The sequence below is a fragment of the Microcaecilia unicolor genome, chromosome 1, assembly GCF_901765095.1.
Source record: "Microcaecilia unicolor chromosome 1, aMicUni1.1, whole genome shotgun sequence".
Classification (NCBI taxonomy): Eukaryota; Metazoa; Chordata; class Amphibia; order Gymnophiona; family Siphonopidae; genus Microcaecilia; species Microcaecilia unicolor.
This window is the reverse complement of record NC_044031.1, coordinates 544,574,132-544,862,489: the sequence shown is the minus strand read 5'-3', so window position 1 is coordinate 544,862,489 and position 288,358 is coordinate 544,574,132. Positions and strand designations below refer to the sequence as shown.

Below are 288,358 nucleotides of genomic sequence, written 5' to 3'. Positions count from 1 at the left end.
ATTATAAATACATTATGCCAATTAAGTATAGTGCTGTATTAAATATTAGCTAGCATTATTAGGTGCTGTGTATGGACTCTCTTGTCCCAGTCCATCCTTGTAGTCCAATATCTGATTGAGGGATATAAACTTTCTGCCCAACAGTCACAGTGATTTAACCGGGCAGAAAAGTCTCCTGCCCAGTTAAATCATTGTGACTGCTTTAGTAGTGATATTCAGTGGCACTTATCGCTGAATATCACCACAGACCGCCCCTGCACTCTCCAGTTAGTGTCAAGGCAGTCTATGGGTGGAGCTTGAGCAGAGCCTGCGAGGGCTTGGGACTTAACCGGTTAACAACCATATTCAGACCACTAACCGGTTAAGTCAGCAGCTAAATTTAGGATAGCAAAAAGGCTGTCCTAAATTTAACCCCAAAGGTAACCAGGCACCAGTCTGAATAATTAGCCAGTGCCCAGTTAACTTCTGGGTTGCAGCATCAGCTTTCCTGCTGCCTCCTCCCTCTTCTGCTATCCTGATCCCACCACTCCTTCCCACCTCTGACATGCAGAAGAGCCAATGGAGCTCCCCGCCCACCCCCACCACTGTAGGTACATAAGTACATAAGTATTACCATAATGGGAAAGACCAAAGGTCCATCGAGCCCAGCATCCTGTTTCCAACAGTGGCCAATCCAGGTCACAAATACCTGGCAAGATCCCAAAAATGTACAAAAAGTTTATACTGCTTATCCCTGAAATAGTGGATTTTCCCCCAAGCCCATTAATAACGGTACCACCAGAACTACCTTTTAAATGCCTGGTAGCAGGGGCGTAGCCACGGGTGGGCCCGGGTGGGCCTGGGCCCACCCAATTTGGGGTCAGGCCCGCCCAGCAGCACAGCGATACCATTCCCCCGTAGCGTGCCGCAACTTTCATCCCCATCTTCCCTCACCCTCGCAGGCCCGCCCAGCAGCGATTTCGATCGCAGGCAGCTCCTTCGGCTCGCACACGCTGCCTGCCGGCTGGGCTGCCGCTCAAATCTCCTTGCAGCTACTAGCAGCGCTAACCCGGAAGCCTCTCCTCTGAGCTTCCGGGTTAGCGCTGCTAGTAGCTGCAAGGAGATTTGAGCGGCAGCCGGCAGGCAGCGTGTGCGAGTCGAAGGAGCTGCCTGCGATCGGAATCGCTGCTGGGCGGGCCTGCGAGGGTGAGGGAAGATGGGGGTGAAAGCTGTGGCACGCCACGGGGCAAGGTATGATGGGGAAAAGATGTTGGAATGGGGGAGGGAAGACGGGGACAGCAGCTGCACGGGGGTGGGGGAGGGAAGAAGATGGAAGGAAAGATGCTGCACAGGGAGGAGGGAAGATGGAATGATGAGGCATGGTGGGTGGGGGAGAAGCTGCATGGGGAAGAAGGGAGAGATCCAGTAAAGGGGTGGAGGGGTCAGGAAGGGAGAAGTCTTGGCTGCATATGAGGTGGAGGAGAGGGAGACATGCTGCATAGAGAGGGGATAGGTGGTGAGAGGGGGAGAAATGTTAAACATAGGGGTGGAGAGGAGGGCAAAATGGTGGGCATAGGGGTGGAGGGAAGGGAGAAATGTTAGACATGCTGGTAGAGGGGGGGAAGGTAGATATGCTGTATGGGAAGGGGAGAGAGATGTTGGACAGTGGGAATGAGAGGGGGAGATAGACATGGGGGTGGATGAGAGGTACACAGTAGGTGGTGAGGGGGGAAATGCTGGGCCATGGGGGCGAGGGCTACTACTATTACTATTTAACAGGAATGAAGAGAGAAGGGGCAGGAAAATATAAGGCTACCATGGTGGGGAGGGGATCAGATGCTGGTTAGAAGGGTGGAGGGAGAAGATGATGGGAATGGTGGAACCCTGTGGGAGAGGGCAAGAGGGGGAGGAGGGGGTGGCAAGGAAATGAATGAGAGATAGTGATTACAGAGGGTAGAAATATGGTAATGGGGAGTAGATTAAAGATAAAAGAGAAAGTAGGGATGGGGAGGAGTAAGATGGGGAATGGGAGAGCTAGTGGGTAAAAGAAGAAGATGGAAATTTAATAGGTAGTTGAAAAGTAAAAAGGAGATGAAGGGTGAGAGAGAGGCAGAAAAGAGCTACAAAGGAATGACCAACATGTCAGAGGCAGGAATATTGAGGGAACAGACAGGAGAGAGGAGAAAAGACAAATGGACTACAGCCGCTTGAAGAAGAATTAGCAGACGGCAGAGAGGAAAGCAGAAAAGAGAAATTGGAACCAGCAAGATGGAAAAATAAAATGTCCAGACAACAAAGGTAGAAACAAAGCATTTTATTTTGAATGTTTTAAATGGACTATGTTAGCTTTTGGAAATGTGCATAGGAAATGTCTTTGTATTGTGTTCTGTAGAAAAGGAAATGCATGTTTTGTGTCTCCAGTGTTGCAGTAATGCTATGTTTAACTTCTTGGGGTTCCTTTTCAATTTTTGTCTAAATATTTTTATTTCTAATTTGTGATCCCTTGTTCTGTGTTTGGTGAGGTTCTGTTGGTGTGATAGTAATGGCAGGTGGAAAATTGGAAGGGAGGCAAAGAGGAGAGGGAATCGGGGAGGGGAGCCCTCCTTTATGTTCTGACCTGGGCCAAGTAGGTCTTACAACAGTCCTAACCCTTGCTGTATATCTGGTGAGGATTCCCAGGCATCCCCAGCTAAGGACCTCCTCCAAAGGCGACCAGAACTCCCTTCTACCAAGCTCTGGCAACAGCATCCTTGAGCCATTGACAGCTAAGCATGTGTGGGGTGCTGGCATCAGTGGCTTAGTGTCATTGCTGCTGCCTGCCAAGCTTGGTAAAAGAGAGTTCTGGCCACCTTCAGAGAAAGTCTTCAGCTGACTGAGCTTGAGGATCCTCATTAGCTAAAGTATTTATATTTTGAGGTGGAGGTAGGGCGGAGCAGAGAAAATTTTGTGCCCACCCACTTTGGGCTCAGGCCCACCCAAAACTGGCTGTCTGGCTACGCCACTGCCTGGTAGTCCAGTGGAGTGATGCCCAGTGTTACAGCTGCTGGTGCAAAATGGCTGCTGCGATCTCTAGCTGACTATCAACCAGGACCTGCATAAGCTTCAGCAGCCAGCACAACATGAATTAGCCTTGCATATTCAATGCCAGTGCACGGACATAGCCCAGCATTGAATATTTGGGGCTAATTCTTCCCACAGAGGTCAGCATTTATAAAAACACTGACCGTCGTGGGCTCAATATTGGACAGTATGTTTCTTGTTAAAATATAATGGCTCTGCTTGCCTTTTTTGTAGATTATGACAGCTTTAATCAGCCCAGCAAAGAATTATTTGGAGCTGTTGCTCAACATGAGCTTTTGAGCCAGGTTGGTGTTACCTATTATGCAGAACAGACTATTACAGAGACGGTAGTGGTGGTGGTGGTGGATTAAGTATGCAAACCAAAGAGGGAGAAAACAAAAACTGTTAGGCTTTTATCCTTTACTGCTGGATTTAAGAGTCAGCTGAAAGTTTTTTCTCTGTACGCAGACCTTTGGTGACCAATATTGACCTGATTCTTAGCAATCTGTTGCAGCCATGGGTATTACTGTATTTAGTACTAGCAGTATCAGCTGCAGCTAGTAGGGGGTGGTCTGTCTTTTTGTTATATAGTTTTGTATTGTGTTCATAAGGTATACTTTTAGTTTATGTATTTTACAATTTATTGCTTGTGATTTTATTATATATGCATGCATTTGTGACCTGCTTAGTGATAAGCAGAATAACAATTTGTAAGGACTTCTTTCATCACACCGTGTTAGTGGTCCCAGGCATGGTAATGGCGACAAAGCCCATTCACTTTGAATGGGCTTTGTCAACATTGCTGTGTGGGTACTGTTAGCGTGGCATGATAAAAGAGACCCAAAATAAATAACTAATAATATTTTACAAGCACTCATGCTTCTCTGTCAGCTGGGATATATCCCTAGGGCAGGTCAGGAATAACTGGCAGACTGGATGGGTCAGGTGTGTTTTTCATGCATCATCTTCTACACTACTGTGATGACAGTGGATGAAACTAGATGACCTAAATGGCTTTTTAGTACTGGGCACATCATATGTGGAATGCTCTACCACTTGACCTGAAAATAATTCACAACGCAATTAACTTTCGTAAGGCACTGAAGACACATCTCTTTAACATGACATACCATAAGAACTCATAATTGGAACCGTAATTCACCATCATTTACTTAATAATCGGTTTATTTTCTCCCTATATCGTATTGTCTAAGTTTATTATGTAATCCATGTTTATTTACGATACCAATTGTATGGTTTCCCTTTTTATCTGACTGTTCATGATATTATCCATGTTATATATATATATTACCAATTGTATCTGTACTCTGAAATGGTATAAGTCATGACAGAAAATTGTAAGCCACATTGAGCCTGCAAATAGGTGGGAAAATGTGGGATACAAATGAAACAAAAAATAAAATAGAAATAAATAAATATGAATCAAGAACTGTTATCTACCATGACAATTATTCATGGGAAATATGGGTGCAACACATTGTGTTCTCTTTCCAGTCCTCTTCCTTCACATTCCTAGTGGGCCCTCCTAAGGTGGAAAGCTGCAATATACATGACATCTACTGTGTCAATTTTTGTTAGCTACTTAGGCCCATTTCAAGCTTTTACTTTCAAATGACCTAGATAACTAATGTAGATTTTCATTTTAGGCTGATTCAAGTTCAAATGAACTAGATGTCATTTGTTTTCTTGTATTTATTGTGGGCAAGAATTTACAATCACTTAAGGAAATTGCATGTCTCTCTTTTAGATGTGTACTATAAAATGAACTGCCCACTTAATGAAATAGAAACCTTTTATATGTTAGTAATAACTGTTGGTGACATGGATGCCATGTTTTCTGTGATTAATCAAAGCCAATTCTATATGCTCATCCAAGATCAATAAGGTGGCCTCTTAATGAAGCTTTTTAATTTAACATCTGTTTAGCTCTTGGAGATTTGATTAAAGTTATATTAAAGGCATTCTTGGCGCCTTGGAAATCGAGTGCTGATCAAATCTCAATGAAATCACTGTGTGAAGAAATGTAGGGTAATGCATGTGAGGAGCTTTTTCTTGGATGGTGATTCCTAAATCAGAACATATCGTATTGGACTTACCTGCCAGGTTTAGCCTGCTAGTTTAAACTCCACCATGCTGTATGTTTTCACTGGATCTGCCAGCACCATATGTTCAGACTGCAAGACTAAACCTAGCCAGCAGAGACCTCAGGTGCAAGTATGAAGTCTGCTATCCTCCTGTTGGAGAGGATAAGGAGGGGGAAACCAGATGGAGAGCACGGAGGATGAGAGGAGAAGCCATTCGTTAGTTTAGGCATATACTTGTATGTATAATGCAATTCTGTTATTTCCCTGATACAGATGTTTGACGAATCATGGCTTTGTTGGGTTTCTATGCATGAGATATTTCACCAATAAAGCTGTTTTTTTTTTTACCATACTGGTGACCAATTTATTGCAAAGGAATTTAATTTGATTTGATTTAATAATCTAATATTCCACTTTTTCAGTTTGCAGGAATGTACAGATTGAACAAATACTCTTAACTATACAATTTAACATCAAAGCAAGTGTATTCCCCTATCAGGTTGGGGATTACTAGGAGAGTAAGTCCCTATGGAGAGTCACTGGGAGGTCCCTGGGTAGGAGGAAACCCAGCCCAAGAGGAATAGTTTTGAAATAAAATGTAGAGAGATAGTACCCTGAGATTGAAGAGTAACAGGGAGGGAGGAGATTAGGAGGAGATAAAGAAGAGTGTTTTCCCTTTAGTGGGTCTTTGTTTGCCTGATGGTCCCCTGTCACTGACCTGGAAGAGAAAGGGGAATCCCAATTTGGAGATGCACTCAACAAAGAAAAAACTGTGAAGGAGGAGAGCTACAGGTGGGCAGAAGAGAGACCAAGCCCAGGAGCATGGGATAGGAGCAGGGAATATCCATTCTAAGACCAGGGTGGATCCAAAGTAAAGGTCACCTTGGAGAGAGGTCAGACCACAGGGGGTCTGGACCTGAAATATATGGCAGGCACACAGTCTTTGAAACACTATTCTCTGGGATAGGCATTAACAGGAGTTCTTAAAAAGTGTATATAGTCCTGTTGATAAGTAGCTGTAAATATATCCAAGGGAGGAGAATACAGGAGTTCTTCTGTGGAACACCAGAAGGATTAGAGTTTTAAAAGCTTTGTATTCAATGTTGGAGAGTTGAAATGGATTGATATTCCTGCTGTTGCAGAGCTGAAGAATAAACTGAGTTTGCATGAGCTGCTGACTTCAGTATATTCATTAGACTTCAGAGAATGTAAGTGGCTACCAAGCCAGTCTAACAGCCAGCCTTGTTTTCCACAGTTTGTTTTGCACTTGATAATATCGTTTTGTTGTTATTAAAAGCAGTACTCATCAAGAATGTTTTCAGCATTTTGCGGAAAGACATATAGAGGGGCATTTTCGATATCATGTCTAAATCCGACTTTGGACGCTTTGCTGAAAATGTCCAAAAATCAAGTAGTGAAAATGACCATTTCAAACTAGAAAAGCATCTATCTTTTTCTTTTCCTAGATGTTGTTGTGTTTAGTACGTCTATCTTTTTGGACCATTAAGTAAATAAAAAAAAAAAAGTCCAAGTGCAAAACGCACAAAATCAAGCCATTGGGACAGAGCAGTGGGGCACCCTAGGGGGCACTGCAGTGGACTTCACATGGTGAGCCCTTCAAAATCCACTAAATAAACTACTGTTCCCAGTTATACACCACTACAATTGCCCTTATGGCTGCAGGTGTCACCTATTTCTGGGTACAGTAGGTTTGTGAGTTTTTGGGGAAGGGCTAACACTTTCCATCACAAGTGTAATAGTTAGAGTGGATTATGGGCCTGGGTCACCTTCATAACAGTGAACTCCACCGACCACTAGGCTATTCCAGGAGCCTGCTTGCTGCTCTAATAGGACTGGCCATAACATCTGAAGCTGTCATAGAGGCTGGTATTTACTGTTTTATTTACATCTTTACAAAATGGGAGGGGGTCAGTGATCACTTGGGGAGTAAGGGTGTGTCATTCCTTTATTCCTGCAGTGGTCATCTGGCCATTTAAACCACTTTTTTGTAGCTTATTCATTAATAAAACAGGTCTAGACCAAATGTCTAGACCAAAATGTCCAACTTATAGCCCTGGATGTTTTTGTTTTGTTCCATCACGGCAGAAAAATGTCCAAGTGTTAGGAATGCCCAGATCCCACCTCTGATATGCCCCTTGTGATTTGAATGCACTTCTGACAGACTTCATGGAAAAACATCTAAAAATTGGTTTAGAAAATACCGATTTGGATGTTTTGTGAGAAAAACATCTAAATACAGATTCATGCCACTTTTTGAATGCTTTTCTCTTTTGATAATGAGTCCGTAGTCTACTAGGAATCTAAGGTGTTTAGGTAATGAATTCTGTTTCTTGGTGCTTTGATAGGAAAAGCCTGCAGTATGAATAGAATTGTAGATAACTTTCTTACAACATGGATAGTGAAGAGATAAGAAGTGGTTAGAGTATTTCGTTTAGGCAGTTCAATGAGGTTTTGCATGTATGAAGGAGACATACCATACTAGATCTGGTATACAAATACACATAGTTTAAAGGTAATTCTGGCCTTTAATGGAAGTCAGTGTAATTTTAAAAGGGGAAGTTTTTGAATAATGTGGTACCCTGCAGACCAATCGGGCAGCGGTATTCTGCGCTGTTTGAAGTTTTCTAATTTGATGGTTCTTGCATCAAGAATAAATGGCATTGCAATAGTCGAGCTTGGAAAGTATTAAAGATTGGGCCAATGTGCGTAATACTGAACTAGGGAGAAAAGGCCTGATTCTTTTTAACTTCCATAGTGAGTTGAAGATAGAGGAGACTATTTTTGAAATTTGGAAGTCAAATGTCAGATGTTGATCGATGCATACTCCCAGGATTTTCATTGTATCTAATGGGTATGTTATATTGTTAACAGTGAAATTACTATAAGGTGTAGGGAAGCAATTAAACCTCTTTGGGTGTAGATAGCTTCAGCCTTGTCACATGACACTGTCTCTTGTCAATCAAACTTCCTTGGTCCAATCCTAGAGATCTCAATTCTAATTTGTATGTCCTTTCTAAAATATTGGTCTTCATTAAATTTTTTTTTGTAGTTCACCTAGATAGATATTTGATAAGCAAATACGACATTTGTAAAGTAAAGTAAATAAATAAAGGGCCTGAAATTCAAAATGATTTAAACAGCCATTTAAATCACCTGTCCAAGGCTAACCAGGCATTTGGGAGCACTTAACCGGCTGAATATTGGGCCCCTGGTTTTTAACATATCCTGGGAGCAATATTCAGAACCAAAGCCACCCACATATTTATGCCGATATGCAGATATCCCCATCTGTTTAGGCAGGATGGCTAACTATGGGCAATTTTTGTGGTTTTGCTAAATGGATAAATGTGCCTAGATAATGGCTGAATATTGCTACTATCTTATTAAATTTTGGCCCCTCTTAATTTTAAAGGGATATATTTTGGCTAGACATCAAGTTTTGAAGACAATATATTTATCAGTATTAGGGCCAACTGGCATAAGACAGTCCCTCCTATTAGCTTCCATTAGAAAACCTGGAGATTGATTCCCTTATACATCCAAGGAGATACTACTACATAAGTACATAAGTACATAAGTACATAAGTAGTGCCATACTGGGAAAGACCAAAGGTCCATCTAGCCCAGCATCCTGTCACCGACAGTGGCCAATCCAGGTCAAGGGCACCTGGCACGCTCCCCAAACGTAAAAACATTCCAGACAAGTTATACCTAAAAATGCGGAATTTTTCCAAGTCCATTTAATAGCGGTCTATGGACTTGTCCTTTAGGAATCTATCTAACCCCTTTTTAAACTCCGTCAAGCTAACCGCCCGTACCACGTTCTCCGGCAACGAATTCCAGAGTCTAATTACACGTTGGGTGAAGAAATATTTTCTCCGATTCGTTTTAAATTTACCACACTGTAGCTTCAACTCATGCCCTCTAGTCCTAGTATTTTTGGATAGCGTGAACAGTCGCTTCACATCCACCCGATCCATTCCACTCATTATTTTATACACTTCTATCATATCTCCCCTCAGCCGTCTCTTCTCCAAGCTGAAAAGCCCTAGCCTTCTCAGCCTCTCTTCATAGGAAAGTCGTCCCATCCCCACTATCATTTTCGTCGCCCTTCGCTGTACCTTTCCAATTCTACTATATCTTTTTTGAGATACGGAGACCAGTACTGAACACAATACTCCAGGTGCGGTCGCACCATGGAGCGATACAACGGCATTATAACATCCGCACACCTGGACTCCATACCCTTCCTAATAACACCCAACATTCTATTCGCTTTCCTAGCCGCAGCAGCACACTGAGCAGAAGGTTTCAGCGTATCATCGACGACGACACCCAGATCCCTTTCTTGATCCGTAACTCCTAACGCGGAACCTTGCAAGACGTAGCTATAATTCGGGTTCCTCTTACCCACATGCATCACTTTGCACTTGTCAACATTGAACTTCATCTGCCACTTGCACGCCCATTCTCCCAGTCTCGCAAGGTCCTCCTGTAATCGTTCACATTCCTCCTGCGACTTGACGACCCTGAATAATTTTGTGTCATCGGCGAATTTAATTACCTCACTAGTTATTCCCATCTCTAGGTCATTTATAAATACATTAAAAAGCAACGGACCCAGCACAGACCCCTGCGGGACCCCACTAACTACCCTCCTCCACTGAGAATACTGGCCACGCAATCCTACTCTCTGCTTCCTATCTTTCAACCAGTTCTTAATCCATAATAATACCCTACCTCCGATTCCATGACTCTGCAATTTCTTCAGGAGTCTTTCGTGCGGCACTTTGTCAAACGCCTTCTGAAAATCCAGATATACAATATCAACCGGCTCCCCATTGTCCACATGTTTGCTTACCCCCTCAAAAAAATGCATTAGATTGGTGAGGCAAGACTTCCCTTCACTAAATCCGTGCTGACTTTGTCTCATCAGTCCATGTTTTTGTATATGCTCTGCAATTTTATTCTTAATAATAGCCTCCACCATCTTGCCCGGCACCGACGTCAGACTCACCGGTCTATAATTTCCCGGATCTCCTCTGGAACCCTTCTTAAAAATCGGAGTAACATTGGCTACCCTCCAGTCTTCCGGTACTACACTCGATTTTAGGGACAGATTGCATATTTCTAACAGTAGCTCCGCAAGTTCATTTTTTAGTTCTATTAATACTCTGGGATGAATACTACTACTTAACATTTCTAGAGCACTACTAGGGTTACGCAGCGCTGTACAATTTAACAAAGAGAGACAGTCCCTGCTCAAAGAGCTTACAATCTAATAGACAAGAGATACCCGTAAAGGGAGGATTCTATATATGGTGCCTAAAAAATCAGCTCGGAAAACATTTTCACCTAAGCATATTCTATAAGCGGCACCTAGATTTAGGCACAGTATATAGAATAAGCTTAGTTGATTGATATCCCAGCACCTAAAACTAAGCACATCCATTTACAACAACAAAAACATGGCAAAAATCCCAGCGCGTAGATTTTGGAATGCCTGTGAAATCATCATTTCCCCACCTATAACCACGCCCCTTCTTGGCTGTGTGCACTAGAAGTTAGGGGGGTCTTTTCCAAAGGTGCAGTAGTGTTTTTAGTACGCACTAATGATTATTGCACGCTAAACACTAGAGACATCCGTAGACTTTATAAAAGGCCCCTAGATGCACTGCGTTATAGAATATGCTTAGCGTGTTGCGCGCGTAAATTCTAATTATTGCTAATAAGTGGTCAGTATTGCTTGTTAAGTGCTGTTAAGCCAATTAAGCTATGCATATTGTTACAGAGTATAGTCTGATTTTGGTGCGGATCTCTAGGCATGATATATAGAATCTAAGGGATGACATATATTACAAGGTACCTCCTAGAGGATTTAAATGAATGTAGAATGTTATTTTCAAGAGGGGGGAGGAAGAATTGATAAGAAGCTAGGGGAGACAGAAGGGGGCATGTAAATGAAAGGAAAGAGGGGGAAGGGATAGAAGGAGCCAAGGATATGACTCAAGGACAAAGAGAGGTAAAGGTCTGTAGGGCACAAGCATATGGATGGAGGAGACAAGAAAAATGCATAGTGAACGGATTATGGGGCCGGCATATTCTACAGCTGCTTAGTATAACAAAGAGAAGGGTCTGGAATTGAAAGTATTGCCTACCTCTGAGATCACATAACTTTGTAAGTCTATGTGCTTTGAAAATGAGCACCCAAGTATAACAGAGTACTGTCTTTTTCCCTCACCTCTTCTGATGAGCTCCAGTTAGTGCCAACAGGCAAGAGATGCACATTTGTTAGTGTGTATTTGGTATATTAGCTAGATTTAAATATTCTAGTGCATGCCAAATTGATTTAAAACTTGCTAACCTATGAATCAAATCAATATCTGCTAAGTCTATTAAGGCATGTTAAAAAAGTTTTGACATGCATTAAAAAGATTTTTTTTAATTTAAAACTAATCTTGTGAAATGAACTGAAACATTGTCAAAAATCAGGGGGAAATCTGAAAATGACTGAAAACCAACTGAGATTTTTTGAATGCTGATTCAGAATAACATAGTAAGGTGCTTCCACCTAGTGGTCACATAATTACTTTAAACTGAACAGCTCAATACCCTAAAATTATAAAGTGTTACAAAGGGTCCCTTTTACAAGCCCACTGGGGACTTACCATGCAGCAATCCAGAGCTCAGTGGCATAGCTATGTGGGGTCATGGGGGCCTGGGCCCCTGTAGATTTGGCCCTGGACCCCCCCCTTCCAACAACCCTCTCGACCCCCCCTCCCGCCACCAACCCTCCCCCGCCGCCGCCATCGGCTATGTTTGCAGGCGGGGGACCCCAACCCCCACCAGCTGAGGTCCTCTTCTTCCAGCTCAAGGCTTCGTTCTGTTTCTGTGAGTCTGACGTCCTTGCACATTGTACGAAGCCCCTTTTGCTGCAGCTTAGTAAAAGGACCCCAAAGAAAATAAAATAGCTTAATAGAAATCATAACTTTGAGAAGATCAATGAATCTTTAAGAATTTAAGCTAGTGGAACTATTGTAGTCCATCCTCCGGACTATGGGAGTGGCCCGGGTGGTGACAGTAATTCATGGAGAAGAAGTGTCAGGTGGGAAGGAGGTGGATAGAAAGCCAAAGGAACAGTGGTGATAGGCGATGAGCAGAAAGCAGTTTCCTGCAATTCAGCTCTAACAGGTACATTCTGCGGTGGTTACTGCAGCTGTGGAATTGCAGGAAAGTGAAAGATCCCTTGAAATAATTCAGTTGCTGAAGATATGATACACAGGTAAGTAGAAACAAATTAATTATTACTGCCAATCTATATCTTTTGCTAAAGTATGGAGTGAATACAAGGTGCCTCATTTATCCTGGACAGACTCTACTTGGAAATGGGTAGTAGATTGCAAACTCAGTTTTAATAAAATTTAAAATCCTATACAAATGTAACTGGCCGAGAAACAATAATGCAAAAGCACACATGATTACCAAGATTTTCCATTCTGTGGTCATTATTAGGAGTGTGCAGCCAGTAAATGTTTAATTTGTGTTGTTTTCCCCATGTTTTTTATGAGAATGTTTGTTTTGTTCAGAGAGGGGTTTGGGACATTTTTTCATGACAGGAGCGATGTTGCCAACAGAGGGCACTCTTTTCAGAAGAGTGCGATCTATTTAGGAAAGAATGTGCACTCTTTCCTGATAGTGTGCAAATGCATGCACCATTCAAGTATGTACAATGGTTGGCACAAGCATGTACTATTGAAAAGACTACACATTCTTTGTGAAAGAGTGCACACTATTGATGGTAAATGAACTCAGCCCTCTGGTACTTATACTGCAGCTTTCCAGATAGTAACAGTCTGTGGCATCTTCATGGAAGCCAAAATCATGGTATTGGAGTAATCACTCCTGCTGAGAGGTAGATGGGGAGCTGAGAGGTTTGGGTAGTGTTAGGGGTATCCAAGGGACAGTCAAGGGGGAGCTGAGGAGATGTCTAGTAGGAGTGTTGGTAAGGGAGCGAGAGATGCTATACCTGAAAGATGATGGGAGAAAAAGTGGGGGAGAAATGGTGGACCTGGTGGGGGGAAGGAGAGAATGAGAGAGAGAGAGATGCTGGGCCTATTGGGGGTAGAGGAAATGGTAGGAAGGAAGAAAGAAAAATGTGGGACCTGGTGGGAGATCTGGGAAGAGACAAAGAAAGAAAGAGGGAGAATGAGAGATATGCTGGACCTGGGAGACAAGAGGAGGAGATGGAGAGAAACAGAGAGGGAGATTATGGACCTGATTGGGGAGGGGGAGGGGAGGGAGAAGGAGAAATGCTTGACCTGGGAATGGGAGAGAAGAAAAAATGGTAGAACTTGTGGGAAGGAAGGGGAGACCGAGAGTAGGAGTGTGTTAGCATGACTCTGTGAATAGGTCTGGGCCCTTAGTAAGCACAGCCACACAGGGGTTAAAGGTAAAAGGAAAGTATTTATTTACATGTAGAGAAATGTGTAACCTGTTCTCTTCATATGTCAGGGAGAAATAAACATACAAAATCACTTCTTATAGTTACAAGCTCTCTCTCCTGTGGCCTGGTCCTGTAGGTCCACAGCATATGGACCTACACCAGGCAACTAACCACCTTGTCTCTTCCTGGAATCCCCAGTATTCCAGTTTCAATATTTCACACTGGACACCACTTGGCCTGACTTTCCAAGTCACACTGTCTACCAGGTTTTAAGAAAACTTGTCCTACCTCAAGTCTGCTTCTGCTAAGGCTACTCTTCTTCCTCAGGCTCTTCCTAGGTAGTACAGCCCTGCTTGTCATACCCTTGGAGTCCTCTGTATTCAGGGCCTTCTCAATCTATTCAGACTCGGGGCATTTAACTCCAGCCTGGCCTGAGCCCCACCCTTCTGATTTAGTCTTAGCCTCGGCAGACTAACGCCACCTGGTGTAAGGTGGCTGAACTGCACCATCAGTGAGGGAGTGCTCTTCACTATAAAATCCACTCCCTCACAGGGAGAAGCTGACCCTTGGGTGGGATGTGGGGCAGTGTGCCAAGATGGGGAGACAGGGCTGGGAAAGGGAGGAAAAAGTATGTGTACCTGAAGTGAGGGATGAGGGAGAGAAACAGCACCACTAATAGCAAGTGGAGCTTGTGACCAACACAACCAGTATACAGGGGAAGGAACAGTAACACAACTTACCAGTTGGGTCTGGAATAGGGACAAGACCAACATTACTGTCTTCACATTAGAATTAAGGAGTGGAGCAGTGGAAACCTTCTATCTAGGAGAAACATCAGGACAGAGAACCCCAGTAATGAATCCCATCAGGGAAGGGATCAACTACCAGGACTGTGTACCTGCAGGCTCAAAGAGCCCAGTTTCTAGTATATCATTAACTGGGGAGCAAAACCAGTGCCAGGCAGACTTCTACGGTCTGTGCCCTGATTGTGGCTAGACAGATTTGGATAGGCTGGAGTGGGGCTTCGATGACAACTTCAGAAGCTGGAGAACAAGGCCAGTGCCAGGCAGACTTCTACAGTCTGTGCCCTGAAAATGGCAAGGACAAATGAAGATCATAGCTTAGGTACAGGCACGACAAACACAACCCCAAGTTCTATCCCCAAGTTCAACACTGCTCAGGGAGTAAGCACATGAAAATAGGGGGCCCATAGCACTTGATTTGAGAGATTCAAACTGGATATGGATTAAGTCAAGGCTGTCTTCAGTCCTTGGTTTTTGCTCTGGCACTTGATTCAGGAGCTATAAAACACTGTCAAGGCATTGCAGTTGGGTCCAAAGAAATGTAGTTGGCACTGCTTGCAGATAACCTGCTGTTTTTAATTGGTAACACAATATAATCCTTGCTGAACATTATTAGCAGCATTTTGGAATGTGGATCCTTTTCAGTCTTCAAAATTAATTTGAATCATTAGAGGCCCTGTTATTATATGCAAAGCTTTGAACTGCTTGAAAGCAGTCTCTTCTACGAGGATGGGATTATGACCGTAATAAATGTCTTGGCTTATTTATACCATCTGATCTCACTGAGATTTACACTTTGAATATTATGGCATTCAAGAAAATTAAACAAAGCTTAGAAAGTTGAATATGTTTGCTATTTTCATTCTCTGGAAGGAAATGCTTAATTAAAATGGTAATTTTTGCTTTGAGTTCTTCTGATCTTACATTGAATTTGAAGGTATTCTCACAGTTTGTCTGGAGGTACAGAAAGTCTGATTTGCATATCAAAAATGCTGGGGAGATTTTAGGACAAGAAGTGTTGGCACTTTACTTGACTTGAGATTGCATGATGTTAGTGAAGTTACTGAGTTAGATAGACAAGAGATTGGATAATTGAGGTTTAACAATATAGCTCCTTGGGAGTAGTTTAGTGAGAAATTTCATTCTCTAAAATATATCCTTCATACTGTTGGGTTGCAGGTTAAATTTTCTCTAAAGAATTAATAAAATGACATCTTAATCTAACCTGTGGTGGGGATATCCATAGAAGCTAATGGATGCTTGGGCTGGATCCTTATGTTTTCCTATACCTAGGCACCTATAATATAAAGGAAAGTAGGTACCAACTTTCCTTTATAGAATACTAGTGTAACCAGGCAGTGGCGTACCAAGGGGGGGGGGGCGGTGGGGGCGGTCCGCCCCTGGTGCATGCCACTGGGTGGGTGCCGTGCGCCTGTTGGCTCCGAGTCCGCTCGTTCCCTCCCTGCTGCTCCCTCTGCGTGGAACAGGTTACTTCCTGTTAAGTCTGGCTGCTGCGTGTGTCCCTCTTCTCCTTCAGCTGGCAGAGTGCTTCAATTATTTCTGTTACCTTTTCTAACACCATACACAGTGCATTGCTCTCTAAGAGGTGGGTCTTCAGTACTGTGTATTACATTCACAATTATTATTATTGATAGTCACATCCTTTTTAAGTGCTCATGAATATTTATATTTTAAGTTTATATATCAAGTGTATAGTCTGTATATAGTTCATCATAATAAACTTGAATTGACCAGACTTACTCTGTATTTTATTTTTATTTGTTTTTAATTTGATGTTGATTTTGATTGTTGAGTGTTTGTATGAGACCCCTGATGCAGGCGGACTGACTACTGAAACATAGACCCATATCAGGTTTTGATTTGGTGCTTCAATAAAGATCTTTTGTTCTCCATTGCTATTTGGACTAATTGCAGTGTGACATGTCCAAATTCTGACTTTCTAAAATTGGGATTTGGACATCTTTAGCAGATGGATATCTTTTTTAGGCATTTTGAGGTGTCCATTTGCTTTTCAAAATGAGAACATTAGGCAGTTACTTGCTGAATATCACGCTTAACCACATAAGCTGCACTTATCTGGATATTCAACGCCAGTACCTGGACATGGCCCAGCACTCAATAGCCAGACAGAATGCCGGCAGTGTCCAGAAAAAATACTGCCTCCAGCTGAATTATTTACCCCCTAATATCTATATTATCACTGGATTTAAGTGAGAAGTGTGCTGAGGAAAATGCAATTCTTTGTACACCATTTTCTTATGTGCTAAACTCCTTTAAACATAGAGTGGTCATAATAGCGTAGAAAATTGTGTGCAGAACCTACCCTAAATTGTGCACTAAGCCAACACACTTTATTACTTCAACCTCTCTGTTAGGCCAAGCCAGCCTAGGGAAGCTCCTCTCCTCCTCTCAGGGATTAGCTGGCCATGAAGAGAGGCAGCTCCTTTCTCTGCAGTCCTGAGACCCTGAGAGCTCAGATGTCAGTCCTGCAGCAGCAAAGGGTTACCACAACCACCACTAGTAGGCCCAGAACATAGGCCTTTTGTAGTTCCCTCCAAAAGACAAGATGGATCGGACACACCCACCGACAACGATGCTCTCTTAACCCATCCTCCTTTATATCTCATTAAGTGAGCAAACACTTAAGAGCAGAGACTCCAGAACTTCCCAATTGCAAACCTAGATGCTTTTTGGAGTCCTGCCATAATACCTCATGCTACAAATTTAGGATATAAAATGGCAAATAAAGGTTAAAGGGGAAATTCTAGGCAGCACTACAAAATACAGAAGTATGCCTATTTCAAGATCTCAGGGTATTTTGACACTACACCGGCTTCCTATAGAAGCCAGGATTGTTTTTAAGTTTGCATATTTTTTATTCAAGATTTTAGCTGGTGGCTGACCTGATTATATGTTGGAAATTTTTCTGTTTGCATCAAGGACTAGGATTAGGAGAATTATGAATAATTCACCTTTTACCTTTCCCTCTGTTAAAGGTTATAAGAGAATGAAGATTCATGAAATGCTGTTGGCTTATCGAGCCGCTAAACTTGGCAAGAGTTATCTATTTGTGTTGATCTTGCATTGTCCTATCAGTCTTTTAGAAAGAATGTTAAAACCTGGCTGTTCAAGAAATATGTTGTAGGAGATATTTCTATTATGTTTTCTTAATTTTATTTTGTGATTCCCAGCTGTTTGTTCCTCTTATTATTTTTTCTCTTGTGAACTGCTTGGTACTTTTATTTATTTATTTATTGGTCCACTTGTATCCCACATTTTCCCAGCTTATGCGGGCTCAATGTGGCTAACAAACTTACAATAAAATTACATTATACAATAGCAAAAATTGACAAGAGAAGCTAACAGAAGCAAAGGAGTGGATAAACTAACAAAACGGGAAAAGAATAAGGGAGTTAAACAGCATTGTTGACTTCGGGGTAGGCTTTGTTAAACAAATAAGTTTTTAGCAGTTTTTTAAAAGTTTGATGATCTGATATCTCTTTCAAGAATCTCGGCAAAGCATTCCAGGTTCGCGGGCTGATGAATGAGAAGGAAGAGGCGTAGATTGTCTTATATTTTAGATGCCTGCATGAAGGATAGTGCAGATTTAAATAAGTTCGAGATGTCACCAAGGAATTTCTCAACGGCAAATCGATCAAATCACACATGTACACAGGTGCTTCTCCGTAAATGATCTTGTGAGTTAAGGCACAGATCTTGAAATCAATACAGTCCTTAATGGGGAGCCAGTGAAGTTTCACACGAAGAGGATGCGCACTGTCAAAGCGAGACTTACCAAAAAACAGTCTGGCTGCGGTGTTTTGAACCATCTGGAGCTTCTTCAGAATATAGTGTGTACAACCAGCAAAAATGCCACTGCAGTAATCGATGTGACTTAAGACCAAAGAGTGAATCAGTGTTCGAAAAATATCCTTAGGCAGAAGCTGTTTGATGCGTTTAAGCTTCCACAAAGAGAAGAACATTTTCTTCGTAATTTGTTTAACATGACAATCAAGCGACAGTTGGCTGTCCAACGTGACCCCAAGAATTTTCAAGCTGTTCGAGATTGGGAGAGTAGTGTCGGGAGTAACCAAAGCTGTAGGGAGAGACTTGTTATGTTTTGGTTATAGCAGTATATAAATGCTTTGTTATGTTATGCACCAAATTCTATAATGGCAGCTGTGCACAGAGATGCTTTTATAGAATACAGATGTAAAACCACATTTGTGTGCACAAGGTTTAGTGCACTCACTTATACCAAGTCAATGGCAGTCGTAACTGAGTGTGTCAAGCGCATCACACAGTATTCTGTCATTTGTGAGTGTAAATAGGAGACACACTCGCATCCTGCCCATGCTCCGCCCACACGTACACCCCCGTACAGTTAAGTGCTACCACTTATGTGCTATATTATAGATTAATATGCATGCGCATGGTTGTAGAATTACCCTTTAAATCTCTTTTTTAAAAACTTTACATGCATCTCTGACCTTTTGCAGCTGTAAACGCAGAGTTAATAATTGGGCATGTCACAAGTTCCCAAAAACTCAAAGGAATGCCAGAGAACTATTCTGGGGATAATTAAAGAGAGCTATTTTCAATTACTAATTGGCTTATTCAAGATCACTGAGGGGGTTTTTTTTTTTAGAGAGAGGTTTGAAAAACACAGAATTGGAGACTAGCTGTGAACATGGAATAGAGAAAGAAAACAAATGTGACAGGAATAAACTGCAAAATTCCACGCATTTCTTCCTGCCTAAAAAGCAGAAGGCTACTTTTTACTTCAGCATACAGTGCGTTGTAGAAGTCTTCACACCCTTCTACATTTTTCACATTCTGCAGTCTAAAATATACCATTCAAAATGCATTAAATAGGAGTTTGTTTCACTGGTGTTCACAACATATTCTACATTTTCAGCATGAAAGGATAATAAAAAAAGTCAAAATGTTATTAAGAATAAGAAAACAAAAGTCTTCTTCACCCCTTTAGCTCAATACTTAGTGGAACATGCTTTTGTGCAGTAGCAGTTTTCAGTCATTTAGAAACATAGAAAATGATAGCAGATAAAGATCATTTACTATATCCAGTCTGCCCATCTACACCAACTATTAAGCTCTACAATACCTTTTGCTTCCTCAGAGATTCTCTGAGCTTGTCCCATGTCTTCTTGAAATATGTACAGTTTTCATCTCTACCACTTCCACTGGAAGGCTGTTTCATGCATTCACTATGTTAACCATAAATAAATATTTACTTAGATTATTCCTGAGTATAACCCCTTTCACCTTCATCCTTCAGCCTTTGACCCCATGCTCAAGAGAGTCCTCTCAATTAAAAAGGCTTGTCTTATGCAATTTACACCATGGAGTTATTTCAATGTTACTATCACATCTTCTTTTCTCCTGCCTTTCTTCTAAAGTATACATGTGGAGGAGTGGCCTAGTGGTTAGGGTGGTGGACTTTGGTCCTGAGGAATCGGAGGAATCGAGTATTCCCAGCACAGACAGCTCCCTGTGACTCTGGGCAAGTCACTTAACCCTCCATTGCCTGCCGCATTGAGCCTGCCATGAGTGTGAAAGTGTGGGGTACAAATGTAATAAAAATACATATTGAAATCTTTTAAGTCTGTATCCATATGATTATTGACCACTTTTAGTAGTTGCCTCCATCCTTTATGGGATGTATCTGCCCACTTTTCACAGTGGAATGAAACAATTTTTGCCCAGTCTTCTTCACAGAATAACTCAAGACTTTCCATGTTGGCTAGGGATCATTTCTGTACTGCAGTCCTCGTCTTGCTTTTTCAAGCTGAGCCACTCCACTTTTGCTTTTGCTTTGTTGCTTAGGATCATTGTCCTGCTTCAAGGTGAATCTTCTCCCCAGTGCCAATGTCTATGGCAGACTGGAACAGGTTTTTCTCCAGGATCTCCCTGTACTTTGCACCATCTACCTTCTCCTTGATCTTTACTGTCATCACTGCTACAAAGCAACATGATGCTGTCACCATGCATTCCTACAGAGATGGTGTTAGCAGGGTGGGATGCTGAGTTGATACTGCACGTATTGTTCTGTACTGAGATGAAAGTTTCACTTTGGTTGCGTCAGACCACAAATCTTTCTTTCAGCTGCATGCAATCTTCCCCATGTGGCACATCATCCCCCCAGATTCTACATAGTGCAACTTAAGCAGCGTGCAGGACGTCAGACTCAGAAACCTGAAAGGAAGGAAGAAGACTTCGGCTGGCGGGGGATGGGCTCCCCGCCAGCACAGGGAGGCGACGGCGAGCGAGCGGGTGGGGTCGAGAGAGTCGTCGGCAATGATGATGGCGATGGTGACGGCGGGGGTGTGTGTGGGCAATGATGATGGCGGGGGGGGGGGGGCTAAAATGTGCCCCCTCACCTTGGCTCTGGCCCCCCTACCGCTGAAGGTCAGATGCACCCCTGCCCACAGCTAGGCTGTGTACATTTTGCTCCTATTTCTGGAGATGGTGGGGGATGGGTTCCTGATTGGGGGGGCACAAATATATGTTTGCCTAGAGAGCCAAATCAAGAAACACACAGCGTTTGTGAGATAACAATATATGTCCCTTCTCTCCCCTCCCTCCAAGTTTGTCAATGGTCTCCTGCCACCTCTTCCTGCTGCTGCTGCGCTACTTCTTTAGACTCGTATACCCCAGTGCCCCCACCATTTCTACCTCCTGTGGGATATAATGGAGTAATAATATTTTTCATTTTTGTGAGGAATGGGAACAGTGCTAGTCATCAATCTGTGTGTAACTCTGAAGGATAAATTTCGGAAAGGTGATGGTGATACAGAACTTGAGATCAACACAGAAGTCACAAGGAGAAGTGGCAAATGTTATAGGTGACTCTCAGAAAGAGAACAAAACATGACATGAGTACATTAACCTTAGTTAAGGGTATGCATTCCACAAATGTTTAGCACATCTACTGTATCCCCTGATATAAATATCACTGTAGACCACTGTATGCCAAACATACCCAGAATGTATTAGAAGATAACCTCATTCATTGGCTTTCAAATCTCACTCTTTGGGATGGGCCAAACTTAGCATTTCTGCATTCTGGTTCAGCATCTTCCTTCTTCCCTTCCCCTGGTCCAGCAGCTTCCTCAACCCTCCACCCCTCCCTCTGCCAGCCCCACTGCTTACAGAAAAAACCCCCAAAAACAGTAAGGTGTGGAACCAGGGGCGTAGCCAGACTTCGGCGGGAGGGGGGTCCAGAGCCCGAGGTGAGGGGGCACATTTTAGCCTCCCCCCGGCGCCGCCGACACCCCCCCCCCCCGCCATTGCCGACTTTGCCTCCCCGACCCTCAAGACCCCCCCTCCCGCTGCCAACCCGCCGTCGCCTACCTTTGCTGGTGGGAGAACCCCAACCCCCGCCAGCCAAGGTCCTCTTCTTCTTGCAAAAGGCTTCCTTCTGTTTCTGACGTCCTACACATTGTACGTGCAGGACGTCAGAAACAGAAGGAAGCCTTTTGCGAGAAGAAGAGGATCTCGGCTGGCGGGGGTTAGGGTCCCCCGCCAGCAAAGGCAGGCGACGGTGGGAGGGGGGGTGAGGCGGGTCGTCGGCAGGGGGGTCCAGGGCCAAATCTACAGGGGCCCAGGCCCCCATGGCCCCACGTAGCTACACCACTGTGTGGAACTGCTGTCTAGGCTGCACCGCTGATGGCTCTGCTTATACCACCTATTCTGATATGGATTTCCTGTTTCTGAGGGGCAGAACTAGCAGGCATAGCAGCATGGCCTAGAAAATGGCTTCACAGCCTTTCTATTGCATTATTTTTCCAGGAGGAAGCGGTTTGGCTGGCAGGGGGCAAAGGAAGCTGTTCCACTGGATAGGGGAAGGGATGGGATGTGGAGAAGGGTGCCACTGGACTAGAGGTGGATGGGGGTAGGTGGTTAAAGTGGCCATGTGTAAAATACACCTACTTGTTCTTGATCTGTCCTTGATATTTTTGGATCAGAGACTGTAGATGTCTGACCAGCACTGGCCTTACTTCCCAACTGCTGGAGTTGTTGTCAAAGCCCACCCAATTCATCTTTCCATAATCGGGACCTATGTAGTGCTTTTAAATAGTCTTAGGCCCAGTGGAGGGACATAATTGAACGGGGCACTCAAGTTTTCCTGAGGGTGTCCTCGCAGGATGTGCCCTCGAAGGGGTGGGGAAACCCATATTATCGAAACAAGATGGGCGGCCATCTTTCGTTTCAATAATACAGTCGGGGACGCCCAAATCTCCATATTTAGGTCGATCTTAGAGATGGTTGTCCCAGATTTTCGGCGATAATGGAAACAGAGGACGCCCATCTCAGAAACAACCAAATCCAAGCCCTTTGGTCATGAGAGGAGCCAGCATTCGTAGTGTACTGGTCCCCCTGACATGCCAGGTCACCAACTGGGCACCCTAGGGGGCACTGCAGTGGACTTCAGAAAAAGCTCCCAGGTGCATAGCTCCCTTACCTTGTGTGCTGAGCTCCCCAAACCCCCCCCCCCCAAAACCCACTCCCCACAACTGTACACCACTACCATAGCCCTCAGGGATGACGGGGGGTACGTACCTGTGGGTACAATGGCTTTGCAGTGGGTTTTGGAGGGCTCGAATTTACCACAATTTTACCAGGTAGGGGGGATGTGCCTGGGTCCGCCTGCCTGAAGTGCACTGCACCCACTAAAACTGCTCCAGGGACCTGCATATTGCTGTCATGGAGCTGGGTATGATATCTGAGGCTGGCATAGAGGCTGGAAAAAATATTTTAACACTTTTTTGAGGGTGGGAGGGGGTTAGTGACCACTGGGGGAGTAAGGGGAGGTCATCCCCAATTCCCTCTGGTGGTCATCTGCTCATTTAGGGCACATTTATGTGGCTTGGTCGTAAAAAAAAAGGACCAAGTAAAGTTGGCCAAGTGTTTGTCAGGGACACCCTTCTTTTTTTCCATTATCGGCCGAGGACGCCCATGTGTTAAGCATGCCCCAGTCCCACCTTCGCTATGCTTCCGACACGTCCCCGCGATGGATAGCAGTTGAGGGCGCAAAATCGACTTTCGATTATGCCGATTTGGGCGACCCTGGGAGAAGGACGCCCATCTCCTGATTTGTGTCGAAAGATGGGCGCCCTTCTCTTTTGAAAATGAGTCCAATAGTGATCTTTCTTAGCAATTTCATAACTCATGACTGCTTAATTTGAGGGATGACCTGAGCAAGGCAGTGTCTTGGTGGTGCCCATTATGATGATGGATCTGACAGTCCCTCAAGGGATATTCAAACATTTTGAAATTTTCTTATAACCTTCCCCCAATCAGTACATTTGGCTAACTTTATCCCAGAGTTCTTCTGGCCATAAGGGCCATGGTTCCACCAAACATTCAAGCCCAACCCAGTGCACTTGCTACTGTGAACTAGGCGTCCACCTAAGATGGTAGTGACAACATTGGGCCCTTATATTAAAGGGCACTAGGTCTAATGCACACTTAAAAATAGGCAACCGCAAAACGTATTAAAGTGTTTTGCAGTATTTTGCTTGTCAGCACGTTAACTACTTTTTCATGATATTTTTTCAGAGGGACAGCAAAAAAAGTAGCGAGATCAACACGACACTCCCAAGACACCATGGGTACGAGTAATAAAATGTTTTATTAAATGAAAATTTAAAAAGACTCGACACGGAGCCATGTTTTGGTGAAAAATGCCTGCTTCAGGAGTCTACAAGTCAAGAGAGGTATACAATTATAATACAGTCAAATAAATAGAACCTAGAACAGTCACATAAATAGCAGTACACAAAAATGTATAAAACTTAGAACAATGATATAAATGGTAATGACTGATAAAACAATAAGTTTTTTTTTAAACAGAGACATAAAAAACATGTATTGAAAAAATAAACATCCAAAGAAACTGTAAATCACATGAGACCAATAAGATAAAATTAAAGAAACTCTAAAATGGACCATGAAATAAATAACAGTATAAAATTGTAAAAAAACGTAATGAAACTACAGTTCTGTCCATCCTTTTGCCGGATTAAGGCTAATAATTTCAGATCACAACACATACCTACATTATCAGAGTTACCATCATCTGGCCCTAAAGAAAAATTTACCACTTAGCCAGTTTCTGCGCCTGAGAAGAATTTGTACAGACTGTGAGGATTACACTCATGAAGCACACCGTCTACACCAACGATTCCGCAAAGCGAATGCTACATACCTGTAGAAGGTATTCTCCGAGGACAGCAGGCTGATTGTTCTCACTGATGGGTGACGTCCACGGCAGCCCCTCCAATCGGAAACTTCACTAGCAAAGTCCTTTGCTAGCCCTCGCGCGCCCGCGCGCACCGCGCATGCGCGGCCGTCTTCCCGCCCGAAACCGGCTCGAGCCGGCCAGTCCAGTATGTAGCAAGACAATACACTTCAAGGGAAGACACAACTCCAAAGGGGAGGCGGGCGGGTTTGTGAGAACAATCAGCCTGCTGTCCTCGGAGAATACCTTCTACAGGTATGTAGCATTCGCTTTCCTCCGAGGACAAGCAGGCTGCTTGTTCTCACTGATGGGGTATCCCTAGCCCCCAGGCTCACTCAAAACAACAACCATGGTCAATTGGGCCTCGCAACGGCGAGGACATAACTGAGATTGACCTAAAAAATTTACCAACTAACTGAGAGTGTAGCCTGGAACAGAACAAACAGGGCCCTCGGGGGGTGGAGTTGGATCCTAAAGCCCAAACAGGTTCTGAAGAACTGACTGCCCGAACCGACTGTCGCGTCGGGTATCCTGCTGCAGGCAGTAATGAGATGTGAATGTGTGGACAGATGACCACGTCGCAGCTTTGCAAATTTCCTCCATGGTGGCTGACTTCAAGTGGGCTACCGACGCTGCCATGGCTCTAACATTATGAGCCGTGACATGACCCTCAAGAGCCAGCCCAGCCTGGGCGTAAGTGAAGGAAATGCAATCTGCTAGCCAATTGGATATGGTGCGTTTCCCTACAGCCACTCCCCTCTTGTTGGGATCAAAAGAAACAAACAATTGGGCGGACTGTCTGTGGGGCTGTGTCCGCTCCAGATAGAAGGCCAATGCTCTCTTGCAGTCCAATGTGTGCAGCTGACGTTCAGCAGGGCAGGAATGAGGACGGGGAAAGAATGTTGGCAAGACAATTGACTGGTTCAGATGGAACTCCGACACAACCTTTGGCAGAAACTTAGGGTGAGTGCGGAGGACTACTCTGTTGTGATGAAATTTGGTGTAAGGGGCCTGGGCTACCAGGGCCTGAAGCTCACTGACTCTACGAGCCGAGGTAACTGCCACCAAGAAAATGACCTTCCAGGTCAAGTACTTCGGATGGCAGGAATTCAGTGGCTCGAAAGGAGGTTTCATCAGCTGGGTGAGAACGACATTGAGATCCCATGACACTGTAGGAGGCTTGACAGGGGGCTTTGACAAAAGCAAACCTCTCATGAAGCGAACAACTAAAGGCTGTCCTGAGATCGGCTTACCTTCCACTTGGTAATGGTATGCACTGATTGCACTAAGGTGAACCCTTACGGAGTTGGTCTTCAGACCAGACTCCGACAAGTGGAGAAGGTATTCAAGCAGGGTCTGTGTAGGACAAGAGCGAGGATCTAGGGCCTTGCTGTCACACCAGACGGCAAACCTCCTCCAATGAAAGAAGTAACTTCTCTTAGTGGAGTCTTTCCTGGAAGCAAGCAAGATGCGGGAGACACCCTCTGGCAGACCCAAAGAGGCAAAGTCTACGCCCTCAACATCCAGGCCGTGAGAGCTAGGGACTGGAGGTTGGGATGCAGCAGAGCCCCTTCGTCCTGCGTGATGAGGGTCGGAAAACACTCCAATCTCCACGGTTCTTCGGAGGATAACTCCAGAAGAAGAGGGAACCAGATCTGACGCGGCCAAAAGGGAGCAATCAGAATCATGGTGCCTCGGTCTTGCTTGAGTTTCAACAAAGTCTTCCCCACCAGAGGAATGGGAGGATAAGCATACAGCAGACCTTCCCCCCAATCCAGGAGGAAGGCATCCGACGCCAGTCTGCCGTGGGCCTGAAGCCTGGAACAGAACTGAGGGACCTTGTGGTTCACTTGAGATGCGAAGAGATCTACCAGGGGGGTGCCCCACGCCCGGAAGATCTGTCGCACCACACGGGAATTGAGCGACCACTCGTGAGGTTGCATAATCCTGCTCAACCTGTCGGCCAGACTGTTGTTTACGCCTGCCAGATATGTGGCTTGGAGCACCATGCCTTGACGGCGAGCCCAGAGCCACATGCTGACGGCTTCCTGACACAGGGGGCGAGATCCGGTGCCCCCCTGCTTGTTGACATAGTACATGGCAACCTGATTGTCTGTCTGAATTTGGATAATTTGGTGGGACAGCCGATCTCTGAAAGCCTTCAGAGCGTTCCAGATCGCTCGCAACTCCAGAAGATTGATCTGTAGATCGCTTTCTTGGAGGGACCACCTTCCTTGGGTGTGAAGCCCATCGACATGAGCTCCCCATCCCAGGAGAGACGCATCCGTGGTCAGCACTTTTTGAGGCTGAGGAATTTGGAAGGGACGTCCCAGAGTCAAATTGGAGCAAATCGTCCACCAATACAGGGATTCGAGAAAACTCGTGGACAGGTGGATCACGTCCTCTAGACCCCCGGCGGCCTGATACCACTGGGAGGCTAGGGTCCATTGAGCAGATCTCATGTGAAGGCGGGCCATGGGAGTCACATGAACTGTGGAGGCCATGTGGCCCAGCAATCTCAACATCTGCCGAGCTGTGATCTGCTGGGACGCTCGCACCCGCGAGACGAGGGACAACAAGTTGTTGGCCCTCGCCTCTGGGAGATAGGCGCGAGCCGTCCGAGAATCCAGCAGGGCTCAGATGAATTCGAGTTTCTGCACTGGGAGAAGATGGGACTTTGGGTAATTTATCACAAACCCCAGTAGCTCCAGGAGGCGAATAGTCATCTGCATGGACTGCAGGGCTCCTGCCTCGGATGTGTTCTTCACCAGCCAATCGTCGAGATATGGGAACACGTGCACCCCCAGCCTGCGAAGCGCCGCTGCTACCACAGCTAGGCACTTTGTGAACACCCTGGGCGCAGAGGCGAGCCCAAAGGGTAGCACACAGTACTGGAAGTGGCGTGCGCCCAGCTGAAATCGCAGATACTGTCTGTGAGCTGGCAGTATCGGGATGTGTGTGTAGGCATCCTTCAAGTCCAGAGAGCATAGCCAATCGTTTTGCTGAATCATGGGGAGAAGGGTGCCCAGGGAAAGCATCCTGAACTTTTCTTTTACGAGATATTTGTTCAGGGCCCTTAGGTCTAGGATGGGACGCATCCCCCCTGTTTTCTTTTCCACAAGGAAGTACCTGGAATAGAACCCCAGCCCTTCTTGCCCGGATGGCACGGGCTCGACCGCATTGGCGCTGAGAAGGGCGGAGAGTTCCTCTGCAAGTACCTGCTTGTGCTGGAAGCTGTAGGACTGAGCTCCCGGTGGACAATTTGGAGGTTGAGAGGCCAAATTGAGGGTGTATCCTTGCCGGACTATTTGGAGAACCCACTGATCGGAGGTTATAAGAGGCCACCTTTGGTGAAAAGCTTTCAACCTCCCTCCGACAGGCAGGTCGCCCGGCACTGACACTTGGATGTCGGCTATGCTCTGCTGGAGCCAGTCAAAAGCTCGCCCCTTGCTTTTGCTGGGGAGCCGCGGGGCCTTGCTGATTCGCACGCTGCTGACGAGAGCGAGCGCGCTGGGGCTTAGCCTGGGCCGCAGGCTGTCGGGAAGGAGGATTGTACCTACGCTTGCCAGAAGTATAGGGAACAGTCTTCCTTCCCCCGAAAAATCGTCTACCTGTAGAGGTAGAAGCTGAAGGCTGCCGGCGGGCGAACTTGTCGAATGCGGTGTCCCGCTGGTGGAGAGACTCTACCACCTGCTCGACTTTTTCGCCAAAAATGTTATCCGCACGGCAAGGCAAGTCCGTAATCCGCTGCTGGACTCTATTCTCCAGGTCGGCGGCACGCAGCCATGAGAGCCTGCGCATCACCACACCTTGAGCAGCGGCCCTGGACGCAACATCAAAAGTGTCATAAACTCCTCTGGCCAGGAATTTTCTGCACGCCTTCAGCTGCCTGACCACCTCCTGAAAAGGCTTGGCTTGCTCAGGGGGAAGAGCATCAACCAAGCCCGCCAACTGCCGCACATTATTCCGCATGTGTATGCTCGTGTAGAGCTGGTAAGACTGGATCTTGGACACGAGCATAGAGGAATGGTAGGCCTTCCTCCCAAAGGAGTCTAAGGTTCTAGCGTCCTTGCCCGGGGGCGCCGAAGCATGTTCCCTAGAACTCTTAGCCTTCTTTAGGGCCAAATCCACAACTCCAGAGTCATGAGGCAACTGAGTGCGCATCAGCTCTGGGTCCCCATGGATCCGGTACTGGGACTCGATCTTCTTGGGAATGTGGGGATTAGTTAATGGTTTGGTCCAGTTCGCAAGCAATGTCTTCTTCAGGACATGGTGCAAGGGAACAGTGGACGCTTCCTTAGGTGGAGAAGGATAGTCCAGGAGCTCAAACATTTCAGCCCTGGGCTCGTCCTCCACAACCACCGGGAAGGGGATGGCCGTAGACATCTCCCGGACAAAGGAGGCAAAAGACAGACTCTCGGGAGGAGAAAGCTGTCTCTCAGGAGAGGGAGTGGGATCAGACGGAAGACCCCCAGACTCCTCGTCAGAGAAATATCTGGGATCTTCCTCTTCCTCCCACGAGGCCTCACCCTCGGTGTCAGACACAAGTTCACGGACCTGTGTCTGCAACCTCGCCCTGCTCGACTCCGTGGAACCCTGTCCACGATGGGGGCGTCGAGAGGTAGACTCCCTCGCCCGCATCGGCGAAGCTCCCTCCGCCGACGTAGTCGGGGAGCCTTCCTGGGAGGTGGCCGCGGTCGGTACCGCACGCGGTACCGACGTCGGGGACCTCAACCTGGGCGATGGGCCAGCCGGCGCCACGCTCGACGGTACCGGTGGCGCAAGCACCGCCGGTACCGGAGGGGTAGGGCGCAACAGCTCTCCCAGAATCTCTGGGAGAACGGCCCGGAGGCTCTCGTTTAGAGCGGCTGCAGAGAAAGGCTGAGAGGTCGATGCAGGCGTCGACGTCAGTACCTGTTCCGGGCGTGGAGGCTGTTCCGGGCTGTCCAGAGCGGAGCGCATCGACACCTCCTGAACAGAGGGTGAGCGGTCCTCTCGGTGCCGATGCCTGCTGGGTGCCGAATCCCTCGGCGACCCAGAGCTCTCGGTGCCGACACGGGGAGGAGACCGGTGTCGATGCTTCTTCGATTTCTTCCGAAGCATGTCACCGGAGCTCCCCGGCACCGACGAGGAGGACGTCGAATCCACCCGTCGCTTCCTCGGGGCCGAGACTGAAGAAGGTCGATCTCGGGGGGGCTGTACCGCAGGAGCCCTCAGGGTAGGCGGAGACCCACCCGAGGGCTCACCGCCACCAGCAGGGGAATGGACAGCCCTCACCTGCACTCCACCCGATGCACCACCGTCCGACGACATCAGCAGACGAGGTCCTGGTACCACCGACGTCGATGCAGCTATCCGAAGTCTCGGCGCCGATGCAGAGGCCCGATGCCTCGATGCACTCGATGCAGGGGCGGCCGAGGAAGATGGTCTGGACGCTGACGACGTCGATGCACTCGAAGATCCCGGTGCCGATGCCGACGAAGAGCCCGAGAACAACACGTTCCACTGGGCTAGTCTCGCTACCTGAGTCCGCCTTTGAAGCAGGGAACACAGACTGCAGTTCTGAGGGCGGTGCTCGGCCCCCAGACACTGAAGACACGACGAGTGTCGATCAGTGAGCGAGATAACCCGGGCGCACTGGGTGCACTTCTTGAAGCCGCTGGAAGGCTTCGATGTCATGGGCGGAAAAATCACGCCGGCGAAATCAAAAGCCGAAATGGCGAAATTCGAAGCACCAAATTTAGAGGGAGAAAAAATCTCGACCGAGGCCGAAAAAAGGCCTACCCCGACGACGAAAGAAAACTTACCGGGGCAAAAAAGCTGGAAGTACGGGGAGGATTTACACGAAACCCGGCGGGGGGTTTCCGGAGCACTTCCCGACTAGGACAAAGCTTTCCCGAAGGAAAAAAACACGTTCAAACAAATTGGACGCGCGAGGTCGACTTTCCGGGGCTCGACACGGCGAAAACACGACCGTACCGAGTGCGGACAAAAGAAGACTGGCCGGCTCGAGCCGGTTTCGGGCGGGAAGACGGCCGCGCATGCGCGGTGCGCGCGGGCGCGCGAGGGCTAGCAAGGACTTTGCTAGTGAAGTTTCCGATTGGAGGGGCTGCCGTGGACGTCACCCATCAGTGAGAACAAGCAGCCTGCTTGTCCTCGGAGAATAGAGGTTATCCTACTACACATCATCACCAGACACCATGACTAGCAGAGAAGCACTCCTCCAGTCCCAAACACCCAAAGTGCAACCTGATTTAGCCTGTACTCTCCGATACTCAAACCTGTCCAAAAATATACAGAAAAGTATACAACACCACTGGCAAATACTTGAAGGCCACACCTGTTTTAAAAATAAACGCCTAATCATAGCTCACTCCAGAGACCGGAACCTGAAAAAAAAAACTGATGCCCTCCTGCCTACTGAGCCCGTGTCCAGTCACACATTCTCACTTCTCTGGTCACTCTAGCTGTGGCACATGCAGTGTCTGCAAGAACTCTTTGACTCTGAAGAAAAGCAGTGAGATTGAGGTAGAAGAAGTTTGAAATCTACAAGAAGGTGACAGTAGCAGCTCGACACCACTTCCACAGCCAACCGGGTTAGGTGTACAGGAGAAATGTTAACCTCCATGACACAGACCAGCAACTGAAGCAGTAGCTTCAGGGCAAAGCCAAGTCTCAGTTACAGCAAGCAGATGGAAAGTGGACATTCCACAGGGCACATGAGAAAGGCAGAGGAGGAGAGGAACAGAAATAAGATTGGAGATGTTGTGGTATGACCTGCATGGGTAGGGTAAGAGTTGATTTGGAGGACCAGGACAGGGATTGGTATCCCCAGCAGAGAGTTGATGATGGAGATGATTGAATGAAAGTAAGACAATGTTGAAGCTTGAGAGCTGAGAATGAAGAAAACAAAAGGGATGGTGAGGTGATGAAAGTAGAAAGTGAACAATGTGGTCTTAAGGTTTGCAGTGGTTTGAAATGGGGAAAGAAATTGGGAAAAGTCAGTATCAAGAAAAGAAAATGCAGTGGACCATTGGGAAATAGGATACAGGAAAATAAAACCCTATGGAAATAGAATGTCTCATGGGCTGTAGGCAGTTGGTGGGAGTACAGGGTAGCTGGAGCAGAGGTGGACTGGGGAAGACCTGAGAGTCACCCCAGAGAATGCTAGGAGGCAAAGGAGCCAACTTTTCAAAATTATTGGGGGTGCTAAGCCCAATGGAAATAACCCCTCCCTGGACACATTCAAGGAATTTTCTCAATGTTGGGGGTGCTCAAGCACCCACAGCACCCACAGAGTCGGCTCCAATGTTAGGAGGAATATACAGATGAGCTACAAGACCTCTTCAGCACCTAGTAGGTAGTCGGTGTGAGCAATGGGTATCAGGAGCAGAAGTCCTGTTTGGATCAGGGTGGACCAGGGAGTCACCCCAGAGAATACTAGGAGGAATATGCAGATGGGCTGCAAGACCTCTTCAGCACCTGGTAGGTAGTCGGTGGGAATGCTGGGTATCAGGAGCAGTGGGCCCTGTGTGGATCAGGGAGTCACCCCAGAAAATGCTGGGAGAAATATGCAGATGGACTGCAAAACCTCCTCAACACCATAACAAAAGAAGGCCCTGACCACAAATTCACCCAGTATTATTTCATATCAACTTCCAAGCACATTATACCATATTTCCTTCCAAACCTTAGCAAAGGTTGTATTTTGCTTCCCTCAAGTTGCCCTTAAGATATCCCTGTGCATTTTACTATCTTAAGATGTCACAGCTGTAACCTGCAATTCCAGCATTTTTTTAAATAAAGTGTTTCAGTTAGTTGAAATATAGAGAAATGGTTTTGTTTTCATTATTTATAAACACAACTTTCAGAGCGCTCAGTCCCAGTCATTATCGTTAGAGCAGAACATGGTAGTCTAAGCTAGTGCATTATATATTGGTGTTGTCATCAATTAGACACCTCATTTTCACATATTAATAATGCATAGGCTTATTCTTGCATATTTATCAATTCTATAAGTTCTTAGTTATTGCATGGTCAAAGGTTTTTCACTTCCACTCTCGGTACCCAACCACAAATACTAAAAACCCATTAATAACACGACTATTTCAATGAATTAATTTCAGGGGTAGAGGAACAACCTTTTTTTTTTCTTTCTTTTGGTTAGAGGTGGTAAACAAATCAAGTTCCGTTCTCTCACTCCAAGCTCTCTAGCATTGCTGATGCCATGGGTGTAAAAAGTTGGCCAGACCACAGCCCTTGGCAGCCAATCCTGTTCTGCTGCCTATAATTACTTTTACCTTGAAAGGGAAGAGGTAAACACACAATCATGTCCACAATGAAACAAATAACACCACATAGGGTAGCAAACTTCAAATCTAAACATTCACCAAAAAGTGTTTGCTAAAGATAGATGGCTGCATCAGACTGAACAGGCCTGAAAGCTCAAAGAGTCGAAACTGCCTCTTCAAAGGCAGCAACTCCTTACAGAGTTCCCAGTTATTATCATCGGCCTCCAGATAAAAGGAAGCAAGCAAAAAAAAAAAAACCAAACAAAAAACTCCACAAAATCAAAACCAATGGAGAAAAATAATTGCTCCCCCCCAAACTGGAGGAAAAATGGCCAAACAGCTTGCAGTCATCCAAAAACACACACAAAAAAAGATCCCAAATTAGATAGTTCCCAACAGTACTGGCAATCTTCAAACTTTCCATCATTAAACGGTTCCACATGTACTTAATTTGAAGTGAAGAGAATCAGCATACAAATGCCAGAACACATTGGCTCCTCAAACGTCACCACTCAGACTGAACTCTGGCTCTCCATAACAGCCTCTTCAAAACTGGTATACCTTCTCAATCCCAGTACTCCATCCATTGACAAGGGCTACTTGTTTCGTGAACAAAATGCTGCATCAGGAGGTGGAACTACTACTTCAAAAATTCCAAAATGACAACCAGCTTTTCAAACAAAGACCAATCAACGAGAAGCAACTTCTTAAAGCACCTGTACTCAATAGAAGGCTTGCCATTCTAAAGCAGTATTCAAGCCTTGGGGCTCTACAGTTTTGAGATAAAAGATCCATCTTTGCTCCCGTTATCTCAATATTTTTGAAAAATCCCCACCTCTCCCTCCTTCAAACATCTGTTCAATAATCCAGCATTTAAGATCTTGAAAAACACGCTGAACATTAATACAATGTTGAACCAGGGGAGCCCCTGGTTTTTAGTTGACACACAATGGCGATGTTCAATTGTCCTTGTTTTGAACACTCTAGAGGTATGACCAACATACAAAAGACCACAGGAGCAATGAATAGGATAAATAACCCCTTTGCAATCACAGGTAGTATTAAACGTCAACCATTTCTTATTGTTGTCATAAAACCTTCTGTAATCAGACAGGTGGAACACTTCTCACACTTACAATGGCCCCTATTCTGTCTAGATCTTCTAGTCCAAACATCTGATTTGCATAACCTGTCCACCAGGTTTCCATTCCTAGCATAAGCAATCACGAAGCAAACCATTTTGTAAAAGTGGTATAGGCTATGATTTGTAGTTCTCTAGACTATTGCAACATTGTGTATTTAGGGCTTCTGCTTTACAAGTTGTCCAAAATTCTGCTGCACGACTCATATTTGGACTCAAAATTTGAATATGCATTTCATCTGCTATGACAATTGCATTGGCTCCCTGTGGCACAAAGGATAAAGTTCAAGTTGCTGTTATTAGTACATACAGGGTTGTATCAGGATACATCTTTTTATCTGGGTAATATACAGAGATATGAACCACCAAGTGTACTGCGCTTGGGAAGCGCTTGTATGCTTGTTGTCCCAAGTTTGAGAGACTTGTAACTGAATGTCACCAGAACTGGTACCTTCTCTGTGGCAGAACCCACAGAGTGGAACAAACTACCTTTAGCCCTATAATTACAAAAAACAATCACTTCCTTTAAGGCAATGTTAAAACAGTATCAGTTGGGCCAAGCTTATATGCGCTGACTTGTATGAGCCTTACTGACTGTTCTTATTTCACTACACTTATGTTGTTTTGTAGTTTGTTGTTTGGAATATATATGTAATGCTGTAACCCACCTTGGATGAAGGCGAGCTATAAATTAATGAAACGTAAACATCACCTGTAGAATTAATACAGAAAAGCAATGTTGATTTTGGTTGAGTAATATAGTTCAATTGTATTGTATAAAATATGGGAGTAGTCAAAAGCACAGTGTGCGAACCATCAAAGTATCCTCCTTTGAAAGGGGATTTAAGCACATTTCATCATGGGACTGGCCCCATGCCATTAGCAGAGCAGGATTAAGGCATAGGCAAACTAAACACATGCCTAGGGCCCAAATGTTTAGGGCAGAGTTCTCTCAGATATGCTAATTCAATAGCTCCTAAGGCAGATTTTCACCCTGGTAAGTCAACTGCTGACAGAAGTAGGAATGGAGAAGAAAGAAACCCAGAGCCATCGCTGTCTGTAGAGTCTGCCGCTTCTTCCCACACCTTGCGCATTGTCCTCCCATCAACAGGAGAAGTTGGCGTCTTTTCTTACCTGCTTTTTCCAGTGAGAACACAGGCCCCAGGTTCTGGGAGTTTAAAAAAACCTATATTACGATGAGGGGCTCAACACACTTGCTTGCCTTGGGCCTACCAAAATGGTTAATCCTGTCCTTGCACATCCAGTGTGACAGAAGTCTCATCACGATATATGCATTTCTATCTATCTATATATATATATACACACACACAAGGAAAAAAAAGCCCCATGGAGTTTTCCGAAAACCAGAATAGTGAGGTGGTGAACCAAAGTAGACAAGTGACACAATGGCATTATCCTTAGAAAACAGCCTTTATTCAGTCAAGCCACAATGAGGTACATAAGTAGACAGCACAAGGATCCTTGTGCCATCTCCACTTATCTACCTCATTGTGCCCACCACTTCAATAGCTTTAGTTGAACAAATAAGGATTATACATGGTGAGTCAGCTTCCAGCACTCTGCACCTTTCCCATGACATTAACATCATGCTTTGAAGCAATCAGAAAATAAACAGAACTAAAAGTAATCAGATCAAGGTAAAATGTTTTGTGCATTGATGTGCTAATTGGATTTTTGACAAATAGCTACTTTGAATAGAAATGGTCTGGCACTTTCTCTTGCATCAAATGAATAGCAACATGTTCAAAACAACTTTTTTTTTGCCCACATTATTAAAAACAAATGTATAAACAGTGTAGAATGAATACAATATGTAACAGTCAATAGGAATATAAGAGGAGACATTTATTACCATGAATAGTCTTGCTCCAGATGCTATTTTAACGCATCACAATCCTTACCACCAGCTGAGAATAGGCAAAATAAACATATAGCCTAGTGATCAGCATTAAATTACATGTCCATGAACTGATATTCTTAAAATAAGCAATAGTTCTCAGCAAGTGAAAATGTATTATTATTTTTTTTATATTTTAGGTACCAAAGCGATAACTATCTTTCAGCTTCTGTATAGGTCATCCAAATTTGGGTGCAGATCCCAGATCTGCAGGTAAACTAGTCAATTAGGCTTTAACAATCAACTATTGGAGTTAACCAAGCATTTAACTGGCAGTAATTATAATTGTTACATTTGTACTCCACTTTTTCCCACCTATTTGCAGGCTCAAAGTGGCTTACATTGTACCGGAGAGGCGTTCGCCAACTTCGGTATGAAATAAAACAAAGTGAAGTTGTGGTAAAATAAGGTTCATGTGAAACAGACACATTGGGAATTGTAGAGTGGAAGAGTTATGTTATGCTATTATTTGCTTTGGTCTCATTGTGTTGCAGAGTTCAGGCATTTAAGTTGGGTCGGTAGGATATGCCTTTTTAAACAGGTAACTTTTTAGTGATTTCCGTAAGTTTAGGTGGTCAAATTTTGTTTTCACGGCATTTGGTAATGCATTCCACAGTTGTGTGCTTAAATGGGAGAAACTGGATGCATAAGTTGATTTGTATTTTAGACCTTTGCAACTTGGATAGTGGAGATTGAGATATGTTCGTGTTGAGCTGGACTTGTTTCTGGTTGGTAGGTCTATGAGATCTGCCATGTATCCCAGGGCTTCGCCATAGATAATTTTGTGAACCAGGGTACAGATTTTGAAAGCAATACGTTCTTTGATTGGGAGCCAGTGCAGTTTTTCGCAAAGGGGTTTTGCACTTTCAAATCGTGTTTTTCCAAATATAAGCCTGGCTGCAGTATTTTGAGTGGTCTGAAGTTTCTTTAAGATTTGTTCTTTCATCCCACATAGATTCCATTGCAGTAGTCTGCGTGGCTTAGTACCATTGATTGTATCAAGTTGCAAAATGCGTCCAACAGCCTCTTTGGACGAAACAGGAAGGAAAGGCTCTGCTCTGTGGCACTGCCGTGCACAGGATCAGGAGAGCATTGCAATGCTAGTGCCGGGCCCTGGGGAAGTTTGCTGTGCACAGTGACAGGAGGTTGAGCAGGACAAGTAAGGGGGGGGGGGTGTTTGCCCCGGGCCCATCTCTGGCTCTCAGCGGCCGTGCCAATAGGGAAAGCTCACAAGTAGTCAGTCACAGGAACTGCAAACTATTTGGGGGGAGGGCACAGACAATGCAAATAAATACAAATAATACTCATATTAAATATATATCACAATATACCCGGCCTGCATGAATATGAGGGCAGAACACCTTCATTCCATCCTACTCCTCCTTCCCTCCCTGCATAGCTCCTGCTGTCACCCCTCTGAGCAGGAATGCACATCAACACTTCTAGAATTAATGACATGTATAAACTGGTACATCTGGAGGTCAAAGAGTGACTGTAACTTCCAGTCCAACTTCACCAAAACCTGCTCTGTAGAATTACAAAAAAGAGCACAGGCAGTCTGCTGTTCATGCCTAGACAGCATATACAGACCTGAGCCTTGTAAACAGTTAATGTGTTGCTGTGTACACTGGACTCAGCATAAGCACACAGAACACACACTCATGTTTATTTCCTAAGAAAAAGGATGACAGCAAACATCTCAGTTACAACACCCAGCTCTGCCTGCTCATACTTCTGCAGCCAGTCCTCTGGGATCACCCAACCTAGACATTTTTTTTTTAAATTTAGCTTGATATACTACCTATTGCTAGAACATCTAAGCGGTGTACATTGATTATTTATAAAATAATAATAGAATAGAAATAGTAAAATAAAATCGATTAAAATGAAATGGAAGGAGAAGTTACACAATACTGTAAAGGAGTTAGAACAGAATAAAAGTATTTATGCTGTCTGGCAGGTTGTGCCCACCAGTCAGATATCCAATTTCCGGTGCAGTTATCCATAGGGACCAAAGTGTTTCACAAAGAAAAATGTCTTTAGACCCATTTTAAAACTTTGAAAGGAAGCTTAGCTTAGAGATGAAGATATTTAGGGATAGAGTTCCAAATGAACCCAACAACAAATAGAAAAATGTTCGCGTTAAAACACAGTAAAATAACATCATTCATACAATTAACCATGTGTCTGAATTTTGCAGTCACTGTGAATGCTCAAAATGTCCACCCCCAGCTTTAACAAAGATCTTCAATCACATTGTGAGTTTCTTAATAGCCTTGTTGATCAATTCTTGTGGCAGGCTGACCCAGATCGTCTGCAGAGATTGTTTGCAGCTTTGGGTGAAGTTTGTGAAAGGCCTCCAACTTTGTTTTCCAGAGAAAAGTCTAGTTATTGTGACGACAGCAACAGTAAGCTAGTACCCCATGGGTTCTCCCCCCCCCCCCCCCCAAATAATGGTAGTTTTAACGTGCAACAAAACCGAGGGCTCACTCTGCGGAACACAAAGGACACACAAAAACAGCAAAGCAAACGACGGTTGGCAGAAGGTCTTTATTCGATGATTACGACCCAACACAGATCGTGTTTCGGCTCTAAGACCTGCGTCAGGAGCCTGCAGTTTCAACAATATAATGTAACATCCATATAATAGAAATCATTAATGACAAAGTCTCTTTAAAAAGACTATTAAGGTGTCAAGTACAATGAAATTCTAGTATCTTTAAAAAGACTATAAGGGGTGTCAAGTACAATGAAATTCTGGTATCGAAAAACCACTATCATCAAGTGTCTTCTCCTGCCAACAAAGAAAAGGTGAAGAAATGAGGGAAGGCGGGAGTTAGGAGAAAGAGCTTGGGAAGGACAAGCCAGGGTGAAAGTTGGTAAAAAGCACTTGGAGAAGGAAGGGTGTGAAGGAAGAGCCTCTTTAGAGGAAGGGTGGGAGCGTGAAGGGGTAATATCTTCAGGAGGGATAAGGGTGAAGAGCATCCAGATAGAGGGAGAGGTGGAAGGGGGAAAGGAACAGGTATAAGATCAAGAGTCCTTTGAAGACAGACAACCGGAGGCTTTCAGCTTATCCTCCAGGAACCGCTGTGGCTTAGTTTCCCCCCAGTTCTTTCACCAAGTTACTGAGATCTTCTCAAAATAGTCACTTACCCTGAAAGAGCAGTTTAACTAGACATGACTTCGATGCTGCATCCACTGTCCAATGCTGCAACCAGAATTGCTAACATGCCATGACAGCCAAAGCCATACTGCAACCACACTTCCAGCTGGGCATTATGGCACCTGTCTTGTGTTACAGACTGCTGGTGCCAGCGAGCCTTCTAGCTTCCTATCCTATAGGTCATTTAGGGCAATGCCCCCTTCCACCAACAAGGTGGTCTTCTTAGTCACCACCATAACAAGGGAGTCCAATCCTGGGAAGCTGCAATTTATCTTTCATTTTTGGAACCAATAGGTAGAGTCAAGGCTCTTCCTACTCTCAGCCCCGCATGCAGCGAGATCCATTCTGCTGTAATCAGGTCCTGAATGTCTGGATGTACCGGGAAGGCCTCAGAAGGACCTCTAAGCTCCTCTCATGATCAATGAAGATGGAACTCCTGAAGTCGAAGCAGAAAGCTCCTCAATGGAAAGCACTGCCAATGCCTCAGAAATAAGAGTACTGAGCTCCTCTTTATGAAAACCTCAGTACTTTTGTAATAAAAATTTAGGTCTTTTTACCACCATCCCAATATTCATACATATCCCGGGAAAAGACTGGAATGATAAAAAACCAAGGCCACGTATCAGAAAAGTAATTTATTAACTTACCAACAGAGTATACAGAATTAAAATAAATTTTCTCATAGGAGTACAGTTCTGCTTATACAAAAGTATTGGCTGAGAACTGTCTCAAACATTTACTAATCATGCTGCTACTTATATACTGTTTCTACACAAAGCCTTTTCATAAGAGATTACTTCATTCTTTTCACTTATCATTTTCTCTTGTGTTGTACAGCCAAAAACTCCGTGCTACTTTGTCTATTACCTCATGTTCTATTTCCTGAACTCCTGTGCACATACCTAACAACAGTCTGGTCTGTTAGTTTGGTCAGCCTTCACCTTTAACATCCCTTGATCCATAACCATGTTGCTATTTCTTCATTTTTGGATCATCTCCCTCCACTAACAATGGCTCCTTTGAACAGATCGAGGCCACTTCAGATAAGGAGGGAAAAACAGAGATAGCCTCATCTGCCCATTCCTGGAGGTCTAAATCAGATCTCTTAGGAGCCGGAGGGGCAGCGAGACAAAACACGGAAGCACCTTGCAGCAACTCCAACTGTTCCTGCTTCAGTAAATAGGCCTGGTGTAAGAGCAATATAAATTCAGGAGAAAACAAAGATCCCAATGTAGTTGAACGTTCTGTAGGGCCAAGGCTGTAAAATGGTGACTGCTCTGCATGTGATCAAAGGCTGTCCTCACTGCCAGTCGGCCGACAAGATGGCTCCTGTTCCCATGCTCTCCTGCACCAAACTGTGCACCGGCCCTGCCAGAGAACCCCAAATCACCAGCATATTTGGATGCTGCGCCAAATCAGAAGATGTGCTGCCGCCAATTCCTCCATGTCATTTGGGTTTCTTGGTTTGCACGCACTGCAATGCCCCGATGCCAGCCAGTGGGTTCCACAGCAGGCACACCGCTTAACTACCTCCATGGGAGTCACCATTCACCCTGTCGTAAGTGCAGCATAACACAGTCTCAAGTGATGAGTGAGGATCCCTTCACCTGCAGCCCTCCGAGCGGTTCTGAGTCAAACTTTAGTCTGACTTCCCACTGCTGGCTACTCCCCCCATTCTCAGTCTCCACTCTAGATGAGAAAGAGTATCAGTCCTGATCCTGTCCCATGCTCTCCAGTAAACCTCTTTCTTTTTTTTTAAAGGTTGTTGTGCTGAAAAAGGTGAGCTCCACAGGAAACTAGAAAGAGGTGAAGGAAGGGACGAAGTAAATTCGTGGGGCACCAAAGACAGGGATCTGAAGACCTCCAGATATGACTTGGCAGACTCAAGCCACCCGCAAAGCTCAACTGGGGACCAGTTGACTAACTGGACCAGGAGCAAATCACTCAGAATTAGAGGCTGAAAAGTGTGTACATCCTCCTGCTGGACTTAGAAAGTACTAAGGAGCTGGACTGGATACCGAGATAAGTCTCAGCTCAATTTTCAGTTCTCTATCTCCACCTGCTGGTTGATGGACAACTATCCCACAGGTCCTGGAATAGTGGGAAACTACATAATGGGGAAAAATGTTTCCCCCCCTGAGAAATAGGAGCTGGTCAGACTTACACCTGTTCTGAGCTGAAGACAATGTGTGGTAAAGGCTTCAAGGAAGGTCAATAAGGTCCTACTCACTTACTATCGGAATTTGGTGTGGGCGGTTATGTCTTAGACTGGTTTCGTGGATTTCTATCATATCGATCCTATCATGTCAAAGTTCATTCCTCTATTTCACCACCTTGGAGATCCTACTGTGGAGTTCCTCAGGGCTCCCCTCTGTCACTTACCCTCTTTAACATTATGATTTCTCCGCTTGCTAAGGCCCTATCCAACCATGGCCTGAACCCGTTCATATATGCTGATAACCATCTACATTCCCTTCCGCTCTTCTTTAACTGAAATCTCTGACGCAATACAGACCAGCTTTGACATCATGACCAGTTGGGCGAGCACATTCAAGTTCAAGCTTAATAAGGAAAAAACTCAAAGCATCATTCTCTCCTCCCAATTCAATAAATCCATCCCAGGCACGATTTCTGCGCTTGACTTCTCCATCCCTATCACAAATAGTTTGAAGCTCCTTGGTATCATTCTGGACTCCCACCTGTCCCTCGACCTTCAGATCTCAGCTATTACGAAATGAATGTTCCTCTCCATGCGCTCAAACGTGTCAAGCAGTTCCTTCCATTTGATCTTTTCCGGACTCTACTCCACTCTCTAGGGGTGAGGCACTTTGACTACTGCAATGGAATTTACACCGGATGCAAAGAACACACCCTTAAGAAACTCCAGACGGTGCAAAACATGGTGGCAAGATTACTATTTGGTGCATCTCGATTTGAAGAGGCAAAACCTCTACGAGAGAAGCTCCACTGGCTCCCGATAAAACAGCACATCCAATTCAAAGTCTGTGCCCTGACCCACAAGATCGTCTACGGGGTTGCTCCAGTTTATATGTTCAGCTTGATTGATCTCCCTCCCCGAAATTCCATAAAACCGTCTCGCACATATCTAAATCTCCACTATCCTAACTGCAGAAATCTCTGTTACAAACTGCTTTTCGCCTCCTCTTTTTGCTTTGTGAGTCCTCACTATTGGAATGCTCTACCATCATCATTAAGAGACTTCCGACCATATTTTGTTCAAGAAACTCCTCAAGACTTATCTCTGTGATAAAACTTACTCCATAGTTACTTAACTTCCTGCCGTCCATTGTTGTTTCCCCTGTTATTCCCCCCCCCCCCCACAGTTGATCCTTATTCTCTGTCCCATCTTTGCATTGGTATGATGTAAATTCTCTAACTGTTGTTACCACATAGAGCCTGCTATGTTGGGAATATGTGGGATATAAATGTTCTCAATAAATAAATAACCCTTAGGAGACAGAAACAGAAGAGCATATATGCATTCACTTCCTGCCTGCTCTGTAAAACTTTATCTGGATCTTGCCCATGACACTCAGAGCATTTAAAACACATTAAATATCAGGGAAATATCCCTTTTATAAATTAACATATTAGGAGAACATCATATTCGGCAGCTGTTTACCTCCTGGAGCCCAAAATCACTGTGGGAAGAGGAAGAGGCAGAAATTGACTAATGTTGTGTAATAATCTTTTATATACTCTAAATCATCCCTGACTATTTAAGGCCTGATCCCCTGGGTAAAATTTTATAATGTTTTATTTATAAACACTATAAATTGCAGGCTTTTAAAAGGTTACTGACATTTTCCATCACAAGTCTGAAAAAACTCCATCTCCTATTTTATATCCTTATATTTCTTTTTGTTTCACAAAGATTGCTTCTTCAAGAGTTGCCGAAATGCGCAACACCAAGATTAATCCATCATTTGTCTTTATTTTTCTTGTTACAAGTATCACTGGGAAAAATGACAGCACAGTGGTACTTGAAACAAGAAGAATAAAAATAAATGATGGAGTAATCTTGACGTGACACATTTCGGCAGCTCTTGAAGAAGCAATCTCTGTGAAACGGAGAGGGTCCGTTGAGCCAAGCCGAATAAGCTAAGTTCCCACTGTTTTTAAGAAACACTATAAAAAAGATGTAATTAAGACTTTGTTTTAAAATATAAATAAAAAAAACAATATAAACAAAAAGAATATTAAAAAGATATAAAATAGCAGGTGGAGGTTTTTCAGACTTGTGATGGAAAATGCCAGTAACCTTAAAAAGCAGTTAATAATAATAATAATAAAAAGAAGGTACCGATTAAACACCGACATCTATTCCTCCACATTATTACACTGTTATATCAGTTCAGTATTTAACTTAAGAAACAGCAATAAACTGTTTAGAAAGCTTGCAAGTTTTGGTGATATCTGAAGATTCTAGCAAGCTAATCAGTCAATATAGTTCTTTATAAACACTACATTCCAAAAGTACCAAGCTGCTTTTCTGCTAAGACACAGGGAGTGAAATTTTGGAAAGCATTTCTGTGGGTGCCTAATATGCATGTAGAGATGTGTGCAGGCAGTCTGAATGCATTTGATGTCATAGACGTTTTTTGCCGCCACGGCGAACAGCAGCACAGAACTTTCTCAACTCACGGAAGCCAAACAGCTATACTCCTCTTTGTTAAGCTATCAGCCACAACACAAGAGATTCAATAGACCCCCGATGCAGGCCTTGGTGCCGAAACACAGCTATGTCGGGTCGTTTTTTTAGCTGTTGACATTAAAGACTTCCTGATATCCTTCCTTGAGCTGTCTTCACTTTTTTGTCCATTAAACCTTTATTATAACGCATGCTGGAGGGGTAATAATCTAACCTAGCAGACAGCAGAGTGAAGAGGCTTTATCAAGCTACACCATTCCCACTTAAGGGCAACTTCTTCACACAACTAGCAGCATCAGGAAAGTCATCGCACCATGGTAAATGCACCAAGTCCAATGCAACCAATATGGACTTAGCTAGTTTCGGAAATAATCCCTTCAATTCTATAACTAGGCACATGATCAGCATTTATGCGTGCAAGTGCAGTACTATTCTATAAGGGAGAGTGTAACTGCTATAGTGTGCAACTGCAAGGGAATGGACATGTGGGTGGAGCATGGGCAGGACACCAGCATGTCTCCTACTTATGAACACACCTTATAGAAAAGTCACACACTGCACTTATGACAGCCACAGGACCTGGTGTTAAGTCTACAAAATAATTTAGCACCTGAGTACATTTTGGATTTGATTGATCTTCCAGCCTGTAATGCATCTGTAATAACAAGAGAATCTCTCATACTTCACTACCCAAGGTATAAAAACATCAAATTCAAGTCCGTATTGTGCAGATATTTTTCACATATAGGTACCAAATGGTGGAATTCTTTACTGGGTGAAATCAAATGCATTTCTAATTACTTAACATTTTGCAAATTTCTGAAAGCCTTCCTCTTTAAAAAAAAATTCTGAATTAACTGTACAATTTACTGTATTTTAAAAGTGTTATGAACTTTAATCAGTCCATTAACTTGAATAGGCCTTACATCACTATTTTTATTTCTTTTGGCTAGACAAGACACTTAGGACCCTGTTTACTAAGGTGCGCTAGTATTTTTAGCTTGCACTAAAAATGAGTGTGTGCTAACACTAGTACATAATTATGGCCATACTGGGATAGACCGAAGGTCCATCAAGCCCAGCATCCTATTTCCAACAGTGGCCAATCCAGGTCACATGTACCTGGCAAGATCCCAAAACAGTACAATACATTTTATGCTGCTTATTCTAGAAATAAGTACTGGATTTTCCCCAAGTCCATTTTAATAATGGTCTATAGACTTTTCCATTAGGAAGCCATCCAAACCCTTTTTAAATCCCACTAAGCTAACCACTTATACTACATTCTCTGGCAATTAATTCCAGAGTTTAATTACACATCGAGTGAAGAAATATTTTCTCCAATTTGTTTTAAATTTACTACTTTGTGTCTCTAGCATTAGCGCATGTTAAAAACATTAGTACGCCTACAGCACGGCTTAGTAAACAGGGCCCTATGTTTGTGGAGGAAAAGACACTGAAGTCTTTTCCTCCACATTATTTTATTGTTTAAACCAAGTTACTGCTAAATTTGTTGCTCTTAAGCTAAATACTGAACGGATATAACAATAAAATAATGTGGAGGCTTACAGTATCAAACTAAACCAAGTTACTGCTAAATTTGTTGCTCTTAAGCTAAATACTGAACGGATATGTTTGATACTGTAAGCCACACAGAACTGAATAACTGAAATTCGGATTACATGGGATATAAGTACCAATAAATAAATAAGTGGGTGAATCTAAATGCAAGTCTGCCAAGAAGGCACCAAGTTATAGACTAACCCCCTCTGCTTGCTGCACCAGATGCTTGTTATGCTCTATCTTTGGCCATGGTCAAGCCCTGCTTACAGACTCACTTCTGTGAATGCTTCAAACCCTAAACCACTGACACTCTCACATTAACCATCTTTTGCTGTAACACTCAAGTGATTGTTAGAAATTGCCTTGTCCGTTATGTCCCTATTCAACTGTTGGCTCCATGAAGCAGGGATGACCTCTAGTTTGTGTATCTGTTAAGAGCAGTGTACATCTAATGGCACCACAATAATGATTGGGTCATCAGCATTTCTCTATGGACTGCGCTCCCAGCCATCTGCGCCAGATAGAAAATCCAATATGTGAGAAGATAGTGGTGATAAAAACGGGCAAGCTTGGAAGCAAGAAAAGAAGGGTGCTGGAACTTTATTCTGTCACATTTTACATGCGTTGGGGTTTCCACCCATGTTTCCATGGCTGTTGCAAACAGCAGTGGGACAGAGTACACAGCTGGACTGAACAATGCAAAATATAATCAAATGCCCTGTAAAATCATGCCAGTTGTGTTATTATGAAATAATGATATAAAGCAGGTTCTATATAGCACCGGATAAGAATTTTTTTTTTTTTTTTGAAGAGGGAAGGGAGGTTGGGAATGATAGGTAAGTGAAAGAGACAAACAGATGGGACTGGGTGCTAGTCCATCATGATTCCTTAGAACATTTTTATTTTAGCATTTTTTTTAAATGATTGTGAATACAAAGAAATGCTACTTTCTAGAAGACATTTAACAATAGGCTTTATGAGACTTAAGCCAGCTGTGTTCGATTTGCCTTTTAAATAGAATAATTGGCTGGAACAACAAAGACATCAACATCTCACTCCGTTTCTGCATAGGTATCATGCAGCAAACGAGAGTGTCGGTATCTGAAAGCTCCTCCCTCTCTCTAGGTAGACCCAACATCAGGGGTCAAAGTAAACCAAAAGGCACTCTTCAACAAAGCCAGCACCCAATACATCTGCAAGCAGAATGAGACTATCAAAAGTCCCGTGTCTCCTCCCCCCTCCTTAATTTTATAAAAGTTGTGAGGTATTCAGAATAAAAAGGGACATGCTTTTTATCTTAAAAAAAAAAAAATGTCCAACATGTTAAAAATAAAATAGCTTCAAACAAAACTGGAGAGAGTGAATAAGACCAGCTGGATGCTTCCTTCTGGAGAACAAGCAGCAATGTTGTTTGAAGCTACTTTTAAATGGAGTTTCTTCCCCACCTGGTAGGCCAAGAAACTTTCAGCTGCCACTTCATGGTTGTTGATAGGAAATTTCCAGAACAACATGTGGGCTGCTGGGCTCAGGAAGCTGTACAGATGTATATACACAGACCACCTTATTCTTAAAGGTAGTTAGGATGGTAAATATCCATCTTGTATCTTCTGGCCCAGATCAATGAATCAGTAACAATACTCTGCCATGAAGAAATATCAGCCATTGAACAACAATACCCCCAATGACAGTTTTCATTACGATGGCAGAATTAGAGAGAGGCAGGTGAGGGAATATAAAGGGGTAAAAAATTCACAACTAGTCAGGGTTATAGTGCTGCAGGTTTAAATGTGGCACATTTGGGTTTAACCCAGACTTCCTGCTCCCTCTGCCATATAAAATTTATGTTTAGATGGGTGTTAGGGGTGGAGGTGTGGCTGGAAAGACCCTATCAGCGTTTATTCATTAAGCAGCACATTTCTCTCCCCTTATTCGGTGTTGTGTCTACTCTCATCAAGAAAACTTTCTAGTGGCAGACTGTAAAGTAAGTCAGTGCTAAGGCACTCTCCCTATTGTTGTTAACACAATGTTAAGTGTTCATCAGGTCACAATCCCTCCTCCATAAGTGGTTTCAGTAAGACAAAAACTTTAACATGTCACTAAACGATATGTCCACAAACCATCCTACCATCTGCCCCCTAACTGAAAAATAAAGGAAACATAGAAATTGGCCACAAAGTTGGCAGTCACCAAGACTCTTGGTGGCTCAGTTACTCAGAAAGACTGACTTAGGGAGCAAGAAGAGGACGTTACAAAATCAGGATAATTAATGGGATGAAGAAAAGGGGATTCTCGGACATAAAAGAACATCACTGGCACAGGAAAATGCCAATGGGTGGGAGGATAACAAAGTAGCAACCAGACAGGTAAAGTATAGGAAGTGCTTTAAAGACCACATAGAAACACAAAAACACATGAAAATGCCAACAACCAAACTGGTGCTAGGTCCATGAATCTTCAAGTCCATGCTCTCAGCTGAAGCTCAAAAGCCATTGTCTATTTTCCTCACCGTACTTATGGATGTTGGTAACTGGAGTGGTAAAATGGCAACCTATGGACGCACCAGTGACAGGCAGGTGACAGCGGGCAATGGATTTGGAATAAACCAAGCATTCCTCCAGTCGCCCTGGACTACAAATCCCAGATGCCCATCCTCCTCGCTCCTCAGGGTGCACGTTACTCTCTAATGAAGCATTCAGAAGCAGGTCCGGTTTCCTGGGCAGTTGCCGGCACTCCCTGGGAAGAATCTGCAGCCTCATCTTATTTCCTGCTTACACCATTGGTTACTCTGGATTTGGAAGAGCGATTCTTTCTTCTTGATGAAGTCTGTTCACTATGCTTTTGGGGAATTTCTTCAGTACCTTAAAGAGAAAATTAAACCAATCTGTTATCTTTTCTTTCCCCTGACTTTGAACTAATGCTCCTTGAAGCTTAAATGGGTGGCTCAGGAGCATTTGTCAACCCAAGGGCTAGACAAACATCACCTCAAACCATTTCACTTAGAACCACTCTGAATGGCAGGGGTTTTCCCCCATGATCAGCAACAATCATCTGCCTTTCCCCGGGCTCAATCACTTCTGTGATATACCGGAGCCCTATTTGGCAGTAGACTAAAATATACAGATCCTGGGTGCCAGGCCAACATAACACCTAGGAGATACCTTGACACATCCATAACTGGCATGAGGAAAAGGGAGCAGTATACCTCCTTCTTGCTAGCTGCCACTAGCATTGCTGTTCAAAGCTTCAGTGTTTTAACAGTGCACGTCCCATAAATCGGCAGTGCCTACAGGTCACACAGTTCAAAATGTGAAGCTCTGAATAAGAGAAACTACGGTAAACAGTTGGTAGGCAGGAGGGAGTTACGTTGCTCTTAGATGCCAGCCAAAACCAGGTTTTTCAGTTTCGTTCAAAACTGCCCCCCACCCTAACTGTGAATCATTCCTAGCTATGCCAGTTACCACCTCAAAATGGTTGCCACGACCTTCAGCGGCAGTCGGCTGAGGTGGAAGGGGCTGGAGCGACTGGGGATTGCTCCTGCCCCAGAAAGACCACCAGGGCTCCTGAGGTAGGCCCAGGAGTGGTAGAAAGGCATTGGTAATTTTGGTTATGGGGGGGGGGGGGGGGGGGGGGGGAAGGGTGGCAAAGAATGGGCAGCATTTTTGGTCTGGGGAAGGAGTTTCAAATGCACCAGCATTTTCATCCAAATCTGATTTTGGCACCAAAACCGAAATTCGGTCAGCCTCTAGTTGCTCCACTCACTACCTGAGGTTGGGGTTAGACTCAAGACTCAATGGGTAGGTGCACCAGAGGGGACAGTGTCAGAGACCTAAGAAGATAGATAAGTTTATCAGGAGCACATTGGGGAGGGGGTGACTACAGCCGAGAGGGTAGTGGAGAGTGAGTGATTGCACTGGGGCAGGCATCCTGGTTCCTAAAATTTGGAGCTTTTTCCTAGATCTGGAGAAGAGTCTGTGTCTGTGTGAGTAACTTGCAATAAATAAAAACATTCATGACATACTTATATTATAAATACATCTATAAACAAATATAGAAAAAAGAAATGGTAAAATTTATTCTTACCTGTTAATTTCCTTTTTTTCAGTCCTGCTATACCAGTCCACACCAGTGAGTTAAATTTCCAGATAAGCAGAGGAGATAGAGAAAAACAGCTTCCAGTGACATCTACAGTATAATAGTAGGAGCACCCTAGAGCTACACAGTATACCCTCTAACGAAGCCTAGAAATAAAAGTACCCCATTGGGTTCTCCAGAACCTTTGCCCCAAAACAGAATCAAACAACATTAAACAATCCAAAGCTATAAAGAAGCTCTGAGAGAGAACAGGTTGAGACCAAGAGGCCCCTGAGCAGTGAGTACATAATCTCAAACCCCAGTCTTTCGGGTGGGATGGTGGACTGATCCAGTAGGATTCAAGGAAAGGAAATTAACAGGCAAAAATAACTTTCCCTTTTTTTTTTTTAATCATTCAGCTAGACCAGTCCAAACCAGTGAGGATGTAACAAAGTCTATACATCTGGGTGAGAGGAAGACAAGCTCCCTGTATATCCAGCCTGCCCTCAGGTGCTGTTGCCTGTGGCCCACAGATATAGCCGGAAATGCTTCACAAATTAATGAAGGGAGGACCAAGTCACCACCTGACAAAAGGTGCTCTGGGGAGAGTGCCCAGGCCTCTGCCCAGGATGTTGCCTGCACCCTGGTTGAACTGGCCTGCAGCCTCACCGGGACCACCATATTGGCAAAAATGTAGGCCGCTTTGATCCAGCATGCACAGTGGCGTAGGAAGGGGGAGCGGGAGGGGCGGTCCGCCCTGGGTTCACGCGCTCGGGGGGTGCTGGCCCCGCTGGTTCCCTGCTCTCTCTGCCCCGGAACAGGTTACTTCCTGTTCCAGGGCAGAGAAAGCAGGGAACCAGTGGGGCCGACGCAACTCCGAGTGACTTGCACTCGGGGCGGATCGGCCCTCCCGCAGGTAAGATTGCGGTCGGGGGGGGGGGGGGGGGGTTGCGGTCTGGGGGGGGGGTGCAGTGGCGACCCGCCCCGGGTGCCATTAGCCCTCGCTACGGCACTGAGCATGCAATCAATGCCTTAGATGCCACTTCCCCTTTCTGCAGACCTTAAAATAAAATGAAAAGGTAGTCTGATGTCCTGAACTCCTTAAGTGCCAGATATTTCAGCAAAACTCTGCAAACATCCAATTTGCACAGTATATGATCCGTTCCCTCCTTAGATCCTCGTGGAAAGAAAGGTAGTGAAACTACCTGGCTCAAGTGGAAAGGAGACACTACTTTAGGAAGAAAGAATTGCACAGTATCTAAGAACACCATGTTGTCTTAAAAGGATAAGTATGGATTTCTACACGAAAGGGCTTGGACCTTCAAAATCTGTCAAACTGAGCAAATCACCACCAGAAACATTGTTTTTAAGGAGACATCTTTCAAAGACACCAATCTGGAGGGCTCAAAGTGAGACCCTACCAGGACATAGAATACTAAGGAAAGATCCCACTGGGGCAGGACCGATCAAAGCGGGGGATGAAATTGTTTAACACTCCACTAGGACCAAACCACATCAAGCAAGGTTACCAAGGCCCTGCCTGCTAAAAAGCCCCAATAGAAGGCCAGACCGGCCACCTGGACCTTGAGGAGTTCAGGGCTGTGCTCTGGTGCCATACTGGGACAGACCGAAGGTCCATCAAGCCCAGCATCCTGCTTCCAACAGTGGCCAATCCAGGTCACAAGTACCTGGCAAAATCCCAAACTGTACATTTTTTGCTGCTTATCCCAGAAATAGGCAGTGGATTTTCTTAAGTCCAATTTAATAATGGCTTATGGACTTTTCTTTTAGGAAGCCATCCAAACCTTTTTTAAACCCCACGCTAACTGCTTTTACCATATTCTCGGGCAATGAATTCCAGAGTTTAATTACACGTTGAGTGAAGAAATACTTTCTTCAATTTGTTTTAAATTTACTACTTTGTAGATTCATTGTGTGCCCCCTAGTCCTAGTATTTTTGGAAAGAGTAAACAAGTGATTCAAGTCTACCCGTTCCACTCCACTCACCATTTTATATACCTACAAGCCGTTAATCCCATTAAAACGGGCAAGATTTTTTATTTCTGAAATGTAATTTAAAAGTTGATGTGTGTGTGCATCTATCTGAAAGAGAGAGAGTGTGTGTGTGTGTGAGAGAGAGAGAGAAAGAAAGAAAAAAAGAAAGAAAGAAAGAGAGAGAGAGAGAGCTGGTAGGAGTCCCTGTGACAGTGGAGGGTCAGTCGCTCCTTATAGACAGTTGTTTACTGTTGTAATATTGTGTGTGTGGAGAGAGAGAGAGAGAGAGTGTGTGTGTGTGCGCGCGTGTCTGTCTGAAAGAGAGAGAGTGTTTGAGTGAGTTCAGAGAGAGAGAGAGAGAGAGAGTATATATTTGTTTGTGTGTAAGAGAGAGAGAGAGTAAGAGAGAGCTGGTAGGAGTCCCTGTGACAGTGGAGGGTCAGTCGCTCCTTATAGGCAGTTGTTTATTGTTGTAATATTTTGTGAGTGTGTGAGAGAAAGTGTGTGTCTCTGCGTCTGTCTGAAAGACAGAGTGTGAGAGTGAGTTCAGAGAGAGAGAGAGAAAGTGTGAGAGTGAGTTCAGAGAGAGAGAGAGAGAGAGAGAGAGAAAGTATATGTGTGTGTATGAGAGAGAGCTGGTAGGAGTCCCTGTGAGAGTGGAGGGTCAGTCGCTCCTTATAGGCTGTTTATTGTTGTAATATTTTGTGTGTGTGTGTGAGTGAGTGAATGTGTGAGAGAGAGAGAGAGAGAGCTGGTAGGAGTCCCTGTCACAGTGGAGGGTCAGTCGCTCCTTATAAGCAGTTCTTTGAGGCAGCAAAGGGCTCGTTTTTCAGTCGCCTGCCCCCCTCCCCCATACATGGCATTGGTGTCCCGCTCCTTCGGCTGCTAGGGCGGCAATGACATCGGTCAGACAGGCAGTTGTAGCTGCCAAGGGAGGCTAGCCTCTCCTCTTCGCATTTGTTCGCGGTGATCGGTTGAAAAGGGCAGGCGCAGGAGGTGGGTGTGATTAGGAATATGAGCGGTCATTGCATTGCCTGGCTGTTGTAGTTGAAGGCGTATTATCGTCCACGTGCTTTGAAGATCTTTTCTCTCACTCCCCCCTCCCCTCCGGCTCGTGTTCTCTTTGGTTTATGAAAAGCTGGCTGTGCACCACTCACTGATGAGTTGTTAATGTGTAACCGACGGTTTTTACACCCCAAACTCAGCTTGAGTGGACTCTTGACATACTTACCCTGCCCCTGCAGTCCAGGCTCCGGAGGGGTACAGTCCCTCTCGTCCTCCCCAAAAATCATCGAAAATCCAGCTCCTCATCCTCACTCCCAGCAGCTCCCATCGTGGGGGGGGGGGGGGGGGGGGGGGGGGGGTCAGTGAGAATGAGCCCCCACTTCCCAAATCTTTTCCAACAGTACAACAAATCCAGATCAAGAGAGAGAGAGACAGGGTCAAGTCCCCTCATCCTCCTCCCTAAATGCTCCTGTTCGTCCTCCTCTCTCTCCCCCCCCCCCCACCACAATATAAATAAAACCCAGTCTTCCGTTCACTGTGAAACCTGAGCGGCCACTGGCTGCATGAAACCTCCTGCCACGGGCTCCAAGAAGTTTGTAGACACTTTTCTATAACATGTTAGTGCGGTGGGCATTTTCTGCCTTCTGTTTTCTGTTTCTCTTTTTCACGTCCTTTTTCCCTTCTCTCGCTCTTTGTCTTTCTCTCATGCACTCTCTCTGCCCCCCCCTGTCCTTGGAAACTTGTGAATAAAAAAAAAAAAGGAAAAGCATTGGAATGATATATCTATGGGTTTTAAACACCCCCCCTCCACTCTTTGGCTAAGTGCAGCTGTGATGTCATCCCCCTCCCTCCTGCCCCTCTGTGGTTCTGCTCCCAGCCCGGCCTGGAATGGTCCCTCCTCCCCAACTGCTGCGACTGGCTAGCCATGATCCATTAAACGTCGACCTTGTGGGGTTGGAGGGGTTGTGGCGGCGGCGTGGTGGGTGTAGGGACGCATGCGCAGAACAGCGCATGCACGGCATGTCGGGAGAGACCGTTCTCCCACTTTCGTCAGGGTCGATCTGGTCCTGCCTCTAACCACATCAGGAGAGACCTATGATGTGACGCATGCGCGGCACGTCGGTCAGTGCTCATTTATATAGTAGGATATCATATCTCCCCTCAGCTATCTTTATTCCAAGATGAACAGCCTAAGCAGTTTCAGCCTTTCCTCATAGGGAAGTTGTCCCATTCCCTTTATCATTTTCGTCGCCCTTCTCTGTACCTTTTCTAATTCCACTATATCTTTTTTGAGATGCGGTGACCAGAATTGCACACAATATTCATGGTGCAGTTGCACCATGGAGCAATACAAAGACATTATAACATCCTCCTAACGTGGAACCTTGAATCACGTAGCTATAGTTCGGGCTCCTCTTTCCCACATGCATCACTTTGCACTTGCACACATTAAACATCACCTGCCATTTGGATGCCCAGTCTTCCAGTCTCGTAAGGTCATCTTGCAATTTTTCACAATCCTCTTGCGATTTAACAACTTTGAATAACTTTGTGTCGTCAGCAAATTTAATTACCACACTAGTTATTCCCATATCTGGATCATTTATAAATATATTAAAAAGCAGCGGTCCCAACACAGACGCCTGCGGAACCCCATTATCTACCCTTCTCCATTGATAATACTGACCATTTAACCCTACTCTCTGTTTTCTTTTAACCAGTTTTTAATCCACAATAGAACACTACCTCCTATCCCATGACTTTCCAGTTTCCTCTGGAGTCTTTCATGAGGTACTTTGTCAAATGCCTTTTGAAAATCCAGATACACAATATCGACCGGCTCACCTTTATCCATGTTTGTTCACCCTTTCAAAAGAAATGTAGTAGATTGGTGAGGCAAAATTTTCCTTCACTAAATTCATATTGGCTTTGTCTCATTAATCCATGCTTTTGAATATGCTCGGTAATTTTGTTCTTTATAATAATCTCTACTATTTTGCCCAGCACCGACGACAGGCTCACCGGTCGGTAATTTCCCAGATCACCTCTGGAACCCTTTTTAAAAATTGGTGTTACATTGGCCACCCTACAATCTTCTGGTACCATGCTTTATTTTAAAGATAAAATTACATATTACTAATAGTTCTAAAAGTTCATTTTTCAATTCTATCAATACTCTGGGATGTATACCATCTGGTCCTGGCAATTTGCTATTCTTCAATTTATCATTGCCCCATTACATCTTCCAGGTTTACAGAGATTTGATTCAGTTTCTCTGACTCGTGAGTATTGAATACCATTTCTGGCACCAGTATCTCTCCCACTTCTTCCGAAGCAAAGAATTCATTTAATCTCTCCACTATGGCCTTGTCTTCCCTGAGTGCCCCTTTTACCCCTCGGTCATCTACTGGTCCAACCGATTCTTTTGCCGGCTTCTTGATTTTAATATACCTAAAAAAGTTTTTTACTATGCATTTTTGCCTCCAACACAATCTTCTTTTCAAAGTCCCTCTTTGCCTTCCTTATCAGCACTTTGCATTTGATTTGCCATTCTTTATTTAGTTTCCTATTATTTTCAGTTGGATCCTTCTTCCATGTTCTGAAAGATTTTCTTTTAGCTCTAATAGCTTCTTTCACCTCACTTTTTAACCATGCCAGCTGATCCACACTTGATGTAAACTTTTGATCTTTGCAGCTGGCTCCTCTAAGTTTTTTTTTCACTGTTCTTCTCATTTTATCATAGTCTCCTTTTCGAAAATTAAATGCTAACGTATCGGATTTCATGTGTGTACTTACTCCAGAGCTTATATCAAATCTGATCATTTTATGATCACTTATCAAGAAGCCCTAGCACCATTACCTCCTGCACCAAATCATTCGCTCCACTAAGGACTAGATTAAGGACTAAAGAGAGAACTTCCGATAAATACACCATGACTCAAATGTCTTCCAAACCCCCTTAGGTACGCTACAGAGGTGGAAGATTTCCTGGACCGCATCAACTCAGAAATTTCCTCTCAAGGGCTAGGTCATAAGCCAGATGGGATCCAGACTGTCTCAGTAAGGGGACAGGCTCCACCACCAGAAGTCAGATTAGGTCTGTACACTATGGCAATGTTGGCCAATTTGGTAACACATGTAGAAATACACACACAAGAAACAACAAAAGGGGTGCAGTGCAATTCTGTGCAGTTTTTTTGCCACCAGGGGCCAAGGAGGAAACATGTACAGAAGAGCCTAAGGAGACCAAGTTTGCATCAACACATCAATCCCTCCTGAGCCCTTTGCAGACCTGTGGCTGAAGAAACAAGGACACTTCATGTTGTCTGAAGAAGCCATCACATCAAAGTCCAGCTTCCCTTAGCGATCCAGAATGAGCTGGAAGGCTGCCTCACTCAAGGCCTATTTCCCCGGGCCCAAATCTAAGTGGCTGAAAAAATCCGCCTGGACCACTGTCAATTCCAGTGATGGCAATCACCGAGAACACCTACGAAATGGTGCTATGCCCAACTACAGAACCAATCTCCTATGCCACCACCTCGTTCCTGGTGCCACCCAGCTTGTAAACATAAGCCACTGCAAACACATTGTACAAGAAAGCCTGTTTTGCTTTTCCCTAAATAATGGGGAGGAAACCCTGTAATGCCAAGTGAATCTCCCTAGGCTCTAGATGGTTGATGGACCAGGAGGCCTCCTCCGCTGACCAAGTACCAGCATAATGACTGACAAAGGCCCCCCCCCCAGTCCCCAAGGCTGGCATTGGTGGTGGCCACTGTCCATTGTCCTTGAGAAGTTGAGCCAAGCGATCCCACTAGTCCAGCTCCCGCTTGAGGGAATGCAACAGTGAGAGGTGGACCTCAAAAATTCTGTGACTGGTGACTCCAATGGGACAAAGCACCTGCTGAAAGGGATGGCCATCAACCACAGCAATTGCAGGTTGTTCTATGCCATGGGGTCTGCCTGGGCGCAAAAGTTCCACTTACAAGCCTACAATATGGAAGCTGTCTCCTGAGTCAAACAGACATGCCCCTATCTTGGTGAGGAAGTGCACCTCCAAGTACTCCAAACTTTGGGTTGGCTTGGTAGCTTCTTTGCATAGTTGACCACCCAGCCTAGGCCCACCAGGAGCTGAACAACCCAGGGGATGTTGGCGCCTGAGAGTCCTGCTCTGAATTGGCCTGGATAGCCAGTCATCCAGGTACGGATTGGCCTGTACCCCCCTCATGCAGAGAAAGGCAGCAATGATCACCATAATCTTGGAAAAGGTCCACAACACCATGATCAGCTCAAACAAAAGGGCCCTAAACTGGAAGTGCCTGCCCAACACCGCCTGTGATATGGACAAATGAGGATATGAAAGTAGGCCTCAAAGTCCAGGGAGGAAAGAAACTCTCCTGGATGAGCAGAAGCAATTACCGAGTGAAGAGTCGCTACGTGAAAGTGCACCCAACAAGGCTGCATTGACCCCCTTGAGGTCTACAGTGGGAAGGAAGGAAGGAGCTTCTCTTCTTTGAGATCACAAAATAAATGGAGGACTGCCCCCCCATCCATGGTCCTCCACTGGAATCTTCTCCACTGCTCCGAGCTGGATGAGGAAAGCTAGACATTCTTCTACCACTCTGTGTTTGAGAAGGCAGCCACAGGGGGATACCATAAAGGCACTGGAAAAAGGGCACGTGAAGTCCAAGGCACAGCTGTTATGGACAACCTCCAGAACCCACTGATCTGAGGTAATAACAGTCTGAGATAGAGGCCAAGCCAACCTCACACCTGCAATAGTCCAGGAAGGACTTCTGGAATCTCACTGGGGCCCTTTCTAAGCAACATTACTGGGGGCAGGAGGGCCTGCCACCATCTCTAGGCTGTTTGGCCCCCTGAAAGGGCTGCTCTTACTGACCTTTAGCAATAGAACCCCCCCAAAGAGGGCTTCTTACAGTGGAAATGGCCACTGTCACGGGAGTGACCCTGGCCCCCAGCAACCCAGGAGGGTCCCCATGCTTGTCCTCAGGCAGCAAGTAAAACCGGGCCTCACCAAGGTCCCTGACCAGCTTTTCAAGGTCCTCCCCAAAGGACAGCCTGCAAAGTCAGTCCTTGAAAGCCTCATCAGCCACCCACAGGCTGCCAAGCTCCAACACATAAGGACTAGAACATAAGGCAAGTCCACTAAGAAGGCTGCCCCAGATTTCAGCAGGGTGGACTCCGAGGATGGCGACAGCTGCTGTATCCACTGGAGCAGCGCCCTAGCCATGTAACCCCCCACAAATAACTTCCTGGACTTCCTGAGCAGCAAAGGTGCAACTCTGCTTCAGGAACCCATATATCTTCTGATCTTGGGGGTCCTTAAGTGCAGTGCTACTCTCCACCAAACAGTCGCCTTCTCGGTCATAGACCTGACGGGGGAGAATAAAGTCTGTTAATATCCTCCCAGGGAAGCGGGTAGATGGCCTATGAGAGAGGGATCTCACACTCTTTCAAGACCATCTCTGAAAGGACCCATGGAGCAGAAAGATCTTCAATGGCTTGCAGTAGCCTGCAAGGATGGGATGACCCCTCTGGTCTCCACAAGGGTTGGGGGGGGGGGGGGGAGAGAATAAACAACTGGAGGACTTCTGACACACCACTGAAGAATCCTTGTCGTCCTTGGCCCCAGCATCTCCTCTGCCCAGTCCGGGTCCCCAAAGGGGGGGGGGGAAGCTTTAGAAGCTCTTCTGAACTACTAGAGGTGCAGTGGAGGTGGAGATGGAAGGTGAAGCCATGGGGCAGCACCCTGAGGGCCACTCTCAGGCTCATGTTTGGAAAATCAGGTTTGTGCCAAGACCTTCTGAGATGGTCACAAGGAGAAAGGTGTCAAAATCCTATCCAGGGCCCCCAGGGGCCAATCTAAGTGAGTGGGATATGGGGACCTATCCCCCGTTCCCCACCCCAAGATGAGGCTCCCACAGACTGCTCTACAAATGGAAGCCATGAAGTCAGGATCCAACATAGCCGTGGCTCTTGCCAAAAATCACAAGAGAGGCTACACTACTGCAGGAGCTAGCTACGGCTGACAACTGGAAGCCACTGAAAGAACCACAGTGGTGCGCAGGCATGCTGCAGCCTTCCCCCACACCGCCTGACGTGGATGGAAGTATCCCCCGCTCGACAGCCCAAGGCAACAGACCCAAACTGGCCTCCCTCCAGAGTTCAGCCTATAAGCAGTTTTACTTTTCCATTAACAGTCCAACAGCTATTATGGCCCTTCTTCCTCCTTTTTTTTTTTTTAAACATCCGGGGGGGGGGGGGGGGGGGGGGGGTTCAGGCGTACCAGGCAACAAGCCCGTAGGCAAAATATCTGAGCATAGGTGGTAAAAACAACCCCCCTTCCCCCAGCTCAACCAGGTAGCAGCTCGTGGATCGAACCTGGGAGAAAAAGTGAGCCCAAGAACTCGACCAAATATTGGCCACGGTCTGGGGGAGCAGGCTGAAAAATAACAAAAAGGCAATACTAGCTTTACCAGTCCAAGGGCTAGGCTTACAGTCAGATCTGCTGGAGGCAGAGAAATACGGGACCATCTGCTGGAGGTACAGAAATATGACTAGCTCCAGGTTGCACCTGCTATATCAGTGAGTCCTGAAAATAGTCTGTTTTTCTCTACCTCTGTCTGCTGGTCAGGGGATATAATCCTCTGCTGTGGACTGGTCTAGCTTGACGATAAGGAACAGTATTCTAAATCAAATTCTGGATATTATGCAGTAAGGGAGCTCCAAATGGAAAGAATGGAAAGATTACTTATGTATTCATCTTGTAAAATGGACACAAGTTTGAGCACACAAGAGGGGCATATGGGAAGCATGCACTATGTACACTCCTCCTTCAAGTCAAGCCTCATAAAGCAAAGACAAGAACAGCTCACAAGGAGTGCTGTGACAGATGCAGTTCATTTTGTCTTCATTAAGTGCCTTTCAGCTACCTTGCTTTGTCTCACAAGGGTTACGGGTTACCAGTGTAGTAAAGAAGTCAGTTCAAGAGCAGATAGTGATACAGGACAACATGAACATGGCTGAAGTGAAGAGTGCTTCCTTAGCCCCTAGGGTTCAACACTACCATCCAGGACAAAAGTGCTTGCAATGAATTTTTAGCACACACCAGGGCCCTGTTAACACCTATGCCATAATTTAATAAAGAATAAAACTGCTTCTTGGCCTCAGTTTATTTAAGATCAATGTTGGGCCAGCAGTCAAAGGTAAGCACTTCTTGGTTTTGTGGCCATGATTAAAAACCTGTACAATATGAAAGTATTAACATCCTGTCAGCTGACTCCATCAGGGGAAAACTTGTACTGTTAAAAAAAAAAATTTAAGTTAACCCCAATAAATTCACAATCACAAAAGAGTGCTTGGGAATTAAAAATTAAGTTTTATGGAGGTAAGATATGGCTCATTCTGACTGATTCACCATTAGGATGGGTTGTTAAATGTCTATCATAACTGTATGACTTACTCTCCCCCTTGCAAAGATAGAATGCAGAACTCACTGGGCTGCAGGACAATTTTGATGGGTACAGAAAGTATGGAGGGAGGGGGAGAGGGAACTTCTTTAGGGCCCTACCTAATTACCTACACAGTGTCCTATTTTCCACAGTACTCCTCTCTTCAATGAGGATGTTTTTGGAAATAACGCCATGCACACACTTTACTGAACAAAGTCGGAACAGCTAATTTTACAGCACATTCTTGAACTAAATTCTGCACAATATTTACAGCTATTTCAAGATGTTTTAGATAAACACCCTCATGCTTCTCCTAGGCAGACTCTCTCACTCTCACAAATTTAGAGCTCCTCTCAGACAAACTGCTTCAAACAATTCCTGTACCATTAGGCTCCTCAGTAGATACAATGAGGCAGGAATGTGTTTCTGTGGAAAAGACTCCAGTCTCAGCCTCTCCTGGCAGACCTAGATCCTTCCGGCCTGGTGCTCACAAATTCCCTTCCCTGAGTGGAAAATGATACCCCTTCTTGCTAACAGCTACGGGTATTCCTCATTTTCCTTTGTCATAACTGTGCTAGTCCTTAGGGGCCTACCTTCTATAAGGCCTCAGTGAATACACCTGTAATAACTCAGGTTGGCAGGTATTAAAAAAGAAAAAGTAAAAAGACCCTTCCCCTGCAAAACTTGGGCCTTGGATAAGTTAAGGAGCCCCCTAACTGCTCCCCTAGGTACATCCCAGTTGGGATTCTGGCTAGAACAGTCTTCAGGCCCTTACTCCTGTACTACACCATGGGTACTTCCACCCCTGACAAGGTACATCAGACAAGATACGCCTCATCCTGAAAGGGCTTTAGTGACACCTGGGTCATGTATTTATGGGCTTTGCCAGCACCTCCAGAAAGGAGGCTTCTTTCTAGACAGTTTATCAGAGCTCATGCTATTCCTCCTGTTATAACAAAGGTGGTATGGAATTTTGGTGTGGGTTAGACGTTCTTAAGACCCCCTACAAATACACATAGTATTATAGAATTATTCCTGACATCCATCGAGAAGGCTTTCAACTGCAATATGAACCCAGATACTGGACATGTACCATGCAATAAAGCGAATGCTACATACCTGTAGAAGGTATTCTCCGAGGACAGCAGGCTGATTGTTCTCACTGATGGGTGACGTCCACGGCAGCCCCTCCAATCGGAAACTTAGTCCTCGCGCGCCCATGCGCACCGCGCATGCGCGGCCGTCTTCCCACCCGAACCGGCTCATGTTCGTCAGTCCCGTATGTAGCAAGACAAAGACAAGGGAAGACACAACTCCAAAGGGGAGGCGGGCGGGTTTGTGAGAACAATCAGCCTGCTGTCCTCGGAGAATACCTTCTACAGGTATGTAGCATTCGCTTTCTCCGAGGACAAGCAGGCTGCTTGTTCTCACTGATGGGGTATCCCTAGCCCCCAGGCTCACTCAAAACAACAACCATGGTCAATTGGGCCTCGCAACGGCGAGGACATAACTGAGATTGACCTAACAATTATCCAACTAACTGAGAGTGTAGCCTGGAACAGAATAAAAATGGGCCTGGGGGGTGGAGTTGGATTCTAAACCCGAACAGATTCTGAAGCACTGACTGCCCGAACTGACTGTAGCGTCGGGTATCCTGCTGCAGGCAGTAATGAGATGTGAATGTGTGGACAGATGACCACGTCGCAGCTTTGCAAATCTCTTCAATGGTGGCTGACTTCAAGTGGGCTACCGACGCTGCCATGGCTCTAACATTATGAGCCGTGACATGACCCTCAAGAGCCAGCCCAGCCTGGGCGTAAGTGAAGGAAATGCAATCTGCTAGCCAATTGGATATGGTGCGTTTCCCCACAGCCACTCCCCTCCAGTTGGGATCAAAAGAAACAAACAATTGGGCGGACTGTCTGTTGGGCTGTGTCCGCTCCAGATAGAAGGCCAATGCTCTCTTGCAGTCCAATGTGTGCAGCTGATGTTCAGCAGGGCAAGAATGAGGATGGGGAAAGAATGTTGGCAAGACAATTGACTGGTTCAGATGGAACTCTGACACAACCTTTGGCAAGAACTTAGGGTGAGTGCGGAGGACTACTCTGTTATGATGAAATTTGGTGTAAGGGGCCTGGGCTACCAGGGCCTGAAGCTCACTGACTCTATGAGCTGAAGTAACTGCCACCAAGAAAATGACCTTCCAGGTCAAGTACTTCAGATGGCAGGAGTTCAGTGGCTCAAAAGGGTGGTTCAGCTGGGTGAGAATGACATTGAGATCCCATGACACTGTAGGAGGTTTGACGGGGGGCTTTGACAAAAGCAAACCTCTCATGAAGCGAACAACTAAAGGCTGTCCTGAGATCGGCTTACCTTCCACACGGTAATGGTATGCACTGATCGCACTAAGGTGAACCCTTACAGAGTTGGTCTTGAGACCAGACTCAGACAAGTGCAGAAGGTATTCAAGCAGGGTCTGTGTAGGACAAGAGCGAGGATCTAGTGCCTTGCTGTCACACCAGACGGCAAACCTCCTCCATAGAAAGAAGTAACTCCTCTTAGTGGAATCTTTCCTGGAAAAAAGCAAGATGCGGGAGACACCCTCTGACAGACCCAAAGAGGCAAAGTCTACGCTCTCAACATCCAGGCCGTGAGAGCCAGAGACTGGAGGTTGGGATGCAGAAGCGCCCCTTCGTCCTGTGTGATGAGGGTCGGAAAACACTCCAATCTCCACGGTTCTTCGGAGGATAACTCCAGAAGAAGAGGGAACCAGATCTGACGCGGCCAAAAGGGAGCAATCAGAATCATGGTGCCTCGGTCTTGCTTGAGTTTCAACAAAGTCTTCCCGACCAGAGGTATGGGAGGATAAGCATACAGCAGACCTTCCCCCCAGTCCAGGAGGAAGGCATCCGATGCCAATCTGCCGTGGGCCTGAAGCCTGGAACAGAACTGAGGGACTTTGTGGTTGGCTCGAGATGCAAAGAGATCTACCAAGGGGGTGCCCCACACTTGGAAGATCTGGCGCACCACTCTGGAGTTGAGCGACCACTCGTGAGGTTGCATAATCCTGCTCAACCTGTCGGCCAGACTGTTGTTTATGCCTGCCAGGTATGTGGCCTGGAGCACCATGCCGTGACGGCGAGCCCAGAGCCACATGCTGACGGCTTCCTGACACAGGGGGCGAGATCCGGTGCCCCCCTGCTTCTTGATGTAATACATGGCAACCTGGTTGTCTGTCTGAATTTGGATAATTTGGTGGGACAGCCAATCTCTGAAAGCCTTCAGAGCGTTCCAGACCGCTCGTAACTCCAGAAGATTGATCTGCAGATCGCGTTCCTGGAGGGACCAGCTTCCCTGGGTGTAAAGCCCATCGACATGAGCTCCCCACCCCAGGAGAGACACATCCGTAGTCAGCACTTTTTGTGGCTGAGGAATTTGGAAAGAACGTCCCAGAGTCAAATAGGAGCAAATCGTCCACCAATACAGGGAGTTGAGAAAACTCATGGACAGGTGGATCACGTCTTCTAGATCCCCAGCAGCCTGAAACCACTGGGAAGCTAGGGTCCATTGAGCAGATCGCATGTGAAGGCGGGCCATGGGAGTCACATGAACTGTGGAGGCCATGTGGCCCAGCAATCTCAACATCTGTCGAGCTGTGATCTGCTGGGATGCTCGCACCCGCGAGACGAGGGACAAGTTGTTGGCTCTCGTCTCTGGGAGATAGGCACGAGCCGTCCGAGGATCCAGCAGAGCTCCTATGAATTCGAGTCTCTGTACTGGGAGAAGATGGGACTTTGGGTAATTTATCACAAACCCCAGTAGCTCCAGGAGGCGAATAGTCATCTGCATGGACCGTAGAGCTCCTGCCTCGGATGTGTTCTTCACCAGTCAATCGTCGAGATATGGGAATACATGCACTCCCAGCCTGCGAAGCGCCGCTGCTACGACAGCCAAGCACTTCATGAACACTCTGGGCGCAGAGGCGAGCCCAAAGGGTAGCACACAGTACTGGAAGTGACGTGTGCCCAGCTGAAATCGCAGATACTGTCTGTGAGCTGGCAGTATCGGGATGTGCATGTAGGCGTCCTTCAAGTCCAGAGAGCATAGCCAGTCGTTTTCCTAAATCATGGGAAGAAGGGTGCCCAGGGAAAGCATCCTGAACTTTTCCTTGACCAGATATTTGTTCAGGGCCCTTAGGTCTAGGATGGGACGCATCCCCCCTGTTTTCTTTTCCACAAGGAAGTACCTGGAATAGAATCCCAGCCCTTCTTGCCCGGATGGCACGGGCTCAACCGCATTGGCGCTGAGAAGGGCGGAGAGTTCCTCTGCAAGTACCTGCTTGTGCTGGAAGCTGTAAGACTGAGCTCCCGGTGGACAATTTGTAGGCCAAATTGAGGGTGTATCCTTGCCAGACTATTTGAAGAACCCACTGATCGGAGTTTATGAGAGGCCACCTTTGGTGAAAAACTTTCAACCTCCCTCCGACCGGCAGATCACCCGGCACTGACACGTTGATGTCGGCTATGCTCTGCTGGAGCCAGTCAAAAGCTCGCCCCTTGCTTTTGCTGGGGAGCCGAGGGGCCTTGCTGAGGCGCACGCTGCTGACGAGAGCGCGCGCGCTGGGGCTTAGCCTGGGCCGCAGGCTGTCGAGAAGGAGGATTGTACCTACGCTTACCAGAAGAGTAGGGAACAGTCTTCCTTCTCCCATAAAAACGTCTACCTGTGGAGGTAGAAGCTGAAGGCTGCCGGCGGGAGAACTTGTCGAAAGCGGTATCCCGCTGGTGGAGCTGCTCTACCACCTGTTCGACCTTCTCTCCAAAAATATTGTCCGCATGGCAAGGCGAGTCCGCAATCCGCTGCTGGATCCTATTCTCCAGGTCGGAGGAACGCAGCCATGAGAGTCTGCGCATCACCACACCTTGAGCAGCGGCCCTGGACACAACATCAAAGGTGTCATACACCCCTCTGGCCAGGAATTTTCTGCACGCCTTCAGCTGCCTGACCACCTCCTGAAATGGCTTGGCTTGCTCAGGAGGGAGCTTGTCCACCAAGCCCGCCAACTGCCGCACATTGTTCCGCATGTGTATGCTCGTGTAGAGCTGGTAAGACTGAATTTTGGCCACGAGCATAGAGGAATGGTAGGCCTTCCTCCCAAAGGAGTCTAAGGTTCTAGAGTCTTTGCCCGGGGGCACCGAAACATGCTCCCTAGAACTCTTAGCCTTCTTTAGGGCCAAATCCACAACTCCAGAGTCATGAGGCAACTGAGTGCGCATCAGCTCTGGGTCCCCATGGATCCGGTACTGGGACTCGATCTTCTTGGGAATGTGGGGATTACTTAAAAGCTTGGTCCAGTTCGCCAGCAATGTCTTTTTGAGGACATGATGCATGGGTACTGTGGACGCTTCCTTAGGTGGAGAAGGATAGTCCAGGAGCTCAAACATTTCAGCCCTGGGCTCGTCCTCCACAACCACCGTGAAGGGGATGGCCGTAGACATCTCCCGGACAAAGGCCGCAAAAGACAGACTCTCGGGAGGAGAAAGCTGCCTTTCAGGGGAGGGAGTGGGATCAGAAGGAAGGCCATCAGACTCCTCGTCAGAGAAATATCTGATGTCCTCCTCCTCCCACGAGGCCTCACCATCGGTATCAGACACAAGTTCACGAACCTGTGTCTGAAGCCGTGCCCGGCTCGACTCCGTGGAACCACGGCCACGGTGGGAGCGTCGAGAGGTAGACTCCCTCGCCCGCACCGGCGAAGCTCCCTCCGCCGACGGGGAGCCTTCCTGGGAGGCGACCGCAGTCGGTACCGATGTCGGAGACCTCAACCCGGGCAAGGGGCCAGCCGGCGCCTCACTCGACGGTACCGGTGGCGCAAGCACCCCCGGTACCGGAGGGGAAGGGCGCAACAGCTCTCCCAGGATCTCTGGGAGAACGGCCCGGAGACTCTCGTGCAGAGCGGCTGTGGAGAAAGACATGGAAGCCGATGCAGGTGTCGAAGTCAGAGTCTGTTCCGGGCGTGGAGGCTGTTCCGGGCTGTCCAAGGTGGAGCGCATCGACTCCTCCTGAACAGACTCCCTCGGCGACCCAGAGCTCTCGGTACCGATGCGGGAAGGTGACCGGTGTCGATGCTTCTTTGACTTTTTCAAACGAAGCATGTCACCGGAGCTTCCCGGTACCGACGAGGAGGACGTAGAATCCAGCCGTTGCTTCCTCGGGGCCGAGGCAGGTCGGTCTCGGGGGGGCTGTACCACAGGAGCCCTCAGGGTAGGGGGAGACCCACCCGAAGGCTCACCGCCACCAGCAGGGGAATGGACAGCCCTCACCTGCACTCCAGTCGAAGCACCACCGTCCGACGACAACAGCACTAGTGGAGGTCCCGGTACCACCGACGCCGACGCAGCCTTCCGATGTCTCGGCCCCGACGATGCAGAGGGTCGATGCCTCGATGCAATCGATACAGTCGCGGCCGAGGGCGGAGGTCTTGATGCTGTCGACGTCGACGCACTCGATACTCCCAGTGCCGATGCCGACAAAGAGCCCGAGAACAAAACGTTCCACTGGGCTAATCTCGCTACCTGAGTCCTTTTCTGTAAAAGGGCGCAAAGACTACAGGCCTGTGGGCGGTGCCCAGCCCCCAGACACTGAAGACACGACGCATGCCTGTCAGTGAGCGAGATTACCCGGGCGCACTGGGTGCACTTCTTGAAGCCGCTGGGCGACTTCGATGACATGGGCGGAAAAATCACGCCGGCGAAATCAAAACTCGTAATTGCGGTAAGGCACCAAAAAGAGGGGGAGAAAAAAACTCGACCCGAGGCCTCAAAAGGGCCTACCCCGAAAACGAAAGAAAACTTAACGGAGCCAAAAACTAGAAATACGGGAAAAGGAAAAGACCGAAAGGTCCTTTTCCGAAATCCCTCTTTTTTTTTTTTTAAAGCGAAAAGTCAAAAGACGCGCGAGGGTCGACTTAAGGGGCGCGAACGGCGTAAACACGACCGTACCGAGCGCGGACAAAAGAAGACTGATGAACACGAGCCGGTTCGGGCGGGAAGACGGCCGCGCATGCGCGGTGCGCATGGGCGCACGAGGACTAGCAAAAGCCTTTGCTAGTGAAGTTTCCGATTGGAGGGGCTGCCGTGGACGTCACACATCAGTGAGAACAAGCAGCCTGCTTGTCCTCGGAGAAAGGTACTAATGGTCTCGCAGAGTTGATATAATAGTTCTTACTGAATCATCTTCTTTTATTTTAATATTGCTGCTTCCCATACTAGTGGGTGAAGCAATTACAATTAGATACTATGAGCAGTATGATTAACTTGACCTATACGAGTGTACCACCTGCTGGTCAGACTGAAATAATGTTATTTTACTGGCTAGAAAACCCTCCCTTAACTCTAGGCAGAGCTGAACAAAAATAGGGCACTTAAAACATGACAAACAAGGGGAGATATGGAAACACAGCTGAAATATTTAAGAGGACCTTACAAAGATTTCTGTAATGGATTTGTTTACATCACGTGGTACCAAAAACATGTGCTCAGACCAATAAACTGCCTCATATCATGCTGTTAGATTGATATTAAATTGGGGACATCTTAGCACATTAAAGCCCCCTACTTGATCTTATAGAAAGACCCGTTATTTTAAAGAAATATTACTGCTGCCAACACCAATCAAAGCAGTAATCACATACAAAATAAATTATCCAGTCAAGAATGTTATTGAATATAACCAGTACTTATCTTCATATGTGGTGATGTATTCATCTAATAGCTGGCAGTAGCTCCTCTTCTTAATAACTAATACATCTCACTCAGAGTCCTTGAAACAAAAAATCTCACAAAAAGTGTGAAGAAAAGTCAACCCGTTGTGTAACACATACAAAGATCCAAAACATTTAATGGCATTCTCCGACTTACATGTAAGTTTCGCAGAAAACTGCTTCTTCAGGAAGAATGCCTAATTTTATCTATAATAATAAACCATACAAAACATGACAGATTTCACAAAAAGCTTTCTAAAGCATTTTTCTCTCATATCAAACAACTCCAAAAATAACATTAACGGTACATACCCATTGGGTTATCATTCCAAGTCAAATTCTCATGAGGCGATCCAACAATGGTCAAAAAACACCAAGACAGCTCTCCCTCAAATAAGTAAGCACATTAACATGTACGCTATGCAATGATGAAACTACTTAAAGTGGTCAATAAAATGGCAAGACAGGATAAACACAAAAACTTTTTAAAAGTTTGCATTTTTGCTCATAATGAAGACCATTCTACTTCTCGGTTCAAACCTCTAGGGCATACCATATCCCCTCATAAAAATAAAATACCGTTCTTTGCGCAACAAAACCCTTGAGATATCTTCTCCCCTAGGCAAGATCACCCGCATTAAAACTATAAATATGACATCCTGAGGAGTGTGTTTGAATTGTAACCAATGCTCCACCAACAGAGCAATAAGTCTACCATTCCTAATACTGCTAAGATGTTCCCCTATTCAAACTTTAATGGACCTATGTATTTGACCTATATAGTACAATCCACATGGACATATAATACAATAAATTACCTGAGTCAATCTATAATCCGTATAATTACGTAGCTTATATTGTCCTGCTCCATGAGATTTAATAACAACATCAGACCCAATTGCTAAAGAACAACAAACACATTGACCAAATTTAAAGTGTCCAACCAGACCAATGTCCTGAACATTTACAACACAAGGATACAAAAAAATTTATCTCACATTCTGGGTCCTATGGTAAGCAAACTTTGCCTGCACTTGAAAGGCCGGATGTATTAATAAAACTGTCCAATGTCTATTGATGATATCCCTTTAATGTGCTATGATGGCCCCAATTTAATATCGATCTCATGACATGATTGATGTGAGGCGGTTTATTAGTCTGAGCACATTTTTCACAATTACATAGTAACATAAGTGACGGCAGATAAAGACCTGAACGGTCCATCCAGTCTGCCCAATAGTCACACTGATTAACAACTCAAAATGTCAACAATGAAAATGACATTGTATACTTTATCATGGTTTTTCTTTGGTGTTTCTGGGATACAGACCGTAGAAGTCCACCCAGGTCTGTCCTTATGTTCCAAATACTGGAGTTGCCATCAAAGCCCACTGCAGCCTATCCAAATTTGTCATGTCATTTGTGGGACACCGACTATAAAATTCTGACCATCACTGTCCTCATGTCCAAATTACTAGAGTCTCCATCGAAGCCCTCTCCAGCCCATCCTAAGATCGTACAAGCCAGCCCAACACTGGCCTTATTTTTTTTTACAGCCAGAGTTGCCATTTGTTACAAAGCACTGGGTTTTTAAGCCTGTAAAACTGTATTCACAATTTCTTGTGTATTTCTCTAGTTTGGCCAGCAGGTGGTGCATGTTTATGTTTAAAGTGTTACAGAGAATTGACTATTTCTTCTTTAGTTAACACAGATAAGAGGTAACCTGTAGTCATAGGAGCCAACTTTTCAAAATTATTGGGGGTGCTAAGCCCAATGAAAATAACCCCTCCCTGGACACATAAGAGGAATTTTCTCAATATTGGGGGTGCTCAAGCACCCACAGAGTCGGCTCCAATGCCTGTAGTGATATGGCCAGCTATTTTTTAAAACTTGTTCTGGGCTCTGATGATTGGCCCAAGAGCTCAAAATTCTCTACTTCTGCTATCTAATTTATTTCCTTTCCAGCTAATCTCACCTTTCTTGGTCTGTTTAACCCAATGAATATTATAATTTTCTAATCAAGTGCAGATTATTATTGTTTCTCTGAGCTTTCCTGTGCTCTCTCGTCAGAATTGGAAGGAGAGGGTGTGCAAATTACCTGAGGGTGAGGCAGCAAGGGCATCCATAGTTAAGCAACTGAGGACCTCAAGACACAGATGCAACTCACCTGTGTAGTAATCCGAATGCTGCCAAGGGCCATCTGTGTCATAATTACTGTCTTCACATTCCGACAGGGTCTGCAATAAAAGATGTTACCGATCACGCACTTGATCAATGAGTCCTCCCGCTTAGATCTGGAAAACTGAACAGCAAGAACTAACCTAAAGGGCACATTTTCAAAGCACACAGACATTGCAACTTTGGAACGGAAGAATTTGGACATCCAACACTGCAGTTTGTCCAAATAGCTTATTGTGGGCAGGACGTCCAACAGCAATAATCAAATGGAAAGAAACGTTCCAAGTCTAAAAGAAGGATGTTTTTATTTAGACCTTTTTCATACCATTGGGGGGATTAAGGTATGATCCCTCATGAATCCATCAGTGGTTGATGTCCCCCTCCCTCTCCCCTTAAGGTGAAACCAAAAGGAATACCAGGCTCTATATAGCATCCGGTATTATAAGTGTAACCCAGGTCTGCCTTCCAACTAGCTCAGTTCAGGCTCCCTTCACTCGGTCTGACCCGGGTCACAAACAAATCCTTTTCCACCCATTTGTTAGGGGGCCCAAACACCCCTCAACTCACAATTCCAGTTCGCCTGCAGTCGAGCTTGGGAGTGGGTTAATTGTCCAGAATAGAGATCCGGAGTCTTAACAGGGGTACTTCTCTCAGTCCAGGAGCAGTCACCCTCTCTCTCACAAAAGAAATCCACTCTGCACTCCAGGAGTTTTATTTAATGCAAAATAAACTTTACTAGAACTTCTGCAACCAGTGGTTAAACACTTCTCTATTCCACACTGTACACCCGAGACTATCAGTGATAATCTCAGCCACCTCACTTCACTTTGAGTATGTCAATGCTGTACATATTTACAGAAGCTCCTGTCCTTTACCCATCCTGTCATGCCAGCAATAAACCCAAGGCTGTTCTGGTTACTCTTGATACCAATCCAGCTCCCTCAAGAACAGACTCTTTTGGCTGTCCTTCTTCCAGCGATGTACCATGCAGGGCTGCACCCTGGCCTTGAACAGCCTTCCCTTGCTCTGGTTCCCGCTTCCAGGCTGGATTTGCCTTATCCACCTGAAGTTCCATCTCCTTCTGAGTTGCCACTTATAGGAGCAGCAACTACTCCTTTAGTCAACATGCACTTATTTCTTTCACTCTAGGATCCCCTAGTGCTCCCAAGGGTCCTGGGGTGGGGGTACAGGCAACCAAAGACCTCATATGTACCTCATTCCGATCCCTTTATTATTCAACTTCACCCCTGTTGTCACGCACCACAGGAAAGCCACTTTATCTCTGCAACCCCTCCCCTGGGTAGGCCTCCAACTTCCTCTCCAGCCCAATGGCAAGGACCTCCCCTTCAGGGCCTCTGGAAATATCTTTCACTGCTGTCTTAGTAATACCTATTATTATGGGGTATTACACTAGCATTCTGAGCAAAGTAGAAAGTAAATCTGAGTAGCAGCCCAGTTGTCAGTGCAATGGACTGTAAACCAGGGGAACCAGGTTCAATTGTGAGCCCTCCAGAAACACATACCCACTGTACCTAAATATGACTCCTGCAAGCCTGAAGCTATTGAGGTATGCAGTCACGTACAGTAGGTATTTCCCTGCTCCTGGAGGGGTTCAAGCATTTAAAATAAAAGTTGTAGAGGAATATGAACCTGGGTGCCCTGGTTTACGGTCCACTGCACTGACCACTATGCTGTCCCTCTGCTCAGCAGGGACGTCTGTGTGGCTATTTTTGACATTTCCGTTTGCAAAATGGATGTTCATAAGAACATCAGATAAGCCACACTGAATTTTACTTTTTTTTATGCATTCTTGTATCCCACTATTTTCCAAAAACAAGTTTTGTTTCAAATCAGGCCAATGGTCCATCTAGCCCAGTATCTTGCTTCCAACAGTGGCCAATTCAGGACACAAGTACTTGACAGAATCCTAAGTAGAAGCAAGATTCATGCTACTGATTCCAGGCACAAGACGTGGCTTCTCCATGTCCAAATCAATAAGAACTTCTCCTCCAGGAACTTGTGTAAACCATTTTTAAACCCACATACACTAACCACTGATACTACATCCTCTGGCAATGAGTTCCAGAGCTTAACTATTTTTTGAATGAAAAAGTATTTCCTTCTGTTTGTTGTATTGTCATTTGTAGACAATACGCTGAAATCTTCTGCATAGTGTACAGCAGCCGCCAAAAAATCAAACAGGATGCTAGGAATTATTAGGAAAGGGATGGCAAATAAGACCAAGAATACTATAATGCCTCTGTATAGCTCTATGGTGCGACCTCACCTTGATTATTGTGTTTCTGGTCACTGTATCTCAAAAAAAGATATAGCAGAATTAGAAAAGGTTCAAAGAAGGGTGACCAAAATGATCAAGGGGATGGAACTCCTCCAATATGCAGAAAGGCTAAAGAGGTTAGGGCTCTTCAGCTTGGAAAAGAGACGGATGAGGGGAGATATGATTGAGCAGAAGTGAGTTGATTTTTTACTCTTTCAAAAAGTACAAAGACCGGAGGGCACTCAATGAAGTTACATGGAAACACTTTTTTTTATTTTTTACATTTGTACCCCGCGCTTTCCCACTCATGGCAGGCTCAATGCAGCGGGCAATGGAGGGTTAAGTGACTTGCCCAGAGTCACAAGGAGCTGCCTGTGCCGGGAATCCAACTCAGTTCCTCAGGACCAAAGTCCACCACCTTAACCACTAGGCCACTCCTCCACAAATAGGAGGAAATATGTATTCAGTCAATGAATAGTTAAGCTCTGGAACTCTTTGCTGGAGGATGTAGTAACAGCGGTTAGCGTATCTGGTTTTAAAAAAGGTTTGGAAAAGTTCCTGGAGGAAAAGTCCATAGACTGCTATTGTTGCAGACATGGGGAAGCCACTGCTTGCCCTGGGATTGGTAACATGGAATGTTGTTACTAATTAGGTACTTGTGATCTGGATTGGCCACTGTTGGAAGCAGGATACTGGGCAAAATGGACCTGAGCAGTATGGCTATTCTTATGTAACTTCCTTGAGTATCACCTAGTCTTTTTGAAAGAGTAAAAAAAAAAATTATAAATCAATTTAAGTTTACCCCCTTATACACCACTCAGTATTTTGTAGATCTCTATTATATCCTCCTCAGTTGTCTCTTCTAAAAGCTGAAGAGTCCTGACCTCTTAAGCTTTTCCTCATATGAGAGGAGTTCCAGTGGTGTGCTGGAGCTGGCTCGCACGAGCCGGTTATTAAATTTTACTGAATTTTGCAAGCCGGTTGTTGATGGAGTCATGCAGCGAGCACACAAACATCTGGGTTTTCTTTTCCTCCTCCTCTCTCTCCCTTCTCCCCTGGCCCCCAACCGCCCGTGAGCCCCCAGCATACCTCAGCTTCCTACCTCAGGTTCATCATCCCCCCCTCACCACCGTCTGTCAATCATTACTGTTCCAGCAGCACTAGTGGTAACACATTGCCTGACCAACCCGGAGCCTTTTTTCTGCCAGATCCCACCCACGCATAAGCAGGAAGTTGCATCAGTGGGGCAGTACACGGCAGTAACAAGGCTCCGGGTCGACCAGGCAGCGTGTTACCGCTAGAGCTGCTGGATGTGTAAGGTTTGAATGATTGGAGTGGGAGGGAGATGATGTTGTGTTTGGATAAGAAGAGGAGACAGCAAGAAGTAAAAAAAAAAAAAAAAGTTGAAACTAATTAGGTTAGTTTGTTTCCCCTTCCCGCGCAGCTGTCTTCGCCGTTAAACCCAAAACAAAATCAAGCAAACTTATGAGCTGCTGCATCCACGCTGTCGTTCTTTATTGTTAGTAGCATTTTAATTTAATCTCACTTATATTTTCAAACATGCCAGCTTGTGCAGCATACGGATGTACATAGAGGTAGTAGTAATTTGTAATAAATCGTACTCGGTGTATCATTTGGAGGGGCTGGTTATAGGGACACCCTCTTGCATGTGTTATATTTGTGCAGAGATTTTTTTTCTCTTGGTAAAGGGCCACTAAAACAGATATCATAAGAATCAGGTGCTGCATCCACATTGTCATTCTTTATTGTTGGTAGCATTTTAATTCAATCTCACTTATATTTTCAAACATGCCAGCTTTTGCAGCATACAGATGTACACAGAGGTCAGAGGAAGTATAGTAATGGAATAACTTTTCATAGATAAGAGTAGTAATTTGTTATAAATCATAATCAGTGTGTCATTTAGAGGGACTGGTTATAGGCACACCCTAGAATGTATTATATTTGTGCAGAGATCTTTTTTCTCCTGGTAAAGGGCCATTAAAACAGATGTCATATTATAAGAATTTGGTGCTCAACATTCAGAGTTTCTATGTATCTATTTATTTAGTTACTTATTTATGACATTTAACCCTGTTATTGGTGCAGAGATTTTTTTCTCTCCTGGCAATGGGCTTCTAAAACAGACATCATGTTATGGGAGTCAGGTTCTCAACGTTCAGAGTTTCTCTGTTACTCTATTTTCCACTCTGTATATATTTTTCCCGTAGTTGGTACTCTCCTCTCTGGAACCTGTAAGCCACAATGACTGCTATGTCGGAAAATGTGGGATACAAATGTAATAAATAAATAAAATAAATCAATTTATGTCATTTTGTCCCACATTAAACACGAATTAGATTGGAACCTGGGAGCATTAAAAAAAAAAGAGCACCCAGGGAGAGAGTAATGCATTCCCCCCCCCCCAGGCTCGCTCCCTAGGAATAGCCAGCTCTGCAATTTGGGGGGGGGGGGGGGGGCAGGGAGGCGCAGAGGTGGACCGGGGAGAGTGCCTGTTGTTAAAAGTTTACCAGCACACCGCTGGTTCCATCCCTTAATCATTCTGGTTGCCCTTCTTTGAAACGAAACAACCACAGAAGGTGATCTCTCCACAGGAGAAATGAAGAACACCAGGTACACACAGTGGATATCCACTGTGTGTACCTGGTGCCCTTCTTTGAACCATCTCACAAATTTTAGAACAGGAAATCCAGACACATTTCCTGTTCAAAAATGGCTGTAAGATGGACGTTATGAGCAGGATGTCCTTTTGAAAATGATCATCTAAGCTGCACAGGATTTCATAACCAGCAAGCCTGGTACCATATTTTGCCCTTCTCTGATCCCCTCTCATTTACCTGTTCGCTGCACTGCCTTCATTATGCTATCACAATAGGGTAATTCTATAAAGTAGGCATCAACATTTGTGTGTCAAATATGCATGTAAATGATTAGAATACCGGCATATATACACACCTCTTTCAGTAGTAGCTCAAGGTGAGTTACATTCAGGTACTGTGGATATTTCTCTGTCCCAGGAGGGCTCACAATCTAAGTTTGCACCTGAGGCAATGGAGGGTTAAGTGACTTGCCCAAGATCACAAGGAGCAGCAGTGGGGTTTGAACCGGCCACCTCTGGATTGCAAGACCAGTGCTCTAACCACTAGGCCACTCCTCCATTCCATATATGTCAGATATGTGTATAATTGCCATAACTGCCAAAAATCCACCTAAGCGCTATTCTGTAAATATGTATGGTTGAGGTCTACAAAACCCTGAGTGGTGTAGAATAAGTCAAAGTGAATCGATTTTAATTTACTCATTTCAAAAGTGCAAAAGACTAGGAAACACTCAATGAAGTGACATGGAAATACTTTTAAAATAAATAGGAGAAAATATTTTTCACTCAATGAATATTTAAGCTCTGGAACTCTTTGCAGGAGGATGGAATAACAGCAGTTAGCATATCTGGGACTTAAAAAAGGTTTTGAGAAGTTCCTGGAGGTAAAGCAATAAGTCTGCTATTGAGACAGACATGGGGAAGCCACTGCTTGCCCTGGGATTGGTAGCATGGAATGTTGCTACTATTTGGGTTTCTGCCAGGTACTTGTGACCTGGATTGGCCATTGTTGGAAACAGGATACTGGGCTAGATGAACCATATGGGAATTGCTGCCGCTTGGCGGCTTTTGGAACATGGAGAAAGAAGGTAAATTCAGGGAACGGGGTGGAGGAAGGAAGGGGGAAGATACCAAAACTTGGCCAGGAGGGGAGGAGGTGGCATCTCAGCCCTGCCTCAGGCGACATCTTGCCTTGGGCCTCCCCTGGTTGGAACTGGTGCACAAAGGGCTGGTTTCTCTAAGCTAACTAAAGTATGTGAAAATGTGTAAATGTAGGCACAGATCAAACAAATGTTTGCTCCAGTCTTACCAAAGAAAATATCCCTGAATTTTCAGAGAGCAAATTATCAGGAGAAAACTGAAGCAATTTTACATTGCAGTATAACAGTTGGGCCCTTTCTCAGAAATTCTATGAGGACTCACGTTTTCTCCAGAATCGTCATAGGTACTGCAATGCTGCACTATTTAACACAGTAAAGACCAGAGGGCTACTCAATTACCTTCTGCCTTGAACCATAGTGTTCAGCATACCACACCATTCCATACAAGCACAGGAACGTAATAATGGCCTGCAAGATAAAAAAAAAAAAGAGATTGTTTGATATTCTTATGGCCATTACATTGACAACTGTAATACATAACTGGAAAGATCACAAACATACTTGTTTCCAATTCTGGTGGCCTTCTATATGCAACACAGTTAAATATATGAGAATAGTAGCAGAATGTAAAGGATCTATAGAACAATTTTAAAAAGTCTGGGATTCATTGTTAAAATTTTAAGAATTCACTTTATAAAGAGTACAAATTCTATGTAAAATTCTTTCCACCATGTTCTCTGTAATACTTTAAAAATTTGAATAGAGAGATAGAACTATAAAAAAAATGTACATAAAGACGACGACATCATTTTAATAATGAAGATATATTCACAGATTCATTCTATCCCAATTACAGGCATAACTGAGCACAGTGATTACAAAGACTTCATACAATCCGTCATAAGTACATTCAGTCTTCTGCTGCTCTCCCTAGCCTCACATCAAATACATGTGAACTGTGTTGTGAATTGAGGGGTCCCGAGCCCCCCAAGAAGGCTGGAGTGACCTTAAATCTGACTACATCTCTAAATAGCACTAGTACTGGGGTAATCAAGGAGTTGTGAGGTTCTAAAAGGAATTGCCACTAAGGGAGACGTTAGGTCTAAGGAAAAGATACCAGCCTTATGACAAACTGGATTTATGTCACAAGTTATAGAATGCAGTGAAAGACAGCCTGATACAGCAAAAGCATTTATACTTACAGCCTCTGATCATAAAGTGAAGTCCACAAATCATCATTTGGAATGAGGAGTTTATTTGCTAAGGTACAAGTCAAATCAGTGATTGACAACAGGCACGTACAATCAATTAGTTATAGGAATATAATAATCCAGCTGCAAACAGGTGTTAATTAGTTCCTAATCTTTTATAATTTCTTTTACCAATTAGAGGTTTTACAAGGGAAAGCAATTAGGTAATTTGTCAATTCTGCTGGACACATTGGTTTCCCTTGGAGAGAGAGAGTGGCAACCCTTTTCTCTCTAGCTTAAACCAGGAAATACCCTGATTTTTATAGGTGCCCTCAGGATATGGATAATATGACAGTAGATATACCTGATTGGATCTATGCTAATGTCATGGTTGTCACTGATTGGCTCATGCTAATGAGTAGCTTCTATCTTACTAACATGGTTTTGTCTTTAGCTCGCTTGACCACAAATCTTAAGCAAGACCCTGCATCCAGCTACACCTTTCCCTTCTCACACCATGGCTGACCACAATCCTGCTCACAGGAAAGTCTCATTTCTCAACTTGTTTTTCTAACTTACATTAGAGAAAATTCCACTTTGCAACAGATACGGCTTCCATTTTGTGCTGAAATCCTCCATTTTGTTTCCATATCTATTGACCTAACTTTTCCTAATTTAGCTTATTTAGGCCTCAATCCGGGCTACAAACTAGGCCATACTTTTCCAGTAAGCTCCCAGTTATGTCAGCCATCAGATTTCTGACTCAGCCAAGGTCTGTAATAGCCTGAGCTCTATTATGGTACAGCCAGAGACCCCCCCACTGGAATGGTGGCGGGCCCTCTGGCTGTACCATAATTATACAACTGCAAAGTTAGGAATTTGTGTTTCTATAAATCTCAGTGCTATGTTTTTCTTTTACATCAAGAATTGAAATGTTGCGGTTTGCATTTCCATGTAAGCTCTGGGTTAGGAATTGGTTAACATCCATACATAATAGTTGATTTGGCATTACACAGCAGGGGCTAGATGCCATCTGTTATTGAAATTTTGAAAATCACTTCATTTTTAACATATGCCTAGAATTGAACTTTTTAAAGCTGTTTTTCAACTGATGCAGCTCTGGTTCTGTGAAACACTGGCCATTGTCAGCTGTTTCCAGTTTGGTATTATTTCGTGCTTTTAGATATACAATTGAGGCTCATGGAATTCAGAAGAAACAAGATAAGCTTTTTGAACCTTTGCATTATTTGTTCTATTAAATTTTTTTTTTTACTTGTGAGCATATATACAGTGGTGGAAATAAGTATTTGATCCCTTGCTGATTTTGTAAGTTTGCCCACTGACAAAGACATGAGCAGCCCATAATTGAAGGGTAGGTTATTGGTAACAGTGAGAGATAGCACATCACAAATTAAATCCGGAAAATCACATTGTGGAAAGTATATGAATTTATTTGCATTCTGCAGAGGGAAATAAGTATTTAATCCCTCTGGCAAACAAGACCTAATACTTGGTGGCAAAACCCTTGTTGGCAAGCACAGCGGTCAGACGTCTTCTGTAGTTGATGATGAGGTTTGCACACATGTCAGGAGGAATTTTGGTCCACTCCTCTTTGCAGATCATCTCTAAATCATTAAGAGTTCTGGGCTGTCGCTTGGCAACTCGCAGCTTCAGCTCCCTCCATAAGTTTTCAATGGGATTAAGGTCTGGTGACTGGCTAGGCCACTCCATGACCCTAATGTGCTTCTTCCTGAGCCACTCCTTTGTTGCCTTGGCTGTATGTTTTGGGTCATTGTCGTGCTGGAAGACCCAGCCACGACCCATTTTTAAGGCCCTGGCGGAGGGAAGGAGGTTGTCACTCAGAATTGTACGGTACATGGCCCCATCCATTCTCCCATTGATGCGGTGAAGTAGTCCTGTGCCCTTAGCAGAGAAACACCCCCAAAACATAACATTTCCACCTCCATGCTTGACAGTGGGGACGATGTTCTTTGGGTCATAGGCAGCATTTCTCTTCCTCCAAACACGGCGAGTTGAGTTCATGCCAAAGAGCTCAATTTTTGTCTCATCTGACCACAGCACCTTCTCCCAATCACTCTCGGCATCATCCAGGTGTTCACTGGCAAACTTCAGATGGGCCGTCACATGTGCCTTCCGGAGCAGGGGGACCTTGCAGGCACTGCAGGATTGCAATCCGTTATGTCGTAATGTGTTACCAATGGTTTTCGTGGTGACAGTGGTCCCAGCTGCCTTGAGATCATTGACAAGTTCCCCCCTTGTAGTTGTAGGCTGATTTCTAACCTTCCTCATGATCAAGGATACCCCACGAGGTGAGATTTTGCGTGGAGCCCCAGATCTTTGTCGATTGACAGTCATTTTGTACTTCTTCCATTTTCTTACTATGGCACCAACAGTTGTCTCCTTCTCGCCCAGCGTCTTACTGATGGTTTTGTAGCCCATTCCAGCCTTGTGCAGGTGTATGATCTTGTCCCTGACATCCTTAGACAGCTCCTTGCTCTTGGCCATTTTGTAGAGGTTAGAGTCTGACTGATTCACTGAGTCTGTGGACAGGTGTCTTTCATACAGGTGACCATTGCCGACAGCTGTCTGTCATGCAGGTAACGAGTTGATTTGGAGCATCTACCTGGTCTGTAGGGGCCAGATCTCTTACTGGTTGGTGGGGGATCAAATACTTATTTCCCTCTGCAGAATGCAAATAAATTCATATACTTTCCACAATGTGATTTTCCGGATTTAATTTGTGATGTGCTATCTCTCACTGTTACCAATAACCTACCCTTCAATTATGGGCTGCTCATGTCTTTGTCAGTGGGCAAACTTACAAAATCAGCAAGGGATCAAATACTTATTTCCACCACTGTACATTATTAGAGGTTTTATATGACAAATGATGTTATTAGCTTTTCTAAGCTGGTAATAACACTGACCACTAATATTTACCTACCAATGTATTTTTCCTCCAATTTATTAACATGATGATTTTGGGAAATTTGCCTTGGTCTGTATAGATTCATAATAGTTTTCCCTACTGCTTAATTGTTAGTGTTCATACAAACAAAATATTTTCAGCTCTGGGATTCTAGGATGCCTCAAGGGTCTTAGCAGACACAGAACAGACTTTTGTAGCATTGGGCCAGAACCTACAGACGGTACAGCGCTGACAAGATTCCTCTAAAAGACGCTGCAAAGGCTGAAAAATAAATCAGCCACTATGATCTTGGACACCTATGATTTCAATAAGGTCTTCTTTAGTAACAATCAACATTTTGTTTACTCTGGACGCATGGTTAAATTATCCTGCAAAACGGTATTACCAACCAGAGAACAGGCATCTAAGAAGGAATACTCCTGCTGGAATTGTGTGCCAAAAAAAAATCTAAATTCTGCGCAGAAACTTTCAAAATTCTGTGCACAATATTTGCAAATTCTTCAAGTTTATTTGGCATAATTTAACCAATATTATAGCCCCCTCTCCCTGTACAGAGATACCATCCACATTTTTACCAGCACCCACAGAATTCACCCTGCACCCACACACCATCTATATTTTTCCAGCCCCCCTGTACCTACACATAGCATCCCTTATTTTTGTTTTCCAGCCCTCTCTCCCTCCCTCCTTCCCTGCACCCATATAGTATCCCCCCATTTTTTAAACCCTTTCCTCCCACACACAGAGCATCTCCATTTATTTTGCAGTCCCCTCATCCTTTTTTTTTTTAACAGCCCCTCTTCCTTCCCTCCAGTCACCTTCACACTCACCTGTGAGGTAGGAGCTGCAGTAGGAAAACTTCTTCAGGGGAGGAAAGAACCTCACTCTTTCCTGTCCTGCTGCCACCGCTCTCTCGCCTGGTGCCGTGCTTTTTCCAAATGGCCACCGAGACTTAAACTCACGAGATTACCGCTTGAAGCCTCGGTGGCCATTTTGAAATAGAACAGCTCTAGGGAGAAAGCAGTGGCAGCAGAGGCCACTAGACCACCAGGGCGTGCTGTGCTCAGGTAGGTCGGGTGGCAGCGGGTGGGGGAAGAGTGCAGATTATGTGCAGAAATGTTGAATTCTGTACAAATCCTGCACTCCCAATTCCAGCAGACGTAAAGGACATTAAAGGGATTTTTATTGTGGGCATAAAAGAATTACTTTGAATAAATGTTTGAAAAATTATATACCAATCCAATAATTACACAGTAAGGGCTTTCACAAGACAAAGCTATCTCTGCATTAGTTTACATAATTATCTATTCACTATTTGTTTTCATATACATGAAAATAAACCAGATGCTTGCTTCTCAACAACAAGGTTGTGTGCAGGGATGTTTAATTTATGAGTCACTTACCACAAATAGAAGCCAAAAGACCACATACAGTAGATGTGTTTTGGAGAACAGATCCTGACCAAACTTAATGCACACTATTGCTTCGAGGAAACCAATGGCACTGCAGAGCAGGAAAGAACAAAATGATTATTTCTGGCATCATGATGAACGAGGCAGATCATGTACATCCTACTCATTGGAAAAAGTATCTATCAACGGTGAACTCTATTCCTGCTGACACCCTCATTGTACAGTGACACTGCAAGGCTAACCTTACAACAGCCTAGATCAGGAGGTCAAGTAGGCATCTACTAGTATGTCTATTTTAGAAAGACAAGTAGGTGCCTTTGTATCGTTATAAAAAGTCAGCAGATATTATGGCTAAAATGCAGCTGCATACATTTACACCTACTATTTTAAATTTCTTATGAGAGAATCCATGTTGAAGAGAGGGGCAGGTAATTCCACAACGTAAGGCAACTGCTCCAAAGGAAGAATGCCTTGGTAAAACGTCCAAATTCTGATTTAGACGTTCTATTGAAAATGTCCCTCTATGTATGTTATGATGTTGATGAGCATCAAACTCCAGATCCCAGATTATCCAAATGATCATGGTCTACAGCTCACACTTCTGTCACAGTTTTCTTAGCCCATTTGGAACAAACTGAAGGACTCAGTGGGGCTGATCAAGCCACCATCTTGGCATCAGCTCCCCTTGTTTTTTCCTCAACACCATAACATAAGCAAATTCTTCAAACTCTGCATCACTCCGATCCACCTAGCAAAACTTAACTTTTTTCCCCCCGTTCCTCGCAGAAAACATATAAGATACATAGCCGATTTGATGGGGAGTCAGAGAAGCCGAGTAGGCAGCCTCCGCTCCTGACATAGGTGTCGCGTGTCTCTCAGCATTTTTGGGTTTTTATAAAAAGGTTTGTACAAGTTCCTGGAGGAAAAGTCTAAAGTCTGCTAGTGAAACAGACATGGGGAAGCCCACTGCTTGCCCTGGGATTGGTAGCATGGAATGTTGCTACTATTTGGGTTTCTGCCAGACACTTGTGGCCTGGATTGGCCACTGTTGAAAACAGGATACTGGATTAGATGGACCACTGGTCTGACCCAGTATGGCTATTTTTATGTCCCTTTCCCAAAGCTCAGTTCCCTTGCCCCCTGACACATGCAATCGTCTGGCCAGTTGGATCAGGATTTAGTTCAAATCTTTTCAATTGTAGTTCAACCAGGACAGTTACATTTAGGACAGTATTTCCTTTCCCCCAGAGGGCTTACAATCCTAGTTTAAACCTGAGGCAATGGAGGGTGACTTGCCTAAGGCCACAAGCAGTATCAGTGGGATTTGAACCCTAGCTTCTCAATCTGCTGTTCTAACCACACAACTACTCTCTCACTTGACTTGCAGGTCATCAAACATTATTATCCTGTTTCAAGCTTCTTTTTCCAAAGTTGGCAGAATGAGTAATAAGTCATCAATTACAATAGTTCCTGGATAATGTCAGCCAGCATGGCTTTCATCTTAATTGTGAAACACTATTGTTATGCTCTAAAATTTGGACATCTCATTTTTTTTTTGTTCTCTGTTGATATAATTGGTAGCATTTGACACTATGAATCATATTCTTTTGAATAATTTTTGTCCAAATGTTATTTCTTGGTTTCAATTTTTTCTTACTGGCAGACCAAACAGCTCAGGGTTGGTGAAAAAACTGAACTGGGCACACCTGAAATTTGAAAAACCCCCTGGGATCACTACTATCTGCAATCTCTCTCTCTTGACTTTGTGCAAAATATTGAAATAAGCATGTTACGTTTAATTTTTAAATAGATCTCATGATTTATCCACCATCAACAAAACAAGCTCTTCTATGATCAAATCCTGCAAATCTTTTGTGCCCTATGATAACACAGTAAGAGGATTTTTAGTGAGCCATCAATTTGAGGAAGACTGAAACCATGATTATCCAATCCCTGTCATGTTATGTCCCCCACAATTCTTTCAAAATTGGTATCTTGGAATCACTCCTATCTCTGGATTAACACTGTACCCACAAATCAAGGAGGTTGTGAAGAATGCATTCTTTAAACAGCACTTTCTATGTTAAAGTTGGCACTTGAAACTTTGATTAATAAATAGAAATTGGAGATTATTAACCATTTTTATGAATTCACCCAAAGCAGTGTACAACAAATAATCAGGTTAACAACAGTCCCCTTGTTCATCTATTGCAATTCATTATATATGGGCCTTCTGGTAACATCATTCGAGGCCCTTCATTAAAATCAGAACACAGATACTTGGCTTTTAACCAATCAAAATATTTATAAATGTATTATACCTTGGTTGATTACATTATAGTGGTGACTAGCTGTTTACCGAATCTAGTTTAAACTTGCCCTTATGTTGTTTAAGGCACTTAAGTGATGCCTAGCTCAACAAGGCTAGGTTGCATTCATCAATCTTCTTGTATCCTTAGATCAAGTCAATAAGGGTTCCTGGACTGTTCATCTCTTAAAAAGGCATATAACGATATAACAGACATGCCTTCTCCATTGCTGGACACCAACATGGACTGCTTTTACCTCCCTGATTTATGGTCCCTTACGAAGATGGTCAACATATTTCATTTTCCATTGCATACAATAAACTTTGAATGAATGTATTCTTTTCTTGACCGATTTTTGCCTCAGTGACCTTTTATAAGTATGCTTCTTGTTATCATTATGTAAACAGTTTTATGTTACTTTTGAGGTAATTCTATAAGGAGTTGTCTAAACATAAAGTAACAACAATCCAGCTATCACTATTTTGAAAGTATGTGCACATCTTTGATAGCACATACTATGCAGGTGAGTGTTCAAGTCTGGGCAGAGCTTGCATGTGTCTCCCAAATCTAGTGCAAACATTTACACCAGTTCTAAGGGTGACCTAAACACATACGCAAGTACATATCCGGTTATCCTAGTATTCCATAAAGGAAAATAGGCACCTACATTCCTTTACAGAATAGGCTAAAAGTAGAGCTGTCCCCTTTGGAGATAATTCTAAAACTGTGCACCTATAATTAGGCGCCCAGAGGGCACTTGGAAGGGGCCTATTTTATAAAGGAGCATAGGTGCCTGCTTTACAGTATACTAGTGTAACTGCAAAAAACATGTGACTTTAATTTAGGCATAAGCACTTACATAAGAAACAGAGCTGGAGTAAAAGTGTGAGCCTAAGCTCTGATGATATGTGGATAACTTACATTAGTTAGTAAGGTACATACATAACCATTATTATTATTATTTTTAGCATTTGTATCCCACATTTTCCCACCAATTTGCAGGCTCAATGTGGCTTACATTTGCCGTAATGGCGGTTGCCTTGCAGACCATCGCCATTTCCGGATAACAGAGTTACAAATAGTATTGCGTTAAGGTGCATACATACTTGGTACTAAACATGTAACATAACGTAGTTAGAATGGATCAAGTTGTATATGTACATCATGTGCATAACATAATAAGAACAGATCATGTTGTATATATACATCATGTGCCCTGAAACTGCCCCTGTGTGTGCCTTGCCTGCAAACTCCATGCTATGTAAGATATGCGTGCCATTACAGACTTACACTTAGAATGGAATACTTGCATATATATGCATACATGCAATATTTAAAATATATACCAAGGCAACTCCCGTGCAAATGTCAGTGCCTACTTTACAAAATTACCCCCTTTCCCCCTAATTCTATAAAAGTTGCTAAAAATTATACGTGCAATTGAATGAGCTAATTAGCGCCAATAATTGAAATGTAGGTGCGTAAATTTTACATGTGAGTCAAAAAGAAAAGGGGTTGTGGAAGTAGGAGGGGCATGGGCTGGTCAGGGCGTTCCTTTATGTTACATGCGTTGTTAAAGAATAAGGGCATCTGTGCCTGAATTTACAAGTGGGTATTTGAACGTTTTAGTTGGTGCAAATGGCCACGCCTAAAGTGAATGATACATACCTGTAGCAGGTGTTCTCCGAGGACAGCAGGCTGATTGTTCTCACGACTGGGTGACGTCCGCGGCAGCCCCCACCAACCGGAAAAAGCTTCGCGGGACGGTCGGCACGCAGGGCACGCCCACCGCGCATGCGCGGCCGTCTTCCCGCCCGTGCGCGACCGCTCCCGCCAGTTGAATGACAAGCAATAAAATATGAAACACAACTCCAAAGGGGAGGAGGGAGGGTAGGTGAGAACAATCAGCCTGCTGTCCTCGGAGAACACCTGCTACAGGTATGTATCATTCACTTTCTCCGAGGACAAGCAGGCTGCTTGTTCTCACGACTGGGGTATCCCTAGCTCTCAGGCTCACTCAAAACAAGAACCCAGGTCAATAGGACCTCGCAACGGCGAGGGTACAACAGAAATTGACCTACGAAGAACAACTAACTGAGAGTGTAGCCTGACCAGAATAAATTCGGGTCCTGGAGGGTGGAGTTGGATTTATACCCCAAACAGATTCTGCAGCACCGACTGCCCGAACCGACTGTCGCGTCGGGTATCCTGCTGGAGGCAGTAATGTGATGTGAATGTGTGGACAGATGACCACGTCGCAGCCTTGCAAATCTCTTCAATAGTGGCTGACTTCAAGTGGGCCACTGACGCTGCCATGGCTCTAACACTATGAGCCGTGACATGACCCTCAAGAGTCAGCCCTGCCTGGGCGTAAGTGAAGGAAATGCAATCTGCTAGCCAATTGGATATGGTGCGTTTCCCGACAGCGACCCCTAGCCTGTTAGGGTCGAAAGAAATAAACAATTGGGCGGACTGTCTGTTGGGCTGTGTCCGCTCCAGGTAGAAGGCCAATGCTCTCTTGCAGTCCAATGTGTGCAACTGACGTTCAAGCAGGGCGGGTATGCGGCCTGGGAAAGAATGTTGGCAAGACAATTGACTGGTTAAGATGGAACTCCGACACCACCTTCGGCAGGAACTTCGGGTGGGTGCGGAGCACTACTCTGTTGTGATGAAATTTGATATATGGAGCATGAGCTACTAGGGCTTGAAGCTCACTGACCCTACGAGCTGAAGTAACTGCCACCAAGAAAATGACCTTCCAGGTCAAGTACTTCAGATGGCAGGTATTCAGTGGCTCAAAAGGAGGTTTCATCAGCTGGGTGAGGACGACGTTGAGATCCCATGACACTGTAGGAGGCTTGATAGGGGGCTTTGACAAGAACAAGCCTCTCATGAATCGAACTACTAAAGGCTCTCCAGAGATGGCTTTACCTTCCACACGATAATGGTAAGCACTAATCGCACTAAGGTGATTCCTTACTGAGTTGGTCTTGAGGCCAGACTCTGATAAGTGCAGAAGGTATTCAAGCAGGTTCTGTGCAGGGCAAGAACGAGGTTCTAGGGCCTTGCTCTCACACCAGACGACAAACCTCCTCCACTTAAAAAAGTAACTCTTTTTAGTGGAATCCTTCCTAGAGGCAAGCAAGACCCGGGAGACACCCTCAGACAGACCCAACGCAGTGAAGTCTACGCCCTCAACATCCAGGCTGTGAGAGCCAGGGACTGAAGGTTGGGGTGCAGCAACGCTCCGTCGTTCTGCGAAATGAGAGTCGGAAAACACTCCAATCTCCACGGTTCTTCTGAGGACAACTCCAGAAGAAGAGGGAACCAGATCTGACGGGGCCAAAAGGGCGCTATCAGAATCATGGTGCCGCGGTCTTGCTTGAGCTTCAGTAAGGTCTTCCCCACCAAAGGTATGGGAGGATAAGCATACAGGAGGCCGGTCCCCCAATGGAGGAGGAAGGCATCCGACGCTAGCCTGCCGTGTGCCTGTAGTCTGGAACAGAACAGAGGCAGCTTGTGGTTGGTCTGAGAGGCGAAAAGGTCCACCGAGGGGGTGCCCCACTCTCGGAAGATCTTGCGTACCACTCTGGAATGAAGTGACCACTCGTGCGGTTGCATGACTCTGCTCAGTCTGTCGGCCAGACTGTTGTTTACACCTGCCAGGTATGTGGCTTGGAGAAGCATGCCGAACTGGCACGCCCAACGCCACATCCCCACGGCTTCCTGACACAAGGGGCGAGATCCGGTGCCCCCCTGCTTGTTGGTGTAATACATTGCAACCTGATTGTCTGTCCGAATTTGGATGATTTGGTAGGACAGCCGATCTCTGAAAGCCTTCAGTGCGTTCCAGATCGCTCGGAGCTCCAGGAGGTTGATCTGCAGATCCTTTTCCTGGGGGGACCACAGACCCTGGGTGTGAAGCCCGTCGACATGAGCTCCCCACCCCAGGCGAGATGCATCCGTCGTCAGCACTTTCGTGGGCTGCGGGATTTGGAATGGACGTCCCAGGGTCAAATTGGTCCGGATGGTCCACCAGAGCAGTGAAGTGCGGCAACTGGTGGAGATGCAGATGACATCTTCTAGATTCCCGGTGGCTTGGAACCACTGGGAAGCTAGGGTCCATTGAGCAGATCTCATGTGAAGACGAGCCATGGGAGTCACATGAACTGTGGAGGCCATATGACCCAGAAGTCTCAACATCTGCCGAGCTGTGACCTGCTGAGACGCTCTGGTCTGCGAAGCCAGGGCCAGGAGATTGGTGGCCCTCGCTTCGGGAAGGTAGGCCTGAGCCGCCTGGGCATTCAGCAGAGCTCCTATGAATTCCAGAGACTGTGTTGGCTGGAGATGGGACTTTGGGTAATTTATCACAAACCCCAGCAGCTCCAGAAGTCGAGTAGTGCACTGCATGGACCGGAGGGCTCCCGCCTCCGAGGTGTTCTTGACCAGCCAATCGTCGAGATATGGGAACACGTGCACTCCCAGCTTGCGTAGGTAGGCCGCTACCACCACGAGGCACTTTGTAAACACTCGTGGGGCAGAGGCGAGCCCAAAGGGCAGCACACAATACTGAAAGTGCCGTGCGCCCAGGCGGAATCTGAGATACTGTCTGTGAGCTGGCAGTATCGGGATGTGAGTGTATGCGTCCTTTAAATCCAGGGAACATAGCCAATCGTTTTTCTGAATCATTGGCAGAAGGGTGCCCAAGGAAAGCATCCTGAACTTTTCTTTGACCAGGAATTTGTTCAGGCCTCTCAGGTCTAGGATGGGACGCATCCCCCCTGTTTTCTTTTCCACAAGGAAGTACCTGGAATAGAATCCCTGCCCTTCCTGCCCGGGTGGTACGGGCTCGACCGCATTGGCGCTGAGAAGGGCGGAGAGTTCCTCTGCAAGTACCTGCTTGTGATGGGAGCTGAAAGACTGAGCTCCCGGAGGACAATTTGGTGGCAGGGAGGCCAAATTCAGGGCGTATCCGCACCACACTATTTGGAGAACCCACTGGTCGGAGGTTATGAGAGGCCACCTTTGGTGAAAAAATTTTAACCTCCCCCCGACCGGCAGATCGTCCGGAACGGACACTTTTAGGGCGGCTATGTTCCCATGGATCCAGTCAAAAGCCCGTCCCTGGCTTTTGCTGTGGAGGCGCAGGGGGCTGCTTAGGCGCACGCTGTTGACGTGAACGAGCGCGCTGGGGCTGTCCCTGTGCCTGACGAGGCCTTCGGGCCGGCTGGTTGTACCTACGCTTTGCAAAAGAATAGGGTGCAGCCTGCCGGGCCCGGGAAAAACGTCCACCTGTTGAGGTGGATGCTGAAGGCGCCCGGTGGGAGAGCTTGTCGAGAGCGGTTTCCCGCTGGTGCAGTTGGTCCACCATCTGCTCGACCTTCTCACCAAAAATGTTATCCCCCCGGCAAGGGACGTCGGCCAGTCTCTGCTGGGTGCGGTTGTCCAGGTCAGAGGCACGCAGCCATGAGAGCCTGCGCATTACTATACCTTGGGCCGCAGCACGAGATGCCACGTCACAGGTGTCATAGATACCCCTGGACAGGAACTTTCTGCACGCCTTCAGCTGCCTGACCACCTCCTGATAAGGCCTGGACTGCTCCGGCGGGAGCTTCTCGACCAGGTCCGCCAGTTGTTGCACATAGGTCCGCATGTGAATGCTCATATAGAGCAGGTATGACTGGATGCGGGTCACGAGCATGGAGGATTGGTAGGCCTTCCTCCCAAACGAGTCCAGAGTGCGAGACTCCCGCCCCGGGGGCGCCGAGGCGGTATCCCTCGAACTCCGTGCCCTCTTGAGAGCAGAATCCACGACCGCTGAGTCATGGGGCAATTGGGGCCGCATTAACTCTGGGTCGGAGTGGATCCTGTACTGGGACTCTGCTTTCTTGGGAATGGTGGGGTTAGTTAATGGTCGCACCCAGTTCCGAAGCAGTGTCTCCTTGAGGACATTGTGCAGCGGCACCGTGGAGGACTCTCTAGGTGGTGATGGATAGTCGAGGACCTCGAGCATCTCGGCCCTCGGCTCTTCCACAGAGACCACGGGAAAGGGAATGCTAATAGACATATCCCGCACAAAGGAGGCAAAGGAGAGACTCTCAGGAGGTGAGAGTTTCCTCTCCGGTGAAGGCGTGGGGTCCGAGGGAAGGCCCGTAGACTCCTCTGAGGAGAAATATCTAGGGTCCTCCTCTTCCCCCCACGAGTCCTCATCCTCGGTATCGGACATAAGCTCATGTAGCTGAGTCCTGAACCGGGCCCGGCTCGACGTCGAGGCACCGAGGTCTCGGTGTCGTCGAGCGGTGGACTCCCGCGCCGGCGGGGACGGAGCTCCCTCCATCGACGTCGACGGGGACTCCACCTGCGTGGCGGTCGAGACCGGCACCGCAAGCGGCGGCGGTGTCGACGGCCCCGGCGCCGGGCTAGAGCTCGCCGGCGCCACAGACATCGGCGCCGAGGGCGCAAGCACCCCGGCGCCGGCACAGCCTGGCGCATCAGCCCTTCCAGGATCCCCGGAAGGATGGCTCTGAGGCACTCGTCCAGGCCCGCTGCCGGGAAAGGCGGTGGGGCCGGTAGGGGTGTCGGCGTCAGAAGCTGATGGGGGCCAGGAGACGGCACCGAGGTGCCGGAACCCCGACGCGTCGGTACCTCCACCACCGACGGGGACCTCTCCTCTCGACGAGTACGCTTCGGCGTCGCCTCCTCTCCGATATCTGGATGCACCGAGGGCGACCGGTGACGACGCTTCTTATCCTTCTTGCGATGCCCGTCACCGGCGCCGGAAGGCATGGAGGAGGAGGAGGAGGTCGATCCCCCTCGGTCTCGAGGTACCGGGTCAGACAGGGTTCGGTCCCGTGGCCCACGAGCTGAGGGAGTGACCGGGGCCGATTGCCCGCGCGGCCTCTCACCTCCACTCTCACCGGAGGACCGGCGGGCCGACGGGACCTGTTCTCCTGGGGTCGCTGCCATCGGTGCCGATGTCTCGGGCATCTATACCGGTACCGAAGGACCGGGCGTCGATACCGATGCCTTCGAGGTCGACGTCGAGGGGCCGGCGCAAGTTCCAAAAAGACGGTCCCGCAGAACTTGCCTCGCAACCTGAGTCCGTTTCCGGAGACCGAGACACAGAGAACACGACTTGATATTGTGCTCCGGCCCGAGGCACTGGAGGCACCAAGCGTGGGTGTCGGTCTGCGAGATCGGCCGGCCGCAGCGACCACACTTTTTGAATCCACTCGGGACCTTCGAGGACATCGACGGAAAAATCGCGTCGGCGAAGTCAAAGTCGTCAATGGTGGCTGGAATCACACCTCGAAAAAAGAGACGACCGAGCGGCCACTAGGCCGCAACGCAACGTCCCCGCTGGAAGCGAGGGAAAAGGGGAGCGCGTGCTCCACACGCTCAGGTTTTTTTTTTTTTTTTTTTTTGAAAAAGGAAACCGGCGGTAACCAAAAACTAATAAAATTAAAGAAGAAAAGCGACGATCAGCGTAAACGCGATCGAAAATCCGGCGGCTGCAAACAGAGAGAGCGGCGAAGCACAACTCTCTCCAGTCGCGGAAAAAAAGGAACTGGCGGGAGCGGTCGCGAACGGGCGGGAAGACGGCCGCGCATGCGCGCTGGGCGTGCCCTGCGTGCCGACCGTCCCGCGAAGCTTTTTCCGGTTGGTGGGGGCTGCCGCGGACGTCACCCAGTCGTGAGAACAAGCAGCCTGCTTGTCCTCGGAGAAAGTTAGGTACAATTCCCGGCCATAAGCGCTATTCTACAAACCGCATATAACTTTTTAAGTTTAAAAATAATTTGGTTAACTGATTAAAATGCTGTTAGTGAACAGGCCTTAAACTTAATTGCTCCGTGACAGAAGAAAATTTAAAAGTAAACCAATAAATGGTTCATTTCCGATGTAACTACTTTAAAACAGAATTGCAAAAAAATGGAACGGAGATGGTATAAGGAATCAATTGATTCCAACAAACAAAACTAGAGGAATGCTGTAAAAAAATATAAAAATGCAGTAGACGACACAAAAAAGATTATTATTCTTACTTAATTGGCAGAGATCTTTTGAACATGAGCAAGCTTTTTCAGATAGTAAAAGACCTCATCGATAGAAATTCTGTTAACAGCAAATCAGACGAGGGACCACCTACCGCCTCCCAACTGGCATCCTATTTTTAAACTGAAAATAGAGAAACTATTTAAATCTACAAATGAAGACTGAAGTTTAGAATCAGTTTACCGATCTAGAAGCAGACTGTTACCCTATGGCAGTGATGGCGAACCTATGGCACACGTGCCAGAGAGGGTATGCAGAGCCCTCTCTGTTGGCACGCGCCGGTCGTCGCCTCAGCTAGTTCCAGCCCTCCGTCGTCCCTCCCACCCACCCGGCACCAGCCCGCCCGGCCTCCATCCCTCCCTCCGAGCACGAAATTTAAAAGTCTTCCCTTGTCCGAGTTAAGGCGGGTGTCAGTAGTAGCAGCGAAAATGTGCTGCTGGCTCGGCGCGCCTCCTTCAGCTTTCCGTCTCTCAAGCTCTGGTCCCGCCCTAAGGGAAGACTTTTAAATTTCGTGCTCGGAGGGAGGGATGGAGGCCGGGCGGGCTGGTGCCGGGTGGGAGGGAGGGAGAAAGGCCTGGTGCCGGATGGGTGGGTGGGAGGCAGGCAGGCCTGGTGCTGGGTGGGTGGGAGGCCTGGTGCATGGGTGGGTGGCCTGGTGCCTGCGGCTGGGTGGGAGGTCTGCTTCTGGGTGGGTGGGTGGCCTGGTGCCTGGGTGGGTGGGAGGCCTGATGCCTGGTGCTGGGTGGCCTGGTGATGGGTGGGAGCGAGGGAAGCAGGCCGGCCTGGTGCTGGGTCAGAGGGAGGCTGGCCTGGTGCCTGGGTGGGTGGGAGGCCTGGTGCTGGGTGGCCTGGGTGGGTGGCAGGCCTGGTGGTGGGAGGGAGGGAGGCCTGGCGCTGGGAGGGAGGGTGGGCAGGGGGGAGAGGAGGGTGGCTGGACATGGGTGGATGGAGGGGAGGGCAGGGAGGAGAAAAACTGCACATGGATGGAGGGCAAGAAATGAAAAAGAAAGGAGGAAAGTAAAGAAATAAATGGAAAGGAAGCCTGGAAACGGAGTTAAGAGAACAGGACCAATATGGATAGAAAAACAAAATCACCAGACAACAAAGGTAGAAAAAAATCATTTTATTTTTATTTTAGTGTTTGGAATATCATCTGCTGTCTTATTTTGCACTGGGTATACTGGAGCTGTAACAGCTTACAGAAATGATTCATAATGAAAAAAATCATGTTTTTTTTTTCTCCTATACTAGTATAATATTTTCAATGATGTCTGTTTATATGCGCCATGGTTGGTGTAAGGGGTGTGGCCATCATAGGGGTGGAGTCATGTGGTGATCCCGCCCATAATAAGTTAAATTGACCTGTTGGCACTTGTGATAAATAATTAGATTTTGGGTTGCTGTTTGGGCACTGGGTCTCTGAAAGGTTCGCCATCACTGCCCTATGGGAATGATATTGCACTTTTTTCCTTCTATATCAATAGAAGACCTGGATAAATTGATTAGTATGTTTTCAAAACCATACTATATATTTGATGAAATTTGCCCCAGAAGTTTCAGACGTATACTTTTACTATGGCTTGAATCTTACTTTACATCTGGCAAATTTCCTAATAATTTGCCCAAATTGTTCTCACTCAAATTAGAAAAAATCCAACTGTCACCTTATCTGAGGTAACAAATTATAGACCGGTTGCTTCTATACCTCACTTTGTCAAAATTATGGAATTTCTAGTCACTGGGTATTTAGATCAATTTAATCTTCTGCATGCCTCTCAGTCTGGCTTTTGTGCTCATTCTATCACGTTTAATGGTAACCGAGCATTAATAATGCAGTTAGACCACTTCAGTGCCTTTGATCTGGTTCATCATGACATACTTTTGAAGAAGCTGGATAGTATTGGAATATCTGATAAAGCATTGAAATGGTTTAAAGACTTTCTTTCAAGTAGATCCTATAAGGTAAAAATACAGGGAGAGTTTGGAATGTTGGCCACCTGGTTGTGGAATCCCTCAGGTGTCCCCACTGTCACCAGTTTGTTTAATGTGCTACAGTCTCTGAGCAATTTACTTGAAAGGGCTGGTCATCAAGTTTACATATATTCTGATAACTCTACACTAGAAAACACACTGTCTGTAGTAACTAGGTGTATGTCTCATTAGTAACTGGATGAGCAGTATTTTCTTACAACTTAACAAGGAAAAGAACATTTTTACTGATTGGTAATTATGTCAAATTCAACAATGAATGATTTTACTTTTATAGTAGACAAGATAACAAATAAACTGGAGAAAACAAATTGATCAAAATTCTAAGTATATTTATTGATTTTAAAATTAACTATGGAGGAACAAATTAACCATCTAACTAAAAGCTGTTTTTGGATAATTAGAAAATTAAGGACACATAAATATCTTTATCAGGACCAATTTCGATTAGTATTACAATCACATCTTAAGTAAGCTGGATCAATGCAATGCACAGCCATATTTCAAAGCACTTAGACTTACAAAGTTACATATTAACCTATGGAACTTTCAGGCTTATTTTCGAAAGAGAAGGGCGCCCATCTTCTGACACAAATCGGGAGATGGGCGTCCTTCTCTCAGGGCGCCCAAATTGGCATAATCAAAAGCCGATTTTGGGCGCCCTCAACTGCTTTCCGTCGCGGGGATGACCAAAGTTCATGGGGGCGTGTCGGCAGCATAGCGAAGGCAGGACTGGGGCGTGCCTAACATATGGGAATCCTTGGCCGAGAATGGAAAAAAGAAGGGCATCCCTGATGAGCACTTGGCCGACTTTACTTGGTCCATTTTTTCTTGCGACCAAGCTGCAAAAAGGTGCCTGAACTGACCAGATGACCACCGGAGGGAATCGGGGATGACCTCCCCTTACTCCCCCAGTGGTCACCAATCCCCCAACCCTTAAAAAAAAAAAAAAAATTTTTTTTTTTGCCAGCCTCAAATGTTATACCCAGCTCCATGACAGCAGTATGCAGGTCCCTGGAGCAGTTTTAGTGGGTGCAGTGCACTTCAGGTAGGTGGACCCAGGCCCATCCCCCCCACCTGTTACACTTGTAGTGGTAAATATTGAGCTCTCCAACCCCCCCCCCCCCCCCAAACCCACTGTACCCACATCTAGGTGCCCCCCTTCATCCCTAAGGGCTATGGTAGTGATATACAGTTGTGGGGACAGGGTTTTGGGGGGGGATTTGGGGGGGCTCAGCACACAAGGTAAAGGAGCTATGCACCTGGGAGATTTTCTGAAGTTCACTGCAGTGCCACTAGGGTGTCCAGTTGGTGTCCTGGCATGTGAGGGGGAACAGTGCACTATGAATGCTGGCTCCTCCCATGACCAAATGGCTTGGATTTGGTCGTTTCTGAGATGGGCGTCCTTAGTTTCCAATATCGCTGAAAATCGGGGACGATCATCTCTAGGGATGACCATCTCTAAGATCAACCTAAATGTGGAGATTTGGGCGACCCCAACATTATTATCGAAACAAAAGGTGGTCGCCCATCTTGTTTTGATAATACGGGTTTCTCCACCCCTTCGCGGGGACGTCCTGCGAGGGCGGCCCCAGGAAAACTTGGACGCCCCGTTCGATTATGCCCCTCTTTGTAAGTCTAAGTGATTGAAAATTGAGCCCTATAGTTTCAATATCTAAAAATTTACAAAGACGGCTACAGGCAATCCAAAACACAGCTATTTGAAAAAACTTCTGCCCATATTTTTCCTATGTATCTTTGCACTGGCTCCCAATTGAGGCCCAAATTGTACTCAAACTTGTACGCTTAATATTTAATACCTTATATGTTTAATCCCCATATGTATGCTTCTTTTAATTTGCAGGCCTTTATAAATAAGAAATCATCTTGTAGGAAGATTTAAATTGATATCATTCCCAAGTCCTAAGAGAATACGATATTGAAAAAAATTTCAATCGACATTTCCTTATTAAGCAGCCAATTTCTAGTCAGTTTACTGGAAAATATTAGGTCTTTATCTAATTTTGATTTTTATAAAAAGGCAATTAAAATTCAGTTGTTTCAGAAATATGTTCTAGGGAAATGATAATGATTATCTAGCTCTATCAGAAGACTTCTAAAGCTTAACTGATTCAGAAGTATGTTCTATGGAAATGATGAACGTTACCTCCTGGATAGTCTGAACTAGTATTCTTTGTGTTAGCCACTTAGAACTAAATTTGGTAAAAGTGTAATAGAAGAACTGTAACTGTTTAAAGAACAGATTCTTCTCCTAATTACACAAGGAAATGACTGTGAGAATAATCAGTGCCAACTTTTAAGTACTCCAAGCACACAAGAAATTAATTATCAACAACATTTGACATTTACATTTCACGCTGAAAGATAAATCTCCCCAGTCTTAGGTCTATGGCAGTCTGGAACAGGTTTTAATCCAGGATCTGCCTGTACTTACCACCACCCTGTCCTCACTACTACAAAGCATCCTCACAATCGGAGGCTTAATCACAGGTGGGCAGGGAAAGGCTTGGCCCCCACCTCCTTGGGGTAAGTTCCTTCCAAATTTGCAGCAACGGTTTAATGGCTAACCTAGGATGTCCAAGTCCCACCAGCTGGAGAGGTCCACTGCACAAGTCCCTGCCCGTGCTACCTGAGTAGGAGGGTGCCAGCATTAGCAGCTAAAGCATGCAGTTGAGTTCTGCGCCGCTCAGGCGGAACAAGCAGGGAATTTAGGCAGCAGATCTCTCCGGCTGGCGGGGCTTGGGCATCCCCCCCCCCCCCCCCCCCCCAGCAAAAGTACAATTTAAACATGGTGGGGGGAGGAGGGAGAGCTGGGAGAAAATACATTGCTCATTCAGTCCATCCCTGCCCCCCCCCCCCAAAAAAAAAACTGACTTCTGACTACATCCCTGCTCCTAACATAATGTTGTCATCACCAGGGATGTGTTTGTTTTATGCCACACGTCACTTAGCACTGAAACCTAAAAGTTTGGTCTCATCACACCACATAAAACATTTTCCACATGAAAACGAAGTCCCTTCTTTGCAAATGTTATGCGGTGCATCATATGACTTTTCTTCAGCAGAGACCTCCTTCTTTCATCCTCTAATACAGGCCAGGTTTGTAGAATACTCTTCAGAAGAATTTCTATCTGCTTTAAGTCACATAAGAACTATTTCCAACAATTCAGCAACTTCTAAATTCCAGTGCTTGTAGGACTTGTTTAACACAATACTTTTGCTGACCTCAATGCACAAGAAAATGTTTCCTCCAGTTAGTCACCCATATCCTCTATCTAAACTCCTGTCACTCACCTGTCCATAAGTTCCACCTTCACTTGTTCCCCACTCTGTTTATTAAGATATTTTAATATGTATTGCATTATCATTGTGCTTAGCATGTGTGTACTGTTATTTGAATATTTTACTGTTGCAATTGTTTATTTCCTTTCAGAATTATATTTAATGTTTATTGCCTTAGATTAATTTCTTCAAAAATAGTGGTAAATAAATCCAAATACATACATAAATAGTCGACGTTTTCCCTAGTCTCAGCCAGATACATCAGTAGCCCTTTCAAAATAATCCTTAGGCCTCACAGTGATATTCTCAGCAGTTTCCTTTGGAGGGACAGACTGACTGAGGCACTGCCAAACCATTTTAACTTTACAAAGATGGACATTATAGGGCCCCAAAAAATATTCAACACACACTGAAATTTTCTTACTGCCTTCCCCCAAGCAATAGCTTTGAATAACTATCTTCTGTGTTGGCATGTTTAAACCTCAGCTTCCGATTCACTTCAAAGAATAGAAAGAGCTTGATTCTTCATCCAGGAATATTCAAAAAAAGCTACTCTGACTGGACACAGGTGGGCTCTTTTCAATGTATTATTCAACTTCCTGAGCCGGTAAGTCAAGCTCCCATCTCTGGCCATCTTCAAATCTAAGCTAAAAGCCCACCTTTTTGATGCTGCTTTTAACTCCTAACCCTTATTCACTTGTTCAGAACCCTTATTTTATCATCCTCACTTTAATATTCCCTTATCTCTTGTTTGTCCTGTTTGTCTGTCCTAATTAGATTGTAAGCTCTGTCGAGCAGGGACTGTCTCTTCATGTTCAAATGTACAGTGCTGCGTACGTCTAGTAGTGCTTTAGAAATGATAAGTAGTAGTAGTATTATGGGCTGTGTAAAGTCAGTGTTTGGAAATGGGGCTGTCTGGGTTAGTTATGACAAAAAGTTTGATGACTTATACAATTGAGACTTTTTGGTTTCCTATTCTTAATTTTTGAATATTTCTAGAACTGTTCTTTCATATGATAGTTTTAGTGTGTTGTGTAGTTCGGTACAACAAACTCCTGCGTTAATGCATTAGAACTTGTTTCAGAGAGCAGAGTGTGAAAAATATACAAGGCTGTATTGTTCCATGGTGCGACTGCATCTTGAATATTGTGTGCAATTCTGGTCACCGCATCTCAAAAAAGATATAACGGAATTAGAAAAGGTTCAGAGAAGGGTGAAGAACATAATAAAGGGGATGGGATGACTTCCCCATGAGGAAAGGCTAAAGCAGCTTTGAGAAAAGCCGGCTGATATGATACAGTCTATAAAATAATAAGTGGAGTGGAATGGGTAGACATGAATCGCTTGTTTACTCTTTCAAAAAATACTAGGACTAGGGGGCACGCAATGAAGCTATGGGCTTTAATCCACACCAGATAGAAAGCCAAGACTTGCTTACAGTCCAAGGTATGCATTGCACTTTCATCAGGATGGGCATGGAGTGTTGGGAAGAATGTTGGTAGTATAACTGACTGGGTTAAGATGGAACTCCAACCCTACCTTAGGAAAGAACTTAGGATGCGTGCGGAATACTACTCTGTTGTGATGAAATCTTGTATGAGATGGATCAGCTAAGGCCTGGAGCTCACTGACCCTGCAGGCTGAAGTGACTGCAACCAAGAATAAGACTTTCCGGCACCAAAACTTCAGATGGCAAGTACTGAGTGGCTCAAATGGAGCTTTCACCAGCTGGGTGAGAATGACATTGAGATCCCATGGTGTCATGGGAGACATGACTGGGGGTTGAGTAATAGCAAGCCTCTCAGAAAGCAGACAACTAGAGGCTGTACGGAGTTGGGCTTACTCTTCTACAGACTGATAAAAAGCACCAACTGCACTGAAGTGAACCCTAACAGAGTTGGTCTTGAGTACAGACTCTGATAAATGTAGAAGGTAGGACAGGAAAAAGGTTCTAGGACCTTGACCTCACACCAGATGGCAACCCTTTCCAATTTGAAATTATATGACCTTTTAGTGGAATCTTTTCTGAAAGTGAGCAGGACTTGGGAAATACCCTCATGCCGTATGGAGAGAATCAGCTTCTAACCTTTCAAAATCCAAGCCATGAGGACTAGACACTAGAATTTGGGATGCAGAAGCAACTCCTCGTTCTGGGAGATAAGGGTCAGAAAACACTCCACTCTCTCCATGGTTCTCTGGAGACTAGCTCCAGAAATAGAGGGAATCATATCTGCCTTGGCCAGTAGGGAGCAATGAGGATCATGGTCCCTTGGTCCTGCTTGAGTTTCAATAAAGTTTTCCCTATGAGAGGTATGGGAAGATAAGCATTCAGAAGTCCTGTCCCCCAGTGGAGGTGGAAGGCATCCAAGGCTAGACTGCTGCGTGATCCCAGCCTGGAACAGTACTGAGGGGCTTTATTATTCAAATGAATGGCAAAGAGATCCACTGAGGGGATGCCCCACTTTCGGAAGATCACCCGGGCTACACCCATGTTGAGCAACTATTTCTGTGTTCTGTGCCTAAATACCTCCTGGAAGCGGAGGCCAGACCAGGAGTGAACTGATGGTATCAGTTCTCTTCTTGATGAGGTCAGCGACCTCATCCACTTCATCACCAAACAGGTTATCACCCTGGCATGGGACATCTGCCAACCTCTCCTGAACTGCTGGTTTTAGGTCTGAGGCACAAAGCCAGGCGCGTCTGTGCATCCACATACCCATGGTGGAGGCCCTGGATGTCACATCAAAAGCATCGTACGTTGCCTGAGCCATATGCTTTCAGCCCTTCTGCTGCTTGACTACTATCTGGCAGAGCTTAGCAGCCTTCTCAGGTGATATACTGTCTGCAAACTCTCTCCCTCTCTAGCGTCAGCCTTCTTAACAACAGGCAGCAGAGAGAGGGGAGTCTCCCAAGGCTTCATCCGCACAGCCAGAAGGATGGTGTGAACAGGCACTGTCATAGCTTCCCTAGGAAGGGCAAGGATGTCCAATAACTCGGCAGTGGGCTCATCCTCAATATACAACTTAAATGAGATGAACTGAGCCATCTCTCAGACAAAATTGGTCAAGGAGAGCTCCTTAGGAGGAAGCTTTCTTCTCTCGCTGGGAGGGAAGGGAGGCCAAGAGATCCCTCCTTAGAGAGGACCTCTAGCTCCTGCTCAAAATCTGAGGAGTAGTAATCCTCTGCTTCAGTCTGTACCTGCCTCGGTCTGTTGGACTCATGTCCAGGCTCTGGGTGAGCGTACTAACGAATGAGCAGGATCCTGGGCCATGAGGAAGCTTCTTCCTCCAAGGGACTGGACACTAACACCATCTCAACTGGAACTGACCCAGATGCCCTTCCAGGCAATGGTGTTGATCTTCAGCCAACAAGCAGAGCAAGGTGCTCCAGGATGGGCTGGACCAGTATCAGGCCCAACATTGACACCCTCAATGCCTTGGACTGTGTCAATCAAGAAGGTGCCCCAGCTCCTCCTGGTGCATGGCCTGCATCTGCTCTTTGAGAGCAGGCACCAATAAAGACTGGGGCTCAGCCAATGTGGTCAAATCCACAGAATACATCAGGATTGAATCAGAAGGCTAGTCCCATCTAAGTGGAGGCTAGTGCAACAGTGCCGAATCCCTGGATGAGGAGCGACCCTCATGGTGCTGATGAGGGTACCAGCAATGCCAATACCGTGGTGCTCCTGGTGCCTTGCTTTGAAGAGAACCAGGGCCAATGCTTTTTGTCCTCTACTTGACATCAATATCCCTCAGCACTGATATGGGGTCGAGCGGTGGGAATCCGAGGATGCTCTGTCCCAGCAGGTGCTACTGATGCTCAATATTGAAGCAGGTGAAGACCACCTTGATGCCAATGCATCTCCAAGTGTCTGATGCAGCTCTGGGAGCCATGGGGGCCAACACCTCCAATGCTGAAGTTGTTGGACCAGACTTCTCAGCGTCAAAAATGCTTGTGTGTTGTTCCTCACAACTCCTAATGGTTCGTTTTGACATCTGCTGACAGAGTTACAAAACGAAATGTTATGGATGGGTCCCAGACATGACAGATACCACATATGACTGTCAGCAAGTAACAAGGACCTGGCACATCGGAAACACTTCTTAAACCACTGGGAAAAAATTTTTTTGAGACATGTCGGGGAAAAATAGCTGAAGTGAAATCGAATGGCTCAATGGTTGAAAAATGAAAGAAAAAAAAAATTGTGACCCAAACCCTAAGGCAGGCCAATGAACTGCAGAAAATAAAGGAAATCTTAAATGCTACGCCTGCTAAAAATTGAAGGGCAAACTAGTCCTATGCAGAACTTACAAAGAAAAATAATAAAGAAAACAGTGAAAGACGAACTCAGATGTGAGCTGAGGGGAGAAATAGCATAGCACATCCTCATTGCTCCTTGGATGAGAAGAAACTGTCTGGTCCCACACAGTGTGCATGAATACATGGGGTGGTCTTCCAAACGCTTCTAGAAGATACTGGAAAGCGGTCTGCCCAGGCTCCATCCGATGACTCCATCCATATGTGGGAATATTGTGTCCTGCTTGTCCTTGGAGAACAGCTTGTAACATTTAACATACATCTGAAGAAATAACAGGGAACCAGATTTCTGCAGAAGAGAAACTATACTATACTGTAAAATGTCTTTTATTCTGCATTTTCTTTTAGGATTCAACGTGGATTACAATAGAAAAAGACCTCCCACAAACAGAATGAATTACAGCTTACAGCTAGATCTTTTAATCTGAATGGACAAACTATTCCAAATTTTTGTACTTAAGCATCTAAAAGAATGTTCCAGATATTTTTTTCAATTTAACGCCTCTAAAATCTGGAAAAGTCAAAGTTACATTTTGTGCACAATGAGAATCAATACAATTATTAAGTTTTGCCAATCTGTCCGAGTTTTGGCCTGTCAATAATTTATAAACCATGCAAAGTTATCTTGAAATCAATTCTAGAATTTCCTGGCAGTCAATGAGACTCCTTAATAAAAGGAGAAGCTTTGTCACGGCATTATTTTGATTTTTTTCTATCATCATCCTAGAATCAAGAATCACACTTTTTTGAATTATTTTCTATCTGCAAAATTTCTCCTGTATCCAATATAAAATTAGCCTGCGGAATTGCTCAAAATTACCAAACCAAACAACTTTTGTTTTCTGTCTATTCAGTTTTAGAAAATTATTCTTAGTCTACTACAGAAACATTTCTGTTTAATAGTTCTATGGTCTTATCAGAGGTTTCTAATGCTGGGCACAGAAGAAAAATATTGGCTGCATATGACAGTATTTAAATACCAAGTTTGGTAAATTACTCTCCCAAAGAAAGACACCATTACTGTCAGAAGATTCCTAGGAGGTGAGACACTTACCCAAACACCCAACACTGGGTTCCTACCCTCTTGCACTGCGTGTCTGTGAGATATGCATAGTACTGCCTAGAACAAGACAAAAAAAAATCATTAATAACCAGAAAAGTAGATATATGGAAAAATGGCTGAATTAGCACCAGCTTGTGCACAATTGTATCACCAGGGCTTCAACCCTAGCCACTGTAACGTTCACCAATCTCGTAAAAACCTTTCTAATTCGACCAAGACCATTGCAGATGCAATAATGTTGACAAAGATGAATCCTTGAGAATGAAGTAGTGCGTACATAAAACGTCATTTACCAGATAGCAGAATTGGTTAGGTATGGACATGTCCCAATTGCTATTCTAAGTCTTTAGGAGTTAGAGGCTACAAATCATAGCTAAAATAATGCAAAAAGGGGACACGGCTCACTGATGGGCATCACTGCTCTTAAATTTCAAATGTGTTAGGTCAACCATTAAAGAGTATTAAAAAAAGAATCCTTAGTAGAAAGTGGGTTAATAAACTTAAATGAAAAAATAAATGTAGCAGTAGAATGGTCAAGTTAGCTAACTGTTATTTCCATACGTTCAAAATGAACAATACAAGGTGATAGTTTCATAAAAAGTAACTCACACAATTCTTGACTAGCTTGCAAGAGTTAACACTGAAGGAAGGGCATGTTAATTTCTGTAAGCTAGTCAAAGCATTAAGTTAGTCCAATAAAGCCTACCTACCCTGAGTGTACCTGATGTCGTCTGATATTGGAAGCTAAGTAGGGTCGGGTCTAGTTAGTACTTGGATGGGAGAAGTTAGTCCGATAAATAGGTACTGCTTTGCATTTTTATTAACAGTAATCATAATATTTATTGAAGAAGGAATCCTTAAATCTTTCCCAGTATGCTGATTTGGTTGAAGGTGAAGTTCCTATCTCACAATGAAAAGTTTAAAGTGTGCTCCATAAAACAAAACTGTGGAGAAGTCTTTATGAGCAGTCCGACTTCCCTCGGTCTTTCATCTGAAGCCTTTTCACCTCCACCACTGCCATTGCTAGGTTCTTGATAAATCGATTAGGTACAGTTCGATGCATACTTCTCTCAAAGCTCCTATAATCCCCCCACCCCAAAGCGTTTTAAATTAGCACACAAAGCAAGTTTAGTTTTATCTGTATGTACCAGCTTTCCACAGAAATAAAGATTTGTACCTTACAGTGGGCGCCGTGATCACACCGATGAAGAGAATTCTGCACCAGCTTAACGCGTGACTCGCTTGGAATATAAAGATATGCTTCAAGAAGAATGTATTCAGCTCAGTCAACTGAAAGGAATAAGAAGAATTAGATATTTCACTCACGGCAAACATGAACAAATGCAACATGTGCTATATTTAATTCATGTTGGGAAAACAATATTTGCTGTCTGTGGAACAAAAATAACAGTTCGGAGAAAGGATAAATAGTTCTTTGGTAATCACAGTCCAAACGCTTCATGACCAACAACAACAGAAGGAGTCAATATTCAAAGTGACATAAATTGTTTGTCTGAGTCTAACCGTAAATATTCAGTGGCCCTTATCAAGACAGTGCCACTGAATATCCGAAGAGCGCCTTAGCTGAAACAGGAGGGTGATCCAGGGGTGGAGTTTGCACTTATGTGGTTCAATGCCAATATTCAGCGCTTAACTACATAAGGTAACTGCATACATAGGATAGCATAAAATGCAGTCCTATCCTTATGCAGTTCACCTTATTGGTTAAGTGCTGAATATCGCACTTAGGGGGTCTTTTACTAAATCATATTCCTATGGGTGTCTCAGCGTTTACCGCCAGCTGATTTCTACCGTGAGCTAAAAACGTTACCGTGGCTTAGTAAAGATTCGCTTAACCGCATAAGTGTTAGCTGGCTTTGTGAACCCAGATATTTAATGCCATTGCCCAGACATGATCAGACACTGAATATCCGGGGATAAAACTGGCGGTGGTCAGAAAAACCCTGACCGCAACTGGCTGAATATCAACCCAATTCTTTTTTGTTAAACCAGCATAGGCAGGAATGAGAGGCTGGAAAAAACAGGACAAGGACAAAGAGGAAAACATGTGGGAGACCACTTTATGGAAGGAAGGGGAACAGGGCCAGATTTACCTAATGAGCAAAATATAGAGGGAGTCACTTCCAACCCAATTCCCTGATAAAGCAGTGCTTTAAGTCATGGAAATGGGCTTTTGTAAAAGTGGCCACTTGATATGCCGGTAAAAGTACTTGGTGCGAAGGTGTTTCCCTGGCAAGGTTGGGCAGAAACTTGCACTTATGTGCATAAGTTTGAAAAGTCCCCACATAGGACGCAGAGCTATAGCAATGAAGAGTCTCATAATGTTCCACAATTTCACTATTGTGTAAGGAATCTCTTCCTCAAAGTGGTGAAATCTATTTCCATTTAGCCTTTTTAGAAGGCGTCTCTTGTTTTGCTGGTTGCTCCTGCAATAGATTACCTGCAGGTAGTGGCGGAGGTTCAAATCTGATTTGATTTATTTACTTGATATACCACTAGTTATATAATTGTGTCAAAAGGGTTTACACTAACAAGATATATAAATTCCCTGATATTACAGTATCAAACTATAGTACAAAACATTTTCAAAAACAGATATTCATAAACAAATCATAAAAGATCATAACTTTCTTGAAATAAACAAGTTGTGGGCCCTAAGCAAAATATCAGAAAGGGGCCCCCAGAACAGGGGAGGGGGAATGTACCCAAGAAGATATGGGAGCAACTGTAAGTGCCCCCCCCCCCCTGCACTGCAGGGACTGCTTGGGTGGAATTTACATCACTGCTTGCTGGATTCCCATAGAGACAGTGATATATTCTGGCAGTGAAATTAGCTCTCCCTTTAAGTGATTTCTTCCCCCTGTGTAAAGCAGCCCCAACTTGGACAGCCTTCTTGAATAAATATGGCCTTGCATTCTTTCAAATAGCTTGCATTTGCTTTCACTCAGTCATCTGGATATTCTAAAACTAAACCCAGATCCAAAAGTGACCAGCTAAAAGCCTTATGCAGAGAAAAGACAACGTCTATTGTTGATGAACCAGGACTTTGGTTTTCATTCTCAGTCCTCAAAGACCGTCAACAGGTCAGGTTTTCAGGATATGTCTAACGAATATGCATGAGAGAGACTTGCTTAAAATGTTAGTAGCAGACATGCAAATCTCTCTAATGTGCATGAACGGGTGTCTTTCTGTTGAGGGACCCGCTGCACGGCATGGGAGCGGTATCAGTTTTCTGCAGCCCGTTACGGCTGGCAACTGACCCCTGATGATACTCGGTTGAGCAAAACACGGACCGTGTAGGGTCAAGGGCGATTGTGGTTTTGTACCTTTGATGTGACCTTTTGGATTGCAATACATTGTAACTTGTTGGGCACGGCTTGAAAAATGAGTGCAGGAGTGTGGAGACCCAGCCAAGTCAACTGTGGAATACATTTTCGAAGTGTTTGGAGATTGCTGTGAATGAACTGCAATGACTTGTATAAGGGTGATCCAATCCTAAGGATGTACTTCTCATGGTGGAGTCATCTTTACGTTTGAGAACTGCTGAAACAAGCATTGAGATTTTCATCGTTTAAAGACAGAGATATTGTGAAAAGTACAAACACTCATCTTTTTTTCCCACAAACCGTGCCATTTGAAAATATTGCATTTACTTTGGGTTTGTCAAAGATGATATATATATGATATGGGTATAATGTATGTAAGTATGGTGAGTTATTGAGTGAAGTGTGAGAGTTGTGTGTTTGGTTTTTAATATGTTTAATACACTATATTGAGAATATTTGGTATATGATTCATAATAAAGATATTTGAATAGACATAGTTGTAAGAGATCCGATATATATTCTAGGGATATCTGGAAAACCTGGCCCTTTGGTGGCCCTTGAGGATTGGGAGTGAAAACCAAGGAACCAGAAGATGATGATCATGATATCCCAACACCCATCTCTGACACAGGGCTGGTCCAAACATGGGGTTTATCAGGACACATTCTACCATTTTATCTCCTCAAGTCCCCAACTGAATTGGGCTTAATAGAGGAACAATCACAAAACAGAAAGGATTTTAGTCCTGACCTTCATTCCAATACAGTACAGACCTGTGTGTGTCTTCCTCCTACACTGCAATACAAAAACATGTCTCTTATTTTAAATAAGTTTCCGCTAACCATTAGTTTTCTTCTTGTTGAAGTTGTAAAGTCTTAAAACAAACATTTGCAAGTCCAACAAAATAAAACAAAAACCAAACAACCCAACAAAGAAAACAGCATTTTTAACCTACTATGGTCTTTCAAAACAAAAGCAAGTTGAAAGAGTTATTTGGTTACTTATTTTACCTTTACAAATCACGGGTATGCAAATTACACAATCAACATTATGTATCAGATGAATGCAATTTAATAAATAATGTCCTAAGAAGGGATAACATTCAATACAGTACAATATCTCTCTATATAAAAGGCAACACCAACGTTCTATGAAGCCTCCAGCCGGAAGTGTGAAGGGGGCGAGATATCCGGTTTTCCTATGAGTCTCTGCCCCGCCCTCTCTGTAACACTGTCAGTGAAGGAAAACAGCAGAGCACGAAATCAAATCGCTGGCTCTGTAACAGTGAAGGACTCAGAGGGGGGAGGGGAGAGAGGCCAGAGGGCAGGGACACACACACTCCCACATGCACACAGAAGAAAACATTGCTAGCCCCAGAGGGGGGAGGGGAGAGAGGGCAGGGACACACACACTCCCACATGCACACAGAAGAAAACATTGCTAGCCCCCGTTTCATTTGCATCAGAAACGGGCTTTTTTTTACTAGTACCTTAATATAGTACACATATTTATTGCAATGACGTATTTACAGCAGCACTATTACAGTTTCACGCCATCTTTGAATAACTATAACTGCCTGGATAAAGCTAAAATATCTACAGTTGTGATAAGTCCACTTGAATATTCTCTCTCCAGTGTCCTCTTAAAGAACACTACTTTGTGGCAGTTTCTCAGATCTTCCACTTGACTATCACACAGTGTTGTCCAATTGACATCCGATGCAATGTTCGTCACACCAAATCCTTGGTCTATTCAAACTTGAAAACTGAAGGATGAGACAGTGCACTAGCTCTTTCCAATCTGGAATCCAGTCTCTATAAATGCATGGCCTTGACTCTGGCTGAGTTTTGCAATAAACTTTCTCAAAAGGCACAATATGATTTTATCTACAAGCATATGCAAACCACATCATATTCTGTCATTACGATCCCTTCTCTCTATTCATGAATATATGATAAACAGACCATAGTAGGTTAAAAATGCTGTTTTCCTTGTTGGGTTGTTTGCTTTTTGGTTTATTTTGTTGGACTTGCAAATGTGTAATTTTGCGTACCTGTGATTTGGAAAGTTTAAAACAGGTTTAGGCACAGGCGATAGATTAGGTGGGACTCTCCAGTTAGATTTTTAGTACTTATTTTACCTGCCAGATGATCATGAAGAGATAGATTCCAGCCACCCTTTGAAACGAAGACTTTGGGTCAAACCAGCGAACATAGGTCCAGCTGGCGGGTGTGAACTGTAAAGCAGCTCTCTTGATTTTCCCTGTGGTAGTATGAATGTCCCTGCATGAAAAAGAGGGACACAGGAACGAATACTGCTGCTGTAGTTTGGAAGCATCTTTTCAGAAAAGGAAATCAACAGTTAATATTTGCATATGCTCATACGTTTGGACTGCGTGTTGAAACATTTATGGTGGTTAATATTCAAAGGCACTTATCTGGTTAGCAGGTGCTGCTAAGCAGACAAGTACTAGCCAGTGGAAAATTCAGAAGCGTTATCCAAACAGTGCCAGAACAGGCTAGGCCAGGCCTAGATGAAGCCAGAGGTTATGTAGCTCAGCAAAAAGGCTTCTCACTCTGGTCCTGGCAATTTTTTTTTTAGAAAAACTACTAAAAATTGTCATCTATATCTATCTAGGAGCTCATCTGAAGTTTTACTTTGAAACATATAGAGGTGTCACTCTTCAAACTAGGTACTAGATCTTCTGAATACTGACCTCAAAGAAAAACAAACAAGGAGCAACATTCTACCCAGACTTAGTATGAATCCCAGTGCAGTCCCCTGAAGCATAACAAACTCTAACCACCCTCCACCCTAAACACTTCCCTGACAGTAATAAAACGGTCTAAAGTCCCCCCCCCCCCCCCCACACACACACTTCCCTCCACTGAGCTATGCCCAGATATCTGAAAAGTTATAACAGGCGGGGAATACTCACACACACTGAAATGATAACATACTAAAGAAATCAGTACAATCTGATAAACCTGTCATGTGAGACCAAGGATAAAAAGGCAACCTTGGAATAAGGTCAAAAGAGAAGTAATAGTGGTAGCAGTACAACCCAAGAAACAGGCAGGTTTGTATGTTATTATTTTAAATTACTCCAGGGCATTGGCTCAGACTCTTTTGGTTTGCAGTTAATGGAACTGAAGAGCCCCACCTACTCCACTGGGGACTAATTTATTTATCAGCTAAAATGTCTTCCCACAGTGCTGCAGAAAGCTCTGTGTATAGCACCATTCAAAGAGAGACTCAAGACACAGCTATAGACACTATACAGCAAGGATACAACTGAATCCCAGGAAGCATTTGTTAAACAACTTGCATTTCTGACAACTGTGCTCCAAATCTCAAAGTGAAGGTACCTACAAAGATTTTTCTGCCCATACTTTTCTTTTAAACCAAAATCTACCTCAGGACAGTGGTGTAGGGAAGAATATCTCCAAGGTGGAGCAACGTAATTTTTTGCATTACTCAACAGAATACTTGTGTGGAGGGGAATAGCAGCAGTAGCAGGCAGCAGTGAGTGGCTACAAAATCTGTGTGTGTGGGGGGGGGGTGCCCCTCCATACTCATGCCTCAGGAACACCTCCAATACAATGCAGGGAAATAAAGGTGCACTGTGGAACAAAGCCCATGCAGGCTATTTTTAGGAAACCAATTCAAGTAGCTAAAACACTCCTCACCTGCAGAAATCACCCTATTATTGCTTTCACTGACCTAATAGTGCAAGGGAGCAGGAATCTAAGACGCTTTAAAAAACACATCAGTGCAATATTGAAGATTCACTTGGCTTCACTACTTGTATATAACAGTAGTAAATAACAGCAGATGACGATTGGGATGGATCATACAGGCTGCCCAGTTGAATTTACTCCTTTCGCTATAAGCGCATAAAAATTCCCCAAGAGCACCACTATACTGCGCATCTGTCATAAGCACACCTATAACCTTACTGCACCAATAGTCAACGCTACATGTTATGATGACGATTATAAATAATCCCCACAGTCACCAAGGTCAGTGAAGAAATAGTCTCCTCATACGAGTCTGGATAGAGATTCTATGGGTTTATTCCACCCTTTTTTGGATTCTCGTGTAGTTTTCTCTGCACCACCAACTCCAAGGGCATTCCAGGCACCTACCACCTCTTCTCTGAAAAAAAAATTATCCTGACATTGTTCCTGAATCTACCTCCTTGGAGCTACACATCTTGACTCTAGTTCTACAAAATTCTCAGAAACCTACTGCTGGGAAAATACATTGTCTTTCTTATGTGAAGAAAGGTGAAATTAGGCCTTACCTGCTAATTTTCTTTCCTCTAGATCCTCCAGACCGTTCAAGACGCTTGGGTTATGCACTCCTACCAGCAGAGGGAGACTGAGAACACTAAGACTTCTTATACAAGTAGCCTGGGCAGACCTTCTACTAACCAGTAAAACAGTAACAAAGCAGAGTAACAAAACACCTCCACCTAAACAAAACCACTGAATCCACACTCAGATCTCCTCCCCTGAAGACGGGGGAATTCAATTGCAGATGGGCACAAACAAACAGTACCACAAACTGCCCTTAGTAAAACTCCAGGACCCAAATCACAGGAGCTACTACAAATATCAGCAACTGAAGTCTAAAGAAATTATCATACTGAACTGTCCGATACACTGGGTGGGCTCTTGAAAGGTCTGGAGGATCTAGAGGAAAGAAAATTAGCAGGTAAGGCCCGCAAAGAACACCTACTTTTCATCTAAGATGAAGGTGGTTGGTGGGATATCAGACAGATATATCAGCTGCTAATCTCCTTCCTAGATACCCGTAAACTAGAACTCTCCAGTGTTGCTCCTCCTTCAGCTACGCAACTTGGATCCTACTTCAAGGAGAAAGTTCTTACCCTGCAGTCTACAACCGTAAGCTGCCTCTCTGACGTGGAGGACTTCTTAGTATCCTTGGCCGTGCCCTCAGGTGCTTGCCCTGCTGACCGCATCTGGATCGAATTCAAATGCCTGTCACTTGACAATGTTGCTGCAGCTCTACGTAAATTCTCCAACAAAAGCTGCAGATTAGATGTTTGTCCGATCCATCTCCTAAAAGTTGCACCGAAAAGTTATATTGAAGATCTGACTTGTTACCTCAACTTTATGTTAAGCGCCAGTTCTTTCCCGCCGGGTCATGGTAACATCCTCCTCACTCCCATTCCAAAGAATATAAAGATCAAGTCAGATGTCATCTCTAACTATCGCCCAGTGGCCTTGATACCTCTAGTTATCAAGCTGATGGAGAGTCTGGTCAATGTTCAGCTCAACGACTTTCTGGCTGAATTTGATATCCTCCACCATTCGCAATCAGGTTTCCGAGTTCAATATAGCACAGAGACTGTCCTGGTCACCCTCCTATCTAACTTCTGTCGAGAGCTAGCTGTTGGACGGAAGATTCTTCTGCTGCAATTTGACATGTCTAGCGCTTTCGACATGATGGACCATGAACTCCTGCTTCACCTACTGGACTCTTTTGGTATAGGAGGACCGGTATTGCACTGGTTCAAGGGTTTGTTGACTTCCAGGTCCTACCAGGTCATGGTGAGCTCCAACACTTCTGAACCGTGGAAGGCCTCCTGTGGGGTCCCACAGGGGTCTCCCCTTTCACCTACCTTATTTAACATTATGATGATGCCTTTAGCCTCAGCACTTGCAAATCTGGACCTCAATCCTTTCATTTATGTGGATGATATTACAGTCTACATCCCATTCCACTCCACCGTATCGGAAGTTGCCAACCTCACTGATGCCTGTTTCTCCGCCTTGGAGCATTGGGCCAGGGTGTTTCGCTTCAAACTCAACAGGGAAAAAAACCCATTGTCTCATCCTCTCGTCCACTCATGCCCATGTATCCGACACAGTGCTTCCAGTATTGGGCTCCACCCTTCCGATTGCCAAAAGCCTGTGGCTTTTAGGAGTGCATCTGGACTCACATCTCCAGCTGGCTGACCACGTGCACTTGGTCTCCAAGAAAATGTTCCAGGCAATGTGGAGGCTTCGGCGCATCAGATACATCCTTCCCAGAGACTTGTTTTGGACCCTTGTCCACTGGCTCGTCCTATCCCATCTGGATTATTGTAGTGGAATTTATGTGGGTTGTCCGGCCTCCTTATTGAAAAAGTTCCAAACGGCTCAGAACACTGCGGCGAGACTCATACTTAGAGAAAGACGCTTTGCTCACGCCGCACCCTTGCGCTTTAAACTTCATTGGCTGCCTGTACAGGAACACATTGCTTTCAAGATCTGCTCCCTAACACATATAGAGGGGCATAATCGAACGAAAACGTCTATCTCCATGGGCGTTTATCTCCGAGAACGGGTCCATGAAGGGGCGGACCGAACCGTATTTTCGAAAAAAATAGACGTCCATGTTTTATTCGACAATTTGTGAGCTGGGCGTTTTTGTTTTTCAGTGATAATGGAAAATGAAAGCGCCCAGCTCAAAAACGAATAAATCCAAGGCATTTGTTCGTGGGAGGGGCCAGGAGTCGTTGTGCACTGGTCCCCCTCACATGCCAGGACACCAACCGGGCACCCTAGGGGGCACTTTTACAAAAACAAAAAAAAAGGTAAAAGAGCTCCCAGGTGCATAGCACCCTTCCCTTGTGTGTTGAGCCCCCCAAATCCCCCTCAAAACCCACTGCCCACAAGTCTACACTATTACTATAGCCCTAAGGGGTGAAGGGGGGCACCTACATGTGGGTACAGTGGGTTTGGGGGGGTTGGATGACTAAGCATTAGCAGCACAATTGTAACAGGTAGGGGGGGGGTGGGCCTGGGTCCACCTGCCTGAAGTCCACTGCACCCCCTAACAACTGCTCCAGGGACCTGCATACTGCTGCCAGGGAGGTGGGTATGACATTTGAGGGTGAAAATAAAAAGTTGTGAAACATCATTTTTTGTGGTGGGAGGGGGTTAGTGACCACTGGGGGAGTCAGGGGAGGTCATCCCCGATTTCCTCTGGGGGTAATCTGGTCATTTAGGGCACTTTTTGGGGCCTTATTCGTGAAAAAACAGGGTCCAGGAAAAGTGCCCTAAATTCTAGCTACAAACGCATACTTTTTTTCCATTATTGGCGAAAGGCGCCCATCTCTGTTCGGATGATAACCATGCCCCAAGTCCCGCCTTCACCACGCTTCCGACATGCCCCCGTCAACTTTGTATGCTTCCGCGATGGAGTGCAGTTGAAAACGTCCAAGTTCGGCTTTCGATTATACCGCGTTATTCGTTTTTGGGAGATAAACGCCTATCTCCCGATTTAGGTCGCAATATAGGCATTTTTGTCTTTCGATTATAAGCTGGAAAGTCATCTATGGGGCTGCCCCAGAATACATGTTCTCCTTGATCGACCTTCCACCTAGAAATGCCAACCTTGCTGCTCGGTCCTATCTCCACCTCCGCTTTCTGAGTTATAAGGGTGTCAAGTACAAGAGGATCTTCGCCTCGTCCTTCTGCTACTGGAGTCCCAAACACTGGAACGCTCTACCTCGCCACCTTAAAACTCAAGTGGACCATGCCCTCTTCAAGAAGTTGTTAAAGACATACTTCTTTGCTAAGACTTACTCCCCAACTTACACCGTTGATTGATGCATCCCCTGTCCCTTACCCTGCCTAGCTCACGCTGTTAGAGTCCCCTCCCCTGTTTGCTTCTTGTACACTTTCCTAAGCTTTTCACTTTGTAATTTTTATTGAATTCTCTGTAAGTCACATTGCGCCTGCATGAGTGGGAAAATGTGGGGTATAAGTAACCCCATAAATAAATAATAAATAAATAATTTCACCTTCCTCAGCAATCCTCCAGACCGTTCAAGACCCTGAGCTCCCCAGCCCAGCAGACTGGCATCCGTTACCAGAATCACCCACTGAGGAGGTTCCAACGGCATGCCCTTTTTCAGATGGGCCGAGCACAGCCACCACTGGAGACTGCGCCGAGGACCCCCATCAATGGCAACCGCAACTCCAAACTGTGTACCTGAGGAGGCCACCGGGACAACAGAGCCGCCTGAAGCTGACGTATATGCGCCCTGGCCCATGCTACTACCTCTATTGTCGCTGCCATGAGGCCCAGAACCCGAAGGTACATTCGAACCATCGGACTCTGAACGGACATTAACAGCCGGACCTGCTGCTGAAGAGAGGCAATACGAGAATCTGGCAGAAAAACACAACCCACTGCCGTGTCGAACCGCACTCCCAAGTACTCCAGACTCTGCGATGGGATCAACTGACTTTTGACTACATTCACTACCCATCCGAGCGTGTCCTGAAACGCAACCACCTGAGCCATCGCCGCCACACTGTGAGCCTGAGACTTCGCCTGGATCAACCAGTCGTCCAGATATGGATGCACCAGAATTCCTTGCCTCTGCAAAGCCGCTGCTACCACCACCATTATCTTGGAGAAAGTACGTGGAGCCGTTGCCAGACCAAAAGGCAGAGCACAGAACTGAAAGTGCCTCCCTAAAACAGCAAAACGAAGGAAACACCGATGGGCCTCTCGAATCGGCACGTGCAGATACGCTTCCGTGAGATCCAGTGACGTGAGAAATTCTCCCTGACGAACAGCCACTATGACCGAGCGCAGAGTCTCCATGCGGAAGGATGGCACCTTGAGTGCCCCACTGACCCTCTTGAGATCTAAAATGGGTCGAAACTGGTCCTCCTTTTCGGCACCACAAAGTAAATGGAATAACAACCCATTCCCAGCTCGTGCCGAGGAACGGGTACCACAGCTCCCAACTGGATTAAGCGACCCAGAGTCTCTTGAATAGCCTTTAACTTGACTCGAGAGTGACAAGGAGAGGGAAGAAACAGATCCGGCAGCTGGTGCTCGAACTCGAGCGCATAACCGTCGCGAATGACCTCCAGCACCCACTGATCTGAAGTAATTTGGGTCCACCCCTGATAAAACAGACGAAGTTGCACCCCGACCTTCACCAGAGGCTGGACCCACACACCTTCATAAGGAGGACATTACCATTTCCGGCACCTCCGGAGGAGTCCCGACCTCCTCGACGACCCCCTCGAAAGGACTGCATCTGCTGTAAAAAACAGCTTTTAGAAAGAGACACAAATCTGCCCAGCCTGTACCGCCTTGCGTCCCTAAACCGTCCTGTAGCCGAACCACCTCGACTAGCCGCCTTAGGCCGTAACTCCGGCAACCGTGAGACCTTGGTATCCCCAAGACCACTCATCAGTTTATCCAAGTCCTCTCCAAACCTTTGAAAGGTAGAGAACACAACTTTGCTTTAGAGGCCGCATCTGCCACCCAGCCCCCTAAGCCAAAGAGCCCTGCGAGCCGTCACTGCCAGAGCCATATTCTTAGCCGAAGCCCTTAGCAAATCATAAAGGGTGTCTGCCAAAAAAGAAGACCCCATCTCCAATTTGGCCAGGTCCTGAACCAAACCAGTCCTATCTAACGCAGGTTCATCCAAGAGCTTCTCCGCCCAACGGAAACAAGCTCTGGTTACCAAGCCCCCACACACAGAGGCTTGCAAGGCCAAAGCCGACAAATCAAAGCTGCGCTTCAGAAAGGACTCTAGCTTCCTATCCTGAGGATCCCATGAGGCTGTACAGCCATCCACCGGAATGACCGTAGCCTTAGTAACCGCTGTAACCACCGCATCCACAGTAGGTGGTTTCAGCAGGGCCAAATCTTCCGGAGGCAAGGGATACAGCCGCGCCATAGCCCTAGACACCTTACAAGCAGCCTCCGGCACAGACCATTCCTGAAAAACCATGTCCCTAATGTCTGAATTCATGGGAAAGGAACGGGAGGCTCTCTGAATCCCCTTAACCAAGGGATCTACCTGGGGTCCCTCAGCAGAGGGAGTGGCCGCCGGAGCAAACTTCAAAGTAGAGATCACCTGATCAATGAGCTCTAACAACTCCTCCTTATGAAAAATGTGAACCACTGAAGAATCTTACCCAGGCCTTAGCCCATCCTGATCCTCAGACACATCTAAGAGATCCTCCTCTCCTGGGTCACTCCAAACGTCCGACTCAGGCAGAGAAAGTATCTCCATAGGCTCCGAAATAGCCACCTGTGGGCGCTTAACTCCCACTGAGCTAGCAACCCCCGGGGAACAAACAGCCTGAGAGGGGCCAGCTCTCCAGGCATGATACAGAGACCAAACAAACTCAGGGGGGAAGCCAGACCCCCCTCCCCGACGCTGCTGAAGCCCCAACACTTCCCGCAGTCTCCGTGACGGACCCCCCTCACTCCCGAGGCGGCAGGTCCATTGCGTGATCCGCGACTAAACTAGGCGCGCTTCCCGCCACAAACAGGTCCCCCAGCGCCGGTACGGAATGCGCGGCCAAAAGGGCCACACTTCCCGCCAAAAACGGCACTGTCAAGGCCGACCCGGGACGCGCAGCCAAAATGGCCGTGTTTCCCGCCAAAACTGGCCCCACCGTTGCCAGCCCGGAATGTGCGGTCAAATCGCCGCCCAACACCTTTGCCGACTCAGGGGAAAGCACGGGGGGGGCAAGAGCGCTGACAACGTAGGCTCCCCACAAAATTTACATTGGCCACCTTTCACTTCAACGCCGTGCTTCATGCAAAACCGACACCTCACCGGCTTAGACATAATGGCCGCGAACACAATAAAAACAAACAGTTGCTTTGTGCTCTGACAGACTAATAGGCAAAACCGCCTAAGGCAAGAACGCCCTTGAAGACGTTTTATCTCTGGACTGCCACAAGAATTGCCAAAATAGCAGCCTTTTAAAAACTTTTATTTTTTTAAACCTCGTTGCTGATGCCTAAACGTCTCAAGGGTACAGAACGAGGTCTGTAGCTGAGGTCAAGCAGTCCTCCAAAGAAAGAGCACAGGGGGAGGGACCCGCCCACCCGGGTGCGTCATCCCACAGGGAATAAGAAGCCCCTTAGGACTTAAGCCCTGTAATAGAGATCCAAGTGTGGGTTCTCTAACATTTACAACCCAACCTAGAAACCCCAAACGGGCCTACCAGACTGAGTACACTGCACAGGCTGCACACATCTACCCTCTGCTGAGACTGAGAAAATACTGGTTAGTAGAAGGTCTGCACAGGCTATTTGTATAAGAAGTTTTAGTGTTCTCAGTCTCCCTCTGCTGGTAGGAATGCATAACCCAAGCGTCTTGAACGGTCTAGAGGATTGCTGAGGAATACCCTATTTATTTGTACCTGCTTATTTTATAAATGTATGAACTGCAACTCCATCTATGCTTCACCTAAACTATGCGTTTGTTATCACCTGAACAAAGATAGCATAAAACTAGGTGCATTCTTTTTGTTTGCCTACTTTCTATATGCTAATGCTGCTGTACAATTCTATAAAACCCTTTTTCTGAATGTCAAACAGGCTTTACACATGGAAGTAGTTTTATAAAATCACCCCCTGAAAGTGCCAGCAGAATTGGGGGAAAAAAAAAGGAAGTGACTCCTGACAATGTGGTTAACCTCTCACTGAACCACAGACCTCTGTATAATGAATCTACATGGATGATGTGCAGCTACTTATACCCACTGAGCCTGACTTACCCACAGCCCTGAATAAACTGACTACCTGTCTAACATCAATCATAAAAACAAACAACTTTGCCTGAACCCAAGTAAAACTGAACTTCTCTGGGTCCCTAACACCAGTGGACACGAACCTGACATCAAGGTCTCTTTTGGGAAATACGAACTCCCCCTCAAATCACAAGTCAGTAACCTTGGAATAGAGCTAGATTCAACACTTACTCTGATCCCTCAAATCCAAGCAACCTTTAAGAGCTGATTCTATCATTTGCGACAACTAAGCTGCCTCCCTTCTTACACTGAGAAGGCAAATCCTGTCTCAGTTGTGCATGCCATGATTACATCAAGACTGGATTGTGTAATGCACTCTACACTGATCTGACTACAAAGGGTTTGCACCAGCTCCAATTGATTCAGAATGCTGCAGCAAGACTAATGGAAGGTTGAAAGCGAAGTGACCACATCACATCATTTTTGCAAAAACTTCACTAGCTACCAGTACAGTATAGGGATAAACTTAAAATTCTTATGACTGATCTTCAAGGCCCTTAAAGGAAAATGGCCCAGAGTGCTTGAACAGGATCTCCCTCTATACACCTCCAAGGTCACTAAGGTTCTGCCAAGGATTATCCTAACCACCCCCTCTCCAAAGGGCATCACACAATGTGATACCCATCAGGGAGCCTTCCCCGGAGTAGCACCCACACTCTGGGATGAACTCTCTGAAAGGCTTTGCTTAACACAAGACTAATCTCTACTTCAGGAAGCAGATGAAAGCTTGGCTCTTCAACCAGGCCTTTTATGGAAGAAGTAACTGACCTGCTAGTCACACACACACATGGAGTGACACTGGCTGCACATACTATAGAAGGACATGCTTATCCACTCTAAACCTAGCTAAGATAATTTTCAAGCACCATTCTGACCTCATGTGCAACTTTCTCTAAATTAGTCCCCATAATGTCTTACTCCTGTTACTCTATTTCAGTGGTTCCCTAACCTGGTCCTGGAGGCACCTCAGTCAGTCAGGTTTTCAGGATATCCACAATGAATATGCAGAAGAGAGATTTGCATGAAGTGCAGGTAGTTTATCCTGAAAACCTGACTGGCTGGGGTGCCTCCAGGACCAGGCTTGGGAACCACTGCTCTATCTTATCTATCTATACATTCCATCTTTACTTACACCCTATGCTGCCTATTAAAATGATTTATTGCATATTGGGTTGACATTGTAATGTAGTATACTAAGCTGTATTTTGTATTGTAATTTGAATATTTTTACTGCTGTCTTTATTGCTTATGTTTAACTTATTCTTGCTGTACAGCACATTGAGTGAATTCCTTTGAAAAGGAGATAAATAAACCCAAATAAATAAATGCCAAGGTGGTGTTATATGATGAATTTGTAAATAGACTTACTTGAAGCTTGCCCAGTGGTAAGTCCTCATTTCCAAGAAGCGGCAGACCACCATGCCCAACCAGATGCCACCACCATTACACAACAGGATGTCCAGAATGACTTGATCCCACCAGCACTCAGCAAAATTGGGCAGGAGATGCATGAAGAAGAGCTAAAGAGCAGAGCAAACAAGATGCAAGAAAGTTTAGAACTGGCTCCAAAAACGTTAACCATTCCTCTAAGTAGGAAAATGTTCTTCTTTAAAATGCTTATTTTCCCTTTAATAGGAGGAATAGATGGGAACTTTATGGAGAAATGACCTTGACACTATGGGAGAAGGAACTTTTATTATTATTATTTTTTTTTTTTAAAATCTTGGCCCCATTCTGTATTATTATGGGTGTCCAAAATACATATTGTGATTGACTACTGAGGGGATTTTCCAGTGCTACAGTGACATACCGAGAGAGGGAACTGAGGAGAGGATGCCAGGGTTTGGGGATTTCATAGTTAAAAATAGTGGGGAGTCAATATTCAAAGGGTTTAACCAGACAGGAGAAGCTCTTGCCCGATTAAACTCCACTGAGCTGGCTGGTAGCCAATATTTGGTGGCACTTAAGCAAGCTGCGCCTCTGAATATTGGCTTAAATTGGCCATCTGCAAACTGGCTAGGTTAGAGGCAATCCAGGGGCTAAGTTTAGGTGGAGCTGCTACTTAGCTGGATAGTAGTGATATTCAGTCCACTGACTAAGAAAATGAATAAAGTTAAAAAAGCAAAGTCTGCCCTAATTTAATCCATCGAGTTGACCGGGCACTGGTCTGGATATCAACCTATGCCTGGTTAACTTCCGGGTTGCTGCACTGACCCAGATATTCAAAACCGAAGGCCAAACATAACCCCAGACATTCAATGCTGGGGCAATTCAACCCATGGCCATGAGCGACTAACAAGCTGTTTATCACCGTGGGCTGAATATTGAGCCAAGGTTTATTGGCTTTTACTTTTGTTTTGTGAATGTTATGTTACAAACAATGAGAAAGACTCATCTCTCTGATTGTTGATGTATGCTGAATGGCAGGATGTCAAAGCTTGCTTCTGTTTGAAACAAAAATACTTGAAAATCAAAAGAACGCAATTCTATAATTGGAACCTCCACTTAAATGTACCAATGCAGAGTGCTGGACGCCAATTCTCTAATGGCATCTGTGTGTCAAGATGCCGTTTTATCATTTTAAAATTTTCATTTATTAGTTCTTATACCCCATATTATCCAAAGTAAGTTCGGGTCAATTGTGATTTACAGTGTAACAGGGTGAAATTACATAGAACTATAGATAACAGGGTGGATACACGGAGTAAATGGATTATACGGTTACATAATAGTGTAATTAAGGTAGACTACATGAAGCAGTGTGTTGCAATGTGACTGGGCAGGCACACACTGCAACAATATACCAGACTGGTGGCAACTCAATAATGCAGCAGTATAACAGATTAGTGACACTTAATCCCCAAAAAATAGCAATATCATTCACATTGTGGACCCTGTTTACTAAGCCGCACCAGCATTTTTAGTGTGCGCTAAAAACACTAGTACACCTTAGTAACCAGGACCCTATATCTCTAACGGTAACCAAAAGTGAACTACAAACGATCCACACACAAGTTTGTAAAAGGAGAAAAAGACCTCAGTCGTTGCAAAGAATTCCTACTGGCTCTGTCTGTGACAGGTAAAGGTAATTAACTTTCAATGACTACTATAATCATTGCTCAAAAACAAGCAAAGGTAGCTGTGTGAGCTGCTGGCGCTGTTGTTTCTGTTGATTACTGTCATCTTATTATTCTTCTGTTTTTGCTTATTTTCCAGGAAAGGCTGGTTCAGAGTTTATCCCTCCATAACCTCTGTACCCGTAGCTTACCAACTAAAGATCGACAGATTTCTCAGCTCTGCTTCTATGGTGCCTGATGGAAGAATATTGACACTACTGGGAGATGATATCTCACTCAATTCCTCCATCACTCAACACCTTGGGCTGTGAGCCGTGGGGTTTCCCTGTTTGCTGAGTTAGGAAAGGGAATGGGATTTGATATAGTTCATTTCTGTGGTACTTGTGTTGTACCTGGGGCAATGAAGGGTTGCAGTGGTAATTGAACCGTTTGCCATTTGGCTACTCCTCCACAGTAGTGACGCGCTGCTTGGCTTGTGTTGGAAGGGGGCAAGAGTGTTTGCATATAAACAGAGGTAACAAGACCTTTTTCAGATATTCTGGAGAAAGGAGAAAGGCTAGGAATGGCATTGTAAGACTGAAAGATGCTGAGGACAACTATGTGGAAAGCGATGAGGATAAAGTGAACGTGCAAAACAAATACTTCTCTTCGGTGTTCACGGAAGAAAATCGTAGAGAAGGAATGCAGTCGACTGCTGAAGGTATATCTGGGAATGGAGTGGATATTGCACCGATCATGGAAGAAAGCATTTATAAAATGACTCAAAAATCTGAAAGTGCATAAGTACATAAGTATGGCCATACTGGGACAAACCGAAGGTCCATCAAGCCCAGCATCCTATTTCCAACAGTAGCCAATCCAGGTCACATGTACATGGCAAGATCCCAAAACAGTACAATACATTTTATGCTGTTTATTCTAGAAATAAGCAGTGGATTTTCCCCAAGTCCATTTTAATAATGGTCTATGGACTTTTCCATTAGGACGCCATCCAAACCTTTTTTAAATCCCGCTAAGCTAACCACTTATACTACATTCTCTGGCAACGAATTCCAGAGTTTAATTACACATTGAGTCAAGAAATTTTAAATTTACTACTTTGTAGCTTCATTGCATGCCCTCTAGTCCCAGTATTTTTGGAAAGAGTAAACGAGCGATTCACGTCTACCCGTTCCATTCCACTCATTATTTTATAGACCTCTATCATATCTCCCCTCAGCTGTCTTTTCTCCAAGCTTAAGAGCCCTAGTCGCTTAGCCTTTCCTCATAGGGAAGTTATCCCATCCCCTTTATCATTTTCGTCACCCTTCTCTGTACCTTTTCTAATTCCAGTTTATCTTTTTTGAGATGTGGTGACCAGAACTGAACACAATATTCGAGGTACGAATGCACTATGGAGTGATACAAAGGCATTATAGTATCCTCATTTTTGTTTTCCATTCCTTTCCTAATAATAACTAACATTCTATTTGCTTTCTTAGCCGCCACCACACACTGAGCAGAGGGTTTCCGTATCATCAACGATGACACCTAGATCCCTTTCCCGGTCGGTGACTCCTAATGTGGAACCTTGCATTACAGAACTATAATTCGGGTTCCTCTTTCCCACATGCATCAACTTTACACTTGCTCACATTAAACATAATCTGCCATTTAGACGCCCAGTCTCCCAGCCTTGTAAGGTCCTCTTGTAATTTTTTTATCCAAATGCCCTACAGATGTTAATTCTTTGGTTCAGTGTGTTGGGACTTTCAAGGCAGAATCTTGCTTGAGTCAAAGGACCACCAGGGGAGTAGAGGTTTTAGAAAAGGAAGTTAAGAAGGTTAGAGGAGTGACCAACTGTCTAGTTCAAAATAAGCTGGTAGTCTATCACAAAGTGAGGCAGATGGAAAACTATGTGAGACAACTAAGCCCCTGTGTACTACATTTTCCCAAATTGATATAAATGTCGCATCTTGAACACTCTCAAAAAATATTTGTTTAAAGTGCCGCATACCCAACTGAAAAAGTGCCATTTTCATTTATGGTATTTATGACCCGCCTCTCATGATTTCTTCATAAGAGTTCGTGGGGTGAGGAGAGCTTGGTGGCCCCTTTGACAGCTGATAGCCTGATGGAAACGTCTGTGGTAGAAGTCTATGAATGAGTCATCTTACTGGCGTCACTATTTTTGAGCAAGACTGATGCATTTATACTTTGGAAACTCTCAAGTTCTACTTATGGGATCAAGACTGGATGTTTCCTCATATGCAAGAGTTACCCAAGAAAGCTGACACAAAATTTAGTACACTGTGTTTTCTTCCCACATCTTACTGGTGTTCTCCCAATCAGCAGGAGGCTTGTCTGCTGTTGCCAGAGTGCCACCTCTGCCCCAGGGGGACACAGAAACAACTCAGACAGTAAAGCAAAAAACTGAGAATTTCCACCTTTTAGTCTGACAAGAGAGATATCTAATGCCTAATAACGGCATACATTTCTCAATGGGTCACAGAAAAAAAAAGTTTTAGTAAAACGTAAAGAAAAGTTAATTAAAAAAAAAAAAAAAAAAGAGAGACCCGCTCCCCTTCATACTGATTATTTGACCTTATAATGGCACAGACCACAGTACAATAATGTTCATGGTTTTTCATTACATCATTTCTAATTGCAGTAAACACCATTTCTGGGAGCAGACCCCAGTCTAAGCCCTGTCCCCTAGCTCTCCCAGAGACACTATAGTTATTAAGCACAGATTCCCCCGTTGCTGTTTTGTTCCGAATCCAATGTAATCCCAAACCTACCTCTGTGACCTCCCAGGTGATGCTGATTGTCCAACAGAGCCCATAGCTCCGGATCAGCAGAGCCTTCATGGCCCAGCCCCAAAAGTGTCCAAATGCAAATATGTCAAAATGGCTGAGAATCCTCTCCCAGGTGATAACATGGCAGTTAACAGCATACTCCTGCGAGGAACAAAAAAAAAAAAAAGTCACAGCTTTAAAAGGTATCCACATTCACATCCGCCAATGGTGGGTCTCTCTGTCATGGCTAACCTGAATAAAACTCTTGGGGGGGGGGGGGCTTTACTCATTTAAAACATGTACTAACACATTGTTTAATAAAATACAAAAATGCACCTTCATGCTCCTAGCGCTTACTATAGCATCTAATACATTTGCATTCCACTGTCTAGGTAACAAGGCCATTCATAGCTGTGAACACAGCTAACGACATTAACAATAAACGCAAAAACCAATAATTTTAAAAAGTTTAAAACAAAATATGGCAACAACTAGTGAGGTTCGCATGAATCATAAACTAGCAGAAATTAAAAAGTTAGGCCTATCCAAACCTCAACTAAGATTTCCAACTATCCTCACTCCACTCTATGTTAAAACCAAACCATACTTTCATATTAACCTGATAAATTATTGAACCAGGTACCTTACAACCCCTCACAGTACTGCTCATCAAGGCAAGAGACATACTCATATCTGATGAATTCAGCAGGGAAAAAAAGGTGTTTAAACTGATCCTAAAACAGTACTTATCAATCGTTTTGTGGCTGTGACCCCATGAGTGCACCAAATAAAATTGTGTGACCCCCCCCCCCCTCGCCCTGAGATAGAAATAATAATGATGCACCTGTGGAGGAGTCACCCAGGTCATGATCCCAAAATAGGGCTGACCATTGATTAAAATGATTAATTGCATGATTAATCACAACAAAAAATGTTTAGTTGCGCGATTAATCACATAAAGCAGCCCCCTCACATTTCCTCCTGTACAGTGCAATATATAGATAAGCAGATGTAAATTCTCAAAACTGATATATTTCAAATACTAAACTAAAAATGAAATCATTTATCTTACCATTGCTTTCTGGTGATTTTATCTGTCCAATCTCAGTCCCCATCTCTAGTTCTGTTTCCCTGTGCTCTGAACTCTGCCTGTTTAGTATTCACTATTTCTTTTTTTCCTCCTCTTTCTCATCCTGCCTTATATCCATCTTTCACATTCAACTTTCATCCATTTTTTCCTCCTTTTCAATTCTGTCTAGTTTCCACCTCTTCCCTTCCCCTCCATTCATGGGCACCATCTCCTCCGTTCTCTCTTCCCTGAGCACCGTCTCCTCCTGTCTACCTTCTCTTCTCTCCCCTTCTTCTCTCCTCTATGGGCACCATTTCCTCCTATCTCTCTTCTCTTCTGTTCCTCTCCATGGGCACTGTCTCCTTCTGTCTCTCTTCTCTCCCCTTCCCTTACACAGGCACAGTCTCCTTCTGTATCTCTTCTCTTCTCTCCCCTTCCCCACCACAGGCACCATCTCTTCTCCCCTTCCCTTCCCCTTCAAGGGCACCATCCCTTCTCTGTCCTTCCCTTCCCCTCCACAGGTGCTGTTTCTTCTCTCCCCTTCCCCTCCACCATGGGCATCGTCTCTCCTCTTCCCTCCATGGGCACTGTCTCTTCCCTCCAATCCATGATCACCATCTCCCTTATTTTTTCCATCACCTATTTCCTGCATCTGTCTCTCTCAAACACATCTATTTTTGTCTCTCTCCCAGCAAATCTTCCTGTGCTTCTGAACCCTCCCCCCATCATGATCCCCATTCCCTCTCTCTTTCTCCCTTCTCCCCCTCTGGTCCCCATTCTCTCCTTCTCCCAAATCTTTGGCTCCTGAATCCTCCCCCCCCCCCCCCCCCCCGGTGGTCCGCATTCTGCGTTCTCTCTTTCTTTATACCTGCTCCTCTCGGCCCTCCGACTTGTCTTCAGCGCTGCAGGCATGCTGTTTCTTTCAGCCGCCCGAAACCTCTGTAGCATCCTGCCTCCTCTGACAGAACTTCCTGTTTCCCGGTGGGATGCTACAGAGAAAGGTTTTGTGCGGTAGCAAGAAGCAGCATGCCTTCAGTGCTGCAGCGCTGAAGGCAATGTTAGAGAGCCGAGAGGAGCAGGAATAAGGGAGGGGAGAATAATCACACTCCACTTCTTCTGGGCCCCAGCAGTTCTGCTGCTTAGAACCCCTCCAACCTTGCCCCAGACCCGAAGTGCACCGGATGCACACCTCCAAAGTTACTTCCGGGTCACGGGCGTGACTCCCACCTTCTCTACATCGCTTGGGAACAGCACAGCAGCAGAGCCAAACCAGACCGGGACCCAGGGTCTCTACAGCCCAAGTATGCCTGCAAAGGGAGCAATGGATAAGGGAGCCAGACCTGGTGTTAACATGCGTTAAAATTTTTAATGCACGTTAAACATTTAACCTGTTAATCGTGTTATTAACGCGTTAAATGTGAAACCCTACCCCAAATGCAAGTTTTGTGACCCCATTTGGGCTCCCAACCCAGTTTGGGAAGCTTGTCCTAAACATCATAAGATAGCAGGCAAGCTATTCCAAAAACTGAGGTGGTTCTGATCTGACTCCAATTCAAATGCATCTCCCTCAAAGCAATGACCCTCAGACCCATTGTATCAGGTACGATTTATGCAGATGAACTGATGTTCTTTATCTCTATTCCTTGTATTAAGTTTATAAAAATTAATAAAGATTGGACCTTAACAAAATAAATAAATAAAAAACAACAACCCTCAGAAAACCACCTTGGTTAGATCCTAAAGACCAACAGGGGTTGTACCATTGTAGGCAGTTAGCCAAATAGGAAAAGACCAATGCCTTGAAGGGTCCAAAAAACGCATACTGTGAACTTAAAAAATGCCCTTGATCTAAATGGTAACCAAATGCAGTTGATGCAGCAAATCCCCTGTACTTGCTAATTTAGAGGTAGATGCACTAAACGTTTTTCATCGTTAAATGAGCCCTCAGGGAAGAATTTCCTATCCTTTCCATGCACTTAAGCCTATTTTCCGACGACAGTAGCAGCTAACGAAAACGGAATGGAGATGAGCAATTAGTGTGAAAACCCCATTGAAACGACATGCACTAACCTTTTCCGATTGCCTTTACGCAGGAAAAAGGCAGGAAAACTAACGAGAGGTCTGGACCTCTCGTTAGGACAGCTCCGTGGCAGGAAAAAGTGTTAAGTGAAAAAATAAACAAACTTTGAGCCAATCCCAGCGCATTAGCAGAGCTAAAAGCGCTGTGATTGGTCCAAAGGACCTCAGAAAACACATAAAAAAATAAAAATAAAAAAAGGATCGGGAGGGGGCAAGGGCGCTCATCAGGAGCGTCCTGTACGGACGGCCTTGCCCCCCCCCCCCCCGCTGCTCCCCACTTTCCGCCGCTCCCCCCACCCCGAAAAAGCAAACTTCTAGAAGCCCCTGCCCCCCTCCCTTCCTCACTCCTCTCTCACCTCAGCTCCGCCTCCCGACATCCTCCATCCGTGCCCCGCCCCCTTTTGGGGTCGTCGCCGCCATTCCCCTCCTCCATCGGGCCCCCCTTCCTCTTACCGGGCCCGTGCAGCGCCTCTCTCCTCTGTCCGAAGGCGCTGCACGGGCAAGAAGAAAGCTGAATCAGCTGATGCCTGCCTTCGCGATGGCGCGTCTTTCTTCTGCTGCGCCCGCCCCTGTCTGACGTCAGTAACCTACGTAGGTTACTGACGTCAGACAGGGGCGGGCCCAGGAGGAGAAAGACGCTCTATCGAAGCTAGGCGAAGGCAGGCATCAGCTGATTCAGCTTTCTTCTTGCCCGTGCAGCGCCTTCGGACAGAGGAGAGAGGCGCTGCACGGGCCCGGTAAGAGGAAGGGGGGCCCGATGGAGGAGGGGAATGGCGGCGACGACCCCAAAAGGGGGCGGGGCACGGACGGAGGATGTCGGGAGGCGGAGCTGAGGTGAGAGAGTAGTGAGGAAGGGAGGGGGGCAGGGGCTTCTAGAAGTTTGCTTTTTCGGGGTGGGGGGAGCGGCGGAAAGTGGGGAGGGGGCAGGGGCTGCTAGAATTTTGCTTTTTCGGGGTGGGGGAGCGGCGGAAAGTGGGGAGCAGCGGGGGGGGGGGGGGGGGCAAGGCCGTCTGTACAGGACGCTCCTGATGAGCGCCCTTGCCCCCTCCCGACCCTTTTTTTTTATTTTTGTTTTTATTTGGGAGCCATGTGCTTGCGATTTGACTGTGTTTTGACTGTTTGTGGCATGCGCAGAGCAGCTAACATAACGCTTGGCTGCTCTGCGCATGATTTGGGGGCCGATTAACGATGTGTATTGTGATTCTTTGATACATTGTACGTTTCACTACCGATCTCAGCATGTGTGACTTTTTTTTTTGGTGCATTTTTCGTTATTTTAAAATCGTTAGGGACTTTAACGATTTAGATTTTTTTACGTTTGGTTGCTGCATCTGCCTCTTAGAGCCCCCAGTAATCACGTGCATTGATAAGGTGTGATGGAAAGCAGGTTTTAATAATGTAACTAGGAGGTAACTAAGAGATAAAACACTGTTTTAAATGCTTTGTTGTTTAAAAAACAAAACAAAAAAAAAGAAACAAAACATCTAAAAAATAAAACAAAGACAGAGCTCTCTTAACAAATTGTATAGTAAAATACATCTCGCATGCAACTGCAGAACATGGGAAGAATGATAATTATAATGATAGTTAACTTGATGTGTAGAATTTAATTATTGCAAAATGATAATTCATTCTAGGTCAGCCCTGGGACTCAGGCCTGGACATGTCAAGTCAGTGCTGCACTTGGTCACGGGGAAAGGAGGATAGATAGATGCTTGGCTGCGGGCCAAAAGGCGGCACACCTCGAGATGGTTTCCACATTCGCTTGGCCACTTTAACATCTGAAAGGGAAATGAAGGGAGCAAACTAGAAGGATTAAAATAGCAGGTAAAGGACTAAAAGCTGATGAGTTTCAAAGTCAAAGCTCGTGTAAAGATGAATCAAGTTTGTGAATCTTAGTAAAATATCAACCAAGAAAACACTTATCTCACACAGCAGGTGCACACATATTTACAATTCTGTGGAATCTAAGTGACCTGCAGTTGTTTTGAACAGGTGAACAGGGGGTTGGACCTGTCATAAAGACAACATATATTTCAAGCTCCTATCAGGAGTCTGCTACAAGAGAGCTCTTTTCTGCACTGATTAACTCCACTGTGGAGGAGTGGCCTAGTGGTTAGGGTGGTGGACTTTGGTCCTGGGGAACTGAGGAACTGAGTTCAATTCCCACTTCAGGCACAGGCAGCTCCTTGTGACTCTGGGCAAGTCACTTAACCCTCCATTGCCCCATGTAAGCCGCATTGAGCCTGCCATGAGTGGGAAAGCGCAGGGTACAAATGTAACAAAAATAAATAGAAAACCACTGCACACAAGTCCATGCCATTTTGGTCTTTTGCTCCTCACATCTAAAAGGTGGAAACAAGGATCATAAAAAGCCAAGGCGAACAAGGGAGGACAACAAAACCCTTTATGCTCTGTTTCATAAAGAAGTTACTTAATTTTCACTTTTCACCAGTCCAATGGTTCTCATCTTGGTCCTTGAGTACCTCCTTATTTTAGGAGATCCATAGTGAAAATGGATGCGATAGACTGGCAAACAACAGTGGCAGGACAAGAAATTTCACTGTGGGAGTCTTGAAAACTCAACTGACTGCGGGGAAAGGGTGCTCTAGGACAGGGATAAGAAACCACTGCTACATCATAACAGTTTTTCTTTTATTTTCTTTTTTTAATTCTTTATTTATATATTTTCCATTTACATCCTAAGACATAAATAATAGACATTCAGAAATTGAAATACAAAGAAAATAAATTCTCAAAACCAATATTGGTTTGAAAAAGAAACATTTTAAATTTGTCCACAAAAAAGATTGAATCAAGATACTAGAAAAAAAAAGGAGAAATAAAACTGATTATATTAACGGGAGGGTCAGAGCAGGCTTCTGCAGCCAACGTTACAGCGCTCCTATACTTGGATCATTTCTTCAGGAGTTTTAACACTCTCCTTCATTTTAAGAAATTCTAACAATTTTTCAGGAGTAAAGAATATATAATTAACTGTTTCAAAAGTAACATGACACTTCCAGGGAAACTTTAACAAAAAAGTAGCACCAATCTTTAACACTCTAGGCTTATATAGCAGAAATTCTTTTCTCTTTTTTTAAGTACTCCTTGCCATGTCTGGAAAAATCTTTATCTTTTGTCCAAGAAATAAATCATTTAAGTGACGAAAATAGAGTCTCAGAATGTTATTTCTGTCCATTTCAAGGGCAAATGTCACAACCAATGTCGTTTTCTCAGTGATCAATTCCAAGGAACTCTCGAGGAATTCGATCAAATTCAAGACTGAAGTAGCCTGAGGTTGATCATTAGTAAGTCTCCTTACTCCTGAGATATATTGGGTCCTAGTGATAGGAAGATATCCTTCCACAGGAATACCCAATATCTCTCCCAAACATTTTCCAAACATATCTAATGCTGGTATTAAAGAAGATTTAGGAAAATTCAATATTCTCAGGTTATTCTTCGCCCATTATTTTCCAGATATTCTAACTTCCTATCTTCAGTTTCCTTTTCTTGGATCAAAGTAACAGTTAAATTTTGTAGCTTATTAACCAGACTTTCCATTGTTACCATTTTCTCTTTTTGTTCTTGGACAGTTTGAGTTAAAATTTCACTATTTTGTTTCAGTTCCTTTATTTCACCCTTAATGGATACATAAATCTGAAGTAGAGTGCTATTTACCTCCTGAATCGCGTCCCATAGTGAATTCAAAGTCACCTGCTTAGGTCTTATCAGTCCTCCGCCGCTCTTGGAAGCGAAACTACAGATAGCAGGGACACCGACCAGCAATTGTCCCTGATTCGATGTTTCTCTAGCCGGGGTTGAGGTAGTCGGAGGTCCTCCTACCACAAACTCGGAGGACTCGGCCTCATACTGTTGTGGTCCCGCCGGTACCAGCGCATTTCCGGGTTGCGGAGGAGCGGTGTGAGATGGGGGCTTAGCGTAGCTCTCTCAATGCTGCGGTCTGCTCCGGAGAGGTGCAAGCCCGTCAAAGCGGGGGTCTGCTCATCAACAATCCTGATTCCGAAGTTCTCCAGCGTTCCTTGGCGAGTGCCCGGCGTAGAAACTGGGCCCTTGGAGGTAGGAACCTGTGTTTTCGCCTTTCTTTTCCCCATCAAAATTGGGGACAGAAATGCTCTCGCTGGTTCACTGATGGTACTCAGGAGCTCAGGATTGAGCAACCGTTACAGGCGCTATCTTGATTCCCTCCTTCCATCAACTGTTTTTATTTTCTTTTTAACTTCAGACTCAAATATTACAGGTCTTTGGATGCAAGGATTTGAAATTCCTCCAGGATTAACTCACTAGAGAGAAAATATACTCATAGTGACCTCTCCCCCTCAGTAATTTTTTTCAAGGAGGTAAAGGGGGCTCTAATAGTAGAACATGGAGAATTAACATGACCCACCATGATGCAGCTCGCTCATTCCCCAGATATTTCCACACCACCCAGATGCAATTCTCTCCTCCTCCAGTCTTCCTCCATCCCCACCCTGCAGTCTTCCTACTTTCTTCTTGTCCACTCTCCTGTTTCTTCCCTATTTTCTCTCCTCCCTCAGATCTGCTGCTGGCTTACCACTCTCCTCCCCATGGCCCTCATCTCATCTCCCAGGACCTAACTGGGGCTAAAGATGGTGCTGCCTCCAACCCCCCCCCCCCTAATGGAGCTATGATCAGGGTAAAAAATGCTCCCTCCTCTTCCTCCTAGTCTTCATAAGAATTGCCATTCTGGGTCAGACCAATGTTCCATCTAGCCCAGTATCCTGTCTCTAAAACAGTGCACAATACAGGTCACAAGTACCTGGCAGAATTTCCCAAAGCAGCAAGATTTCATACCACCGACTCCAGGGATAAACAGTGGCTTTCTCCAGGTCTACCTTGAACTAATTTATCTTAACCTTTTTTTTAAACCCAGCTACACTAACTGCTTTTGTCACATTTGTGGCAACAATTTCCAGAAATTAACTATGCATTCAGTGAAAAAAATATTTTCTCTATTTGTTTTTAAAGTAGTACTATGTAACTACATACAACAAAGGGTAGGAATGGCCATAAAAACCACAGATGTAGCAAGATAAAAAAAACAGAGCCTTTATTCCAAATGGTGATAAAGAGGTACATGTGACAATCCTGGACCCAACACAAGCTGTGTTTCAGAAGTTAGGCCTTTCTCAGGGGCCTTTTATGACTACAACAAATAGCATATGGACAAAGGGGAGCCGGTTGATATTGTGTATCTGGATTTTCAAAAGGCGTTTAACAAGGTACCTCATGAAAGGCTACAGAGGAAATTGGAGGGTCATGGGATAGGAGGAAACATCCTATTGTGGATTAAAAACTGGTTGAAGGATAGGAAACAAGAGTGGAGTTAAATGGGCAGTATTCACAATGGAGAAGGGTAGTTAGTGGGGTTCCTCAGGGGTCCGTGCTAGGACCGCTGCTTTTTAATATATTTATAAATGATTTAGAGATGGGAGTAACAAGCGAGGTAATTAAATTTGCTGATGACACAAAGTTATTCAAAGTCTTTAACTCGCGACAGGATTATGAAAAATTACAGAAGGACCTTACGAGACTGGGCGGCTAAATGGCAGATGACGTTTAATGTGAGCAAGTGCAAGGTGATGCATGTGGGAAAAAAGAACCCGAATTATAGCTACTTCATGCAAGGTTCCACGTTAGGAGTTATGGACCAAGAAAGGGATCTGGGTGTCGTCGTCGTCGATAATACAGAAACCTTCTGCTCAGTGTGCTGCTGCAGCTAAGAAAGCGAATAGAATGTTGGGTATTATTAGGAAAGGTATGGAAAACAGGTGTGAGGATGTTATAATGCCGTTGTATCGCTCCATGGTGCGACCGCACCTTGAGTATTGTGTTCAATTCTGGTCGTCGCATCTCAAGAAAAATATAGTAGAATTGGAAAAGGTGCAGCGAAGGGTGACTAAAATGATAGTGGGGATGGGAAGACTTCCCTATGAAGAAAGGCTAAGGAGGCTAGGGCTTTTCAGCTTGGAGAACAGACGGCTGAGGGGAGACATGATAGAGGTATATAAAATAATGAGTGGAGTGGAACAGGTGGATGTGAAGCGTCTGTTCACGCTTTCCAAAAATACTAGGACTAGGGGGCATGCGATGAAACTACAGTGTAGTAAATTTAAAACAAATCGGAGAAAAATTTTCTTCACCCAACGAGTAATTAAACTCTGGAATTCGTTGCCGGAGAACGTGGTGAAGGCGGTTAGCTTAGCAGAGCTTAAAAAGGGGTTAGATGGTTTCCTAAAGGACAAGTGGAGTGGAGGAGTGGCCTAGTGGTTAGAGTGGTGGACTTTGGTCCTGGGGAACTGGGTTCGATTCCCACTGCAGGCAGAGGCAGCTCCTTGTGACTCTGGGCAAGTCACTTAACCCTCCATTGTCCCAGGTACAAATAAGTACCTAAGCTGCATTAAGCCTGCCATGAGTGGGAAAGCGCGGGGTACAAATAAAAAAAACAAAGTCCATAAACCACTACTAAATGGACTTGGGAAAAATTCACAATTCCAGGAAAAACATGTATAGAATGTTTGTACGTTTGGGAAGCTCGCCAGGTGCCCTTGGCCTGGATTGGCCGCTGTGGTGGACAGGATGCTTGGCTCGATGGACCCAGTGTGGCATTACTTATGTACTTATGTCCGATACTAAGGACAACCAGCTCCTCAGGACTACAGTCTCCCTTTTTACTCCCTTCTCTCAGATCATGGCTGTAGGGCACCTGAGTGGGGCCATTCCCGAGCTGACTCATAAGACCAGATATTGCCTTGCCAGGTCCTGGGGCCAGGCTGTCTACTAAAGAGGGCATCCTTGGCCTGGGAAGCCAGAACACTTCAGCATAGCTGGGGAGTCAGGTAAGTTTGGGCAAACAAAGCTGTGCTGGTTGTTGTCTCTGTGTCACCCTCTCTTCTTCAAGCAGGGACAGTGTGTGTGTGTGTGTGGGGGGGGGGGGGGGGGGGGGGGGGCTCATTGATAGCACTCTCACATGTAGTACAGGTTCTCAGGTAGGTAGGGGAAGGTGTAAGAAGGCACACTAGAGTACATGCTGAAAGGTTGGTTATCAGGGTCTATGTCCCAACAATTCAACAAGAACAAGGAGTACTGGTTAGTGGGCAAGTCTGGGGTCACTCAGCACACCGGATGGAGGGCCCCTGTATTAGTGCCTTATTTCCCCGTCTCCCTCTAGGTCCATCACTAACCAGTGTCTGTTCCTGCTTTCTACGCCTTTTGTGTTTCTCTCACTGTGACCTCCACACCACTTCCACAGTCCTTCCATTTGTACCCACCTAGCTGTGTAGCTGTCCGGCACCCTGGCCTCCGAGGTACACAGGGCACCATATCCCTTGGCTCCTGCAATGTTGGATGTAGAAGCATACATCTTTGGGTTACCTGACAATGCCATTCCTAATCAGTTGTGGTCTAGACATACACATGGAGGGGTATATGTTCAGGAAAGTCACACCAGATTGCCAGGTTAGCTAGTGCAACAGATACATTTCCTCTACTTTCCCCATGCAGACAAGGACACTGAATCCAGTGGAGAACTGGGAACCAGCAGCCAGCAGGCACATCAAGAGGAGGAGGGCAAATCGGTGGCTGCTGAGGGATCACAGGAGGGCACTGTGGGAGTGAAAGAACACGCCAAGGACATCAGCAAGGAGCCGCCTACAGAGGATAAACAGCAAGAGCAATTAGAGCTGGAACCCCCCCCCCCCCCCCACCTTGGCATGTGCAGGTGGCCCAATAGAAGCAGAGGAAAGCAATTAGTGGCTGAACCCCCCCCCCCCCCCCCTGCATGTGCAGATGGCCCAATAGAAGCAGAGGAAGCTGATGAGGAGGCACAGCCAGCCTGTAAGGGGGTGCAGGTGCTGCAGCTGGCCAACAAACTGCTGGCACAGAATTTGCAGCTGATGGATTACTGGCAGCAGAAGCTACAGCTGCTGCTTGAGGGGCTCCAATCCAAGTACAACAGGAATGCGGACAGCTGCTGCAGAGCATGCAGCAGGAGAGCCGGGAGGCAGACCAGAATATATGGCAGCAGACTGTGGGGATCTGGCATGATCTTCAGGATTACACGGTGGCCTTGGTGAGCACACTGCCCACACAGCAAGCACCTGAGCCTCCAACTGGAAGCAGTGAGGCCATCAGCCCTGCAGCAACACCCTCCACACCAGCCGCAAGTTGCATCAGTGGCCACATCACCCAGCCAAGCTTCACAACACCCATCTCAGATGCAGAGTTGCAACTGCCATCCAAGTGTCCAAGAAGGGAACCCAAACACCCCAGGCCAGTAGGACAACTGTGAGACCAGGTCCCTCAGGGGCAGCAGACACTCCGTTCCTAGGTGCTGGGCCCAGCAGCAGATCAGCCACCTGATTAGATTTCTAGGGTGCAGCAGAAGCAGCACGATGGACTGATGACTGTGAGAATAGTGGGAGCCACACAGGTGAGGACTCTTGATACACTTCCTGCTCTTGCAAGGCCCAGGCCATTATTAGGAGCTCAAGGACAGGATGGGAGAGGTGGCTCCCAGAGTGGATGGGGGAGAGAGGAGGATAATGTAGGGCTGTCAGCCACCTAATTGCCATCTGTGGTGGTGTGAGATGGGGGGAGGGGTGTGGTGGGTGTGTCTGTGCAGGGAGAGGGAATGTTATAGAGGTGCTGTGCACAAATAAATAGTGTACTTACCTTTACTGAAAATTGGTGAGAGTCTTTGTCTGGCACGGACCACCAACTGGTATGCTCCCTGTTCAGCTCTGTGGGGGGTGGGGTGGGGGAGGGGGGCTCCTTATCCTTTGGGTCTGGCGGCTGCTGCTGTGGTTGCTGTCATTCCTTTAGCAGTGGCTGTCTTCTTTGGAGAGCCAGGCTGTGCAGCAGGCCATGAAAAGTTTGGCAACCTTTTCATGGCTGTAGAGGAGCTACCCTCTCGAATGGTCCAAAGGTCCGTTCCATGATGGTGTGGGTGCTCTTATGCCTCTTGTTATACTCTTCCTCCGCCTCATTTTGGGGTTGGATTATGAGAGTCATGACCCAGGTTCGCTGGGGATAGCTTTTGTCACCTGTGGGAAGCAGAATCATAGACCGGTGTGTATTGGCTGGTATGGTGACCTTGTTGAGGTGGGGTAATGGCTGTGGGTTCTGGGGGCATCTAGAGGGAGGGAGTGTGTTGAAAGTTAGAAGGTGGGAGGGAGTGTGGGGTTTGGGAATCCCTGTACTGGTTAACTAGGAGACAACCACTAGTGATCTCCCCTTGGTCAAACCTGCGGTAGATTCCTGAATGCTGGAGTATGCAGGCATTGTGGGTGGAGTCTGGGTTATGGGCACACACATTCACAACCTCCCCCCAGGGAATCACACACAACTTGCATTGTTCATGGAGTGAAATGATTTCTATTCCTGTAGGTCTCCTTGCATGCCTGGGGGGGGGGGGGGGGGGGCTGAGTGCAATGTGTGTGCAGTCAATAACTTCTATGACCAAGAGAAAGCAGTCTATGGTGTACATATAAGTACATAAGTATTGCCATATTGGGACAGGCCAAAGGTCCATCAAGCCCAGCATCCTGTTTCGAACAGTGGCCAATCCAGGTCACAAGTACCTGGCAGAACTGAGCCATGTTGTTCTGGAAGAACAGTGAGATAGTGGGGAAGGTAATATACTGTGAGATGTGGGTGAGGAAGGCATCAAGAAATTGGGCAAGACAGTTAGAGATAGCGGGCTGGGTTAGGCCTACATCGACTGCTAGCACTGACTGAAAACTGCTGGTGGCCAGAAAGGAAATGGAGGCTGTGACCTTCAGGTGGACTGGCACAGGATTATTCCTGCGTGTCCTGGGCTGGAAGAGGGGCTGTAGCTGGTCAAAGCAGAACCTAGTAAGGCATTCCTGATCAGTGAGGTCTGGGAAGTCGGTGTGGGTCTAAGTCTCTCCGATAGGCCTCCTCTCAAAACGCTCATCCACTTTCAGCAAGGCATGAACCACCAAAGCATTCAATGCATCTATGACTGTCATGCAGGTGTCTCACCACCACAGGCGCAACCCGCTGACCCCAGAAACACCACAACTTCACCTACCGCACCTTGTGAGATCCAGCACCAACACTTGCACCAGCACACAGTGATGAAACACACACCAGCTGCCCAAAACACTCACTTTCCCACCACCACCAAACAATCCAGATACACAGCTGCAGCACTAAGCACTCACTCTCCCAGAAACAGCCCTCACACAAACAGCAGCAGCACAGAGTACAGTGACAACCTGGGACTGGATAAAACAGAGGAACAATGAGAGACAGAAGACAAGCAGGTAGGGATATAGAATTGAAGGTGTGGGGGTATGAAGACACTGAGGGTTTAGTGGGGCTAGCAGGTGTAGGAAAGGACTTGAGAAGGTGAGAGACAGAGGAGGCAAGTCAGAAAATGTAAGGGTCAAAAGGTTCAGACTGGGGCAAACACAAAAAAAGTAACAAAGCACTCAGCAACTCTCCACTATTTCTCATAAACAACCTCTTCCACCTCTCCACTCTCCAACTCAGCAAAATCACAAATGAATCTAAAGACAGGTTTAGCCTTACCCTAGATGCTTTCAAAGCAGGTTAATTCCGGGCATTTTTCTTTCTGCCCCCAGAAAGTCATTTTGCTATCCGTTATTGTCAATAAACTTTCACCATGTAACATCGCTCATGTCACGCCCACAAATTGCCCCCTCTGGGAACATCTTCTTTTCGGCGGCTAATGGACTTGGGCAGTTCTATTTTTGGGGGGTTGGTTTGATTATCCGCTTTAGATGTTTTTCTGTGAGAAATACGTTTATCTGCCTGTTATGCCATTTTTTTTATGCTTTTCTGTTTTAAAAATAAGCTCTTAAATATTCAGAGAATATGAATTTAAGAACACCAAAAGCAAGAACTATTGCAGGTGAACCAACCACTATCACTCAAAAGAAGGCAGACAAGATGAAAGGCTTCAACTGGGGCTGCTCCTGTCTTCCAGGCAAAGAAAATTCACTTGCTGCGGACAAGTGAATTTTCCAAACAGAGATCTGTTTGTATTTCACATTCTCCTTAGAATTCCATGAAACACAACCCATAAGTCACTTAACTTAATATTCTCTCTCTCTCTTCTGATACTCACTATTAGAGAATGACACGGGGAAAGGGATCCGCGGTTAACCACGGGGATGGGGACAGAGCCCATGAGGACGGAGATAACGTTTGTCTCTGTGTCACTTTCTACTTTGAAGCCTGTTAATGAACTGGACTGTTATTTAGGTTTGAATGATGCAGGCGACAATATTTTTATTTTTTGGAAAAACAAGCAACCGTGCTGGCCACAGCTAGCAAACTTTGCATGGGGGATCATGTACATTCTGCTACCAGAACACCTTCTAAGGAGGGACTGTGGAAGACAGGGGAGCTAGACTGAATCCTGAGATTGCTGATGACTTCTTATTCATCCACAGATCATAACAGTGCCTTCATAGGACATATTTCTTCCCTCTAGGGCATACAGAACAGGTTGTATTTTGTACCCCTGGGCATTTTAATAGGGTGAATTAGGATTCCTTGGGATAGTAGAAGTCAGCAATAGTTGGGGTTGGAAGGGTAGAGGGTGGTGGTGGTGGGAGTGTTTATTATAGTTGCTCATTGTTATTATTGTTTTCTATTTGTAATTTATATACACAAGTTGCACAGCATATTGTTCCTTTTTATTACTTTAATAAAAAGATTTAAATATAAAGTCTTAAGTGTTTGAGGCTTCTGCAGATAAGAACAGAGCCCACATGAATGGGGACAGGGCAGGGATGGAGACAGGGCCTGCAGGGATGAAGACAGAACCCACTGGGATGGGGCGAGGACAAATTTTATCCCCGTGTCATTCTCTACTCACTATGTTAATAAACACAGGTCACCTTGGTGGACTGTCTTTTTTATATCCCATTTACAGCAATCAGTTTATGAAGGACTGTTGAAGATCTGACTCATTCTAATGAAAACATTTTAAAAATTTAGCCAAATAAGCTGAAAGATGCTGGCAGTCACATACCATGATATCTGATTCTCGTTTGGCATACCGAAGGTTAGGGTCCAACCAGTACATCACTGCTTTCACTTGCTCAAGGTTCAGGAAGAGCAGGAAGACCAGAAACAGGAAGTATAGGACACTGAGACCTGCAGAAAACACAACACTAATGAGGAAACCAGAAGTGCCTAGAAAAAGTCTTATTTTAGTGGCCAAAAAAGATGAAATAAGAGAGACATGACTGGATAGCACTAACTAAGCCCACCACTAAATTGCAAGCATACCAAGCTTGAGGATCTGGGGTAGTCATGGTTACCTCACATAAACAGCAGCTCAATACATGAGACAACTCAATGTCAGCAGACGAATAAGTTTCTTAAAATAGTGACTGTGTCATCTCAGTAGTGCCAGCAAGTGTTTGGGCTGCACGTGATGTGTATAGCCCAGAAAGTCAGAATACCCTTAACCTTCATGGGACTTTATATAGATTCTCCACTCAAATATTCTCAAAAGCAAATTTGTGGGCCCTGGGTAGATATTCATCCTGCCAGCTTGTTAAACCAATAAAGTTCATCATACAAAATCTCAGTAGAATGTGCAAGTAGCTAACTGACTTCATTCAAACACTTGAGAGAAAGGCACATTGTGCCAACTTCTTTCAAATACATACAAGTGAGGGTGAGACAAAAAAAACAAATATCAAAAGAGGCAGCTAAACCAGAACTACAAAATTTCAGAAGAATGTGCAAGTAGCTAACTGACTTCATTCAAACACTTGAGAGAAAGGCACATGGTGCTAATTTCTTTCATACATACAAGTGAGGGCGAGACAAAAAAAAAAACATATCTAAAGAGGCAGCTAAACCAGAACTACACAAACTATTCTAAAAGTTAAAATATAGGTGATCGAAGACAAACTTTACATGTTGTGTTTCAAAACTTAAAGTTTCACAAATTAGGAAATGGATTTACATAGTGGCTTGTTTGAGAATTCATGGAAGCAAAACTGATCTCAGGAAGGATGATTTTCAAAAATGGGCTTTTTGAAAACTGCCAACCCTGTGCGCTTACTGCTTTACAATGTATGGACTTTACTTACGCTGATGGAACTAGGGTTAGACAGGGGACTGAAAAGCCACTAAGACAAAATGAGGAAAAAGGTTAAAAAGAACTTAAAAGGATCGGCTGCAAAGGGAAAATTAGGTTCTTACCTTGGTAATTTTCTTTCCTTTAGTCATAGCAGATGAAGCCATTACGTATGGGTTGTGTCCATCAACCAGCAGGGGGAGATAGAGAGCACTCAACTTTTCACAGTGCCTCATGGCCAGCCAGCTGCACTGCCTCTTCAGTATTTGAAGCTTCCAAAGCAGTATGGCAAACCGCAATGGGATTAACATGAACTTTCCTCACAGCGAACGATGGCCCCTTAACAAGGGCATGAACTCAAAAGGAGTGAATGACCACACCCTCCTGAAGGGAATAAACTCGTCCTCCTTATTGTATAACTGGAGGGGATACACGCAACCTCCTGGAGGGAATAAACTCATCCTCCAAAACATAAACTGGAGGGAATGGACTCATCCTCCTATAAGTGAACATGAATCCTGAAGACTGTTTTCCAACTTTCTCCCAAGGAAGGAACTTCAGGAAACAAGAACAGAACCTGAAACAGATTCACAGCATACAGACAATCATACAGGGAGGGCTCATGGCTTCATCTGCTATGACTAAAGGAAAGAAAATTACCAAGGAAAGAACCTAATTTTCCCTTCCTTGTCATCAAGCAGATGAAGCCATTACGTATGGGATGTAACAAAGCAATCCCTATATAGGGTGGAAACAGGTCACACCACGCGCTAGCACTTGTGCTCCAAAACTCACATCCCTCCTAGCAGCCACATCCAGCCTGCAATGTCGGGCAAAAGAGAGCTTAGAAGCCCATGTTGCTGCATTGCATATCTCTTGATGAGAGAGTGCTCCAGTTTCAGGCCAAGAGGAAGAAATCGCTCTGGTAGAATGCGCCTTAAAGGCTACAGGCGGAGACCAGCAGGCAAGCAGATAAGCTGAAAAGATAGTTTCTTTGAGCCAGCGGGCAATAGTGGCTTTAGACGCTGAAGACCCTCTGCGAGGACCTGATAGCAAAACAGATGATCATAGATCCTGAAAGAGATAGTAACTCGCAGATACTGCAGCAGAGTCCTGCGCACATCCAACAGGTACAACTGCTCAAAAGATTCTGGAAACTCCTTATCAAAGGAGGGCAAGAAAATAGGCTGGTTTAGGTGAAACGCTGAAACTACCTTAGGCATGAAGGAAGGCACGGTTCGAATCGTGACCCCGGACTCTGAGAATTGCAGAAATGGGTCTCTACAGGACAGCGCCTGGAGCTCTGACACCCGTCTCGCCGAAGTAATGGCCACAAGAAAAACGGCCTTTAGTGTCAAATCTTTCTCCGATGCTCGCTGAAGCGGCTCAAAAGGAGAAGCCTGCAGGGCCTTCAAAACTAGCCCCAGGTTCCAAGCTGGACAGGGTGCTCGCACGGAAGGCCGGAGCCGAAGCACCCCACTAAGAAACCATGTCACATCTGGATGAGCAGCTAAAGACACGCCTTCAACCTTACCAAGAAGGGAGGCCAACGCTGCCACTTGCACCCGCAGGGAATTATAGGCCAAGCCTATTTGTACACCATCCTGCAAAAAGTCCAGAATTGGCGAGACAGGAGCCCGCATGGGTGTGATCGCTTTTGAAGCACACCAAGACTCAAACTGGCGCCAAATCCTGGCATAAGCCACGGAAGTGGAACACTTGCAGGCCTGCAGGAGTGGAAATGACTGTGTTTGAATAGCCTTTGTCCCTCAATTGCGCCCTCTCAATCGCCATGCTATAAGACCAAAGCGGCAGGCGTCCTCCATGGCTACCGGGCCCTGTGACAACAGGTTCGGTACCAGAGTTAAAGGAAGGGGAGCCTCCACTAGCATCTGTCGGAGGTCCGCATACCAAGGCCTCCTGGGCCAATCTGGGGCGATGAGGACCACTTCTCCTGGGTGCAGCCGAATCCGCAGGAGCACGCGCCCTATCAAGGGCCACGGAGGGAACACATATAGTAGGCCCAGAAGCCAGGGCTGAGTCAAGGCATCCAACCCTGCCGAACAAGGATCTCTCCGTCTGCTGAAGAAACAAGGGACTTTGGCATGTGAACTTGTCGCCATAAGATCCATCATGGGCTTGCCCCATTTGGCACATATCTGCAGGAATACTTAGTCTGCTAGTTCCCATTCTGCTGGATCGATCTGATGCCTGCTTAGATAATCGGCTTGCACGTTGCTCTGACCTGCAATGTGAGCTGCCGACAGAAACTGAAGATGCAGCTCGGCCCAGTGGCAAATTTGTTTGGCCTGTGCGGCCAGTGCTCTGCACTGAGTGCCGCCTTGTCGATTTATGTAGGCCACTGCTGTCGTGTTGTCCGACATCACTCTGATAGCCAATCCTTCCAGGGTCACTTGAAAGGCCAGAAGCGCCTGAAACACCGCTTTCAACTCCAGGCGGTTGATGGACCACTCTGACTCCTCGGGTGTCCATAGACCCTGGGCATGCTTCCCCTTGCAATGTGCGCCCCAGCCCTTCAGGCTGGCATCTGTCACTACTAGACACCAATCGGGGAGCACCAGCGGTATTCCTCACCACAGCATGCTGTCTGAGAGCCACCACTCCATGCTGAGTCGGGCCGCAGGGAGCCAAGAAAGTCTGCATTGATAATCCTGAGAAACTGGAGACCATCTTTGAAGTAGGGAATACTGTAGAGGTCTCAGGTGCGCTCTCGCCCAGGGTACCACTTCCAATGTGGCTGTCATCGATCCCAGCAGCTGGACAATGTCCCAAGCTCACGGGCGGGGCATCCTCAGGAGCAGACGGACCTGATTCTGAAGCTTGCACCGCCTTAGCTCAGGTAGGTACACATAGCCCGAGTCTGTGTCGAACCTGGCCGCCAAATATTCTAGAGATTGCGAGGGGGTCAGGTGACTTTTGGCCATATTGACGACCCAGCCTAGAGATTGAAGTACTGAGACCACTCTGGCTGTAGCTTGATAGCTCTCTGTTACAGAGTCTGCTCTGATGAGCCAGTTGTCTAGGTACGGGAGAATCCTGATACCTTCTCGCCTGAGCAAAGCAGCTACTACCACCATTACCTTCAAAAAGGTTCGTGGAGCTGTGGCGAGGCCAAAAGGCAAGGCACGGAACTGGAAATGTGTTCCCAAAACCGCAAACCTCAGAAACTTCTGGTGCGGGGGCCAAATTGGTATGTGCAAGTAAGCTTCTTTCAGGTCTAGAGACGTGAGAAACTCTCCTGGCTGTACCGCAGCAATGACGGAGCACAGGGTTTCCATGTGGAAAAGCCGCACTCTCAGGGACTTGTTCAATTCTTTTAAGTCCAGAATAGGGCGAAAAGACCCACCTTTTCGCTGCACCACAAAGTAGATGGAGTATCGGCCGTAGCCGTGTTCGGCGGGAGGTACCGGGGACACGGCCCCTAACTGAATCAGACCTTGCAAAGTCTCCTCTACCGCCGCCCATTTGGCGGCAGAACCACATCGGGACTCCACAAACACGTCTCTTACTGGGGCGTTGAATTCTATTCTGAAGCCAGCTCTGATCAGGTCCAGAACCCACTGATCTGAGGAAATGTTGGCCCACTCCTCAGCAAAGAGGGAAAGACGTCCTCCGATGGCAGGAAGCGAGGAGGGGGCCGGCGCACCATCATTGAGAGGGTCGCCCCTGAACTCCAGGCCTAGAACCGGTGGCTGCGGAACGCTTGTCCGAGCGAAAGGAGTTCCTCTGCTGAAAAACGGGCACGAGAAGTGAACCCAGCAGAACGCCCCGGGCGGTACCTTCTAGCTTCACGGAAGCGAGGTCTATAAGAGGAGTGGACCGCCTGGCCCTTGGAGGAAGGCCTCGGCCTATCTTCGGGCAAGCGCTGGGGTTTAGGATCTCCCAAGCCTTTAACAATTTTTTTTCCAACTCCTCACCAAATAGGAGAAGGCCTTGAAGGCCTTGAAAGGGCAACTTCACCAACCTTTGCTTAGAGGCTATGTCCGCTGCCCAATGTCGTAGCCAAATAAGACAGCAAGCCGCCACTGCTACTTCCATTTGTTTAGCCGAAGCTCTGACAATATCATAAAGGGCATCAGCCAAAAAGGACAAGGCCGACTCCAGCCGCGGAGCCACATCCAAGAAGGGCTCCGCTCCATCTCTGGGCTGTTCCACTGCCTGTTGCAACCACGCCAGGCAGGCTCCAGCAGCATAACAACTGCATGCAGACGCCCGAACAGTAAGACCTGCAATTTCAAAGGACCGTTTAAGTGCTGCTTCCAGCCTACGGTCTTGTATATCCTTCAGGGCAAATCCTCCTTCCACAGGGAGGGTAGTTCTCTTTGTCACCGCAGTGACTAGGGCATCTGCTTTAGGCATTGCAAAGCGAGCCAAATGCTCCTCACGCAGAGGGTATAATTGCCCCATAGCCCTGGAAAATTTCAAAGGTCCCTCGGGGTCAGCCCACTGAGCGGAAATAAGCTCTTGGATGGAGTCATGCAAAGGAAAGGCTCGAGCAGGCTTTTTGGTACTAGCCATCCTAGGATTCACAGAGGAGGCCGTGCCACTGTCAGGCTCTTCAACAGAAAGGACCTGTAGGGCATCTGAAATAAGCGCTGGCAGCTCATCACGGTGGAAAATCCTCACCGCGGAGGGATCATCCAGATCCTGTGGTAATTCTGCACCTGACTCTGGTTCCTCAGACCACGAAGGTCTGCCAGAACTCTCCGAATCCTCACAGCCCGACCACAGGGGGGGGGGGGGGAGGAAGGAGGTGCACCACAATCTGAAGGGGAATTAGTCCTTCTACGCTTTTCTTTATGCCAATTATCAGGGAAAATAGCCTCAGCGGGCAGTCCCAGGCCAGAATCCACCGGGGTGGGGGGGGGGGGGACAATAGAAGGGGCCTCAGACGACCCTTGAGGGAGAGCTCTTTTCAGCATGTATGCTTTATGCAATAATAACATAAAATAAGGGGAGAAAAACTCGCCCTGGGCACCCAGATCCAGTCCGGGGCTAGCCGCTCCCTGAATAGCCTCAATTCGAGGTGTCCCCCCCCCCCCCCCCGGGCTCAGGGCTCTCCGTCTCTACGGAGGCCGCGCCATGCGGAGAATTCAAAATGGCGTCCGCTGCCAGCTCTGAGCGGGAAGAATCATCGCTCACCATGCTCGGGCCGGCTCTTACACCTGTACAGCACGATTTACAGAGCCCCGCTGCTGATTTGCGCTTGCCACACCGGGAACAGCGCTTTACATTCTCTGCAGCCATCGCCGAAAATGGCGGGAAAATTCAAAATGGCGGTTTCGCGCCAAAAACGCCCCGATCGCAGGCCCACCCCGGAGGAGTTAGAAAACACTCTTACCTCACTGGACCGAGTATCACAGCTCCGGTCCCATAGAAGAATCAAAGGAAAACCTCTGTTCCTTTTTTTTTTTTTTTACGCTGTGAGGAAAGCAGTGGTAATAAGAACTCCGGAGGCGAAAGGCAGGGAAAGGCGAACCAATGTGCCTGCATCCACTGAGTGGGAAAGGACAGGGAAAAGCAAGCTAATATGTCCACATCCACGGGGGCATGGGTAAGGCAGGGAAAGGGCTAACCTATGTGCCTTCAAAGTGAAGCTGCTATAGCCTCTAACACCCCGGCTAACAACTGGCAAGCCAGGAGCCACCCCCAGGCAGATTTTTGATGGAGCTCGAAAAAGCTACAGCCACCCTGCTTAGGGAGATACAGAATACTGAAGAGGCAGTGGAGCTGGCTGGCCATGAGGCACTGTGAAAAGTTGAGTGCTCTCTATCTCCCCCTGCTGGTTGATGGGCACAACCCATGGGTAATGGCTTCATCTGCTTGATGACAAGGAAGGTTAGGATATTAAATCAGGTATGGAAGTTGTTTAAAAATACCATCTTGGAAGGCAGTCCAGATGCATTCCAGTTATTTACAAAAGGTGGAAAGAAGAGAAAATGAGAGCCAGCATGGTTAAAAGGTGAAGTGAAAGAGGCTATTAGAGCCAAAAGAAATGTCCTTCAAAAGAATGGAAAAAGGACTCAAATGAAGAAAATAAGAAGCAACAAAAGCACTGTCAAGCTAGATGCAAAGCATTGATAAAGAAGGCTAAAGGAGAACATGAAAAGAAACTTGACACAGATGCAAAAACTCACAGTTACAACTTTTTCAGGTACATCAGAAGCAGAAAGCCTGCAAGGGAAGCCGTTAGATTATGAAGGAGCAAAAGGGGTGCTCAGGGAGGACAAGGCATAGTGTAGAAACTGAAGGAATTCTTTGCTTCGGTCTTTACGGTGGCTGAGCCACTAAGAATGACATACAAAGTGGTCATCAGACAGGCTAAGCCCGCCTCCATCCAGGCAGCCTGTGGACTGTCCTGGGAAAGGGACTGCTGATGCTACTGTAAACAGGCCTGTGCCACCAAAGGGCCACAAATAAAAGCCTGCAGCTCCAAAACAGTCACCTCAAGGTGCACTGCAAAGCCCGTTTTGGCTTTCTATCTAGCAGATCCCTCAGGGCAAGGCCGCCAACCACTGGGAGGGAAGTACTGTAGGTGACTGCAGACACAGAGCCCAACTTAGGTAAGGGACCATCTCCTCCTTCTGGCACCAGAGAAAAAAGAACGAGCCACGGTCCTCCCAAACTGTAGGCCTGTGTCAGACGCACTCCACATTGCGGCAAGCAGAACTCAAATGCCCAGGTGAATGGGGGAACACCATGAACCGGCCCCTGAGGCCCATCATAAGGCTAGCCGCCTGACTACCTTCCGGAAACTCCTCAAGGGAGCGCGGCAATTGCCTCTGAAATCAGGGGGGCCGCCTCCTAGCAGCCCAACTGCAGCGAAATCCGAGACCAAGTCTCCATGGGGCAGCAGTCGCAATCCCTGGGAACAGGCAGGGAGATCCCCATCTCCTCTCTCTCTCGCCGGAGCTGCCGGAGCTGCCAGGCCCGCTGGAGAAGAGGCTCCCAAGGCTTGGTGAAGCAGACGAAGGGATGGCCCTCCCCTCCGAAGGGACCCCCACCGACACAGCCGGCTGTGCGGGGGCTTCACTTCTGCTGAAAAACAAAATTGCCGCCATTCCCGCCTCCTTCTGAGGCGAAGCGCCGAGGCCCTGCATCGGGGACCGAGTCGAAAGAAAAGTGCTGCTGTAACAGAGCGCGCCCTGTATGTGCGAGCCCTAAATCAACTCCTCCACTCGGAAACCAGACTGCACACCGTGCCGCGGTTCGAGGAGGAACACCGCCCACTGCTCCTAGCAGCCTGATGACGGGCAGCAGGTTGCACTCTAAGCGGGGGCTGCCATGGCCAGGGACTGCCGCTGCGCGGGAAAACATGTGGCGCACCGCGCTACCCACCCGCTTTATTTTATTTTATAGAATCAGGAAATTAGGCAGTTTCTGTCTTAGGAGGAATCACAGTCTGATTGTATCGGACAAGACCTCATGAGCAGTAGTAAGATTTGCACCAGGCTCCCCTGGTTCTCACTCCACTGATCCAATCACTAAAACTGCTCCTCTACTTCCTCCATGTTTTTTTTTTGTAGCATCAACACGCAGTGTTCCCATCGATGTCCCGAGGCCTGAAGCACAGCAAAAAGGACCACCACCCTGGGTCCATGCTACCCGGGGACACAGTCACCCCCACCTGCCACAGCAGGGTATGCAGCAGCACCGGCCCTGCCAGACTCACTGTGTTGCCTGCGACTCTCATCTTCTGAGCAGACTGGCTGCTGAGCAGTCTCTCATACAGAGGAAAACAGGGAAAAGGCGCAGAACATCACAGGGGGAAGGCATGACAGGGACCTAGCACCACCAGGTATGTCTGCTCAACTGCTCACTCTACTCAACTGGGGAACCAGTTGACCAACTGGACCAGAAGCAAGGACTCATAACCACAGACAGAGGAAGTATGTCTATCCATCTGCTGGAGATAGAAGATACTGAGGAGCTGAGCTGCTAGCAGGGAGCTATGTTCTGTATTTTCTATCTCCGCCTGCTGGTTGATGGACATAACTACCCACTCGTCCTGGAATAGTGGGAATGAACGTAATGGAAAGCCCAGTTTTGACTACAATCCAAACACAATGTCTTGAGGCAGTTTTGGACAAATCATCATATTCTAGTATAGCATAAAAATATCATCTGCCGTAAGACAATAACAATTTGTTTTTCCCCAACTTAATAGTTCCAAGAGATGACAAACAGGTTAAAAAGAAGAAGAGGTGTATGTGGGGAGCCTTGAAGTTTGCAGGAAAATCATCAAAGGTGAAAGAAACAAAAACTGAGAAAAGAAATGAACAAGTAAAAATGCATGTGGCTAACTGGAAAGGCAAGGCCCTGCATGGACAATATCTTAGGGAAATCAAAACATACGGTGGACAATGCCAGGAACTGGAACTGGCTGCGGATGATTGATTGTTGCAGCTCAGGAAGAAGCATTACAAACTAACTGCATGAAAAGTTAACATTCAGCATATTTCAACTAACAGCAGATGCAGGCTGTATAATGAAAGAAGATGAGGAGGACACTGACCATTTACTTAGGGAATGTAGTAAGACCGCCCAAATTGAACCACAAACAATGTCATGACAGGGTAGCCACTATGATCCACTGAAGTTGGCAAGAAGAATCACTTGGGGGTGAAGGGAAGTTATCAATGTAGGCTACTATTAAAATGGAATTATTTTACCACAGTTCATGCCATTTCAGTTCCCACTTCCGTTCCTTGTGACCCTGGACAAGTCACCTAACCCTCCACTGCCTCAGGTACAAAAACAAATTGTGACCCACTAGGGACACAGAAAGTACATGTATATAATATGCAAACTGCTTTGGCTGTACCACAGAAAGGCAGATATCAAATGTGTGACCCCCTATTTTACCACAAGTCCCATTTTTTGCAATGTGACCTAGTTATTTGGGTTTGGTCAGCAGGTTTATCGCCAGGTAAAGGAGGTCACCATGGGGGCTACGGTAGCCCCCACGGTGGCGTGCCTTTACATGACACAGTTTGAAAAATTGCATGTCTACCCCTCTGCATTCTTTGCTGATGTGGTGTGTTGGTATAGTTATATTCATATTCTTTTAATTTGGAAAGGTACCAGCTTAGATTTGGATAACTTTTTTGAATATTTGAATCACAGGGATAGCAACATACAATTTGAAGGTCATGTAGGGGCTCTGAGGTTAACTTTCTCGATATCTGTATTTCAAGGTGTGGAGACCGGTTTGCTACTAGGTCGTTTCGGAAGCAAACCGCAATTCTATTTTGCATTACCGCAGCCATCATCTGTTGAATTTAAAGAATAGTATCCCTAATAGCCAGCTCCTAAGGGTTCGTAGATTATGTAGTTCACAGAATGTTTATCAATATCAGGCAGAACGTGCTTTTAATACGCAGCCGGAGTGGTATAAAGAACCTGTGAAAAAAGCCCCGTCGTGTTTAACTTGTGTGTTACCTTACACAAAAGCATCCATGAGGATAGTTCAAATTATTAAGAAACATTGGTCTACCTTAACCATAAACCCACAATTGCAACAGCTCCCTCAGTTTGCATTTACTAGGGGGCACAATTTGGGAGAAGGACTTATGCCCCATGCTAGAGGTTCGAGGATATATGCAGAAGATAGTCAGGGGGGTAGAGGTCATTACAGACGTGGACGGTGTGTATACTGCATACATGGTTTACAAGCTAAGGAAGTGGTTATTCCTTATACGCAGGGACGGGTGTTCCAGTTGAAAGGCCGTACAGATTGTAATACAGATAAATGTGTCTATGGGATTACCTGCCCCTGTGGGCTATGGTACATTGGCCAGACTACACGCAAAATTAAAGTTCGGGCTGCTGAGCATTTGAGTAACATCCGGCTGCTCCGAGTGGAGGCCCCTCTCATCTCGCATTGGCAACGTTTAGGACACTGTACACAGGATTTACAGTTTGTAGTGTTACAGACGGTGTTTGTTCCCAGGGGGGGGGGGGGGGGGGGGGGGGGCAATGTTCCACTGTCACTAAGGAGGAAAGAACGTTTGATTTTTCAGTGGAACACTGTGGCCCCCTATGGGTTAAACAAAGAAGTGGAGTGGGCAGGTTTATGAAGGTGTAGAGTACTTAAAGGGATTCTCCCACCATGCTTTTGTGCGCATGTGTGGGCGTTTTTTGGGTGTCCTGCTGGGGAGTGGAGGAGTGGCCTAGTGGTTAGGGTGGTGGACTTAGGTCCTGGGGAACTGAGTAACTGAGTTCGATTCCCGGCACATGCAGTTCCTTGTGACTCTGGGCAAGTCACTTAACCCTCCATTGCCCCATGTAAGCCGCATTGAGCCTGCCATGAGTGGGAAAGCGCGGAGTACAAATGTAACAATCAGTGCACTAGGGTTTTGCGTCCCAGTCACTCGTGAAGGTCAGTAAAAATAAGTTTTGAACATGTTCGAGTAAAAGTTGTGAGTAAAATGTTGAAGTTGGTGAATGGGTTAGATGTAAATGGGGGTATGATTGTGATATAAAGTGGCTAGTACACTAACTGTATTCCATATCACATAGATCTTTAACGCTCCTTTTTTAGCGAAATAAGACCCCTGATGACGCTCTTCTGGAGTGAAACACGGCACCCTGTAGGGTCATGATACCAGTAGAAGTGATACGGTGATATGGGATATTGGGGAAATATTTGTACAGCATATGAGTCAGTAATTGGGTGTACAAATCGCATGTGATGTGAGTGCCAAACAGCGAGAATGTAAGGAGAACAAGTCAATGGATCTGCTGCAGTAGTGCTCTGTTGAATTACCAGCTCGATGCCAGTTTCAGGAATGTTTTGCAAGTACAAGGAAACTGAATGGACAACAAGAGCGGTAACGCTATAACTAGATGAATTATTGTTAAAAAAGTAGTTATAGGAATGCTTATACTTTTGAGATCAAGAGAAATAAAAAAAAGAATTTTTTGCAATGATACATAGTTGTGTTAATTAAGACTAGTTATTAATACCCCAGGTTAACAGTAAAATAACCCTTCTTAATGGCAACCCGACGTTGATAACTCCGCTCTCCACCTTTAGCATCAACAAATACGGTATAACCACCATGTAGAAAGAGACATGGAGAATGAAAACCTCAAGATTTTATGGGACTGCCAAATTCAAACGCACCGACATTTTTGGAACATAACACACCTGATATAACAGTAAACAAAATGTGGCTTTCATCAATATTGTGATAGCAGGAGACACAAAAGTTAAAGCCACAGAATTAGAAAAATTAATGAAATACCAAGATCTAACGATAGAAATGACAAGAATTTGGGAGAAAACTATGCCAGGTTATACCTATTGTTAGAGAATTACCAAGAATGGACAAATTCATTCAAAACCTTGAAATTTCAGATTTGGCAACAGAAGACTTACAAAAAACAGTTTTGCCAAGTTCAAGCTACATTTTGTGGCAAATTCTGAATACCTAACCTTCTGTGTGAAGTCTGAATTCTCTGATGATACCAAATCTGTGTTTTGGTTGTGTATTATGAATAATAATAATAATAATAAGATTCTAATCTTCTGTAAATTTTAGGAAATGTAATACTGAGCCCTCTCTCTCTAACCTCTCCCTTCAGCTACAGATAGACTTAAGGATACTGGCTGGGGTGGGGAGATGTATGACCCTGAAATCTCTCTTCAGGATCTGTCACATGAGAACAACAGATTGAAAGTGCAGTGGAAACTAAGTTCAGAGATAATACCAATAAGGCACAAAGCCTGCATCAAGAAGGGTCTGTGGTAGGGAAATGGGCAAGCCGGTCTGGGCCATAAAGTTTCTGTCTGCTGTCAGCATTCTTGTCTCTTGTACCACAGTAGGTCAGGTTATGTTGTTACATATTTCTGGCGAGACTCCACCCTTACGGTATCTCAGTATCCTCATGTGAACTATTAAGTAAGACTTCTCATTAAGCAGCTCACCTGAGGCCAACGGAGTAGCAAAGGAAAGCACCACAGCTTGCACACTTCCAGCAGCAGAATGTCATTGTGGCTTCTAGCAATGCAACTCAGAGGCAGTCCTCAGAGGCAGTCTCTGCCGGCTGGAAAGTCATGGACTATCTGCTAGCATCAGCTTCTTTCCCTGCTCTCACTTTATGACTACTGATGTGGGCCCTTTCAGCAACAGGCGCTGAAACAGAATCTTGTCACATACTAGACACTATGGAGGCCATTTAATAAAAGATTTTTACACCTGTCCAAGGGGCTCCATGTGTAACAGTATGATCACTGAGGAGGCGTGGACTTTTACATGATCCACATGCGAGTGTTCAGGGGTGGAGTTTGGGCAGAGTCACGATTTATGTGTATATTTTTACTTTAGGCACAACATTTCCACCTGCTTCTGGGTGAATGTAAATGTCCACAGCTTCGTTTTAACTGCTGATCCTGCAGCTTTTGTTGGACAGTTTTCTAAAGACATACAGACCAAAAATAGGTGCCTATCAGCCCTCCCAGTCGTAGTAATTTATGTTTGGTTTGTGTGTCTTTTCATAAAACTGCAGAGATCACAACTAAAATGAAGCAACTATTCTTGTCTATTCTGTCATTTATATTCTAACTTATTTCAGTTCAGATTCAAGGCGGATTACAGTATAAGGGATCTTCAACAACATGAAGAGACAACAATATATGATCTACATTAAAAATTACAATTTAACATTAAAATCAAATGTCCCCAGCAGCCCCTTCCTCTCTAGTGTCTCAAACCCAGTTTGGCAGTCTGTCTTTCAAAACTTGTGTTTTAGTTTTAAATTTAAGTTCTTTGTGGTATAAAGCTAACAACTCACTGATGAGTCATCTACACAGGACCACCACAGCTGCTCAGGCTGCCATTTTTAAATTTTTGGCTCTAGCTCATACACACTCATGCTACCTTCTCTATTCAACACTGACTTGCATGGCACACAGACACTCATCTTGCCCCCTCCAATCCTCCTGGCTCTTGGCCTTTGCTATGATAACTCACAAAGAAGATGGGTCGTGGTATAGACAAACCTACTCATTGCTCTGTCTCTAATCCCAGAACCACTCTTTCCATACTGGGTTACAGCAAAGGTTCATCAAGCTCAGTATCCTGTTTTCCAATAGCAGACAAGGCAGGTCACAAGTACCTGCCATGATCTGAAATATTCTATGCTGCTCCCCCCCCCAACAAGGATTAGAAGTGGATTATTCAAAGTCCATGTTAATAATAGCTTATGGGCCTTTCCTCCAGGAACTTATACAAACCTTTTTTTTTTAAACCCAGCTATGCTGTTTTTATTACATCCTCCGGCAACAAATTCCTGAGCTTAATGTTTAGATCCGCTCCACTCATTCTACATGATGTCCAGAAAAAAACAGGCCCCCTTACACAGTTTCAAAGTACTTAGAAATTGATTAAACATTTATTATGACCTTTAAAAATACATTACTCCAGTCATTAATAGGAAACTCCCTTAGCAAATACTTATGTATGCCTTACTTTGTCACAAAATTTAATCACAACTTTATCTTCTTCACTAAATGCCATTTTGCTAAAACAGATCTTAATGGTCACTTCCTAAATAAAGTCATTTTAAAAACAGAGATCATTCAGTTTTAACAGCATCTTGCAGTTTATTTTAAATAATAGTACATTTGTTTTAGGTTATTTGGAAAAATGTTGGGGCTCCTGTTTCTTCCAGACACTGTGTACAGACCTCCATCATACTTCCTCTCACCTGGCTCTTCTCCAAATTCAAGAGCACTAATCTCATTAACCTTTCCTCACAGGGGAGCTGTTCCATTCCCTTTATCATTTTGTTTACCCTTCTCTGCACCTTTTCTAATTCTGCTATATCTTTTTGGAGACATGATAACCTGAATTGCACACAGTTCAGATTCCGAGTGGCATGCCCCCCCCCCCCCCCCCCCCCAAAAAAAAAAGAAAATCATTTTACAAGAAAGATAAAACTTGTAGTTAGAGGTTCACAGAAAAACTACAGGCAAGGTGAATCTGCTAACCACAGTCCCTTTTTCCACTGCTTCAGTACCAAGCACTTTACAAAAATGCTGAAAACCAGTCAACAAACGCAGGGCAAGAGAACATGCATACCGGGCCTGCTCACAAGCAAGAGAGCACAGCTGGCTCATACTCCGGACACCCCAGGGGCCCTTCCGCTGAATGGACAACTTTGCTGAAATTTGGCATAAGTAGTGACATATCGGCAAGAGCCTCTGCTGCTACACTTCAGCAAAATCTGCCCGAGAAGGTTACTTCAAACACGTGTACACACCCTCAACAGCAGGCACTTCTGCTATACCAAAATGCGCTTAAAAAAAACCTCTTTAAAGATTTATGACTGGCAGGTAGCAAGAAACATGATTAAAGAGATAAAGTATCACTCCTAAAAACAAGAAAACAAAAATTTTAAAAAACACCTTTATTAAAATACCCCCAAAAAAACAACCAAACAAACTTACCGAACACCATACGCCATAGGGCAGGATGCGGTCGAGTGAATGGGCCTGAAAAAATTAGATAAGGATTAATACGTGTTCATAGCTCATAACAAACTGGGCATATTACACTACATCACATTTCTTCTTAATACATACTGCGAAGGCTCAAAGTGAATTCTTTTCTGTACTAAACATATAGGAATGTGACACATGAACCGGAAAACAAAATTTAACATAACAGCCATGAAAGAAAGAAAATAATTTATATTTCACTGTAACAAGGACAAATTTACCCCCCCCCCCTTACAAAGTTGAGCGGCAATGCCGACACAGCCCATTTGTGAATGGGCTGTGTCGGCACTGCCACTCGGCTTTGTAAACAGAAGGGTTAAAGCTTAAAGCAACAGGTAGATCTCCATGGCAAGTAGCCCATCACACACCCTGAAAATATACAGACTTACCTCAGAAATCAACTGAATAAACACCAGAAGCGCCACCTTCCCTTTCCAGGATAAACTGATGAGAGTGTGGAGAATCAAGTAAAAAGGTTTCCGCAGTTTCTCGAAAAACAGACTGTGATTATGAGGAATTCTGTAAGAATGAGAAATGCTGACCGAAGACCAGGCCTGGGGCGTATGCTGCGTAACATCACTTACCATTTGGGAAAGCCAAAAGGCTGATGATTAGGAAGAAGAAAATCACCGACAGGATACCCTTCCAAATATTGTCCTCTGGGCTTGTGTCATCCCTAAAAAGAAAGGTGTAGGCATTTAAATAATCTTGAGATTCAGAATAAAAACAATTAAAGCCTTAGGTTGAGTAGTGTAATTGTAAACATAAGTTGAAATACAGCAAGAGGCAAGACCCACTGCAAGAAACATTGTCCCCTGAGTACAATGGCACTTAAAAACCAAAGGGCTGATGCAGAAAAAGTGCACGGACATTGGCGGGTGCAGGAGAACAGAAAGTAACACTGTGAAAAAGCTGTGCATTAAACACCAACACAGAGCATGTTAAAATCAATAGTCATGAGGCTTCCAGCTACTCTGCCCTAATTCACAGATTGACTTCAAGGCCAAGCAAAACATAGGAACTTTAAAGCCACAACCAAGGAGGTATAGAAGAGTTAAATCGCATTTCTGCAGTAGCGTCTGTGAGGATTTAATGCCTGTTTCTTCTTTTTGCTTTGAACGTTAAGAGTACCTACAACTGTTGTTGTAACTGTTTTGGTAGCTTCCATGAAGAGCATGGGTCAAAAGACAGATAGAACAGGGGAGATGACGATTCTGTGCAAAGGGTGGCTACAGTCACATACAGGTCCGAACAGGAAAAAAAAAATAAAAACACACTGTATCGACACACATCTACACATGTTCTGGAACGCTTCTCTGTGTATAAATATTGGCATCACAAAAGTTTTACGCACTGTGTGCAGATAGATTTTTCTGCTCAGTATGCGACCAGCACTAACTGCAGAAGCTTGTGTGAATTTGTCATACGTGAGCTGCCTGATTTGTGCAGGTACTATTTGCATACAACTTCTTTACTGCATTGGCAAGCAAAAATTGTGAGTTAAAGCTTGTGTTAGATGCCGTGTGCTAAGCCATCAGTGCACAGCTCCAACGTAAGCTTTGTGCATCGGCCCCACAGTTGGTAGGGAAACTGAAGTGACCTGTTCCTTCTTATATTTACTAGACCCCAGAATTTTACTACAGAAAAGGGTAGATCTCTCTTTATAAACTCATTGACCAAAAAAAAAAAAGTTCCAAAAATGGATCGGTTTCATATTTCTTAAAAAGTTATTATACATATGTGGAGGACTGCACTGCAATAAGTTATACATTTCAGCTAAAAACTGGATTTTAAGATGACTGGAACATGGTAATGAAAACTTCCACCACGCAAAGAATATTTTAGAACAAAATCTTTGCATGACACACAGCTACACAAGAATAATTGTGCATATGAATTAAATTGTACAGCAAATTGAAAATGCCAAAGAACGATTAAGCAGATCTTTTTTGTACCCTGAGCTCGATGCAGTATGTTTGAATTAGAGCCATGCGATGACACTTAGCGCACACTTTTTGAATGTAACTTTAATGCAAAATTTTAGCTTCCCAATGCAATAACCAAGTAGCATGCAAATTACCAAGTGTTAAAGTGTGAGTGTGCACTATCAGAAAAACAGTGCACACCGCTGCAGTAATATCCAAATGCATTCTTCCTGACAATGGAAGAGCAAGGATTGACACACACTGACAGGAAGGGAGACAGATCTCTATATATAAAAGGCACCACCAATGTTCTAAATGAAGCCTCCAGCTGGAAGTGTGAAGGGGGAGAGATTTCCGATTTCCCCATGAGTGTCTGCCCCGCCCTCGCTCTCTCTGTAACACAAACAGTGAAGGAAAACACAGCAAAGCACGAAATCAAATCGCTCTCTCTGTAACAGTGAAGGGCTCAGAGGGGGGAGGGGAGCGAGGGCAGAAGCCCTCACTATCTCTGTAACACAAACACAGCACAGCAAGAAACTGAACAGTGAAGGACTCGACTCCGAGGGGGGAGGGGACAGACAGCACAGGGGAAGGGAGAGAGGGCAGAGGGCAGGGACACACACACTCCCACATGCACACAGAAGAAAACCTTGCTAGCCCCCGTTTCATTTGCATCAGAAATGGGGCTTTTTTACTAGTTAAAATATTATATATATACACACACACATATATATAATCCTAGACCCCTGGGTCCCCCAACTCAATACAAAAAAGATACTTGGTAGTCTAGTGGACCCTCTCCCCCCCTCCTGTGAACTCCCCAACCCTGATCCCCCTCCCAACCCCAGAAATGACTCCCTAATGCCTCCCCGACACCAAACATAACCACATCCCCCAATCTCCCACCCCCCTGACACCCAAACTCAATGGTGGTCTACTGGACCCCCTCCCCTGCCCTTAAAAGCAGTTCTCAACCTTTTTCTGGAGATGAACCTAGCCAGTAGGGTTTTCAGGATTCCCACAATGAATATGCACGAGAGATTTGCATTTGACAAGTCTCCACTATACCTTGGGTATATTCAAATGGTAATATTGGAAACTGACTGGCTATGTCCTCCCAGTAGAGCAGCCATTCTCAATTCAGTCCTTTGGGCACACCCAGTCCCATCGGGTTTTCAGGACATCCACAATGAATATTCATGAGTTCAATTTGCATGCATCTGAGACAGTGCATGCAAATCTCGTGCATATTCGACGTGGATATTCTTCAAGCTGAAGAGCCTTAGAGGCATATTTTCAAAGCACTTTGGGAGGCTAAGTGCCATAGATTTCTATGGAACTTTGGGAGGCTAAGTGCTTTGAAAATAAGCCTCTTAGTCACTTTCCTCATAGGGACTTCATCCCATCCCTTTATCTTTTTGGTCGCCCTTCTCTATACCTTTTCTAATTCCACTATATCTTTTTTGAGATGCAGTGACCAGAAATTGCACACAATATTTGAGGTGTGGTCGCACCATGGACCAATACAAAGGCATTACAAGATCCTCATTTTTGTTTTCCATTCCTTTCCTAATAATACCTAATATTCTATTTGCTTTCTTATTTGCTGCCAAACACTCAGCAGAGGGTTTCCGTATCATCAACGATGACACCTAGATCCCTTCCCTGGTCAATGACTCCTAATGTGAAACCTCGCATTACATAGCTATAGTTCGGGTTCCTCTTTCCCACATGCATCACTTTGCACTTACTCACGTTAAACATCATCTCCCATTTGGATGCCCAGTCTCATAAGGTCCTCTTGTAATTTTTCACAATCCTCTTGCGATTTAACTACTTTGAATAACTTTTGTTTAGTCAGCAAATTTAATTACCTCACTAGTTACTCCCATCTCTAGATCATTTATAAATATATTAAAAAGCAATGGTCCCAGCACACACCTCTGGCAAATCCCACTACCTACCCTTCTCCATTGAGAGTACTGACCATTTAACCCTACTCTCTGTTTTCTATCTTTTAACCAGTTTTTAATCCACAACAGAACATTACCTCCTATCCCATGACTCTCCAATTTCCTCTGGAGTCTTTCATGAGGTACTTTGTCAAATGCCTTTTGAAAACCCAGATACACGGTATCAACCAGTTCACCTTTATCCACGTTTGTTCACCCCTTCAAAGAAATGTAATAGATTGGTGGGACAAGATTTCCCTTCACTAAATCCATGTTGGTTTTGCCTCAGTAATCCATGCTTTTGAATATGCTCTGTAATTTTGTTCTTTATAACAGCCTCTACAATTTTGCCTGGCATCAACGTCAGGCTCACCAGTCTATATAATTTCCCGGATCTCCTCGGAACGTTTAAAAAAAATCGACGTTATATTGGCCACCCTCCAATCTTCCAGTACCATGCTCAATTTTAAGGATAAATTACATATTACTAACAATAGTTCTGCAAGTTCATTTTTCAATTCTATCAGTACTGTGGGATGAATACCATCCAGTCCAGGAGATTTGCTACTCTTCAATTTGTCAAATTGCACCATTTTACCTTCCAGATTTATTTAATTCAGTTTCTCTAACTCGTCAGCTTTGAACATCTTTTCTGGCACCAGTATCGCTCCCAAACCTTCATCGGTGAAGACCGAAGCAAAGAATTAATTTAATCTCTCCACTATGGCTTTTTCTTCCCTGAGTGCCCCTTTTACCCCTCTGTCATCTAGCGGTCCAACTGATTCTTTTGCTGGCTTCTTGCTTTTAATATACCTAAAAAAATGTATACTATGAGGCATATTTTCAAAGCATTTAGCCTTCCAAAGTTCCATAGGTTTCTATAGAACTCTGGAAGGCTAAGTGCTTTGAAAATATGCCTGTATGTGTTTTTGCCTCCAACACAATCTTTTTTTCAAAGTCACTCTTTCTCTTCCTTATCAGTGCTTTGCATTTGACTTGCCATTCTCTTATGCTGTTTCTTATTACTTTCAGTCGTATCCTTCTTCCATTTCCTGAATGATTTTCTTATAGCTCCAATAGCTTCCTTCACCTCATTTTTTAACCATGCCAGCTGTCATTTGGTCTTCCTCCCTTCTTTTTTAATACATGAAATATATTTGGCCTGGGATTCCAGGATGGTATTTTCAAACAGCATCCACGCCTTCCCACTAGCCAGGCCTGTGGAACAAAACAAAACAAAAAAGCACACCTTCTCCTCAAGACCTAGGCCTCTCAGGACCACCTGCTGACTGGAGCTGAAGATCTTCGACAAGCCAATGCTTCACCAAAACCAAGGCTCGTAGGCCGAGGCTTGGAGCAACAAGACAGTCATCCTCTCCTGCTTCACTGGGAAGAAGGGTGTAGCCCAAACCCTGAGAGCTCATTGTGCCAGTGGATTACCCATCAGGCCTCATTCTGTATAATGTGCCCCTAGAAGCTAGATCTGGAAACCGACACCTGCTGCACCAGTTCATGCTACACCATTGATGGAGGTAAAAAAGATGTAAAAAGAACTGAAGTGGTGCAAAGAAAAGCTACGAGAATGGTATGGGATTTGCTTTACAAGACGTATGAGGAGAGACTTGCTGACCTGAACATGTATACCCTGGAGGAAAGGAGAAACAGGGGTGATATGATACAGACGTTCAAATATTTGAAAGGTATTAATCTGCAAACAATACTTTTCCGGAGATGGGAAGGCAGTAGAACTAAAGGACATAAAATGAGATTGAAGGGGGGCAGACTCAAGAAAAATGTCAGTATTTCTTTACGGAGAGAGTGGTGGATACTTGGAATGCCCTCCCACGGGAGGTGGTGATGAAAACAGTAACGGAATTCAAAAATGCGTGGGATAAACATAAAGGAATCCTGTTCAGAAGGAATGGATCCTCAGAAGCTTAGCGGAGATTGGGTGGCAGAGCCGGTTGTGGGAGGTGGGGCTAGTGCTGGGCAGACTTCTACGGTCTGTGCCCCGAAAATGGCAGATAAATCAAAGTCAGGTATACACATAAAGTAGCACATATGAGTTTATCTTGTTGGGCAGACTGGATGGACCGTGCAGATCTTTTTCTGCCGTCATCTACTATGTTACTATGACACTGAATGGAGACACTGAAATACTGGCAGATTTCAGTGCTGCACCGCTCCTTATACAGAGGATGATGTCAATAAAAACTTGGTATTTCTCTGCCTCTTATTTGTCTGGACTGGTTTAAGGGAATGATAAGGAATTACATTTTTAACCAGAGCTACTATGGTTGTGGTCAGTCTGTGGAGTGAGTGGTGAGGCAGAAGAGGGTGAAGAGGTGAGAAGTTGTTTCATGGCTGGTATCTTGGCAGAAATCTCACGAGGATGCTGATGGAAGTCTCACCAGCCATTTTAAAAAAGCGGAGACAGTGTGAGAAGATCATTAACAGCCTAACGTGAGAAAAATGTTATTTTTCTTACCAAACTGCCTACCTATATAGAAAACCAAGAAAGTGCTCATTAAGAAGACAGCAGCTACTGTAAATCACACAGGCTGCGCCTGCCAATGTTCATGCAATACAGGTGCTTAGAATAATAATTTTGGCACTTCTGTGGTGCCTCATTTGAACTGTAAGTACAAGGAACCAGAAGTAGCCAAAGTTATTTAGAATTTACTATACCCATTTATTCGACTTAGCAGAGCTAAGCGGTTTAGGGACTAAAACATAAAAAGAGAAAAGAACTTCAGAGTTTAAATTGGAAAGATTAAATATACATACACACATTTATCCATCCAGATAAAGTAGATATAAGACATGAACTGCATGTCTTGTATCGCTCCATGGTGCGACCGCACCTGGAGTATTGTGTTCAGTACTGGTCTCCGTATCTCAAAAAAGATATAGTAGAATTGGAAAAGGTACAGCGAAGGGCGACGAAAATGATAGTGGGGATGGGACGACTTTCCTATGAAGAGAGGCTGAGAAGGCTAGGGCTTTTCAGCTTGGAGAAGAGACGGCTGAGGGGAGATATGATAGAAGTGTATAAAATAATGAGTGGAATGGATCGGGTGGATGTGAAGCGACTGTTCATGCTATCCAAAAATACTAGGACTAGAGGGCATGAGTTGAAGCTACAGTGTGGTAAATTTAAAACGAATCGGAGAAAATTTTTCTTCACCCAACGTGTAATTAGACTCTGGAATTCGTTGCCGGAGAACGTGGTACGGGCGGTTAGCTTGACGGAGTTTAAAAAGGGGTTAGATAGATTCCTAAAGGACAAGTCCATAGACCGCTATTAAATGGACTTGGAAAAATTCCGCATTTTTAGGTATAACTTGTCTGGAATGTTTTTACGTTTGGGGAGCGTGCCAGGTGCCCTTGACCTGGATTGGCCACTGTCGGTGACAGGATGCTGGGCTAGATGGACCTTTGGTCTTTCCCAGTATGGCACTACTTATGTACTTATGTACTTATGTACTTATGTATTTACTTTGCCTGCAATGATCAATGTGTGTATGTATATTTTTAATACATGTGTTGTTTTATATACGGTTGACAGCTTTGTATTCATTCATATATAATTAGGAAAAACAAAATTAGGGGCCCTTTGACTAAGCTGTGCTAGTATATGGGCTTAGGGTCTTTTACACATGTTATGCCCATTTCCAGCACAGCCATAAAAGTAGTATTTTTCAACTAGTTTATTTATTTATTTATTACACTTGTACCCCGCTCTTTCCCACATACAGCAGGTCCAGTGCGGCTTACATAGTAAAAGAAAGCATCTTACATGGTAAAGAACACAGTAACAACAAGGAACTGTAGGAACAGTATTATAAATTGTGAAGATCATAACTACTTACATTATGAAAAGCATTACAAAGGACATGTGAAAAGAACATAATGAACTAGAATAGGGAAGGTAGACAAGGATATGATAGGTGAAAGGGAAGGAGAATGGGAGGGAAATGGTAAAGGATGGAGGGAAGAAGATGAGGGATTGAGTATAACACTGGGGTCAGAGTAAGCGTCGACATCTTAGCAGGAGTATCGTAGGTGATCTGGTGGAATTAAGCTGGTCCATTAGGGTAAACTTGCTTGAAAAAATGGGACTTTAACATTTTCCTGAAAGATAAATAGTTATTAATAGCTTGGATGGGTCTTGGGAGAGCATTCCAAAGTTGACAACCCAGAAAGGAGAAACTGGATGCATAGTATGTTTTGTACTTGCAGTTTGGGAGGTGTAGATTGAGGTATGTTTGCGATGACATAGTTCTATTTCTAATTGGCCATAGGTTAACTACCACTAGCGCACAATCATTAAAAAAAAATTAACATGGGAGCTCCTCCATTACGGATGACATGACACAGATGCTTATATGCTGCGAAACCTGGACAGCTCAACAGCATTACAAAAGCAAACAAAACTGGGGGACCTGTTTACTATGGGGCGTTAGCGTTTTTAACGTGCCAACAATTAGTGTGCATGCTAACTGTGTAGGCGTCTATAGAGATATTGTAGGCACATACACGGTTAACATGCGTACGTGGTTAACGCGTCTTAGTAAACAGGGCCCTGGGAGTAGCCCAATGAACTTTACATATTAAAAATGAACTAAAACTGTTGACCCTAAAAGCTTAAATATTTTTGAAAAAGCCAAGTTTTCAAATGCTTCCCAAAACTCAAATAAATCGTTGGAAGACAATTCCAAAAACTTGGCAGACAGATATGTGAATGATAATTTTAAAACACTCAAATAACGAACACCTTTAGCAGAAGGAAAATGCAATACCAAACAATCTTGTAACTTTGACAGTATTTCCATAGTGGGAAGACTAATAAGCAATGGGTGCCGAGCCATGAAGTATCTTGAATAGCAACATACAGAGATTGAATATGTTCCTGGCATAAATACGCAGCCAGGATCATATTCTGAATAGCTGACTGGTGGTGTTAACGCGCCAGCTGAATAGCGCTTCCACACCCTCTTCTCTGCCCCTGACATGCCCCCTCCAAATAAATTTGTTTGCCTATGTCCAACATTTCTCCCTCTCTGGCCCCTCTCCCAAGCAGGTGAAGAAAAAAATTAAAGTTGATTTACCTTTTCCCATTGCTCACCTTCACCTGGAGCAGCCCTGGGGGGGGGGGGGGGGGGGGGGGGGGGGGGGGGGGCCGAAGGGAGGTTGGGGAAGGGAGCAGAGTGTCCTTCCTTCCTCTCTCTCTGCACGGGTGGGGAAAGGCTCTTGTGTGCCCCCTAGGGTGCCAGGGCATCTAGCAATCCTCTTGCCACCTCTATCTTCCAGCTCTCAGCAACCCTCGGCTCTGCCACACATACCTGCTGGGCTCTTCTGCAGTCTCTAACTCCACTTCAGGCTCCCTGCCACTGCTTTTTCTCTAGATGAGCACCAGCAGTGGCAAAACAAGCTGCAGCAATGCGGGACCATCACCACACTCTCCATAAACGCACTGCCGGCTGTGCCCCGGAACAGGAAGTGATGTTCAAGGGGGCAACATCATTAGCCGCGTGTATGAAGAGTCTGTCCTCATGTGGCTGCAGCTTGTTTTGCCACTGCTGCTGCTCATCTAGAGAAGCGGCAGGGATAGGTGGGGGGGGGGGGGGGGGGGAGGAAAGCACGGACAGAGGAGGCAGAAGCGGTTTGTGTGGTAGCGGGAGGAACGTCAGGATTTGCCGCAGCGCACCAGGGTGTCGCAGTGCACAGTTTGGGAACTGCTGAGTTAAAGTGAGAACCTTAAATGCACCTGGTAAGGGACAGGTAGTCAGTGATGCTATTTCAGAATGTGATTTGCGTGTCTGGCATGACAAAGAATCCTAATGGCTAAATTCAACTGATTGAAGTTGTCCTAGGACAGTCTGAGGAAGGCCAGCATAGATGATGCTAAAGTAATCAAGCCTTGAGACTACTAAAGCTAGTAGAAGAATAATCTTAAAGAATTATCCAGAAATGACTGTATAGAACGAAATTGTTGTACAGCAAAAAAAAAAAAGACTTAACCAAAGCATTGACCTGTGGTTTGAAGGAGAGTCTGCTATCCAGAGTAATCCCCACTGAGAACCAGCAGAAGAGGACAGCCACAGAGAGAGAAGGTGCAATAGATGGAACAGGAAAGTGACCGGTGATCCAGCAACTCAATGTTTTTGAGGTGTTGAGAAAGTTATTTGACTCCTACCCTAGCTGAGATAATATTTAACCATCTCTCTGACCTCATGTGCAACTTTCTTTCTTTAAATCAGTCACCTTATTTTCTAACTCTTCTTACTCTCTTACCTATCTATATATTACATCTTTGCTTTACCCTTCACTATCAATTAAAATGTTCTATTACATGTTGCGTTGATAATACTTTGTATTATCTGAAAATACTTTTACTGCTGTAATTGCCTATTGCTCATGTTTGAAGTATTATCTGAAAATATTTTTACTGCTGTAATTGCCTATTGCTCACGTTTGATCTATTCTTACTGTACATCGCCTTGAGTGAATTTCCTTCAAAAGGCGGTAAATAAATCCTAATAAATAAATAAAATAAATAAACCAGTTTGAGACTGTGACAAGTGAAGATTGGAGAGAGGAAACATCAGGAGCAAACGTGTTAGTGTAATAAACTATGAGATCATCAGCGTAGAAACATGCAGATAGACCATACCCTCAAATCAAAGAGGGCTAAATATTAAAGAGGAGAGGAGCAAGAATGGAACACTGAGGAACAGGGGGGAAGGAGTGGGAAGTAGATGAAGGGGTAATTACTGAAAAAGATCTGTCAGTGAGGAATGAGGCAAACCAATCCAAGGCCTTATAAGTAATATTAAAGTACAGACCAAGCAGTGAATTCCAGGTATAGAGGGGAATCCTGTGTAGAAAAAGGAGAAATTAGGCCTTACCCTGCTCATTTGCTTTCCTTTAGTCCCACCGGACTGGCCCAGTGATTGACTGATGGGTTGTGCACGCCTTCCAGCAGGTGGAGACTGAGGCATCTGACTCATCTGATCGAGCCAATAAGAGCCCTTGCCGATAGAAGACTCCAGTATACCGTACACCAAAGCAGACAGAAAGAAACCCATAATCTGGGCACCCGGGAACCTGAGCAGCATGCGCAACATGCATAAGGGGCCTAACTCTGTAGAAACTAAGGCAAAGCCTGAGAATGCATGAAAGGTTGCAACCAATGCCGTCATTTCGGCATTTTGTTTTTCAAAACAAAAGAAGTATGACCGACACAAAACAGCTCTTCTCGGAAAAAGATAACAGACCTATACCCAAATCAGAATAGACCAATTGCTGAACGGGAGGGATCTGGGCCAGTCCGGAGGGACTACAGGAAAGCAAAATTAGAAGGTAAGGCCTAATTTCTCCTTCCTTAGCATCCCTCTGGACCGGCCCAGTGATTGATTGATGGGAAGTAACAGAGCAGAGAAGTCACGGGCGGGAACCCAGCTGTAAGCACCTGCACCCCAAACACTGTATCCTGACGACCCTGCACAACCAACCTGTAATGTTTGGAGAAAGAATGCAACGAGGCCCAATTAGCAGTCCTGCAAATCTCCAACGGAGAAACTAAACACCTCTCAGCCCATGAAGCAGCCTGACCTAGTAGGGTGATCCTTAACTCCCGCGGGAGCTGGTTTGCCCGACAAAAGGTAAGCGGAAACAATCATCTCTTTGAGCCAGCAAGAAATGGTAGGCTTAGAAGCGGCTAGGCCTTTTCACAACCCTCCGATAAGGACAAACAAGCGATCCATCCCTCAAAACTCTTCCGTGAGTCTCAAATAGAACTTAAGCGCCCTCTTAACATCCAGACAGTTGAGGTGGCACTGCTCATCCGAACCTGAGGAAGACCCCAGGACGGGCAAAATGACAGACTGCGAAACATGAAAACGCGACAAGACCTTGGAAATGGAGGGCAGAGGCCGCAAAAACACTCGGTCCTTTGCGAACTCCAAGAACGGCATCCGACAAGAAAGGGCTTGTAACTCCGAAACTCTCCTAGTAGAAGCTATAGCGACCAGAAAAACCACCTTAAGAGTCAAGTCCTTCAAAGTGCAGGACGCAAGGGGTTCGAAGAGAGGATGAGACAAGTTGGAGAGAACCAAATTAAGGTCCCACAGCGGAAAAATAACCCACACGGGAGGCCAGAGACACGCTCCCTGCAAGAAACAAACCACATCCGGGTGGGAGGCCAGGGACTTACCCTGAACCCGACCTCTGAAGCAAGCCAAAACCGCGATCTGAACCTTAAGCGAGGACAGCGCTAAACCTTTTTCAAGCCCCCTTTGCAAAAACTCCAGAATCTGGGCAACAGAGGCGTGAAGAGGAATGATATCCAGCTCTTCACACCACACCTCAAAAACTATCCAAGTTCTGATATAATTAAGAGAAGTGGAACGATGCCTAGACATCAGCATGGTAGAAACAACTCCTGCCGAGTAACCTCTATAGCTAGCCTCACACCCTCAAGAGCCAAGCCTTAAGACAAAATCGACTGGGGTCTGGATTAAGAACCGGACCTTGCACTAATAACCCGGGAAGGACCGCGAACCTGAGAGGGGGACTGGCCAACAGACTCTGAAGATCGATGTACTAGGGACTGCGAGGCCAATCCGGGGCTATCAAAATCACCCACCCCCCTGTGAGCTTCTATTTTTTGAATCAGATGATCCAAAAGAGGCCACAGCGGGAAGGCATACAGGAGACCCTCTGGCCACGGTTGAAGCAGCGCATCGATTCCCTGAGCCTTGGGGTCTCTCCGGCGACAAAATAGGTCGGCACTTTCGTGTTGGCCGCTGAGGCAAACAGATCCACGGATGGGAGTCCTCAGCGACGCATGAAAATCGTCATCGCTGACAGCCCACTCCTCGAGATCCAGAGAGGTGCAACTGAGAAAGTCCACCTGCACGTTTTCCACCGCTGCCACATGGGCTGCTGACAGGGCTTACCACCTTCCGCCTGCTGGAAACTGAGAATACTGGATTCTTCTATCTGGCAAGGGCTCTTATTGGCTAGATCAGATGAGTCAGAAGTCTTAGTCTCGACCTGCTGGAAGGCGTGCACAACCCATCAGTCAATCACTGGGCCGGTCTGGAGGGACGCTAAGGAAAAGGAACCTTACCATCTACCTTTGGTAAGATCTGAAATCCAGAAAGGGCCAGAGAGGACCCACAAGACAGTTCTTCTTTTGAACACTGTTTCAATGTGCATCCGAAGAATGTGTACCAAGATGTCAGCCATACAACATGTACCAGATTTTTAATAAAGATATTCTTCAGCAAAATGTATATTAAAGCTCCTCACTCAGCAATGGTGTTCTAACTAACAGGAAGTTCTGGTGAGGTTCAAGGGCCCTAATGTAGTGCTTCCCTCCTTCTCACTTTTTGAATCCAAAAATGTAATTTATCTCTGTGTGTTGCTTAAAGATAGTTGTTTGATGTTGTATAATGTAATTTTATTATGTTTGATTTGTTACCCACTTTGGTTGAAAGCAGGATATAAAACTGTGGGGAAAAAAATAAACTTGTGGAGGTGTGAAGTTGTATGGGACCTCAAACACTTCCTGTACTGAGAGCCTCATTTTCAGCCATGAGCTACCCAGAAAGGGGTATTGTATTCACAAATGATAAGAACCGTGTTCTTTTCCAATGTTATGTTCTTTTGCTCTATTACAATACCAATACCAGTTTAAGAGAATGCTTACAACTACCACAATTAAAACATTTTATAAAGGGCTACAAGACCTGTAGGCCTGACATCAGTGCTGGGTAAAATAGTGGAAACTATTATACAGAATTAACTTACAGAACACATAAATAAACATGGTTTAATGGGAAAGAGTCAACATGGTTTCAGCCAAGTCTTCTCACCAATCTGCTTCATTTGAAGATGTGAATAAACATGTGGATAAAGGTGAGCTGGTTGATGTAGTGTACCTAGATTTTCAGAAAGCCTTTAACAAAGTTCTTCATGAGAGACACCTAAGAAAATTAAAGAGACATGGGATAGGAGGCAATGTTCTGTTGTTGATTAGGAATTGGTTATTAGACAGAAAGCAGAGGGTAAGATTAAATGGCCATTTCTCTCAATGGAGGACGGTGAATAATGGAGTGCCACAGGGACTGGTGCTATTAAACATTTATAAATGATCTGGAAATCGGAATGACAAATGTGATTAAATTTGCAGATGACACAAACTGCAGGAAGACCTTTGGAAATTGGAAGACTGGGCATCCAAATGGCAGATGAAATTTAATGTGGACAAATGCAAAGTGATGCACATTGGGAAGAATAATCCAAATCATAGTTACCCGATGCTAGGGTCCACCTTGGGGGGGTCAGCACCCAAGAAAAAGATCTAGGTGTTATTGTAGACAATACGCTGAAATCTTCTTCCAGCGTGCGGCGGCGGCGGCGAAACACGCAAACAGGATGCTAGGAATTATTAGGAAAGGGACGATAAATAAGACTGAGAATACTGCAATGCCTCTGTAATGCTTCACGGTGCAACCTCACCTTGAGTACTGTGTTCGATTCTGGTCATCGTAACTCAAACAAAATGTAGCAGGATTAGAAAAGGTTCAAAGCAGAGTGATCAAAATGATAAACTCCTGTCATAAGAGAGGAGTGTGGTAGCCGTGTTAGTCCACTCTTAAGGTTATCAATAGAAATCAAACAAAATAAAACATGGAAAAGAAAATAAGATGATACCTTTTCTATTGGACATAACTTAATACATTTCTTGATTAGCTTTCGAAGGTTGCCCTTCTTCGTCAGATCGGAAATAAGCAAATGTGCTAGCTGACAGTGTATATAAGTGAAAACATTCAAGCATTACTATGACAGTCTGACAGGGTGGGAGGATGGGGGTGGGTAGGAGGTATGCATGGGGACATCAAAGCATATCATTGATATTCTAACAGGATAGGTGTGGATAGGTGAGGGGAGGGTGATCAACAGAGAAATGCAGCTTTATGGTTTATAATGGGCTAGGAACCCCAGATCCTTGTTAAGTCCTTTCTGTTGAGTGTTAAAATATTCAATCATTCTGACTTCAAAGGTCTTACGTTCTTGTATGGTTTTAAAGTTACCTTTCAGGATTCTCACTGTGAAGTCACTGTCATAAGAGGAAAGGCTAAAGAGGTTAGGGCTCTTCAGCTTGGAAAAGAGATGGCTGAGAGGAGCTATGATTGAGGTCTACAAAATCCTGAGTGGTGTAGAACAAGTAGAAATGAATCAATGTCTTACTCTTTCAAAAAGTAGAAAGACTAGGGGACACTCAATGAAGTTACATGGAAATACTTTTAAAACAAATAGGAGGAATTTGTTTTTCACTCAATGAATTGTTAAGCTCTGGAACTCGTTGCCAGATAATATAGTAACAACAGTTAGTGTATCTAGGGTTTAAGAAAGGTTTGGACAAGTTCCTGGAGGGAAAGTCCACAGTTTACTATTGAAAAAGATATGGGGAAGCCACTGATTGCCCTGGGATTGGTAGCATGGAATGTTGCTACTTTTGGGTTTCTGCCAGGTACTAACCTGTATTGGCCACTGTTGGAAACGGGGTACTGGGCTAGATGGACCATTGATCTGACCCAGTATGGCTATTCTTATGTTCTTACAGACATATACACAAGAGATAAATCATAAGCCCATGGAACAAGGCTTCTGAAAACATGAAACTCTTCACTAATGGCAGGATGAATATGGATTAAGGTACCACTTTGATCTAACTCCAAAGAGAACAGAAGGGAGACAGGTTTTATAGCAAGCACTGGATTGCCTTTGAAAACAAAAAGTAAAGCCAAAGGTATGCAGCAATTCCTTCCCGACATCTCAAGCACTATACTAGTGGCTTCTAGCCAACACAGGACAAAAAGTACCTTGAAAAGATCTGACATAATTCAATTCTCATTAACCACCATGTGATCAATAATATACCATGACAAATCACCAAACACAATTAACAAAAACTGATGACTAGCTGATGGGCAGATATTATGAAATTAGGATAAAAATGTTTTTTCTTCATGTTTGAACTTATCAAAACTGTTTCTGTAATCTTTGTATATTGGCATTTTAATAGGCAAGGAAGCAACTTTATTATTACAGTGCTGCTACAGTACTTCAACACCCTTATCTCTATCAGAGCAGGGTGCCTACTTCTTTATATCTGTAAAGTAAGTGCAATATGGAGGAGTACAGTTTTTCCTGGACATTTGGTCTTTGCCTACCTCCTTAGATCTGCATCCAAAACAGACCAATTCGAGACCTGTGAAAAACTGCGGCGATTTGACAAGTACTGTCCCCTACACAGCTACTATGAACAGACCAGAATGGATAGAAAGAGCATCATCCTTCACAAAATTGAAGCATGATTACAGCTCACCAAAGTAACCCTGAATACAAATCAGAGGCGGATTTGATATGAATGATAAAGACTTGTCCAGCCCACGTTATGGCTTAAGAAACGAGCAAGATCTACTACATGATAAGCACTTTATGACCTTATCTATCAGAGATGGCAGAGCTCTCTCTTAGCCAGCTGGCGAAGTATATCTAAAACACTGCAAGATTTGTGGCCTCCTTCGGTTTCCCATAACCCTTCCAGCTAGAGACCCCAGTGTTCCCGAGCAGCCAATGCCCCAGCGTAGGAAAGAAAGCGGCATGCCACAAACGGTCCCCTCATTAACAGATCGGCCCTGTGGGTGCTGCAAGCCGGTAGATCACGTCCCATCTTGGCACATGGTGGGATGGGAGGGTCGTATCGCTGCGCACGCTTTTGGGCATATTCACATGCATATGCGTACACACGAAACAAACCCCACGGTGCCCCCCAGAGCACGTCCATGGGCGGCGCCCGTGCTCGCCTTACCGTGTGAAGGCGAAGTACATGAGGCTGATGATGGTGAAGGAGAGGAGGGTAATGGTATGAGGCCGGTAAAAGAAGTCGATGGTGATGTCCTCCACTTGCTGCTCGTTGATCATCCTGAAGTGCACTTTGTAGTTAGCGTCGTTCTTGCTCAGCATCCGCGCCCTCATACTAAACGCCATCCCCCAGTGGCGAGACAGGCAGCGAGCGGTAGCGGCGCGGGCGCACCGCCGGCCCCCGGAGCCCGCCCCCTCCAGCCGCCTCACCAGCACGCGCCAACCAGGCAGAGCGAGCGCCGCTCCCCGTCAGGGGGGCCCTACTGCTCCATCTCCGCCATCCCACAGGCCGGGACCGCCCTCAGTGCAAGGACGAGGCGGGAGAAGCAAGGAGGGCTCGTCCTGATCACCGAAAGTAGAGGGGCGGAGGACAGGCTGTAAGGGAAACGAAACCACGTCCTGCTCTTCCTCCCCCCCCCCCCCCCCCCCCCCAGCGACTGTAGAGGATGGGCTCGTCCGGACAGGAAATGCTACAGAAGAGAAGCCACGTGGGTGAGGCCCAGCAGCTTATGGATAGAAAGAATATAGTGTCACAGTGTGCAGTTTAGTTGTCTGGTGCTGCTTACAGAGTGGTTCTTAGTGCTTGTGTTTCTAGCTCTAGGGTAGTTATCTTTAAAGAAAAAAAGGCTTTTGTGTTTTCTATTGGAGACATTAACTATGAAGTTCGTGGGTTAAATCAAGAAGGTTAGAGGTGTGTGTTGTAGACTCCATGTTTTCGACCTAATCCAAACGATTTTTTTTTGTGCAGGTAGGTGATGCGTGTTATATCCTGCCCCGTATCAGACCCATCATAAAGCCTCTAGTAATGCCGCGGTAGCCTGTTTGGTTAGTATCATGAAGAAGTTATAAATTTGACACAGCTGTGGTGAGAGATTTGCATTACGAACAGAATCTTAGCTCAGATAAACTGTTTGAGTAGTGATGTGAGACTGTAAGGTTACTTGTTTAAAAACAAGAAACGTACTAGTAATAAGCCAACTTTACCAATTTGCTTTAATAGGATTTTGAAATGCCCTAAAACCTCCCAGTACGTGTATTATGTACTAAAGTTGCTGTTTGTGAACAGATCTTTTGTTACTATGTGTAACTACAATATTTGTACAGTGGAAAAGAGTTCAATTCCCACTTCAGGCAGAGGCAGTTCCTTGTGACTCTGGGCAAGTCACTTAACTCTCCTTTGCCCCATGTAAGCCGCATTGAGCCTGCCATGAGTGGGAAAGCGCGGGGTACAAATGTAATAAAAATGTCCCTGGGTGCCCAATGATTACTGTGGCGTTACATCAAAGCATTTCATCGTTACTACTAAAAAAAAATTAGCATTCTGTTTTAAGTAGTATAAAGCAAAATGGGCCATAGGCTTGTGTACTTTTCTCAATAAATTAAAAGACTTTTTTCTGATTAACTATTGATATGGTATGGGAAAGAACACACCAAATTTTGATTTTTGCATGCAAATTCTGTAAATAAAACCTTGTGACTATTCTTCAATTAAAGCTGTACAGCTTTTGTTGGACTAACTTAATGCATTAATGGATTAACAAATGCATTTCTTGACTAGCTTTCAGGAGCTAATGAGGCAGTGGACAAAGAAATTATATATATAAGAAGTGATATTAACTGTTAAAATCTGGGGTTTAAAAGTGGTGTTTGAATTCCTATTTCAAAATCAGGTTTTTACTTTGCAACTGAAGTGAAGGTATGCCAGATGTTTCATATTATTTCAATGTCTAGCTGCCGAGCTAAGGTTAGGAAAGGTCAGTGAGAAATGCAACTCTGTCCCTTGTGAATTGCCAATGCTAGCTGGCACAGCTGTAAACTATTATGACTGAACAAAGGAATGAGCTAGATATATTGTAGTTTACAAGATAGAAAATACTATTTAGAGAGAGGCAATAGATTAGTATTTAGAAGTTCTGTTTATATTTAGGATATGTCTTATAAGAATGCTTATTTTAGAATATGTTTTATTCTCTGTAATTTCTATGTAGGATGTTTGTTCAACTCTGTGTTACTTTTAAAATGATCCTTTGTCTGCTGTTTAAGGCTGCAGTGAGGAGATCAACATGTGTTTTGAGTTTTCTGTGGTCTTAGCTAGTTCTGTGTATGGAGCTGATAGGTGAAAAAGGTCAGAACTAGTCAGCTCTCTTCTCCTTGATTAATTATAGGTAAAATGCAGGAATGGTCTTGGAAGTAATAACCTGATATGTATGCTATTAATTAAGATTGGCTTTTGACCTCTTTAATGAATGCCAGAGTTTAGTTAGCAGTTAGTACTAGGAATATGAGAAATCAATCATAATAACATGTAAGAGACTGGAGACCAAATGTCTGGCTTAAGGGGCCCCAGGTCACAGGTCAGTTTAGGATGTCTGGAACCTATGTAACTGATATTTCAAAAGTAATGATTGGTTGAGGCAAGGTAGCCAATCAGTTTCTTAACCAATTGGGAGTAAAGGGGGCTAGGCTAGGAGGAGGGCTTAGGACCCTATTTAAGTGGGAGCAGAAGCAGTTTACGTCAGAAGGAGCTCAGAAGAAAGAGAAGGACAGAAGGAACAGACAGAAGAAGGAGACAAAGACACAGAGAGCTGAGACAAAGACACAGAGAGCTGAGAGAAAGACCCAGAGAGCTGAGAGAAAGACACAAAGAGCTAAGAGAAGAGAAGAGAGCTAGAACTGATGTCCTGCTTTGTTTGCTGGCAAATAAAGAAGATTACTCTCTCATTTTGGTGTGTGCTGTCTGACTCCTGAAGCATCACAAATTCCTATCTCAATTCCTGCAACAATTCTTGGTGGCAGCGGTGGGATCCTGAATCCTGCATTAATCCCAGCACCCAACTGACTGGAGAACATTCGCCGGGTATGTATTTTGTATTCTGTATTTTGTATTGTAATCCTAGCTAGGAAATTGTAAACCAGCCCCTCAAGAAGGAGGGAAGGAGAATCTGATCAATTCTCAGCAAAGGCCCTAGTACCTTCTAGTCGCGGGGACTAGAAGCGAAAACGCTTGAGCTTATCTGTATTTGAGAAATCTGAAATTGTTGGGTGGGATTTTCTGTATGGAATGTGTGATGCGTGAATGATTAACTGAGTGTGGACTTCTTATAGCTGCATTTCCAATTAACGCGAGTTCAATTGGTCAGCAACGGAAGGAAGCGATTGTTGTCTGTCTACCTAGTGTCTCGAGAGTGCAGACCCCTTACTGCATTCTCAAAAATTCCCCCCATTTTGTGTGTTGTAACTGTAAGCATTATGGGTGGGACATCATCTAGACAAATTGTTACCCCCCTAGATTGTATGCTTAGAAATTTCAAGAAAGGCTTTTTAATTAATGACTATGGACAGACTTTAAGCTCAGGTACTTTAAGAACCTTGTGTGAAGTTGAGTGGCCATCTATGGGAGTGGGGTGGCCCCCTAGTGGCAGCTTAGATATTGAAGTAATCCGGAAGGTCTATAGCATAGTAGTAGGAGAATCAGAATATTCTGAACAACTCCCTTATATAGATTCCTGGGACAGCCTTGTGACTGACCCTCCCTCGTGGTTGAAAACTTATATGGGATCCCCAGTAAAATTCATGTTAGGTCGTGTTCAAAGAAAGATTAGAAAATCTAAACTAGAAGAGGGAAAGAGCCCCAGGAAGCTTACCACCCAATCGGTGGCTTCCGCCCCTACCCTGTCCGAGAAACCCATACTCTCTGATGACCCCTCAGACCTTGAGCCACCACCTTATGGCCCATTGTTGGGGTTTCGTGCCACCCCCAGAGATCCACGCCGCCCAGCCCAAGCCTCTCCAGCACAGGCTTCTCCGGATAGTTCTTCCCCTCCTGTGCCAAACCTGCCACACCCTAGGTTGGACTTTTCACCTGGCCTCTACCCTTCTGTGCCACATCCTCCCCTGTTAACCTCCGAAGACCCACTTTGGGCTCCACTCCCTGACTCCTCAACTCCTGACAGCCCAGCCTCTCCCTCTAGTACCCCTACCCACTCATTAGGGGCCCGGCATCCCTTTCAATGGACTGACTCACCTGTGACCACCTCTCAGTCTATGAGTACCCCTCCCCATCCCTCAGGGGTTCAACACACCTCCACTGAATGGGTTAGACCTGCTGCAATCACCTTTGAGCATGATAGGAGGGTAGCTCCTAGCTCTACCTCAGGTTCCATCCCCACTTCCTCGAGAGTTCTGCCACTTCGTCAGGTAACTACCACTCGACCGGATCCTAATAATCAGGGTCAGGTTATACAGGCACAGGCCTACCAGTATGTACCCTTCACAACCACCGATTTCCTGAATTGGAAGACGCATTACCCCTCTTATACTGAAAAGCCTCAGGCAGTGGTGGACCTAGTGACTAGCATTATGGCCACCCATAACCCAACCTGGACTGATTGTCAACAACTTCTCCTGACCCTCTTCACAACTGAGGAGAGGCGGAAGATTTTGCAAAATGCTGAGGCCATCACGCGAGAGCGTGCTCCCGAGAGGACACCGGACCTAGAGGGGTGGGTTAGAGCTCGGTTTCCTCGCGCAGCTCCAGCTTGGGATCCAAATGATGGGCAGCACTATGAACTGTTGTCTGGCTATTGCCGGGACTTACTGGAAGGTATGAGGAAAGGCATAAAGAGGCCCATTAATCTGGCAAAGGTCTCTGAAATTCTCCAAGGGGCAACTGAATCCCCTGGGGCCTTTCTAGAGCGACTAATTGAAGCCTACAGAACATACACCCCATTTGACCCTGAAGCCCAAGAAAACCAGAGAATGGTGAATAGCGCATTGGTGGCCCAGAGTATGCCAGATATCCGGAAGAAGTTGCAGCGTCAGGAGGGATTCGCAGGGATGAATACCACCCAGCTAATTGAGATCGCAACCAAGGTTTTCATTAATAGAGATCAGGAGGTGCGCCGAGAGGCTGACCGGAAGATGCAGAAGAAGGCCGACCTTTTAGCGGCAGCCATTACTAATTCCACCCTTAACCGAGGTCGACTTCTAGCTAATGGGAAGCCAAAGTGGGACCCCGGACCACCAGCCAGGGCCCGAGATTCCTTCAATCAATCCCGGCCAAGGGGGGAGAATCCCAGACCAAGATTGGAGAGGGATCAGTGTGCCTATTGTAAGGAAAGAGGGCACTGGAAAGATGAATGCCCCCAGAGGCGCCAGGGACTGAGAAGGGGACCAGGAGATCGAGGAAGCCGAGGCCGAGTTCGAGAGGGAAGATATGAGCCTCCTGAATCTGACATCATCGGGATAGCCGAGATGGCAGAATGGGACGAATAGGACAGACCGGGTTCCTACAAACTGGGCTCCCAGGAACCTATGGTCAAGCTAACTATAGGGAGCCGCTCAATTCCATTCATGATTGATACAGGAGCTGAACATTCTTGTGTGACGGAGCGATTAGCGCCTGTGTCTGGAAAAACTGTCCGAGTGGTGGGAGCCACGGGGGTGCAGAACCGGAGGCCCTTTCTGACAACCCGTAGATGCCAATTAGGCTCACACATAGTCACTCATGAATTCCTGTATATGCCAGACTGTCCAATCCCTTTGTTAGGTCGAGACCTGCTGTCCAAGCTTAGGGCCCAAATTTCTTTTGACTCTGATGGCCAGACTTCAGTCTCCTTTCGGCCCCCAACATCCAGCCCTAAGGGTATACTGAGTTTCTGCTGCCCTCTTGAAGAAGAATGGCGGCTGCATCAGTCGCAGGGCCAAGTTGACCTACCCCTGGCAGACAGCTTTCAGGTCAGTGGGGTATGGGCAGAAGATAATCCCCCAGGGTTGGCCCGAAATATTCCTCCTGTACATGTAGACTTACTTCCAAGTGCCCGGCCAATCCATCTTCGCCAATACCCAATTCCCAGAAAGGCTCTGGAAGGGATTCAAGCACATTTGAATCGTCTGTTATCCCATGGAATTATTCGACCTTGCCAGTCTCCATGGAATACGCCACTATTGCCAGTTCAGAAGCCAGGGACTGAGGACTACCGGCCAGTCCAAGACTTACGAGTGGTCAACAAATCCACTATTTCATTACATCCTGTAGTGCCTAATCCATATGTCCTGCTAGGATTGATACCTTCTGGAGCTACCCATTTCACGACACTAGACCTAAAAGATGCCTTCTTTTGTATTCGGGTGGCCCCCGCCAGTCAATTGCTTTTTGCCTTTCAATGGGAAAACCCAGTAACAGGAAGGAAGCTTCAGTATACATGGACCCGCCTGCCACAGGGGTTCAAGAATTCCCCCACTATTTTTGGGACAGCCCTAGGGCAAGACCTTAAGACTTTTAAATCTGAGCCTTCCAGGCGAGTTTTACTCCAGTATGTAGATGACCTCCTGATTGCAGCAGTGACCCAGGAAGAGTGTTTTGAGGCTACTAGAGAATTGCTGGAGCTACTCTTGGATGCAGGCTATAAGGTCTCACGCTCAAAGGCCCAACTCTGTCAGTCAGAAGTGAAGTATCTGGGTTTCTGTATTTCCCAGGGAAGTCGGAGACTGGATGCTAGTAGGAAGCAAGCGGTAGCTGCAATCCCCCAACCCAAGTCCAGAAGAGAAGTTAGGGAATTTCTGGGAGCAGCTGGATTCTGCAGAATTTGGATTCCAAATTTTGCATTGATGGCGAAACCCCTTTACCAAGCCACAAAGGGGGGTGAAAAGGAACCATTTGAATGGGGACCTACTGCTCAACAATCCTTCATTGCCATAAAGAAAGCCCTACTCCAAGCCCCTGCGTTAGGCCTTCCTGATGTGGAGAAACCTTTCTCACTGTATGTCCATGAGCGACAGGGGGTTGCTCTGGGTGTGCTGACCCAGATGATGGGATCCTGGCAGAGGCCTGTTGCATACCTGTCTAAACAGCTGGATGGAGTGGCTAAAGGATGGCCAGCCTGCATGAGGGCCATTGCAGCAACAGCCTTACTGGTCCAGGAAGCTGATAAGTTGACCTTGGGGCAAGAACTGGTTGTTAAAGTCCCCCACGCAGTTCTTACCCTCATGGAGTATAAGGGCAACCACTGGTTTACAAATAACCGCATGGTTAAGTACCAAGCTAGCTTGTGTGAGAATCCACGGATACACCTGGAAACAGTGGCTACATTTAATCCCGCCACTCTTTTGCCAGCATCTGAGGGACCACCAGATCATGACTGTATCCAAACTATGGATGAAGTGTACTCCAGTCGACCAGATCTTAAAGATGTTCCGTGGAGGGACCCAGATGTAATTTATTTCACAGATGGAAGCAGTTATGTGGAGAACTCCAAGCGATTGGCAGGCTATGCTGTGGTGACAGAGGACAAGGTGATAGAAGCAAGAGCCCTGCCCCAAGGAACTTCAGCCCAGAAAGCAGAACTTGTGGCCCTCATACGAGCTCTGGAGCTAGCAGCAGGACTGGTGACCAACATTTATACTGATTCTAAGTATGCTTTCACAACCCTACATGCTCATGGAGCTTTGTATAAGGAAAAGGGACTCATAAATGCTGCAGGCCAACCTGTTAAGTATGGACCTGAAATACTTCAGCTGCTAGAGGCTGTGTGGGCCCCTAAGAAGGTAGCTGTCATTCATTGCAGGGGACACCAAAGGGTAGATACTCCAGTGGCCCGAGGGAACCGCCATGCTGATCGGGTGGCCAAGGAAGCTGCTCGAGGACCCCCAGCAACTACTGTGACTCCCCTGTTCCAAATTCGATTGCAAGAATGGACACCTATGTATACCCAAGTGGAAGAGAAATGGGCTCAAGAAGAAGGTGCAGTAAGGAGACCTGATGGCTGGTTACATCTCCCTGATACCAGAGTTCTGGTGCCACGCCACCTAGCTTGGCCTGTAGTGTCTCAAGCTCATGACCTATCACACTTAGGGAAAACAGCACTAGCCCGTCTACTCAGTCGAGTAGTGGTGCTGGAAGGATTGGATAGTCTGGTTGCCACTGCCTCTGCCCGATGTACTCTCTGTGCCCAGAATAATGCTCGTCAGGGACCCCGTATTCCACCAGGAGTTCAGTCTAGAGGTCTAACACCCTTTGAGTCCCTAGTTATAGACTTCACAGAAATGCCCAGGAGTGGTAGGTTCCGATACCTCTTAGTCATGGTCTGTACCTTTTCTGGGTGGGTGGAAGCATATCCTACAGTCACTGAGAAAGCCACAGAAGTAGCTCGAGCTCTCCTTAGGGATGTCATCCCCAGGTATGGACTGCCCCTTGCCATAGGTTCAGATAATGGTCCCGCCTTTGTTGAAGCTACACTTCAGGCCCTGTCCCGCGCATTGCGCATTACCTGGAAATTGCATTGTGCCTATCGTCCCCAGAGTTCAGGGCAGGTTGAGCGAGCAAACAGAACCTTGAAAAATAGCCTAGCAAAGATTTGTCAGGAAACCCAACTGAAATGGCCACAGGCACTGCCACTAGCCCTCTTCCGCCTCCGATGTACCCCAACTAAAGGAACAGCCCTTTCTCCCTTTGAAATTGTGTATGGGAAGCCCCCAGCCATTTTACAGGGAATTAAGGGAGACATAGGGATTTTAGGGTCTGCCCAGGTGCAGGAGCAGGTAGCCCTCTTGGGGAAGATAATTTCTGAGCTTCAGTCTTATGTGAGAGAAATAAACCCTGTCCCCTTCCAGGCTCAGGTACATTCCTTCCTGCCAGGGGATAGAGTTTGGGTGAAAGACTGGAAGCTCCAGCCTTTGGGGCCCCGATGGAAAGGACCTTTTACTGTTTTGCTTTCTACCCCTGCAGCTGTGAAGGTCGCAGGGATAACTCCATGGGTCCATTGGTCTCGAATTAAGTCTGCTGACCAGACTGAGCCCAGCACGGATCAGACGGAGCCTAGACAGTGGAGAGCAGAAAGAGATCCAGCGGAGCCATTGAAGTTGCGCCTGACCCGAACCAAAGAATCTACTAGCTGAAAAGAAGGGTCAACTGCATACTGCAGGAGCGGCTGAACTTCGGCTTCACACTGAGACTCTTTCTTGCCTGATTCTGGCTTTCTTGGAATTTGAAAGCTTGATCCTTGTCAGTTGAGGGTCTATCCCAACTGGTATAAGAACTCAAAGACTGAGAACACTATATTAGAGTAATCTGTGATTAGCACAGACTGTTGAAATATTATTGCTTAATTAGTTTGCTGTATTTGTTTTAGATTAGGAAGAAAGAAAATGTTAGTAGTTTGGATGCTTTTGTTGTTTTCTACTCCTTGCCTCCTTGTTCCTAATACCCCAACTCGCTCCAACCTTTGGTTACACTCAGTCCAGGAACTAATTAGCCAGGCAAAGATTACTTCCCCTTGTATTGTGTGTTCCCGATTTTCTCCTTATACTACAGATGTCCCAGCTGTTCCTGTCCCTGTGCAACTCCCAGCTCTTATACCTCCCTACTTTTCGAGTTCAGGCCCTTGGAGCCAGGATTATACTTGGTGGTCCTTTTATAATGCTACTTCCCCCTCTGACTCTTCTCTAAGGCCAGTTTTTACGTCTCCCTATCCAGCTTCTGGAGTGTTTTGTTTAACAAGAAGCATCTCAACTGTTCTTCCCATTCCCTGTAACTATACTAATGTTCTCCTAGAGAAGGAGGAACCTGTGTGGGTAGTTTCTCCAGGTACTCCTATGTGCCCTACTACCATACCTGTAGATTATGACCAAGGTGATTATCTGGCTCCTAACTATACTACTGAGAAGACTATAGTGTCCCATCCTATTTTCTACTTTCATAAGTCCCCGGGGGATGAAGGGGTTGCATCATATGAGCGGTCTGTTACAATTGGGGATTGGCACCTATGGTGTGCAAAGTCTCCATTTCTTCTTCGTTCCCCCTGGGATAGGGGCTCGCATTATGGGCATCCTAATCTCCATCCTGTGCCTACATTTATTGGGAACTTTCGTCGCCCTCTCCTTGGTCATTACTGGCTCTGTGATAATGTCCTCCACATGATTCTTCCCTCCACATATGATTTTTGTGTATTGGTAACCTTGAATTATTTTCCTAAAGTTATTCCTCTTAAGCCACTATCCCCGCACCGCTCTAAGCGGGAGGCTTTGTCCTTACCCTCCTCCGTTGCCACAGAGGATGAGGCGATTGAATTAGCCCTCCAGTATATTAATTCTACTTATCCTCTGACTAAAAAGAGACTTGTAGCCCTTTCTGCCACGGCCTGGATTCCAATTGGAGGCCCGGTAGCGGGTATTACTGAACTAGGTATGGCTACCCGGAGACTTCAATCCCTACTCCATGTTTTAGTTCATGAGCTGAACGTGGTAGTCAATGCATTGCAGGATCGAATTAATGAATTAAATATAGTTTCTAGATATAACCGTATGGGCCTTGACTATCTCTTTGCAGCTCAGGGTGGTCTCTGCACAGTGCTAAATTCTTCAGAGTGCTGTACTATTGTCATAAATAGGACGCATGTAGTTAGGCATGCCATGGATAAAGTCCTACAGTTGGCTAGCCTTAATGTGGAGGATTACCGAGGAGGGTTAGATCTTACCTCCTGGTGGTGGTCATTGACCTCCTGGATACGTCCCTTGTTCATTTCCCTAATAGTCTTAGTTTTAGCAGGGTTTTTGTTTTGTTTCCTGGCCTCATGTGCTTCGGCAGTATGCCGTCGGACCTTAACAAGTAGGGTAATGGTGATTCACAAGTCTATTCCTAGTTAGGATCACTATAGTCTCCAGAGTTTGAGATGTGAGACTTATCTCTGCATAAGCTGATTTTAGTCTCAAAGGGGGGAATGAGGCAGTGGACAAAGAAATTATATATATAAGAAGTGATATTAACTGTTAAAATCTGGGGTTTAAAAGTGGTGTTTGAATTCCTATTTCAAAATCAGGTTTTTACTTTGCAACTGAAGTGAAGGTATGCCAGATGTTTCATATTATTTCAATGTCTAGCTGCCGAGCTAAGGTTAGGAAAGGTCAGTGAGAAATGCAACTCTGTCCCTTGTGAATTGCCAATGCTAGCTGGCACAGCTGTAAACTATTATGACTGAACAAAGGAATGAGCTAGATATATTGTAGTTTACAAGATAGAAAATACTATTTAGAGAGAGGCAATAGATTAGTATTTAGAAGTTCTGTTTATATTTAGGATATGTCTTATAAGAATGCTTATTTTAGAATATGTTTTATTCTCTGTAATTTCTATGTAGGATGTTTGTTCAACTCTGTGTTACTTTTAAAATGATCCTTTGTCTGCTGTTTAAGGCTGCAGTGAGGAGATCAACATGTGTTTTGAGTTTTCTGTGGTCTTAGCTAGTTCTGTGTATGGAGCTGATAGGTGAAAAAGGTCAGAACTAGTCAGCTCTCTTCTCCTTGATTAATTATAGGTAAAATGCAGGAATGGTCTTGGAAGTAATAACCTGATATGTATGCTATTAATTAAGATTGGCTTTTGACCTCTTTAATGAATGCCAGAGTTTAGTTAGCAGTTAGTACTAGGAATATGAGAAATCAATCATAATAACATGTAAGAGACTGGAGACCAAATGTCTGGCTTAAGGGGCCCCAGGTCACAGGTCAGTTTAGGATGTCTGGAACCTATGTAACTGATATTTCAAAAGTAATGATTGGTTGAGGCAAGGTAGCCAATCAGTTTCTTAACCAATTGGGAGTAAAGGGGGCTAGGCTAGGAGGAGGGCTTAGGACCCTATTTAAGTGGGAGCAGAAGCAGTTTACGTCAGAAGGAGCTCAGAAGAAAGAGAAGGACAGAAGGAACAGACAGAAGAAGGAGACAAAGACACAGAGAGCTGAGACAAAGACACAGAGAGCTGAGACAAAGACACAGAGAGCTGAGAGAAAGACCCAGAGAGCTGAGAGAAAGACACAAAGAGCTAAGAGAAGAGAAGAGAGCTAGAACTGATGTCCTGCTTTGTTTGCTGGCAAATAAAGAAGATTACTCTCTCATTTTGGTGTGTGCTGTCTGACTCCTGAAGCATCACAAATTCCTATCTCAATTCCTGCAACACTAATATCCCTTTCCTTAAGTCAGAACAAAAGGATGTAAAGGCAGGTTTCCCAGAGCAAAAGTGTTTTGTATTTATCTGGCTTTAGCATCACACTTTTTTTTTTTCAGTAGTTGCTTAAGGTAAGTTACTGTTAGGTACATTAGGTATTTCCCTGTCCCTGAAGGGCCTACGTTCAAAGGGCTGATGCAGAAAGCATGCAGTTAGCGAGAGAGCTATGCCCAAGTTTCAGGGTGCCCTGAAGCAAAATCTCCTGTCAGGTACTGGCGCACATCAAAAATGGAAGGTAATGAGCTATTAGCAATTGTGGCCCCATACTAGGCTGAACTACTAAATATAGGGGGGAAAGACCCTTATTTGGCAGGCTGACCCCATGCATTGTGTCCCAGGAGTACCGCACAGGCCTTGGGTGAATCTCTTCATAAAGGTGGTTAATAAATCTCGGTAAATAAAATAAACATTTTCCTTTAAATGTCTTTCGTGTTGATCACTTAAGAGTTAAGAGTGCTGGCTTAGATTTTTGAATCTGATTTCTTGTGTCAGTTGGTACCCTGGAGGCAACAAATATCATTCAGTGGGAAGAGGGAACATAAGTCATTACTGGTAAACTTTAGAGCACTTGTTTGCTGTTTTTTTTACCTCTCGGGGCAATGTCCCCAAATAGGTTAGTTTTGTGGTGCTTGAAATGACAGCTATGAACCTCACTCCTAAACCCGTGGATATGGTGTCTAATCACAGTTTCTCAAATTTATTTGCTAATGCTTCCCCTAGTACACATATTGTGGCAAAGATGACTTCCTCTTAGAGTTCAAATACATATAGTCATCCTATCAAGATGTGCTTGGAAAATGCTTCAATCTGGCCTGTAGCACCCAATATAATGGGAAATATTTCTGTATCTTGCTATCCTATTTTCTCAGTCTCTGCATTTCTTGGTAATTGTGGATCCTCTACCTCGCCATCTGATTCACAGAATTGCTTGGAACTGATAGCTCTATAATCACTGCTGTTCTCTTGTTTTTCTCTGTTACTGTGAGGTCCGGTTTTCTTGACTCTTGGGGTGCTGGTGGTGGTGGGGGGGGGGGGGGTCTCAGCTTATGAGTGTTACTGTGGTGGTTTGTCTTAAATGGAAAGGAGAAATAAAATGAAGAAAAATCCATGGATGGTTGGGAATGAGAGCTCATAGGTTCTCTTAGAGCAGGTACTGATTCAGTCAACAGCCCAAAAGATCAGGGAGAGAAGCCTGCTGGTGAAAAGCAAAATAAACATTGCTCTGTTAATCAATTTAGCCATGAAAGTGGTCATTTGTCGTCATTTAGAGTACATTTTGGAAATATGAAGGTCCCATAAATTTCACAAGCACAGAGGCCATATCCTTGCTCATTTGACTGCTGTGTGCCATCCAGATAAGAATGGCACAAACTGTTCTCTACAGTGGTACTAGTTTGAATGGAGAAGTTGATTTGAACAGCTTCAGCTCATGCAGTCAATCAGTAAAAGTACAGACCATCTGCACATCTGTCTCTGTTGTAATTTTAACAAAAATAATCTGAATAAAAATGTAAGACAGAGAAGTATGCAGAAATAACCCCCCCCCCCCCCCAAAAAAAAAAAATGAATAGCATGTTCGTGGAAGTTATGTTTTGTTTTGCTATGTTGTTTTCACCCTTTAAAATCAGATTAACGTTCTACATGCATTAAAAAAAATCTGGCATTATTACTTGTTCTTTTAAATGTTCACACTACAAGACATATTTCGTGAATTTTGTATGAAGAGCCTACATCTGTGTTTTGTTTTGGGTTTTTTTTAATCCTCAGAAATCATGTGGCGAACAATTCTACTAGGACACCAACTATCACCATGGTGTCCTTTTTTGAAGAGATGGAATGTCATGTATTGTATACAAGGATTACGACAACAGTCAATATTGCACAGACCTTTCAACCTTCCATCTGGACAGTGTTGCAGTCTCTACCACTTCTACCGCTTATGCTCAAATATGTCTGGATCTCAGGCCCTGGTGAAAAGATCTCACAGCAGCGGAGGGACTAGCATAGAGGATCTTTCTGCAGAAAAACTGTCTTCTGATAATCAGATATCTCGGACCATGGAAGTGCTGCCTAGCACAAAAACAAAACCACCATCTGAAGGTAGGAGAAACTCAAGGGGCCATATGCTGCAAGTTACAGTATCAGATCATTATTGCTATCTGTGGATTGTAAGCAAACTTTTTCCTTTTCTTTTTTTTCCTTGAGTTGATTATCTGCTGGTGGTTTGTAAGATTGCTTGCTGTTCATGCCTGCTTATGGAACTGTTTAATGGAAAATGTGGATTTGACTAAGTTGCATTTTGGTTGCATGAAAGGCTTGAATCAGCCCTAGTGATTTTTGCTGTCGGACAGATGTTAGATGGATTCCTGGTTGCAGGTGCATTAATAAAGATTCCTGAAGTCTATGTGCAGTTGTGTGCAAAAATTTAAATACAGTTGTTCAAATCATGTTTCACTGCATGCTCAAGTGAACAGAAGCTGACATTCTCTGCATAGTAAAAAGTTACACAAAGCACCTTGTCTGCAAGTTTTAATGTTCTAATTACCGTTTGCATTTTTGTTTTTTTTATACTTTCAAAATAAGAAAGCAATGAACATGGCAGGTGCAAAAGTTTGAACATTCTTTTAGTCAGTTCTGTTTTTAACAATAGCTCTGGAAGAATAACAGTTTTTAATGTTTCCTGTAGTCAACTAAGAGTGCTATTTTTCCTTGTGGAATTTACTAGAGGTAAATCTTGTTTGGCGGGGTGACCAGAAAGTTGGATTAAGGGAGACTGCTAGATTATTATTATTAGCATTTGTATAGCGCTACCAGACGTACGCATATGTGGTGTACTTAGATTTTAAGCAAAGCCTTTGACACAATTCTGCATAGGCAACCTATAAATAAACTGAATTCCTTTGGTATGGGCCTTAAAGTCACTGACTCGGTTAGGAACTGGTTGAGTGTAAGGCGACACAAGGTAGTGGCAAATGGAGTTCACCCTTAAGGGACAGTACCAGTGATGTGCAGCAAGGTTTGGTTTTTGGCAGTGGTGTAGCTATGGACTGGCCTGTACCCACCTATTCTGGGCTCAGGCAGCCCCCTGTCTTCCTCTCCTTTGGTGGCCTGGCATCTGCCCCCTCTCTCTGAATCCTCCTCCCCCCCCCCCCCCCCCCATGCCTCCCCAGTGTACCTCGGAGGCATCCTGGCAGCTACAGCTATTCATCTTCGCTTCCTGGGCCGGGCCCCTACAGACTTCCCTCTGCTGCGTCCTGCCAGTGAGGAAACAGGAAGTGACATCAGCGAGGGCAGGCCAGGCCATTGGGAAGCCTGTGTGGGCCGGCACAGGCAGCAAAGATGAATCACTGCAGGAACTAAGACACCTCTGAGATACATCAGGGAAAGAATGGGGGGATTCAGAGAGGGGGCAGATGCCGGTCTGTGGGGGTGTTGGGAAGGACAGAGAAATGCTGAGCTGGATTTGCCTCATTGTGGATGATAACATCTATAATAAGATAGACATAAGGAGCTTGAAGAATGGTATACAACTTAGCAGCTAAGATTTAATTCATGACCATTCTTCCTTCGACCTACGCAACATTTCTTGTTCCATTGATTGTGTTAATGGGGTATGCATATTATATTTGTTTACCAGCCAAAATGATTTCTAAAACACCTAGAAAACACACACTATCTATACAGCATGCTTTGCTATATGAAAAGACCATTTACTCCCAGGACTCATGCAGCAAAGCTATTAAGAGTACATGCCCTAGAACCCAAAACTCTTTCCATTAAGGAAATGGAGTAAAACCTGACTGCGATAAATTGCTACACAGAAAACTGTATCTCTGTGACAGGTGCAGAGTACAAACAGATCCTACAAACTAGAAATACAGTGCCCAATATTCATCTGGTGGCGATCAACGTTTTGCTGACAGATTCCAGTGTTGTGTGTGGAAATTTAATGCCAGGCCATGTCCGGGCACCGGCACTGAATTTCTGTGTCTTTGGGGATAACAGAAACATACCTGTTTAAGTACTATGGCCCAGATGCACTAAACCCTCCACAAAAAGCTCTTGCCTTAGCGATCCTCGTTTCTGCAAAGCGATTCTGAGAAAACCGGGCATGCATGAGGAAAATCACATGCAAATGAGCTGCTTGCTGTTAGCTCATTTGCATGTGATTTCCTTCATTGTTATTTACATACAATTTTTTTCCTTCATTTGGGGGGGGGGGGGGGGGGGGAAGCCAGTCAGTCAGTCAGCTGAGTATGCACAGATCAACCAATCGCTAAGCGTGGCTGCTCTGCGCATTCTCAGAGCGCCTTTCACAGAAGATGCGTGTATGAAAGCCGTGTAAAACTTTTCTATTTCTTGAAAACTTCAGGTCCAAGCAGCATACAGCATTGGGGTATGAAAACTGTTGTGCAGCAAACAGTCGTGGCAGGAAATCACTCCTTCTCCAGTTGCTATCAAATGTGCCTTCTGCCTACCAATCACAGCGAGTTTAGCTGACACCAGAGAAGCTAAACGTGCTGTGATTGGCTGCTGGAACGGCTCAAGCAGGAGAGCTCCAGGGATGGGGTTGGGGATTTGTAGCTGCATGTATGAGAGCCGTGCAAAACTTTTTTTTAACTTCTTTGCTTCCACTGGGGCAGCAAACTGTTCCATTAGGGGGACATAGAGCAGTGGTGATTAAACAGAACTGCTTTGCTACAGACAGATAGAAGGCACAAAATCATTCTTTACTAGGCATTTTTATCACTCCGGGCTCAAACACTTCACTGCCTTCCCTGCTCCATCTCGTCTCCTCTTTCCCCTAGGGTCCTTCTCCTCCTGCAGGAGTGACAAAAGTGGCTGTGGAATACTTACAACATGAACTGTCAGGACCGACAGCGCCAGACCTTTCGTTAAAATTTCAGCACTGAAGGTAGGGTTTGCTTCTGTGCATTGCCTTGCATGCACATTTTGTATAGTAGTTAGCTCATTATAATAGCTTTGCATTCCGTTTTTGTTAGCTGTTACCATGATAGGAAAATAGCTCAGAGAGCCCTTTTGTGCATGTCTCATTTTACTCCTTGCTTGCTAAACCGACTAGAACTAGTTTAAAAACCACGTTGCTGGCTCGTTAGATTTAGTGCATCTGGCCCTATATTTGGCACTTAATCGGCTATGAAGAGCCGCATAAAGATATCTGAAGTCTTCACATCAGCCCGGGAGCAAAGAGGATTAATAGTAACATAGTGATGGCAGATAAAGACACGAACAGTCCATCCAGTCTGCCCAGTTGTCACACTCATTATCAATTCATTATTAAATCAATAAGGAATGTTGATATTATATACTTGATCATGGTCTTTCTTTGGCATTTCTGGGACATAGACCATAGAAGGCCATCCAACCCTATTCTTATGTTCCAACTTCTGGATTTGCCATTGAAGCCCACTCAAGCCTATTAGTCTTCTCATTTATGGGACACAGAGCATAAAAGTCTGTCCAGCACTGTCCTCATGTTCCAGCCACTGAAGTTGCTATCTAAGCCCTTTCCAGCCCATCCTAAACCAGACTGTCGTATATGAGACACAGACCATACAAGTCTGCCCGGTATCTGCTGTAGTTCATCACAGCCAGTCACCATCTAAGCGTCACTTGACACATCCACACACATGCAGCCGTTTAAGTTTAGGGTTTTTATAACTTCCATTTTCTAATTAGAGATCCTCTGTGTTCGTCCCACGCCTTTTTGAATTCCATCGCCATTTGTCTCTCTAACACCTCCTTAATGGAAGACTTGCTGTGTCTGTGCTGTTAAAACAAGGAGCAGGAGACAGCACTCAAAGAGCCTTGGTACTCGGTAGGTGAGAGGCTGGCACAGGTGCTGCTTACACTTACATGGGAACCCCGCAGGAACTGCTTCTGTCCCCGTTCCAATGCAGGTCTCTAATATGGAACACCAGATTAATCATTTAATTAGAACATTTTTCAAACTCAGTCAACTGCGGTTAATTTGTTCATATTTTCAAACCAATCACTTTGTTGTGTTACTCCAGTTGATTCTTTCACAACTGGATTACTGTAATTCTCTTTTTTTCTGCTATTTCAGTAAATAGTAAACAAGATTCAGTTAATATACAATATTACTAGCCAATTGATATTTAGAAAAGGTAAATATGACCATGTCTCCGTTTTTACTGGTGCAACTTCATTGACTTTCTTTGAGAGGTCATATTTTGTTCAAGATTTGTTGTCTGGTCTTTAAAGTTTTGGAAGGATGATATTCTGAGAATTTATCATCTTCCATTAGACTGTCTGGCTCTTCACATTGAAGTATAGGTCCGTGGTTCCCAAACCTGGTCCTGGAGGCACCCTAGCCAGTCAGGTTTTCAGGATTTCCACAATGAATATTCATGAGAGAGGTTTCCATGCAGTGGAGGCAGTGCATGCAGATCTCTCATGAATATTCATTGTGGGTGTCCTGAAAACCTGACTGGTTGGGTTGCCTCCGGGACCAGGTTTGGGAACTAGTGCTATATAGGCCATCATCTTTTGAGTTTTCCTTCTGTGTCTGGATTGAGACTTAAATATTTTCATGAACGTTCTTTCTTTTACCAATCAGCTAAGATCCAGAGCTCACTTCCATGTGAATATGATCTTGTAGGGGGCGGAGCCTGTCCGGCAATCCGTGCAGACGCATGGGGTGATTACTTCTCTGCTTCAAGTCATTATCAAGCAAGCAGATTGCTGCAAGCTGCATTAGGAAAATAATGTTTTGCAGTCTTCCTTTAACCACCCTGATGGCTTCAAACACAAATCATAAGCAAAATACACTTAATTCTTCCTCAAGCTGGAAAAGACCTAAGCCAGTAGGTCCGGCAGAACTCAGTAAGCGGGGTATGCACGGCAGGGGGGGCACCTGGCTTTAGCCCTCCCCAGCTGCTCTGCTCCATGGAATATTTAGCAGAGTGATGGGAGCATCCTTTTCACTGCCGCCATTCTGCCTCTAGTCAAATGGGTCTGGTGCGCCAGCCCCATGTACTCTGAGTCACAAAATTCACTACTTCTGGTTTTGGGAGCTGATCCAGGGGACAGATGAGAGAATGGAGCTGGAACTGTGGCTAAAAAAGGGGGCAGGTGGGAGAAGAGAGAGAGAGGAGGTGCTGGACCCAGGGGATGGGGGGGTGACTGTGGCTTGCAGACCCTAGCACCGGCCCTGTAAGAGCCCAGCATGCTGGAAAAGAAGGCACTGAAAAACTCAGAATTGCAACTTGACCTCTTTATTGCTGAAACATGATCATTTAAAAACATTATGACTGAGCAAGTTGAAGCTACCACGGCGGTCTGAAGCAAAATTGAGTCTGTAAACTTTCAATTTACTGAAGTAAGATCTTGTTTAGACTCGTTGGAATATGATCTTGTAATTCTTATCTTTGATTTCGCGAACTTTTGAAGACCCACTTGTTTTGTAAACATCTCTATATAAAAGGCACCACCAACGTTCTAAATGAAGCCTCCAGCCGGAAGTGTGAAGGAGGAGAGAGATCCGGTTTCCCCATGAGTGTCTGCCCCGCCCTCGCTCTCTCTGTAACACAAACAGTGAAGGAAAACACAGCAAAGCACGAAATCAAATCGCTCTCTGTAACAGTGAAGGAGTCAGAGGAGGGAGGGGAGAGAGGGCAGAAGCCCTCACTATCTCTGTAACACAAACACAGCACAGCAAGAAACTTAACACTGAAGGACTTGACTCTGAGGGGGAGGGGACAGACAGCACAGGGGAAGGGAGAGAGGGCAGGGACACACACACTCCCACATGCACACAGAAGAAAACCTTGCTAGCCCCTGTTTCATTTGCATCAGAAACGGGGCTTTTTTACTAGTCTTTTATAATAGCTGTTTCTGTTGTAACGTTCACTTTTGCTGTACTAACCTGATTTGGGTATATTGATTGGTTTTCTTGTTACCTTGCTCTGAACCTTCTGTGGGGATCAAGCTTGTTATAAAAGCAAACATAAATGTAAACATAGACTTCATCATTGCTAAAGGATTGAGAGCTAGCCTCCAGATGCTATATATAGCACCTAAAATTGCATTCAAATTTGACTAACGAGCCGATAGCTAGCAATAATTAGGCACTGACAACCAATTGCAGCTAATTGTTTCCAATTAGAATTTGCAAACGCATCTTGCTAAGCACTATTCTACAGAACAATGGTACTTGTTGTTGAATACTTTCCTTGTCGCAAACGACCAGACTTTGGACAAAACGGGGCTACTCACAATTAGCTAGCGGTTCATCTCCTGACGAAGCTATCGAGAAACAGAGGCTGTCTGTAGAGCGAACCACAAAAAAAAAAAGCCGAGCAACTGAAGTCTTTTCCTCCAATACTACACAGTAACATAGGGGACTCCATACTTGTAATCATTAATATTGGATGAGCACTATTCTATAAAGATCTGCATGCAAATTCTTTTTTTAGTACGCAACTGAAAAGGGGACATGGCGATGGGAGGGGCATGGGCAGGGTCAAGGGCGTTCGGTGGAGATAGGCGCAGATCCCCATATTCTTTAATACTGCACACAGCTTATGCGTGAGGGTTCACAACAGATTTCAGTTGGTGTGAATCCTCACACCCAACTCCCAGCACTACATGCTATTCTATAAACAGTGCCCAACTTGGAACACCATTTATAGAATTGCGATCAGTGCCTATTTTTTTTTCGGCGCCCTTACTGATTGTAGTCCTAAATGACAAGTGGTAGCACTGGAAATCTTCCTAAAATATGTGTGACCACTCAACAAGCTGAATCTAAGCATCTCCTGAACACATCAGGGTTCCCTACCTTCAGCATATGCAGATTGCTTCCCCTTGTTCTTCACAAGTTTCTTCCCTGCCTAAGCGTTTTACCCTTTGTTCCCGAGGATGAACTTTCTTCCTTGGTCACAGTCTCGGGACCATACCTGGTTGAGCTCAGAGCTTTGCTCTGCAGCTCTCAGTCACACTTCTTAGTGCCAGTGTGTGCGGCTTTGACTTGGTCCTGCAAGGCCTTGCCTGAGGAGTACGGGTCCGTATTCCCTCACCCCTCTTGCATGTTCACCCTGCTTGGATGTATTCCCCATAGGCTCCCCTTGTAGCTCCCAGGCTTTCCAAAGGTTCTCCGTTCGGCAGCACATAATACTAATAATAGTTAATTAAATTGGCCTGGCTAGCTTCTTGCTCTTTGTCAGGGACTAATGCTATTGTAATGAACTCAGGAGAGAATTTTCCTCTAGGCGCACCCAGAGGGCTGGGGCCAGCAGAGATGCTGGAGCCCTGGACCAAGGTAGGCTGGGGCAGTCAGACAGGTCAGTGTGTGTGTGCGCCATGGGGTAGGACTTGCTGACAGCACACGCTGCATGGCCTTCAGAGCCAGCAGCTGAGCAGGGGTACTGCATTATTTTTCTAGTGTGCAAATGTGGCTTATTCAATCTGTCTGCCTTTCAGTGAGCATTTTATATGTGCTGTTCCCTCCCCAACCACAACACACACACTCAGCATGAAAAGGGATACATTGCTCTTGCACACAGTGTTCCTGCCAGGACAAATTGGCAGTTAGAATCTTCTCTTCAATCTCAATTCACTCAAGAGAAATAAATAAAAAAAACATGTCCCTGCTGGTAGGAAGGCATAATGCCTGGCCCTCACTGGAGCAGGCCCTGTACCATGGGGAGCAGAACCAGATCTCACCCCCTGTCCCCCCACCCCAACAGACCTGGGTTACCATATGGCTCTAGAAGAAAAGAGGACAGATTAAGCCAGTCCGAATTTTACTTCCATTGCAAGTAATAGAAGTAAAACCTAGACTGGCTCAATCTGTCCTCTTTCTAGAGCTATATGGTAACCCATCTGGAGCAGTGCTGTCAGAGGTGTATCCGGCGGTTCTGGACTTCAAGGAGACTTATTTGCCTGTTCCTCTTTAGCCCCCACACTGGCTGCTTCTTCAGTTTTAAGTAATGTGGTTTCCATATCATCATGCTGATCAATCCATAGACTGGTGGGTTGTGTCCATCTACCAGCAGGTGGAGATAGAGAGCGATCCTTTTGCCTCCCTATATGTGGTCATGTGCTGCCGGAAACTCCTCAGTATGTTCTCTATCTCAGCAGGTGGTGGTCACACACAGCAGCAGCTCTGGCTAGGCCTCCAAGCCTAATTTTTAGGTTTTGTTGAGTGCCTGGGGTTGAGGGCTGTTCTTGAGCAAGTGCAAACCTGGTGGTGCCAGGTCCCTCCTTTTCTCCCCCCTCCCGCTGACTCCGTTAAAAAAAAAAAAAATTTTGAACGTCTTTAAGGGCGTTTATTTCGACGTTTATTTAAACATTTATTGCAGCTACTCACTGGGACACCAGGTCGTTACAGCTCGGAGCGAGAAGCAGGTAATTTTTACCTTTTTATAGCGGGCAGGGGGTTCCCCGATTGATCTCCACGTGGCCTATGGCGTCGGAGGGCGAGGGCGCGAAGAATCGCTCCCCGGACCGCGTGTGCGCTTCTAGAGGGGATGCGGGGGTTTTAAAATCTGATTCGCCCTTGTTGGGTGTCAGTTTGGAGGCCGGTCAGTGTCCCAGGTCTTCCTCCAGCGTGGCAGTTTTTCCCGCCATAAACGCCCATCCCCCGCTGCTCGCCTCCGCCATCTTGGCCGGCCACTCTGCTCGGACGGCTTCTTCTTGGGCCGCCCTTGAGCTGGGAGACGTTCATGCCATGGCCGCCCTTGATTTAGGCGACGGCAAAAAAGCGGCTAAAGTTAAGCGCCGTTCTTCCCGCGCGGCTCCTTCGCGGAGTGTCGCGCCGGACGCCATCTTGGATGCGCAGCATGGTTCTCCCCCGCTCTTGCGAGCGCCGGTTGAGGGTGCGTCTAGGGCTGTGGCCCAAGCTGCTGAAGTGCACAGTCTGGGGGGTTTCTCCCCCGAGTTTATTTTGCTGCTGCATCAGGCCTTTATTATGCAAAACGTTGCCCCTTCTCCCTTGTCCGATAAAAGGGTTGAGGCCCCCGGAAGTAAACGCCCTCGGGTGGATGCCCAGGCCTTAGAGGACGCTGTTTCCTCTGATGTAGATGAGGGCAGCGTATCTGAGTTCTCCCAACGGTTCTTTGGGGATTCCTTGGAGGAGACGGATTCCCGCTCGGATGGAGCGGATGACCCCTCTGCAGCACGGATCTTTCGCTCAGAGGATTTGCCCAACCTGTTAATGCAGGCCATGAGCATTTTGAAGATTTCCTCTCCGGAGGACGTCTCTCCCTCAGCCCCTGTTGGCTCCGCCATTATGCTGGGGACGAAGCGCCCGCCTAGAACCTTCCATGTGCATGATGCCATGCACACCTTAATTTCGGCTCAATGGGATGTCCCAGAAGCGAGCCTCAAAGTGGCTAGGGCTATGTCCCGCCTCTATCCTTTGCCTGAAAGTGAGCGTGAGGCCTTTGTTTGGCCTACCGTGGATTCTTTAATCACTGCGGTGACTAAGAAAACGGCGTTGCCGGTGGAAGGTGGCACGGCACTAAAGGACGCCCAAGACAGAAGATTGGAAGCGGCTTTAAGGTCGTCCTTCGAGGCGGCTGCCTTAAGTTTGCAGGCCTCAGTTTGCGGCTCCTATGTGGCCAGGGCGTGCCTGACGGTGCAGCGGGCTTCCCCCTCGGATCCTTCCTAGAGGGCTGACTGGCCGGTCCTGGAATCGGGCTTGGCTTATTTGGCAGACTTACTGTATGATGTCTTGAGAGCCTCTGCTAAAGGCATGGCTCAGACAGTCTCTGCGCGGCGGTGGTTTTGGCTGAAACATTGGTCTGCGGACCACGCCTCTAAGTCCCGCCTGGCTAAGTTGCCTTTTAAAGGCAAGCTGCTCTTTGGGGTCGAGCTGGATAAAATCGTGACCGATCTCGGCACGTCTAAGGGCAAGAGGTTACCAGAGGTCAGGGCTCGGGCCAGTGCTCGCCCCGGGATCTCCAGAGGAAGGTTTCAAGAAGCCCGTCGGTACCACCCGGGCAAGTCGGGCTCCTCTGCCCCCTCTTCCTTCAAAAGGAACTTCTCCCCCAAGCAGCATTCCTTTCGCAGAGACCGCCGTCCCGGAGGTACGCCCTCCGGTCCTCCCCCAGGGTCTCGTACCCAATGACGGGGTCTTGGTCCATGGCCCAGTGCAGATTGGAGGACGGCTGTCCTCGTTTCTGGGCGAGTGGACCAAAGTAACTTCAGACGCTTGGGTGCTGGAAGTCATCAGAGACGGCTACAAGCTAGAGTTCTGCCGACCCTTAAGAGACGGGTTTGTACTCTCTCCCTGCAAGTCTCCGGTCAAAGCTGTGGCAGTGCAGCAGACCTTGGACAACCTGATCCACCTGGGTGCGGTCGTTCCGGTGCCAGAAAATCAGATTGGCAAGGGACGTTACTCCATTTACTTTGTGGTACCAAAGAAAGGAGGTTCTGTCCGGCCTATCCTCGACCTCAAAGGGGTCAATCGGGCCTTGAAAGTGCGGCACTTTCGCATGGAGACTCTCCGCTCTGTTATAGCGGCAGTGAAGGCAGGAGAGTTCTTGGCTTCCTTGGACATCAAGGAAGCGTACCTGCATATTCCCATCTGGCCTCCTCATCAACGCTTTCTGCGTTTTGCAGTCCTGGGACGACACTTCCAGTTCAGAGCCCTCCCTTTCGGGTTGGCTACTGCTCCGCGGACCTTTTCCAAAGTAATGGTGGTCATCGCGGCCTTCCTGCGAATGGAAGGAGTACAAGTCCATCCTTATCTGGACGACTGGTTGATCCGAGCCCCCTCTTATGCAGAGTGCGGCAAAGCTGTGGACCGGGTAGTTGCTCTTTTGAGCTCCCTGGGATGGATCATCAACTGGGAGAAGAGCCAGCTGCGCCCGACTCAGTTCCTGGAGTATCTGGGAGTTCGGTTCGACACCCAAGTGGGCAGAGTGTTCCTGCCAGACAATCGGATTGTCAAACTTCAGGCTCAGGTGGACCAGTTCCTGGTAGCCTCTCCTCTTCGGGCTTGGGATTATGTGCAGCTGTTGGGCTCTATGACGGCCACGATGGAAGTAGTGCCCTGGGCCAGGGCTCATATGAGACCACTACAACACTCTCTGCTGCAGCGCTGGACTCCGATGTCGGAGGATTATGCTGTGCGCCTTCCCTTGGACCCAGCAGTGCGCAAGGCGCTGAGCTGGTGGATGCAGACAGACAAGTTGTCTGCGGGAATGCCTCTGGTGACCCCGGAGTGGATTGTCGTCACGACGGACGCCTCTTTGTCGGGCTGGGGAGCCCACTGCTTGGGAAGGACAGCGCAGGGGCTCTGGTCTCCTGCAGAGGCAAAGTGGTCTATCAACCTCCTGGAACTCAGAGCCATTCGGTTGGCGCTTTTGGAGTTCATCCCGGTACTGGCGTTGAAGCCAGTACGGGTCCTGTCGGACAATGCCACGGCTGTGGCCTATGTCAACCGCCAGGGAGGTACCAAGAGCGCCCCTCTAGCCAAGGAGGCCATGAATCTATGCCAGTGGGCGGAAGCGAACCTGGAACAGCTGTCAGCGGCCCACATTGCCGGAGTCATGAATGTCAAGGCGGACTTTCTCAGTCGCCGTACCTTGGAGCCCGGAGAGTGGCAGCTATCTGCTCAGGCGTTCTTGGACATCACGAAGCGCTGGGGCCAGCCGAGCCTAGATCTGATGGTGTCATCGGCCAATTGCCAAGTGCCGCGCTTTTTCAGCAGAGGACGGGACCCTCGATCCCTGGGAGTAGATGCTCTGCTCCAACAGTGGCCGACACAAGAGCTTCTCTATGTGTTCCCGCCCTGGCCCATGTTGGGCAGGGTGCTAGACCAGGTGGCAAAGCATCCGGGCCGGATAATCCTGGTGGGTCCGGATTGGCCCAGACGTCCCTGGTATGCGGACTTGATCAGGCTCTCAGTCGACGATCCTCTGCGGCTGCCAGTGGAGCAGGGCCTGTTACATCAGGGTCCCATGGTGATGGAGGATCCCTCCCCCTTTGGTCTTACGGCCTGGCTATTGAGCGGCAGCGTCTGAGAAAGAAGGGCTTCTCAGACAAGGTCATCGCCACTATGCTGAGAGCGAGGAAGCGCTCTACTTCTACTGCTTACGCCAGGGTTTGGCGTATCTTTGCAGCGTGGTGTGAAGCAGGCTCACTTTCTCCCTTCACTGCTCCAATTTCTTCAGTGTTGGCGTTCCTGCAAGAAGGTCTGGAGAAAGGCCTGTCGCTCAGTTCCCTTAAAGTCCAGGTAGCGGCTCTGGCTTGCTTCAGGGGCCGCCTGAAGGGTGTTTCCCTGGCTTCGCAGCCAGATGTGGTGCGCTTTCTCAAGGGAGTTAATCACCTGCGCCCTCCTCTGCACTCAGTGGTGCCTGCGTGGAATCTCAACCTGGTGCTAAGAGCATTGCAGAAGCCGCCTTTTGAACCCTTGTCGAGGGCATCTCTGAAAGACCTGACGTTGAAAGCAGTCTTTTTGGTGGCTATCACTTCAGCCAGAAGAGTTTCCGAGCTCCAGGCACTCTCATGTCGAGAGCCTTTTCTGCAGTTCACTGAGGCAGGAGTGACTATTCGCACAGTGCCTTCCTTCCTGCCCAAGATTGTTTCTCGCTTCCATGTGAATCAGCAGCTCTGTCTCCCTTCCTTTCGTAGGGAGGACTACCCAGAGGAATACTCTGCTCTCAAATATCTGGATGTGAGACGTGTCATCATCAGATACTTGGAAGTGACCAATGATTTCCGGAAATCGGATCATCTGTTTGTCCTGTTTGCAGGTCCTCGTAAGGGTCTGCAGGCTGCTAAGCCTACAGTGGCAAGATGGGTCAAGGAAGCCATTGCAGCGGCTTATGTGGCCGCGGGGAAGGTGCCGCCTATCCAGCTGAAGGCTCACTCCACTAGAGCTCAGGCGGCCTCTATGGCAGAGGCCGGGTCCGTCTCCTTGGAAGAGATTTGCAAGGCGGCAACTTGGGCTTCGGCCCATACCTTCTCCAGGCATTACCGCTTGACTGTGGTTGCTCGGGCAGAGGCCCGGTTTGGAGCTTCAGTGTTGCGGTCAGGGATTTCAATGTCCCGCCCTGGGTGAGTACTGCTTCTGTACATCCCACCAGTCTATGGATTGATCAGCATGATGATATGGAAGGTAAAATTATGTATCATACCTGATAATTTTCTTTCCATTAATCATAGCTGATCAATCCATAGCCCCTCCCAGATATCTGTATTGGTTATATTCTGGTTGCATTTCAGGTTCAAGTTTAGTCTTCAGTTCCTGTTCAGGAGGACTTCGTGTTCAAGTTTTTCAATGGATTCTTCAAGAGTTGAGACGAATTTGTGTTACAGTGAGCTGCTGCATTCCTCTCCCCTCCGTTTTACGGGGCTGGATTGAGACTTAAATTCTGCCGGCGCTCCCTCCCGCTTCGTGCGGCAGTAGGGCAGCTTTGTACCCCTCCCGCTTCGGCGGTGTTAGGGTCAGTCAGCTCCTCCCGCGGTTGCGGTTGCAGGATAAGCCAGATCCCCCCGCATCGGCGGGTGTGGTGTCCCTCCCCCGCTCCGCGGGGATGAGCTGGACGGATTCCCCTCCCCCACTTGTGTGGGGATGAGCTGGGTTAATTCCCCTCCCCCGTTTCGGCGGTGGTGAGCTGGGCAGAGTGTCCCTTTGTGGGTGTAATTCTCTAAGTGCTGAGTCCTGCGGATGGAGCTTGGATATCGACATACTGAGGAGTTTCCGGCAGCACATGACCACATATAGGGAGGCAAAAGGATTGCTCTCTATCTCCACCTGCTGGTAGATGGACACAACCCACCAGTCCATGGATTGATCAGCTATGATTAATGGAAAGAAAATTATCAGGTATGATACATAATTTTACCTTGGGTTAGCTACAGTGCCCAGAACCTTTTCTAAGGTTGTGGTGATGGTAGCCGCCTTCCTGAGAAAAGAGGGAATCGGAATGCATCCCTATCTGGATGACTGGCTACTCAGGACATCGTCAGAGCAGGCGAGTTAAGTGACAAGCCGGGTCATGGCATTTTTGCAGTCTCAAGGTTGGGTTGTCAATCTGCACAAGAGTCGTCTGATCCCAACACAGACTTATTGCAAATTCCAAATCCCCAAGCTTGGGATTATGTTCAGGTGCTTAGCACTACAGTGGTGTCTTGGGCCGGAGCTCACAAGTTATCCACTCCAGCAGTCTTTCTTGTCCTGGTGGTCACCAGTTTCTCAACCTACCATTAGTGTCTGTGTTGAAGTGCATTATGTCGGGGTGGCTTCAGTTGAACAAGCTCCTCCAAGTGACATCTCTCTTTGGATAGCTGTAGTCACAGATAACCAGCCTGACAGATTAGGGAGCCCACTGTCTTCAACACATTGCTCAAGGTCTATGGAACCTCATGGCAGCACTGTGGCAGTCCAATTGGTGTGGGCTCAGAGCGGTGTACAACAGCCTCCAAGCCTTTCAATCTGTTCTGGAGAGCAAACTGACTTGGGTTCTCTCGGTCAACATGATGGCAGAGGATTCCATCAACAGGCAGGGAGGCACTTGTCTTCCTCTGGCAGTGGAAGCATGCCTTCTATTTTACTGGACAGAAAGGCAGTTGCAGCAGCTTTCAGTCGTCCACCTAGTGGACCCTGTCAATGGGGAAGCGGAATTCTGCAGCAGGACCTCCTGGGACCCAATGGAATCGGAGCTGGCACTGGACAGGTCCAACTGGTAACTCAGAGGTGGGGCACTCCCCAATAGATCTCATGGTGACCCATCACACTGTCAGAGTTTCCAGGTTTTTCGGCAGAAGACGAGAGGTTGGTTCAGAAGGCATATATTCTCCTCTTCAGTCTTGGATGGAGTGGCCCCTGCTTTGTGTTCCCGCTGTGGTCTCTAATAGGCTAAGTTATTCACAGAGTCCTTTGTCATCAGGGGTTAGACATTTGGTTTGCTCCGGATTGGCCCAGGAGGCCGGAATATGCGTGCTTGATTCGTTGTCTGGTAGGCAACCGTTTGCTTTCCTCTGAGTCACAGACTCCTCCTTCAGGGTCCCATTCAGCTGGAGGATCCTTCCTGCTTTTGGTTTTACAGCCTGACTTTTGAGAGGCCAGAATGGAGAAGGAAAGGGTATGCTACCGATATCATTGCAACTTTACTTCTGGCAAGAAAACACTTGACTTTAGCCGTGTATGCTTGTGTCTAGTGAGTTTTGAATCATGGTTCTCCGAACGGGTGTGGTCTCTGTTTCAGGCCTGTTTGCCACACATATTAGCCTTCTTGCAGGATGGTCTTAGCAAAGTCTCACAACTCTTTAAGGTTTAGGCAGCAGCTCATGCCTTTTACCGGGGTTAGATTCTTGATTCCTCATTCACTTCTCATCCAGATGTGGTTTATTTCTTGAAAGGGGCTCGTGGTCTTAGGCCTCCTCTTCATTATCCTTGTCTTGCTGTGGGCTCTTTAAAAAAAAAAAAATGCTCCCTTTGAACATCTGAAGCAGGCTGCTCGAAAGATCTTCCTTTCAAATCTCTCCTAGTAGCTGTTGCCTTGGCTCATGGAGTTTTGTGTTACAGGCGTGGTTGGGCAGAGATCTGTTCCTTCCTTTCTCGGTTTCAGGAGTGACTATTCGTACCTTTTCCTTCTTATCTTCCTTGGGTGGTTTTGGCTTTTCATCTTAGTCTGCCTCCTCTTCTGCCCTTTGTTAAGGAAGCAAATTGCAAGACGGATTTTCACTTGCTCCGTTTGCTTGATGTTCAAGTGCTTCTCTGGTATTGGCAAGATACTAATGTTCTCGGGCAGTCCGTTCATCTTTTTGTTCTTTTTTTTCAAGCCTGAATCGGGGTCAGGCAGCATCTAGGGTGACTTGAGTTTGCCTCTTCTCTGGTGATACCAGCCTAAGCTGGTCTTTGATTTCTTTTGCTGCAGAGCTATGGATTAAGCCATAAGGCCAGTCCCAAACTATATATATATATATATATATATACATATACATTTTTTTTTCCTTTTAAAAGTTACTTTATAAGTCTAGGGCTTCCGAATGTGAAATTGTATAATCAGGCTTGCTTATTGCGTCATATAGAGGTCTGGTTTATGTACACCTAGTCCCATACCCCTATAGGCTTAGAATCTACATTTTATGCTCCCCATAACTTTCACTCTTTACTGCTTCTCAAACAGACCCAGCTGCCTTCAGGTCTTTAGCTGAAACATTTTACTTCACCTGCTGCGGACTGTGCTTGTGAGGGGACTTGGGGAGGGGGGGATGCCCAGACTACGGATCAGATCTCGATATGAGGTAATTTGGCCTTTGCCCCAGGCATGGAAAACACCGCTTTTCCATTATGGGAATGTAAAGATATATTTCTCTTGGAGCATCTGCTGAGTGATGAGGGTACACTCCTTACTTTTGAGGAGCTCCAGGCTCGGGTGGATCCTACTTGGGGTAACAGGTTTGCTTATCATATTAAGCACTACATAGCTTCCTTAGACATTCAGCCCCTGGCCCAACACATTCGAGACCACATTAGGGAGTTTTTCAGTTTCAGGCCTCCACAGTGCCCTTACTAAATGGGAACCCCAGAGAGATAAACAAAAAGGCACACAACTGCTTACAAAACAGTAGATAAAAAACAACAAAGCAGTGGAATCAAATGCATGGGGTATTGTTCCAATAAATGCATTTGATTCCACTGCTTTGTTGTTTTTTATATAACCCCAGAGAGATTACACTGAACTTAGAAGGGAGCGAGACCTGGGGACACCGTTGCCAGCTTGGGACATCATGTGCACTTTAAGGAATATTCCAGCTCTCACATATGATGCACGCTTAAGGGAATATCATTACTGAGTCATATATAGGGCCTACTTGAGCTTGTCACAATTGTTTCACATGGGGGGGGGGGGGTGGATGCAGGACTCTTGGTGTCTCAAGTGTGGCTATCACCATAACTCTTTTTACCACTCTTTTTGGTTGTGTCCCAAAATACAGTCTTTTGGGGGCCGCATTCGAAAATTCATGGTATTTTTACTGGGAGTGAGGATATCTGTCACAGTGGAACAATTCTTCCTGTACATTCCCGGGGCTACTAGATGACTAAAGAAGGGTAATGTTATGCTAATTTGCAAGCTGACTTTGCTAGCATGCAAATCATTCTACAACACTAGACCACAGCCAGCCTCCTGCTTACTGGTATTGGAGGAATCAGCTGCATATGCTGGCAACATGGGAGGCTAAAGAGACATGGGGATCTTTTAAATGCAAACATTTCATATCGATTTGGGATATTTACTTAAATATTCTCCATCCCAGAGGTCGGAGTTTACTCTTGAACAATCTATAGGTTAATGGCCCTTACAGTTCCACTATATTGTAGCCCTATTCTCATGGAAGGGGGGGGGGGGGTGTTGACATTTGCAGAACAGGTGAACGCCTGAGGGGGTCATAAGAACCCAGGCCCTCGTAGGCCTATCCTGGGAGTTTTATTGTTTAAATTTTCTCTATTGGCAAAGGGGGAGGGCTGGGGGAATATAGGGTTGGTGGGGGGAGAGCACATAAGAATAGGAGGGTTTGGTAGATTTCCTCTCATTTTGACTAACTAAATGTTATCATGGTGATATACAATAATTGTTCTTAGCTATGTTTATCTCCCCCCCCCCCCCCCCCTGTACACCACAATGCAGGAAGAAGGGGGCGGGGAATGGGTTGATTCCATCTGTAACGCAAATCAAAAGACACAATGTTTGATACTACCATTGTACTGTTTTTACTTGATCAATAAAAATTGTTAAACCATAAAAGTTACTTTACAGAGTCAGCCTAATGTTCCAGTAGTCTGCATACTTTGATGACAACTGGGAGATATTCCAGGTGCACTGCTGCTCTTCTGATAAGCAGAGGTTTTACATTTTGCTCAAGTAGCACTAACAGCCAGCACCCTACAAGTCCACAACTAAAGCAAATGGTTCAGTGTCACACATAAATGGGCAGTATTCACAATGGAGAAGGGTAGTTAGTGGGATTCCTCAGGGGTCCGTGCTAGGACCGCTGCTTTTTAATATATTTATAAATAATTTAGAGATGGGAGTAACTAGCGAGGTAATTAAATTTGCTGATGACACAAAGTTATTCAAAGTCGTTAAATCGCGACAGGATTGTGAAAAATTACAAGAGGACCTTACGAGACTGGGAGACTGGGCGGCTAAATGGCAGATGATGTTTAATGTGAGCAAGTGCAAGGTGATGCATGTGGGAAAAAAGAACCCGAATTATAGCTACGTCATGCAAGGTTCCACGTTAGGAGTTACGGACCAAGAAAGGGATCTGGGTGTCGTCGTCGATAACGCACTGAAGCCACCTGCTCAGTGTGCTGCTGCGGCTAAGAAAGCGAATAGAATGTTGGGTATTATTAGGAAAGGTATGGAAAACAGGTGTGAGGATGTTATAATGCCGTTGTATCGCTCCATGGTGCGACCGCACCTTGAGTATTGTGTTCAATTCTGGTCGCCGCATCTCAAGAAAGATATAGTAGAATTGGAAAAGGTGCAGCGAAGGGCGACTAAAATGATAGCGGGGATGGGACGACTTCCCTATGAAGAAAGACTAAGGAGGCTAGGGCTATACAGCTTGGAGAAGAGACGGCTGAGGGGAGACATGATAGAGGTATATAAAATAATGAGTGGAGTGGAACAGGTGGATGTGAAGCGTCTGTTCACGCTTTCCAAAAATACTAGGACTAGGGGGCATGCGATGAAACTACAGTGTAGTAAATTTAAAACAAATCGGAGAAAATTTTTCTTCACCCAACGTGTAATTAAACTCTGGAATTCGTTGCCGGAGAAAGTGGTGAAGGCGGTTAGCTTAGCAGAGTTTAAAAAGGGGTTGGACGGTTTCCTAAAGGACAAGTCCATAAACCGCTACTAAACGGACTTGGAAAAATCCAAAATTCCAGGAATAACATGTATAGAATGTTTGTACGTTTGGGAAGCTTGCTAGGTGCCCTTGGCCTGGATTGGCCGCTGTCGTGGACAGGATGCTGGGCTCGATGGACCCTTGGTCTTTTCCCAGTATGGCATTACTTATGTACTAACCATGAGGCAGTATGACTTTCATCATAGGCAGATAGTGTCAATGAATCTGATAAATTTATTTTATTGGGTGACTAGAGAATTAGATCTAAGATATGCACTGGGTATGGTGTATTAGGATTTCAGCAAAGCTGCTGAATTTGTCCCACATAGGAGGCTCATGAATAACTTGTGACCTGCCCCTAGGCTATTCAGATTATTCAAGTGATTATATATAAAAACAGGGATGATTACAGCATTAAAGCAGGGACCACAAAAAGTGTGGATATCAACGTCTCTAAAAAGGAAAACTGCAATACTGCTTCGAGTGAATATGTATGAAAACAAAGTAAATGCCAATAGTGCAATGATGCGCATACATAAAATGTGTCTCAAAACAAAAATATACTTACTGTGGTCTCTAGCATACACAAATGGACACACCATTATTGAAGCTGGAAAAACTATTGCAAGTGTCCTGTGATGTTTACGACGGTTTCAAATTAGGTATGTGCCTTTTATTATCTCATTTATAATTTTTTTTATACATATTTGTATTGAAGTTCGTAACCTATACCAGTGCCCTTGCTTTGCTGTTATGTGATGTCAGATTTTATTATGCTTTTATATATATGTTTATATGCACTGTCATATAATTGTTGCATTATATACACTTTATATATATATATTTTTTTTCTTATATATGCTCTTTTATGTACATGTGTATATATATATATTATTTATATTGGACAGTGCGTAGCGATATGTTTATTCATGTAATTATTCTAGTATACTCTCTATGTATACCTAGTAATATTCCATATTTTATTGTTTTTTGTCAATTTATATATTTGATATATTATGCTTGTATGTGTGTTATATTTTATTATGATCTACGATAATTATTATATATTCATTGTAGCCCCTGACGCAGCCCTAGGTGGGCGAAACACGGCCTGTGTCGGGCGATTTGTTCATACACGGTATCTTCTATAAACCACATATACACATATCAAGACTAATATCTGAGTGAATATGGTAAAGGCGGTTAGCTTAGCAGGGTTTTAAAAAGGTTTGGACGGCTTCCTAAAGAAAAAGTACATAGGCCATTTTTTATTTTATTTTTGTTACATTTGTACCCTACGCTTTCCCACTCATGGCAGGCTCAATGCGGCGGCTTACATATTGTATACAGGTACTTATTTGTACCTGGGGCAATGGAAGGTTAAGTGACTTGCCCAGAGTCACAAGGAGCTGCCTGTGCCTGAAGTGGGAATCGAACTCAGTTCCCCAGGACCAAAGTCCACCACCCTAACCACTAGGCCACTCCTCCACATTGAAGGATATTTCAAGTTTGATGGAAAATGCAACATTGAAATCCTCATTTGGGGATCGATTGGACAATGTGTTATGAACAACGTATGACTTTAAATATCAGAAAAATATTATTGTAACAGTGTCGGCGGTCAAGTATTGATATTCTCTCAGATATTAGTCCTGATATGTGTATATGTGGTTTATAGGTATGGATGAGAAATTAGGATGTGAGTGTATGTTTGGGAAGAGCTGATTTGGATTTTATAGCAATGTGATATATTTGGATTTTATAACAATGTGATATATTTGATGTAGTATTTCAGGTATTTAATTGAATGAATAAAGGAAATTAATTTGTATTATATATATACAGTTGTTAATTATTTTGGGGTTTTATGCATATTCATTAGGGATAGCCTGAAAACCCAACTATATTGTGGTCCCCCAGGATAGGGTTTGTGAACCATCCATACCTTGGGAAACTGTCTTGGGATCGGTTCTATTCAATATTTTTTATGAATAGGACTTGTGGAAAATCCACTACTTATTTCTAGTATAAGCAGCATAAATCCAAAGGAATAGTTCATGATACAGAGTGATGAACTGTTGTGCACCAACCAGGAGATGTGGTGATGGTGTCTGATCTCAAGGTGCTGGCTAAAGCCAGAGCGATGCTGGAATTTTATAGGCATAACAGGCAGAGAAAAGGAGGTGATCATGCACCTATACAAGTCTTTAATGAGGTCTCATCTGGAGTACTGTGTTCAATGCTGGAGGCTATGCCTCCTAAAAGGATAGAAAGAGGTTAGAGAGCATGCAGAGAGTAGCAACCACGATGGTTTTAAGTCTTCATCAGAAAGTATACGAGATGAGACCTGGTGATTTAAATGTGTTGGGAGAGAGAGATGGGATATGTCAAACATTTAAGTAACTGAAGGTATTAATGCACAAAAGCTATTTTTTTCTCTTATTAAAACAGTAAAAAAAACAAAAAAGCATGGTATGATTTTTTTTTTCTATTTATTTTTAAACAGCTCAGAGCAGATAAAATAGCACAGGCTTTGTGAAAGGGAGAGAGGTTTTTTTTTGTTTGTTTTTTCAAAAACAAAAAACAAAGCAGTAAGTACACAGTAAAATATAACTAAGCAATTAAGATCTAAAGAGTAGATATCAGGTAGCTAAACCTATAGCCGGACAATTGAGATATTAAGAATAAAAATCAGAAAGCAGGTAGCACTGTTATGGTTTAGGTCCTTGAAGGAGAGTACATGGATGGCTCTCTGACTGAAAGGCATTAGGAAAGAGGTCTTCCAGAATAAAGTGCAGTATCTGTTTACACATTTAGGAGACAAACGGGCAGAATTTTCTGAGAATTGGATTCTCAAGGTCACACAGGATGATGTGAACAAGTAAGAAAATCTTCCTGGAACAGCAGTTCCCAGGTCTGCCTTAGGGTTGCCACAGTCAATTGAATGTTTGAGTGATCTGCAAGGAGCTCGTATGAGAGATGTGCCTGTTCTGTTTCTAGTGTGTTCAAATATCTTATACATACATATTTTCAAAGCACTTAGCCTTCCAAAGTTCCATAGGTTTCTATGGAACTTTGGAAGGCTAAGTGCTTTGAAAATATGCCTGTATAGTCATTTTGGCTTCTCTGAATACTCAACTGTGGCATCCTGAAGACTGTTTTAGAGACCACTTGTGCAAGAAAAGATATGTAGTTTTGTCTTTGTGTTGTATTGGAAGACTTGCTTTATATATTATTTGTGAATAAATGTGTGTATGTGTGTATGTATGTATGTGTATATATATATATATAATATAAAATATGTGTGTATATAAATAAAATAATAAATGGTGTCCCTGTTGACACCAGGAAACAAAATGACATTTTAGTACAGCTCGAGTAGTGAAAGCAGATCACTGTTAATTACATTAAGTAGTGTTTTTGAGCCTTTTAAATTGAGGGAGATTCATTTTTCTTGCTATGTCATTCATTTTTTTTGTTCACCCTTACTGGCTTCCAGACTTGGAAGATCCACCACCCTTGAGTCCCTTGGATGAAATTTCTGAAGATGAAGCCCTGCAGATAGTAGCGGAGCCGATCCTTCCTTCTGCTTCTTTTACTCTCCGAGATTATGTGGATCATTCGGAGACTCTGACTAAGCTGCTGCTCCTGGGTAGGTGAAATCTGTGCTTAGTTTTCCAAGCCACATGGGGAATTGCTGACAGCTGTTTAACCTTGGGAGTGCTCTTGTTTTCCTTTGAAAACATCTATTACGTCACTGTTACACACCACCTAAGAGGACAAATGTAAGGGAATCTATAGGACGCTGCTACTTTCCCACAGTGTTGGGGCCACCTTAAAACCACTAGCCCTGCCGAAGTGGGATGTGACACGGGAGGGGTGGAGTCATGAGGGCATGACCCAGGAAGTATAAAAGGCTGGGCTAGAGCTAGTTTAATTGCTTTGGGTATTAAATTACCTTTCAACTGATCTTTATTTTGTTGTGCTGAGAGCAAGCAAGGAGAAGCCAGAATTGCTACTGTATGTTAAAAGGATTCAAAAAGGTTAAGGGGGAGTGACACAGAACAGTGTTATAGACCAAAGCAAAAGCAGGCTCAGGGTGCCACAACCCCTCGAGATGGCTCTGCTTAGTTTTTTACTAAAAGAAAATTGTGCTTTCTGAGCTGTGCATTATTTTGTGCTTCCAACCAATGCATAAGGGGTCGGTGATTCAAAGCAATTTAAATGGCCAAGAGACGCCTGGCCATTTAAATCACTTGTGTGGCACTGAGCTGGATAGTGCTGCTGAATACTGAATATGCCCTCTAACTATCTATGTAATTATACTCCAACGCTCCAGATTTTTATGTTTTAAATCTCGCTTTTTATTGTGTTGTCTATATGTCTACATACCTAAACATATAAATATGTATTATATCTTTCATTCAGCACGCACACACTCCACTTTCGTCCCCTGGACTCTAGTATCTATGCCAAAACTGGCTAGATTGAGATGGTCAGGGTCTGGAATTAGGGCAGAGTGGAAACTTCGCTGGTTAGCAGCAATTTTCACTCTAAGTAACCATATAAAGTTAGGAAAAGCAAACAGCTGTCCTAACTTTATGCAGAGAGTTAATCGGGCACCAGTCTAAATATCAGCCAGTGCTCTGTTAACTGTGTATTTAGTTCTAGGCGCTGCACCTACCCCAGCATTGAATATCCACTGTTAGGTTTTGTTTTTTTTTCCCAGAGTTTCATTTTTCACCACAGAGATATTTCCAATCACTTCAACATTTCTTATACTTCACTGCTCTCCTGACGTATTACAGCCCAAGTGTATAATCTTGGATTTTTAGGTTTGTTTTGCTCAAGCAAAGAAAAGTCCATAAGCTATTATTAAAATGGACTTGGGAAAATCTGCTGCTTATTTCTAGGATAAGCAGCATGACATGTACTGTTTTGGGATCTTGCCAGGTACTTCTGATTTGGATTGGCCACTGTTGGAAGCAGGATACTGGGCTTGAGGGACCTTCAGTCTGTCCCAGTATGGCAAACACTTATGTACTTATGTAAGCGTTAACGCCTCTTGGGAAAGCTCCATTCGTCTGTCTGTCCGTTTGTACTCATAAGAACACAGAGACACGAAGATAGCCCCTGTCGTTGTAACGCGCAGGCTTTCCCATGTCTTTTCACACCCAGTCCCCGAACAGACATACATGAATTTGCAAATGGAGGAAGGGGAAATGTGTCATTTTGTCAGCATGCACTTTTCAACTTAGTCTTCTTTCCAATTCCACAGATGCACGTACAAAACAAATGCACAGCAAGGATTTTTTTCCCATGTATATGTGCATAAAATGCCTCTTATGAATATAGCCCTGCTTACACGTATGCATATGTACTTATAGGTGACATGGGTGGAGTTGCAAAGTACGCACATTGGTTATAAAATAACACACTTGTATGCTTCTTTCAGCTGCATGTATTTACACCTGCTGATAATCGGTGTGGCTGCAATTAGCAGATTTTGTGGTGGTATTTATGAACTAGGTATTTATGAACTAAGTACACCATGTACTTCTATGATAGAAACATGACGGCAGATAAGGGCCAAATGGCCCATCCAGTCTGCTCATCCTCAGTAGCCATTAAGAACATAAGAGTAGCCATACTGGGTCAGACCAATGGTCCATCTAGCCCAGTATCCTGTTTTCCAAACAGTGGCCAAGCCAGGTCACAAGTACCTGGCAGAAACCCAAATCGTGGCAACACTCCATACTACAAATCCCAGGGCAAGCAGTTGATTCCCATGTCTGTCTCAATAGGGAGCTTCTGGTTTCTGGGCTTGTATTTCTTGGAGCTAATTTGATCAATCCATTCCAAACAGTATCCAGAAAATGAGGGTGTTCGCTTTGAAGAGTAGTCTTGCCTTGATTGGCAGCCACTGTAGTGAGTAGTGGGGTAGCTCTTTCGTATTTTGTCTTTTGAATATCAGTCTTGCTGCTGTGTTTTGGACGGTTTGTAACGATTTTAATGGGGTTTTTTTCCTTATACTCTACCTATGCTGCATTACAGTAATCTAACTGAAATAGTATCATCAATTGTTTCATTATCTGGAATGATAGTCTAGGAAAATAGTCTCTTATCCTTCTCAGTTTCCATAGTGTTCTGAATCATTTTGATGCTGATTTGATTGTCCAGTGATAGATGTTTATCTAGAATAATTCCCAGTATTTTCAGTTGTGTTTCAGTTTGGTATGCTTGATTGTTGATTGTGAAATTTTGGTGAGCTGTGGGGTTGTGTGGGCTGGAAAGAACCAGGAATTTGGTTTTGTCTCTTTTTTTTAGTTTGAGTTTGAAAGTTGTTGCCCAGTTTTCCGTAAAGTCCAGGCCTGTTTTGACTTTGGCCAGTATTTCAGTGATGCTGTTAAAAGGTATGTAGATGGTGACATTATCTGTGCATATGAATGGATTGAAGCCCATTGCTTCCAAGTTTTGCTGAGTGGTGCCATCATTACATTGGTGATATTGTTGATAACTCCTCCTTTTCCTATGAGATCCCATGTGCCTGTCCCATGCCCTCTTAAATTCTGACACAGTCCCCCTTCTCCATGACCTCCACTTGGAGGCCATTCCACAGATCCACCACCTTTCCATGAAAGAGTATTTTCTTAGATTCCTTCTAAGCCTATTTCCTCTTAACTTCATCCAATGTCATCTCATTCCAGAGGTTTCCTTCACTTGAAAAAGGCTCACCTCCGGTACATTGACGCCACTGAGGTATTTAAACACCTCTATCATAACCCCTCTCTCCCAGTGTGTACATGTTGAGGATCATAAGCCTGTCCCTATATGTTTTATGACCAATTTTGTAGCTGCCCTCTGGACCAACTCCATCCTATTTGTCATTTGTAGGTGTGGTCTCCAGAATTGTATGCAGTACTCTAAATGGGGTCTCACCAGAGACTTATACAAGGGAACTATCGCCTCTTTTTTTTTCCTGCTGATAGTTCCTTTGTATAAGTCTCTGGTGAAGCCCCATTTAGAATACTGTGTGCAACCACCACAAAATCTAATTGCAGCTACAATGTGGTAGCCTAGCTGCCTTAGAATTACCCTCTACAAGATGTGACACTCTGTTCTTCTTAGAGTAAGCAGTATTCTTGTAGCTTTTCCTAGTCACTTTTCTGGTCTATGCCATTGTTAGTCATTCAGTTCTCTTGATTTAGTTGAGGATACTAGCCCTAAAACTATGCTATTATGTTGCATGCCCCATCACTTTGGGTTTTTAATTGTTCTTTCGCAGTCATTCAGCTGAAACATAATCTGCTTACCATCCTGCAAAAGCAGACCAAAATAATCTGGTTTAATATTCATACAGGATTTAGTCTTGCTTTCAACAGTGTTGTGTGTTCATCATTATTGCTGTGCTCTAAGGCAGTGTGCATTAGGTGCATTTTTAAAAGTGAGGTCAATAAATAAAATCTGTCTGCTGCAGGTGTTGATTTATCTAAGTTGGAACGGCGCAGAAACGTGGGAACTTTCCTCTTGAGGCTAGATTTTGAAAAGGACATAAAAGAAAAGCTTCTCTTTCTCAAGGATGTGGGTTTGGAAGACAGTCAACTGGGACCATTCCTAACCAAAAATCCATTTATCCTCTCTGAAGACATGGAAAATCTGCAGACGAGGTAGGCTGTAGTTTACCTTGTTTTCTTGACATTTTTCCCTAACTTTACAGCTTTGGGACTTGTCACATCCAGGTATTTAGGACATCTTGGGAAAACTCTTAAAAGGTTTAGCTTCTGTCTGTACACCAAGGACTAGTTTTAACTGTCAGCCTGCTTTTTGGCATCTCTAACTTTTTCTTGTATAAGAAACAAACTTACAGGGTCATTTACTAACAGTGCCCATTAACTCTTAATGAGGACACCCAGGAGGGGTCGTGGGGCTGGCAGACACAGCTGCCTTTTTTTTTTTTTTATATTTGAAAAGGTTGTAGCATGGTCTCTCTTCCTTTCCCTTTCCTCCCAGCCCCAGTCCGACATCTCCCCTCAGCCCCCTCTCACCCCCAAACTTTTGCTGTTCTCCCCTCAGCCACCTTGCTCCCAACCGTATGTGCAGCACTTCTTCCTCATCCTCCCCCACCCTGGTCCAACAAATCTTTTCTTTTCCAGCAGCAGCAGCCAAGACACGCCTGAGCCGACCCGGAGCTTTTCCTCTGCCGTGGTCCTGCTGTTGCATAAACAAGATGTTGCATCAGAGGCACGGGTTGCAGATGTGTGCTGGTTGCCACTGCTGGCAAAGAAATGAGATTTGTTGGACCTGGGTGGGGGAGGATGATGGAGAAGTGCTACACACACAAGTGGGAGCAAAATGGCTGAGGGGAAAAGAGCAAGAGGTCTGGGTGTCTGAGGGAGTTCTGAGGGAAGAAGTTGGACCGAGGCGGGAGGGAAAGGAAGAGAGAGAGACCAAAAAAAAAGAAAAAAGGTTGTATGTGTGCTGCCTAGTGTGTCGGGCAACACACCTGTTGAGAGCCACTGGCTATAAAGGTTACCCAGCACTGCTCTAGGAGACCGAGAGAAGCTTTCAAACAAGCTTTTCTCTGTAATTTTTGAGACATCAGTAGGGCTTGTGTTCTCTCCTTGGACTTCTCTAAAATCCTTGCAGAGCCTTTCAGAGAACCCACATTCAGATGGGTTCCAAATCATGTAGCATGGCAAACTGTGAAAGCATTTATGGGGGTCTTCCTGCTTCTTTGCCCAGTTTTTTAATACATTCTGAGGATGACACCATTGCAATGCTTTTGGTGGAAGGCAGTCGATCAAATCTAATGTTGTCATATCAGAAGTTACTATCTGCGTGATCAGATATTACTTTTGTTTCATACTGTTTCATTGCAACTTTCTACAGATAGAAATTCTTAATTTGACTAAATCATCTTTAAGCTTTATTGAAAGGTGACAATTATAGCATGTTTTCCCAAGGAAATTCAGTGTGGCTAATGAAAAGCTTAAGACCAGCCCATACAGAATAAATGGTGGCCTATACCAACATAACCCTGTTGCAGAAACTTCTTGTTGGTCTCCATCTCCTTCTATAGACAATCCTGTAGCCAGTCTAAGAGAAATTGAATTGATAGGTTTATTGCTATGTAGTAAAGACTGCTTTGAGCATTAATTGATTTCAGTGTGACTGTCTTCACATACCACAGGCTTCATTAAGGGCCTACACATGTTACACGTTTGAATCGCTCCAGCAGTGAAAACCCTCTGCTTAGAAAAAAAACATTTTTAAGTTTGACTGCTTACCATGTTCCACCGGCCCATAAATAAGTGGTAGCTGGTAAGGGTGAGGGTTGGGTTGAGATGAATAAGCAGTAGACTGGATTTGTGTTCATATTTGTATTGAAAATTGTTTTGTAGCTTTTTGAAGAAAGGTATATAAAAATATATAATCAATACACCACAGAACTTCAGATTTGGAGCTATCAACCAGAGTGCAAAGATTAATTATGAAAACTGCTTAAAAAAAAAGTTTTTGAGTTTAATCTTAAGTAGAGGAGTGTGGTAGCCGTGTTAGTCCACTCTTAAGGTTATCAATAGAAATCAAACAAAATAAAACATGGAAAAGAAAATAAGATGATACCTTTTTTATTGGACATAACTTAATACATTTCTTGATTAGCTTTCGAAGGTTGCCCTTCTTCGTCAGATCGGAACATTAGAAGGGCAACCTTCGAAAGCTAATCAAGAAATGTATTAAGTTATGTCCAATAAAAAAGGTATCTTATTTTCTTTTCCATGTTTTATTTTGTTTGATTTCTATTGATGAGTTTAATCTGAAACAACAACAAAGCTCTGAACTCCACATCTGAGGAGCTGTTTCAGAAAATGGTCTCTTGTTCAGGATAGTGGAAAAACGGGCAGTAGAAACAGCTTTGAGGGAACTGTTGGATAAATGTACTTTATGGTTCTCTATCCATTTGTTCCTTAGAGTGAATTACCTTGCATCGGTAAAGTTCAATAAGGAAGCCATTGCTCGAATAGTTACTGAGGCTCCCTATTTATTGAACTTCTCAGTGGAAAGAGTAGATAATCGACTTGGATTTTTTCAGAAAGAGCTTAGATTAAGTGCACATACGGTAAGTTGAATCTTTGAATGCCTCTTTACTAGTTGCGCCTCTATCTAAGTCTGATTGTCTTTCTTATTCCAGCCTCTAGGGAGTGTTTTCCCCTCCCCATGTTTTATTGCTTTTTTTTTTTTTTTTACATCTGTACCCTGCGCTTTCCCACTCATGGCAGGCTCAATGCGGCTTACATGGGGCAATGAAGGGTTAAGTGACTTGCCCAGAGTCAAAAGGAGCTGCCTGTGCCTGAACTGGGAATCGAACTCAGTTCCTCAGTTCCCCAGGACCAAAGTCCACCACCCTAACCACTAGGCCACTCCTAGCATACTATGCTATACTTCGTATTGTTTTGAATATGTGGGCACACTACCAAGATGGAATTGTTTAATGAGCCATCAACTGTCAATAATTGGATGCTCACACCAATTACTGATGCTTATTGGCAATAAGTAGGTTTTGCGCACGCATCTGGTTGTGCGCTGTTCTATAATGCTGGGTGCCCAAATCTCATAGTGCGTGGCAATGGGAGGGGCAGGGGCGTTCTGAAAAATTGTGCATAGTGATACAGAATACAGGCTCAGCGCATCCAGCTTGGGCACCAGCATTTTCACCTGGTTTCAGGAACAGTCTGTGTCCAGGCCATTAAGATAAAGATAAGTAACGCTGTGGCTCTGGGCACTAGATACGAGTGATTTATATGCAATTTGAAAGGATAATTATGCACAGGTTTTATTTGTATCAAGCACAGTTAAATTTTCAAAAAAAAAATTTTTCAACGGGGGTTTTTCTGTCTATGATGACTTGTTGTGCGTGCAAACACATTTGAATGTCAATGAACTTCTTAGTTGCCGCACTAGTTGAGACTTTTCGCCCCATTTTTTAATTTTTGAAATTTTGATATAGACAGTATCACTCTGCTATTGAGGCTTTTTGCTTTTTCTTTAGGGAGCCATCCAAACCTTTTTTTAAACTCTGCTAAGCTAACCGCCTTTACCATATTCTCTGGAAAATTCCAGAGTTTAATTACACATTGAGTGAAGAAACATTTTCTCTGATTCATTTTAAATTTGCTACATTGTAGCTTCATCGCATGCCCCCTAGTCCTAGTAATTTTGTAAAGCATAAACAGACGCTTCACATCTACCCATTCCACTCCACTCCTTATTTTATAGACCTGCATCATATCTCCCCTCAGCGCCTTTTCTCCAAGCTGAAGAGCCCTAGCCGTTTTAGCCTTTCCTCATAGGGAAGTCGTCCCACCCCCTTTATCATTTTAGTCACCCTTCTCTGCACCTTTTCTAATTCCATTATATCTTTCTTTGTGATACGTCGATCAGAATTGAACACAGTATTTGAGGTGCGGTCGCACCATGGAGCGATACAAAGGCATTATAACATTTTTGTTTTCCATTCCTTTCCTAATAATACATAAGTACATAAGCACTGCCATGCTGGGAAAAGACCAAAGGTCCATCAAGCCCAGCATTCTGTCTCCAACAGCGACCAATCCAGGCCCCAAGAACCTGGCAAAAACCCCAAATTTAATAACGATCAATGGACTTTTCCTTCAGGAATCTGTCCAGACCCCCTTTAAACTCAGCAAGGCCAGCTGCCGTCACTACCTTCTCCGGCAAGGAGTTCCAGAGTCTAACCACGCGCTGAGTAAAGAAAAACTTTCTCCGATTTGTTTTAAAACCTACCACATTCTAATTTCATCTTGTGTCCCCTGGTTCTATTATTGTTAAAAAGCGTAAACAAACGCTTCACATCAGTCCGCTCTACCCCACTCATTATTTTGTAGACCTCTATCATATCACCCCTCAGCTGCCTTTTCTCCCGACTAAAGAGTCCTAGCCTTCTTAACCTCTCCTCATAAGGTAGTCGTCCCATCCCTTTTATCATTTTCGTTGCCCTTCTCTGCACCTTCTCCAATTCCTTTATATCTTTTTTGAGATGAGGTGACCAGAACTGAACACAGTACTCCAGGTGCAGTCGCACCATGGAGCGATAAAACGGCATTATAACATCCTCATGCTTGTTTTCCATCCCTTTTCTAATAATACTCAACATTCTGTTCGCCTTCTTAGCCACCGCAGCACATTGAGCTGAAGATTTCAACGTCCTATCTACGATGACTCCCAGATCCTTTCTTGGTCCGTAACTCCTAAAGCGGAACCTTGCATGACATAGCCGTAATTCGGGTTCCTCCTTCCCACATGCATCACTTTGCACTTGTCAACATTGAACTTCGTCTGCCATTTGGACGTCCAATCCCCCAGTCTCATGAGGTCCTCTTGTAATCTTTCACACTCCTCCTGCGACGACATGACCCTGGATAACTTTGTGTCATCTGCAAATTTAATTACCTCACTAGATACTCCCATCTCAAGGTCATTTATAAATATGTTAAAAAGCAGCTGTCCCAGCACAGACCCCTGAGGGACCCCACTAACTACCCTTCTCCATCGAGAATAATGACCATCAACCCTACTCTCTGCTTCCTATCTTTTAACCAGCTCTTAATCCATAATAATACACTGCCTCCGATCCCATGACTCTCCAGTTTCCTTTGGAGTCTTTCAAGATGCACTTTGTCAAACGCTTTCTGAAAATCTAGATATACAATATCCACCGGCTCCCCTTTGTCCACATGTTTGTTCACCCCTTCGAAAAAATGCAGTAGATTTGTGAGGCAAGACTTCCGTTCACTAAATCCATGTTGACTTTGTCTCATTAATCCATGCTTTTGAATATGCTCAGTAATTTTGTTCTTTATAATGGTCTCTACCATTTTGCCCGGCACCGACGTCAGACTCACCGGTCTATAATTTCCCGGATCTCCTCTGGAACCTTTTTAAAAAATCGGCGTTACATTGGCCACCCTCCAATCTTCCGGTACCACGCTCGATTTTAAGGATAAATTACATATTACTAACAATAACTCTGCAAGTTCATTTTTCAGTTCTATCAGTACTCTGGGATGAATGCCATCCGGTCCAGGAGGTTTGCTACTAAAAGATCCTCTTCCAGCCAAAGCCATGTAGGCTTGACTGTCTTCTCTCCTACCCTAAACCATTTGCAAACATGTTGCAGTACAAATGCAAGATGATAAATCCTGTAATTGGGGCAATGGACTCCTCCTTGTGCTCTGTGAGCATTTAGTTTGTACAGAAGTATAGATCTAGCCATGATTTTTATTATCTAACTCCCACAGCTTACTTGTAAGTGTCCCGCTCTGGGCTATCTCCAGTCCATTTCATAGGTATAACAACCCTTGCACCACTGAGATCTGACATCACCTCCTTCATTTTTATTCTTTCCAGTCCAATAGTACTTAGAAAGACGTATAAAAAAAGGATTGAGAATGTCTGTCTGTTTCTAGGCAAAATACTTCTCAGGCAAAATTTTAACAGAATGGGATGAAACTTGGCACATTGGAAAAATCAGTAAAAACTTGAGTCAAAAAACAGACAAAATTGAACCAGGGGTTTCCAGAGAAATAAGCCTCCCACTTCCCCCACCAAAAGAAGAAAATTTCTGTAGCATAGGAGCATACATACAGTGAACCATAGCAGTTAGGGAATTCTCCTTTCACACTGCCTTTCCCTGTTCTCAACTTTTGCAGCCTCCCCCCCCCCCCCCCCCCCCCGTCACAAACTGTCCCACCCCCAAAACATTACCCCCTCAACTGCCCTGACACCCCACAAACTGTTGCTACCCTGAAAAGCTACCACTGCAACTGCCCCAACCCCTTGCAACCTGCTCCATCCCAGAAAATACCCCACATAGCTGCCCTACCACCCCAAAATTGTGGACACCCTGAAAAACTATCACTACAACTGCCCCAACCTAAAAACTTCACTCTAAAAACTGCTTCCCAGTAGCCCCCATTCCAAAAACTACCCCCTGAAACTTAGCTAAAACCCTAAAAACTACTTCAAACTTTTACCACTATCCTACAAAGTGGCCCACCCCTCAAAACTAGCTTGCAACTGTCCCCCTCACCCATCGACCACAACGCATGCAGTGCACATAAACAACGCACAACTCAAATATTCTTTGTAACAGAGCTGTGAAGTCTGTACACTAAAATTCCTCTATCTTCCTACTGTCCAACTCTGACTCCTACTGATATTAGGCTTTACATTTTTTGTACTGGATCTAAATTACTAGTAAATGTAACTTATATTTACCAGTACTTTAGATCCAGGACACGAATTTATCTCTCTCTCTCTCTTTATGTATATATATGTATATATAAGTATGTTTATGTATGTGTGTGTGTATATATATATATATATATATATGTGTGTGTGTGTGTTATAAATATTTTGGAATTTGTGCCACATTCACTTTTTCTATGAAGATACTACTTTAAAGAACATCAACCTCAAATTTCTTGATAAGGAATAATACACTAAGTATTGAAATAACCACTGTCCTTCATTGGAGTCAGTTTATTTATTTTGTAGCATTTGTATCCCACATTTTCCCACCTATTTGCAGGCTCAATGTGGCTTACATTTGCCATAATGGCGAATGCCATTTCGGGTAGTAGAATTGCAAAGGTTATTGCGTATGGTGCATGGAACATAACATATGGTGCATACATACATGATAACATACATGGAACATACATATGGAGTAGATCATGGTGTATATATATATATATATATATATATATATATATATATATTTCTCCGAGGACAAGCAGGCTGCTTGTTCTCACGACTGGGTGACGTCCGCGGCAGCCCCCACCAACCGGAAGAAGCTTCGCGGGCGGTCCGCACGCAGGGCACGCCCACCGCGCATGCGCGGCCGTCTTCCCGCCCGTGCGTGACCGTTCCCGCCAGTCTTTTCTTTTCCGCGCCTGGAGAGAGTCGTGCCGTCGCCGCTCTCTCTTAGCAGCCCCGGAAAGACCGTCGCGTTTACGCGATTTTGTTTATTTTTCGTTTAGTTTCTGTTGCCGCGCGCTCCAGTTTTTTCTTTTCCTAAAAAAAAAAAAAAGAGAGCACGCGCTCCTTTTCCCTCGTTTTCTAGCGAGGGCGTCGCGTTGCGGCCTTGTGGCCACGAGATCGATTTATTTTTTCGAGGTGTGATTTCCGCCACCATCGACGACTTTAACTTCGCCGACGCGATTTTTCCGTCGATGTCCTCGAAGGTCCCGAGTGGATTTAAGAAGTGTGGTCGGTGCGGCCGGCCGATCTCGCAGACCGACACCCACGCTTGGTGCCTCCAGTGCCTCGGGCCGGAGCACAATATCAAGTCGTGTTCTCTGTGTCTCGGTCTCCGGAAATGGACTCAGGTTGCGAGGCAAGTTCTGCGGGACCGTCTTTTTAGAACTTGCGCCGGCCCCTCGACGTCGACGGCATTGGTATCGACGCCCGGTCCTTCGGTACCGGTATCGATGGCCGAGAAATCGGCACCGATGGCATCGACCCCAGGAGAACAGGTCCCGTCGGCCCGCAGGCCCTCCGGTGAGGGTAGGGGTGAGGGGCCGCGTGGGCAGCCGGCCCCGGTCACTCCCTCAGCCCGTGGCCCTCGGGACCGAACCCTGTCTGACCCGGTTCCTCGGGACCGAGGGGGATCGACCTCCTCCATACCACCTGGCACCGGTGACGGGCACCGCAAGAAGGCTAAGAAGCACCGTCACCGGTCGCCCTCGATGCTCGGTACCGGGGAGGAGTCGACGCCGAAGCGTCCGCGTCGAGAGGAAAGGTCCCCCTCGGTGGTGGAGGTACCGACACGTCAGGGTCCCAGCACTTCGGTGCAGTCTCCTGGACCCGAGCAGCTTCCGGCACCGACGCCTCTACCGGCCCCCACGTCTTTCCCGACAGCGGACCTGGACGAGTGCCTCCGAGCCATCCTTCCGGGGATCCTGGAAGGGCTGATGCGCCAGGCTGTGCCGGCGCCGGGGGTGCTTGCGCCGATGACTGTGGCGCCGGCGAGCTCTAGCCCGGTGCCGAGGCCGTCGACGCCGCCGCCGCTTGTGGCGCCGGTCTCGACCGCCACGCAGGTGGAGTCGACGTCGATGGAGGGAGCTTCATCCCCGCCGGCGCGGGAGTCCACCGCTCGACGACACCGAGGCCTTGGTGCCTCGACGTCGAGCCGGGCCCGGTTCAGGACTCAGCTACACGAGCTCATGTCCGATACCGAGGAAGAGGCCTCGTGGGGGGAAGAGGAGGACCCCAGATATTTCTCCTCAGAGGAGTCTGCGGGTCTTCCCTCGGACCCCACGCCTTCACCAGAGAGGAAGCTCTCGCCCCCTGAGAGCCTCTCATTTGCCTCCTTTGTAAGGGACATGTCGATTTGCATTCCCTTCCCCGTGGTCTCTGTGGATGAGCCGAGGGCTGAGATGCTCGAGGTCCTCGACTATCCATCACCACCTAGAGAGTCCTCCACGGTGCCGCTGCACAATGTCCTCAAAGAGACACTGCTTCGGAACTGGTTGAGACCATTATCTAATCCCACCATTCCCAAGAAAGCAGAGTCCCAGTACAGAATCCACTTGGACCCAGAGTTAATGCGGCCCCAATTGCCCCATGACTCGGCGGTCGTGGATTCTGCTCTCAAGAAGGCACGGAGTTCGAGGGATACCGCCTCGGCGCCCCCAGGGCGGGAGTCTCGCACTCTGGACTCGTTTGGGAGGAAGGCCTACCAATCCTCCATGCTTGTGACCCGCATCCAGTCGTACCAGCTCTATACGAGCATCCACATGCGGAACAATGTGAAGCAACTGGCGGACCTGGTCGATAAGCTCCCGCCGGAGCAGTCCAGGCCTTATCAGGAGGTGGTCAGGCAGCTGAAGGCGTGCAGAAAGTTCCTGTCCAGGGGTATTTATGACACCTGTGACGTGGCATCTCGTGCTGCGGCCCAAGGTATAGTGATGCGCAGGCTCTCATGGCTGCGTGCCTCTGACCTGGACAACCGCACCCAGCAGAGACTGGCCGACGTCCCTTGCCGGGGGGGATAACATTTTTGGAGAGAAGGTCGAGCAGCTGGTGGACCAACTGCATCAGCGGGAAACCGCCCTCGACAAGCTCTCCCACCGGGCGCTTTCAGCATCCACCTCAGCAGGTGGACGTTTTTCCCGGGCCCGGCAGGCTGCACCCTATTCTTTTGCAAAGCGTAGGTTCACCCAGCCGGCCCGAAGGCCTCGTCAGGCACAGGGACAGCCCCAGCGCGCTCGTTCTCGTCAACAGCGTGCGCCTAAGCAGCCCCCTGCGCCTCCACAGCAAAAGCCGGGGACGGGCTTTTGACTGGATCCACGGGAACATAGCCGCCCTCAAAGTGTCCGTACCGGACGATCTGCCGGTCGGAGGGAGGTTAAAATTTTTTCACCAAAGGTGGCCTCTCATAACCTCCGATCAGTGGGTTCTCCAAATAGTGCGGTGCGGATACGCCCTGAATTTGGCCTCCCTGCCACCAAATTGTCCTCCGGGAGCTCAATCCTTCAGCTCCCATCACAAGCAGGTACTTGCAGAGGAACTCTCCGCCCTTCTCAGCGCCAATGCGGTCGAGCCCGTACCACCCGGGCAGGAAGGGCAGGGATTCTATTCCAGGTACTTCCTTGTGGAAAAGAAAACAGGGGGGATGCGTCCCATCCTAGACCTGAGAGGCCTGAACAAATTCCTGGTCAAAGAAAAGTTCAGGATGCTTTCCTTGGGCACCCTTCTGCCAATGATTCAGAAAAACGATTGGCTATGTTCCCTGGATTTAAAGGACGTATACACTCACATCCCGATACTGCCAGCTCACAGACAGTATCTCAGATTCCGCCTGGGCGCACGGCACTTTCAGTATTGTGTGCTACCCTTTGGGCTCGCCTCTGCCCCACGGGTGTTTACAAAGTGCCTCGTGGTGGTAGCGGCCTACCTACGCAAGCTGGGAGTGCACGTGTTCTCATATCTCAACGATTGGCTGGTCAAGAACACCTCGGAGGCAGGAGCCCTCCGGTCTATGCAGTGCACTATTCAACTGCTGGAGCTGCTGGGGTTTGTGATAAATTACCCAAAGTCCCATCTCCAGCCAACTCAGTCTAGACCAGAGCGTCTCAGCAGGTCACAGCTCGGCAGATGTTGAGACTTCTGGGTCATATGGCCTCCACAGTTCATGTGACTCCCATGGCTCGTCTTCACATGAGATCTGCTCAATGGACCCTAGCTTCCCAGTGGTTTCAAGCCACCGGGAATCTAGAAGATGTCATCCGCCTCTCCACCAGTTGCAGCACTTCACTGCTCTGGTGGACCATTCGGACCAATTTGACCCTGGGACGTCCATTCCAAATTCCACAGCCCACGAAAGTGCTGACGACGGATGCATCTCGCCTGGGGTGGGGAGCTCATGTCGATGGGCTTCACACCCAGGGTCTGTGGTCCCTCCAGGAAAAGGATCTGCAGATCAACCTCCTGGAGCTCCGAGCGATCTGGAACGCACTGAAGGCTTTCAGGGATCGGCTGTCCTGCCAAATTATCCAAATTCGGACAGACAGGTTGCAATGTATTACACCAACAAGCAGGGGGGCACCGGATCTCGCCCCTTGTGTCAGGAAGCCGTGGGCATGTGGCGTTGGGCTTGCCAGTTCGGCATGCTCCTCCAAGCCACATACCTGGCAGGTGTAAACAACAGTCTGGCCGACAGACTGAGCAGAGTCATGCAACCGCACGAGTGGTCGCTCCATTCCAGAGTGGTACGCAAGATCTTCCGAGAGTGGGGCACCCCCTCGGTGGACCTTTTCGCCTCTCAGACCAACCACAAGCTGCCTCTGTTCTGTTCCAGACTACAGGCACACGGCAGACTGGCGTCGGATGCCTTTCTCCTCCATTGGGGGACCGGCCTCCTGTATGCTTATCCTCCCATACCTTTGGTGGGGAAGGCCTTACTGAAGCTCAAGCAAGACCACGGCACCATGATCCTGATAGCGCCCTTTTGGCCCCGTCAGATCTGGTTCCCTCTTCTTCTGGAGTTGTCCTCAGAAGAACCGTGGAGATTGGAGTGTTTTCCGACTCTCATCTCGCAGAACGACGGAGCGTTGCTGCACCCCAACCTTCAGTCCCTGGCTCTCACGGCCTGGATGTTGAGGGTGTAGACTTCACTGCGTTGGGTCTGTCTGAGGGTGTCTCCCGTGTCTTGCTTGCCTCTAGGAAGGATTCCACTAAAAAGAGTTACTTTTTCAAGTGGAGGAGGTTTGTCGTTTGGTGTGAGAGCAAGGCCCTAGAACCTCGTTCTTGCCCTGCACAGAACCTGCTTGAATACCTTCTGCACTTATCAGAGTGATAAATTGCATTATAATCTACTTTAGGTCATCAACTGTAGAGAGATCTTGTTTTACATAGGTTTAGTGTGGTGATGTCTGTCATGTGATAAGAGTTCGGTTTTGTATAGCTCGTGTGCAGTATTATTAATTAGTATTTAAGATGGATGTTTATGGTATGCCTTCTTGAAGAGATCTGTTTTCATTAGCCTTCGGAAGATGATTAGGTCTTGCGTTGTTTTTATGGCCTTCGGTAGTGCGTTCCATAGCTGCGTGCTGATGTATGAGAAGCTGGTCGCGTATGTGGATTTATATTTTAGCCCTTTACAGCTAGGATAGTGGAGATTGAGGTGTGTGTGATGATCTCTTTGCGTTTCTCCTAGGCAAATCTATGAGGTCTGACATATAGTTCGGGGCTTCTCCGTAAATGATTTTGTGGACCATGGTGCAAACCTTGAATGCAATTCGTTCTTTTAATGGGAGCCAGTGTAGTTTTTCTCTTAGTGGTTTTGCGCTTTCGTATTTTGTTTTCCCAAATATGAGTCTGGCTGCTGTGTTGGGGTTTGAAGCTTCTTAATGATTTGCTCTTTGCATCCGGCATAGATGGCGTTACAGTAGTCTAGATGACTTAACACCATTGATTGTACTAGGCTGCGGAATACTTCCCTAGGGAAAAAAGGTTTGATTCTTTTAAGTTTCCACATTGAATAGAACATTTTCTTTGCTGTGTTTTTCGCATGATCTTCGAGTGTGAGATTTCGGTCTATTGTGACTCCCAAAATTTTCAGGCTGTCTGAGACCGGAAGGCTGTAGTCTGGGGTGTTTATGGTGGTGGGTTTGTTTGTGTTGTATTGTGAGGACAGGATGAGACATTGTGTTTTTTTCTGCGTCCGCCCATGAGTTCATTGTTTGGAGGCTGTGTGTGATTTTATTTGTGATTTCGGTTATGTCTTGTTTGAACGGGATGTATATCGTGACATAGTCTGCATATATGTATGGGTTAAGTCCTTGGTCAGATAGTGATTTGGCTAATGGTGTCATCATTAGGTTGAAAAGGGTTGGTGAGAGCGGTGATCCTTGTGGTACTCCGCATTCAGGTTTCCATGGTCTTGATGTTTTTGATTTGGAGGTCACTTGATAAGTTCTTGTTAAGAAACCTGTAAATCACCTTAGTACGTTTCCTCCAATCCCGAAGTAGTCTAGGATGTTCGAGAGTATTTGGTGGCTGAACCATGTCAAACGCGCTGGACATATCGAATTGTAGGAGTAGTACATTGTTCCCAGTTGCAATTAGTTGCTTAAATTTGGTTATGAGAGTGGTTAGCACTGTTTCGGTGCTATGGTTGGATCGAAATCCCGACTGTGATTCATGTAGTATTGTGAACTTGTCCAGGTATTCAGTGAGTTGCTTGGTTACCATACTTTCCATTAGTTTTATTGTCAGGGGGATGGATGCTACTGGTCGGTAGTTGGTTGTGTCATTTAATTTCTTCTTTAAGTCTTTGGGAATGGGTGTAAGTAATATATTTCCTTTATCTTTGGGGAAGAGTCCGTGTTGTAGCATGTAATTCAGGTGTGATGTAAGGTCTGTTATGAATCGTTTAGGGGCGCACCTTATCAAGTTGTTGGGGCAAGTATCCAATTTGGAGTGTTTTTTTGGAAAATTTGTTCAGTGCTTAAATTATGGTTTCTTCAGTTAGCAGATCGAAGTCATTCCAGGTTCGATCTGCTGGGTGTTCGCCGGGAGTTGGGTCAAGGCAGTCCATAAATTTTTCGTGATATGTGGTAGTGCGGATCAGAGTTTTATAATTTTCTCATTGAAGTATTTGGCCAGTTGGTCAGCCGAAGGGGTGTCTGTGCTGTCTGTGGTCACCAGTGTGGTGTCTATTAGTTTGTTCACAATTTGTTAGAGTTTGTGGGCGTCTTTATAGTCTGGTCCTATTTTGGTTTTGTAATATGCTCTTTTGGTTTGTCTTACTGTGTATTTGTATTTTCTTTGCATTTGTTTCCAAGCTTTGAGTGTATGGTCATTTTTCATTTTTTTGCCATGCACATTCGAGTCTCCTGACTTGTGTTTTTAATTTTTTCAGTTCTTTGTTGAACCAAGATATTGAGCTGTGTCTTCGTGTGGTTCTTGTTTGTAGTGGTGCAATTTCGTCTAGGATATTCCTGCATCTGTCCCAATTTTGGAGATATGTGTTTTGAATCTGTCTGTGCTAGCCATTCGTTATTGTAGATCTGTTGCCAGAATGTATCAGGATCAATCTGTCCTCTAGTGGTGTAGGTTGTGCATTCCTGCTTGGGGTGTGTGTCTTTTCTCCGCCATTGTAGGGCTGTGTTTAGTTTGTGGTAGTCTGACCATGGAATGGTTGTCCATTTTGTATATGCGAGTATAAAATTTGAGTCTAATGAAAGTTTGTATGTGATGAGATCAATTGTATGTCCTTTGACATGTGTAGCTTGCATGTTAGGCAAGTTAAGGTCCCATAATTGTAGGAAGTCCTTGCAGTCTTGTGTATTGGATGCCATAGAATCTTCCAGGTGTAGGTTTATGTCCCCTACTATGAGTAGATTGGTGTTGGATACACATGTATTCGATATGAAATCCATAAAGATTGACTGGCATTCTTGCCAATTTCCTGGTGGTCTGTAAAACAGGACTACGTTTAGATGGTCAAGCAGGTTAGTGTGCTGGATTCTGAGGCAATTTCGAGTTTAGGTGTGATAGACTCAGCTGTTATCATAGGCTCTTTTTGTAAAAAAAAAAAAGAAAGAGGAAAAAAGAATCTGCATCAAAAACTCCCTTCCAATGGAGAAAATCTACCGATTCAAAAAAAAAAAAAGCAAATCTTTCTTTCAAATAAATAGAACAAAGTAAATGAACACAGAAAACTTTTAAATTTAAGGCAAATCCAAAAATTGAATCCTAAGTGTGCTAAACTGGAACTAAGCAAGTGAGCTTTCTGCATTCAATGGCCGTTGCAAAAACGTTGGAGAAAAACTGCCACAAAACCAGAAATAGGTAAAGGACTACAAAATGACGTTAAATTCACTTAGCTGAAAGAACGTCCAAAAGCCCATCAGTGTAATTCAAAACAAGTATACATCCACTGGTTACTGAGTTATTCAATCTGTATATCACATTAAGCAGTGCACTTCTAGTTCCATGATGTTTCTTCCACAAGAGCGCCTTGTTTCGCTTCTCCAAACGCTGCTTCAGGAAGAATCTTGAAATTTCAATGGATTTCTCATTATTTAACTGGCCTAAATATGGCACCAGGATATAAAAAGACACCATGGGGATTTCAATAGCCAATTCTGTTCCCCGGACGTAACTGTCTTTCAAAACAGGGGACTCGACTTTCACCCCATTATTTCCACCCTAGTAATTAACTGCAAAAAACGGAACAGATCTACGCTTCAGATAATTAAGACCGCCAGGGATAAATTAAAAATAAACACTCCATTCAACGTTCCTATTAAGTCCCTGCGGTTCCACTGTATTCAATTTAAAGATCTACTGTTGCTCCTTATGCCATAAGGCTTTTCTATTTAAAGTACTATCTTCATAGAAAAGTGAACAAGGCACAAATTCCAGACTATTTGAGTGTAGTATTGTCATTAGTTTGTAGTTTGCTGCCCCACAGAAAAAGTTAAAAAGATAAATTTACCATATATCATCATGAAAGTTTTTTTTTGTTTGTTTGTTTTTTTTAATTTTGAAGCTGGAGGGAGTCAGTACATTTTACTGTCTCGGACTCCAAATCCACCCAAAATTACTTCCGATTCCACAACTCTGACTCCACAGCCCTGTTTTCCAACCCCTGGGTTAGAAGTTTCCCCAAAACAAGAAGAGTTAAGCCCACTAAGGTCTAGTCTAGTGGTGCCTGCTTCTCTCATCCTCTTAGTTCTGAGGCCGCTATCTCTGACTATCGCAGTGTGTTGTTGACATGCTTCCCACTTTTTTTGTTTTCTTTATTTGCCTTTTAAAAAAAATTAACAAGTATAACACTTGAAAGAAAACATAATCTAGAAAAGTTAGCGTTAAGCAGAAATACAAATAAAATAATACAGTGCTATGTAGATCTCAAAAGGGGAAAGTGCCAAGAAGGAAAGTACCCTTAAAGCTATGTGAACTAATAAACATGAACAAAAAAGGGTAAGCTAAAGCGAATATACACTACTATATCAAAAAATGCCCTTAAAATACATCCCTTAAGTAACGCTATCCTGGCCCTTAGTAAGGGGGGGGGGGGGGGTCAAGCCTGTTAGATTCTCTTAGAAATTGGAGTTGGGTCTGGAAGGATCAAACAATACATATCTTGAAGGTACATGACATAACCACGCATTTGTAAGGAAATTGTAAATAAAGTACTGCTCCCCTACCTTTATGGGGTGACCAGTTTTTATCCAAGTTATGCTCAAGTTTTGTGCTTGCATTTTCACACTGAATACCAGACATATTTCTTTCATTTACTATAGAGTCTAGACCGGAAGATAACTTTTTAAATAAATTGCCCCTTTATTCACTTCCTTCAGTGTTTTTCATTGTTTTACCTACAAATGCACTCAGTCTGCTGCCCCTCACTACCTTTCAACCCTCATCTCCCCTTACGTTCCCGCCCGAAACCTCCATTCACAGGACAAATCCCTCCTCTCAGTACCCTTCTCCACCACCGCCAACTCCAGGCTCCGCTCATTCTGCCTCGCCTCACCCTATGCTTGGAACAACCTTCTTGAGCCCTTACGCCAAGCCCCCTCCCTGCCCATCTTCAAGTCTTTGCTTAAAGCCCACCTCTTCAATGCTGCATTCGGCACCTAACTCTTACCGTTCAGTAAATCCAGACTGCCCCAATTTGACTGCCCCTATCGGACTGAATCTTCACTTGTCTTTTAGATTGTAAGCTCTTTGAGCAGGGACTGTCCCTCTATGTTAAATTGTACAGCGCTGCGTAACCCTAGTAGCGCTTCAGAAATGTTAAGTAGTAGTAGTAGTTTTTAAAGTGAATATAGAGTGCTGGCTGAAGAGTGACCATAGCAAAACAAATGAGAATCATTCTATTGTGCTTCTTGGTAAAGCTCTAAAATACTGAAATAGTTTGTAATAAGATGTTATGCTGTTTCTTACAATAAACAGGCCCGAGATCTGATCGTTCGGTTACCAAGGTTGCTAACTGGAAGCCTGGAGCCTATAAAGGAAAACATTAAGGTAACTTTGCTTACACTCCTACACATAGAGCCCATGATAAATTGCTAAGGAATGGGCTATATGGGCAACCTTTCTAGAAAACCAAGCTGTTATGATCCACCAACCAGGAATAAGTTGTGATGCGAGTTGACCATGGTAGGGAAAGAGTGTAGGGTTGGGTTTATAAATTATAGGGAACAAGCTGAAGATTGTGCCTTTTCATGTGGGATATGATCTGTTAACTCAGATGCTCACATGGAGCTTGCTGTATGGGTAAAAGTGGTGTGTTTTTAAAAAATAAAATTAAAAAAAGAAATAGAGAGGATTGACGGCCTCTCTTTAAGAATGAACAAGATGGGGGTAGACAAAATTGATTAAAAAGGAATGGCTCTTCACTTTTAACTGTGATAAATTATTCTATGAAAACTGTTTAGAGGGGCACAACCTCGGTTCCCTCCTCTTATTTTTGGCAAACCATGAAAATCTTTTGTATCAAATGATGTACAGGTGCAGAGTCCCTGCCCCAGAGCTTAAAATCAACCAACAGGTGTGCTGTAAAGAGGACATTTGGTGCTGACAGACCAGCTTCTGTGGATGGTGTGGATGAATGTAGTGCAGTGCTACAGCCCACTGAATTCCCTTTAAACCCTTTTCCCACCCCATGTAGAAATTAGCAGCTGTACATTTTTAAAGGTTAATGGCTCCCTCCCCCCTCCACTACCACCCTAATACAAAAAATAATGTTCAGGAATTAATGCAGGCAAAAATTATGAGTTGAGACCAGTTATCTTCCTGAACTTAGTAAGGATAGCGCATCATCTGTACTCACTTAGGGGCCCTCCCTAACACATGCTAAATGCTGCATGTCCTATTTTATAGGAACCTCTCGCAGAAAGAATCTAACGTTCAACATATTCCCAGACAAGTCATGAAACCAAGTCCCCTATTAGTAATCTAAATATTGTGTATAAAAGATTTAAAAAAAAAATATATATATATATAATAATATCTGGAAGTTACTATCTAAAGAGGCACATAAAAACGGAGAAATAAAACAGATAACCTTTGAATCCTAAACAAATTAATATTAGTATAAAAGTATATATACAGAGACATCAAGATCATATATGGACTTGTCTGGGAATATGTTTGACATGTTAGATTCCCAGGTATGTATTTTTTTTTACACTTTTTTTAGTTTTATTGATGCACTATCATTTCTTTTATTGATTATGGTTTTTATTTTATTTATTTGTTTATAATTTCTTTAGACCCCTGAAGCAAGTCATTGGGGCCAAAACACGAATCATGTCGTGTCCCCTTTTATTGCTTATTGAAAATTATTGTTTAATAAAGATTTCTGCTGGACACCATCTGCGAGAGGTTCCGTTTTCTCCTCTCCTGTTTGATGCTTGGTGCTTTCCCTCAGTGGAGTTTTTTCTTCTGTTTGTGTTTGTCCTATTTTATACCCATGAGCCATATGCACTACACTTTAGTGAAAGGATCCCTTAAGAAGTTATTTGTAACTTTTGTAAAAGTAATATCTCGGTGACACATTACAAAATTTGGGTAATGTAGAATCCTAGGAACTGAATTGGTTCTGTAGAAATTTTACCAAGGAACGGATTAATGACCTATTTTATATTTGGAAGATCATATACCTTTTGCCACAGTTAAAATATGCCCTTGCAGCTCTATCTTTGGATAAAGCTTTAATAATGAGAACATTTTTTAGAAGCAGAGACAATGACTTCCTGGGTTTCAAAGTACGAATATTCCCGGATGTGTCTAAAGATACCCAAAAAAGACGCAGAAAATTTCTTTTGTTAAAACCAGAGGTTCTCCGTATGGGAGCCACTTTTCTCCTACAATATCCTTGCAAGTGTGTTGTAAATTATCAGTCAACCAAATATTTTTTTTTTTTAATTCCTTGCAGCTTTCCGAATTTATAGTAGCCAGAAGTTCTCAACGGTAAAGCTTTGAATGTATATGAGAACCATAGAAAACCGATTTATAATTTCTTGTAAAAATTCTTAGTTAATTCTCCTTAATTGTTAATCTTGGATCCCATTTGTGGACTGGAAGTACTAACTCAATTAACATTAATATATTTAAATTTCTTCATTAGTAATTTCTGAGGAATGTACTTTTTCTTTTTCAAATATGGTGTTTATGATATTTGAAATTAATAAATATATGAAACATTAAAAAAAAAATATGACCTTGCTATCTTGATTTTTAAACTGAAATTTGTTTCCAGCCCCAGCCCCTCCCCATTCTTATAAATCCCAACCACCTTAATCTATCTAACTAGATATGCATTTTTATTGTATATTAATTGGACCTGACTTAAAAATAAAATTTCTCATCTATCCAAGAGTTACAATAAAAATGTATGTCTAGTTAGATTGTAACTCTGCAGAATAGGAACTGCCTCATATTTATCTGAATATCAGTAATTGTTCTTCACATTACCCCCCTACCCCTCAAAAAAGAAATCTCTCTACAGCATAGCTAGTAGAGGGCATCAATTTTAATAAGTAAAAAGACTAAAGTGCTTGCTTTTGAATAATTATACAAGTCTTCTAAAAAGGTATCGTAATCTATAATAATGTTGGGGTTTTGTTTATCAATGTTCTCATGTCACAAACTGTGCTTCTAAACATTTGGCTCAGTAAAAAAAAAAAATTTTGCTCAATTTTTCTTCTAAATTTTAAACCAAGCACAGACACAGTGCTTTGAACCTTCTTCAACCTTTTCACTCTCTTCTCACTGCCCAGCCACACCTCCTCACTCCTGTAGCCATGTAGTTGAGAAACATCTCTGTAGTGTTAGGCTTTGTATCTACCCAGCCTTCTATTCAAATGTTGGCTGTGTGAAATGTACGGGGCCTATGCATTCAGACTGCTGAGGTATGAACTGCATGAATGTAGATACCGAGCCTTGTGACTCATAATACAGTGGATGTTTTAACTTCTTGGCTAGAGAAGGAGAGACGCGTGCAGGAGGCAGAGATGGTAGGTGGAGGCTGGAGCAGCAGAGTCCTGCTCCAGTGATACCTGACCACTACCCTCACAGGCAGAAGGTGATATGAAGTGCCATGAGGCAGACTTAGGTAGGAGCCCTGCCTATAACAGATGCAGTTTTAATTTCTGGAACTGACAACAGTCTGCATGGATACATCATGGTCATTTTACTATTGGTATGATCTTTAGCAAAATTGTTTATTAAACTGCTGTACATCACCTTGGGAAATTTCTTCATATAGGTGGTTAATAAAGCCCAATAAATAAATAAATATGTGTATTAAGTTACAGGGACAAGTACAATAATGATCATTTAAACAAATTCTTATTTTTCAGGTGTGCCAATTGGAGTTAGGGTTTCGCTACAATGAAATTCAGCACATTGTAACTACAATTCCCAAGATTCTCACCATGAACAAAAAGAAACTTACAGAAACATTTGATTACGTGCACAATAAGATGAACATTCCCCACCACATCATTTGTAAATTCCCTCAGGTAATGTGGTAAATAAGTGCTTTGTTCCAACTCTGATTTAGTACATGGCTACTGAATGTTATCATTTTATTCCTGTGGCTGCTGCTACTGCTCAGGTATAGCACATGCAAGTTGCCAGCAACCCTGGCGGTCAGTCTGCAGAGAAGGTTCTGTGGCTGCTTTTAAGAGAAGGATGTTCCCCACCTTTTACTTCCAGCAGAATCCGATCTTTGTAATGATGTGTTGAGAGTTTTCTGCACTCAGAATGAAGCTAAAATGTTCATGAAGCAGAAACTGAGAAAAAGCTTTTGGGAGGATGATTATTATTGCTTGCAACCCACAAAACATTTTGTGGTGAAATGAGTATCCCTCTTAATTCTATGCTGCCTGGTCCTTCTCCTAGCTCCTACATGCCAATTTATCCACAGTTGTGGGTTCTTTTTGCTCCTTTCAACTGTGCAACTGTGGCTCCGTCTGGTCTGCAAGGCTGAAACAGATATTCTATTACATAGCTTTGTACTATTCCAGAACCAGTGCTGAGACATATCTCCCTTGGCATCCAGTCCGGCTTCTCAGTATTTTCTATCTCCAGCAGGTAGATGGGCACACTTTTCAACCTCTGGTTCTGAGTGATTTGCTCCTGGTCAGTTGGTCCACAGTTGTGCTTTGCAGGTGACTTGAGTTTGCAAAGGCATATCTGGAGGTCTTCAGATCCCTGTCTCTGGTGCTCCACAAATTTACTTTTTTCCTCCCTTCACCTCTTCCCTGTTTCCTGTGGCGGTCTCCTTTTCCAGCACAACAACCTTTAAAAAAAAAAAAAAAAAGAAAGAAAGGAGAAGGGAAGAGGTTTGCTGAAGAGCATAGGACAGAGTATCAGTCCTGAGCCTTTCTCATCTGTGGTAAGACTTGTGGAGACTGTGAGCTTTGGGGGCGCACCGCCAATGGTCAGTCTAACTAAAGTTTGACTCTGGACCGCTTGGAGGGCTGCAAGTTCTACTTGGTGCAGGGGAGGGATCCTGACTCACTGCTTGGGACATGTTGTGCTTCGCTTGTGACATTCAGGATGAATAGTAACTCCTGCAGAGGCTGTTGAGCGGTGTTTCCATTGTGGGACCCACCGGTCTGCATCTTCAGATTTGGTGCAGCATCTGAACATGCCAGTGTTTGTGGGCTGTCCGGCAGGGCCAGTGTTTACTTTCATAGAGGAAAACATGAGAACGAGGGCCAACCAGCAGTGAGGAGCAACCTCTGTCTGATCATGCGCGGAGCACAGCCTCCATTTTACAACCTCAGGACCCAACAGTGCGTTCAGCTGCATCGGGATCTTTTTTTTTCCGGAGTATGATACCCTGAGCAAGGGTTGAAGGTGGGCCTGCAAAATAACACAGCCGAACAAAGGTATATAAACAAAAAAACAAGTGTTTTATTAACTGAATCCTGAGGCCTGTTACATCACAGGGCCAGGAACACAAGGTGAAACACCTCTATACTTCAGTAAATACAGCCTTAAGCAGGCCTCTGGCTGGCAGGTCCAAAATGCGGACGGGGGCTGGTGGAGCTGCCATGCCCCAAACATAGCTCTCGGTTGTTCTCCAAGTTCCAGGTCTGGGTCCAGCTAGACCTCAGAGTAAGGGTTTCTAGTCTCAAATCAAGAAACAAAAGTGGCTTACCTCAGCCAGGGCACGATCATTAGACATAAGCTGTAGAGGAATATGGTGGAGCTTCCATTCTTCCTTCCCTGAGCGTCCTTATCCCCACTTTGGCCCTACCTTTTATACTTCCTGGTTCCTGTCCTTTTGGCTCCACCCCTCCTGTCTCCCTCCCTGGGCGGAACTAGTGGTTTTAAGGTGGCTCGGACTACCTGAGGGATTATTCTTATGGGTGAGGGGCAGTGTTCTATATACCTCCTCATACAGAGTTTATATTGTTGTTATACCAGGCCCATTTACTGAATCAGGGACAGAGTTGCTACAGGGTGCTTCAGTTTCTTGCCCTGCTGCCTCTCTGTCTCCCAGAGATCTTGTTCAGACCTCCAGGAGTGGGCAGATGAGGCTATCTCTGCTTCTGCCTCCTTATCTGATGTGGCCTTAGCCTATTCGGAGGAGCCACTGTTGAAGGAGCTGTTAGAGGAGGGAGAGCTCCCTCCTGAGGAAGGGGGATGATCTGAAAGTACTGAGGTTGTTTCATAAAGAGGAGCTCAGCACTTATTTCTGAGGCACTGGCAGTGTTTTCCATTGAGAAGCCTTCTGCTTCAGCTGCAGGAGAGCATTATTGGAGCCCTTGCTATAGTTGTTCAGTGGTGAGAGGGAAGTGGGATGAGGGATTGAGTTGAAACAGCACTACTGACTGTAGCAGAGAAGCGATGAAAGATGCCCCAGGAACCGTAGTCGCTAGAGGTCAGTGTTCTAGTGCATATACTTTCATTGACAATGTACATACTGTAGCGCACACTGAAGCCTATGCAGAAAGCCACGCGGTAGAACCATGCCAATGGCTGAATTTGCAGCTTCTACCACAATGAGAATATATTCTGCAGCAATGCAACATACAAATGAGATGCAACTCACAACTAATGTGCACTAATCAGGGGAAGCTTGCTGGACATATGCAGTCAAAGGTCCTGCATTAAGTTCACCTTATTGTATGCATGTCCGAAGAAAATAAAAGTGCCAGCACATATCTGTGTATGCTGTTCTGTGAATAAATATCAGCCTTGCAAAACTTTCTTGCACTTAACATTTTTGTGAGGCTGATATGTGCAGAAATGTGCTGGTGTTTTCATTTTCATGGGCCACATATACATGAAGCCACAGTAAACACACAACTGTTACTTCCATTCTGTCTTTTTAAAAGTTGCAGGTATTTATGTGCAAAAAAAAAATCTGGCAATAAATCCCCAAAACTGGCATTAAATTCTGTCCATTAATCATACGCTATCTTGGACCTCGTTTATTTCTGTGCATTGCAGCAGAATACACAATGGTCTCATTACCATGCCTTTTAATATACTGTGCGTTCATGTGCCTCATGCAGATTAATTCCTGGGCTAAACCTCTTTCTATATTCTGTGCCTGTTAACCTGCAAGTATACTTAGCAGTAACCACATGGTTCTGCTTGCAGTAACTCTCTGCATCTGCCTCACTATTCAAATGTCAGTCAAAAGTGTGTGCTAAAACCCTGCCCCCTGGTGGCCACCACTGGAAATGTGCAAGCAGGCAGATTTCAGCAGGGGCAGGAGGCTGTTATATATGCAGAAGATAACAGTGCTGCTAAAATTATATAATGAAATAAAATGGTACTTACCTCCCCACTTTTCGAATCCTTGAGGGTTCCACAAATTCCTATTTTCTGTAGCATGTAGAATTTTGTAACCTAACTTTGTTCGTTTTGGCTTTTTTTTTTTTTTCTATTAACTAACTTTGCTAAGAAATATAAACATTTTAAAACTTTTAGTTATTTGACAAAATGTAGTTTTATTTCCTGCTGCTTCTTCTACTAGGAACATTACTGTTGTTGCTGAAAGCTTTTTTATGCTCTCTTTTTGGGTTCTAGATTTAAACACAGAGTGACAGTAAAAAGCCCGTCCACTCTGCGACTTTATGAAAAGTATTTACTTGCTGCAGTTGAGAGTAGCTTTGGTTGGTACTAGACAGTAGTTTAGTACAATAAGTCCTTCTTGGATTCAACTATCATATAGAATTGAGATCCGAGTAAATGTGGGCACGACCATCAGAAGAGGACATGAGATAGATCTGCTACACTGAACTAGACACAACTATGGGTGTAGGGGAGAGTGACTTATTTGGCACTGTACAGAAATTACCAGAATATGCAACTGAATGGCTAGTATTACCTAAACCCAGGAATAGGAGATGAGCTGGTAACTTCTTGGATCTGTCATTTCCTTCCCACCAAAGGTATTTGATTCAAGTCACTACACTCCCTGACTGTACCGTACTTATCCTAAAAATATTGGAATGACTTACCGATTCAGATAAGGACTACGGCCCACTATGGCACATTCCACAAACTCTTGAAGTCCTGTTTATTTGAAGGACATGTTTTACAAAACATACAGTAACAAATGACAACCAGTATTTGGTTTATCAACAGAACCTTAAGCGCACTCTTTCTGTCTGTAAACTTGTAATTCCGAGGAATGTACTTCATATATTGATGTAAAGTTGCACTGAACCCTTTGTGGAAACGATGGCGACTATTTAAGTAAAGTAAATGTTTGTACTTAATAACCCGTGAGTGCTAGGCATGCCCCTCCCAAATCTACACCCTTTTGCAGTTGCGCACTACAGAATTTGCATGCAGAGTTTTAGAATACCAACTTAAGTCGGTTATGCATGTAACTGCTAATCAGGGCCAATTAATACCAATTATCAATAATTCATAGCTAATACCAATTATCTATTCAGTCAAGTTATACATAGAACTGACACTGTTCTATACTTTTCATGTACAACTTTGCATGCTAAGCTCACAATTGTGCACACAGGTTTATAGAATTAGGGGGTGGGATAGTGCACCTGACAAGAAATTGTCCTTTTTAATAAAGGATGTCTGAAAATTTGTGATATGAAAACAACAATCTGTTGCTCAAGCCCACAATTGAACTGTGATCCACAATCAAGCTAGTAGAGAGAATGCAAGGACAAGAGGCTGAAGGATATTTCCTATTATTTTATTTATTTGTGACATGTATGTCCCACATTATCCCAACAAGTTTGAGTTCAATGTGGCTTACAATAAACAGTATAGGATACATAACAAATAAATAATGCTTAAGAAGTAATTTGTTGTAAGAATCCAATTTTACAATACAGTATCATAAACGTACTGGGAAGTAGATGCTTTTCAAATGTCCATAAATCTTCCTTTGCAGTAGGAGTCAGAAGTACTTTAAGATGTGTAGTCAAGGCTGCTTAGGGTGGATGTTTTCTACTGCTTTGTTCTTCCAGCAGATATAAAGAACAGGTGATGTTTATAAATCAACCACAAAACAACGCGGCAGTAGTAAAATATACGATTTAGCTTTAGCAGAACATGGGTTATACTCAGGATCTTGGATAATTTAGTAACCCTTACCAAAAAAAAGCTGGAATTAGCACAGGTTTGAAACTTGAAAGAGGTAATGCTGATCACTGAACCTTCAGCCTGGAGGTGTGGTCTGGAATGGGTACAACAGGAAACCTGTGGGAATCTGCAGCTTGGATGACAAAACATTCATTAATACTGCAGGGACGGGAGGGATGGGGACCAGATTTTGTACCCTTGCACACCTTGACTCGGAAACTTGAAAGACCAGCAGCTCAGCTTGGAAATCCTGCCAGCACTACCTCATCAGAACATTCTTTTTCAGTTGCAGGACGAACAATCAAATGTACAGTGGAACTGAGGTCTGGCTCTGTAGCTGGTTTATTAGTTTTACATAGTTTGACGTAATTGTTTTCTTGTACTCTGTGTTAATAATGAAAATATTTTTCTTGTGCATTTAACAGAAATAATGCCTATTGTTTTGTCTTACATTTTAATAAGATGTATTTTATGTTTTGTTTGAATTTACAAGATCTTTTAAAGGAGGGTTGAGTATGGAGATGGGTAAGAAAACTGTAGGGTTGGTGAGGGGACAGTACCTACATGAGGATGAAGTGGGGACAGAAAAGAATTGGGTGGGGATGGGGCCAGATTATGACCCCAGGCATTGCCTCTACTTCAGCCTTTAAATTGGCAGAATTTTGGGACAGCAGGGAGGAGAGCTGGCTTGAAGACTTGTTCTACTTTACATATGCCGCCTAAACATAATTTTTTCCCCTCCTGTAGGTTTTTAATGCAAAGCTATTAAGAATCAAAGAACGACACATGTTTCTCATGTTCCTGGGAAGAGCGCAGTATGACCCAGCCCAAGCCAGCTATGTCTCACTGGACAAATTAGTATCTCTGCCTGATGAGGTGTTCTGCACAGACCTTGCCAAGGCTTCGATTCAAGACTTTGAAAAATTCCTGAAAACAATTTAATAACACCTGGAAAACGCACATGCATTTGGTCATTTGTACAGTTCTTACTCTAATTTGTTTTTTAAAAAAATGCTGTGCTGTAAACAAAAGCCATTTTTAAAGATTTGAAATTTATGAATTTTGTAGGTATGTGTAGCCTACTCATGAGGAAACTAAATTAGTAATTTTAAGCAGATTGATGCATGGATACTATGAACCGGACTAAAGGTGTCTGGAAACCAAGGGATACAAAGTCCAGATTAAAAATTTAATTTACAAAGAATCACAAATTAAAAGGACCCTGTTTCTGCACTTTAGTGGTTTGGGAGGTTGTTTCCTCCTCTTTTCCCTTTTCTGATTATTTAGATATGCCCACGATACCTTGCATCTAGCTTTGAAAGCAGCCTTTGTGAAACTAGAAATATGTAATGGGTTAAATTCAACATGGGTCACTAAAAGTTAGCATCCAGTTTTCTGGCACCTAAACTAATCTTCTGTAAGAGCAGTGCAACCATTTAAGCCATGTCTATGCCTGGCGTAAATGGTGGCACTTAATGCAACGATTGCATAAAGTGTGCATAAGAATAGTTAAAACACCCTTGAGATACCCATGCCCCTCCCACATTAACAGCCCCTTTGCACTTTCATGCAAGAGAGGTTAGGCACACTGTTTATAGGATAGGGGCGTAAGTCTGTTACACACACAACAACAACAAATTAGCACTAGTGAATGACATGGGAGCAAAGTTTGTCCCCGCCCCAGCCACGCAGGTTCTGTTTCCGTCCCGTCCCTGCAGGCCCTGTCTCTGTCCCCGTCCCATCCTTGTGGGCTCTGTATGTATTTATTTATTTGTTTGTTTATTGCATTTGTACCCCACATTTTCCCACCTCTTTGCGGGCTCAATGTGGCTTACATTAGATTATGAATAGTGGAAATCTATAAGAAAATATACATTTAGTATTGCTTAAGGATCTTGGGTAACATGATAATAGTAATAGATAATCTAAAGAAAATATACATTTAGTGTTGCTTAAGGAACTCATCTGCAGAAGCCTCGAACACTTATGATTTTATATTTAAATCTTTATATTAGAGTATAAAAAGGAATAATATGCTGTTCAACTGTTGATTATAAAACACAAATAGAAAACAATAATGACAATGAGCAGCTATAATAAGCCCACCACCACCACCCTCTACTCTTCCAACACCAATAGTAGCTGATTTCTGCTACCCCAAGGAATCCTAATCCACCCTGTTAAAATGTCCAGGGGTAGAAAATACAACCTATTCTATATGTCCTAGCGAGGAAGAAATATGCCCTATGAAGCACTGTTATGATTTTTTAATCCGTAGATGAATAATAAGTCATCAATAATCTCAGGATTCAGCCTAGCTGTCCTGTCTTCCACAGGCCTTCCTGCAATAGAAGATGTCTTCTCAGATGATGTGCTGTTAGCAGGAATGTACGGGATCCCCCATGCAACTTTTGCTAGTTGTGGCTAGCATGTTTGCTGCTTTTTCCAAAAAATCAAAATATCTTTGCCGGCATCACTCAGACATAAATAACAGTCCAGTTCATTAACAGACTTCAAAGTAGAAAATGATATGGGGACAAAGTTTGTCCCCAAGGGCTCTATCCCTATCCCCGCCCCGTCTCTGTGGGACCTGCCCCTTCAGGCTCTGTCCCTATCCATGTGGTTACTGAGGGTCTCTATCCCCATGTCATTCTCTAATTAGCACCAATTAGTGCTTGTTAATGCCAGATAATGGGTGTTTATCACAGATTTAGTGCCGATTAAGGGCACCTGGGCCTATTCTGTAACTGCGCCTGACTGTGAAGGAATGTGTATACAGCAGTATACTTGAGTATATTATGTATCACCTATTGTTTTGATAAGATTTACTTTTAATGAAATGTGTAGCCCTGTGTTTGTATGTCTTATTTGAACTGCTCAGTAAGTGCTTAATGGAGATAAATGGTACCTCATACAGTACTTACATTTTGAAGCAGCCTGATAGGTTTTGTTTCAAGTTTATTTATAACTTAACTATCCTACCTAACAGGGTTACCAACTAAGTGGCTTATAGGCTAATAAAGAAAAGAGAAGAATATGAAAAGGACAACAGAGAGAGGGGGGGGAAGAAGGGGAGAACTACAATAATCAAGAAAGGAAAGAGGGGCAGGGAAACATAATAGGGAGTGTTCTCAGAGCCAAAAATAAGAGTTTAGCATACACATTAAGACCTGACCTATAGATACTCCATTAGTACCCTGAATACCACTTCCAGAATGGCCTGTTATCATATTCACCTGCATTTTATCTATTTATTAAACTAAATATTAAAAGAACATCTTGGTGGTGCCGACTGCACCTTTTCCAGGTCTCTGGGAGGCCTCTCACCCAGATTTACTAATCTGTATTCTGACAGCTTCTGCGCAGCCTCGGACTTTCCTGATTTCCCTTTTAAGACGCTGTATGAAATATGTAGAATCTAAACTTATTCCCTGTTTTCAGTGAGCTAGCTCTCCAGGCTGTACAGCTGCTCTTAAAGGCGTGTCACTGTTGTTAAAGTCCCTAAAAATGTGTGATGTTTTTATTCTGAAGCATGAAAGAAAATTAAGAAATTGGGGAACGTAATGGATAGGTAGAAGATTCTTCTCTACATTTGCAGTTTGACTTGATTTTGCAGCTACAGTTAAATTCAGCCATTGAGCAACATTTGGGGCCCATTTACTAAGATGCAGTAAGAAATGGGTTTAGCGCATTTTAATATGGTACTTTTCTGCACACTAAAGGGGAAATTCTATATATGGCGCCTTAAAAATTGGTGCCTTAAAACCACACAGTTTGATTCTATAAAGTATGCCTAAAGTTAGGTGTAATTGATAGAATATGCTCATGTGCCGTTCTTTCACCTAAAATTTAGGTACATCAATTTAGGCCAAGTAAAACCAGGCTTAAATATCTGTGCCTAAGTTAGGCACAGATTGGGTGTATTCTGTAATAGTGCGCATAGTTGTTTTTTTTAACGCCCATAGCCATGCCCCCTTTTCGACTGTGCACATTAGAATTTATGTTCACCGTATTATAGAATACACCTAGAAAGCTGTGCATGTAAATTTTAATTAAAGCAAATTAGTGCCGCTAATTGACTAAGTACCAATTATAGGTGCTGATTGGCTTAAGTTGTGCGCGCAGTTTGGTCATGTGGCCAAATTAGCATGCACAACTTAAGGTGCCATAGACAGAATTTGGGGGTAAGCCCATTGTTAACGCATCCCTAAAAGATGACCTTTTTTATTTCTGCGGGTCCCGTGCTAATTTTTCCATTAGTGTGTGAGGACTATTCAGGAGGCACTAAGGGCTCCCGCGTTAAGTCTGCATTATCCAGTTAATGTGCGCTAATACAAACTTGCTACCTGGATAACACTTCTATGCCCATGACATGCCCTCTCCGGAAAAATTATTTTAAAATAGTGCGCAGTTAGCAAGCATTGACAGACAAATTACAGCAAAATGCTTTAGTGTGTTTTGCGGTAAGACATTTATTGCATGCTACGCCCGCATTAAGGGTTAGTACCCTTTAGTAAAAGGGCCCCTTTATGCTTTAATTGTCATTTTTCTTAAATGTAAGCTATATAGTTATACAAAATATATTGATATATATTATAGCTTACGTTACAATAACAACTAGTATCAATATTTCCTAATAAGACACTTCCCATTGCATTATTGCTGATCTTGAAGCTGTGTGGCAGAAACATACCTTTTTCTTTTTAAAACTATAACATAGTAGGTGACTATTGGGCTCATTTTTGAAAGAGAAGGATGTCCATCTTTTGACGTAAATCGGAAGATGGACATCCTCCCAGGGACATTCAAATCGGTATAATCGAAACCCGATTTAGGACGTCTCCAACTGCACTCCGTCGCAAGAACAGCCAAAGTTTGAGGGAGCGTGTCAGAAGGGGGGACTTGGGCGTCCCTAACACTTGTACGTCCTTGACCCATAATCGAAAAAACAAGGACGTCCCTGACGAACACTTGGAAGTTTTCACCTGGCTCTGTTTTTATTGCGACTAAAGCACAAAAAGGTGCCTGATAAGACCAGATGACCACCGGAGACAATCGGGGATGACCTCCTGTTACTCCCTTAGTGGTCACTAACCCCTTCCCACCCTCAAAAAACATCTTTACAAACATTTCATGCCAGCCTCAGATATCATACTCAGGTCCATGACAGCGCATGCAGGTCCCTGGAATTGTTTCATAGTAGGTGCAGTGCACTTCATACAGGTGGATCCAGGCCCATACCCCCCCCCCCCCCCACCTGTTACATTTGTGGAGGAAACAGCGAGACCTCCAAAAGCCACCACAAACCCACTGGACCCACATCTAGGTGCCCCCCTTCACCCGTAAGGGCTATGGTAGTGGTGTTTTTTTTTTTTTTTTTTTTGGGGGGGGGGGGGGGCTCAGCACACAAGGTAAGGGAGCTATGTACCTGGGAGCTTTTTCTGAAGTCCACTGCAGTGCCCCCTAGGGTGCCCGGTTGATGTCCTGGCATGTCAAGGGGACCAGTGCACTACAAATGCTGGCTCCTTCCATGACCAAATGGCTTGCATTTAAACGTTTTTGACATGGACATCTTTGGTTTCGAAAATTGCTGAAAGTCAGAAATGTCCATGTCTAGGGACATCCAAATTTAAGGATTTGGACGTCTCTGATGGTATTTCTGAAACGAAAGATGGGCGTCCATCTCGTTTTGAAAATACGGGTTTCCCCACCCCTGGATTTCACCGTTTTGCAAGGACATCCAAATCGCAACTTGGACGTCCCTTTCGAAAATGCCCCTCCATGTAAAGAGAATAAGGCCTTTTTTTTCCCCTACACATTCTGGACTAGATTCTATATATCACGCCAAAAAAAATTGGCGCTGAAACTATATATGCCTAGGCATATTCTGTAAATTTCCATGTGGTTTATAGAATATGCCAAGCGCCATCCAAGTAACAAGTTTAGTCATGGGCAGTTATGCCAAGTAAAACTTGGTATAAATTCCAATGTCTATATCTGTTTATTATCATCATGCCGACCAAGATCCTGCAATACTAAATGTTTACTTACTAGCATTCTTCCACTACTCATGATGTATTGTAAGCCACTTTGAGCCTGCAAAGAGGTGGGATACAAATGCAACAAAATAAATAAATAAATGTGTTATGTTTAATTCCACACTTGATATACCGTAGCCTTTTCTGTAGATCGTTCCATTTGACCCGTAAAAGCAGAACTAAAAGTGACATTATGAAATGATGGAAATATCCAAAACGCCCATTAGCCAAAAAAAAAAAAAAAAAGAGTTGTGTTACCTGAGTCAGGGGGGAGAGATCTAAGAGGAGCTGTGGGGGCTGGTGGAATTTTTGAGGGTCTGTGAAGGGGGTAGGGTTATTTTCAAAATGTATTTGTCAGTGCTCCAGAAGCTGCTTTGTTATTTCCAATGCTGTATTGTGGTTTTTATTGGAGCCTAGATGTCTGTTTTATTTATGATGACAATAAAGATAGTTCTCTTTAAAAATACTTGCAAAGGTTTATGCCTATGGGTGTGAAATATTGTTTTCTATGACAGAAATCTCATGTATTTGAAAAATTCCAATATGATCATATAACAAACTTTGAAATCAGTAAAACAGCATTAAAAATTATTGCACCTAGTAGAGAGGTGTGGTAGCCGTGTTAGTCCACTCTTAAAGGTTATCAATAGAAATCAAACAAAATAAAACATGGAAAAGAAAATAAGATGATACCTTTTTTTATTGGACATAACTTAATACATTTCTTGATTAGCTTTCGAAGGTTGCCCTTCTTCATCAGATTGGAAATAAGCAAATGTGTTGGCAGATAGTATATATAAGAGAAACATCAAAGCATCACTTTGACAGTTACCCTCCTGTCACCTACCAACACCCATCCTGTTAGAATATCAATGAAATGCTTTGATGTCCCCATGCATACCCCCACCCTCCCACTCTGTCAGATTGTCAAAGTGATACTTTGATGTTTCTCTTATATATACTATCTGCCAACACATTTGCTTATTTCCGATCTGAGGAAGAAGGGCAACCTTCGAAAGCTAATCAAGAAATGTATTAAGATGTCCAATAAAAAAGGTATCATCTTATTTTCTTTTCCATGTTTTTATTTTGTTTGATTTCTATTGCACCTGGTAGAAACAGCAGAAACTCTTTTGCATATTTTGCTCATTTTTACACACTGTTGTATACAATGCAGTAATACATGTCCAAATCTTTAAGGAAGGGCTGCAAGTACCTGGATCCAGCTGCATGTCTTCCCAGACGGGCTTCATACACCTGGATCCATCTCAGTATCTTACCCCATTGGCTGTATACACTTAGATCCAGCAGTAATGTATTTCTCATCAAAAGGGTTGCATATACCAGGATCCAGCAACATTTCATATGTGAAGGGTTGAAAACACCAGGATCCTGCAACATTTCACATGTGAGGGTTGAATACACCAGGATCCTGCATCATTTCATAAGTGAAAGGTTCATTCAATACACCAGGATCCTGTTATAATTTCTGATTCTACCAGTTACAATAATTTTGGAAGCTTTTTTAGTGATATGCAATTATGTATTTTCTCCTCCACCTTGTAAGGCCTGCCTATCCAACTGAAACTGCTTTAGACTTGTTACAGTTGGACCAACAATAAAGAACGACAACGTGGATCCAGCAACTCATTGGTTAATCTCTGCACAATACTAACTGTATCTGATATCCTGGAATGACAATGTTAATAAAACTATGTAAGCCACATTGAGCCTGCAAATAGGTGGGAAAATGTGGGATACAAATGCAATAAATAAAATAAAATGAAATAAAAAATAAATAAATAAATTTGAGTGTATGGCAATGACAGCGCAGGGGAGTGGAAACAGAGATTAACCAAATGGCTTACAGTGGACTAGATAGGCTCACTTCCCCTCCAGTCTATTAAACTCCTTCATAGTGTTGACAAAGGGACAAGGAGAACCCGGAAAGAGAAGAATAGAGAAACGCAGTGCTGGGTCATGACTGGTGATCGCTGCATACAATAAGAATGAGGCGGCCATCAAAACAAAGAAGCGCTCCAGTCTTAAGGTAGTACTTAATAGATCCGGAAGATCCTGAGGATCCCGCAGATCTGGCTTTTACACCGTCCCCCAGTTGCCTGTTAGGTCTCTCTGCAGAGACATTGCCCTGCACTGGGGACAGGGGAAGTTTGTGTATCTCCCCTCCCAGCTCTGAGTGATACAGGAGCAACAGAAGTTGTGTCCACAGTCCGTAGTTACTGGATCTATGAAATAATCCATTCCAGACAGATAGAACAAGAAGCTTCATCTTGCAGACTCTCAGCTGGGGTTGCAGCAGCCATGATTCTTACAGGAACTGAGAGTAAAAAATCAGTTTCTATTTCACATTATAACTTGTAGTAAGTTTGAAAATAAGGAGTGGCTCTGTGGAACAGGATCTTTGTCAGGGACTTTGTGTAATTTGAAGACACCAGGGCTGTCTGCCCTCCTTCCTGTCTCTTAGTTCCTCCCTTTTTTTCCCAGCTACAGAGACCCAGGGGTCCGGGAGCTGCAGGGAGAACAGCAGTGACCTCTTCCCATGATGCCTTGCTTAGGCTGGTTTTGTTAGCCAATTACTTTGCATGAAAGGTGCAGGTTGCCTGCTTCAAAGTATCACCTTACTTGATTGCTGATTCTGCACCTTTTGAGCAGTGGCATAGCCACAGGTGGGCCTGGGTGGACCGGGGCCCACCCACTTAGGGCTCAGGCCCACCCAACAGTAGCATACATTTAGCGGGAGCTGGTGGGGAGCCCAAGTTCCGCCAGCTGAAGACTTCCACCTGATGGTAACAAAACGCTATTCTCCGTGATACCGGCACCTCCACATGCTAAGTTTTCAGTGCATGCCTGCTGCAGACTGCCAAGGTGGAAAGAAGCATTTTCCCGCCAGCTGAGATATTTTTTGGTGGTGGGGAGGGGGGAGAACGCTTGGGGCCCACCCAAAAGCTGTTTTCTGGCTACGCCTCTGGTTTCCTATTAAGAACATGTACTGCACATGCTAGTGCACGCAAATAGGCAAACTACCAGAAAACACACTAACATTTTTTTTCGGTAAGCCTTTTCTCGCGTGTTAACCCACATTAGGGTTTAGCACACTTTAGTAAAAGGGTCCCTGAGCTAGGTAAATATAATAATGTAGGCAACTCATGTAGCTGAATCTTTCTGGCAGGCTACACAAAGGGCCTAGGAGACCAGATGCTTGTACACTGACCAGGCTAATATTGCTGGCTGTTTAGATTACAGAAGTTTGTGGTTAAACACTAGAAAGGTGGGATTTGGGAGGGAAATAAAAGAAGATCTTGGATGCTTGTCTGCCCAAAATAGTTGTGTAGGACAAAAAAAGGTTAACCTGGATAAGGAAAAAATATCTTGCAGCTAGGATGTATTCTTACTGTGGACAAAATAACTGGGTCTCTTTGCCATCATCTACTGTTTCTATATTACCTGTTAAAAAGGCACATTCGTATTCTTGATTCTCTTTTCTCATCCCCATCTATATATCAAAAATATACAAAGTTTCGATTCCAACTGCAGCTATTTGTGACTCTGGGCAAGTCACTTAACTCTCCATTGCCCCAGACACAATACTAAGCCCACTAGGGACAGAGAAAGTACCTGCATATAATGTAAATCGATTTGAATATACCACAGAAAAGCGGTATATCAAAAATCCCATTACCCTTACTCTTAGGTATATCACCTTCCTATCCTCCAGTGATGGTTCTCACCCTTCCTGGCTCACTATTGGTTGGGGGTGAGGGGAGCTTCCTCTATTCCCACAGCGCTGTAAACAGTCGGGATTATTGGAAAATTAAATACAGAACGGGAGACTGAAAGAGTTAAATAGGAACAACATGAAATGGCAGAGAAGTGATAGAACTAGAGAAGAAGGAGGTTCTGGAAGGCAGATAATGTGAACATGAAAGGGGGAGTAAGGGAAGAGGAAGCTGGACAAGAGAAGGCATTGTGAGGGAGAAGGAAGGGTGATAGACGGCTGAAGAGATGGAAAGAACAATTAGAGAGATAACCGAGAGAAGAAAAGATGTTACGGAAGTGGCCTCCCCCTTCCCCTGAATTTCTGCTAAAAATGGGCTGATCGATCAGGTGTTCTTCCCAAACGCCTTCCTTTGCTCCTGTTCAACACCACACTGGCAACAAACGTTGTTGGTTTAATTTTAACGTATGCCTCAACTGAATTTACTTCATTTATCAGCTTGAACCATAAATTTATTTTAACATTTTGCTCTTCCCATTCCATTTTTCTCAGTGGTTCTGCAACACTATATTGTAGAGCAAGTCTCGATGTTAAGGTTCATCATAACAGTGCACTTTTCCCTTACTGACGCAGAACGCTCCTGAATTTAACCGTCTCCTAGAAAGTAGGGCACACACAAGCCCAGAGGAGAAGACGAAGGTAAAGACCAATAGAAACAGAGCTTGTCAAGAGTGGTTGCATTTACCATAAACTACACTACACACAATGCCTAGCTCACATGACCTAGCAGTGAAATAATAACAAACATTAACCCATTCCAGGGTTCCACTGTAACTTAGGCAAGGCTGTCAAAAGACAGAACAGCCAGTAGGAAAAAGGAGATAAAGATGCCCCTGTATAAGACTCTGGTGAGACCTCATTTAGAATATTGTATGCAAGTCTGGAGACTGCACCTTCAAAAAGATATAAACAGGATGGAGCTGGTCCAGTGGTCTTCGTCGTAAAGCATATGGGACAGACTTAAAGATCTCAATATGTATACTGTGGAAGAAAGGCGGGAGAGGGGAGATATGATCGAGACATTGAAATACCTATGTGGCATAAATGCACAGGAGGTGAGTCTCTGTCAATTGAAAAGAAGCTCTGGAAAGAGAGGGCATAGGATGAAGGTGAAAGGGGATAGACTCAGAAGTAACCTGAGGAAATACTTCTTCATGGAAAGGGTGGTAAATTTGTGGAACAGCCTCCCAAAGAAACTAGTGGAGAGGAACACAGTATCTGAATTCAAGAGAGCTTGGAAAAGTACATAGAATGTCTAAGGAAGTAATAGGGAGAATAGATGGCATGGATGGGCAGACTGGATATGCCATATGGTCTTTATCGGCATACACTTTTCTCTGTTTCTATTGTGATGCTTTTAGCCTTCAGTGTGGGGCAGGTAACTTCCATGGCTCTGTCCTCTTGGGCCTGAGCTTCTCTCTTTCACACATAAGCCTTTCAGCTGTCCAAAAAAGAAAAATATAACTACAGTCCATTTTAGAGTCTCCTTGAGAAGGAAAAGGCTTTCAGACCTTTTCTTTATCAACACAGTTCAAGTCTCTTTAAGCACAGTCTATCACAAGAAAAATCAAGCAAGAAAAAGAGAAAAAAAAAACAGAATCACCTGCTCTCTGAATACTGTCTTTCTCAGAGTACTGCAGGCTGGGCAGCTCACCTCCCTCTTCACAGCAACTTCTCTCTGTGTCCGCCCGCTGCCTCTCCTTTATACTTGCAAACTTCAGACATTTGTATTCTCATAGTCCATAGATACTTGCTCCTCCAAACTGTTCTCCACTACAGGTAAATCAGGTCCCTCTTCAATGCCTTCCATCCAATCAGGAGCGTCTCCAACCTTCTCACCCAATTCCTCCCTCTCATCAGCTGGCCTGTACCTTCTCTCTCCTTCTTCCCAGGTGGGTGGAATCTTATATTGATTTCTTAACCATGGAAATGGAGTTTTAGCATTGCTGCTCCCCCTACTGGCCACCCTCTAGTATAACTGTTTTTTCCCGGTGTCTTTCCCTTCCTTCCTAGGGAAGGATTCCATGTCGGAGTCTCTAGGTTGCCTTCCCTTCCTTCTCCCTCCTGGCATTGTGGGTAGGATAGTTCTATATCCCCTAGATCTGCAGTTTGCCTAAGTTGTCCTTCCTTACTACATACCCCCTCCCTCAAATAATTGCGGCTCTCCACTTTTTTTTGGCTACCTTCTGGGGAGTCCGCAATTCGAGATAAGGCATCAGCATTGCTATGTAGTTTACCTGACCTATGTTGTACCTCAAATGAAAAAGCTTGCAGGGCTAAGTACCATCAAGTAAGCCGTGCATTTTGGCCCTGCATTTGTTGCAACCACCGCAGTGGGGCATGGTCTGTGACGAGTGTAAAGGGATTCCTTAGTAGATAAAACTTTAGGGCATCCACAGCCCACTTTATGGCCAAACACTCTTTCTCGATCACGGCATAATTGTGTTCGGCGGAATTTAACTTCCGACTCAGAAAGAGAACTGGGTGCTCCTCTCCCCTGAACTCCTGAGAGAGGACTGCCCCCAATCCTGTCTCCGAGGCATCCGTTTGTAAAATGAAAGGTTTTTCAAAATCTATTCCCTTGAGGACTGGCTCCCTACACAGGAGGTCTTTTAGAACCTGAAATTTGCATCTTCCCTTCTCAGACCAATCTAGGACATTGGGGTGCGTCTTCCTTAACATATCAGTCAAGGTGCTCGACTTCTCCGCAAAGTGGGGAATGAAACGACGATAATAACCTATGAGGCCCAGAAATCCCCTCAGCTGTTTCTTTCTATGGGGAGGGGGGAAATCTTTTATCCCTTGCACTTTATCGGTCATAGGTTTAATAACTCCACCCCTACCATATATCCTAAATATCTTACCTCCTTACTGGCAAAAATACACTTTTTAGGTTTAACAGAAAGGCCTGCCTGTCTCAGGGTGTCTAGGACTGCCCTAACCTTTTGCAAGTGTGACTCCCAATCTGAACTAAAAATGACAATGTCATCCATATATGCTGCCGCATAATCAGAATGCCAGCGGAGTAGCTGATCGGCCAACCTTTGACAGCAAGCAGCCGCCCCATTCAGCCCAAACGGCATTCTCCTGAATTGGAACAGACCAATTGGATGCTGAATGCAGATTTGGGTTTAGCTCCCGCCGTCAAAGGGATTTGCCAATACCCTTTTGTGAGATCTAACGTAGTTAAGTACTCAGCCTGCCCCAGTTTATCTAGCAAGTCATCTATGCGGGGCATGGGGTAGGCATCAAATTGTGATATGGCATTAACCCATCTAAAATCTATACAAAATCTTTGTGATCCATCCGACTTTGGTACCAATACAACAGGACTGCACCATGGACTATTCGATTCTTCTATGATCCCTAACTCTACCATCTCCTGCACCTGCCACACAATCTCTTTTCTCCTCATTTTGGGCACTCTATATGGCCTCTGCCTCACAATCTTACCCTGCTCGGTGAGGATATCATGGGAGACTAAATGGGTCTCCCCTGGTAGGGAATTAATGACATCTCAAAACTGTTCTCTCTGTCCTGGGGTTAGGGCCAGGCCTATTGTGGGTTTCCCCCCTTCTCGCACCTCACTGAGCTGAGGCTCCAAATCCTTCTCAATGGTAGTGACAAGGCCCTCCTGCTCAACCCACGGTTTCAATAAGTTGATATGGTAGGTTTGAATTCGTCCCTTCTCACGTTATACCCGGTACATCCACGGTCCTGCAGATGTGCATTGTCATCTGCACTCATGTAGCTCCCTTCCAGATGTGCACACAATAGCAAGCAGGCAAAATTCCAATTAATTGATATTATTTGACAGTGAGCTAATGGTCCTTGGACTTTTATTCACATGCTGCATTGGCCCTCATTCGTTTCCTTCAATTTACGTTTCTCTTCAAACCAAAAATGAAGTTGAGATACTTAATCGATACAGAGAAAATAGAAAGTATTTCAATAAGAGGCATAGCTAGGAAAGTAAGAAAGGTTCTTTCCTGCCAGAAGGATAGCTAAGCCTTACCCCTGGCCTGCTTGCTAATGCGCAAAGGTACTCAACTCACTGCTGTGCTTGTAAAGGGGCAGTAGGCCCTGGGTAAGACCCCTTACACCCAAAAGCATTTCTCCTACAGTTAGGAAATGGTCTTGTGGTCCCCTCTCCATGATATAGCCCCTCCATTATAATACAGTTAAGCCTTGTGCAGGAGTTCAGCCTTACTGAGTGTTACTAATGAGGCCCATTGTCTCTGAATTACTGATGCACTGAACTTTTTTTGAAATTTGTTTATTCACAAGCAGCAAATAGCCAACAATGCTCAAAAGGCACCAGAACAAGATAATGCAGAAGTTGAAACAAAACGCAAGCCCTGTCACAAAATAGTACATCATACGATACATGTCAAACTGTACTACTAAGCTAAAGACAAAATGTGTCAGTAGAAAAGAAAGCAATGAAAACAACAATCTTAGGAAATCACTTCTTACCAACACAGCAAGAAGTGAGACTAAACAAGAAACTAAACAGAAGATAAAAATTCCACTGAAATGTACATGGAAAGCGATGACCACAAATGCTCGCAGTCTAAGCAATAAAGTTCATGACCTTCAAGCCCTGATGTTGGAGGCAGACTTAGACGTTGTTGCAATCATGGAGACGTGGCTCAATGGTTCCCATGAATGGAATGTAAACATACCAGGCTATAATCTATTTAGGAAGGATAGAGATGGTCATAAAGGTGGAGGAGTAGCTCTGTATATGAGAAATGATATCGCAGTGACCGAAATGACAGGGACCTGGGGAAAGGAAGAAGCGATATGGATCACCTTAAAAAGAGATGATAGAATCTCTGTCCACGTGGGTGTTGTCTACAAACCTCCGACACAATTGGAGGAACTAGATAAAGATCTGATCGCGGATATTCAAAAGTTGGGAAAGAAGAGAGAGGTGCTGTTGCTGGGAGATTTCAATCTGCCAGATGTAGATTGGAAGGTTCCATCTGCGGAATCGGAAAGAAATAGAGAGATTGTGGATGCTTTTCAAAGTGCTCTGCTCAGTCAAATGGTGACGGAACCCACGAAGGAGGGAGCGACGCTGGATCTGGTGCTCACAAATGGGGATGGTGTGTCAAATGTCCGAGTGGGTGCCCACAGCAGTGACCATCAAACAGTCTGGTTTGATATGACAGCTGAAGTGGAGGGCGGCACTCAAAACTCAAAGTCCTGGATTTCAAGCATGCTGACTTTAATAAAATGGGGGAATACCTAAGGAAGGAGCTGATGGACTGGGAGGACGTATGGGAAGTGGAAGGACAGTGGTCCAGGCTGAAAGAAGCTATAAATATGGCCACAAACCTTTATGTAAGGAGAGTAAATAAAAGCAAGAGAAAAAGGAAACCAATATGGTTCTCCAAAGAAGTGGCTGAGAAAATAAAGGCTAAAGAGTTGGCGTTCATGAAATACAGAAAAACTCAAGAAGAGGAACAAGGAGAGGAATACTGGATGAAACTGAAAAAAGCCAAGAGAGAGATACGTCTGGCGAAAGCGCAAGCGGAAGAACAAATGGCTAGAAATGTAAGGAGGGGTGACAAAAATTTCTTCAGGTATATTAGTGAAAGGAGGAACACTAAAAAGTGAATTGTGAGACTGAAAGATGCTGTAAACCGCTATGTAGATAATGATGAAGAAAAAGTAAATTTGCTAAATAGATACTTTTGTTCTGTTTTCACAGAAGAAAATCCTGGAGAAGGACCACGATTGACTAGCAAAAGCACATATGAGAATGGAGTGGATATAGCACCGTTCACGGAAGAGAGTGTGTATGAACAACTTGAAATTCTAAAGGTGGACAAAGCCCCAGGATATTGAGGGAGCTCAGAGAGGTTCTGGCGGGTCCTCTTAAAGATTTGTTTAATAAATCCTTGGAGACGGGAGAGGTTCCATGGGATTTGGAGAACAGCGGATGTGGTCCCTCTTCACAAAAGTGGTGATAGGGAAGAAGCTGGAAACTACAGGCCGGTAAGCCTCACTTCGGTTACTGGAAAAGTAATGAAAGCGATACTGAAGGAAAGGTTAGTGAATTTCCTGGAAGCCAATAAGTTGCAAGGTCCAAGACAACATGGTTTTACCAAAGTTAAATCGTGCCAGATGAATCTCATTGAATTCTTTGACTGAGTGACCGGAGAATTGAATCATGGACGTGCTATAGACGTAATCTACTTAGATTTCAGCAAAGCTTTTGACACGGTTCCCCACAGGAGGCTCTTAAATAAACTAGACAGACTGAAGACAGGACCCAACGTGGTGAACTGGATTAGGAACTGGTTGACGGACAGATGCCAGAGGGTGGTGGTAAATGGAATTCGATCGGATGAGGGAAAGGTGAGTAGTGGAGTGCCTCAGGGATCGGTGCTGGGGCCGATTCTGTTCAATATATTTGTGAGTGACATTGCCGAAGGGTTAGAAGGTAAAGTTTGCCTTTTTGCGGACGATACTAAGATTTGTAACAGAGTGGACACCCGGGTGGGAGTGGAAAACATGAAAAAGGATCTGCGGAAGCTAGAAGAATGGTCTAAGGTTTGGCAATTAAAATTCAATGCGAAGAAATGCAAAGTGATGCATTTAGGGAGTAGAAATCCACGGGAGACGTATGTGTTAAGTGGTGAGAGTCTGATATGTACGGACGGGGAGAGGGATCTTAGGGTGATAGTATCTGAGGATATGAAGGTGACGAAACAGTGTGACAAGGCGGTGGCCGTAGCGAGAAGGTTGATGGGCTGTATAGAGAGAGGTGTGACCAGCAGAAAAAAGGCGGTGTTGATGCCCCTGTATAAGTCGTTGGTGAGGCCCCACCTGGAGTATTGTGATTAGTTTTGGAGGCCGTATCTTGCGAAGGATGTAAAAAAAATTGAAGCAGTGCAAAGGAAAGCAACAAAAATGGTATGGGATTTGCGTTACAAGATGTATGAGAGACTTGCTGACCTGAACATGTATACCCTGGAGGAAAGGAGAAACAGGGGTGATATGATACAGACGTTCAAATACTTGAAAGGTATTAATCCGCAAACAAATCTTTTCCGGAGATGGGAAGGCGTAGAACTAGAGGGCATGAAATGAGATTGAAGGGGGGGCAGACTCAAGAAAAATGTCAAGAAGTATTTTTTCACAGAGAGAGTGGTGGATACTTGGAATGCCCTCCCGCGGGAGGTGGTGGAGATGAAAACGGTAACGGAATTTAAAAATGCGTGGGATAAACATAAAGGAATCCTGTTCAGAAGCAATGGATCCACAGAAGCTTAGCGGAGATTGGGTGACAGAGCCGGTGGTGGGAGGCGGGGCTAGTGGTTGGAGGGCGGGGCTAGTGCTGGGCAGACTTCTACGGTCTTTGCCCTGAAAATGGCAGATACAAATCAAGGTCAGGTATACAATAAAGTAGCACATATGAGTTATCTTGTTGGGAAGACTGGATGGACCGTGCGGGTGTTTCTCTGCCATCATCTACTATGTTACTATCCAGCTCATTTTCGAAAGAGATCGCCGGCCATCTTCCGACACAAATCGGGAGATGGCCGATGATCTCTCAAATCCGGCCAAATAACAAAACCGATTTTGGCCGGTTTCAACTGCACTTCGTCGCAGGGGATATGTCGGTGGTGTAGCGAAGGCGTGCCATGGGCGGGCATGGGCGTGGCTTACAGATGGCCGGCTTCAGCGCATAATGGAAAAAAGAAAGCCGGCCCTAACAAACATTTCGTCGGCGAGACTTGGTCCTTTTATTTTCACAACCAAGCATCAAAAAGGTGCTCCAACTGACCAGATGACCACTGGAGGTAATCGGGGATCACCTCCCCATACTCCCCCAATGGTCACCAACCCCCTCCCACACTAAAATTTAAAACATATTTTGCCAGCCTCTATGCCAGCCTCAAATGTCATACCCCGCTCCATGACAGTAGTATGCAAGTCCCTGGAGCAGTTTTAGTGGGTGCAGTGCACTTCAGCCAGGCAGACCCAGGCCCATCCCCCCCTACCTGTTACACTTGTGGTGGTAAATGGGAGCTCTCCAAAACCCACCCAAAACCCACTGTACCCACATGTAGGTACCCCCTTTCACCCATAAGGGCTATGGTAGTGGTGTACAGTGGTGGGGAGTGGGTTTTGGGGGGGATTTGGGGGGCTCAGTACCCAAGGGAAAGGAGCTATGTACCTGGGAGCAATTATTGAAGTCCACTGCAGTGCCCCTAGGGGGCCCGGTTGGTGTCCTGGCATGTGAGGGGGGCCAGTGCACTACAAATGCTGGCTTCTCCCACGCCCAAATGCCTTACGTTTTGCCAGGTTTGAGATGGCCGGCCCTGGTTTCCATTATGGCTGAAAATCGGAGCTGGCCATCTCATGTAAGCCCGGCGATCCTGCTCTAAATCTGGCGAACGATTTGACCGGTGCCAAACTTATTTCAAAAATACGCTTGGCTCCACCCTCTCGCGGAGCCGGCCCCGAAGATGGCCGGCCATCGATTTGGCCGGCCCTGTTCAATTATGTCCCTCTATGTTACTATCCACCTTATAATCGAAAGAGGAAAATGGCCAAATTCCGACCCAAATCGGGAGATGGGCGTTCTTCTCCCCATTGCAGCCAAATCGGTATAATCGAAAGCCGATTTTGGCCATTTTCAACTGCTGTTCATCGTGGGGACAAACACATTGCAAGGGGGCATGTCAGCAGAGTAGCAAAGGCAGGACAGGGCGTGGTTACGAGATGGGCGTCTTTAGCTGATAATGGAAAAAAGAAGGGCGCTTTTTATTTGGACCCTTTTTTTTCACAAACAAGTCCCAAAAAAGTGCCCCAACTGACCAGATGACCAGCGGAGGGAATTGGGGATGACTTCCCCTGGCTTCCCCAGTGGTCACTAATCCCCTCCCACCCAAAAAAAACCCAATTTAAAAACTTTTTTTCCAGCCTGTATGCCACCCTCAAACGTCATACCCAGCTCTATGACAGCAGTATGCAGGTCCCTGGAGCAGTTTTGGTGGGTGCAGTGCACTTCAGGCAGGCAGACCCAGGCCCATCCCCCCCCTCACTGTTACACTTGTGGTGGAAAATGGGAGCCCTCCAAAATCCACCTGAAACCCACTGTACCCACATGTAGGTGCCCCCCTTCACCCATAAGGGCTATGGTAGTGGTGAATAGGTGTGGGGTGTGGGTTTTGGGTGGGCTCAGCACCCAAGGGAAGGGAGCTATGTACCTGGGAGCAATTTAAGAAGTCCACTGCAGTGCCCCCTAGGTGCCCGGTTGGTGTCCTGGCATGTCAGGGGGACCAGTGCACTAGAATGCTGGCCCCTCCCACGACCAAATCCAAGGCATTTGGGTCGTTTTGGAGATGGGCGTTCTCAGTTTCCATTATCGCTGAAAACCAAGTTCGTCCATCTGCATGATCGACCTACATGTTCGGATTTGGGCAGCCCAAACTGTATTATTGAAACGAAAGATGGACGCCCATCTTTTTCAAAAATACGGTTTGCTCCGCCTCTTCCCTAAAATGTCCCCGGAGATGGACGCCTTAACAGATGGGCGTCCCTTTCGATTATGCCCCTCTATGTGAATGATTTTCCACACCACCTTGAGACAGATTCATAAAGTAGGTTCCACTCCCTCGTTGGCTGTCATTTCACAGTTAGTTGAGCATTTTACCACCAGGCTGGGTGGGAAGGATTAGGAGAGGACAACAACAATAATCACTTGTATTGCAAGTTGAGTCAATCAGGCTTTAAAGTGAAGAAAAAGATCACTTTAAATTGGTGAATCAGCAAAAGTGTAATCTTTGGCTGACAGATCACAATACCTTGAAAAACTCTTTACACCGTTATACATTTTCCTGTCCAATAATACAATTCAAAATGTATTAAAAAGGATGAGTTTATTTCACTGATCTACACAAAATATACCCTTTCAATATGTAACAATTATTGAAATATCCAACTTGTACTGACATATTTCTTAATGTGCTGTTTTAATGTGTATGAGACTGATACTGCATTATTACTGTTACTACAAATCTAATTGGCTTATACCTAAGTTTACCTCACTGTTTTAATTGCACTTTATGCAGACATTTGGTCACTTTATTAGTATTATTGCTGTTCCTACAGTGTAAGTTGCCTTTGTCCAGCTACATCTGCTGTACACTGCCTTGAGTCAGTCTCTTCATAAAGACACTTAATAAGTCATAAGTAATTAAGAATCAGAAATCAACAAGTCATAGTTGCATAAGTTTTCACACTTTTTCTTATGGGAAACCCAAATTAGTTCCATTTCCGAAAACTGCCTTAAGAAAGCCCTAATAAATTAAGTAGAGGCCAGCTATATCCAATCACAGTAAGTGATTTGATTTAAATACTCCTGGATGAAAAATCAAGCTGTTTGTTTTGTAAAGTGAATTTGAAGTAAAGATCTAAACATGATGACTATGATGCTGCCTAAACAACTCCCCAATAAAGTAATCCAAAGGTAGCGATTCGGAGAAAGCTATTACAAATGTCATTGTGTTAACATATTCCTTGGTGCACTGTCAGGTCAATTATTTTAAAGTAGAAACACTTTGGAACTACCAACACATTGCCTCAGTTGGGCTGTCCCTCCAAAACCAGTACCTGTACGTTAAGGAAACTACTGAAGAAGATCACTGTAAAACCTACAAATTACTTCAAAAGAACTACAGAGGACCCTGGCTAAGTGAGACTGAGGAATATATTGACTATGCAACAATTTCAAGATTATTTTACAACTGGCCTCAACAAATTTTGTTAAATCTAGGAGCCAGCAGAGGAAACCTCTCTGGCTTCTCCTCCACTCCTCCAAACCTGTCCACAGTGATATGTAGGGGAGGAGAGAGGGAGGCAGGGAAGGAAGGAGGGGCGAGAATCCCATCCTAGATCAGCAGTAGTTCTTTTAGAAACTGATTTACTAAGGTTGTTTTCCTATTCTGTGTCTTGGGCAAAGAATCTTTAGTAAATCAGTTCCTTAAGGTGCCTCTGAAAATTCTCTTTCCAAATCATGTTGTCAGCTGTGTGACATCACTAACTTGATAGGTGAAACTAAGAGGCCTCTTTGTTCACATATCACCATTGCTTAGATCCCCACCAGTCTCTCTCTCTCTCTCTCTCTCTCTCTCTCTCTCTCATGTACCCCCTCCTCCAGCCTTTTATCTAGTCTCTCTTATGCAGTGATATTTTAATTCAGCATAATATTTTAGTTTTAGCTCTTTTTCAGTTACAAAATATATAAATTTATTCTATTTTATTCTAGTTCTGACAATCTTAATTCCAGTTTCAATTGTCTTCTTCTGAAAATGTTACTTTTTATTCCGTTCACAAACTCATTACAAATAATTTCAGTTCTTGCAAAATAGACACATTAATTCTAGTTTTTATTCAGTCCTCTTCTGAAACTTTTAGTGCTTATTCAGTTCTTCAGTTCATGTGTATATATGTGTGTGTGTAAAGTTTTCATTCCTCTTAAGCCATTTCCATTAAGAAAAATTATTATTTATAGTTTTAATTCTATTCAGGAAAGTATATTTTTTAATTCCTATTCAGCTTTTGTTTTGAAAAAAACACGGGGCTCCTTTTACAAAACACCCTCTCCCATGGCCGCACCCTGTTTTTGGAGCCACTCATAAATAAGCATGTTTAAATTTAAATTAAGTGTGGTGTTTATCGATTTAAAATAAATGTAGTTAATTGCCTATGAAGTTATAGAGATTATTCCTCACCAGCAGGTTGATATAATAGTAGGTTTTTTTGGCCAGTGATGAAAGCAGGGTCCATGGACCCGTTATAGCTTCAACAGATCGATTCAGGACCTGGAAGCTCTTTGAGGCTTTTTTTTTCTGCTGGTCATAATACAGCTTGAGCTGTAGGCAGTTTTATGTCATTTGCTGACAGCAGATCCTTTTTTTGTGTATTTGTATATTGTAGTCGATCTGCATCCGAACAATACTAGAGTGTAGTAAATTTAAATTAATCCCAATTAGCACTGACAATTGATTATTACGGTCCAATTATCATCACTACTTGGCTCATTATTCAATTCTGAGGGCCATATATAGAATTTGGGAGATTCTGTGCTACATAGTATTTGCAAAGGAACACTTAGAAGACACTGCATGCACGTGGGAGGTTTTGTGGTAAAGAATGGTAGTGGCAGCGTTATATTGTGAGGATATTTTGCAGCAGTGAGGACAGTGGGGCTTGTGAATTTTAAGGGAAAGAATGTTGCTAGAAAGAATAGGTAGATCCTGGAGGAAAAGCTGTTTCAGTCTGTCACAGACCTAGAAATGGGGATAAGATTCATTTTTCAGCAGAAGAATGATGGAAAGCACAAAGCAAAATCAACAATGGAGTTGATCGAGAAGAAGAAAGTGAATGTCCCTGAGTGGACCAGTCAAAACCCAGTCTTGAATTCAATAGAAAATCTCTGGCAAGACTGGAAGAGTGCAGTGTACAAATGATTCCCAGTGAATCTGAAAGAGCGTCAGTTATTCTGCTAAGAATGGCCAAAAATGCGCCATCTCACTGTGGCAATTCAAAAAAGGTTGCTCTAAGTGCCAATTCAATAATAGAAATTATATGCATAACAGAAAAAGTCGTCATTTTCACACCTAACTTTACGCACAAGCACTTAATGCCAGCTGAATGGCTGGTGTAAATGCGCACGAATAGTGCATGTAAGTGATAGTATTATATAATATACGTATGCAACTGCAAGACATGCCCCTGACCTGCTCATATGCACACTCCCATTGCAATTGCGTGCTTTGGGGGTCGTTTACTAAACGCTGAGATGGCCATTATATTCCTATGGGCATCTCTGTGTTTACTGCCAACTGATTTCTACCACGAGCTAATCAATAGAAATAAAACAAAATAAAACATGAAAAAGAAAATAAGGTGATACCTTTTTTATTGGACATAACTTAATACATTTCTTGATTAGCTTTTGAAGGTTGTCCTTCGTCACATCGGAAATAAGCAAATCTTGGTAGATGACAGTATATACAAGTGAGACATCAAAGCATTACAGTGACAATCTGACAGGGTGGGGGTGAAGGTGGATAGGTGAGACAGAGGGATATGCATGGAGACAGGAGGGTGACAAACAAAGCAGTGCAATTTAGAATTTTATGGCCTGTAATGGGCTAGAAAATCCAGATCTTTGTTAAGTCCTGTCTGGTGGGTGTCAGAATGCTTAATCATTCTGACTTCAAAGGTCTTACGTTCCTGTATTGTTTTCAATAGAAATCAAACAAAATAAAACATGGAAAAGAAAATAAGATGATACCTTTTTTATTGGACATAACTTCTTCGTCAGATCGGAAATAAGCAAATGTGGTAGCAGATAGTATATATAAGAGAAACATCAAAGCATTACTTTGACAGTCTGACAGAGTGGGAGGGTGGGGGCATGCATAGGGACATCAAAGCATTTCATTGATATTCTAACAGGATGGATGTGGGTAGGTGAGAGGAGGGTGATATACAGAGAAATAAACAGAGAAATACAACTTTATGGTTTACTAGTAAAACATGCCCGTTTCTTGCGGCAATGAAATGGGCGCTAGCACGGTTTCCGTCCGGTCCTCCCCCCTCCCTACTCACCCCGTCGGCTTTCGTCTGCCATTGTTGCGGACCTCAGCACGCCACCGTCAATTTGCTGACATTGCTCCGCCCTTGACGTCATCTCGTTTGACGCGAGGGCGGGGCCCCAACACAGTGTTTTCGGCGGCTTCACCACCATGAAGGCTTCGAACCGGAAGGAAGTGCGCGGAGGACCTGACAGTGACGTCAGTGTCCTCAGAACGTTGAGGGTGAGTTTTATTATATAGGATAATGGGCTAGAAAACCCAGATCCTTATTAAGTCCTGTCTGTTGGGTGTCAAAATATTCAATCATTCTGACTGTATTGTTTTAAAATTACCCTTCAGGATTCTTACTATGAAATCGCTAGTACAGTGTTCAGGTTTAGTAAAGTGTTGCCCCACAGGTGTGGCATCCTGGCTGGCACTAGCATTTTTCATGTGATGTCTATGTAAGTTAAATCTTGTCTTTAGCATTTGGCTGGTTTCTCCAATATAGCATCCTTGGTCACATTTCTTACACTGGATGATGTATACCACATTGGAAGATGAGGATGTAAAGGATTCCTTTATGTTGAATATTTTTCCTTTGTGAATGACTGTGGGGTCCTGTGAGATGTGTGGGCATAGTTTGCAGCTGGATATATTGCAAGGATGTGTGCCCTTCTCTTCTTTTTGAGTCTGTGTTGGGAGCTTACTTCTAATTAGCTTGTGTTTTAAGTTGGGTGGCTGTCTGAAAGCTAGCACTGGTGGGGATGGGAATATCTCTTTCAGTAATTCATCTTCCTGGAGTAGAGGCTGTAGCTCTTTTATGATTTTTCTCAATTTTTCCAGCTCTGGGTTGTATGTCACTAAAAGGAGGATTCTGTCTCTGCCTTTTTTTTTCTTTGTACTTTAGCAGATTTTCCCTGAGTGTTTTGAGGGAGGAGGCAATATTCTTGGAGATTATTTTGAGGTTGTAGCCTTTCTGTTTGAAGGATGCAGTCAGGGTTTCAAGGTGTCTGTCTCTATCCTCTGGGTCCAAGCAGATACGGTGGTATCTTGTGGCTTGGCTGTAAATAATGGATCTTTTTGTATGTGAAGGGTGGAAGCTGGAGTTGTGGAAGTAGCTGCATCTGTCTGTGGGTTTTTTGTATATAGATGTTTGTATATTGCCATCGCTGATTGAGACTGTGGTGTCCAAGAAATTGACTTTTCTGGGGAGTAGTCAATTTTGAATCTGATTGTAGGATGGTATGTATTGAAGGAATTTTAAAAAAGGCTCCAGGGGAGATCCGGGAAATTATAGACCGGTGAGTCTGACGTCAGTGCTGGGGAAAATGGTAGAGGCTATTATTAAAAACAAAATTACAGAGCACATCCGAGGACATGGATTACTGAGACCAAGTCAGCACGGCTTTTGTGTGGGGAAATCTTGCCTGACCAATTTACTTCAGTTCTTTGAAGAAGTAAACAAACATGTGGACAAAGGGGAGCCGGTTGATATTGTGTATCTGGATTTTCAAAAGGCGTTTGACAAGGTACCTCATGAAAGGCTACAGAGGAAATTGGAGGGTCATGGGATAGGAGGAAATGTCCTGTTGTGGATTAAAAACTGGTTGAAGGATAGGAAACAGAGAGTGGGGTTAAATGGGCAGTATTCACAATGGAGAAAGGTAGTTAGTGGGGTTCCTCAGGGGTCTGTGCTAGGACCGCTGCTTTTTAATATATTTATAAATGATTTAGAGATGGGAGTAACTAGCGAGGTAATTAAATTTGCTGATAACACAAAGTTATACAAAGTCGTTAAATCGCGAGAGGATTGTGAAAAATTACACGAGGACCTTACGAGACTGGGAGACTGGGCGGCTAAATGGCAGATGACATTTAATGTGAGCAAGTGCAAGGTGATGCATGTGGGAAAAAAGAACCCGAATTATAGCTACGTCATGCAAGGTTCCATGTTAGGAGTTACGGACCAAGAAAGGGATCTGGGTGTCGTCGTCGATAATACACTGAAACCTTCTGCTCAGTGTGCTGCTGCGGCTAGGAAAGCGAATAGAATGTTGGGTATTATTAGGAAAGGTATGGAAAACAGGTGTGAGGATGTTATAATGCCGTTATATCGCTCCATAGTGCGACCGCACCTTGAGTATTGTGTTCAATTCTGGTCGCCGCATCTCAAGAAAGATATAGCAGAATTGGAAAAAGTGCAGCGAAGGGCGACTAAAATGATAGCGGGGATGGGATGACTTCCCTATGAAGAAAGACTAAGGAGGCTAGGGCTTTTCAGCTTGGAGAAAAGACGGCTGAGGGGAGACATGATAGAGGTATATAAAATAATGAGTGGTGTGGAACAGGTGGATGTGAAGCGTCTGTTCACGCTTTCCAAACATATTAGGACTAGGGGGTATGCGATGAAACTACAGTGTAGTAAATTTAAAACAAATCGGAGAAAATGTTTCTTCACCCAACATGTAATTAAACTCTGGAATTCATTGCCGGAGAAAGTAGTGAAGGCGGTTAGCTTAGCAGAGTTTAAAAAGGGGTTGGACGGTTTCCTAAAGGACAAGTCCATAAACCACTACTAAATGGACTTGGAAAAATCCACAATTCCAGGAATAACATGTATAGAATGTTTGTACATTTGGGAAACTTGCCAGGTGCCCTTGGCCTGGATTGGCCGCTGTCGTGGACAGGATGCTGGGCTCGATGGACCCTTGGTCTTTTCCCAGTATGGCATTACTTATGTACTTATGTCTTCCCCCTCAGTCATCAATGTACCACAGTATGCGTTTTGAAAGGTGATTGAAGCCCAGCTCAGTAGCCCATCTGTGATGTAATAAATACTCATTCATTGACACGTGTATTATGAATGCACTGCTGGACCAATCAGATTACTTCACAGGGTATTTTCTGATGAACTTCATAAATCAGCTTCCATTCAGCTAGAGCTGTCCGGAGGAGACAGGTAAATATATTCCCTGTCCTTAGCTGTATCTGCCCATCTCTCTGGCCTGTCCAGGCTTAGGATCCCCTATACAGCAGCCTCCTTCCTTCTCTTTTGCCTATTGAAAATTCATGATTTCCCCTCTTCATGCAGACTTTTCTTTCTCCTCCCTCCCAAATATCTACTTCCCTCCTAATCTTCTCTCAATTTCCCAATACCTTCTACACTGTGCTGTTCTGCCTTTTCAGCAAGAAGTGAGCAGTACGTCATGCTGTCTGCCTCTGCCCACTGGCTTCATTCTGCACTTTGAATGTATGGGGCCCCATATTCCTGCAGGACCTGCTGACACCAAGCATTCAAACTGCCAGAATGAAGCGAGCCAGAGGATGAGCCAGATTTGCTGAGAGGTGTATGATATTAATTAATTAATTAATTTATTTATTAGGATTTATTTACCGCCTTTTTGAAAAATAATCACCCAACCTTCCCTCTCTTTACTGGTCTCTGAGCTGGGTTTGAAAGTTCTGATCATCAATATGACCTCATCAGGTTCCATTAGAAGAATGGATCATAGAATCTTCAGGGTTACTGTGGAAATAGAAAATCTATAATGACATACCTGACATCTTTTTTAAATTTGTTTGTGATTTTTAACAGTTACCTCCAGTAACCTTTCTCTAAATTCATCTGATATTCTGACTGTATTCTTCGGTGAATTTTAAGGTTAGGTTTGAACTGATGTTTGGATTCTGTGCTTGATTGTGTTTTAAGGCAGTAGGTGATCGGTGCTGAGGGTTGGGCTGAGGAACTCATCATTTTCAGGAGGGGTTTTGAGTTGTTCTTGAAGGGTTTATGGGTTTATTCTTTTAGGGTTTCTGTACTCTTTTGAAATGTTCTTGCTTTATTAATGGGGTTGTGGAGCTTCTATTGATAAAATCCTGTTTAATTTTCTGTTTCACAGATCAGTTTTTACATATAGTTTTGTTCCTGAACTCAGCTTATCTGCATTGAACTCAGTTTCTTCTGAAATCCTTGCTGGATTAAGCTTTCAGGGCCATAGATATCTGAAGATCTGAAAAGATGGCCTTTTCACGTGGCACATTTACAGACTCTGTGCAGGTGAATGAAATACCTTCTACTACTGACGGCTACCCTGAGTCTGATGAATGGGGGACTCAGGCAAGCATCTCCAACAGTGCCACTAGAATGGCTCAAGAGTTTACAGAAAATGGACTGGTATCCCAGGAAGATTCAGTGCTCCAGTCTAGAGATGCAGTTACTGACAGCCCAGTGGAGAATGTACACAATCAAAACCAGCACCAGTGTTTACACCTTTGCTCCCTAATACATTTCCAGGTCCAGAATGTAACCAAAGAGGATGACTTCCATTGTCAGAGCATGAGATTGCTGTATCCAGTGTGTCTGATGTAGGCTGCACATGTGCTGAACCTGAGATCATTGAAATCAGAGAATCTCTGGTTCAGAAGAGCATCCAGCCATGCAGTGAGAATTCTACTGAATCTGCTGGAACCTCTTATCAACTGTCCTCTCAGGAAGAAGGAGACACAAAAAGCAAAACCCTAAAAAGAAAAAGAAAGTCAGAGATGCCTAGTGAGTACAGAACAGGAGGGGTAAAGTATCAAGAGGGCGGGTTTGGATGAATTTAACAATTAGGATTTTTAGGTATATGTTTGGTGAGAAGGTAGAGCTGTAACTAAGCATGTTAACCTCCAAGGCAGGCAAGAATACGTATGCCCCACGTTTCTCACTCTGCTCTCATCTCCTTTTTCTTTAACTCCCTCCACTCTGATGCTCTGTCCTTTTTGTTCTGTCCTCTTCCCCACAACCTGAATGTTAGGAAGAGAACTGTATTCATCCTAGCTTTTCATCTGCTGCCTGTCTACACTAGCATTTCAGTTTGTTTCCCATCCTCAATGGGCTTTGCACCCTGGGTGGCTGCCCCTCTCTCTCATCCACCCCTAATTATGGCCCTGTGAAAAGAGGAAGCAATAGGGGAAGTCAGGTATAGAACACAGAAACTTGGAAGAAAGTTAGAAAGTTGAGATCCTAAGATGCTAGCAGGAAGTATGGGGGGGGGGGGGGGGGGGGGAATGAGAATTGTGTACATCAGAATGGAAATTTTTGCCAGTAAGTGTAGGACAACTAATATAGTCCCATTGCTGTCAAGGCCTGACTCATAAATTGAGGCAGAGGGTGAGAAAGAAAGAGCAAAGCATGAAGTCAAACTAGGATCAGCTGCCCTAAGAGGGCCTGTGGTTGTCCAGTCCGCATGGACTGCCTCTCCGGTGCTGCATCTGCCAGAGCTGGGTCACACCCAGAGATGAATTTAAGGGGGGGGGGGGGGGGGGGGGGTTATCTGGTAGGTAGTTCTTTGGGAGCAGCAATAAGCTATGAGAGATTTAGTAGGATTTAGTGTTGTGATGTTGGAGTGTGGTTATAGCTGGTACAGTTGCTCAAATTTTGAGATAGTATTTTTTATTTATTGTGAGGGATTGGTATAGTCTTATGGTTAAGCACCCTCCTTTCTGCCTTAGTTAGAGGGAAAATGTTTGTTATATAATTCAAATTTAGTGAAAGTTTGATAGTTGCAAAAAGTTTTATTGTAAATATCTTTATGTATTTTAAATTTTTATTAAATGTGGATATGCTTATTTTATTTATTTTGCTTTATGTTATTAACTAATGCTATAAGTAGTTTCTTTTGACATTATGGCCCTTATTTTAGAAGCTTTATTCTTGTTTTGGACATCTGAAAATTGGCATTTAGACATTCATATTGCATGGACATCCAAATCTCGTTTTTACAAAGCCTGGATATGGAAGTCTAAAATTGCAGTATGTGTTGTCATCCTATAATTTACATTTTATATTTTATGTAAGTGTTTCCTTTACATGCATTTAGTTTAATGTATGTTTTCTGCATTCAAAGTTATGCCTCTCAACACGTTTCGGTTTATCATCATTATTTTATTATTTTTTGACATACCATTTATATTAGTATTTATATCAATATGGTATAGTTTATGATATTCTATATTTTAAATGTCCTTTTTCATTGGACTTTATTTCAATGTACATCTTATTCATGTATTTATGTATTATTTTTTGTTTATAGACTCCTGATGTAGGCCATCTGGCCGAAACACAACGTTGTGTCGAGTCATTTTTAATGTGGGATTATTTTATTATTATTTGCTTGAAAATTAATAAATATTGTTTATTTTAAACTTGACTTTAGGTCCAGTTATTGGATAGCCTGGCTCACATTCCCACCTTTTTGTTTACATTTTACGTTTCATGGGATCTATTGAGTTCTCCACGCACGTGGATTCTCTTTGGACAAATCAAAACCATCCAGGACTAAAAACTAATGTGGTTTTGAGCTAGACCTGTTTTTATAACGAATAAAGCACAAAAAGGTGCCCTAAATGACCAGATGACCACTGGAGGGAATCAAGGATGACCACCCTTTACTCCACCAGTGGTCACTGACCCCCTTCCACCCCCCAAAAATGTGATTACTTGCTAAGCCTCAGATGTTGTACTCGGGTTCATTAGAGCGGCCTATGCAGGCAGTGGTGTGCTGGAGCAGGCTCTCACGGGCTCGCAAGAGCCGTTTGTTAAGTTTTTAAGAATTTTGGGAGCCGGTTGTTAAAGTAGGCCTCCCCATGGCTACTTTAATAACTGACTCCCAAAATGTGGGCTTGGGCCCCCTCCTGAATTCATTTTTACTTTGCTGGCAGTAATGCTGGCCCCACCAGCCAAGTAAATAGACTGCTGCTGCTGCTCCCTGCTCCTTGTTTCTGACTCTGAGCATCAGGCTGAGACTTTCCATGCAAGTGCAAGAAGGTTCCATCATGCTGCTCAGAGCCAGAAACAAGCAGCAGAGAATGGTGGCAGTCCATTTATTGGCTGGTGGGGCTCGGTAAAGGTATGCCTAGCGTGCCCGCACAAGGGAGGGGAGAGAGAGGCATGTATTCCCTCACAAAAAAAGAATTTCAGGGCCGGCTATGCCCGGAGAGAAAGCCCGTTGTTAAAAATTTACCAGCACATCCCTGCACTTAACCCTCCATTGTCCTAGGTACAAATAAGTACCTGTATATAATATGTAAACCGCTTTGAATGTAGTTGGAAAAACCACAAAAAGGCAGTATATAAGTCCCATTCCCTTCCCTTCCTGGGCATACTAGATAGACCATTCAAGTATTTATGTGCTGTCATTTACCATGTTACCTCAAACAGAAAGAATGCGAGGATATCCAGCACAATGGCGTAGCTAGGTGGGGCGCAGGGGGAGCGGTCGCTCCCCTAAATCAATTTTTCAAAAAGACGGCGCCTATGCGGTGCTTCCCACCTATGCACATGTGCAACCAACTTCCTGCTTGCACTTAGGAACAGGATCGTCGTCCGGTCATCATCGCCTGCTGCTGTGAGCAGTCCAGTCCGCACACTCCCCGTCTCCCGTCCCCACACTGTGCTGCCTGCAGAAGTACTTGAAGCCAGGAGAAGGAGAAAGTCCTGCTCAGCCGAAGCTGCAGCGCTGTTGCACAAGCTTCCCCCACAGAAGAAAGGCAGCCTGAGAGCCGGTACATGCATCCAGTGTGAGAGAAAGGAGAGATGTGGATAATGTAAGGAGGAGGGGGGGGAGCCGATATCACAAGCATCCAGCGGTACATCCAGTGTAAGAAGCTGGCAATCAATCACGGGCTGCAGATTTGTGCTGAAAGGGCTGGTAGAGCGGGGGCCCCAGAGAAAATCAAACACACAGGAAGGAGCAGCCTCTGTGCTTCCAGCCTACCAGCGCACACACACACACACACCTCCGTGGAAGCACAAAGCAGGCATCTTCCTTCAGTTCGTCAGAAAGCATGGTATGGTGAGTCCGGCCTCTGCTGCCCTACATGGGGGGGGGGGGAGGGGCAAAGGGGCAGCCAGCAATGGCTCCTGCAAGTGGTGGGCTTGGATGGATGAGCTGAAGTGCATCTGCTACCGTGCGCACCATGTCTGAAGCACTTCTCTTCCACAGCATGTGTGACAAGTTCGTGCAGGGAACAGAGGGCACAAAGAAATCCTAGCCCTCTGTCAAAGTGAAACTTGGTGAGCAGAAAGGAAGCTGAGCTTTGCAAACAGCACATCTCGCCCACTCCTATAATTTCAATCCAAGCTGCAAAAGGTTCTTCCTGCTCCAGTGGCGTACCAAGGTGGGGGCGGTCCGCCCCGGGTGTCGGCGGGTGGGGGGGTGCTCCGCCGTCTCCTGCCACCACCCTGCGATTTTTTAAAAAATCTATTCAGCGAGGGACTCAGGCAGCGCCTCCTGTCTGCCCTGCTGTGTGCTTTGAAAAAAGAAAATCGCTTCGCTGGCGTCGGGCCGGCCTTCTCTCGCTATGTCCCGCCCACTTTTAAGGTAACTTCCTATTTCCTCGAGGGCGGGACATAGCGAGAGAAGGCCGGCCCGATGCCAGCGAAGCGATTTTCTTTTTTCAAAGCACACAGCAGGGCAGACACGAGGTGCTGCCTGCGTCCCTCGCTGAATGGATTAAAAAAATGCAGGGTGGTGGCAGGAGAAGAGGGCTCTGTCGCTCTCCACGGAGGGGGGGGGGGCTCAGATGGGAGAAGGAGGTGGGGGAGCTCAGAGGGGAAAAGGGAATTGGGGAGGGGTGGGGGGAGCTGAGAGGGGTTCTCAGAAGGGAGAAGGGAACTGGGAAGGGGTGGGGGAGCTGAGAGGGGTGCCCAGAGGTGAGAAGGGGAATGGGGAGGGGTGGGGGTGCTCAGAGGGGACAAGGGGTCTGAAGCTGGAACTGGGGTTTGACAAGGGGGCAGGAGGGAGAATGGGTCTGGGGCTGAAAAGGGGGGGATGCAAAGCATGTGGTGGATGAAGGGGGCTGGAACTGGGGGCTGAAAAGGAAGGTAGTGCTGGAACTGTGGGCTGAAACGGGGCAGGGGCTGAAACTGGGGGCTTTAAAGGGGACAGGGAGAACTGGCTGGGGCTGAAGCTCAGGATTGGTGAGAGAAAAGGGCTGGGTTGAAACTAGGGGCTGAAAAGGGGACAGGGAGAAGTGGCTGGGGGCTGAAGCTCAGGACTGATGGGAGAAAAGGGCTGGGGACTGGTGGGATAGTGGGGCTGAAAAGGGGGGCAGGTGGGAGATGTGGGCTGGAACTAGGGGCAGGTGGAACTAGGGGCTGAAAAGGGGGGGCAGAGAGAGGGGACAACAGACCCTGGATGGAAGTGGGGAGCGTGAGGGAGGGCAGACCCTGGATGGATGGGAGAGGGAGGGCAGACGGATTGAAGGGGCAGAGAGAAAGGGCAGATGTTGGGTGGAAGAGGGAGAGAGAAAGAAGGCAGACTGGGGCAAATGGTGGATGGAAGGGAGAGGTAGGGCAGACAGTGGATGGAAGGGGCAGAGAGAGAGAGAGAGGGCAGACAGTGGATGGAAGGGACATTAGAGAGGGCAGACACTGGATGGCAGAGAGAGAGAGCAAAGACAGATCCTGGATGGAAGGAAGACAGTGAAAAGAAGATGAGAAAAGCAGAAACCAGAGACAACAAACTGTAAATATATATTTTTATTATTTTGCTTTAGGATATAGTATTGTAGCTGTGTTGTTTATAAATAGAACATGTAAATAAGGTAATCTTTTATTGGACTAATTTTAATACATTTTGACTTAACTTTCAGAGAACAAAACCCCCTTCCTCAGGTCAGGATAAGATACTTTAACAGCACTATACTGTACTGACCTGGGGAAGGAGATTTTGGCCTCTGGAAGCTAAATGTATTAGTCCAGTAAAATGGTATTATTTTATTTTCTGTATTTGTTTTATTTCTATTTGTTAATTTGTAAAGTGGTGATTGGTATTTGTTAGTTTTTTCAAATTTACATCTGCTGTCTTTATTTGGGTTTTTGCTGGTTTTTCTGTTTGTGATGTAAACCTTGCTTGCTTCAGTTTGTCAGAGCAGGACAGTGGCGTACCTAGGGTAGTTGACACCCGGGGCCGGTCATTTTTTAACACGCCCCCCCCCCCCCCAAATCCAGTACTAGGCATACCGAGAATACAAAACACTCAGGACCTATAGAGCAATTCTACCATACCATAAGCAGTAATTTCTACGAGTCACACAAGGAAAAGGAAAGCATCTTAAACACTACAGTGAGCACTAGAACATCAATTCACCTATTGTAAAACGAAAACAGACAGATTAGTACAGATCGTCGATCCTGCACAGTCAATGCCAACCGAAAGCCATGTCTTTTTCACAAACACAGATACACCCTAATCCACTATAGAATAAGTAATCATAAACTTTCTAATTAGACAAAAATTAAACTGAACCCCCGATGCCAGACTCTGCATACAATGCAACACCACAGAAACAGAAAATGTCCCCTAGTACTGTGCAAAATATCAATAAACCAAAATAAAATCCCACCCCTTTCCATAAATCAACAAAATATCCATACAGGCCACGCCCCCCCCCTCTACCCTAAGAAAAATTCCCCAATCTAACCCCTAGAATCCTTCTCATCCCTTCCCCCTCCTATACTACAAATCCCCTATGAAATACCCCCCCCCCATATCTGTGATCTGTAACAAATATCAAACCTACCCCCCCCCCCCTGAATCAAAGGGAATTAACAACCATACTTCTATCCCGAGTGTGCAACGATTGAATAAATGGGCCCCAAATGCCCAGAAATTCCTTCTTCCTTTTAGGAGAACCTCTTACCGCCCTTCGCTCAAAAACATCAACTCATGTAATCTATTTCTCCAGTGCCAGAAGTCCAGGAGAGAATCGTCCACCCAATGTATAAACTGGAAGGATAGGGGAGAGGAGAGCTGCCGGCAGTCCAGGAGTGGAGGCAGAGATGCCAGACTGGGATGCGGGCAGGGGAGGGTTAATCATTAATCACAATTAATTTTTATAATCTCAATTAATGATTAGCACATTCATCGCTGTGTTAATCATAATTAACACAATTTAATAACATTTTAAAATACAAAGAAACAAAAAAAAACTGAACCCACCCTGCCGGGGATGGGTGGAATATTCTTGTAATCCGTTGGGTTGGTCGTAAGCCCTTGAGCCCTGGCCGAGGCCAGCAGAGCACTGACCCAGGCCAAGGGGAGACCGACCCACCACTGCACACCCCAGCTACGCAATACCCCTAACCTCCCCTCCCCCGCAGCACCTCAGGAAGAAAGGGAAATAGGCATACAGGCGGGCCTCGCAGCCGAACTGGAAACCAGGCACTCAGAGCCACTCGGGTGGGCCGCACGGCCGAACTGGAACCCAGACACACACAGGGAGGGGTGAAAGAGACCCAGGAGTCCCCCCGGGACCCCAAGGTGCCAGCCACACGCTGAACACCAGCCACAAGGCAAAGGGAGTAACAAAGGAACCAGAGCGGAGCCACACCCTCCCAGGGGACCAGAGCAGGACAGGGGAACTAAATACATGAAGCCCCTACAAGCCAGAGACAGGAGCAGCAAACAAAAGAAAAACCCTGGCCCCAGCCAAAAGCCAGGGAAAAGACACAACAGAAGAGAAAGGAAATCTCTGACAGAACACCCAGAAGACAGAGGCAGAGCCACAGCCAGTGGTGTGCTGGAGCAGGCTCTCACAGGCTCGCAAGAGCCGGTTGTTAAGTTTTTAAGAATTTTGGGAGCTGGTTGTTAAAGTAGGGCCCTCCATGGCTACTTTAACAACTGGCTCCCAAAATGTGGGCTTCGGCCCCCTGCTGAATTATCTTTTATTTTGCTGGTGGGGATTCTGAGCCCCGCCAGCCAAGTAAATAGACTACTGCTGCCCCCCGCTCCTTGTTTCCAACTCTGGGCAGCAGGCTGGGACTTCTTGAGCATGTGAGAGAAGTTCCAGCATGCTGCTCAGAGCAAGACGTTGGGAGTGGTGGCAGTATTGGCTGCCAGCAAAGGTATGCCTAGTGTGCCCGCACGAAGGGATGGAGGAGAGAGAGGCAAGTGTTGTTGCTCCCCCCCCCCCCCCCCCGGCCACTCCTGGCCCTTCCAACTGCAGAGCTGGCTATGTCTGGAGAAAGAGCCTGTTGTTAAAAATTTACCAGCACACCCTTGGCCACAGCACACAAAGGGTTAAACTTACTGAGTTAGCAGGCAGGCACAGGAGGGAGATCCTGAAAAAAAAAACAGAAAGAAAGCTCCTGGGAGCACAGCCCCCACTGAACAAACACACAGCCGGCTTCCCACTGAGAATGGCACACAGAGAGGGAGAGCCCAACTGGAGGCAGTGAGCTGATTACAGCTCCAAACACACACGCTGCAACCAGCTAACACAAACAGGGGCAGGGAAAAGGAATCCCTAAACAGAAACATAGATCAAAGCCAGAGCACAGAGCACGTTCTGACTAAGACCTGCATGGCTTCCTAGTCACAAGGAAATATAACGCCAAAGCAGGAAGGGCAGGAGGAAACAAGCTAAAGTACCCCCCCCCCCCCCCTGACGTCAGTCAGACCCTGCCAGCCAATCAGGAGTGAAGTCCACCCCCCTTCCCCTGCCAAACCGTCAGAATCATAACAATTCTTAAATGATGTGCAGAATGGGATATTGGGGTCTTCTTGACCTGCTCCTGTCCCTGGTCCAGCTCCCCATTCTGCTGGCCACAGCCACACAGCATGGTCAATCCTAACAGTCGCTACCAGATTACAGTCTCGGGACCAAACCTAGTTGAGCTCAGAGCTTTGCTCCACAGCCCCCAGTCGCATTAGTGCCACTTTGTGCGGCTTTGGCTCGGTCCTGCAAGGCCTTGCCTGAGGGGTGCAGGTCCCTATTCCCCCACTCCTCTTCTCTTGCCTGTTTAAACTGTTTGGGAATACTCCCCATAGGCTCCCCTGCAGCTCCCAGGCTTTCCAAAACTGCTCCTTTTGGCAGCACATACATCAAATAACAGAACTGCCAAGGGGGCCCCATCTTTGAAAGGGAGATTTAAGCCATGCCCCCAGATCCGCCCCACTCTTATTAACGCCATTTCCTTCTGCCAATGGAAGAGGATGCTTCTTAGCACAGTGGTGTATCTACAATACAGTGAACACCCCCCCCCCCCCCCCCCAGGAGAAAAATTAAATCCCATTTTTCCCAAGATACTACGGTCCATAGCCTGGCTCTTGAGAAGGAAAGGATATGCTAGCAATATCACTGCAACTTTACAAGTGTAAGGTAGGGGGAATTCCCCCTACCCTACACTTGTGGCTCTGGACAACTCTCTCCCCCCCAATCCTAGTCTGTCACTGTATTTCTATTATACCAGGAAAAAACCCTATTTTTAACTGCTCAGCTAAACTTGTGATCTCATAATCTGTGTTTCCTAACTAACTGCTTAGTGGCTATTTCTAATTGATATCTGTATTCTATGTAACTGATTTTAAAACTGCTTATTGGCTATTTGTATTTGATAGTTGAAAATCTGAGAACTGGATTTAACAAGTGCTTTAAAATCGGTAGTAGTTTCTCTTGTGTTTTTAATTTTTCCCATCTGCTTCCATACTGTGTGGAATTCCTCCCCTCCCCCATCTGCTTTTGTTGTAAGGTAATTGCATAGCACAGGTGGAGCTTCTCTCTCCATGTGGTTTTTGTCTCTACACAGAACAGAAGCTGGACGGATTTGGGTGCTCTCAGATAAGATTATTTTCTGATTCCCCCTACCTTACACTTGTGGCTCTGGGCATTTCAATGCTGTTCTAGAGAAAGGTTACAGCAAACACATTCCATAGGTCTTACGCTTAAGCCCACCCACCCCAAGACTGACACTTCCTATATAGCTTTACCAAATATACTACATATCATAAATTAACCCCACCCTAATTACAACCCCATCATAGTACACCTTTTCATACCCATTTCAACAAATCAAGATGACTTTTATTCTCTGTAATAATTGTGGTGCTTTAATTTCAAGACCAAGCTTCTGGAGACTTAAAACTTGTCCTATCTGTCTTCAGCTTGCTAGTTTAAAACAGGAGCTCAGCAAAGTAAAGCAGGAATTGAATGCACTTAAAGCAACTTCTAGGACTGCACAAAATCATACTGCACAGAATCATACCAAATTCTCACCACTGCCTCAAAGGATAATACCACCTAAGAATAGATGGTTCACAGTAGGCTCAGGCAGGCTTCGTTATGTGACACAGAAGCATCCGCCCTCACAAGTTTTGCCCCTACAGAATTCTTTTGCTCCACTACAGCACTGTGATGCTCCTGAAAATAAAACTGAGGCGGAAGAAAAAGAAAAAGCAAAGAAGGTGGAACAAAAAGATATGAAGGTACCCAAAGAGAAAAGACACCCCCAAATCACTAAAACCGAAACACATACTTGGAAATGTAGATGGAAAGTGATGACCACAAATGCTCGCAGTCTAAGCAATAAAGTTCATGACCTTCATGCCCTAATCTTGGAGGCAGACTTGGACATAGTTGCAATCACAGAGACATGGCTCAATGGTTCCCATGAATGGGATGCAAACATACCAGGCTATAATCTTTTTAGGAAGGATAGAGAGGGGCGTAAAGGTGGAGGAGTAGCTCTGTATGTGAGAAATGATATCACAGCAACTGAAATGACAGGGAACTGGGGAAAGGAAGAAGCGATATGGATCACCTTAAAAAGAGAGGATAGAACCTCTGTCCATGTGGGTGTTGTCTACAGACCCCCGACACAATTGGAGGACCTAGATAAAGATCTGATCGCTGATATTCAAAAGTTGGGGAAGAAAAGAGAGGTGCTGTTGTTGGGAGATTTCAATCTGCCGGATGTAGATTGGAAGGTTCCGTCTGTGGAATCGGAAAGAAGTAGAGAGATCGTGGATGCTTTTCAAAGTGCTTTGCTCAGACAAATGGTGTCAGAACCCACAAGGGAGGGAGCGACGCTAGATCTGGTACTCACAAATGGGGATAATGTGTCAAATGTCCGAGTGGGTGCCCACCTGGGCAGCAGTGAGCATCAAATGGTTTGGTTTGATATGACGGCTGAAGAGGAGGGTGGCCACTCAAAACTCAAAGTCCTGGATTTCAAACATGCTGACTTTAGTAAAATGGGGGAATACCTGAGGAAGGAGCTGATGGGATGGGAGGAAATACAAGAAGTGGAAGGACAGTGGTCCAGGCTGAAAGAAGCTATAAATAGGGCCACGAACCTTTATGTAAGGAAAGTAAATAAAAGCAAGAGAAAAAGGAAACCGATATGGTTCTCCAAGCAAGTGGCTGAGAAAATAAAGGCTAAAGAGTTGGCGTTCCAGAAATACAAAAAAACTCAAGAAAAGGGACACGAGGAGGAATACCGGATGAAACTGAAAGAAGCCAAGAGAGAGAGACGTCTGGCGAAAGCGCAAACGGAAGAACAAATGGCTAGAAATGTAAGGAGGGGTGGCAAAATTTTCATCACTTATATTAGTGAAAGGAGAATGACTAAAAAGGGAATTGTGAGACTAAAAGATACTGCGAATCGCTATGTGGATAATGATGAAGAAAAAGCAAATTTGCTAAATAGATACTTCTGAAGAAAATCCTGGAGAAGGACCGCGATGGACTGCAAAAAGTACAAATGAGATTGAAGTGGATAGAGCACCGTTCACGGAAGAGAGTGTGTATGAACAACTTGAAAAGCTAAAGGTGGACAAAGCCATGGGACCGGATGGGATCCACCCTAGGATATTGAGGGAGCTCAGAGAGGTTCTGGCGGGTCCTCTTAAAGATTTGTTTAATAAATCCTTGGAGACGGGAGAGGTTCCGAGGGATTGGAGATCTGCGGATGTGGTCCCTCTTCACAAAAGTGGTGATAGGGAAGAAGCTGGAAACTACAGGCCGGTAAGCCTCACTTCGGTTATTGGAAAAGTAATGGAAGCGATGCTGAAGGAAAGGATAGTGAATTTCCTGGAAGCCAATAAGTTGCAAAATCCGAGACAACATGGATTTACCAAAGGGAAATCGTGCCAAACGAACCTCATTGAATTCTTTGATTGGGTGACAGGAGAATTGAATCAGGGACGAGCTATGGACGTAATCTACTTAGATTTCAGCAAAGCTTTTGACACGGTTCCCCACAGGAGGCTCTTAAATAAACTGGATGGGCTGAAGATAGGACCCGAAGTGGTGAACTGGATTAGGAACTGGTTGACGGACAGACGCCAGAGGGTGGTGGTGAATCGAATTCGCTCGGAGGAGCGAAAGGTAAGTAGTGGAGTGCCTCAAGGATCGGTGCTGGGGCCGATTCTGTTCAATATATTTGTGAGTGACATTGCCGAAGAGTTAGAAGGTAAAGTTTGCCTATTTGCGGATGATACTAAGATCTGTAACAGAGTGGACACCCCGGAGGGAGTGGAAAACATGAAAAAGGACCTACGGAAGCTAGAAGAATGGTCTAAGGTTTGGCAATTAAAATTCAATGCGAAGAAATGCAAAGTGATGCACTTAGGGAGTAGAAATCCACGGGAGACGTATGTGTTAGGCAGGGAGAGTCTGATAGGTACGGATGGGGAGAGGGATCTTGGGGTGATAGTATCTGAGGATTTGAAGGCGACGAAACAGTGTGACAAGGCGGTGGCCCTAGCTAGAAGGTTGTTAGGCTGTATAGAGAGAGGTGTGACCAGCAGAAGAAAGGGGGTGTTGATGCCCCTGTATAAGTCGTTGGTGAGGCCCCACCTGGAGTATTGTGTTCAAATCTGGAGGCCGTATCTTGTTAAGGATGTAAAAAGAATTGAAGCGGTGCAAAGAAAAGCTACGAGAATGGAATGGGATTTGCGTTACAAGACGTATGAGGAGAGACTTGCGGACCTGAACATGTACACTCTGGAGGAAAGGAGAAACAGGGGTGATATGATACAGACGTACAGAGGACATGAAATGAGATTGAAGGGGGGCAGACTCAAGAAAAATGTCAGGAAGTATTTTTTCACGGAGAGAGTAGTGGATGCTTGGAATGCCCTCCCGCGGGAGGTGGTGGAAACGAAAACGGTAACGGAATTCAAACATGCGTGGGATAAACATAAAGGAATTCTGCACAGAAGGAATGGATCCTAAGGAGCTTAGACGAGATTGGGTGGCAAAGCCGGTGGCGGGAGACGGAGATGGTGCTGGGCAGACTTATACGGTCTGTGCCAGAACCGGTGGTGGGAGGCGGGGATAGTGCTGGGCAGACTTATACGGTCTGTGCCCGGAAAAGGACAGGTACAAATCAAGGTAAGGTATACACAAAAAGTAGCACATGTGAGTTTATCTTGTTGGGCAGACTGGATGGACCGTGCAGGTCTTTTTCTGCCATCATCTACTATGTTACTATGTTACTGCAACTTTACTTATGGGGCAAAAACACTCAACTTTAGCTGCATATGCTTGTGTCTGGTGAATTTTGAAGCATAATGCCCTGAATGGGTGTCTCTGTTTCGGGCCTCATTGCCACACATATTTTTTTTTGTTACATTTGTACCCCATACTTTACCACTCATGGCAGGCTCAATGCGACTTACAGGTACTTATTTGTACCTGGGGCAATGGAGGGTCAAGTGACTTGCCCAGAGTTACAAGGAGCTGCCTGTGCCTGAAGTGGGAATTGAATTCAGTTCCCCAGGACCAAAGTCCACCACCCTAACCACTAGGCCACTCCTTCTTGAAGGATGATCTTTGCAAGGTCTCGCTTATAACTCTTTAAGGTTTAGTTGGTGGCTCATTCCTGTTACTGGGATTAGATTCTGGATTGCTCATTCTTTTCTCATAAAGATGGGGTTCATTTCTTGAAAGGGGCTCATTGTCTTAGGCCTTCTCTTCATTGTCCTTGTCCTGAGTGGAACCTTAGGATGGTCTTGCGGGCTCTTTAAAAAAAGGCTCCCTTTGAAGCAGGCTACTTTGAAAGATCTTCCTTTTAAATCTATCCATCTAGTAGTTGTTGCCTCAGTTCATAGAGTTTGAGCTACAGGCATGGTCAGACAGAGATCTGTTCCTTCCTTTTGTCGGATTCAAGAGTGACTATTTGTACCTTTCCTTCTTGTCTTCCTAGGGTGGTTTTGGCTTTTCATCTTAGCCAGCCTCTTTTTATGCTCTCTTTTAAGGAAAGAGATTCCTGGTTTTCTTCTTATCTCACCCAGCGTACATTTAATATATACTCTGGTGGATCCTCCTCTACTTCTATCCCACTGTCAGTTGGTGTACCTCAGGGATCTGTCTTGGGACCTCTTCTTTTCTCCATCTATATCTCATCCCATGGTTTTCAGTATCATCTTTACGCTGATGACTCCCAGATCTACCTCTCCACACCAGAAATCTCAGCCGAAATCCAGGCCAAAGTATCAGCCTGCCTGTCTGACATTGCTGCCTGGATGTCTCAGCGCCATCTGAAACTAAACATGACCAAGACTGAGCTTCTTATCTTTCCCCCTAAACCAACCTCTCCTCCTCCCCCACTCTCTATTTCTGTGGATAACACTCTCATCCTTCCTGTCTCATCAGCTTGGGGTCATCTCCGACTCCTCCCTCTCCTTCACTGCACATATTCAGCACACTGCTAAAACCTGTCATTTCTTTCTCTATAATATCACCACAATTCGCCCTTTCCTTTCTGAGCACACTACCAGATCCCTCATCCACACTCTTATCACCTCTCACTTAGGCTATTGCAACTTGCTTCTCACAGGTCTCCCACTTAGCCATCTCTCTCCTCTTCAATCTGTTCAAAATTCTGCTGCACGACTAATATTCCGCCAGTGTCGTTATGCTCATATTAGCCCTCTCCTCAAGTCACTTCACTGGCTTCCTATCTGTTTCCGCATACAGTTCAAACTCCTCTTATTGACCTATAAGTGCATTCACTCTGCAGCTCCTCAGTACCTCTCCACACTCATCTCTCCCTACATTCCTTCCCGGGAACTCCATTCACTGGGTAAATAAATCTCTCTTATCTACACCCTTCTCCTCCACTGCTAACTCCAGACTCCGTTCCTTTCATCTTGCTGCACCATATGCCTGGAATAGAGTTCAAGCGCCATCTCTGGCCGTCTTCAAATCTAAGCTAAAAGTCCACCATTTGATCCTGTTTTAACTCCTAACCCTTATTCATTTGTATTTTATCATCCTCACTTTAATATTCCCTTATCTCTTGTTTGTACTGTTTGTCTGTCCTAATTAGACTGTAAGCTCTATCGAGCAGTGACTGTCTCTTCAAGTTCAAGTGTACAGCGCTGCGTACGTCTAGTAGCGCTATAGAAATGATAAGTAGTAGTAGTAGTATTGCAGGATGGATTTTCACTTGCTTTTTTGTTCATCAATTGCTTCTCCAGTATTTGCAAGTTACCAATGTTTTCAGGTGATCTGATCATCTTTTTGTTCTGTTTTTAGGCTCGAATCTGGGTCATGCAGCATCTAAGGTGCCTATTTCTTGCTGGATTAAGGCGGCGATTGCTTCTGCATACCTTCTTTCCAGCAAGCAGCTGCCGGCTTCTCTTTGAGCATATTCTGCTAGGCCCTAGCAACCTTTTGATGGAATCATGATTTTTTTCCCTTGAAGGGAGTGGAGGAGTGGCCTAGTGGTTAGGGTGGTGGACTTTGGTCCTGGGGAACTGAGGAACTGAGTTCAATTCCCACTTCAAGCACAGGCAGGTCCTTGTGACTCTGGGCAAGTCACTTAACTCTCCATTACCCCAGGTACAAATAAGTACCTGTATACAATATGTAAGCCACATTGAGCCTGCCATGAGTGGGAAAGCACAGGGTACAAATGTAACAAAAAAATAAATAAATAAGGCATATGTAAAGAAACTGCTTGGTCTTCACTGCCTCCTTTTTTCAAGCATTATCATCTGGATATTGTGGCTTGAGCAGACTCTTCTTTCCCCTGTTTCGTGCTCTCCACAGGAATTTTGAATTCGCACCCTACATAAAGACTGCTTTGCTACATCCCACAAGTCTCTGGATTCATTTGCTGCAGGTGCTAAGGAAAGAGAAATTATGTCATACCTGATCAGTAAATTAATCCAGAACCCCACTCTTCTTCAGTGTTATGTTCTCATGGTTTGTTCATTTCTCAGTTTAGGGTAATGGCTCATTTTGGAGCTGAAAGATTTAGCTGTTTTCTACTGTTCATGCTGCTTCTCTGTGAGAAAGAGGAACTATTATAACTCTTTATTCCTTCTGCTTTGTTATGAGAAATAGTGTCTAACCAAGGAGCATACATACCATCCTGTAATTCGTCGCCTGCTGGTAAATGGTCACAACCCACAAGTCTCTGGATTTATCTGCTGCAGTTAAAGGAAAGAAAATTATCAGGCAAGACATAATTTTTCCTTTTCTTTTTGTTAGAATTATTGCTTCTTGTTGGCCTTGCCTTTGCAAGTCCCTATTGACCGAAGTTACTCACCTGTACTGGATGTTCTCCAAGGAAAGCAGGACATATGTTCTCACATACTCTCCCCCCCCCCCCCCCCCCATACACACACCCCCATGACTTATATTCTCTATGCTTTTTATATAATTGTGGGTCCCGTGCAAGTTGAGCAGTCGAGAAGACATGTGCCTGCACAGTAGACCTGCAATAAGCTTCCAGAAAAGGAACACTGGGCAGCATCTGTACTGGGGCTCCGCAGATGACATTACCCAGATGTGAGAACATATGTCCTGCTGTCTTCAGAGAACACCTGCATCAGGTGAGTATCTTCACTTTTCCTCAAATCTTGCAACTCGCTGGATTCTAGAAACTTCATTATACTGTTCTTCAGCAGTGCTTCCATTATTTTTCCAACCACCAAAGAGAGGCATAGTGGCCTGTAGTTTCCCACTTTTTCTCTGTCATCATTTTTATGAACAAGGACCACATCTGCTATTCTCCAGTCTTATGGAACCTTTCCCATCTCCAAGGATTTATGAAACAAATCTTTAAGAGGACCTACCAGAACTTTGAGCTCCCTTGATATCCTGAGATATATTTCTTCTGGCCAATGGCTTTGTCCGCTTTCAGTTTTTCAAGTTGTTCCTTGCCCCATTTTAGGACCGAACATAAAATTTTGTGTGGATTCCAAATGAATTTACGCAAGTAATAATGATTAAATCTAATTAGTGCCAATAATTGCTTGTTAAAAAGCCAATTATTGGCATTAATTGGCTTGTTATTCACTTAAATTATGCACACAAATTGAATATGTGCCCATAATTGTGTGCGCAATTTATGGCAACTTTTATAGAATTAGGAGGATAATAGCTAATAAGAACACATTTGTCATATGAAACATTGAATTTTGAAATCTTTTGTATTCTCTCATGTTTTACAGATTCTTTTCTTTTCTTTTTTTTAACCCTGGAAGTTTCCTCCTGCTCCTTTATACATTCATCTTAGTTGCAGCCAGTGTTGGGATGTGGCACCATGAGCATTCATTTGAAACTGCCCAGAGATTTTCTCCTGTTTTCTATCCCCCACCTCCTTAACATGCCTAGTTTGGTCATTCCCGTGATGATCCTTGACTGGGGGCCCTTCTAGAACCCACAAACATCAGTCTGGCTAAAAGGCATTTCCCTCAACCAATGACCATGATGCTCTCTACTTAGCTGCTATGAATACTAACCTGGGGAGCAGAAGATCGTACTAGGGGATTGACTGTGAGATCAGTATGGCAGTGAGGCTGGCTCTTCTTTCTCTTCTATTTAATCATTTTCTCTTTTTGGTTGTCATTATTTTTCTTAAAATGATTTCACTTGAATTCCCTCTTTTTTCATAAAAACCTGACCTAATATGACAGAATAGGAAATTGCCAATTTATGGTTTCTAATCCATTTGATTATTATAAAATCACACAAAGATTTATAAAAGTCCTGATAATATCTTTTACTGTATTCTCTTTTCCATTATTCATATTCTAGATTTTTGTATTTTTTTCTCAATGTTTCTCTCCTGTCTGGATTTTCTATTTTGACTACAATATGAATCCTTTCTTTTAGATTCTCTTTCCCTAATTCTCTTTCTTCTTCTTTTTCTTTTCATGCAGTATTAAAAACAAGCCTTGAAAAAATACAGCAAGATCCACAATCCAGGGCCTGCGATATTCAGCAGACTCAAAGTACAGATGACATCAGAGCCTATTCTGTTCCAAAGATGACATATCCCTTCCATACAGAGGAAACAAAGTTATACACTACACAACCAAAGGAGGAACTGAAGTGTCTTTCAGAGTCAGAGAAATCATCATCTCCCACACAGCCACGGAAGACCCTAAAATATCCCACAAAGTTTGAAGAGAATTTATGCCCCACAAGCCTGAAGAGAAAGTATACATCTTCCACAAAGCTTGTGGATAATGTGAAACAACCTGAACAGAAAAGGGGAAATCTGAAATGTATAACAGAATTAACAAAAAATCTAAAATGTTCTTCAAACCTGAGAAATGCACTGACATGTGCTAAAAAGCCAGAAGAGAAGTTTTGTCCAAGTGAACCATGCTGCTCAGAAGATCAACTCATTTGATAACCCTTGCCTAGAGGAAAGGCTGATAAGCAATTCTGAGGGGGGGGGGGGGGGGGGGACAATAGCAATGAAACAGTACGCACTCTGACAGACATTTATCACCAAAAGTACCCCTTTATAGTTGCTAACAGTAGTAATCAACTACTCCTGAACTGTTGCTTCTTTATGCTGTATGGTGAACAGAAAGGAAGTGCTGGATCTGCAGGAATCTGTGTAGCAAGGAAACAGCCAGCTATGCCGTGAGAGTGAAAATACAGCGGTGGTGAAGAACCTGGGTATGGGAACTGCAGGGACTTGGCTGATCAAGTAGATGTGTCACTTACTGGGTTGGATGAATTCCGGGAATGGTTTGAAGAATTGAAAGCAGATTTGGCGGCTGCCAGAGCTGATATCGTGACCTTGTGGACAGACCTGCGTACCGATATGTAGATCGAGCATGCGCACAGACCTCTTGGTGCCATGTCATTTACAGCTAATGAGATGAACCAAGCTATCTCATTACAGAAGCTTAGGAAACTGGAGATAATAGGAGATATTATTGCAGAGATATTATTGGCAAGTTGAGAAAGGAGCAGATATGATATCAAAGGACATTTCCTTTCAGGCTGAGCTTTAGAGTACAAGGAAAAAACTGTTGAGTGTCCACAAGGAAGTCTTGCAGACCCTGGGAAGCTGATCATCGGAAGAAATCATGGAGGAGGCCCCAAAAATGAAAGAGATAACACCACAATGGCAAAGGGTCAACACCAGGAAAGTCCACCTCCTGCAGACAACCTAAACAACCCCTATGGGAGACGCGAGGGGTTAAATGAACTGCCAACAGGCATTCATTTACAGTTGATCATATGGCATATCATGTCCTTATATGCTCCTTCAGATCATATCCTATTAGAACACGTCGCAACAGGGGGTATTGATGTTTTTTTTATACTAATTCATAGTGATCACATTTTGCATAATTTATGCTGATTAGTTTGAGCCTGTATTGTTTAGGATGCCTGGTTATGATTTGGATTGAATGATATTACTAGGTGCCGGGGGGGGGGGGGGGGGGGGGGTGTGTGGAGTCCTTCCTCTTATTCCCATTCATCAAATTTAGCTGGGAGAGAACTGAGCTAGGGGGATGATTGGGGTGGGGGAATGGGAAGGGTTGAAGAAAGTGGGTTTTACAGAGGGCAAGAGGAGATGTGAGGGAGAGTAGGAGGATGTTTCTCGGGATGATGTACATGATGCTAATATGTACTTATTTCAAATGTTATTGCATCACAGTTTATGGTTCTGTTAGCTTTTTTCTTAATTAATAGGAGAAAGTAAGGTGATGACAATGAATGTAAAAGGTCTTAATTCCCCATATAAGAAACAATGTCTGTTTAAAGAGATTTCCAAGTTGTCCATTTCCATATGCTTAATGTTTGTGCAGCGCTGCGTACACCTTGTAGCGCTATAGAAATGCTAAATAGTAGTAGTAGTAGTAGTAGTAGGTAACCCACTTTAGAAAGGATGAGAAAATGCTATATCTTAAGAACTATCCATAACTATCCATTTTGTTTTTTGATTCTCTTCCTAAGAAAAAGCCCAAGGGGTGGGAATATTGATATTTAAGGATTTTAAAGGTTAGATTTCATGCAGTGTACCTGACCTACAGGGTCAGTACTTGGCTCTAAAATTGGATATTTAAGGGGAGGTTTATAACATGATCTTTGTGTATGCAAATAATCATCATCAAAAAGATTTTTATTCTATGTTGGAGACTCAACTATTGGCATTGGGGGCAGGCAATTGGATAATAGGAGGCAGTTTTAATTTAACCCTTCTCCCAAAGTTGGAAAATACATCTAAAATCCATTATAGCAGGAAGGTAAGACTGGGCCGCAGCTTCATTAAATAAATTCTCACATAAATTATTTCAACACTTTAACTTCTCAAACTCTGTTCAGTCATTGATTTACAAAATGGTTAAATTTGTAAATACATGACTAAATGGTAACTTCCTAGTCCAATCGATTTAACTGACATTGGCCATATGAGACCCCTACAGTGACACCAGGGGCCCTTTTATGACTAGAGTTTCCTTACATTCAGACAACTATTTGTTAAAATCTTCCAAAGGGCAATTGTTCTTAAGGGCCTGAATATCTGCATCTAGTTCGTCCTTCAATTTGTTGGATTTCACAAGGCTACTCTCAATAATGAGCAACATTAAATCACATGAGCACTTGTTCAAAATGTGGTTCCACTTGTCCATAAACTCACTGTCATCAGTGAATACCTGTGGTGCTTTGTTTATTCTCAATCCTCGTGGAATACGTTCCACCTTACAATACTCAACTAGTATTCCACTGTTCATTTCCATTTTAATGATGGCTTTATTCTTGGAAATCACATCATTCCAAATATTGCTGGTGACAACAGTCTCTAAGTTTGAAAATTCTGTAGGTAATTTAAGTAGATCACTGGCCTGTTCCATAGAGAAATTGTACGCTGAGTGCCAAGAATTAGTAGACATACTGATTAGAATCAGATAACTAAGTCAATAGACAGTATGGACTGTTAATCCTGCTAAGGTAATCTAATACAAAAACACTGAAAAACAGCCAAACACAATCTCAAAGGGTCATATGAAAAGAGATTGCACAGCAATAGCTAACTAGTGGGAAATACCCTCAGAAACCAAGGTCTTTGCCAAGGTCTGAACACCAGGACACTGATATCTACATGAGATTTTTTTGCCTGTGATCTTGTCTCATTCATAGGGTATAATATCCCACCTGTTTTCAAACAAAACTATTCACAACAAAACTAATGATTTGAAAAACATAATCAAAAATGATCTCATCTCACGGTTTCCAATATCATCTTTATGCCGATGACACCCAGCTTTATCTCTCCACACCAGACATCACTGCGGAAACCCAGGCCAAGGTATCGGCCTGCTTATCCGGCATTGCTGCCTGGATGTCCCAACCGCCACCTGAAACTGAACATGGCCAAGACCGAACTTATTGTCTTCCCACCCAAACCCACTTCTCCTCTCCCTCCACTCTCTATCTCAGTTGATAACACCCTCATCCTCCCCGTCTCATCTGCCCGCAACCTCGGAGTCATCTTCGACTCCTCCCTCTCCTTCTCTGCGCATATCCAGCAGATAGCCAAGACCTGTCGCTTCTTCCTCTATAACATTAGGAAAATTCGCCCTTTCCTCTCCAAGCACATCACCCAAACTCTCATCCACTCTCGCATTACCTCTCGCCTTGACTACTGCAACCTACTCCTCACTGGCCTCCCACTTAGCCATCTATCCCCCCTTCAGTCCGTTCAGAACTCTGCTGCACGTCTTATCTTCCACCTGGACCGAAATACTCATATCACCCCTCTCCATAAGTCACTGCACTGGCTTCCAATTAGGTACCGCATACAGTTCAAGCTTCTCCTACTAACCTACAAATGCACTCGATCTGCAGCCCCTCCCTACCTCTCTACCCACATCTCCCCCTACGTTCCTACCCGTAACCTCCGCTCTCAAGACAATCCCTCCTTTCAGTACCCTTCTCCACCACCGCCAACTCCAGGCTCCGCCCTTTCTGCCTCCTTCACCCCATGCTTGGAATAAACTCCCTGAGCCCATTCGCCAGGCCCCCTCCCTGCCAATCTTCAAATCCTTGATCAAAGCCCACATCTTCAATGTCGCCTTCAGCACCTAACCACCATACCTCTATTCAGGAAATCTAGACTGCCCCAACTTGACATTTCGTCCTTTAGATTGTAAGCTTCATTGAGCAGGGACTGTCCTTCTTTGTTAAACTGTACAGCGCTGCGTATCCCTAGTAGCGCTCTAGAAATGTTAAGTAGTACTAGTAGTAGAATTCCAACAAACATGAGTCAAATGAGAGCCAGGAAAGGGAATGACAAAGCCAAAAAGAAAACCTATCCCAAACTAACTGAGTGGATGTACAATCAGGACACACCTGCAAACATAAATGCCATGCAAACAACTTAATAGGTGAAGGTGACTTGATCAAACATTGAGCCCACCAGTGTGCCTCCACCCTTGCCAAATTGTCCACGACCTCTCTATCTGGAATGGAAACATCCGAAAGCCGGGTGTGAACCTCCACAGTGGCTACAACCATGTCAGTAATTACATCCTGTTCAATCACAATGCCCTGCACTGAAATGGAAACAAAAATTGCCTCCTTCCCCACTCGCTCTGGAGGGTAATGGAAAGGAAGAACTTGTTCCATGCAGTGATCTGGACATAGGACGTCCCAAGGAGAACCCAGAAATCGCTCACTGAGCCCCCACCCCCCAAATGCTCCAAAGGCAGATCCTTAGTGAAAGGAGCCGACCTTCGAGGAGGTTATTTCCATGATCCATAGGTCAACATCACGAAAACCCCAATGCTCAGCCTGGTCCTTGGTCAAACTACACCGAAAATGCTCATCACAATTGATCAAAGACCATCCACCATTTGTACGACATGCATGCAAAATTAAATCAGAACACTTCAACAACTGAGGATAAAGCACGGGTCAAGACTCCTCTAACACACACTGGCATAAATATGAAAAGCCAGCATCCAACTGAATATTGTTTTTGGGACCCTCGCTTTCCTTCCCTTACCCTCATCCTTAGAACTATCCCGCTTTTTATCAGACCCCTCCTGCTCCCTAGACAACAAGGAAAATATATCAACATATTTCACCCTCAAAATCTTACAACACAATTTTTGAGACAGCTGAAGATCCAAGGGTGCTATTGTACAAGAGTGTATGACCCTGGCGTCATACTGGAGCCACTAGGAACAATGCCATGCTACACATGAGGCAAATCCTGAGAGGATGATTTTGCATAATTAACAAATATATTAATTTAAACTTTAAAAGATAAGTTACCAGAAAACACAAGTCCTAGAGATGCCTTTCTATTCTTTTCAAAAATGAAGCCAGTCGGTGCCGAATTACCCTCAGCAAGCAATTAGCCGTACCCTCATCCAATCCCAAAAGTCCGCAGTAATTCAGGGCAAAATAATCATGGCGATGACACACATGATGTAGCAAATCCATTATTTTTGTTCATTTCCACACTTTATAAAAGGCCTTCCCGTCAATTTAATCAACCTCCAAAATTTCGCCACAAGCGGTGACAGCCTAGTTTGTCACTGCTCTCCCCCCACCCCCAATAAGCTGCAGCCTCTTCAGCCACCCAAACAAGGCCTCCAAAATATCATGAATACTGCTAATAAAAATATCCTGCCCATTTTCAGACAATTGGATTCCATCTGACCGATCAGGACCATTAGCAGAAATCAATTTGTGGGTATGAACCAAACCCCCTAAACCCACAATAAGCGGTACCTCAGAAATCACATGATTTTGAAGGTGTTCAGTAGCTGCTACTTTCCTCGCCTCCTTCCACACACCAAATGAGGGAGGATACAAGACCACACTAAACATGCAGAAGGAAAAGAACTTTTCACCACAGCCAAATCCTGGTTCATATAATGAATTAAATCAATCCCTTTCACCCGGCATAAGTCATTCCCCCTAAATGAACTAGGCATCAGCTGATCCCAC

At 44.8% G+C, this 288,358-nt stretch overlaps 2 protein-coding genes across 5 annotated transcripts; one reads left to right on the top strand and one right to left on the bottom strand.

The window, feature by feature from the left end:
• Positions 1-46,028: 46,028 nt before the first annotated feature.
• On the bottom strand, positions 46,029-171,115 carry PTDSS1 (phosphatidylserine synthase 1). Its single transcript, XM_030216950.1, has 13 exons — positions 170,879-171,115; positions 154,697-154,788; positions 154,062-154,106; positions 138,524-138,648; positions 123,306-123,464; positions 118,817-118,968; positions 107,992-108,133; positions 103,682-103,794; positions 102,496-102,561; positions 81,463-81,562; positions 76,319-76,387; positions 69,911-69,980; positions 46,029-48,302 (listed from the first exon to the last, which is right to left on the bottom strand). The coding sequence occupies exons 1-13, from the start codon at positions 171,055-171,057 to the stop codon at positions 48,202-48,204; spliced, it is 1,413 nt and encodes a 470-aa protein (XP_030072810.1). The 5' UTR covers positions 171,058-171,115; the 3' UTR covers positions 46,029-48,201.
• A 224-nt stretch (positions 171,116-171,339) lies between these two features.
• Positions 171,340-238,667, top strand: MTERF3 (mitochondrial transcription termination factor 3). 4 transcript variants are annotated; one of them, XM_030216990.1, is made up of 9 exons: positions 171,374-171,423; positions 171,680-171,756; positions 184,695-185,027; positions 207,286-207,438; positions 211,264-211,453; positions 213,759-213,906; positions 228,282-228,353; positions 231,695-231,856; positions 237,669-238,667. In XM_030216990.1, exons 3-9 carry the CDS (start codon positions 184,700-184,702, stop codon positions 237,861-237,863), a joined length of 1,248 nt encoding a protein of 415 aa, XP_030072850.1. In that variant the 5' UTR covers positions 171,374-171,423; positions 171,680-171,756; positions 184,695-184,699; the 3' UTR covers positions 237,864-238,667. The 4 variants fall into 4 exon arrangements, with proteins under 4 accessions (XP_030072823.1, XP_030072850.1, XP_030072841.1 ...); XM_030216963.1 differs by lacking the exon at positions 171,680-171,756 and having other exon boundaries at positions 171,340-171,423; XM_030216981.1 differs by lacking the exons at positions 171,374-171,423; positions 171,680-171,756 and adding an exon at positions 171,457-171,622.
• Positions 238,668-288,358: the final 49,691 nt, after the last annotated feature.

What these genes read in the sequence shown, in the direction of transcription:
- PTDSS1 (XM_030216950.1), bottom strand. Translation starts at nt 171,057, where the DNA reads ATGGCGTTTAGTATGAGGGCGCGGATGCTGAGCAAGAACGACGCTAAC. An exon ending in CCTATGGCGTATGGTGTTCG is followed by an intron (nt 138,649 to 154,061) that starts GTAAGTTTGTTT and finishes TGTTTTCTGCAG; the next exon opens with GTCTCAGTGTCCTATACTTC. An exon ending in ATCACGGCGCCCACTGTAAG is followed by an intron (nt 102,562 to 103,681) that starts GTACAAATCTTT and finishes GTCTTGTTCTAG; the next exon opens with GCAGTACTATGCATATCTCA.
- MTERF3 (XM_030216963.1), top strand. Translation starts at nt 171,378, where the DNA reads ATGGGCTCGTCCGGACAGGAAATGCTACAGAAGAGAAGCCACGTGG. An exon ending in ACAGAAGAGAAGCCACGTGG is followed by an intron (nt 171,424 to 184,694) that starts GTGAGGCCCAGC and finishes TTTAATCCTCAG; the next exon opens with AAATCATGTGGCGAACAATT. An exon ending in AACAAAACCACCATCTGAAG is followed by an intron (nt 185,028 to 207,285) that starts GTAGGAGAAACT and finishes ACTGGCTTCCAG; the next exon opens with ACTTGGAAGATCCACCACCC.